General features: G+C 39.2%; 3 protein-coding genes across 3 annotated transcripts; 2 read left to right on the forward strand and 1 right to left on the reverse strand.

The window, feature by feature from the left end:
- Positions 1–240: 240 nt before the first annotated feature.
- LOC307049540 (ankyrin repeat domain-containing protein 26-like) lies at positions 241–68,165 on the reverse strand (the record flags this gene model as incomplete). The annotated part of the gene is given in 29 exon segments (XM_079699100.1): positions 241–470; positions 473–481; positions 1,665–1,710; positions 8,337–8,565; positions 9,963–10,180; positions 10,766–11,056; positions 17,228–17,357; positions 18,949–19,055; positions 23,212–23,305; positions 23,647–23,699; positions 23,702–23,719; positions 26,564–26,716; positions 28,111–29,067; positions 31,716–31,853; positions 32,466–32,494; positions 32,497–32,645; positions 34,501–34,714; positions 38,338–38,405; positions 38,544–38,695; positions 42,671–42,753; positions 45,414–45,671; positions 53,320–53,392; positions 53,485–53,513; positions 54,131–54,173; positions 54,177–54,229; positions 57,125–57,218; positions 67,028–67,100; positions 67,505–67,620; positions 68,121–68,165. Coding segments are annotated over 29 exon segments (4,047 nt in total). The 3' UTR covers positions 241–345.
- A 989-nt stretch (positions 68,166–69,154) lies between these two features.
- LOC307049541 (ATP-dependent zinc metalloprotease YME1L1-like) lies at positions 69,155–83,122 on the forward strand (the record flags this gene model as incomplete). The annotated part of the gene is made up of 8 exons (XM_079699101.1): positions 69,155–69,165; positions 77,236–77,348; positions 78,208–78,363; positions 79,357–79,508; positions 80,514–80,640; positions 80,733–80,806; positions 81,452–81,538; positions 82,979–83,122. 8 exons carry the CDS (start codon positions 69,155–69,157, stop codon positions 83,120–83,122), a joined length of 864 nt encoding a protein of 287 aa, XP_079555227.1.
- Positions 83,123–98,713: 15,591 nt separating this feature from the next.
- LOC307049542 (ankyrin repeat domain-containing protein 26-like) lies at positions 98,714–213,931 on the forward strand (the record flags this gene model as incomplete). The annotated part of the gene is given in 39 exon segments (XM_079699102.1): positions 98,714–98,943; positions 107,110–107,224; positions 107,387–107,560; positions 111,734–111,840; positions 115,678–115,748; positions 120,884–120,914; positions 123,358–123,430; positions 124,314–124,374; positions 124,464–124,657; positions 127,761–127,887; positions 128,419–128,480; positions 131,320–131,413; positions 134,396–134,424; positions 134,517–134,589; positions 152,802–152,863; positions 155,930–156,023; positions 158,074–158,093; positions 158,097–158,172; positions 158,790–158,818; positions 158,911–158,983; positions 169,832–169,914; positions 173,885–174,036; positions 175,984–176,017; positions 176,300–176,441; positions 179,711–179,924; positions 181,780–181,928; positions 181,931–181,959; positions 182,572–182,709; positions 185,358–186,314; positions 187,709–187,861; positions 190,706–190,776; positions 191,118–191,211; positions 195,369–195,475; positions 197,070–197,199; positions 203,161–203,451; positions 204,037–204,254; positions 205,652–205,880; positions 212,517–212,538; positions 213,790–213,931. Coding segments are annotated over 39 exon segments (5,100 nt in total). The 3' UTR covers positions 213,882–213,931.
- Positions 213,932–288,358: the final 74,427 nt, after the last annotated feature.

A 288,358-nucleotide genomic window follows, 5' to 3' on the forward strand; every position in this document is an offset into this window, starting at 1 on the left:
TGATGTCTGTCTAAATCTTTAGGTCTATATATAGTGATAAAATTGGAAATAGAAAAAAGCTATCAATCAACACCACTATATATCAATGACAAGTTTGGTTGTCTGGGTGCTGGTATCAGGGCTCAGTTTGAGTATGTAAAACTCAACAGTGTTTTGATTCACAAAATCTGATTAAAAGTAAGTTAGATGCAGAGAAACATGGTTTAAAATACTATATAAATTTTCATCATACACATATAATACAAGAATATTTTCCTTTAATCCAGATTTTCATGTCATGTTTAATGGGAAACAACTAAAATGTTATGCAAACAACCCAGGAGGGAAATTTTTACTATTTATCTTTTAGATCATATAATCTTTCTTCAAAATCTGTACATATTCTCGTGATGTTTTCAAAACTAGATCTTGATTTAGATTTGACTCATCAGTAGCTCCTAGATGAGAAGCTCTATAGCAAGCTGATTCAGTTCAGCAGCAGCTGAAAAGAAAAAGAAAGGATTATATTCTTTACCTAAAATACTTGAGTTAACTAAATATAAGTTAGTAAAAAAAAAAACCTGAGACCTTTCTAAGCGTTCAGAAGAATGAAAAGTATCTATACACGACATAACACAAAATACAAGATTACTAGTATATAATTTGCCTGTGGTTGCACGATGAATTAATTGCTCTTGTGGCTGAGTATCAGAGCTTCTGGCTTTCTCATTCGTCATTCATTTACTCAACAACCATCTGCTAAGGTGCTGTGACAAGCACTGAACTTACAAGATGAAGGTGACACGGTCCACCCTGAAAAATCATACTATAAACTGGAAAAACAGACAAACAGGCAATTTCCATACAGAGTCATAAATACTATGACAGGTATAAAAGAGGGTACAAGGAACACTCAGAAGTGACACCCAGCTTTGTGTCAATACTGTCAGCTTTTTGGTGGAGGTGGTATGTAAGTGGATACCTGAAGGACAAGGGAAAAGTACGGGAGATGGAGGGAAGAAGCAAATACAAAGACTAAAGGTGAGGAAGAGCACCTGTGGGATTGCAAGCAGTCTATTTGACTAGATGTAGAGCAAAGGGGCAGAGGAAGGTAGTAAAGAGATAAGGCTGAATACTATGGCAGGACCCAAACTGATTTGGGTGTTTTTATTCCATGATAAGGAATTTGGAATTTTTCCTGAGAGCGAAAGATAAACCAATGACAAAGTCAATGACAGGAAATTTTAATGTCAGCCACTAAGTGACAGCTACACGAACGTGACTGCTTGAGTCTGGGTTTTTTGGCCTTAATCACTGCCAGAAACTTGAGAAGTTGATAAACCCCATGTTTTCTAATAGTGTCAGTGTGCAGGTTGACAGTTCCACAGGGATGGCAGAAGTAGAGAGGAAGGATATAGCCAGAAATAAAAAGAAATACATAGACTTTTTGAGATTTTTTTTTAAAGCTGTGGAACATGATGAATAAATGAGGAATCAGGATATTTTTCATTATGAATGTTCATTCTTTCACATTTTTTCATTAGATATGTATAAGAAAAGATATTTAACCTATCAATAGTATCTGTCATCCAAACAATGGAAAGAGATGCCATTTACTACTGAATATTTACAGTTTATTTCAGAAATCAATGTCTAAATTTAATTCATAAATTTCAGCAACATACCTTTTTCTAGTACTCTAGTTATATTTTCTTCCATCTCCTGCCACATCTGAAATAAGTAAAATATTATTTAAGTTAGACAAGAGACATTTTTGTAGGAATGATGTATAGCTTATGAAATGTGGCCTTTAAATAATACTTCTAGAGACTAGACCTAATTTGAGGATTGCTTAAATAGAAAAATAATCACATAAATAAAATAAAATAAATTCCTACTTATTTTGATTTTAGATAATAAAGAACATACATATGTAATGTTATTTAGATTAATCTGATAAAAAGTACAATAAATATCAGTCTACTGAATATACATAATTTCAGAGGGTGATATTTGGTCTTATTGGTACAAACAAGTTTAAACGATTAAAGTCATATATATATTACAATGAATGCATTACTTTGCAATTCTTAGAAAAATTGCTCTTTATAAAAGTTTAATCAGTTTTTTACTCTAATGGATCTTTCCTTAAAATGAGTTTTCCTTTCTTACACTTCTATATAACTAAAATTTTAAGGTATGTTCTATGGTAATAATTTTTCAACATAGAATCTTAAATACATAAAATGGAGAAAATGGTTCTGTTGTAATGTCATGTCAAAATTCTACTGGCAAAAAATTAAGTAAAGGTATTTTTCTGTCTATATTAGGACTGAAACATTTATTTCAGAAAATCTGCTTGAAGAAAGGAAAAGTAGAGGCTAGAGCCAGTTTTCAAACTCAGTTTCTGATTCATGACTTTCTAGAATTAGAAACAAGGAAAACAATACATAATTCTTTAACTGTAACTTTGTTTCCATTCTAGAAATTAGGGCCAACTTTTTGAAACATTTGACTAATTATAGTTATCTACTTAATTATGAAATGTGTGGGAACATTTCAAACTGTATTACAAGTGTCTCCACCTAGAGTGTTCTTTTAAAAATCTTTCTTATAAAAGGCACCCTTTCACTAAACAGGGTCTCAAATAGTATACTGAACATGACAAACACTGTGATGATAATGATATCATGATAGCCAACGCCTTTGTAAATTTTAGGTGCGAAGACAAATTTTTTGGCTAGCAGGTTTCCCAATATTTTCAGAGACTGTTTTCCATAACACTTTTCTGACAACAGCACTGTAGAGAGGCCCTATGAAATGAATAATGTGACAACATTACTAGACAGGTTTTGTGAAATAAATAACTCATAACAGATGAAGGAAGAAGCCTTTACTGAAATAATTTTTTATTACCATTAATAAACACTGCAAAATGTAGGTCACGTTTTTACATGCATTGAATTAGGGAATGACCTGTGTAAGATTACTCTCTTTTCCCCCAAAAGCTCTTTTCCTCAATATGTACTTCCAAGACCCTTATGTTGATTTCTAGGTGAAGATCATGTTCACCTGGGGTAAGTAGTTGGAAGTCTAACATTAATAAGGAGAACAGGGCTTCCCTGGTGGCACAGTGGTTGAGAGTCCGCCTGCCGATGCAGGGGACACAGGTTCTTGCCCCGGTCCGGGAAGATCCCACATGCTGCGGAGCGGCTGGGCCTGTGAGCCATGGACGCTGAGCCTGCGCGTCCGGAGCCTGTGCTCCACAACGGGAGAGGCCGCAACAGTGAGAGGCCTGCGTACCACAAAAATTAAATAAATAATAAGGAGAACACCCCTTCATTTTTCTTTAAACTTTTCCATTTAACAAAACCACAGAAAGGAGAGAAAATTATACACAGGAAAATAATATATCGGCAAGTTTTAATTTTAAAGATTTTTAGTTAGAAGGATTCTCTCACAACTGGTAGTTTCCAAACTATGTCCCATAGTAATGGAAGGTCCCCCACTGAGGACACTGCAGGACTGAAGGAAAAAGAATTCACAGCTTCAGGGTCTCCGCCACTCCTTTAGCTAAACAGCTCTATATTTGTCTCTGTTTTATATAATACAGTTTCATGCAAAAATTTTTTTTTAAAAGAAAGGTTCTTTTCCTTGAAAGAAAATTTTTTAAGGTATGAGAGTCATTGATTTAGTGAAAGTCCCTAATTTTACAAAAGAGGTAACAAAGGGTCAGAGAGACTTTGTCACAAAGCCAACGTGTCACAAAGCCAACGGCCTTCTCACTGAGTCTAGAGAGAGTTCTATGCCAGCTACTTCCTCAGATTAAGGAAAAAAAACACATAGATTTTTAACTATAACTCAGAGAAAATGAATATGTAAAACTTTGTCATGTAGCTCAATAACGTTTGATGCATGAGACATGAAATAGTAGCTTTCTAACTAAATTATATGTTTCAAAAGCATGAACAAGAATAAATTATCATAACTCTTATTAGTAGCAGTCAATATACTTAATTTATAAAGCACAGATTTTTTTTTTTAACCACAGGACAGGGAACTTGAAGGAGAAAATCTTTAGTTGAATCACACAGGCCAAAATTGAGGAGATTCTTCTTCTTTTTTTAAAAATTATTTATTTATTTATTTTTGCGGTACGCGGGCCTCTCACTGTTGTGGCCTCTCTCGTTGCGGAGCACAGGCTCCGGACGCGCAGGCTCAGCGGCCATGGCTCACGGACCCAGCTGCTCCGCGGAATGTGGGATCTTCCCAGACCGGGGCACGAACCCGTGTCCCCTGCATGGGCAGGCAGATTCTCAACCACTGCGCCACCAGGGAAGCCTGAGGAGATTCTTCTTTAAAAGGATATTCGTTTCCTCCAAATAAAACTTGGTTTACCGAAATGAGTCAACAAATGAATTATCCACGTTGTGGGTTATATATGGCAAAATTTAAAACACAAACCAGATTTCTCTTTACTATCTAGCATACTTCAATCTCTCATCATTAGTTTGTATGTACAAAAAACATGAGTGTAATCTCAATTAGAATTTAAATCCAGTCAGAAATTACAGGCTAATTCCTTGGCCTAAAGTTTCAACGTGAGGACTTACACTCCTACCCTCCTCATGAGAGGAGGGGAGATTTACTCAATGCGTGAATTTGGGAGAAGGAACTAAGAAGTGCTTGCTTGCTTCCGAATCTCTTCTTTGAGAAGGTGTGTGTGCCCTCAGCACCGGGAACTGGGGTCTGCTCTCATGCCCGCAGTAAGCAGCCTGCCCTGGGGCGGGGGTCAAGCATTTGCTTCCTCCCCTTAGGCCTAATTTGGGATGAAGTATTCTGAGGCCCACTGTGACTGCACACCTAAAGCACGTCCTCCAATTCATTAGTTATGTGTCAGTAACAAAGCTCCTTAGTTGATCTCCAGCTGCTGACTCCCGCGTGCTGAACTCAGAAGGGGAAGAGAAGTGTCATCTGCCACCTACCCAGCACAGTTCCAACAAGGCAGAGGACCACACGACACTGAGGGAACGTTTTCTTCTTCTTCCCTGACTTTATAATTAATGTACATTGTTCAAAACAACCCCCACTATAAAGTAGGGGAAAGGTGAAAGGAACATTTTAGAAAGAAACGTAGTGAAGCCGGTAACAATATGAAGCACAACAAGTATGTGCTCGTTCACCCAACCGTAATATATTACTGTTAAATTATATCTGAGACTGCAGGCTGGAAAATAATGTTGCACTCTCTTTTTAAGACCAATTTGATAAATATATACACACCACACACATACACATGCACACTCATTTCCAAAGTTAATTTATTTTCAGTAATTATTGATACTTTTAAAATTTGATATCACTCATTTTAAATGTCACGAAAATGTAATAAAATCAAGTCATTTAAACCACTTCAATGCATTATCCAATTGTAAACAGGCTAAGGTATGAAGGAAATTACACTTGGCAGTCTGTAGATATTAAGTACATATATTTTGCTGCAGAGAGAAGAACTGAGGAAGAATTTGTAGATCAAAGAGCTGAAAAACTAAGTACAGGAAAAAAAATGAATGAAAGAAAAAGAACTGTTAAGAAGTTGAACTATTACCTCTATCTTTCAAAAGATAAAATGCCTACTCATTTGTCCATGTGGACAAAATGAAGTGGGAACAAGAAGGATTATACTGATATAATAAACTGAGACAATAAACAAGTTTATTGAACTCTGCCTGTGCCTTATGAGAAACTAGCTCAACTACTGTGGTAATTTGATTAGAGTTAAAACTCAAGAGTGGATAGGCACTGCCTTGGTGATGTAAACACAAGGCCTATTTTTTTAAAAAGAAATGTGACTCAATATTCTGGTGAGACACAAAATGTTGTGTCATATAAAAAGTCAAAGTCTTAGGAATATTAAATGTTTTAGCTTCAGTGCATTTGTATGACCACATTTAGAAAGAGAGTTGCTGAACTGAATGGACATTTGAGTAATTTTTTAAATTACTTAAATAAATCATTAGAAAAATTTTCAAAGTGTCAGTAATGCACCAAAAGTCCAAAATCAGTCAATGTAAAATGTAATCCTCCTACTTAAGACAGATTTAAAGGGCATTTATTAACTACTGTGGCCATGCATCGTGTTCGGCACACAAATACCTAAAAACTCTTGAACATAAAAAAATCTTTAAACCAGTGAGATTGTGTCTGTTATAAAATTGTCTGGAATAGATTTTTAAGTTTTCAGTTCTTGAAAAAATTCTATGTGCAAGAAAATCTAACAGTGATGTAGCTATTTTGGCTAATGTTAACTTTTTGTATTTTATAATAATATAATTAAATAACACAATTGAAAAAAACTGTAAAATTACGTCTGATATATAGGACCAAACATCCCAGAATTAACTAGAATGTGAAAACTGAGGGTAAAATTAGCAAGACAGATACGCAGTAATCTCCTACCCCCACAATGGTATCAACTGCTAAGACTGAACTTCGTGTACTGGTGAGGGAGGTAATAAATCTAAGTATTACGTACATGGAGAAAGCTTGCTGCTACAACCAGCGCAACTGAAACCACACACCTAGAGCAGTACTTTGCTATAATTATTTTCCTTAAAGTTAGGCGAAAATGCTGAGTAAGATAAAACTTCACAGTAGGAAGAGTCCAAAATGTTAAAACATTGCAAATAAAGGAGAATGATAAACAAATGCAATCTTAATGCCATTTTTAACATTTTACTTTGTAGAATCATAGCTAAAACCTTTAGAAGGCTATTGTTTTATGATGTCCCATCCAAAAACCCACCTCTTTCTATCATTTTAGACAGTACGTTAACACCTCTCATAGTATTATTTTATGTTTTCCTAGTAGAAATAATTATATTCCTAGCAATTCCAGAAGGCACCTTCTTTCTGTAAGTCTTACTAAGAATTATGTGAACAACAACTGTATAATAACTCTTCCGTGGCATTCTGTAGTGATTATGGAGACATGTCTTTGCACCTTGATAGAGTTAAGTAGTGCTCTTCAATCTCTCTTATTAAAACCAGCACGATTTGGCAAAGACCCCACAAGGGAACTATCTAGTAACTACAACATTGAGTTTAAAATAAATGATTTTTCGATTTATCTAGAATTACTAAAAAAATAAACGCCTCTTTCCTCCAAAAAAATTAAAGGAAAAAATTCCCGCAGAAATTTTCTCTCACATTGTTTTTGCATTCACACACTCTTTCATCTTCATCTTGTAAAATGATACATTGTTTGATTTTTTGGGTGACAACCCATGAGAACATTCTAAGTTTACATCATGCTTAGCAACTGACAGAGGGCTTGACATGCATTTTCTTTTCGACCCTGGAGTCCAGTTTCATGGCTCTGAAGCACTTAGACCCAATTTAGCCACAGCACTGTCTAAGAAACCTTAGCTTTGCTCTTCTATGATTTCTTACGACGTGAAGCCAAATGAGAAAACAGGTGGAGACTTCATTTAACAAGGCCTACTTTTCTCTGCATCAAGAACATCATGAAAACACCATCAAAACCATAACCCCGTGTGCACTGAGTGAGATGCATATTTTAATAACAATGATACACAATGAAAACTAGTTGCAATTTAAAGACTCCCCATCATAGTCATCATTCATCCAGGTGATGGCAAGATAGAGACATAAGTGGACTTCATTTTAAAAATTTAAATATTTGCTTTATTTACGTATTTAGAAATGTTCTACAATTGCTCAGCAAGACATTTTATAAAAATTCAATAAAAATGCTCTAAGTAAAATAGCAAATAAGGATGCACTCTCATGTACGAAAATGACAAAAAAATTTAACTTCAAAACAGAAATTAACCTACTTAGTGCTACAAGTCTATTTAATTCACAAAAAGGATTTATCTAGGATTCCTTTAAATAAAAAAAAATCCATATATGGTTAAGTGTTTGGATGCCAATCATTCACTTATGCTTAGGGGTAGAAAAACTAGGGTGCAGCAAAACTTGAAAATGATTATGAACCATTGCCAAACTGAAATCAATTAGAAGGTATATCTTTGGTTATTAGGCAATAATATTTAATTTCTAAAATAGAATTTAACTGCAGTTTTTCAAGAAATTTAAAATTTGTCAGTTTAATTACATTTACTGAATAAAGTTAATGATAAATCTCTCTTGAAAATGAGAAATCCAGGGACTTTAAAATATCATAAAATTTCTGTCTCTTTATTAGCACAATTAATTATGGCTTTTACTTCGTGTGTGTAAGTCAAATAAACAATTCAGAATTTCACCAAATTAAAAACAAGAATTATTATCAGAAATCTGAAACCCAAGGAAAAAAGGGTAATATAACTAACCTTGGTCCAGTAAATCTCCATGCTCTCATGTGAAGGGCGCCAACTTGAGGTAGAAATCCCTAAGTTTTCTCCTGGAGTAAGATATCTATTGGGCACTAAACTATTATTAATATTTCCTACACAAGGTGGCTTCAGGACTGGCCTCGTAGTAAGAGTGCTGAGTAAAGATCTGTTCTGCTGTTTCTCCACCAGTAGTTTCATACTGACCTTTGCCAGCTTCTTAAGAGTCCTGGAAAGATGGCAAAACACCAATTTCATTCATTGCATTTTCCCTAAATGATTTGTAAATGATTTGCATTTCTTAAATTGCCATAATAGTAAATGGAATGAACCATTAAACCACGTTTTAACACTGAAAATGGGTTAAAGCAGACCTATTATAAACAATTCTAGGTGTAAAATTATTCTAAAGAAGTATATATGTGTCTGGGGGATCCTTAACTAACAAGTCAGTCAAAGTCGGGAGAGGAGAGAAATGGCATCAGCGATGGAGACGGCTTAACAGGTGACGCTTGCTGCCTTCTGCGATGGCTGCACTTAGACACCCACCTTTAGTAAACCAGTTCAGGGATGAAAAAACAAACCGTCCCTCAAAGACATTTTCAAGCATTTGCTTTCACCACCCCTGTATACACATTTCACTCATTACCTCAGAGGAATTAAGCATTCGGCACTGAGGAATAATCTAGAGCAGCGGTCCCCAACCTTTCTGGCACCAGGGGCCAGTTTCGTGGAAGACAACTTTTCCATGGATGGGGGTGTATGGGGCTTGTCAGGATGGTTCAGGCGGTAACGCGAGCGACGGGGGGCGATGGGGGGGCGGCAGGTGAAGCTTTGCTGGCTCGTCCGCCGCTCACCTCCCGCTGTGCGGCCCGGTTCCTAACAGGCTGCGGACAGGTACCGGTAACACTGTTACTGAGGCACTGGGGGTGGGATCTGCCCTTGCGGTCTTCCACGCACACCCTCACGCAGGCCACCGTGTTATTTTTAGACACTTTGTGAACTATACGGCCCTTCGCCCCTCTGTTACTTTCCCCTTATTTCACAAGCATGCCTTTATGTAGAGTAGAAAAACTTCAAATACAGTAGTTTGTCTCAGGGCGCCCTCTAGCGATGATACCAAAGATCATAATCAAGCAAGTAAATTTACCAAATGCTAAAATGTGACGCTTTGCGTTTAAGCGGTAACCTTCCAAAAAATAATTAAACTCGTTAATATTTCTATTTACGGGAATTCCAACAAGAAATTTTATCTAAATTACAAAGTTTCAAAAACACTTGGCTTAAAGACTAAATCAGGTTAACTATTGGGTTGGCCAAAAAGTTCGTTTGGGTTTTTCCACTAACATCTTACGGGAAGACACAAATGAACTTTTTGGCCAACCCAATATATGAAAATATAAGAAATAAAGTATGTAAAACCAACAAAAAGGTGGGGAGATTCAAACTGGACTAACATTTTAAAAGTGATTTCACTTACTAACATCATTTTCCAAAGTTATACTATCTAGTTAGCTTTCACTTCCTACTAATCTCATGAACCTGGCTCAATAAAAATTATGCTTTAGAGGCAAATTAATGAGCTGAATTTAAATTTATTTTCTATGATTCTACGTTTTGACTTACTTGTTTCGTTTATTTGGCAATGACTTTCTAACTTTTAGTTCTTCGAGGTAGAGTTGCTTATATTTTTCCAACTCTGCTTTAGTAGAATCTTCTTGAAAAGTTTTCATTTTGGAGAGTTCAGATTCCAGATCTTTAATTCTGAGTTCCATTGGACTTCTTATTGAAGCATTATTATTCTCTCTTAACTGCTCTAAGTTTTCTTGAGATGCTGCTTGTGTCTAAAGTCAAATAAAAACATACATGTTTAAAATAATTATAACCTGAATAATTATAGTATATTTGTTCCCTTTAGTTTTGTGTCAATGATTCAGAGAGCAATTTTAAATGTGAAAAAAAAGCTGAACTTTAAAAATATTTATCATCAATGTAAACTGAATTAAATCTTAATTATAAAATTAAAGTTGGATCATTCTTATATTCGTACTCATGTAATCTGATAATTCAAAGAATAATAGGATCAATTTTAAAATTTTTAAATTGAACAATACAGCTAAGAATAATCCAAGAGTATAGTACAATTTCTAAATCATAATATTTTCTTTTCATCCTAATAGTTTTGTTTTATACCAGTTGGTCTTAAAAATAAAATGATTCCCTAGTGAGAATCGTTCTGAAAGATCAATTTAGTGAGAATAATGATGGAAACTGAAATATTTAAAGGGAGAAACAAATGCCACCTTCCTTCCAGAAATTTACAAAACAAACTGCTATAAGGGAAGTAGAAGAAACATATAAAATGTATACATCCGAAATGTAATTTATAGTGAAGTGAATTAAAGCACATTACAGATCAAAAAATTAACCTGTAAAAATAGGTTGATTTCTTTTAATTTTTCTATTATATCCTGTCTTGCTCTTTCTTCAACCTCCCGTTTATACTGCTCTACTTGACTGTGTTCTATCATATTCATTTCTATATGACTTCTGAGGTTCACTACTTCTTGTTCCAACTTCTTTTTATTCTTCTCTAGTTTTTCACATTTCTTTTGCATTACTTTCATAGATAATAACTCCTGTTGAAGAATTTGATTTTTTGCACCCAGATGTAGACATTTTGAAGATGCAGTTTCCAGTTCTGCTGTAAGGTCATCAATCTTCATGAATAAAATAAAATCGCTTGGTAATTAGGGACGTAGACTGAGAATAGCCTAACTCAAAACCAGTATCCACTTTTAAAATAGATTCAGTTACAATAAAATGGTGTCTATATTGTAGCGTGTAGGACCTTGAATTACTAAGAAAATGAAGAAAAAAGTTCAAACCACCAAGAGCCACAAATATATATCCTTCACTGTCATCATTGTTACACAAAATTTGCATTTGATTTTATACTTTTATTCTTCTATTGTTTCATGCCTTTCCTCCATAAAATGACTATAAGTCACCTCTTAGTAGAAAGCCTCTTACTCCTTCCCCACCCCCATCTTAACCCGCCATGATTTTTAAAGTTTTAGGGATATCATATTGAGTTATTTAGGGCTGAATTAATAAATGCCTCCCAAAATAAGACTCGGAAAATCAGACTCTAATGAGTCTTGTAAATATGGCTTCTGATACCATAAGCCTTTTTTCTGAACTACAAATATTTTATGCTAATTTGAATTGCATTCCAGGGAGAAATGCTTCGCAGGGTTAAGGAGAAATCACATCTCCCAGTGTAATAGTTTAGCGAGATGATCCATACATTTTTCTGAACAAAAAAATGCCATTAATTCTTGCAATGCTTTGTTACTTTCCACAGAATAAGAGAACATACTAAACAAAACAAACAAAAAAACTTGCTGGAATTTCAAGGAGACTGAGTTGGGAAGAACTACTTCCCTTTAGATGGAATGATTATTTGGTCAGACAAGGCAAGTGGATGTGGTAGTTTAAAAACATGTCTACATGTTTTTAAACTGGTGGCGCAGTGGTTGAGAGTCCGCCTGCCGATGCAGGGGACACGGGCTCGTGCCCCGGTGCGGGAAGATCCCACATGCCGCCGCAGAGCGGCTGGGCCCATGAGCCATGGCCGCTGAGCCTGCACGTCCAGAGCCTGTGCTCCGCAACGGGAGAGGCCACAACAGTGAGAGGCCCGCGTACCGCAAAAAAAGGAAAAAAAAAACCGTGTCTACAAATTCTTGGACACTTAATCTCACGAAATTCTCAGGGCTTCGCAAGACTGTTAATGGAAGCCTGACGGCCCTTGAAGAGGCTGAAGGTGACAGCTTCTAGGCAAAGGAAGAAAATGACACTGCAACCTGGAGGAAGGGGGACTCTAGCTACAAAGCAGCTGAAAGTAAAACTGATGAGAGGGATAAGCTAAAAAAAAAAGACTATTGAATATAAAGGATCCAGGACTCATTGCGTTCAAATATCTGTATCCCATTTACAGCATCTCCACATGCCCAAATAATGCTAAAACAGAGAAATAGCTTCTGGGCTAAGATCAGTTTTAGGGTGCTGCAAGGAAAACATGGTCTAAAGATGAAGCCAAGACTGTAGAACCCTTTATTAACACCCTGGAAAGACTTAAGTTGGTGCCTCAAATTCCTTTAAGGATCTTTAAAAAGCATAAGAATTTTAAAGGCATCATCCTACAAAGTTTCCCATCCTACCATCCTACAACAGCTTCACAAGAAGCCGAAGGGGAAGAGCTTATCTCAAAAAGATTTGGGAGGGTAGCTTTTCCAATGTCATGAACCCCAATAAAATTCACAGGACATTCAAAGCTTTAAAGAGAACTGTGGTAGCAAAAACACTGCTTGCTAGCTTGGATTAACAGAGACCAGGACAGTACAAAATGAGAAGAGGCCTCTGGGATTTTCTTAGAAGTTCTGTAAGTCCCCCTTCCTCCAGGTTTCAGTGTCATTTTCTTCCCTTGCTGGCTTGAGAAACACTACTCAGCTGCAAACACAGGTCATTTCTTATGAAAAGGACGGAACAAAGAGCTCAGAGGGTACAGCAAAGGAGAATCACTTCCATGGTCGGGACTAAGTCCTAATCACAGAGCTGGCAGCAGGTATCAGGCTGTATTTCAGAACTGCTATGGACCAGCATGTCTTCCATTTTCCATTTCTGAAGGGGAGAGTCTTTAGCAGTTTAACAGAATGTTGGTTATGTGGGTGACAGAAGATTTGTCCCTTTAGTTCTCAAGTCTTAGTACTGAGAGGATTGGTACTCAAGGGGCTATACTCTAGAAACCACACACAGGAGCCTCATCCCCATCCATACCTGGTGAAAGATGGTAAGATCCTGGACTCAAGCCGGAGCCTGACACCGTAACAATTGAGACTTGTGGGGGAACTGAGTAGGGATAAGTGTATTCTTCATGTGGAAGGAATATAAAATTTGTGGCCAGTGGGTAGATTATGCTGGTTTTTAAATGTAACCGTAAGTTTTTGAAAAAAATTATCCCATAAAAAAAGGTAGACTATGGGCCAAGCATAAGTGACTTATTCCTAATGAACAGAATATGGTGAAAGAGATGCTGTGTGAATTGCAAGGCAAGGTTAGACAAGGCAACACGGCTTCTGCCTGGCTCTTAACCTTGGAACCCAGCCCCATGTTGTGAGGAAGCTCAGGCCACAAAGAGAGCCTAGGTGTTCAGGGTAGGTGTTCCAACTGAGGGGAAGAGAGGCCAGCTGTCCTGGCTATGCTTTTCCTAAGTATAGATTGTGAACAAAATAAACATTGCTTATTTCAGCTACTAAACTTTGAGGAGATTTTTAGGAAAAAACAGATAGAAAAGTGGATGAAAAAAAAGAGATAAGTAGAAACATAACTTAGACACAGTAGAAATTGGTTTCCTATAAACTGGAATCTAATAAATGTTGAGATTAATTTAAAATGACAAACAATGCTGATGAGAAGAAGCAGATAACTAGAAGAAAGACCTAAGAACTATTCAGGAGGAAGTTTTGGGCAGGTTCCCTTCACTTACAATATCTTACAAATAGGCAGGTATGCCTCTTCAGAATTTCCCCTCAAGTTTGAAGATAAGGAAGATTGGTAAGCAAGGAGACATATGAAGTATAATAGTTGAAAAACAACTAGAAATCGTCAGTTTAATTACCAAAATCAGACTTTTTTACCTCATCTCAATTAACTGAAATTCTAAGGGATAGGCAACTTTGAATATTTATTCATCTAGGACTCAATCTTCATTGTCCTTTCCTCAGAGAGGAAATAAAACATCATGGAAGCATTTTTAATCTTCTCAGTAGTAAAACAAATGGAATGTCCTTTGGCAGTATATAATTAAATACAATTTTTCCTTTACTTTACTTAAAGCTTGTTTGTAAGGGAAGGTAGGATATCTCATTTTTACATTGTACCACAGTGCTTCTCTATATCATACAAACTGGCTTTGAAATTTTGAAATTCAAATTACTAATCTATTATTTGTCCCAGATAAATTATTACCTTTTTAAAAAAATTTATTTTATTTATTTTTGGCTGTGTTGGGTCTTCGTTGCTGTGCACAGGCTTTCTCTAGTTGCGGCGAGCAGGGGCTACGCTTTGTGGAGGTGCACAGGCTTCTCATTACGGTGGCTTCTCTTGTTGTGGAACACGGGTTCTAGGTGCATGGGCTTCAGTAGTTGTGGCACACAGGTTCCACAGCTGTGGCTTGCGGGCCCTAGAGTGCAGGCTCAGTAGTTGTGGCGCATGGGCTTAGTTGCTCCATGGCATGTGGGATCTTCCCGGACCTGGGCTCAAACCATTGTCCCCTGCATTGGCAGGCAGATTCTTAACCACTGCACCACCAGGGAAGCCCTACCTGGTTTTTTTTTTTTTTTTTTTTTGCTGTACGTGGGCCTCTCACTGTTGTGGCCTCTCCCATTGCGGAGCACAGGCTCCGGACGCCAGGCTCAACGGCCATGGCTCACGGGCCCAACCGCTCCGCGGCATGTGGGATCTTCCCAGACCGGGGCATGAACCCGTGTCCCCTGCATCGGCAGGCGGACTCTCAACCACTGCGCCACCAGGGAAGCCCACCTACCTGGTTTTTAACAGCTATACTCTTAAAAATTTTTCTTTGGATGGGTTGAAATAGTTATTCTATTCATTATGTGTTAAGCTATAAAGTACAGCTATGCATCTCTTTCTTTTTCAATCCAAGAAGGTAGATACAGGGAACTGTGGTTTCTGAGAATGCAGGATCTATGTCAAGAACAAGATCAGCACGAGTGTTATACACAAGAACCACATCAAAAGATGATTTAATTGTGAATTGCAACATGATGGCTTAGAGAGACTTCCAACGAGGAAAGCTGACAGCCCAGACTTAATCTTCTCCTAGATGGTGAAACCTACGGATGAGTCTATGAATTATAATGAGCTAAACATAATGAAGCAGATAGCAGACGAAGTCAGCAGATCTCGTGACCAAGATTTGATGGAAACTGGAGTGAAGTGGGAGGCACTGGGTGAGAGACTAAAGGTCTCAATGGAGGGAGAAAAAAAGGAATGGACTATACCTTTGTAAACCTACTTCCCATTGTGTCATGGGGTCAGTGAGGCATAAGCTGGCCACAGGCTCCTTCAAGAGGCAAAAAACCTCCACTGAAGTAGAGTTAAAGACATTCCACTACACTGACTTTTTATTATTACATAAAACAACTGGTAAGATGCAAGATGACGAAGAAAGAATTCTCATAAAATCTGACTTGATACTGGCATAGGACAGACATATAGATCAATCCGTTACCATTGAGGATCTAAAAGGAAAGCCCCACATTTACGGCCAACTGATTGTAAGAGTGCCAAATAATTGAATGAGACAAGAATAGTCTTTTTAACAAATGGTACTGGGACAACAGAATATCCACATACAAAAGAATAAAATTAGACCTCTACCTCATACCATATGTAGAAATTAAGTCAATATGCAAGAGCTAAAACTACAAAATTCTTAGAAGAAAACACAGCTGTTTATCTCCATGACTGGATTTGGCAATTCTTATATATGACACCAAAAGACAAAAATCGACTAGCCGAACTTCATCAATATTAAAGACTTCCGTGTTTTGAAGGACACCATCAAGAAGGGGAAAGGGCAAGCTCCTGAGTGAGATAAAATACTTGAGAATCCTATATCCGATCGAAGATTTGTATCTAGGATACAAAAAGAACTCTTACAATTCAATAATAAAAAGACAATCCAACTTAAAAATGGGCAAAAAGTTGAATAGACAGTTCTTCAAAGAAGATACACAGATTGACAATAAGCACATGAAAAGTGCCTCAACCTTATTAGTCAACAGCGAAACGCAAATCAAAACCACAATGAGATGCCACTTCACACCTACTAGGATGGCTATAATCAGAAAGACAGGTAATGACAAGTGTTGGTGGGCATGTAGAGAAACTGGAATGCTTACACACTTTGGATAAAAATGTAAAATGGTGCAGCCACTCTGGAAAACAGTACGGCAGTTCCTCAAAAGTTTAAACAGGGTTACCATATGATACAGCAATTCCACTCATAAGTATATTCCAAAAAGAAATGAAAAAAATATGTTCACACCGAAACTTGGACATGAATGTTCATAGCAGCATTATTAACAATAGCCAAAAAAGTGGAAACCACCCAAAGGTCCATCAACTGATGAATGGATAAATAAAATGTGGTATGTCCATACAAATGAATATTATTCAGCAATAAAAAGAAATAAAGTATTGATCCACGCTACAAAACAGATGTTCCTTAAAAATATTATGCTGAATGAAAGAAGGCAGTCACAAAGGACCCCATATTCTGTGATTCCACTGACATGAAATATCCAAAATAGGCAAATCTATCGAAACAGGGAGTACAGTCGTGGTACTAGGGCTGGGAATAGGAGGAAGGGAAAACTGGCACAGGGTGATGGCTAAAAAGTATAGGGTTTCTTTTTAGGGTGATGAAAATGGTCTAAAATTGATTGTGGTGATAACTGTATAACTCTTTGAATATACTAAAAGTCACTGAATTGTACAGTTTAAAGGAGTGGACTGCATGGTATGTTCATTATATTTCAATAAAGCTGTCACCAAAAAATAATGGATGCTTTGGGGTAATGGTGTGCTGCTCAGCTTCAGATCACTAGCCATGGTTCAAGACACAAACAGTCAACAGTGTGCCCTTTTTATGGAAAAATTATATAGGAAAAAGCTGTCTTTTTTACTGGTATCAAGCCTAAAAAATTAAGAGACAAATCTACGTTTCACTGCTCAAAGCATGGAGTGATTTATATTTCCCCCAATTAAGTGACTTCTGGGTCCCAAAACTGATTAAAAATTACCTTATGTTTTAGCATATTAATCTGAATATCCATTTCACTTTGACTGGTTTTTAAATCTCCATGGAAACTAAGCTCTCCATTTTCATATTCATTTAACTTCCTTCTTGGCATTTGTAAGAGTTTCTTAAGTCTGTAGAAATGCATAGAATGAATAAGTCAAGTTCTTTAAGAGTAGATAATTAATAACTATTTAAACAGATATATGTTCTATCATATAAAATAAACTCTATAAATTATAATCCTTTCTCATCTGTTCTAATCTAATATGGTTTGAAAGCATAATAACTAAATTATAATCTTAGGTAAATAATATGAAGAAAAATTTTATGACACATGCTAAGTAAAGAGTTAATATAGTATGTGTATACATATATTATATGGTTCTTATAAGGAAGCTGTTAATAGTATCCATTTTTAGTATGTTAATATGAAATACTAACTTATTATTAAATACTAGTTATAAACCAGACATCAGTATCCAAGCTGAAGAAGAAGAGCATATCATATATGAATGTTTTGAAAAGACACAAAAAGACATTTTGGTACCTACTGACCACAGCCTCTACGAGAAGCAAAGAAATAACACACAAAAAAACATCGACACTCACTCACTCAAAATAGAAAAAGAAACAAGAAAGAAAAATCTTTGGAGTCTGAGCTGCTGGAGAAGAAAACCAGGCTGAGATTCATAAAAAAGGAAATCAGCAGAGAGAGAATGTGTACCAGTCTCTTCAAGCTGTTTTAAGAGATCTAGAAATCTTGCCCAGCACAATGTTAACAAAATGCCAAGCAATGTAGAGAAAATTAAATGAGAGAAAAATACTTATGAGAATCAGGGAAGAACCATAAGTACAATACCAAAATCCACAGATGCTCAAGTCCTCCTAAGCACATACTCCTGTATACTTTAAATCATCTCTAGATCACTTATAATACCTAATACAAGGTAAGTGCTATGTAAATAGTTATAAATACAATGTAAATAAATTCTATGGAAATAATTGCCACCTGAGGCCAATCCAAGTTTTGCTTTTGGGAACTGTCTGGAATTTTTTCCCCCTGAATACCTTCAATCTGAGGTTGGTTGAATCTGTGGATGCTGAGGGAAAACTGTGCTCAGCAAATAACCAGAAAGGAAGCCATGTGGAGGCATCACAGACATTGGGAAACACTCTTTTTTTTAATAATCTGAGTGGTCAAAACATGATCATTAATTTTATTATTCTTTAAGTCATACACATGTTTTTGTACGTATATTTTAGAACTAAACTTTTAGAGCAGAAAGAAAATATAAGCAAAATCAAGATAGTTTTTGATGTTGTTAAACAGTGACACAAATAGGTTTTTAGATATTAAAATACTTGAACGCTGAAGGGGAAGAAAACAACTAAAAGAGGGCAGGATTACCCAAAAAGAGCAAAGATATCTTGCAGACATAAAAATTCAAGGTAGATGATGAAGAGCAGAGTGATATTACTATATGCAAGGCACACTATTGTTATTGTTTTAGAAATCATTAAAGAGGAACTGTAATACTGGGGCACTCAAAACAGTTTCAGATTGTGCTGTGAGTTTCTAAAGTAAACTTTTAAATAGGATGGATGATTTGTTTAAGTATGAATATACACATATAAAATGAATTTGTATCTAAGGTTTTAATAAAACAAAATTATAGTTAAATCAATTAATTGTTGAAATTATCAGAAATATTAAAATCTTACCTAGTAATCTCTTTTTCTAATTCACTATTTTTCTTCATTACTCGATCCAAACTATATTCCAGAGACTGTTTTAACTCAATATATTTCTTTATTTCCTCCTTTTCATCCTCAAAAAAAATTAATTATTTTTTAAAACCTAGAGACTTACTCTTCTTTCTTAAAAATATTACTTCTCATGAGTTCATGAGTAATATACGTTTATAGTGAAACACAGTTTATAAACCTGATGCCAATAAGGACAGATTTCAAAAATAATAACTTTTCTTGAAACAGCTTATATTGATTTTTCATTTTCATCATTTCATCATTTTTCTAGAATTTAAATTGCCAAAATTTATTTGTTAAAAACAGACGTTTTGGGACTTCCCTGGTGGCATGGTGGATAAGACTCCGTGCTCCCAATGCAGGGGGCCTGGGTTCAATCCTTAGTCAGAGAACTAGATCCCACATGCAGGCCGCAACTAAGAGGTTGCATGCCACAACTAAGGAGCACACCTGCTGCAACTGGGGAGCCCGCCTGCTGCAACCAAGACTTGGAGCAACCAAATAATAATAATAATAATAAATAAATAAGTAAATAAATAACCCAGAGGTTTTTACACGTTAATGAAATTTTTTTAAAGAGTGGTTATATTTACGTTTTAGTTTCTAAAGATGCCCTAGAAACATTTTCATCAATGGTTTAAGATATTCCAGGTTTTGTTAAATCACATCTTACTAATATAATCTTTGAAAAATTCCCACACAAGATAAAGCCTTTCATCCTCTGTAAGCATTCTTCCATAGGTTTCAATTTCTCCATTTCTATTAACCATTCTTCTCTTTAAATAAAGTTTAAGTCTTCTGTACACTAAATAAAAATGTAACTTCGGGCTTCTCTGGTGGCGCAGTGGTTGAGAGTCCGCCTGCTGATGCAAGGGACACGGGTTCGTGCCCCGGTACGGGAAGATCCCACATGCCTTGGAGTGGCTGGGCCCGTGAGCCATGGCCGCTGAGCCTGCGCGACCGGAGCCTGTGCTCCGCAACGGGAGAGGCCGCAACAGTGAGAGGCCCGCGTACCGCATAAATAAAATATGTAACTTCTTCTTGATTCTTGTAGCTTTTTCTCTCATCCTTTTTCTCCCTCACTCCCACTACTGGACTCTTACATTCTTTTTTTAAATTAATTAATTTATTATATTTATTTATTTTTGGCTGTGTTGGGTCTTTGTTGCTGCGTGCGGGCTTTCTCTACTTGTGGTCAGCAGGGGCTACTCTTCGTTGTGGTGCGTGGGCTTCTCATTGCAGTGACTTCTCTTGTTGCAGAGCATGAGCTCTAGGCACATGGGCTCAATAGTTGTGGCTTGCGGGCTCTAGAGCGCAGACTCAGTAGTTGTGGCGCACAGGCTTAGCTGCTCTGCGGCATGTGGGATCTTCCCGGACCAAGGCTCGAACCCGTGTCCCCTGCATTGGCAGGTGGATTCTTAACCACTGCGCTACTAGGGAAGCCCAGGACTCTTACATTCTTTAACGCATGGTCTCATCCATAATTCATCTTTCATCACTTATTCTCTTCTTTTACACTAAATTGAATTTCAATCTTGTAACTCCATTAAAAGTTTTGAGGGTCATCAAGAACCATTTCTTCTTCAGTCCTTACCCTGATTCACTTCTCAGCAGCAACTGCGAACATGACCACACTCTGCCTCTGCTCCTCTGAGCCCACCTCAGTCTGAATGACAGTAACCCTTGATGTTCAGTCCTTGACCCTTTCTAATCCTCTTTCTAAATTCACTCAGGGCTCCTTACATCTCAAGGCTTCGTACCAGATTCCCTAACCTACCTTTCCAGCCTTGACCCCTTTGCTGAGATCACCTGTACTTTACTCTCCCCCTTCTTGCTCCTCATAGACAACATCCTCAGCCACACTCATGAGCCATTACTCAGTGTGGATTATCCTTGTACAGAGCTATTCTTGGACACTTTACGTTTATTCTTATTGGTGTTACTTTGAGTGCAGTGTTATTTTCTAATCTTGGGGGGCACCCTCACCCTTAGGATGTTGACCAGCATACTTTGTCTTTATTTTCCTTTACAATGCGAAAGTTTTTCACAAGGATCAGATTATCAATTATTTGCCCTTGTTTTCTTCTTCTTTTTTTTTTTTTTTTTTTTGGCTGCATTGGATCTGCGTTGCTGCGTGCGGGCTTTTTCTAGTTGAGGTGAGTGGGGGCTTCTCTTCACTGTGGTGCGTGGGCTTCTCACTGCAGTGGCTTCTCTTGTTGCAGAGCACAGGCTCTAGGAACGTGGGCTGCAGTAGTTCCAGCACATGGGCTCAGTAGTTGTGGCTCGCAGGCTCTAGAGTGCAGGCTCAGTAGTTGTGGTGCATGGGCTTAGTGGCTCCCCGGCATGTGGGATCTTCCCGGACCAGAGATCAAACCCATGTCCAATGCATTGGCAGGCGGATTCCTAACCACTGCACCAGGGAAGTCCCTGCCCTTGTTTTCTTTTGAATAATTTCCTATTCCATAGAGACCTGACCTTATGGAAGTCTTCTGACACTCCTTTCAGGTGAATACTCAACTATATTGTTTGGAGTCTTGAGTCACCTAGAGCTCTCTCTTCTTCCCAGCCCAGATTCTTCATCTCAACACTGTGTTGACCATATATCTTAACTCAGGTTGGCTCTGGCCTGGGGATTCCTGAGATGAGAACTTTAGGAGAAGCCAGGGCTACTGACTGAGTTGGTGAAAAGCTCTCTCATTAAATTTTTGATTTGTGTAGACCTTAAAGTGCCCAATAATTCTATGTCATAATCCTAACTCATTCCTATAGGAATCTACAGAAAATCCGTTATTTTTTTTAATACCCTTAATCAGTGTGGGGTATCCTTACAAAATTTTCAATTTCTGATACCCGAATAGATTTGTTTGACAATGTAAGGGGACATCTGGCACTCTCATTCACATGACACTCCTTTTGTCAACATATTGTATTGTCACTCGTATGAAAAGTATGCTAATACAATGTGACTAATGCATATCAAGTCTAGAAAAAATAATTTTCAATGTTTCTTTGAACACAAGAAGGGCCAGTCAATAGAATGTTCTAGTCCCCCTGACAGGTATATCTGTATAATGACACTGCATGAATCTAACTATTGTGATGGAAAGAAACGAGTTGGTAGGTGCATCTACCTCATCCCTCCAACTTAGGGTTCACAATAGAATCTTCTGATTTTTAAATCATAGGTAGCTTCCCTACAAAGGAGAGTATAAACGGCAGGAGAATCCCTTTCTGCTTGGTAAATAATTACATAGCTTTCACTACACATTGATAAATTGGAATCCTGGATTACACATCAGTCTTTTCTGAGACTGGCTGTTACACCTTTGAAAGGCTGATTAACTCAAGTGTCTGGGAGAAAAATTGTTCCTGAACTTGCTATGCTAGGAGCACCTGTTACTATGTCAGGCCCTGATTGAGCAGCCATTTCTACTTTTTCACTGGCATCTCTTTTCTTTTTTTTAAAGAAAAAAGGGGGACTTCCCTGGAGGTCCAGTGGTTAAGACTTTGCCTTCCAATGCAGGAAGTTCGATCCCTGGTCAGGGAGTTAAGATCCCACATGCCTCCTGGCCAAAAAACCAAAACATAAAACAGAAGCAGTATTGTATCAAATTCAATAAAGACTTGAAGAATGGTCCACATCAAAAAAATCTTTAAAAAATAAAGTAAAATAAAATCCAAGAAAGGAAAAAATACATTCCTTTCAGAAAAATGCTTGCATAGTGACCTAGTATTCCTTCTTGATAAAGAAAATGAACTACAACGTTAAAAGTAATTCATTCTCAAAATAGCACTGGAGGGTTTAGATTACAAGGGAAATTCAGAATTCTAGATCAAATAATTACTCAAATTTCTGGACTCAAACAGATATTTGTGTACCACTGTTCATAGCAGCATTATTAACAATAGCCAGAAGGTGGAAAAATCACAGTGTTCATTGACAGATGAATGAATAAACAAAATGTGGTATATATAAAATATTGCTTTTGGACTGTCACCATCTTTTTAATTAAAGTCTTACTATAAAAATCAATTTTATTATTTCAGTCAACTTCCTCTATAAAGAGGAATTATGCTACCAGTAGCAAGTAGTATCAATATAAAAATAAACTCTTTTATCAATGAGACTTTTCATATTGTCCAAAATATTCTTATATATTTCTAGTAAAACAATTAAAATTCCTTTTCAGCATGACAGAAATTAAGAGATTGACTTACTGAACTTGTACTTAACAGGCTTTTCTGAAGCTCTTCAGTTTTGTCCACTTGCTTTTTGACTGCAGCTTTTAACTTGGCATTTTCAATTTCAAGCCTAAAATGCATATTTTAAAATAATTATTCTCACACATAGATTTTAAAATACCACACAGTTTCTGAACAAACACCTGCAGGTTCAATTACATACATTCTTAGAATTTTGAAAAGTAGATGATTTGGCAATTGTGCCGTTTTCTAGTTGTGTTCTGTGGATAATGTGAAAAATTTAGAAATAATGGAGAAAAATTATGCATTTCAAAATAGCTCAAAGCTGAAATGTTTACCCAGCTTTACAATGATGTATTTATTGTCATAACTGATATAATTCTCATACTATACTGCTTATCTGCTCTATACTTATACTTAAGTTATTTTCTGTGCTGCTTTAAATTGTACTTTTGGATGTGATCCTGCGTCTTCTCAGCACATCTCATGGCCTCTGTACGTCGAGATCCTGTGCTTCTTGCAACTAAAAGGAGAAAATTTTTTTTTAAATTACTGATAATCTAGCAAATCCGCCATCATCTGTTTTTATGTCTTTCATCTGCATATTGTTTATGGCTACTTTCCTGCTGCAACAGCAGAGTTGAGTTGCTACAACAGACACCTTGTGAACCACAAAGCCTAAAATATTTACTATCTGGCCCTTTACAAGTTACTGACTTCTCGTACTAAACCACAGCATCATTCATGCTTTAAATTATATTTTATCAAATAAATACACAAATTTATAAATTGGCCAAATGGGGAAAGACATTTATATTTTTTACTCCACGCTCTATACCAACTATAATTTTAAATATCCACATATGTGAATGACCACAGCTCTTTCAGTGATTATGAACGTTCACACTACACACTACTGTTGGTGACAACCAGATGCTTCAGGGACTAGTGTGAGAGGTAGTATCTACACAGGAGCCAGAATGCGTGGGTCTGAGTCCCAATTCCACCACTTATTTGCTGTATGTCCTTGAGCAAATTACTTAAATTTTCTGTGTCTCAGTTTCTCCAGCCGTAAAATGAAGATAATAATAGCACTGACCTCACTGGGATGTCGGGAAGATTAAATTGGGGGGGGGGGTATACATAACGTATTTAGAAAAGTACGTGGCACATAGTAAATGCTAAGTGTTTACAATCAGAATTATTACTATTGCTGTATTTTATGTTCCAAACAATTTGATATTTTAGGCAGATGGCATGCCAACAGAAGTGGTCTCCTGTACAAGTCACACTGAAATCATTCTCCATACCATTGAAATTGGCAGTAAAGAGGGAGCATGAGGACCAGAATGTATGTGCCCAGTACTTCAAAAACTTCCACTGATTCCACTAGTCCTTTTTTCCACTTATAATAATTTATAACTTACTTCCTCTCTGTACTACTCAGTGGGCAGTGATCATGGATTAATATGCAAATAGCACCTCCTGGATTGAGTGGTACATAACTTACATGACCATCAGAGGAAGGGTTATGTCACTGGCATGGAAATATCACCCTATTGCTAAATCAAAGCTCTGAATCAATTCACTCCTAGCAACTGGTTATGTCTAGAAAGTACTCGGATGAGAAAATTAAGGTTATGTGGTATGGATATTGGAGAAGCTATCCACAGAGCTTTACAGTTGGTGAAATGCTATCAATGTGAAAATCCCCAGTTCTGGCTGCATAATGAAGGAAGGCAAATTTAGATTTTTTTTTCCAGAGTGAGGGGAAAAGAAAAGAGCATTTAATTGAACAATTCTCCTCTATTAGATTAAGAGCTTTTAATTGTATATTTAATTGCTTAAAATACATTTTAATAAAAGATTATATCAATATCTCCAAGAAAATGTTATTGGTATGGTATAAAGTACTTAATTGTATCCTAGCAACTGTTAAGCTAAAATATTTTCAATTTATGCAAGACAGGTGCCGTGCATATCAATAAATATTCCCTGTTAGACAAATTTATACTTAGGCGAGATTCTCTCTCATGAAAAAAATTAAAACAGTGTAAAATTAAGGGCTAAACTCTTCTTCACAGACTAGATGACAGGGTCAATGAGAGCTAGGACAGTCAGAGAGCTTCATGGAGAAGACTGGGGGCCAGGTCTGAATAAATGGAGGATTAGGCAGGAGGAAAAGAAACTGTAAAGACAGAAAGGACAGCATGAGTAAAGGCCAAGAAAAGGTGAAATCAGCCAATTAACTAAGAGGATAAAACCCAACAGCAGGGAGATAAAAATTATGTCCACACAGTAACTTGTAAATGACTGTTCACAGCAGCATTATTAACAGCCCAAAGGTGGAAATAACCCAAAGGCCCATCAACTGATGAATGGATGAATGGCTTAGCCACATAACGTGCTGTTCGACAATAAACAGGAATGGAAGTACTGATATGCGCTATAACATGGATGAACCTTGAAAATGTTACATCAAATGAGAAAAGCTAATCACAAAGGACCACATACTGTGTGATTCCATTTATATGAAATACCCAGAATAGGCACATCTACAGAGACAGAGATTAGACTGGTGGTTGCTGGGGCTGAGGGAGATGGGGGCCATGGGTGACGGCTAAGGGACGCAGGGTTTTCCTTTGGGGGTGATGGAGATGCTCTATAATTGATGCCAAGTGCACGACTCTCTGAATATACAAGGAGAGATTGAACTACACATTTTAAATGGGTGAATTATATGATATGTGAATTATCTCAATAGTTTTCTTAAAAATACAATGGGAGGATCTAGATAATTTTCTTAATTTTCTATTTCGGGTGTACATACTACACACGATCTGAGTATCTCTACGCTTTTACAATATATCTAAAATGAAAAGAATATGAAGGCAATGCCTAACTTCAACTGGTTTGTATAATGACCTTTCTGCACACGTTATTCTGAAATCCATGAAATAAATACACACAGATACTACATCCATTCATGAAAGTGAAGATGAAAAATGACAATTTTATGGAACATTCCATTAAACATTATCCTCTGATTTTATCTGGCTTGCTTCATCATGGTAGTAGAGATATCACTAAAAAATACTGTTTAATAGAAAAAAAAAGTCTCTCAACTTCTGTGAGGAATCACGCACAATTCTCAACTTTCCTAAGGGTAAATATTGTAAGAAAAAATATATAATGCAAACGGCAGAATGAAAGTCAGAGTTTAAGAAACAAGTGCATGATAAAGATAACAAAATTGTAATAAATTTACTTGTAACGGAAATACAAAAGAAAGCCGTCCATGAAAATTAGTGTCCTAAAACACTTTATCCTATACATTAAGTATTGACACGTTAAATTTCATACATACCTGACTTGTGACTTGACGTAATTTTTTCTTTAAATCCTGTGCCTCATCTTCTAAATTAGTACGATAACGTGACATGGCCTCCAGTGAAGCCTCTGACATAGATTGCTTTTTTAGGGTATCAGCCAGTTCTTGTTGAAGTTGTCTCACAAGTGCCTAATAAGATACTCTGTCACTGATTTTATAAATTACCTTATTATTAAGTTATGTTAATAATAGATAACTCCAACCTATGTACTTTGAAAACTATCAACAGAGACATCAATTTGTCTCCTTCTCCTTGTATGTGCACCTTCCTGCTCACTGAATTTGGTTTAAGACACAGAAGGTGTTACCCTCCGGCCTTATCACTATTAAGTTACTTAGACAATGGATTCAGTCCCACTATCCACTCCCTGACCTTCCCGATCAATTTGCTGAGCTTGAGGACCTCCTCAAGTCTCAGAAAGAAATGGGTGTGTAGGTGGGACGAGTGGTGGGAACATCTTCCCTCTTCTCTACTGGAGGCTTCCATTAACTTCAGAGATCCTCACATATTCAATCCAGTGCTCAATAGATTCCTATCTCAGAATTAAAATGAGGTCATTCCCATTTTAATTCCTAGAATTAAAATGAGACCTTCAGGGCCTCCCTCTGCCTCCCGATAGAAGCCCCTATGACCCTGTCCCCCACCCTATTCCTGCTACTCATGAATCTGCCACCCCTCACTAGTCTGAAAATGGGAGTCCAATGCCAAATTAATAAGTCACACAGAGCTACAATTCTCTTTGTATTGGACAGATTTATATCCAAATGATAGTAACTGAGCCTTGAAATGAGAATTATGAGCAAATTATTTGTAAAAATGTTCCAAGTAAATTATAAATAGAAATGGGAAGATTAAATCAAGTATAGTTTTGCTAAAGCTCACTACTTTAATCCCAAATTATGATTTAATGAAAAGTAGATGCCTTTAAAGAGTTGAGAGGTCATAAGAATACATGGTTTGAGGCTGAACTATTTCCCAAATTAATTCAAATTGACATGAAGAAAAATAAAATTATATCAACTAAAAAGTTATGACAAGCTACTGAAGGAAAAGTACTATGAGATATGGCATCAACACATCAGTTCATTCGGGAAATCTGGAATTGACTGTCAGGGTAATACACAAAATTGAACCTTAATTTCAAAATAATTCATTTTAGATCTGAGCATTTGATTTATCTGCTTCATCATGATACTAAAATGTGGTGACATAAAGATTAAAATTATTATCTTAGCAGTAGAAGAGTAAATTACTAATACCGGTCTATACCCATTAACAATTTATAACTTAATCTCTTAAAATTTCATAGGTGACACAATGTCTCTACTCAAAGTAAAGTACCTCTCAGGTCTAATTCTCTATTTGCTGAATACAAGGTATGCTTTTAGGCTGATTTACAGTCTATAGATTTATAGTCTATATATTATTTATATTCAACTAGATTCAACATTTAGCCATAATCAAAATCACTTTGAATTTTCTTTCGGAAGTCTGAGAATTATTTCTCTTCTTGGATACTTACTTCTCTTTCTGTTTTCTCATTTTCATACTGATACATTCTCTCTTTTAAATGATTACATTCATTGATTAACTCCTTGTTCCTTTCCTCCAGCATCAGACCTTGTTTTTCACTTTCAGCTTGAAGTTTTTTCACAATCTCCTGAAACTGGTCTTGGATGTTAATTACTGTCTTCTCTCTACTGTCGGCTTTGTTTTGCGCATCATCCAGTTGCTGTCTGAGCAATATGTTTTCACTCTGGAGTTGAGATAACCTCTCTTCTAAGGATTCCTGCTTTCCAATGTATTTATTCACTTTGCCTTGTTCGCTTTGATACATGCGTTCAAGTTCCTTCTTTTGACACTGTGCTTGGCTTAGGTCTCTCTGTACAAGTTCTAGCACCAAAGTCTTTTCTCTGAGAGCATCCCTCGTGTGATGGAACTTGGTTTTTAGGCTACTGAATTTACTTTCAGCTTGAGAAAGTTGCTGGGAAAGCATCTCATTGTTACCTTTCAGGTTAGACACATCAAAATTCATTTTGTCCTGCAAGCGTAACCACTCATCTCTTGGTCTCTGGAAGGCAAGTCCCAGGTCTCTTTTTGATGTCTGACTTTGATGGTGATCATGTATCGCAGCAGCCAGTCTAGAACGGTAGGATTCCACTTCTGCTTCCTGTCTTTCTTTGCTTTGTTTTTCATTCTCCAGCTTAGAGTTTAGCATTGTATTCTCAGCTGTCAGAACATTAAGCTGTACAGTATATTGGAATATTGTCTTTGTTAATGTTTCCTCATTCAGTTTTATTGTCTTTTGAAGATCATCATTCTTTTCTTTTACAATTTCAATGTCCTCAAAATATTTCTTTTCCTTTTCCTGGTTCTGACATTTTATTGTGTCGATTTCCAGTCTTAGCATGGCAACTTCATCCTGCAACATGTGGTTTTTATGTAACGGATCTTTTTCTTTTTCAGGACTATCGGACACCTAAGTGAAATAAAGGAGATTTTTAGCTAGTACTCAATAAATTGACATTTCATGATTTCCTCTGAAAGACTAACCTATATGTTTATACAATGAAAAGGCTGCAATAAGTGGATATCCAACTGGAAAAAATAAGGTTGGATACAAACCTCAGACTTCTTACAAGCAGAAATCTTCAAAAGTTCAAAAATTTAATTGAAGACAATGAATCCATGAAAGTAAAAAACAAACCACAGGAGAATTCTTAAGAAGCTCAGAATTGGAAAGGCCTTTCTCTAAATTATAACAAACCCAGAAGGCTTAAAATAAAAGATTAATAAATCTGACTATAGCTAAAAATTGCCTCTGATGTGATATATTTATACGGTGGAATACTACTCTGCCATAAAAACAGAATGAAATAATGCCATTTGCTGCAACATGGATGGACCTAGAGACTATCATTCTGAGCGAAGTAAGCCAGACAGAAAGACAAATATCATATGATATCACTTATACATGGAATCTAAAAAAATGATACCAATAAACTTATTTACAAAACAGAAAGAGACTCACAGACGTAGGAAACAAACTTATGGTTACTGAAGGGGAAAGAGGGGGAGGGATTCATTAGGAGGTTGGGATTAATATATACACACTACTATATAAAAAACAGATAACCCACAATGACCTGCTGTGTAGCACAGGGAACTACACTCAATATTTGGAAAAAGAATCTATAAAGGTATATATATATATATATATATATATATATATATATATATATATATACATATATATATATATATATATATAACTGAATCACTGTGCTGTATACCTGAAAATAACACAGTATTGTAAATCAACTATACTTCAATAAAAAATAAACTAAAATACCACCTGCTAGCTTAAAAAATAATTACGTCTGCTAGCTAACCTATACAGCTACCCCATAGTAAAAGCCTTAGCTCTGTATATATTTCGACAGATTAAATTTCCTAAAATTTTTTTTCCTGAGAATATTCCATAAATATTCTATGTTTCTAATATTTATATAGTCCTGAGAATATTCCATAAATATTCTACGTTTCTAATATTTTTATAGTCAGTTACAAGAATCACATCTACTGATAACTGTACTAAGCACTTCTACAAACATCAATTAACTCATTTAGCTATGACAGTCCTGGAAATGAGGAAGTCAAAAATACAAGCAAGCTGCAGGCTTTTCTCCAGGTCTTCTGACTTTACTATGAGTCCTCTTACACCAAACCACAGCTAGTTCTCTAGTACAAACATATAAATATGAAATGAGCCTTATATTTCACTATGGTGCATACACTCGTGGTAAATAAGGTAAAATTTATAGAGATCTTAGAAAATCGTGAGATTATTCGCTGCTGCAATAACTTTTATTCTCTCTTCATAATGCTTAAAATAGTAAGGTAGGGGGAAATACAATGAACTGTTTCACTAAAAATAAAATACTTATCAATAAATTATCACTAAATAAATATTATGGCATATCTATCACTATTTTCAAAAGTTCCTTGTACTGAAATAGGACACTACATGGAGCAAAGTGTTAATTTTCTCACAAGTAGAAGAATGACGTCCAAAAGATGGCCTCTGAACTGGCTATACCTTTCCTCCTTACCATCAGTGGAAGGGATAAACTAATCTCTCTACTAATCTATCAAGGAAGTGAAATCACTGCCAGAAATCATAATGTTGCTTTGTTTGTTTGTTTTGGGGTTATCTCTTTTTTTTTTGGTAATTTTGTAAGTTTATTCTAAGGAAATAATTTTGTTAAAGTGCTCAAAAATGTTTTTACGGGCTTCCCCGGTGGCGCAGTGGTTTAGAGTCCGCCTGCCGATGCAGGGGACACGGGTTCGTGCCCCGGTCCGGGAAGATTCCACATGCCGCGGAGCGGCTGGGCCCGTGAGCCATGGCCGCTGAGCCTGCGCGTCCGGGGCCTGTGCTCCGCAATGGGACAGGCTACAACAGTGAGAGGCCCACGTACCGCAAAACAAAAAAAAAATTGTTTTTACAACTAATGTTGCAGCTTTTACGATACTGAAAAATTGTAAGTGATGTGAAAATGTCATTGATGGGGTACTGGTTAAAGAAATGACAGTGAAGCCAAGAACAGACTCTGATTTAGACACTGAAAATGATGAGGTGCATAGTGATTGACATGTTCACTCCAAAGCAGAGGGCAAGAACGTATTCAGTGCTGGGATTTGGTCGGGTAGTGTGGTCGATGGTGGAGCACACATGGTCTTCCCTGCCTAAACCGCCATCAGGGTGCAGACTTTTCTAGATGGTAGCAATAGTTTTGAGATTATGAAAAGTTCATCAGTTCCTATGGAAAATATTAAAAGCCTCTCCTTGGATGAGGCTATTGTATGTCACTGCTTGACTGTTGCAGACAAATGGATTTGAATTAAAAATACTACTTGAATTAAATTTAATCAAATATAATTCAATTATGTTTGAATTAAAAATATTAAATATCCAATGGATGAGAAACGTCCACCCCCTCCCCAAAATATACTTAAATAGGTTTTAAATATCCTCTACACTGTCTGTGACGTATAGTATTGGTTTTTAAAATATATACATATACAGATACATACACACAAATATTTGAAAATGATTAAAGAAAATACCTCAGAATTCATTTCCTTATTAGTCATTTCTATCTCCTTTTGTTGGGCAAGGTGACTGGTCAGGATTCCATCTTGTAAAATTCTGGCATTCTGCTCTCGAGAAAGCTGCCTCTGAGCGTCATTTCGCTCTTCTACAACCTGGAGACATATTTCATGAGGTTTTTGGTCTCATACCATTAAAAAAAAAAAAGTCAAAAGCTTAAGAGCAGAATTTTAAAAAAAACTGTTAAAAGGAAGTAGCCTTTTAAAATAAACACAAGGATATTTATCCCACATGAATAACTTAAGATTTTAATTTAAATGACTGCTAAACTTATCACAGAGCAAAAATACAGGGAGATATAGTACTGTGAAAGAAAATCTTTTTACAAAGCATTTAACTAGTTCCATCGCAGTCTCAAGGCAATTTACCCTGTATTTTAACACAGAAAAGCCAAAATTAACACATGGATTGGAATTAAGAATATTACTTTCGAATGGACCAAAAATGCCAATCATTATGTTAATCATTAAGCTCAATTTACCTTCCATTCCTCCATTCAGAAAACATACACAGAGCATGTATTAGAAGCTAAGAATGGCAAGAAATTAATAATTTAAGCTATAAATGTCATAGTTCATATTTAGGATGAGATAACACTTTTTATTTGTTTTAAACCTAAATAATATATATTAAATCAAAGAGATATTACAAATAATACTGAGGAAATACTGTTGGAAATTTGAAATTTTCACCAAAGATTAACTTACCTGATTCAGATTATTTCTCACAGTCCTAGTTCCATGTCTAGTGCTCTGAGAGTGAGTTCAAGTTGTTGTTTCATTTCAACTTCTTTACTGTATTGCTCTTTTCTTCTTAACTGCTCCCTAATTTTTTCATATAACCTGTCAGCATTTCTTCTCTTCTTTTTTTCTTGTTTTAGGGTGAATCTGCAGTTAAATATGCTTACCTTAAAATGTGTTTTGTTAGAAAATAAAAAGTTCATTTTATGATCTGGATCTTCACCTGCTGATTTAGTATCCTAATGAAATTTCTGTTCTCCAGTTTTTTTTTCCTTTCTAGGCCTCATATTTTTAATTCCTCACTTCAATCTCTTCATAAAGATATATGTACTTGAAAGGTAGCAATGAAAAAACATTCTGCCACTTAAGTAAGTTTTAGTCAAGAGTAACTCTGGTGAATAGTGTAGGAAAGAAATTTTGAAATTATTCAGTGAAGTTAGGCCGAAAATTACCCTGTTTTCCACACTGTCATAATTACTCCTCCTTTAGGACAGATAATTTAGTTACTAGTTAAAAAGAGAAGCTGTTGTTTAGAAACAAGTTTATAAGTTCACTAGAAATAAAATTTCAACTTCATAAAATACTACAGGTACCCCTAAATGACTTACAGTGCCAGATAAAATCTGCAGATGCCTTTTACAGAACATATATCTTCAGACACTGTAATCCAAGACTAGGCTAGGGAGTCTAATATCTGTTGCCCCACACTTTTTATGTTTCTTCTTTTGTAACATTTTCAACTTGTTGATTATTATCTATTTAATAAATAATTTTAAATCCCATAAGGCAGAATCCATATTAATTAATTAAACAGAGAGTATTTTGTGCTTTCAGCACAAACCTGTGAACTAATTTTATCTCTGTATGAAAGAGATATTGAATAAACTAATCAGTAATCACCTTCCATTTTTACCTTTTATTTCATCCACGCATATGTTAAGAATAAAACTACATAAATGTTTTTAAAAATTTTGTCTTGAGAAAAATGGCCATTTCATACTTCTGTGGGTGGGAGTGTAAAGAAATATAAACTTTCTGGAGAACAATTTAGAAACATGGATCAAAGACCTTTTTAAAAAGTTCTCATACTTTAACCAAATAACACAATATTAAAGAAATTATTCAAAATAAATAATCAGAAATGTAGAAATGAATTTATAGAAGAGACATTCCTTGTAGCATTAAATATAATACAGAAAAATGAAAAATAACTGAAATTCAATTTGCTAAAAAAAATAATGACCATAATTCAAAAAGACACAAGCACCCCAATGTTCATTGAAGCACTATTTACAATAGCCAGGTCATGGAAGCAATGTGAATGCCCATCAACAGACGAATGGATAAAGAAGATGTGGCACATATTTACAATGGGATATTACTCAGCCATAAAAAGGAACGAAATTGGGTCACTTGTTGAGACGTGGTTGGATCTAGGGACTGTCATACAGAGTGAAGTAAGTCAGAAAGAGAAAAACAAATACGCATATTAACGCATATATGTGGAATCTAGAAAAATGGTACAGGTAAACTGGTTTGCAAGGCAGAAATAGAGACACAGATGTAGAGGACAAATGTATAGACACCAAGGGGGGAAAGCAGGGGGGTGGGATGAACTTGGAGCTTGGGATTGACATGTATACACTAATATATATAAAATGGATAACTAATAAGAACCTGCTGTATAAAAAAATAAAATTAAAAAAGATATTACAAAAAAAATGAGCCTTCGTATGGAGGACTTCTGTATGGCCATGAAAATGATGATTTGGAAATATATACATTAAATTATTAGTAGAAGTATCCACTGTTAAGAACTTGCTGTATTATTTCCAAGAATTTCATACTCCACAATACTAATGAAGTTTTCTCCCCTGTAAAATCCCAGCAGGTATGTTAGCAAGTATAAAACTTCCCGTAGTATTAAAGTAAATACACATCTGTAGTATTACAGTAAATAAAAACAGTTCAAATATTTCTTGAAAACTAAGATGTTCAATACCTCAAGCTGCAGAGCTCTTGTTCCCACTCCACTTTTTGATGCTCTAACTGTGATTTCATTTCTTTTGTTTCTGATAGCTCCTTTGGTAGCCCAGTAACCTTATTTTCCATTTTTTTATTTTTTTCTGTAAGTAGTTCACAGTAATATTTTTTAAGTTCTACTAATCTTTCATATGAAAGAACTGCATCCTGAATTTTCAATAAGCTAACAGAATCTGCATTAGGAAGAAAACAAAGATAGAAATGAAATATATGAGTAATTTTTATGTATAAAGCACTGCACATTTTCACCTTCACTCATCCATACATTGAGCAAATACATTTTTTTTTTTTTGGCCATGCCGCACAGCATGTGGGACCTTAATTCCCTGACCAGGAATTCAAGTGGCTAAATATACAATGCCCCAAAGAGGTGGAGGAAAGAAACAGAAAAAAATATATTTGAAGAAAAGAATGGCCAACAATTTTCTAAACTTAATGAAAACTACAATCCCACAGATCCAGGAGGATCTGGCAAGGAGAGAAGAAGTGGCAGTAAACTATTTTGTAATATTCTTATCCTATATATGATGTGGTACAATATTACTTGAAGGTGGACTGTGAGAACCCTAAGTAAAATACTGTAAACCCTAAAGTAACCACTAAAATAGTGAAACAAAAGAGTTACAGTTAATAAACCAAAAAAACGAAAAAGAAATAAAACTACATCATAAAAATTACTTGATTAATCTAAAAGATGGCAGAAAAAGAAAAGGGGAACAAAGAACAGATGGGATAAACAGAAATCAAACAGCATAATGACAGATTCATACCTACTGTATCAATAATCACATTAGTGAAAATGGTCTGAAAACCTCAATTAAAAAGCAGATTGTCAGGGACTTCACTGGTGGCGCAGTGGTCAGGAATCCACCTGTCAATGCAGGAGACACAGGTTTGAGCCCTGGTCCTCCCACACGTCATGGAGCAACTAAACCCATGTGCCACAATGACTGAGCCCACATGCCACAATTACTGAAGCCCATGGGCCTACAGCCTGTGCTCCACAGCAAGAGAAGCCACCGCAATGAGAAGCCTGTGCACCACAACGAAGAGTAGCCTCCACTCGCCGTAACTAGAGAAAGCCTGTGCGCAGCAATGAAGACCCAACAAAGCCAAAAATCAACAAATAAATAAATTAATTAATTTTTAAGAAAAAGCAGATTGTCAGACTGCATCAAAAAGCAAGACACAACTGTATGCCACCTATAAGAAATGCACTTTAAACATACAGACATAAATTTGTAATAAGGTTAGAAATAAGATATACCACACTAACATGTGACAAAACAAAGCTAAGCTAGACTGGCTATATTAATACCAAACAAAGTAGACTTCAGAGCAAAAAACATTATCAGCAATAAACAAGGTCATTTCATAATGATAAGAGTGTCAATTAATAAGAAGCATAACAACCCTAAACGTTTATGCGCCTAGTAACTTCAAAATATATAAAGCAAAACTTGAGAGAACTGCAAAGAAAAATAGACAAATCCACAATTACAATCTGAGATTTCAATACCCCTCAATGAATAAGTGATAGAAAGAGCAGGCAGAAAATCATCAAGGATACTGTAGACTTGAACACCACCATTCTTTTCAAGTAGCCATGGAACACTTACCAAAAGAAGACTATATTCTGGGTTATAAAATAAAGGAGTAAGTCAAAAGGATTTAAGTCATACAAAGTATGTTCTCTGACCACAAAGCAATCAAACTGGAAATCAAGAACAAAAATATTTCTGGAAAATACTCCAATATTCAAAAACTAAATAACACACATCTAAATAATCCTTGGATTAAAGAGGTAATGAAAAGAGGAATTACAAAGTATTTTGAACTGAATAAAAATGAAAACATAATATATTACAATTTGTGGAATGCTGCTTACTTGCATAAAAATTTATAGCACTGAATGTCTATATTAGAAAAGAAGGTCTCAAATCAATGACCTTGGCTTCCAACATAAAAATCCAGAAAAAGAGCAAATTAGGGGACTTCCCTGATGGTTCAGTGGTTAAGGATCTGCCTTCCAATCCAGGGGACACGGGTTCGATCCCTGGTCGGGGGACTAAAACCCCACATGCCATGGGGCAACTAAGCCTGCCCACTGCAACTACTGAACACGCAAGCCACAACTAGAGAGCCGGAATGCCGCAACTACAGGGCCCACACACGCTGGAGCCCACACCCCATTTGGAGTGTCACAAATACTGAGCCCACAACCACAACTAGAGAGAGAAGCCCACGCAGTGCAACAAAAGATCCCACGTGCTGCTACAAAGACCTAACGCAGCCAAAAATAAAATAAATAAATAAATATTTTTTTAAAAAAGAGCAAAGTAAACCCAAAGCAAGCAGAAGAAAGGAAATAAAAAACATCAAAGAGAAAACACTGTCTTAGACAATCACCCACAGACGAGAGAGCCTTTGTGGAAATCCAGGTTTCCAGCAGAGAAGTGCCAGCATACCACTGGAACAAAAAAATGCAAGTTGGAAGGGCCTCCCTGGTGGCGCAGTGGTTGAGAGTCCGCCTGCCGATGCAGGGGATACGGGTTCGTGCCCCGGTCTGGGAGGATCCCATATGCCGCGGAGCGGCTGGGCCCGTGAGCCATGGCTGCTGAGCCTGCGCATCCGGAGCCTGTGCTCCGCAACGGGAGAGGCCACAACAGTGAGAGGCCCGCGTACCACAAAAAAAAAAAAAAAAAAAAAATGCAAGTTGGGATACATTGGAGAGGGCAGTTATTAAAGACTGGAAGAGGTGACTGCTACTTCAAATTCAAAGACAGCAATGCAAAACTTCAAGTAACATAAAAAAAATCAGGAAAACATGACACTACCAAAAGATCACAATAATTTTCCAGTAAGAAATCCCAAACACATGGAGATCTGCAATCTACCTGATAGAGAATTCAAAATAGTAGTTTTAAGGAAACTCAGTGAGCTACAAGAAAACACAGAAAGACAACCCAATAAAATCAGGAAAGTAATACACAAACAAGATGAGGAGTTTAACAAAGAGATAGAAATAATAAAAAATAACCAAATGGAAATTTTGGAGCTGAAGAATACAATGAATGAAAGGAAAAATGCAATAAAGAGCACTGACAGCAGAATGGATCAAACAGAAGAAAGAATCTGTGAGTTAAGAGACAGGAGCTTTGAAATTATCCAATCAGAGGAGAATAAAGAAAAAAAGAATGAAAAAGTGGGAAGAAAGCCTACATGAATCACCATATACCATCAAAGGAAATAATTCATAAATCATTGCAGTTCCAGAAAGAGAAGATAGGGAGAAGGTGGCAGAAGCTTATTTAAAGAAAAAATGGTTGAGAACTTCCTAAACCTGGCGAGAGATTTGGATATCCAAGTTCCTAAAGCTCATAGGTCACCAAACAAACTCAAGTTAAAGAAATCCTCGCCAGGAGACATTATAACAAAACTGTCAAAAATCAAAGACAAAGAGAGAGTCTTAAAAGCAGCAAAAGCAAAGAGGCTTGTAAATTATAAGGGAACCCCCATAAGTCTATCAATGGATTTCAAGAGAGTAGGACGACATATTCAAAGTGCTAAAAGAAAAAACCTGCCAACCAAGAATACTCTATCCAGAAAAGTTGTCTTTCAGAAATGAAGGAGAGATAAAGGCTTTCCCAAACAAAGCAAAGCTGAGGGAGGTCATCACCACTAGACCTGCCTCACAAGAAATGCTGAAAGGAGTCTTCAAGCTGAAATCAAAGGACGCTAATTAGTAACATAAAATATATTTAAAAATACAACACACTGGTAAAGGTAAGTATACAGTCAAATCCAGAATACTCTAATACTGTAATACGGTGGGGTGTTAACCAATTAACTCTAGTATTAAGGCTAAAGGACAAGAGTATTAGAAATAACTATAACCCTAGTAAAATATACAATTTGTTAATCATGAACATCAGCTCAAATGAGAACTTGTTTTATAGGAAAATAACAATTATCTATTGTTAAATACTGACATAGGCTTACCTATCAGAATCTTCATTCTCCATGGTAGGAAACTGTTGGTTATTAGTTTTTCTGCTCTTTCTCTGTTGAATTAATCCACTATCATCAGCATCATATATGTTTTCTGATACTTCCATTTCACTACTTCTGTGCTTCTTCTTTGCTTCTTCAACCTTTAATGAAAGTTTGACACTACATATAATTGTTATTACCTTATTCATTATAAAGACCTTTTCATTGTCATTAATTACTTGACTCAGAGTTTGCCCCGGCTTTAAGCAATAAAAATAGTTTTGTGCTTACTTTAATTTTTTTAATTACAAGTCATTGAAATTTTTGTAAAGTCTGCTTCTTTCTGTTTGAGGAAAAGAAATAAAATTTTAAAAATTTCAAAAAGGGCTTTCTTAATGTGGTGCAGCTATTCACATCCACTCTTCCCTGTCTGATGGCAGAGACAGAGAAATAAAGAGACAAAGACACAAAATTTGTCCTCTTTGGTCTTTACCACCTGGATTTTGCATTAAACAGCCAAATTTAGAGGATGGGACACCTTGGTGCTTCAGTAACAAAAAGGAAACATCCTTCTTTCTGCACTGAAGCTATTCTTCCCCCACTGCCTTTTACAATTCTTTTTTCATTTGGATCCTGGGAATATCAAAAAAGTGACGGTGTTCACTAAAATATATGAACCAAAGTTTACCAAAAAACAGGAGTAGAGTGAAATTGATGAATTGTTAGTTAGTGTGGAATTCTGGAAAATGAGTAATGCCTCCCAATTTCACATTCAATAACCATGAAATTTTATAGCTAAAGGGTACAGAAGCAATTATCTACTTTAGCCCCACTATTTACCAATAATGGGAATAAAACCAAGAAAGGTTCAATGATTTGTCCAAAGCCCCTAAAGTGGCATTTCCTATCATTTCATGGCACCAAAAGAGATGATACAATTCTGTAACCCTGAATCTGATAAATTACTAAATGAATTCATCAGATTAATCAGATAAGTTAAAAGTGTGACTTTGGCAAAGTAATTTAATGCCTCAGTTGGGGGTAGGGCTCATCTCTTTTTCTTTCAAAGGAGAATATCTACAGATTTTTGTCTACTTTAAAACTCAGTCAATGCACCTCTTACACAAAAGAGCAAACAAACAAATTAAAAAATCTATTACTGGAAGGAAAAAAAAACCCTCGTTGCACATCAAAACTCAGTTTTCTCCTTTGGAGATAAATACTGAATTTGTTTGCCTGAGGGTTTATACTACCTAAATGATAAAATCATACATGTCAAAACTTACCACATTTTATTAAACAACACAAAGTAAAGGTCTGACTCAACAGAAACATCTGAGAGTGGTGACTAAAGAATATGTGGGAGTACATGTATTTGTTATTAAAAATATCTTGAAGTGGCCATGTTGGAATTCTAAGTGCCAAGCGATTGAGTAAAGCAGAGAAGATCGCATACACTAAAGCACAATAAAGAGATTAGTTTAGCAGGAATACGTGTTTATGTCCCTTCTTTCAGTCACTGCTTCCTTCCCATACCATAGAGTGTAATTTATATTTAAAACCAAATAGATTAAAAAAAAAACCCAAACCCAAGCTTATTATATTTCTTAAGCAATTTCCTTTGTGGAAATTCTGGCTCAGAAGGTCACATGGTAGGTAGCTAAATTAGTTTCCCAGTTCATATGAAAGACTGACAGAGAGAGACTTAGGTTGATTAAGGAACAAAAGCCAGGAAAATAGTTTCCTATTATTTAGATGGCAGAAGTAATCTATTTCTACACAATTACCTATTTAGCTGACCCCATTTTATTACTAAGTGGAAAATCAGAATGGATCAGATCATTGATAAAGAGAAAGAACAAAGTAGCAGCAAATGAACCTCTATCTCTTTTTGAAGTTGAATTTTCTCTTTTTCCAAAGCCAGGAACTCTACTTGTAACATGCCTATCTCATTCTTAAGCCTTTGCATATCTTGCTGTAATTCCTCATTTAGATACACTTTGGATGTTCTGTTACTATTCAGTGGAGAAGAACTCCCATTTTCTAATTCAGGTTGCATGCTTTTATAGTTATTAGCACTGCAATTATCTGCAAGCAATGGCTTCTGGAACCAGTCTTGTATTGGTTTGGTTTTCTTATAAGTATTTGGAACAGCAGAAATATCACGACTTTTTATTTGAATCATGTGTTTCATTTCATTGGAGCGGGCAAGCCATAAATCAAAAAGTCTTTTGGGATCACTAGACTGAGGTATACATCCGAGTCTAATTACCAATTAGTGGTATTTTGGTTCATATTTTGTAACATTTGCATATCAAACTCTTGGTCTTCTTGCATTTCAAATGTAACTACTGAGTCCCTTACATTTTTATTTTCTGTATCATTATAAAAACTCTCCTCATTTTTGTTAAAAACATGTTCAGTGTCTGGTTTATCACTTTCATAGTCTAATTTATTTTCATTTAAATAAAGCTGTGAAGATGACGGACAAGAATGTCCCCAAGACCCAGAGGTTAAATAAGATGGAAAAACATTTTCAAGACTGGGTTCTTTTTGTTCAGGAAATGCTTGGAATGCTAGAGAGACAGATACTCCAAATGCAACTTTTGCCTCACAGTCAGGTATATTATTTGTCAAATTAGAAGGTATTTCCTTTATCTTTGCTCCTTCTTTAGGGTTATCATGTAGTGGCTCTTCCTCAGGACAAACAGTAATTTTGTATTTTTCAAAAGTTCCACCAAACTTCCACTTTAACTTATTTGTGATGCGTTTGAAGTTATTTTTCCACCCTAATTTGCCTCGTTTGATCCACATTTCCTCATGCTTTTGTACACAAGGAAGTCCTGAACATACAGATATGTCCTCTCTATCACATTCCTTATTCATTTCTGGTTCTTGAGGCATTTTCTGCAGATGCAAAAGCGGAAGATCAATTGGCTTGATTTGATTTTCAGATGTCTTTTCTGTCAGGGTACATGTTTGTAAAATAACTTTATCCTTAAGTAATCAAGTACAGACAAAGAAAAATTAGAAAATAATTAAACTTTAACCATTAAACTTCTTAATCTATGTTTAGCTACTCACAAATCACTGGATTACAACCAGGAAGTGAAAAATAACTTGCCTTAGCCCGAAACAGGAGAAAAACATGAAGTCACAAACCCAATTTTGTCACTGTTTGTTTGAACTAAATAATTCATATATGTTAAATCTACCAAAAATGAATTAGGAGATGATTTTTAATGTTACAAAGGCTTCCTTACTTAAAAATATTTCACCTCACCGTACCTTAAAAAGTCCCTATGTGCACGTAAGGATTTTTTTTTAAGGACTAGTAACTGGAGAATAGACAAACCTTAAATTACTAGGAGCCAAAATCAATTAATACCAATCAGAAAGAGGAACAAATTCCTAAATTTTAATGCAAATTATATACTATGATAGTATTATATGTTGATATAATACCTGCTTTCATTCAGTTATATTATATTCTAATATCCACAAATGAAAGTGGATAAAACATTGTTTACTATTATTTATTGGTTTCCTACTCTGAAATGAAATAAATTAGAAAGTTATTGTTTGTACCCTAACAACAAAGGTCCAATTTGGAAGGTCTGCTTCCTTAATAGGCAATTGGGTTGATTGTATGACCCCTTCTCTCCCTGAATGTAGATCTTTAGGTCGATTACATAGAGGTCACAAGACAGAATAAATCTTTAATCTTGGCATTAGTGACTGGCAATTTGAAACTGCAAATTTTGAACAGCTGGGAATGATTTCTCCTTCCATGAATCTAACTCACGGACCATCACTGATATACTGTTCATAATTTCAACTGCTTAATCATACGATTCAGTATTTGATTATCAACTTCTTTATCATGTAAGGAAGAAGTAAACAATATTCAGGAAATTTTTTTGCCTCAATTCCAAGGACAAAGTTTAACTATAAATTATAATAGATTCTAACAATATTTTAAGCTTTGTAATTAAAGCACTATAAAAACTAACTATTAAATTATTATCTATCAATTCTAGGGAGGTTAATTTTGAAAGGGAATTTCATTTGAACTCTGTTGTTAAAGCATAGAAAACAATATTGAGCCAGAAATTTACATTTACATTTTTACATACCTGTGAGTGGTTATTTTCACTTCCATCAAGCCTTTCTTGTGCTTCCTCCGATGTTATTTCTAAGTCTAGTTCTGCTGACAAATCTATATGTTTAGTTAAAATTAACTACTTAGAACACTTAGATAAAACACATAATCTTTATAAAAATAGATGTAAAAAATTTTATCAAATGACAATTTAAATTAAGCTTAATCTTTAGCTGAATATTTACTTCTTTAAGAAATACTTCTAATTACCTAAAACTCCAACAAACCATCTGGGAAATACCAGATGTCACCAGGTTACAGGCACACAAACATCTCAAAGATTCATTTACAAATTCATCCACCAAACATCAATGAACAGAACAATCAGAAACCAAACAAAGGCTTTCCCTGGTGGCGCAGTGGTTGAGAGTCCGCCTGCCGATGCAGGGGACACGGGTTCGTGCCCCGGTGCAGGAAGATCCCACATGCCGCGGAGCAGCTGGGCCCGTGAGCCATGGCCGCTAGGCCTGTGCGTCTGGAGCCTGTGCTCCGCAGTGGGAGAGGCCACAACAGTGAGAGGCCCGCTTACCGCAAAACAAACAAACAAACAAACAAAATTTAAAAATACAGGACAAACATAGAAAGTCACAATAACTCTGTTCTCTACTTCATAATAGTACCTATTTAACAATACACCAAGCTTCAACTGCAACGTTATTCATGGTTTCCAAAATTACTGTTACTTTTCCTGCTTTTATCAGTTCCTTAATCTGAAATGTTTTCCTCTACTCTTCTGACAAAGTTCTTTTCATCTTTTAAGACTCAGCCTGCTTTGTGAAGTCCTCCTTGATTACAGCTCTCTTTCCCCAAATAGGTATCTCTTTCCTAGTAGCTACCTTAGTACTTTATAGATTTTTCTAGTGTATCTTCATCACCTGAACTGTAAATTATTTCTTCACGTCTATCCTCTTTGCTTCTAGACTGTAGAGGACAATCTCTTGAAATCATCTTTGTATAAACAGTCTTTATTTTACTCAATAATTATTTATTGAGTTCCTGCTCAGTACTAAACATGGAGTTTAAAGAAGAATGTAGATGAAAGGTGTCAGGGATGCCTTTTCTAGAGATAGTGCCTGAGCTGAGACTTACACAGTGAGGTCAGTCAGCTTCAAGGGAATAGAGGGCAGGAAAGGAAGAGAGCATGAAAAGCTGTAGCAAGACAGGCAGAGAAGCATACATAAAACAGGGTGAATATTTGTCTAAAATACAGGGATAGATGAGAGAGCATCACCAGCAGTTCAGAGTTCCAGAGCAAAGGACAGACAGAATGGGCTAGAGAGGGAGAGTCAGGTAGAAGTTAGATTATGAAAGCCTCGTGTCATTCTAAGATGGCTGGACATTAATATGCTTTAAAGAGTGGTTCACGATCACTGGTGCATTTGAGATAGATCACTCTAAATGCTGCGGGAGGGATGAATTTGAAGGCCATACAAATAAATAGAGGGAGAAGAATTTGATGGCATTATAATGCAAAAAAAAAAAAGATGATTCAGGCCTACACTGAGGGACTGTTTCCAGAAATATTTAGGATATAAAATTACCAGGACCCAGCATAGAATAAATCTTTATTAAATAAATAAATGCACGAATCCTGGGCCCCTCAAGAACTAGACTCTGCTTATTACTTTATAAAAGGTATCAACTGAGAAGAGAAATGATCTGCATGAACTGTTTTAAGTTGCTTGTATTTAGTTTCCAGTTTTCCTGTTTCACATCTTCCTGTGTTGAGGGGGCTCGTGTAGGTGTTTCGTTTGAATTTGTGCTTCTTGGACCTACCAAGCTCATGGAGAAATGAGAGCAAACAAGTCACTTGTATAGATAAAAAAAAAACTTTGAGTTTATAGCTCGTAGTCACTACTCTAGGAGATAACTGAGAATCTTTTGTAAATGTAACATTAATTCCACAGGTAAGGAAAGACAAGAAGATAAAACTATAGGACTGGAAAAAGAAAACAGTGTATGATTTATTACTATAGCCCTGATCATATGACTGATTAAGGGCACTAAATTAATTGGTATTTATGTAGAACATATATTAGATGTGGTTAATCAATAGACTGGGCATCCTAGTAGAATTAGAATTGATTTTCCTTACACTATCTTTAAATGATCAGCACTCCTTAAAACCAATATCCCTTGTGAACTATTAATTCATTAAAAATAATAAGTTGATATACTATGTGGACACAGCTAAGAAGGAGGGACTATGTAGCAATCCCCAATGACTCCCATTACTGCTGGGAAAGCCAATTCTAAAATATATAAACTCATAGAAAATACAAGAAATAGTTTAGTATTTGGTTTTGGAGGTGCTTTTTTTGTTACATTGAATATAGTTATAACTAATACTAATGAATTCAGAGCTAAACAAAAATAAAGCTAAGAAACTACATTTTGAGAAGGGAATCTTGAGATGTCTGCCTAGGTTTCCCAACTAGTCCCAAAGTTCTAAATATAATCTTGGACCCACTCTCAGGTGTATGCTAAATACTAGCCTAACGAACCTATTCTCTCTCCTAATTCCCTTTGTTATTTATTATGTTGCTTTGGTCAGAGGAAGAATGCAAACGTCTTGCTGAAAGACGTTTGGCTGCAGGTTGAATAAAAGGAGTAAACACAAAGCAGATTTTGCCACAAAATGATCTTGGAAACATCAGGATTATGGTGAAGCCATGCCGAGGTGGTCTACGGTTGAGTGCTCTGTGCTTATTTATTACATTGTTTGCTTTCTCTGTTTTCTGGCAGTTGTGACTCACACAGGTCACGGAGCGTGTAATCCCCTAACAGAAACAACACTCCGATATTAATCTTTTCTTTATCTGTTAAGGTCATCTGTCCAAATGCTGTGGATGCTGACTGATTTTTGGTCATTGATTGTGACACAAATGGATATTTATCATCAACTTTCAAATGCCCGGCTCTTTGACAAGTCTCATTATTGAGCAACAAACTAGCAGAATCCCAATCTGAAAAATCTGAAAACAAAGTTTCCGTTTATTAGAATGTGAATACTAATACAAATTTGACTAACCTGAACAAATTCTTTCTTCAGAGAAGCAGTCCCATGTCCTCCTCTCCCACCAAACACACTACTCCCTCATGGCTTATTGTACCTTACATGTCATTGCCATTCATATAGATACGTTAACTATTGCCTCTCATTTTTTCTAATTTTTAATTTTCTAGTGTTACTTACTTTGATTCACTCATCAATCTCTATTACATTTTCTGTATACCTTAAGAGCTTTATTAATAATTATGTTTCTTCAACATATAAATTTTTTCATTAACAAAATTATGTCTAACCATTTATTTTATGTTTAAATATGCATGACAGTATTGTGTGTTCCAGAGACATGGGTTTTAAAAAATCTTTTAATGAATGGTACTACTTTAATACAATGAGATGGTCTTTCCTCAATGTACCAATATCTTCAGAACTCATTTTTTAAGGCTTGGATAAATATCATAAATTTACAAAAGAAATGATAGCCTTGAGTGACTAATTGTTCTCTGGTAAAAATAGGATAAGTCTAGGTCCACACTAGATCCAAAGAGCATACAGTGCCATGACACAGGAAATGAATACATAACAAAAATATTTTCCTTTTTTTTAATGAAAGTAAAATTGTCAGATTTCAATTTCTGAAGACAAATAAGAGCTGAACCAAGATGGTGGAGTAGAAGGATATGCTCTCAGTCCCTCTTGTGAGAACACCAGAATCACTACTAGGTGCTGGACAATCATCGACAGGAAGACACTGGAACTCACCAAAAAAGATACCCCACATCCGAAGACAAAGGATAATTCACAATGAGACAGTAGGAGGGGCACAGTCACAGGAAAATCAAATCCCATAACAGGTGGGTGCGTGACTCATAGACTGGAGAACACTTATACCACAGAAGTCCACCCACTGGAGTGAAGGTTCTGAGCCCCACATCAGGCTTCCCAACCTGGCGGTCCGGGAACGGGAAGAGACATTCCTAGAGAATCAGGCTTTGAAGCCTAGTGGGATTTGACTGCAGGACTTTGACAGAACTGGGGGAAAAACAGACTCCACTCTTGGAGGGCACACACAAAATACTGTGTGCAGTGGGACCCAGAAGAAGGAGCAGTGACCCCACGGGAGACTGAACTAGACCTACCTGCTAGTGTTGGAGGGTCTCCTGCAGAGGCAGGGGGTGGCTGTGGCTCATCGTGGGGACAAGAACATGAGCAGCAGAAGTTCTGGGAAGTACTCCTTGGCGTGAGCCCTCCCAGAGTCTGCCATTAGCCCTACCAAAGAGCCCAGGTAGGCTCCACTGTTGGGTCGCCTCAGGCTAAACCACCAACAGGGAGGGAACACAGCACCACCCACCAGCAGTCAAGTGGATTAAAGTTTTACTGAGCTCTGCCCACCAGAGCAACACCCAGCTCTACCCACCACCACTCCCTCCCATCAGGAAACCTGCACAAGCCTCGTAGATAGCCTCATCCACCAGAGGGCAGAGAGGAGAAACAAGAACTACAATCCTGCAGCCTGTGGAACAAAAACCACATTCACAGACAGATAGACAAGATGAAAAGGCAGAGGGCTATGTACGAGATGAAGGAACAAGATAAAACCACAGAAGAACAACTAAATGAAGTGGAGATAGGCAACCTTCCAGAAAAAGAATTCAGAATAATGATAATGAAGATGATCCAGGACCTCGGAAAAACAATGGAGGCAAAGATCGAGAAGATGCAAGAAATGTTTAACAAAGACCTAGAAGAGTTAAAGAACAAACAAACAGAGATGAACAATACAATAATTGGAATGAAAACTACACTAGAAGGAATCAATAGCAGAATAACTGAGGCAGAAGAACAGATAAGTGACCTGGAAGACAGAATGCTGGAATTCACTGAGCAGAAGAGAATAAAGGAAAAACAATGAAAAGAAATGAAGACAGCCTAAGAGACGTCTGAGACAACATTAAACGCAACAACATTCGCATTATAGGGGTCCCAAAAGGAGAAGAGAGAGAGAAAGGACCAGAGAAAATATTTGAAGAGATTATAGTCAAAAACTTCCTTAACATGGGAAAGGAAATAGCCACTCAAGTCCAGGACATGCAGCGAGTCCCATACAGGATAAAACCAAAGAGAAACATGCCGAGACACACAGTAATCAAATTGGCAAAAATTAAACACAAAGAAATATTACTGAAAGCAGCAAGGGAAAAATGACAAATAACATACAAGGGAGCTCCCAAAAGGTTAACAGCTGACTTCAAAGCAGAAACTCTACAAGCCAGAAGGGACTGGCATGATGCACTTAAAGTGATAAAAGGGAAGAATCTACAACCAAGATTACTCCACCCGGCAAGGATCTCATTCAGACTCCACGGAGAAATCAAAAGCTTTACAGACAAGCAAAAGCTAAGAGAATTCAGCACCACCAAACCAGCTCTATAACAAATGCTAAAGGAACTTCTCTAAGTGGGAAACACAAGAGAAGAAAAGGACCTACAAAGACAAACCCAAAAGAATTAAGAAAATGGTCATAGGAACATACATATTGATAATTACCTTAAACGTGAATGGATTAAATGCTCCAACCAAAAGACACAGGCTTGCTGAATGGATACAAACACAAGACCCATATATATGCTGTCTACAAGAGCCCCACTTCAGACCTACGGACACATACAGACTGAAAGTGAGGGGATGGAAAAAGATATTCCATGCAAATGGAAATCAAAAGAAAGCTGGAGTAGCAATACTCATATCACATAAAATAGACTTTAAAATAAAGAATGTTACAAAAGACAAGGAAGGACACTATATAATGATCAAGGGATCAATCCAAGAAGAATATATAACAATTATAAATATATATGCACCCAACATAGGACCACCTCAATATATAAGGCAACGGCTAACAGCTGTAAAAGAGGAAATCAACAGTAACACAATAATAGTGGGGGACTTTAACACCTCACTTGCACCAATGGACAGATCATCCAAAATGTAAATAAATAAGGAAACAGAAGCTTTAAATGACACAATAGACCAGATAGATTTAATTGATATTTATAGGACATTCCATCCAAAAACAGCAGATTACACTTTCTTCTCAAGTGCGCACAGAACATTCTCCAGGATAAATCACATCTTGGGTCACAAACCAAGCCTCAGTAAATTTAAGAAAATTGAAATCATATCAAGCATCTTTTCTGACCACAACACTATGAGATTAGAAATGAATTACAGTGGAAAAACATAAAATACACAAACACATGGAGGCTAAACAGTAAATTACTAAATAACCAAGAGATCACTGAAGAAATCAAAGAGGAAATCAAAAAATACCTAGAGACAAATGACAATGAAAACACAACAATCCAAAACCTATGGGATGCAGCAAAAGCAGTCTTAAGAGGGAAGTTTATAGCTATACAAGCCGACCTCAAGAAACAAGAAAAACCTCAAATAAATAATCTAACTTTATACCTAAAGGAACTAGAGAAAGAAGAACAAACAAAACCCAAAGTTAGCAGAAGGAAAGAAAACATAAAGATCAGAGCAGAAATAAATGAAATAGACACAAAGAAAACAATAGCAAAGATCAGTAAAACTAAAAGCTGGTTCTTTGAGAACATAAACAAAATTGATAAACCATTAGCCAGACTCATCAAGAAAAAGAGGGAGAGGACTCAAATCAATAAAATTAGAAATGAAAAAGGAGAAGTTACAACAGACACTGCAGAAAGACAAAGCATCTTAAGAGACTACTACAAGCAACTCTATGCCAATAAAATGGAGAACCTGGAAGAAATGGACAAGTTCTTAGAAAGGTATAACCTTCCAAGACTGAACCAGGAGAAACAGAAAATATGAACAGACCAATCACAAGTAATGAAATTGAAGCTGTGATTAAAAATCTTCCAACAAACAAAAGTCCAGGAGCAGATGGCTTCACAGGTGAATTTTATCAAACATTTAGAGGAGAGCTAACACCCATCCTTCCCAAACTCTTCCAAAAAATTGCAGGGGAAGGAGCACTCCCAAACTCATTTTACAAGGCCACCATCACCCTGATACCAAAACCAGACAAAGATATGACAAAAAAAGAAAATTACAGACCAATATCACTGATGAATATAGATGCAAAAATCCTCAACAAAATACTAGCAAACAGAATCCAACAATGCATTAAAAGGATCATACACTATGATTAACTGGGATTTATCCCAGGGATGCAAGGATTCTTCAATATACACAAATCCATCAATGTGATACACCATATTAACAAATAGAAGAATAAAAACCATATGATCATCTCAATAGATGCAGAAAAAGCTTTCAACAAAATTCAACACCAATTTATGATAAAAAGTCTCCAGAAAGTGGGCATAGAGGGAACGTACCTCAATATAATAAAGGTCATATATTACAAACCAACAGCAAACGTCATTCTCAATGGTGAAAAACTGAAAGCATTTCCTCTAAGATCAGGAACAAGACAAGGATGTCCACTCTCACCACTATTATTCAACATACTTTTGGAAGTCCTAGCCTCAGCAATCAGAGAAGAAAAAGAAATAAAAGGAATATAAATTGCAAAAGAAGAAGTAAAACTGTCACTGTTTGCAGATGACTTGATACTATACATAGAGAATATGAAAGATGCCAACAGAAAACTACCAGAGCTAATCAAAAAATTTGGTAAAGGTGCAGGATACAAAATTAATGCACAGAAATCTCTTGCATTCCTATACACTAATGATGAAAAATATGAAAGAGAAATTAAGGAAACACTCTCATTTACCATTGCAACAAAAAGAATAAAATACCTAGGAATAAACCTACCTAGGGAGACAAAAGATCTGTATGCAGAAAAGTATAAGACACTGATGAAAGAAATTAAAGATGATACCAACAGATGGAGAGATATACCATGTTCTTGGATTGGAAGAATCAATATTGTGAAAATGACTATACTACCCAAAGCAATCTACAGATTCAATGCAATCCCTATCAAATTACCAATGGCATTTTTTATGGAACTAGAACAAAAAATCGTAAAATTTGTATGGAGAGAAAAAAGACCCCGAATACCCAAAGCAGTCTTGAGGGAAAAAAACGCAGCTGGAGGAATCAGACTCCCTGACGTCAGGCTATATTACAAAGCTACAGTAATCAAGACAATATGGTATTGGCAGAAAAACAGAAACATAGATCAATGGAACAAGATAGAAAGCCCAGAGGTAAACCCACACACCTATGGTCAACTAATCTATGACAAAGGAGGCAAGGATATACAATGGAGAAAAGACAGTCTCTTCAATAAGTGGTGCTGGGAAAACTGGACAGATACATGGAAAGAATGATATTAGAACACTCCCTAACACCATACACAAAAATAAACTCAAAATGGGTTAGAGACCTAAATGTAAGACTGGACACTATAAATCTCTTAGAGGAAAACATAGGAAGAACCCTCTTTGACATTAATCACAGCAAGATCTTTTTTGATCCACCTCCTAGAGTAATGGAAATAAAAACAAAAATAAACAAATGGGACCTAGTGAAACTTCAAAGCTTTTGCACAGGAAAGGAAACCATAAACAAGATAAAAAGACAACCCTCAGAATGGGAGAAAATATTTGCAAACAAATCAACGGACAAAGGATTAATCTCCAAAACATATAAACAGCTCATGCAGCTCAATATTAAAAAAACAAACAACCCAATCCAAAAATGGGCAGAAGACCTAGATAGACAGTTCTCCAAAGAAGACATACAGATGGCCAAGAAGCACATGAAAAGCTGTTCAACGTCACTAATTATTAGAGAAATACAAATCAAAACTAGAATGAGGTATCACCTCACACCAGTTAGAATGGGCTTCATCAGAAAATGTACAAACAACAAAGGCTGGAGAGGGTATGGAGAAAAGAGAACCCTCTTGCACTGTTGGTGGGAATGTAACTGATACAGCCACTATGGAGAACAGTATGGAGGTTCCTTAAAAAACTAAAAATAGAATTACCATATGATCCAGCAATCCCACTACTGGGCATATACCCAGAGAAAACCATAATTCAAAAAGGCACATGCACCCCAATGTTCACTGCAGCACTATTTACCGTAGGCAGGTCATGGAAGCAACCTAAATGCCCATCGACAGACGAATGGATAAAGAAGATGGGGTACATATATACAATGGAATATTACTCAGCCATAAAAAAGGAATGAAATTGGGTCATTTGTTGAGACGTGGATGGATCCAGAGACTGTCATACAGAGTGAAGTAAGTCAGAAAGAGAAAAACAAATATCGTATATTGACGCATATATGTGGAACCTAGAAAAATGGTACAGATGAACTGCTTTGCAGGGCAGAAATTGAGGCACAGTTGTAGAAAACAAACGTATGGACACCAAGGGGGGAAAACCACAGGGGGTTGGGGATGGTGGTGGGATGAATTGGGAGATTGGGAATGACATGTATACACTGATGTGTATAAAATTGATGACTAATAAGAACCTGCTGTATACATTAAAAAAAAGACAAATCAAAGAACAAAGCAAGAAATGTAAAAGTGAAAGTTTAAAGCCTGTTTCATCACAAGCATCCCTTTATCATTTCACATCCATGAGCTCTGTAAATGGTTTAAAAACAGTGGTTCTCAAGTGTCACCTGAGCATCCCTGGAGTCCCAAGACTCAACCGTTCAAGGGGTCCAAGAGGTCAAAACTATTTTCACAATAACAGTAAACGTTATTTCCATTCTCATTCTGTTTTAAGTGTACAGAGCAGTTTTCCAGAGACAAGATATGTGATAACATCATACTTCTAATGGCTAATAGAATGTATGATTGTGTGTGCTTGTATTTTAAATTTTTCAGTTTTATTTTCCAATACAGTAAACATCAGTAGATACAACCTACTTAAACAAAAGTTCCTTGGAATTCTCAATAATTTTTAAAAGTATAAAAGGATCCTATATCTGCATCATAAAAAATAACAAACAAATAAATAAAAGGATCTTAAAGCCCAAAACTTTCAGAATTGCTGTTTTAAAAGATTGTGTCTATCAAATCGTCATTAAGGTATGATTACTTTCCCCCACTTTTAATAATCAAAGACCACACACACACACACACACACACACACACAGAGTCTGCTAATCAAAACATCTGGTTGGCTTAAGCTCATCCATGTAACACCACTAAAATGAAATAATTAAATTTGAAATACAATTGACACGTTAGCAAGTGAAGCTTTACTCTAGGTTAAGGTCAGAATTCAAATAAGCATTTTATAAAACTGGAAAAATCTTAGAATCTAATAATTAACCTCTGAGAATCCCTAAAAAGTACAGAGATTCCAAACTGAGAACTTTCGGGTATTGAAACGTACATAGAAACATCTGAGTTAAAGCTTACATTTTAAAAATATCTTTTTCTTATGCTTGTAAATATCTTTTTTTCAAAACATGGATACCAACAATAACATGTGCCTTATTTATGTCAAATCCTTCAATTAAACTTGCAAAAACAAAAAAGAATTAGGAATATGAAGGCTGTGAGCGTTTCAAATATTTTAGTGTACCTCTTTCCAGAGTGAAATTTGCACTGCAAAATTTACCTGATCTGGCTGTTTGTAAATCCTTCATTCCTACTGTTTTATTAGGAACAGAATCTTTCACTCCAACTGCAGGCTGAATGGGTTTTGAAACAAGTTGATTAATAAATAATGTACATTTGATACAATCTGTAGTTAATAATTCAAGATAAAAATATAAGTTTTTACCTTCAAGTGAGGATATTTTTCAGGAGAATCTAAAAGGCAAAAGGGACATAGAATCAATTAAATGTAACTATGAAAGCCAACTATATATTCATGCAGTTAGTACTGAGGAGAATCCTCATGCTTGGCCTTGGCAGTGAATACTTTAGGTTTTGGTGTTTTGTTTCTTGGGGGAAGTTAGGACTGCAACAAGACAGACATATGAATCCACTATAGATACTGAAGAAAAAATAGGAGTACAGGTTTAACAAAACATGCAGTTAAGATTTCAAAAGTAAGATTATGTTCCAAAAGCCTTTATAAAATAGAAAAATGCACATGTACCAATGTGAACATGCTGATTGATGAGGAGAAAAGTGATCTTTAATCAGAGGAACAAATCATGACCCCGAGAAGGTAAATGTGAAAGCTGATGGTAAAATGCAACAGCATATCTTGAATGCAATACAGCAGCATCATTTACACCATTATACTACAAGTATTTATCATGTTCATCAATTTGTCCCGTAACTTAGGAAGTGCACAGTTGGGACGACAGTTCAGTTGAATGTATAATTCATTTCTCATCAGAGAAAGTGTTATGAACTGATCAGCTTGGATATACACTTGTAGAATAATAGTTCATAAAAATATTCATTTTTTTCCATACCCATGTGGGCTACTGGTATGCCTACATTTCTTGGAACCTGTAGTTAAGTCATCTTAAATTTTCTCGATCCACTCATGCAAGAAGGTATATAAGGCACATCTAAGAAATAACGTATTATAAGTTTTCAACATCTAAGTACGATTATCAAAAAGGAAAAAGTAAATTTTACTGCCACAGAATTATTAGATATTAAAAATCTTTCATATTTCAAAATCAGTGTAGTATTTACTGAAAATAAGAATTTTAGCATTTAGGGAATGAACCCTATTAATTTCTTTTGTTTCCAAAATTAGTTTGCTTCAGTATATCATGCTAATGTTTAAAAGGATTTTTGTGAAACAATTATCATCAAAAAATTAGCTATCTTAGGGACTCACCTGGCGGTCCAGTGGTGAAGACCCCATGCTTCTACTGCAGGGGGCACGGGTTCAATCCCTGGTCGGGGAAATTAGGATCCCACATGCCAAGCCAAGCAGCCAAAAAAAAACCCACAAACCTGTCTTAAAAAAAAAAAAACAGCCAATGCTTCCATATTCAAATTAATCTCATTTGAATAACACATACCAACACAACATATATCTTTGATGCCTGATAGTTACAAGGAGGAGCTGGGGTTTACCTCAATTCTAGCACCCACTCCTGCTTCCAGTATTCTCTGGAGCAGCAATGAGCTAACCTTGTTTCAGTGTAAACACACTGAAGTCTCCAGCATTTATTGTTTCTAGATTTCTTGATGATGGCCATTCTGACTGGTGTGAGATGATACCTCATTGTAGTTTGGATTTGCATAAATGCTGTAGAGGGTGTGGAGAAAAGGGAACACTCTTGCACTGCTGGTGGGAATGTGAATTGGTACAGCCACCATGGAGAACAGTATGGAGGTTCCTTAAAAAACTACAAAGAGAACTACCATATGACCCAGCAATCCCACTACTAGGCATATACCCTGAGAAAATCATAATTCAAAAAGAGACATGTACCAAAATATTCATTGCAGCTGTATTCACAATAGCCCGGAGCTGGAAACAACCTAAGTGTCCATCATCGGATGAATGGATAAAGAAGATGTGGCACATATATACAATGGAATATTACTCAGCCATAAAAAGAAACGAAACTGAGCTATTTGTAATGAGGTGGATAGACCTAGAGTCTGTCATACACAGTGAAGTAAGTCAGAAAGAGAAAGACAAATACCGTATGCTAACACATATATATGTAATTTAAAAAAAATGTCATGAAGAACCTAGGAGTAAAATGGAAATAAAGACACAGACCTACTTGAGAATGGACTTGAGGATATGGCGAGGGGGAAGGGTAAGCTGTGACAAAGCAAAAGAGAGGCATGGATATATACACACTACCAAACGTAAGGTAGATAGCTAGTGCGAAGCAGCCGCAGAGCACAGGGAGATCAGCTCGGTGCTTTGTGACTGCCTGGAGGGGTGGGATGGGGAGGGTGGGAGGGAGGGAGATGCATGAGGGAAGGGATGTGGGAACAGATGTATACGTATGACTGATTCACTTTGTTATAAAGCAGAAACTAATAAGAAAAATACACTGAAGTCATCTAACGAGAGTTCTCTCAAGTTTCCTCATCACCCCCACAATCACCTCCCTAACACCCTTCTTTCCCCCCTCTTTCCTTTCACTGTATTCTTTCCTCTTCAAAGGTAGTCTCTGGATCTGTGGTCTTAATTCTCCCCCTTTGACATTCTTTTTATGGATCATCCCCACCACTTCTTTTTTCCTCTTTGCTTAGCAGTGGCACCTTACATCTATAAGTTCTACCTCAACGCTTTGCTACCCTCTGGCTATAAACACACTCAGAAAGAAAAACAAAATAATGCTTTTCCTTGATCCTGTTCTGTCTTGAACTATCCAGTGGCTCCTCTTCCAGATTTCTCTCAATGCAAGCCTACACCCTTGCTACTCTGAGAGCTTGTCAGAAATGCACAATCCCAGACCTGCTGCTCAGCATGTGCACTTTTCACAAGGTCCCCAGGGGACTAATTAAAATTTGAGAAACTCTGATCTATGAGTCTGCTTCTACATTCCCACAGTAAGAGTGGGAAAGCTTTGCTGTTCGTCTCTGACAAGTTTCGGTGCTGGAAGCTCACTTCAAATTTGTCTCACGTTTCAAATACTCTGCTCTTCCCTTTTCTAAAGACCTATTTTACTTTGCCCCCGTCCTCCACAGACCCCTGCTTCCTTTTCCTTCATTTACTCCCTGTAACCTCTGCCTCTCTCATTCTTTAGTCCTTCTTTCCTCTTCCTCATTTCCCGACTTTCCTTAGGTTGTAGAGTACCTTGAAACGGAACTAATAATTTAGCTCCTTAAAGGGGACTCTCAATTTAATCTGTGGCTGACACCAGATAAGATACACAGCTTCCCTCCTTTTCTCGTCTTTTTCCTCACTATGCATTTGACAGGTGATTTTCTTTTTTTTTTTGCATCGACAGTGTTGTGTTTTTTAATAGTTTTCAGAATATAAGCTGCATAGCTTTTTAGAATAAAAAATGATATAACTTCAGGTACATGCTTTAGGACACTTGGTTAAACAACAAGCAAACTGTGTCTTTGAGGACCACCTCAAAAGGGTGGCACACTTCACAGTGTAACTTGGTAACAGACATGGAGATAGATGATTATATCATGGCACGTTGTCTACAAAAGAACATCTGGACACTCAGAGCTTAAATAGAACACACCACACAGTTAAGTATTCAAGCACTGCTTTTTGGCCAAATAAAAACTGCCTAAAAACTGCTGATGGATTTTTGACAAGAAAAAAAGATATAGCTGCTTAGTTCTTCTGATACAGCACTTCTTTTCCAGAATGAGACAGGCTCAGTTCAACTTGAAATCAGTGTGAGGAATGATTCTTCCTCTTAACCGACAGGTGATTTTCTTTGGCTATTAGAATATATCAGAATTCCCATTTTAAATCAACATGCTGTCAAATAACTTTTTCATAAAAATATAGTTCTTACCTTCTACTTGTCCATTTAATATATTTTTTCCTCTTTGACCTGCAGCTCCAGATAAATGATCAACATACTTCTCTGGAAGACTCTCAGAGATACTCTGTTAAAATTAATATTAATAATGAGTTGCATAAAGCTTTCCTAATCCCCTTCTAATAGCTGAAAATACACTACTTTTTAAAAATTTCCTACTTTACAAGCAATTAGATTTAAAAATAAGAGAAGCATGCATTGAAAACCCAAACATTTAAATAGAAAACTTCATATACACTCTCTAGATCAAGTCTATCTTTTATCCTCATTTGGCTACTGACTCTGTAAACTGAGCATGGAAAGCCAGAGGAATTATTTTCACAGACAAAAAATGTGCCTGACTTACAGGCACATTTCAGCAAAGAATTAACTTCAAAACACCTAACTCTACTTTACATTCCTTGTCAAAAGAAGAGAGTATTTTTCTAAAATATGTGTTTAAATAAATGCTTTAATAAGTACACTTGCTATAAATTTAAAATATTTCTAAAGACAGAAATTTTTTAGTATTAAAATAATATACTTGGCATGAAAAGAAACCATGAAGTATGTCATGTTGAGCATAAACAGAACACTGTATAAGCTGCTTCATTTAGGTAAACAAGGGCTTATAAGAATCTGTTATTTGATAAAATTTTTATTGATAGGAAAAATAGTTGAATAAAATAGCGAAGTAGTAAGAAAAACTTTTATGTTTAAATAATAGCAGAAAATTTAAATATAGTTATGCAACTCTTCAAAAAAGTACAGCAAGCTTTAATAAGGGAAGAATAAGAACTTTTATTTATTAATCACGTAAATGTGCCAAGCTTTTCTTATGCACATTTTATTTTCTACATACAACAACAATGATAAAAGTGATTGTAAGGACAGTTACCCCACTTCCTGTTTCCTGGTCATTCCAAGATGCGAGAGTGTAATGACGAACAGATGGGATCCACTGTTATCTCTGTCCAGAATGTCCCTCCCCTGGACCCTCACGTGATTGGCTCCTTCCCATCCTCCCCTTGGTAGCTTTTCTCACATGCAGATCTTTTCTGACTACCTAAATTCCACTCCCACTCCCATCCCCATCCTAACTACAAACTCTCTCAATGTTGTCTAATGTAACATTCTCCATTTTCTTTGCCTCTCACTGTTGTGGCCTCTCCCATTGAGGAGCACAGGCTCCGGACGCTTAGGCTTAGGGGCCATGGCTCACGGGCACAGCCGCTCCGCGGTACGTGGGAACTTCCAGGACCGGGACACGAACCTGTATCCCCTGCATCGGCAGGTGGACTCTCAACCACTGTGCCACCAGGGAGGCCCTCTCCATTTTCTTTACATGAAGGACTTAACAGTGACTTATAAAGGATTCCTGTTTGGTTTTATGTTCCCACCACTACAGCCTAACCCCTCATTTGGTACAGTCAGTGTCTAACTGCCCAGTACATAGTTGGTATTCAATAACAGGAATTTATTTAAGATCAAAACATTTAAAATGTCGAGAGGATCTCAAGTACCAAAGCAGTTGATACCTATAGGAGATCTCCGATAACAGTCTATACAAACTTAACATACCCCAAGCTAGAAATCCACATGCCCGTTCTAATTTTCCTATTCTTAACACTACTGTCATTTTATTGTCCTTCAGGTTTTAAAAAAGTGCCCCAGCATTTAGTGAGTCACTAATTGCCATTGTGATCATTTTTTTATTAGTTTCTGCTTTATAACAAAGTGAATCAGTCATACATATACATCTGTTTCCACATCCTTTCCCTCATGCATCTCCCTCCCTCCCACTCTCCTCATCCCACCCCTCCAGGCGGTCACAAAGCACCGAGCTGATCTCCCTGTGCTCTGCGGCTGCTTCCCACTATCTATCTACCTTACGTTTGGTAGTGTATATATGTCCATGCACTGTGATCATTTTTGTCTTACATTTCTATAGCACCCTTTACAGTTTACAAGGTGTGTTCACAGCTGTTACCACATCTGTTCCCTACACATACCTGAGAAGTGGGTACCAGTACCATTTTTTCGAAGGAGGTCACTGACGCTCAACCAGGGTAGACAAGTTTTTCCGAGATCCCACAGCTAGTGACAGAACCAGGATGCTACCATGTCTTTTGACTTTAAACACAGTGCTGTATCACTGCAGCAGCTGCCTATATCTAACAGATCAGGCCCTTCTTATCTCCTTCCATAGCTGTCACCTTACAACAGGTCATCATTACTTTATATTTATGTTACTTCAAGTATGGCTGCCATAAAGGTACTCAACGCACACTAGTTTATCCAAAATGGTGTGTACTTTTTAAACATCGCTAAACCTCACTGTTGTTATTATAACACCACATACTTATTATTGCCCATTCTTTTGCTTCTCTTGAAACGTTCCTTGCAGATCTATTTGAAAATCCAAATGTACTAATACTTTCAAGTCTCAGGCACTATCTTTTTCAGGTCTAAGTGGTAAAAAACTACATTTCAACCTGTTTCTCTCTGAACCTCACTAGGAGTTTTACACATCCATATGTACCAAAGAAACAAACATTTGCTTGGGAGACTGGGACTGACAGATACACTCTACTATATAAAAAATGGATCAATAATAAGGACCTCCTGTATAGCACAGAGAACTCTACTGAATACTCTGTAATGGCCTATATGGGGAAGGAATTGAAAAAAGAGTGGACATATGTATAACTGATTCACTTTGCTGTATATCTGAAACTAACACAACATTGTAAATCAACTATACTCCAACAAAAATTTTTTTAAAAAAAGAAAAGAAAAAAGAAACATACATTTGGCCATAGGCTGACCTGGAATAATGCTTCAGTTTTTTGATAAATTTAACTTCAGAACCCAAACTGATTCCTTATGACTTCTAAGCCTTGGTTTTTGCTCTGTGCTACACTGGTTTCATTAGGTGAATCTTGCAAATTAACAAAAGTGCACTATGTGGTAGTTACTATACTTAGCACACAATTATTTAATTAATTACAGGTTAAAAATGTAAGGAAAAACTTTTTTTTTTTAATTAGTTTCTGCTTTATAACAAAGTGAATCAGTCATACATATACATCTGTTCCCACATCCCTTCCCTCATGCATCTCCCTCCCTCCCACCCTCCCCATCCCACCCCTCCAGGCAGTCACAAAGCACCCAGCTGATCTCCCTGTGCTCTGTGGCTGCTTCCCACTATCTATCTACCTTACGTTTGGTAGTGTATATATATCCATGCCTCTCTTTCGCTTTGTCACAGCTTACACTTCCCCCTCCACATATCCTCAAGTTCATTCTCAAGTAGGTCTGTGTCTTTATTTCTGTCTTACCCCTATGTTCTTCATGACATTTTTTAGCTCAATTTCATTTCTTTTTATGGCTGAGTAATATTCCATTGTATATATGTGCCACATCTTCTTTACCCATTCATCCGATGATGGACACTTAGGTTGTTTCCATCTCCGGGCTATTGTAAATAGGGCTGCTATGAACATTTTGGTACATGTCCCTTTTTGAATTATGGTTTTCTCAGGGTATATGCCCAGTAGTGGGATTGCTGGGTCATATGGTAGTTCTATTTGTAGTTTTTTAAGGAACCTCCATACCGTTCTCCATAGTGGCTGTACCAATTCACATTCCCACCAGCAGTGCAAGAGGGTTCCCTTTTTTCCACACCCTCTCCAGCATTTATTGTTTCTAGATTTTTTGATGATGGCCATTCTGATTGGTGTAAGATGATATCTCATTGTAGTTTTGATTTGCATTTCTCTAATGAGTAAAGATGTTGAGCATCCTTTCATGTGTTTGTTGGCAGTCTGTATATCTTCTGTGGAGAAATGTCTATTTAGGTCTTCTGCCCATTTTTGGATTGGGTTGTTTGTTTTTTTGTTATTGAGCTGCATGAGCTGCTTATAAATTTTGGAGATTAATCCTTTGTCAGTTGCTCCATTTGCAAATATTTTCTCCCATTCTGAGGGTTGTCTTTTGGTCTCGTTTATGGTTTCCTTTGCTGTGCAAAAGCTTTGAAGTTTCATTAGGTCCCATGTGTTTATTTTTGTCTTTATTTCCATTTCTCTAGGAGGTGGGTCAAAAAGGATCTTGCTGTGATTTATATCATAAAGTGTTCTGCCTATGTTTTCCTCTAAGAGTTTGATAGTTTCTGGCCTTACATTTAGGTCTTTAATCCATTTTGAGCTTATTTTTGTGTATGGTGTTAGGGAGTGATCTAATCTCATACTTTTACATGTCCCTATCCAGTTTTCCCAGCACCACTTATTGAAGAGACTGTCCTTTCTCCACTGTACATTCCTGCCTCCTTTATCAAAGATAAGGTGACCATATGTCCGTGGGTTTATCTCTGGGCTTTCTATCCTGTTCCATTGATCTATCTTTCTGTTTTTGTGCCAGTACCATACTGTCTTGATTACTGTAGCTTTGTAGTATAGTCTGAAGTCAGGGAGCCTGATTCCTCCAGCTCCATTTTTCGTTCTCAAGATTGCTTTGGCTATTCGGGGTCTTTTGTGTTTCCATACAAATTGTGAAATTTTTTGTTCTAGTTCTGTGAAAAATGCCAGTGGTAGGGCCTCCCTGGTGGCGCAGTGGTTGAGAGTCCGCCTGCCGATGCAGGGGATACGGGTTCGTGCCCCGGTCTGGGAGGATCCCATATGCCGCGGAGCAGCTGGGCCCGTGAGCCATGGTTGCTGAGCCTGCGCATCCGGAGCCTGTGCTCCGCAACGGGAGAGGCCACAACAGTGAGAGGCCCGAGTACCCCAAAAAAAAAAAAAAAAGAAAAATGCCAGTGGTAGTTTGATAGGGATTGCATTGAATCTGTAGATTGCTTTGGGTAGTAGAGTCATTTTCACAATGTTGATTCTTCCAATCCAAGAACATGGTACATCTCTCCATCTATTTGTATCATCTTTAATTTCTTTCATCAGTGTCTTATAATTTTCTGCATACAGGTCTTTTGTCTCCTTAGGTAGGTTTATTCCTAGATATTTTATTCTTTTTGTTGCAATGGTAAATGGGAGTGTTTCCTTGATTTCACTTTCAGATTTTTCATCATTAGTATATAGGAATGCCACAGATTTCTGTGCATTAATTTTGTATCCTGCAACTTTACCAAATTCATTGATTAGCTCTAGTAGTTTTCTGGTAGCATCTTTAGGATTCTCTATGTATAGTATCATGTCATCTGCAAACAGTGACAGCTTTACTTCTTCTTTTCCGATTTGGATTCCTTTTATTTCCTTTTCTTCTCTGATTGCTGTGGCTAAAACTTCCAAAACTATGTTGAATAAGAGTGGTGAGAGTGGGCAACCTTGTCTTGTTCCTGATTTCAGTGGAAATGGTTTCAGTTTTTCACCATTGAGCACGATGCTGGCTGTGGGTTTGTCATATATGGCCTTTATCATGTTGAGGAAAGTTCCCTCTATGCCTACTTTCTGCAGGGTTTTTATCATGAATGGGTGTTGAATTTTGTCGAAAGCTTTCTCTGCATCTATTGAGATGATCATATGGTTTTTCTCCTTCAATTTGTTAATATGGTGTATCACGTTGACTGATTTGCGTATATTGAAGAATCCCTGCATTCCTGGAATAAACCCCACGTGATCATGGTGTATGATCCTTTTAATGTGCTGTTGGATTCTGTTTGCTAGTATTTTGGTGAGGATTTTTGCATCTATGTTCATCAGTGATATTGGCCTGTAGTTTTCTTTCTTTGTGACATCCTTGTCTGGTTTTGGTATCAGGGTGATGGTGGCCTCATAGAATGAGTTTGGGAGTGTTCCTCCCTCTTCTATATTTTGGAAGAGTTTGAGAAGGATAGGTGTTAGCTCTTCTCTAAATGCTTGATAGAATTCGCCTGTGAAGCCATCTGGTCCTGGGCTTTTGTTTGTTGGAAGATTTTTTATCACAGTTTCAATTTCAGTGCTTGTGATTGGTCTGTTCATATGTTCTATTTCTTCCTGATTCAGTCTTGGCAGGTTGTGCATTTCTAAGAATTTGTCCATTTCTTCCAGGTTGTCCATTTTATTGGCATAGAGTTGCTTGTAATAATCTCTCATGATCTTTTGTATTTCTGCAGTGTCAGTTGTTACTTCTCCTTTTTCATTTCTAATTCTATTGATTTGAGTCTTCTCCCTTTTTTTCTTGATGAGTCTGGCTAATGGTTTATCAATTTTGTTTATCTTCTCAAAGAACCAGCTTTTAGTTTTATGGATCTTTGCTATCGTTTCCTTCATTTCTTTTTCATTTATTTCTGATCTGATTTTTATGATTTCTTTCCTTCTGCTAACTTTGGGATGTTTTTGTTCTTCTTTCTCTAATTGCTTTAGGTGCAAGGTTAGGTTGTTTATTCAAGATGTTTCCTGTTTCTTAAGGTGGGATTGTATTGCTATAAACTTCCCTCTTAGAACTGCTTTTGCTGCATCCCATAGGTTTTGGGTCGTCGTGTCTCCATTGTCATTTGTTTCTAGGTATTTTTTAATTTCCTCTTTGATATCTTCAGTGATCACTTCGTTATTAAGTAGTGTATTGTTTAGCCTCCATGTGTTTGTATTTTTTACAGCTCTTTTCCTGTAATTGATATCTAGTCTCATAGCATTGTGGTCAGAAAAGATACTTGATACAACTTCAATTTTCTTAAATTTACCAAGGCTTGATTTGTGACCCAAGATATGATCTATCCTGGAGAATGTTCCATGAGCACTTGAGAAAAATGTGTATTCTGTTGTTTTTGGATGGAATGTCCTATAAATATCAATTAAGTCCATCTTGTTTAATGTATCATTTAAAGCTTGTGTTTCCTTATTTATTTTCATTTTGGATGATCTGTCCATTGGTGAAAGTGGGGTGTTAAAGTCCCCTACTATGATTGTGTTACTGTCGATTTCTCCTTTTATGGCTGTTAGTATTTGCCTTATGTATTGAGGTGCTCCTACGTTTGGTGCATAAATATTTACAATTGTTATATCTTCTTCTTGGATCGATCCCTTGATCATTATGTAGTGTCCTTCTTTGTCTCTTCTAGTAGTCTTTATTTTAAAGTCTATTTTGTCTGATATGAGAATTGCTACTCCAGCTTTCTTTTGGTTTCCATTTGCATGGAATATCTTTTTCCATCCCCTTACTTTCAGTCTGTATGTGTCTCTAGGTCTGAAGTGGGTCTCTTGTAGACAGCATATATATGGGTCTTGTTTTTGTATCCATTCAGCCAATCTGTGTCTTTTGGTGGGAGCATTTAGTCCATTTACATTTAAGGTAATTATCGATATGTATGTTCCTATTCCCATTTTCTTCATTGTTTTGGGTTCGTTATTGTAGGTCTTTTCCTTCTGTTGTGTTTCTTGCCTAGAGAAGTTCCTTTAGCATTTGTTGTAAAGCTGGTTTGGTGGTGCTGAACTCTCTCAGCTTTTGCTTGTCTGTAAACGTTTTAATTTCTCCATCAAATCTGAATGAGATCCTTGCTGGGTAGAGTAATCTTGGTTGCAGGTTTTTCTCCTTCATCACTTTAATTATGTCCTGCCACTCCCTTCTGGCTTGTAGAGTTTCTGCTGAGAGATCAGCTGTTATCCTGATGGGGATTCCCTTGTGTGTTATTTGTTGTTTTTGCCTTGCTGCTTTTAATATGATTTCTTTGTGTTTAATTTTTGACAGTTTGATTAATATGTGTCTTGGCGTATTTCTCCTTGGATTTATTCTGTATGGGACTCTCTGTGCCTCCTGGACTTGATTAACTATTTCCTTTCCCATATTAGGGAAGTTTTCAACTATAATCTCTTCAAATATTTTCTCAGTCCCTTTCTTTTTCTCTTCTTCTTCTGGAACCCCTATGATTCGAATGTTGGTGCGTTTAATGTTGTCCCAGAGGTCTCTGAGACTGTCCTCAATTCTTTTCATTCTTTTTTCTTTATTTTGCTCTGCATCAGTTATTTCCACTACTTTATCTTCCACCTCACTTATCCGTTCTTCTGCCTCAGTTATTCTGCTATTGATCCCATCTAGAGTATTTTTTATTTCATTTATTGTGTTTTTAATCGATGCTTGATTCATCTTTAGTTCTTCTAGGTCCTTGTTAACTGTTTCTTGCATTTTGTCTATTCTATTTCCAAGATTTTGGATCTGGGAAATAGAATCTTGCATCATCTTTACCATCATTATTCTGAATTCTTTTTCAGGTAGACTGCCTATTACCTCTTCATTTGTTAGGTCTGGTGGGTTTTTATCTTGCTCCTTCTCCTGCTGTGTGATTTTCTGTCTTCTCATTTTGCTTATGTTACTGTGTTTGGGGTCTCCTTTTTGCCGGCTGCAGGTTCGTAGTTCCCGTTGTTTTTGGTGTCTGTCCCCAGTGGCTAAGGTTGGTTTAGTGGGTTGTGTAGGCTTCCTGGTGGTGGGGACTAGTGCCTGTGTTCTGGTGGATGAGGCTGGATCTTGTCTTTCTGGTGGGCAGGTCCACGTCTGGTGGTGTGTTTTGGGGTGTCTGCGGACTTTTTATGATTTTAGGCCACCTTTCTGCTAATGGGTGGCGTTGTATTCCTGTCTTGCTAGTTGTTTGGCATAGGGTGTCCAGCACTGTAGCTTGCTGGTCGTTGAGTGAAGCTGGGTGCTGCTGTTGAGATGGAGATCTCTGGAAGATTTTCGCCGTTCGATATTATGTGGAGCTGGGAGGTCTCTTGTGGACCAGTGTCCTGAAGTTGGCTCTCCCACCTCAGAGGCAGAGCACTGACTCCTGGCTCCTCAATTTGGGATGATTTGTTGTCTATTCATGTATTCCACAGATGCAGAGTACATCAAGTTGATTGTGGAGCTTTAATCCGCTGCTTCTGAGGCTGCTGGGAGAGGTTTCCCTTTCTTTTCTTTGTTCTCACAGCTCCTGGGTCTCAGCTTTGGATTTGGCCCCGCCTCTGCGTGTAGGTCGCCGGAGGGCGTCTGTTCTTCGCTCAGACAGGACAGGGTTAAAGGAGCAGCCTCTTCGGGGACTCTGGCTCACTCAGGCCGGGCGGGAGGGAGGGGCACGGAGTGCGGGGCGAGCCTGCAGCCGCAGAGGCCGGCGTGACGTTGCACTAGCCTGAGGCGCGCCGTGCGTTCTCCCAGGGAAGCCGCCCCTGGATCCCGGGACCCCGGCAGTGGCGGGCTGAACAGGCTCCCGGAAGGGCGGTGTGGACAGTGACTTGCGCTCGCACACAGGCTTCTTGGCGGCGGCAGTAGCAGCCCCAGCGTCCCACGCCCGTCTCTGGGCTCCGCGCTTTCAGCCGCGACTCGCGCCCGTCTGCGGAGCCCCTTTAAGCAGCGCTCTCAATCCCGTCTCCTCGCGCACCAGGAAACCAAGAGGGAAGAAAAAGTCTCTTGCCTCTTCGGCAGCTCCAGGGTTCCCCCGGACTCCCTCCCGGCTAGCTGTGGCGCATTAGCCCCCCTCAGGCCGAGTTCTCGCCGCCAGCCCCAGTCCTCTCCCTGCGCCCCGACCGAAGCCCGCGCCTCAGCCTCCAGCGCCGCCCGCCCCGGCGGGCGAGCAGACAAGCCTCTCGGGCTGGTGAGCGCCGCTCGGCACCGCTCCTCTGTGCGGGAATCTCTCCTCTTTGCCCTACCCAGGTATGTGGGGAGTTTCTTGCCTTTTGGGAGGTCTGGGGTCTTCTGCCAGCGTTCAGTATGTGTTCTGTAGGAGTTGTTCCACGTGTAGCTGTATTTCTGGTGTATCCATGGGGAGGAAGGTGATCTCCGCGTCTTACTCTTCCGCCATCTTACCCGGAATTCTCAGGAAAAACTTTTGATGGGCAAATGCAAAGGTGAGAAAGTAAAGTCAAGGCACCCCCCGTTTTATGTTTTAACATCATTCAGTGCTTATATTTTAAAATAGAATAAAAAAATAATAATAGAAGATAGTACCTCAGTATCCCAAGGTGATTCTATAACTTCCTCTTCTCCTAATCCTAATGCTGACATCATATCTGTAAAATGCAGCCACAGATACATTAATGAGTTCATTTACTACTATGAATTTTAAATACATATATGTCTATCTCCATCCACAAATATTTAAATAAAATAAAGTAGCAGAAAAGAATTTCAGAGGGTTGAGGCATTTTCAGGAAGAAAAAGTTGGTAGTAGTTGGGCTACTTCTGAAGAAACGAAGCAAAAGAAATATACTTAAAAAGAAATGGAAAAAAAAAAAAGGGCTTCACTGGTGGGGCAGTGGTTGAGGGTCCGCCTGCCGATGCAGCGGATACGGATTCGTGCCCTGGTACGGGAAGATCCCACATGCCTCAGAGCGGCTGGGCCCGTGAGCCGTGGCCGCTGGGCCTGCGCGTCTGGAGCCTGTGCTCCGCAACGGGAGAGGCCATAGCAGTGAGAGGCCTGCGTACCGCAAAAAAAAAAAAAAAAAAGAAGTCAAATTGTTAGGATCTGTTTGCTCTTGTAGAGCACGTTCAGTATCAGTATCATTTTCTTTTTCTCCAATTTCTGGATTTGTTGATCCTTCCTATAAAAACAAAACAAAATAAAACAAACACCTCATTCCAGAAAACATCATACTCATTCATTTGGTCATTCAATCAATCAGTAAGACCACAAACATTTACTGGATCTGTCAAATCATAGGCACTATCCTGGGAGAAAAGCTGGAAATATAAATAGAAGACTGATTCTGCTCTGTATTCCAGGAGAAATAGAGCTACATGAAAACAAGTAAGAACAGCAAAGTATCATTCAAAAGCTCTACAATTGATGTGAACAGAGTACAGGAAGGGCACACAGGAAAGAGGAGTCAGCTGTATCTGGGTAGCTCAGGAAATGCTGCTAAGACAGGTCTGTGTCTTAAAAGACACACACAGTGTAGAGAGGGGATGTGAAGGGGATTCTAGAAAAGGCAGCCTGAGGAAAAGGACGAGGCGTGAAACAACATAACAAGTCACGTGGAAAACTAGAACACAGTTACGGGGAATGGTATGGAGAGACAAAACTGGAGGATCAGAGCCAAACCAAAAAAAGCAAGTGTCCTCCTAGAACATGAACTTTCTCCTTCATGTGATGGGGATCCACTACATAAGTAGAGGTGTTACATCTTCACAAGTATATTTTAGAAAGGTCACTCTGGCAGCAACGTAAAGATGAACATCAGGGGAGCAAAACTAGAAAAGAGCATTTCAAAATTATAAGTGAGAAAGTAATAGGAAATGAAAAATGGTAAGCAGGTAGAAAATACTGAACTTGATGAGCAACAGGATGTGGTGATTTCAGGGAGGGATGGAGTCCAGGATTTTTCCTGCTTTGGTATTTCAGTGATGTTTTCTACTAGGATGGGGAAGACAGATGACAGAGTAGCTTACAAAGAGTCAGGAAAGAGGAAAGCATCAGGGACAATGTCTTCAGTTTGGGGCATAACAAATTTGAGGCACCCAGGGGACTTAGAAGAAAGATTTGGATAAATGCATTTGGATTAGTAATAGATAAACTTATTCAGGAAAAGCATATGATGTTAAGATAAATATCTGTAAAATATACTAACCTGGTATAATTAAATGATGCAAACCTATGCAGAGTTCTGAACTTTTGAAAATATAAACAAGACTGGGGAAGAAAACTATGAGATTCAATTTTTCGATTATATATTGCAACATTTGTTTAAGGATATAAAATATACTCTTTCACGAATATGTGCAAATATTCATTTCCTGGATAGTATAGCAATAAGCATTTTTAAGTTTAATGAAAAGGGTTAATTGTAAAACACCAACTCAAAAGACTACAAGAACACTCCTTTTCAAAAATTAATCTGAAAAGACAAGTTTTAAATTGTAGAAGAGAATGTTTATGTGATTATGGAATTATAAGGCATTTTTAAGTACTACTATGATGTACGAAAGAAATATAAAACCCTATTTTGAGTGTTGCTGTAGATCAAAAAATTGTTTCTTAAAGTCATATAAGACATTCTGGAAGTCTAGGAGCAAATAATTTGAATTGGTAAACTTGAAAATGTTTTTCAAAAATTAGTCGGGGGTTTTCCGGGTAAGATGGCGGAAGAGTAAGACGCGGAGATCACCTTCCTCCCCACGGATACACCAGAAATACAGCTACACGTGGAACAACTCCTACAGAACACCTACTGAACGCTGGCAGAAGACCCCAGACCTCCCAAAAGGCAAGAAACTCCCCACATACCTGGGTAGGGCAAAGCGGAGAGATTCCCGCACAGAGGATCGGTGCCGAGCGGCACTCACCAGCCCGAGAGCCTTGTCTGCTCGCCCGCCGGGGCGGACGGCGCTGGAAGCTGAGGCTCGGGCTTCGGTTAGAGCGCAGGGAGAGGACTGGGGCTGGCGGCGAGAACTCAGCCTGAAGGGGGCTAATGTGCCACAGCTAGCCGGGAGGGAGTCCGGGAAAACTCTGGAGCTGCCGAAGAGGCAAGAGACTTTTTCTACCCTCTTGGTTTCCTGGTGCGCGAGGAGAGGGGATTAAGAGCGCTGCTTAAAGGGGCTCCACAGACGGGCGCGAGTCGCGACTGAAAGCGCGGAGCCCAGTGACGGGCGTGGGACGCTGGGGCTGCTGCTGCCGCCGCCAAGAAGCCTGTGTGCGAGCGCAGGTCACTGTCCACACCGCCCTTCCGGGAGCCTGTGCAGCCCGCCACTGCCGGGGCCCCGGGATCCAGGGGCGGCTTCCCTGGGAGAACGCACGGCGCGCCTCGGACTGGTGCAACGTCACGCCGACCTCTGCCGCTGCAGGCTCGCCCCGCACTCCGTGCCCCTCCCTCCCGCCCGGCCTGAGTGAGCCAGAGTTCCCGAAGAGGCTGCTCCTTTAACCCTTTCCTGTCTGAGCGAAGAACAGACGCCCTCCGGCGACCTACAGGCAGAGGCGGGGCCAAATCCAAAGCTGAGACCGGGGAGCTGTGAGAACAAAGAACAGAAAGGGAAACCTCTCCCAGCAGCCTCAGAAGCAGCGGATTAAAGCTCCACAATCAACTCGATGTACCCTGCATCTATGGAATACATGAATAGACAACAAATCATCCCAAATTGAGGAGCCAGGAGTCAGTACTGTGCCTCTGAGGTGGGAGAGCCAACTTCAGGACACTGGTCCACAAGAGACCTCCCAGCTCCACATAATATCAAACGGCGAAAATCTTCCAGAGATCTCCATCTCAACACCAGCACCCAGCTTCACTCAACGACCAGCAAGCTACAGTGCTGGACACCCTATGCCAAACAACTAGCAAGACAGGAACACAACACCACCCATTAGCAGAGAGGTGGCCTAAAATCATAAAAAGTCCGCAGACACCCCAAAACACACCACCAGACGTGGACCTGCCCACCAGAAAGACAAGATCCAGCCTCATCCACCAGAACACAGGCACTAGTCCCCTCGACCAGGAAGCCTACACAACCCACTAAACCAACCTTAGCCACTGGGGACAGACACCAAAAACAACAGGAACTACGAACCTGCAGCCGGCAAAAAGGAGACCCCAAACACAGTAACATAAGCAAAATGAGAAGACAGAAAAACACACAGTAGGAGAAGGAGCAAGATAAAAACCCACCAGACCTAACAAATGAAGAGGTAATAGGCAGTCTACCTGAAAAAGAATTCAGAATAATGATGGTAAAGATGATGCAAGATTCTATTTCCCAGATCCAAAATCTTGGAAATAGAATAGACAAAATGCAAGAAACAGTTAACAAGGACCTAGAAGAACTAAAGATGAATCAAGCATCGATTAAAAACACAATAAATGAAATAAAAAATACTCTAGATGGGATCAATAGCAGAATAACTGAGGCAGAAGAACGGATAAGTGAGGTGGAAGATAAAGTAGTGGAAATAACTGATGCAGAGCAAAATAAAGAAAAAAGAATGAAAAGAATTGAGGACAGTCTCAGAGACCTCTGGGACAACATTAAACGCACCAACATTCGAATCATAGGGGTTCCAGAAGAAGAAGAGAAAAAGAAAGGGACTGAGAAAATATTTGAAGAGATTATAGTTGAAAACTTCCCTAATATGGGAAAGGAAATAGTTAATCAAGTCCAGGAGGCACAGAGAGTCCCATACAGAATAAATCCAAGGAGAAATACGCCAAGACACATATTAATCAAACTGTCAAAAATTAAACACAAAGAAATCATATTAAAAGCAGCAAGGCAAAAACAACAAATAACACACAAGGGAATCCCCATCAGGATAACAGCTGATCTCTCAGCAGAAACTCTACAAGCCAGAAGGGAGTGGCAGGACATAATTAAAGTGATGAAGGAGAAAAACCTGCAACCAAGATTACTCTACCCAGCAAGGATCTCATTCAGATTTGATGGAGAAATTAAAACGTTTACAGACAAGCAAAAGCTGAGAGAGTTCAGCACCACCAAACCAGCTTTACAACAAATGCTAAAGGAACTTCTCTAGGCAAGAAACACAACAGAAGGAAAAGACCTACAATAACGAACCCAAAACAATTAAGAAAATGGGAATAGGAACATACATATCGATAATTACCTTAAATGTAAATGGACTAAACGCTCCCACCAAAAGACACAGATTGGCTGAATGGATACAAAAACAAGACCCATATATATGCTGTCTACAGGAGACCCACTTCAGACCTAGAGACACATACAGACTGAAAGTAAGGGGATGGAAAAAGATATTCCATGCAAATGGAAACCAAAAGAAAGCTGGAGTAGCAATTCTCATATCAGACAAAATAGACTTTAAAATAAAGACTACTAGAAGAGACAAAGAAGGACACTACATAATGATCAAGGGATCGATCCAAGAAGAAGATATAACAATTGTAAATATTTATGCACCCAACATAGGAGCACCTCAATACATAAGGCAAACACTAACAGCCATAAAAGGAGAAATCGACAGTAACACAATCATAGTAGGGGACTTTCACACCCCACTTTCACCAATGGACAGATCATCCAAAATGAAAATAAATAAGGAAACACAAGCTTTAAATGATACATTAAACAAGATGGACTTAATTGATATTTATAGGACATTCCATCCAAAAACAACAGAATACACATTTTTCTCAAGTGCTCATGGAACATTCTCCAGGATAGATCATATCTTGGGTCACAAATCAAGCCTTGGTAAATTTAAGAAAATTGAAATTGTATCAAGTATCTTTTCCGACCACAATGCTATGAGACTAGATATCAATTACAGGAAAAGAGCTATAAAAAATACAAACACATGGAGGCTAAACAATACATTACTTAATAACGAAGTGATCACTGAAGAAATCAAAGAGGAAATAAAAAAATACCTAGAAACAAATGACAATGGAGACACGACGACCCAAAACCTATGGGATGCAGCAAAAGCAGTTCTAAGAGGGAAGTTTATAGCAATACAATCCCACCTTAAGAAACAGGAAATATCTCGACTAAACAACCTAACCTTGCACCTAAAGCAATTAGAGAAAGAAGAACAAAAACATCCCAAAGTTAGCAGAAGGAAAGAAATCATAAAAATCAGATCAGAAATAAATGAAAAAGAAATGAAGGAAACAATACCAAAGATCAATAAAACTAAAAGCTGGTTCTTTGAGAAGATAAACAAAATTGATAAACCATTAGCCAGACTCATCAAGAAAAAAAGGGAGAAGACTCAAATCAATAGAATTAGAAATGAAAAAGGAGAAGTAACAACTGACACTGCAGAAATACAAAAGATCGTGAGAGATTACTATAAGCAACTCTATGCCAATAAAATGGACAACCTGGAAGAAATGGACAAATTCTTAGAAATGCACAACCTGCCAAGACTGAATCAGGAAGAAATAGAACATATGAACAGACCAATCACAAGCACTGAAATTGAAACTGTGATAAAAAATCTTCCAACAAACAAAAGCCCAGGACCAGATGGCTTCACAGGCGAATTCTATCAAGCATTTAGAGAAGAGCTAACACCTATCCTTCTCAAACTCTTCCAAAATATAGCAGAGGGAGGAACACTCCCAAACTCATTCTACGAGGCCACCATCACCTTGATACCAAAACCAGACAAGGATGTCACAAAGAAAGAAAACTACAGGCCAATATCACTGATGAACATAGATGCAAAAATCCTCAACAAAATACTAGCAAACAGAATCCAACAGCACATTAAAAGGATCATACACCATGATCAAGTGGGGTTTATCCCAGGAATGCAAGGATTCTTCAATATACGCAAATCAATCAACGTGATATACCATATTAACAAATTGAAGGAGAAAAACCATATGATCATCTCAATAGATGCAGAGAAAGCTTTCGACAAAATTCAACACCCATTCATGATAAAAACCCTGCAGAAAGTAGGCATAGAGGGAACTTTCCTCAACATAATAAAGGCCATATATGACAAACCCACAGCCAGCATCGTCCTCAATGGTGAAAAACTGAAACCATTTCCACTAAGATCAGGAACAAGACAAGGTTGCCCACTCTCACCACTCTTATTCAACATAGTTTTGGAAGTTTTAGCCACAGCAATCAGAGAAGAAAAGCAAATAAAAGGAATCCAAATTGGAAAAGAAGAAGTAAAGCTGTCACTGTTTGCAGATGACATGATACTATACATAGAGAATCCTAAGGATGCTACCAGAAAACTACTAGAGCTAATCAATGAATTTGGTAAAGTTGCAGGATACAAAATTAATGCACAGAAATCTCTGGCATTCCTATATACTAGTGATGAAAAATCTGAAAGTGAAATCAAGGAAACACTCCCATTTACCATTGCAACAAAAAGAATAAAATATCTAGGAATAAACCTACCTAAGGAGACAAAAGACCTATATGCAGAAAATTATAAGACACTGATGAAAGAAATTAAAGATGATACAAATAGATGGAGAGATGTACCATGTTCTTGGATTGGAAGAATCAACATTGTGAAAATGACTCTACTACCCAAAGCAATCTACAGATTCAATGCAATCCCTATCAAAATACCACTGGCATTTTTCACAGAACTAGAACAAAAAATTTCACAATTTGTATGGAAACACAAAAGACCCCGAATAGCCAAAGCAATCTTGAGAACGAAAAATGGAGCTGGAGGAATCAGGCTCCCTGACTTCAGACTATACTACAAAGCTGCAGTAATCAAGACAGTATGGTACTGGCACAAAAACAGAAAGATAGATCAATGGAACAGGATAGAAAGCCCAGAGGTAAACCCACGGACATATGGTCACCTTATCTTTGATAAAGGAGGCAGGAATGTACAGTGGAGAAAGGACAGTCTCTTCAATAAGTGGTGTTGGGAAAACTGGACAGGGACATGTAAAAGTATGAGATTAGATCACTCCCTAACACCATACACAAAAATAAGCTCAAAATGGATTAAAGACCTAAATGTAAGGCCAGACACTATCAAACTCTTAGAGGACAACATAGGCAGAACACTCTATGACATAAATCACAGCAAGATCCTTTTGGACCCACCTCCTAGAGAAATGGAAATAAAGACAAAAATAAACACATGGGACCTAATGAAACTTAAAAGCTTTTGCACAGCAAAGGAAACCATAAACAAGACCAAAAGACAACCCTCAGAATGGGAGAAAATATTTGCAAATGAAGCAACTGACAAAGGATTAATCTCCAAAATTTATAAGCAGCTCATGCAGCTCAATAACAAAAAAACAAACAACCCAATCCAAAAATGGGCGGAAGACCTAAATAGACATTTCTCCAAAGAAGATATACAGACTGCCAACAAACACATGAAAGGATGCTCAACATCTTTACTCATTAGAGAAATGCAAATCAAAACTACAATGAGATATCATCTCACACCAGTCAGAATGGCCATCATCAAAAAATCTAGAAACAATAAATGCTGGAGAGGGTGTGGAAAAAAGGGAACACTCTTGCACTGCTGGTGGGAATGTGAATTGGTACAGCCACTATGGAGAACGGTATGGAGGTTCCTTAAAAAACTACAAATAGAACTACCATATGACCCAGCAATCCCACTACTGGGCATATACCCTGAGAAAACCATAATTCAAAAAGAGACATGTACCAAAATGTTCATAGCAGCCCTATTTACAATAGCCCGGAGATGGAAACAACCTAAGTGTCCATCATCGGATGAATGGATAAAGAAGATGTGGCACATATATACAATGGAATATTACTCAGCCATAAAAAGAAAGGAAATTGAGCTATTTGTAATGAGGTGGATGGACCTAGAGTCTGTCATACAGAGTGAAGTAAGTCAGAAAGAGAAAGACAAATACTGTATGCTGACACATATATATGGAATTTAAGAAAAAAAAGGTCATGAAGAACATAGGGGTAAGACAGGAATAAAGACACAGACCTACTAGAGAATGGACTTGAGGACATGGGGAGGGGGAAGGGTAAGCTGTGACAAAGTGAAAGAGCGGCATGGACATATATACACTACCAAACGTAAGGTAGATAGCTAGTGGGAAGCAGCCGCATAGCACAGGGAGATCAGCTCGGTGCTTTGTGACTGCCTGGAGGGGTGGGATAGGGAGGGTGGGAGGGAGACGCAAAAGGGAGGGGATATGGGAACATATGTATACATATAACTGATTAAATTTGTGATAAAGCAAAAAATAAAAAAATTTAAAAAAAAAAATTAGTCGGAGACTCAAGCTTTTTGTGTCAGGTCATCTCTTCCTAACTAGAAAAATTATTATGAAGGTATGTAACCACAGATGACTTGGTGATTTATTATTAACACTTTTATTGAAGTGCACTGGCATTTTAAGAAAACAATTAGAGATGCCTTATCATTTTGGGCATTAAAAAGATCAATCCCTTTTCTTTGCTGTTAGTAAGATTAACGATAAACAGTTTTGCATAGAACATTTCTACATGTGTGCTGTTTTAATTTTCAATGAAAAGGTCCTTTTTTTTTATAATAGTTTTAAGCCCAACGAAGGAGTTATCATCATAGGAGCCACAAACTTCCCAGAGGCATTAGATAAGTAAGTATTCAAATTTTTGTGATATATTCTAGAATAGTGATGAACTTTAAAAATATTGTGCTAAGTGAAGGAAACCCATCACAAAACATCACATATTATATGATTGCTTTTATATGAAATGTCTAGAATAAGCAGATCCATAGCAACAGAAAGGAATTTAGTGGTTGCCAGAGGTTAGGGAAAATGGGGAATAACTGCCAGTAGATTTGGGGTTTCTTTCAGCTGGAGAAGAGAGGGAGGGGGTAAAAATTCTCTAAAATTAGATTGTGGTGATGGTTGGGCAACTCTGAATATATTAAAAACCACTGGGTTACACTACCAAACGTAAAATAGATAGCTAGTGGGAAGCAGCGGCACAGCACAGGGAGATCAGCTCGGTGCTTTGTGACCACCTAGAGGGGTGGGATAGGGAGGGTGGCAGGGACGGAGATGCAAGAGGGAGGGGATATGGGGATATATGTATATGTATAACTGATTCACTTTGTTATACAGCAGAAAATAACACAACATTGTAAAGCAAATTATACTCCAATAATGATGTTAAAAAAAAACAACACTGGGTTTTCGACTTCAAATTCTATGATATGAAAATTGTATCTCAGTAAAGCTGCTAAAAGAATCTTCTCACAACTTAAACATCACAAAGCTTTTGGGCGGGGGGTAGAGAGGATTTTTAGAATAAAATTTACTATAGTTTAAAATTTTTATTGGTTTTATTATATAGAAGTTATTCATACTTTCATTTGATCTAATAGTTGGTTCTTGCCTAAGACTCTAGTTTAACATTTTGTACTTAATAGTAGTAAGATGGATGTGTAGCTCTCATAATAGATTGCTGTAGAATTATTTGTTCCTTGACTGGCTGACTTGCATGTCTTTGTCTCTGAAGGGTTGTATGCTATCTAGATGCACACATTTATCTATATGAACCTTTGTTCTGCCTTCTGGTTATTGAAACTGTTCTTTGAGCCACGTTTTATAAGGAACTAATCTGAATATTTATGTTCAAAATAAATATTGGTTGCCATTGTCTTTCCATCTTCTCTTTAGGATGTCAGTCCTGTTTAACTTGACCTTCAGCACAGTCAGCTTATTAATTTATATTTTCTTTTTGTATTCTCCCTTTAGTGCCTTAATACGTCCTGGTTCTTTTGACATGCAGGTTACAGTTCCCAGGCCAGATGTAAAAGGTCGAACAGAAATCTTGAAGTGGTATCTCAATAAAATAAAGTTTTATCAGTGTAAGTCTTAATTCGACGATACAGACATTATCTCCATAAAATGGTAATATATCAATCCACCCTGTTTGTGGTCCTTACTCAGGATGTCTTAAAAGACAAATTCCTTTAAATGTCTATTTTTCTCTCCTCTTGTTTGTCCATAAAGTCCATTTCTCAATGAACGTGTGTCCAGAGATTCTGTCATTTTGAATCCCGATTCTAAAGAAAGGTTTCTTTTGAGTACTTAGATAATACTTGATGAAATCTATGTATAAATGTTTCTTTAGATGAATGTAAAATATAAAATCATATAAAAAGCACCTGTATATTATGAGCATAGTACCTCATGATATAGTCACTTTGGGGCCAAAAGAGGGGAAGCAGACTATAAAACAAAACACATGGAAATATTATGGAACTACCTGAGTAATAAAAGCAGCTATTAAAGCTGCAGTATTTTCAAAGATACCTGAATCAATTCTTAAAACCAAATATGTTTCCGATAATAAGGGGGGCTTTTATGTCCAAAGTTATTTCAAGATGAAATTCTGAAAACAAAATGTCTATGAATGTGCTTTTTCAGTTTGTGGTTAGGCCATAATTAAACGTTTGTAAATCGTTATCTGGCAACTGTACCTTTCTTTGTTTATCACAAAGTTATTTAAATATAAGAACTTCTGTGATTTGTCCCAATGACAATTTTAATGGTGTCTTTACTAGCAGTTTTGGCTTTTTCCCCTTAGAATTTAGTGAAGTAAGCTTTTGTAAAATTACAGTTCATGATGGCTGTCTTCTTTTTTCATTTGCAATGTGGGTTCTTTATGAAGAGCTTTTTATTAGCTCTTCCGAAATTTTAATATTGTGTCCTGTCTGCATATAGCTGTTGATCCAGAAATCATAGCTCGAGGTACTGTTGGCTTTTCTGGAGCAGAGTTGGAGAATCTTGTGAACCAAGCTGCTTTAAAGGCAGCTGTTGATGGAAAAGAAGTGGTAACCATGAAGGAACTAGAGTTTTCCAAAGATAAAATCCTAATGGGTAGGTTTTCTTTTTTTTCCCCCTATCTTATACTGTTCATTATGTTAGAGAAAAAATTCTTTTTTTTTAAATTGCCACTTGGTAATTTTTGGTTTGGTGGTAATTCACTCTTTTTTATAAAAAATTTATTTATTTATTTATTTATTGGCTGCATTGGGTCTTCGTTGCTGCATGCGGGGTTTCTCTAGTTGCAGCGAGAGGGGGCTACTCTTCATTGCGGTGCATGGGCTTCTCATTGTGGTGGCTTCTCGTGGAACATGGGCTCTAGGTGCGTGGGCTTCAGTAGTTGTGGCTTATGGGCTCTAGAACTCAGGCTCAGTAGCTGTGGCGCATGGGCTTAGTTGCTCCGCGGCATGTGGAGTCTTCTTGGACCAGAGCTCGAACCCGTGTCCCCTGCATTGGCAGGCAGATTCTTAACCACTGCGCCACCAGGGAAGTCCGAGAAAAAACTCTTAATTTTGAGAGAAAGTTTATAAAAAAGAAAGGTATAGAAACATGCAAATATATACTCTGACATAGCAACACAGTTGGCCTGTTACAGAACAAATATATCATAACTTATATTACACTCTTTGGGGGGCATGAGTGCCCATGTCTTTCCTCTTGTCTGATATTGCTGATAAAAGAATAGTTAATTTTACTGTTTTTCAGAATTTAATTTTTATTTTAAATCTTGAATTGCCTTCAAAACAGGTTAGTTATGATATTCCTGTTAAATTAGAAGTTTATTTTCTAGAAATAGAATAAAGCTTTTCCTTTTGATATAAGGATTAAGATGATAGTTTTTACAGTTTGGTTTTCAGTTGACAAATTATGGTTTACATGTGTTGTAGAGTGGAATATACTCATTTTTTAAACTTTCAAACTTTTAAAATATTTATTAATGATATTAAATCATATGACTCTAAGAATGACTTTGAGACAAAGGAGCTTCATTCATTTAAATATACCTTCTTAATGGAGTATTTTACTTAAGTAAATTTTTATTCTTAGGGCCTGAGCGTAGAAGTGTGGAAATTGATAACAAAAACAAAACAATCACAGCGTATCATGAATCTGGTCACGCTATTATTGCATATTACACTAAAGATGCTATGCCTATCAACAAAGCTACAATCATGCCACGAGGGCCAACACTTGGACATGTATCTTTAGTTTTTCTTTTCTTTCAAATAGTGCTCCCCAGGAGCTTATGTAGGAAATTGCTGATGAAAACATTTCAAACGGAAATTCAGCTACTTCCTAGGTGTGTTGATACTTTCTTCTTTAACTTCCTCAACTGTCTTGAAATCAGACATACTTGTGAAATTTACCTGCTAATAAAGGATATCCTTAATATTTCAGATAATATATTTACATTATGAAATGTAATTCAGGAATGACAGCAAAATATAATTCTTAAATATGTAGTTGCTCTTTTCCCCTCGAAAGAAATTATGTATCATAGTGACTGGTTCAATAGTTTTTCTAAGTTTTTTCTCATTGTGTACAAGTTTCATTTTCATATATTTCTATTTATAGACGTTTATTTTTATTTATTTGTATTTAAAGTTTTATTTTTGGCTGCGTTGGGTCTTCTTTGCTGCACGCGGGCTTTCTCTAGTTGAAGCGAGAGGGGGCTGCTCTTCATTGCGGTGCGTGGGCTTCTCATTGTGGTGGCTTCTCTTGTTGCAGAGCACAGGCTCTAGGCGTGCGGGCTTCAGTAGTTGTGGTACATGGGCTCAGTGGTCGTGGCTTGCAGGCTCTAGAGCACAGGCCCAGTAGTTGTGGCGCACAGGCTGAGTTGCTCCGCGGCATGTGGGATCTTCCCAGACCAGGGCTCGAACCGTGTCCCCTGCATTGGCAGGCAGATTCTTAACCAGTGCACCACCAGGGATGTCCCTATAGACGTTTTAAACATTTTTGTGCAACGAGGGACAAACAGCTGTATTGCAGCATTAACTACTTACTATTTATAAACTGCACTTTTGCTTTCCTCATTTTATACATAGCTGGTTTGGTCATCAATCACCATGACCATCTCTATTAAATGCCGCTGAGCTTTCAGCATCATGGTATTAAGGTCATGAGAGGCAAATGATAATTCAGGTTATTAGTGTAAGTGTTTCAAAACTGGGTCTGAATTTTTTCTTTGTTTTTCAATTGTCTAGGTGTACCTGTTGCCTGAAAATGATCGACGGAACGAAACTAGAGCTCAGCTTCTTGCTCAGATGGATGTCAGTATGGGAGGAAGAGTGGCAGAGGAACTTATATTTGGAGCTGATCATATTACAACAGGTTGGCTGTAAAGAATAGCTTTGGTTCAAATTGTGTTTGTTGGTTTAAAGATTTTTTTTAACTTGAGTTTTATGTATATTTCAAATTTTCAGGTGCTTCCAGTGATTTTGATAATGCAACCCAAATAGCAAAGCAGATGGTCACCAAATTTGGAATGAGTGAAAAGGTAATGGCTAATTTTAATCCTTCCTCATGTATCAAATGTTGATGTGCCAAGTGTCTCTTTGTGAGAGAGGATTCTCATTATAAATTGATAGATTTTCCCCTGTCTCATTCCAAATGAATTTAACAAAGCTGACTCTAAACTAAATGTCATTTTCTGAGAAATGTAACATACTCTTTCCATTCCAGCTGCTCAAACAGTAAGAATTATTACTTCATGAATTAACCAAATGATGATATAAATTCTTTAGCTTTTTTATTCATATGACATCGAAGACCTTCTTGTTGAGCTTGCTTACTTTGCCCTTTCCACATACTTCACGTCCCTACGTTATCACTGTGGCTCCAGAAAGCAATTCCAGTACTCTGTGAATTGTGGATTTCTGGACTAGAATAGCTGCTAAGGTTTTCTAAGAAGGTACTCAGAACGATACTTGGGATTTAAAATTTTCCCTCTTGCTCACACTTTTTAGTATTATACTTTCAGGAGAATAATGAAATTTTTTTGCCCTCAAGGGCATTTTTATATTGTATTTTTTCCTTGCCCCCATGATATTTATTTTCTTATGTATAGGATAGTACTTCCTCTGTTACATACATTAGTGTTGGAGGATTTTCTGTTGGATTTCTTTCTTTTCATTGATTTTAGCTTGGAGTTATGACCTACAGTGATACAGGGAAACTGAGTCCAGAAACTCAATCTGCTATTGAACAGGAAACCAGAATCCTTCTGAGGGTAATGATCTTTTTTTAAATGATTATTTATCTATTTAGTCAAAATGTGCCTAAATATTTGGGTGCTTGCAAAAAAACTAAAGTTCCTCTGTTTTATACAGTTAATAGGTGCACCGTTGCTGCAGTGATTAACTATGTCATAGACTGGATCTTTGACATAGACTGGAACCCCTGATCATAGACTGGATCTTTATTTTATTCTGGCCATAGGCTAAGAATAATTTACATATATATATATATATATACATATGTGTATATATATTTTTTTTTAAATAAATTTATTTATTTTATTTTTGGCTGCATTGGGTCTTTGTTGCTGCATGTGGGCTTTCTCTGGTTGCAGCGAGCAGGGGCTGCTCTTCATTGCGGTGGCTTCTCTTGTTGCTGAGCATGGGCTCTAGGGCACGGGCTTCAGTGGCTGTGGTGCGGGGCTTCAGTGGTTGTGGCGTGCGGGCTTAGTTGCTTCACGGCATGTGGGATCTTCCCGGACCAGGGATTGAACCCGTGTCCCCTGCATTGGCAGACGGATTCTTAACCACTGTGCCACTTGGGAAGCCCAGAAAATTTACAGTGTGATTTTAGTATTCAGTTCTTCTTTAGCTGATATATTTCTAATATTTTATGTATTTTCTTTAATTTGATTATTTTACTTGGACATGGTTATGTTCAAAATGTCTAGTAATTGTATTGTGTTTATATGACCTGTGCTTCTTGGTTTTAGTAAATTCATTTTTACATTTTCCACCCAATTTTATAAGGACAAAAATATAATTCACTAGTAAAATATGGGCAGAAAGATTGTACAGGCAAATATGACACTGCCAAAAATGAACTGTTATTACTGCCATTATTCATAAGCTGATAAACTTAATTCAGGCTCACCTTTGGAAAGAGAGTTGAAGGATTTAAATGAAAAGTTCAAGGTGGGTTGCAAAAAAAATCAAATGTATGGAAGTCAAGGATCACCTCTAATCATACTGTATTACAGTACTGAGAGGTGAGTGTGTTACCAAGTAAAAGAATGGAAATTATATCTTTTCTGGCCATTCTAGATTGAGTAAATTGGTGAAATCTCAAGAGGCAAAAGGAGCAAACTCCCTTTCCTTTTAGCACGTATACTGAAAAGAGAAATAGATTTCTGTGTTCACAGACCTTATTTAGAAAGCAGATGAGTACAGTGTATACTTTTATTTCTTAAGTAGCTTTTTGTTTAAGTAGTCCTCAGTTATCTCTATGATAGATTTTGAGGTTAAAAATGTAACATTTGAAAGTATGAAAGAGTTATCTTTAGGGAACCAAGCTTTTAAATGCATTTATCTTTCATAACTAGAAGTCAATAGATTTTATAGTTTTTTTAGGGTGCATAAAGGCTTTTTATCTCATTTAGGGTTTGTGCTTCTCCTAAGGTTTCTGCCTCTTACATATCTGCTTTGTATTTCAGGATTCGTATGAGCGAGCAAAACATATGTTGAAGACTCATGCAAAAGAGCACAAGAATCTAGCAGAAGTTTTATTGACCTATGAGCCTTTGGATGTCAAAGAGATTCAGATTGTTCTTGAGGGGAAGAAATTGGATGTGAGATGATAGCTCTTGATGCATTGTTGGTTTTATTGCAAGACCATAAGTAGCACTGCAGTAGTTGTATTTTGCAACACTTTTCTCCCATTCTTGGTATCACTCAAGGGTGTGAAACACTTTGTCAGTCTTTTGTCACATTTATCTAATTTTGATTATTCTCATGATGGACACCTACTGCAAACAGCAATTTATTAAAGAAAATAAAGAACTATCAGGATTGAAAACAGCTTGTTTGAGAAATGTCAATCAGTTATTAACTTGAAAATAAGTAATGCTTTTATGGTTGGTTACAGTGCTAGATGTGAATAGAAATTGTGCCTTTAGCTCTTGGGAAGTATTTTTACTTAGGAAAATAAAATTCTTGAAGGATTGTTTTTATTTCTAGACAGTACCACTTATCTTTGATAAAGAAATGATGTTATTTGGCTATAGGTAAATCATATTTCTACATACATCAGTGGAAACTTCATTAAGATGCACTTAATTATGATCTAGATTGACCATATATAAAGTGTTTTTTAAAAAAAATCTAAGAGTAGAGAATTGTGAACCTACAGATACAATCAGAATTTAAATGATTATTATAAGCTTTTTAAAATGCAGCTTGCATTTTCATGGTCTTTATTTTTAACATTACTATCACTCTGAAAATGAAGTTTATTTCAGAGCAGCAGTATTTTGTTAAATAAACAAGTAACACACCTCAAATTATGAATAACTGTGTAATTATGCTTTGCATTAAAACCAAAAACCCAGTCCCATTCAGAGTGAACTTTTGAATTATGCTGTGTTAGAAATGGAAAGTTGTGTTTATTTTCCAGTCAGATTTTGTGCATATGAATGTGTTGTTACAGAATTTATGGATGACTTTATTTAACTCAGTAGAAAAATTATTTTAGAGCACATTGTAGTGGTTTTACAACCATAGTATATTCTTGAAGCGATTTTATTAAAATTACCTACAGTTTTCTAGTAACTTTTAAGCTGTATATGGTCTTTGTTGAGGTTGGTAGAGGGAGCTTGCTACATGATATTCTTGCCCTTTATTTGGGTAATTTAAAATTTTGATGTCCTTTCAAACTTAGAGAAACATTACCAGAATAATACAAGGAATTCTCATATACCCTTGATTCAGATATACCAGTTATTTTCATTTGCCCGTTTTTTATTGCCCCTGCTTCCTTTCTGCCTTCCTCCTCTCTTCCCTCCCTCCCTCCTTCCCTCCCCTTCTCTCTGTGTTTATATATATATATGAGTATACATGTCTTTGCGTGGACACGTTTTCATTTGTCTTGGTAGACTTCTAGAAATTGCTGTGTGATGTGGTGAGTTTCTGTTTAAGTTTTTAAGAACCTGATGAACTGTTTTGAAAGTAACTATATAATTTAATGTTCCAACTACCAGTGTATGAAGGGTCCCGTTTCTCCATATCTTGTACAGTGTTTCTTATAGTCTTGTCCTTTTGACAAAGCTAATCTATTGGATATGAAGTAGAATCTCATCGTGGATTTAATTTACATTTCCCTAGGACTAGTGATTTTGAACATCCTCTGCTAGGCTTTTGGTCATTTGTATATCGTCTTTGGAGAAATGTCTGTTGAAATCCTCCCTCCCCTCTTTGGGTTGTTGTCTTCTGTGTTGTAAGAGATCATATATTCTAAAGACAGGTCCTTTATCATATGGATCTTGTTTTTTTGTTTGTTTGTTTGTTTTTTGGCGGTACACGGTCTCTCACTGTTGTGGCCTCTCCCGTTGTGGAGCATAGGCTCCGGACGCACAGGCTCAGCGACCATGGCTCACGGGCCCAGCTGGCCACGGCATGTGGGATCTTCCTGGACTGGGGCATGAACCCATGTCCCCTGCATCGGCAGGCGGACTCTCAACCACTGCGCCACCAGGGAAGCCCAATCTTGTTTTTTTTAAATCCAGTCTGAAAATCTCTGTTGTTTGAGTAGGGTGTTTAGTTCATTCATATTTAATATTTATGTAGTTGCTTTTACATCTGCCATTTGCTATTTGTTTTCTGTTTTTCTCGTATCTAAAGAGATCCCTGTGTTCCTCTTCTTCTTTTTTGGCTGCACAGCATGGCTTGTGGGATCTTAGTTCCCCTACAGGAATTGAACCCGGGCCCTTGGCAGTGAGAGCACGGAGTTCTAACCAGTGGACTAACACGAAATTCCTTGTTCCTCCTATTTTGAGTTATGTCTTAGCAGTTGCTCTAGGGATGACAGTACGCATTTATCACTCTTAATCACAGGCTCCTTCAAAATAATACAAGTTTAATTCTGTCACAATGCAGTAAATTTGTTCCAGTATATCTCCTTTTCTTTCCTTTGTGCTATTGTTGCCATGTTACATCTGTACGTGTTACAACAACTTAATACAATTATTAACTACTGGTTTATATAATCTTAAGTCCTCTGTCTTTATCTGGGGATGTCTTTATTTTGCCTTGTTTCTTTGTTTGTTTTGTTTTTTTGCAGTACGCGGGCCTCTCACTGTTGGGCCTCTCCCGTTGCGGAGCACAGGCTCCGGACACGCAGGCTTAGCGGCCATGGCTCACGGGCCTAGCCGCTCCGCGGCATGTGGGATCTTCCCGGACCGGGGCACAAACCCACGTCTCCTGCATCAGCAGGTGGACTCTCAACCACTGCGCCACCAGGGAAGCCCAACAGTTTATTCTTTAATCACTTTGAGTGTGTCGTCCCACAGCCTCTGATTTCCATTATTTTTGGTGAAAAGTCAGCTGTTAATGGTAATTTTGGTCTCCTTTTCCAATAGGTTGTTTTTCACTTGCTGCTTTCAAGAATTTTTTCTTAGTCTTGTCTTTTAACAGTTTGACTATGATGTGTATAAGTGTGGATATCCTTGAGTTTTTCCTACTTGGGATTCATTGAACCTCTTGGATCTGTAGATTAATGTTTTTCATCAGATTTGAGACATTTTTGGCAATTATTTCTTCAAATATATTTATTTTCCCTTTCTCTCTTCTTCTTGGATTCTCCTTTCACCTATGTTGTTCTGGTCTCTGAGGCTTTGTTCATTTTTTTCATTGCTTTTCTCCCTCTCCTCTTCAGATTGAATACTTTCTGTTGATTCAGCTTCAAGTTCACTGATTCTTTCTTCTTCTTTCAACTGAATTTTTCATTTCAGATATTATATTTTCCAGCTCCAAGTTTCTATCTGGTTCTTTCATATACCTTGTCTCTCTTTACTGAGATTCTTCATGCATTGCACCATTTTCATCATAGATCTCATTAATTCTTTAAACATAAATTCCATTAGTTCTTTGAACATGTTCATAATAGCTGCTTTTAAGTCTTTGCTCATTCTAGCATCTGGAGATACTCAGTTCCTATTGAATGCTTTTCTTCCTCAGTAAGGGTACACTTTCTTCTTTCTTTGCTTTGTAATCTTGTTGAATTTCAGATAATGTAGCAAGTACTAATTCTGAATTTTTCCCCCGAGGGTTGTTCTTGTTTTATTTAGTAACTTGCCACCAGTAAATTTGTAAAATCTGTCTCCACGGCAGTGTGCAGTCACCGATGTCTCTACTCATTTTTTAAAATAATAAATCTTGCTTCCTAAGCATTGCTGCTGGATTGCATAGCTTAGCATATAGCCAAAGACTGGACAGAGGTTGTGTTCAAACCCCATCAGTCAGGCCTCCACTCTGCCAATGGATCTGTGTGGGCTGGAAAGTACATACAGTGTTCAGGTCATTTTCAAGTCTGCTCTGGTCTGAGCTTTCTGATGGGCTTTTTTGCTCCTCCCTTGTGCATATGTGCAGGCTTTGGCAACCATGGGTATGTGGGTGGCCTGAATCAGCTTCAGTTTCCACTTTGCATGCCTGTACATCTGGAGTATATAGAGTGCTTATCCAACCCAGATGGCTGTCTTACCTCCTAGAACTTCCAGTGAAATCCCTAGCTACTCTGTTGTTTGCCCCAAACAGGACTACAACCTCACTGAGCCTTGTTTGCTTACCACTGAGCTCCCAGGTTAACTTACAATGCATCATATCAAATGAGTCCCCTCTGGCAGTGACAACAAGCCTTGTTCCCTGGGTCTGTTGTTGCCCTGGTTGAACTACTGCACCCGTAGATTTGGCCCAGGATGTGGCAGCACAGTAATCCCACAGGCTCACAGGTTCTTTCCCTAACTGGGTTTCATGAATAAGCACTTCTTAGTTTGTTGTAGATCTTCAGTTAATTTCCAGAGTGCTGAAATGGCTGTTTTATTAAACAGTTTATCCAAATTTATAGCTGCTTTTTAAAAAATGGAGATGATTTGTCAACCTCCTCCCCTCATCATGCCGAAAGTATATTTCCCCAGCTTATTCTGAATCACATTTCAACCAAATCAGTTTAATAAGGATGGACATTGAGAGGACTTGTAAACTTTTTTAAGCTGTCCATTGAAAGCTACCACAATGCCAGAGTTTTACAAGTAACCTATACCTATTAAATAGATTACTTGTGGTAATTGATACATGTTTTATTTTTAGATATGCTTTGTTCATATTCATTTTAAATACTGAGTTACTACAATCTGGCTAGTTATAAGCATTTTTCTTAATGTAAGTATGTAATATTTTAATAAAATATGTTGGAATGTAGATTTGATCTTTGAATTGAAAAAATAACACCTATTCGTGGACATAAAATTTGGAGAGTTGATACATTTGAACTGAGGATTTTATTTCTATGCAGATTCTCCCCTGCCCCCATTTTGTCACATGAATCCCTATTCTTTTGGGCAAGAATGTGATTCCCCAACACACACCCCTCCCCACCTTTTAAAACAGAAACTTAATTTAGTTATGTATCAATGCTTCATAGGGGAATATAATGGGTAGCTAATCTGTTATGAATTTGAGAATGTATTTCATGAAAAAAGAAATTACAGAGCTGCCAAAGAGAGAGGGTGAGAGGGAGAGAGGTTGTAAAACCTGGTTTGGGGAACTCGATATGAATCTAATCTCCCGCAGTTCTGGGAGCAGGTATGTAACTCATACCCAGGGAACCTGGAATCTGAAGGAACTCGTAGGTTACTTTGGCTCAGGACAGGAGAAGAACTGCTAATGTGTTGAGACTGTTCTGCACTCTCAGCATTTGCTTTGACAAAGACTGTTTGAGTGCTTATCGAGGACCAGATGTTAGTCAAGCGTGAAAGAGAGAAAATGAGCCCTGGTGGTGGATCCACATTGGATACCGCACAAAAGGCCACTTAGAGGCGTGAACAGGCCTCAGAACAGGTTAGTCCAAAGTGGGGCTCTGGATTCCTTAAGAGCTAAGAAGAAAGAATGGATTACATTCACTTAGGTCAAGGGAGTTACAGGTGAGAACAGCTGTGGGCACAGAAATGCCCCTGAGAGAGAGAGTCAGCTTTAAAACAATTGCCAGATCCAGACTGCTCAAAACCATCTCACATAAGAACTCTACCGCCCCCTGCAGTTTTGAACCTGGCAGCATGGGAAACCATAATTAGCCAGCTGAAGGAGGAAGGATGGGATGAGGCAGGAAAGGAGGGGACCATGCCTGCCTTCCACCCCTACTGCAGGTGGTCTGCCTGTAGCATGGCCTAGCTGATTAACTCTGACTTGGCATTTTTATAGTTCTGTATGTTATGTGGGGCTGGACATTGTTTTTCAGTGCTTTGTGAGTTAAAGCAACTCTGGACTTATTACTTGAGAGTAAGGGTTTTCAACCTGGGTTGGGAGAAGAACCTCTGAATATTTAAAAGGGTAGTGGGAGATGAAGTTGCCTTCTAATTATATCCCATGAGTCAAAAATAGTGGTTACATATATTAACAGATTTTTGTTTGAACACTTTTCTGGGTGATATAATTCTATTCATACGATTTTTCAAAATTGAAATATTTGTGTGATTTCCATCATAATCATGTATGGGATATGTGTGTGAGTAACTATTTTAACAAAGCTTCTAATGTCTTGGTATTTTTTAAAATTTTTATGGAAGTATAGTTAATTTACAGTGTTGTATTTCAAGTGTACAGCAAAGTGATTCAGTTATACATATATATCTAGATATATTCTTTTCCAGATTCCTGTCCATTATAGGTTATTACAAGATACTGAGTACAGTTCCCTGTGCTATACAGTAGGTCCTTATCTGTTTTATATATAGTAGTATGTATATGTTAATCCCAAACTCCTAATTTATCTCCCACCACCGCCCCCCTGTTATCCGCTTTGGTAACCATAAACTTGTTTTCTATGTTTGTGAGTCTGTTTGTGCTTCGTAAATAAAATAAGTTCATTTGTATCATTTTTTTTAGATTCCACATATAAGTGATATCATGATGTCTTTCTCTGACTTGACTTCACTTAATATAATCTCTAGGTCCATCCATGCTGCTGCAAATGGCATTATTTCATTCTTTTTTATGGCTGAGTAATATTCCATTGTATATGTGTGCTACATCTTCTTTATTCATTCACCTGTCAGTGGATATTTATCGAAAAGATACATGCACCCCGGTGTTCATAGCAGCACTATTTGCAATATCCAAAACATCATGGAAGCAACATAAATGTCTTGGTATTTTTATATGATTTTATTTCCTCTTCCCCCTTATATGATATTTTATTGTACTATATTATGGTTCAGTATTCTTTCCCCTTAAAATTCCTATGCAATTTAGTCATGTTATATTTCCATAATCATTATCAGTTTAATACTTTTAATATTGAAAGAGCTAATGTAGGGATTTAGTAGAATGATCTATTTATTGTTAAAATCGGGACAAGAGAAACTGCTTTTAGTTGATTACAGCTCTTATTTCCCCCTTTATTCTGTTGATAACATTTTTATGGTTATGTTAAAATTCAGGAGTTATTTTGTGGGATCTTATTCTTTGCTCTCCATTTTATGTTGGTAAACTCTAAGGTTATATATCCTTTGTCCTTTTAGCCTCTCTCTATATTTTTGTATCATCTGTATGCTGATGACTTCTTAGTCTTGCTCTATAGCCCTTTTCCATTTAGGCTACGTGTCCAACTGTTTTTCTCCATAGCATTTGATTTGTACGTTCATAAGAAGCTGTTATTGGGGACTTCCCTGGTGGTCCAGTGGTTAGAACTCCACACTCTCAATGCAGGGAGCGCAGGTTCAAACCCTGGTCCGGGAACTAAGATCCTGCATGCCACATGGCACGGCCAAAAGAAAAGAAGAAGAAGAAGAAAAAAGCTGTTCTCTAATTTATTGTTTCTGTGTCTGCCTTTTCCCACCTGGTGTTGAGTTCTAGGAAGGAGTCTTGAACACTGGTATCTCTAAGACTAAATGCAGTGCTTTATAAGTAGACAGCTAAAAAATCTTCAGTGAGTGAAAGAATAATAGGCATTCAGTAGATTGATCCTAATTCCCCCATCAGGCAGAGCACTGGAACAGATGGGTCAGATTCTCCATAGATGGTTAAATAATGCCATAGAGAACATGAGTAGTAAGTGGTTTTTTCGTCTTTGAAAATATCGCAGTGACTGTAACAATAAAGAAGATGGAATGTCTTCCTGAGGAAAATCTGCCTTCTTTTTTGGAAGATAAAATGTGCAAGGTAGGACTGAGTGCCAGGCTAACAGTATCTTTTACATAGAAGGATCTGTTAACTGGATAAAAAGATAAATTTAAGACCTGCAGCATGTGAAACTCCTTAAGTATTCTGGATTGATTTCATACAAGATGTGTTTTATCTTTGATCAACCAGTTGCCTCCATTCACAGTCCTGAGGCATGTTAAAGACCAGTTGTTGGTAAACTTGAGATGTTAGGAATGTCTGTATAACTCTCCTGGAAGTTCTGAACTAGGTGATGAAGGAGACAGAGGTGCGAGAAGATGGAGAAAGAAGAGACAAAATATGGAGGATTGGAGAAGATGGTTGCTTAAGGATTTCCAGGAAGAACAAAAGAGAGACTGTTTATATTATTTGGAAATAAGCATCGTTATCTAAAAAGAAACCCAAATCAACTATAACCAAAATATCAAATGACTGAATGATTATAAGAAGTTTGTGAATCAAACTATGCAAAGCCTGGGGCTTCCCTGGTAGCGCAGTGGTTGAGAATCTGCTGCCAATGCAGGGGACACGGGTTCGATCCCTGGTCCTGGAAGATCCCAAATGCCTCGGAGCAACTAAGCCCGTGTGCCACAACTGCTGAGCCTGCACTCTAAAGCCTGCAAGCCACAACTGCTGAGCCCACGTGCCACAACTACTGAAGCCCACGCTCCTAGAGCCCGTGCTCTGCAACAAGGGAAGCCACCGCAGTGAGAAGCCCACGCACCACAAGGAATAGTAGCTCCCGCTCGCTGCAACTAGAGAAATCCAACGTGCAGCAATGAAGACCCAACGCAGCCTTAATTAATTAATTTAAAAAAAAAAACTATGCAAAGCCTGATGCACAATGTTTCCTGGTGGAGGGAGCATAGCTCCCACCAAGTAGAAGCATCTTGTCAGCATTAACTCTGCTGGGCCAACAGGTTCATAATTTTTTATTTTTAATTTTGCTGGAAGATAATGTTTTATACTGTTACAGCACAAAGAAAACTGACTTCAAAATTTATCAAAACTTAATGTGATTTTTTTTCTTCCTGTTTGGGAAGTTGATAGGAGGGCAAGTGCATACTTGTACCCTGGTTCTGCTTTCTGTATGCTTCTTCATCCTTGTTAGATTTTAAGATTCTTAGGTTCATGCTTCTTCTTAGTGTCATAAGATCTCAAATCCTCTCATATAAAATTTGAAGAAAGAGTTGTTAAAGGAGTACATATAAGGTAAAAAGAATGTCTCTCTTGGTTGGGTTTTATAAAAAAAAACACCTGTTTTTTTAAATACACCTTTTCTAAAAGTGAACTGTTACTATGCTTCTCAGTACCCCGAATCACAAATTTCATTTATCCACCAAAGCTGCTGTTGGTCACTGTTAGAACTGATTATATGGTTAGCATTACATTTTGTAAATTACTTGTGATGCCAAGGTGATGTTTAGGATTTGTGCTTAACTCTGGGGGAAATATTTCTTTAAATGGATAATGCTGATTTTTTTAAGAGGGTTAACATAAATCATTACAGTGGGAAAATAAATTTTGACCAGAACTTTCAAACTATCTCCTATTTCCTATGCACCTAATACCATCAGCATGAAGTCATCCACATAATGGGTAAATTTGATGTCCTGTAAGGTAGTGAGAATATCAAGATCTCGGTGGATTAAATTACCACAGAGTTATCAGCATTTGATGAGCAAATGTTGTCTTGAAGCAAGATGATGAAGTTGAACCCCTATCCATATCAAGTAAGAGTAGAAAGCTTCTGGTACCCATGGTTAATTTGTGAACTGATTGTATCCTTCGATCATTAAAAAAAAAATTTAGGGGACTTCCCGGGCGGTGCAGTGGTTAAGACTTCGCCTTCCAATGCAGCGGGTGTGGGTTTGATCCCTGGTTGGGGAGCTAAGATCCTTCATGCCTCACAGCCAAAATAACCAAAACATAAAACAAGCAATATTGTAAAAAATTCAGTGAAGACTTTAAAAATGGTACACATAAAAAAATCTTTTGAAAAAATTCAGTTCCTTGATTGTAAACAATGTTTTATTATTAATATTAAGTATTTTATTTATTAATAAAATTAATTAATTTTATTAATTATTCATGTTAATACCTTATCTGTATTTGCATTTATATATATATATATATATATATATTTTTTTTTTGGCGGTACACGGGCCTCTCACTGTTGTGGCCTCTCCCATTGCGGAGCAGAGGCTCCGGATGTGCAGGCTCAGCGGCCATGGCTCACGGGTCCAGCCGCTCCGTGGCATGTGGGATCTTCCCGGACCGGGGCACGAACCCGTGTCCCGTGCATCGGCAGGCGGACTCTCAACCACTGCGCCACCAGGGAAGCCCCATTTATACTTTTTTTGTGTGTGTGGCTGCACCGGCCCTGGCAGCGAAAGCACCAAGTCCTAACCACTGGACTGCCAGGGAACGCCCTATACTAAATTTTTTGGTCACAAATTTTATGTGGCCAAATGTACTGATATCTTCTTTTGACACTTGCATTGTTTTTGTTTGAAAAATCTTCAAAAACTTACAAATAATACCACTCATCCATATTTTCTTCTAAAATATTTAGTGGTTTCATTAAAAAGACTAAACATTTTTACTAACCTGGAGTTTCTTTTGGTGTATATGTTGAGATATGTAGTTAACTTCTTATCACGAATTGATTTTTCCCAAACCATTTATTAATAATCTATATCATTCTCATTGATTTGTATAGTTTCTCTTATGTTAATACATTCTCACCTCTTACTGTTTTCCAGTAATATGCTTATTCTTCTGTAGGCTAGTATTTAATAATTATATTTTTATATTTACTAATTATATATTTTATAATCTAACAGAAAATATTTAATTTATCTTAACTTTCTTTAAACATATTTAAAGCTATTTTATTTTAACTAGAAACAAATCACTATATGTCTATGCAAAAGCAACCTATGTTTATTGCTGAAAAGTTAGAAAATATAAATAAGAAAATAAATATGAAAGAAGGAACACCTTAGTAGTGGGAGTGGATGTAACTATGCCTCATTCTCCTAACACTGGGTCCCCCACGTGCAAAGTTCTGAGGGGCGATGTTAAGCTTTTGCCCTACCTCCTTCCCCTCTTAGAACCCACTTGGGTCCCAGGTTGGTGACTGAGGTGCTTAATTTGTTTCCAGTGAAAAAAGTTTGGCCACAAAGGGGATGGCCATTACACCTTTTTTGGTACCAACTCCCTATAAAACTAAGAGGTCCTATGTTTGCCACAGACTCTGGAGCAAAAAACGGCTTAAGACTTTATGAAGTAGAGATGCCAACCCATTTTTCTTGTAGATGGAAGTGCATTGCTGGCTGACTGTAGTCATGAGAAAATAAGCTCAGTACCAATAAGAGAATAATAAGAAGAATAAGAGAAAATAAGCTCAGTGCCTTCTCCTCATAGGAAGCAAAGACCCTCGTTGGAAGGGCTAAAGTAGGCACGTTGCCAACTGATGCTCCATATCCTCACAATGCTGGGGGGTCAGGGACACAGGGGATAGTCTGGATTCTATGGGAGAGAAGTATGGAAGTAAAACAGCTGAAATTTTAACTTGCATTCCTAGTGAGTTTCAATGTTTGAGAGTTACAAAGAAAAGTTACAAACACCCCAGTCTGCCTATGGAATCTCAGGAGTCACAGATGGTGTCTACTCTGGCTAGGTAGCGAAGGTAGGAAGAGGGTGAAAATTTTTTCCAGCTATAAACTGCCATGATAAGCAGAAATTATCCTAAGGGGGCCACAGAGATGAGGGGTATGTTGGGCACGAAAATGCTCAGATCAGGTCTCCAGTGCTAGGGACAGGGTAACCAACCATGCCAGTTTTCCCAGGACTGTCTTGGTTTTATCACTGATAGTCCTGTGTCCCAAGAATGCCCCAGTCCTGGACAAACTGGGGAACCTACTTGGGACACATAGTAGACTGACAGCCCCAGCAGCTGTCCTTCTGGATCCACGTCTGCGTCTGTCCTATGCCCATGCTTCCCACGACTGCTCCCAGCCATTGTACCCACAATAGGGGTAAAATACAGGCCCACTCCTGGAAGATGCAGGATTTATTTATCATATGACTTTGGCTCCAGGATTCCCCTTTGGCCTGGCCAGAAATGTTGTTAGAACTGTGCTGCAGTTTTAGACTCTCTCTACCCAGTCCTCTTTGTTTCCCTCTATCTCCACTTCTTCCATTCTTCCTAGCTCCCTCCCTCCATAATTTTCTATGGCCACTTAACATATTACCACAAATTTTGTGGCTTAAAACCACACATATTTATAGTATAGTTCTGGAGATCAGAGGTCTGAAATGATTCTCACTGAGCTAACATCAAGGCTGCATTCCTTTCTGGAGGTTCTAGAGGACAATTAGTTTTCTTGTCTTTTCCGACTTGTAGAGGCCACCTGTATTCCTTGGCTTGTGGCCCCTTCCATCTTCAAAGCCAGCAATGACCTGTCGACTCTTTCTCACATCATTCTGACACTCCTGCCTCCTTCTTCCACATATGAAGGACCCTTGAGATTACACTGGATCCACCTGAATTTGTTAAGGCATCCATAACATGTTTTTCATCATAAAACAGGTATTACTCCGACATTATTAATTCCATTAACATATGTTAAATAAATATTAAATAAGTAATTATTAAATAAATATGCAGGAAACCACCAGGGCATTATTTGAGTCTTAGATAGGCATGGGAGCTCTAAGCAACAACTTTACTTAAAAAAATTTATTTATTTATTTGGCTGTGCCAGGTCTTAGTTGGCAGCACTCGGGCTCTTTTAGTTGCAGCATGTGGCATCTAGTTCCCTGACCAGGGATCGAACCTGGGCCCCTGGCACTGGGAGCATGAAATCTTAACCCCTGGACCACCAGGGAAGTCCCCAAGCAACAACTTTCTAGAGGGCATCTGTTTGCAAAGAAATCTGGGAATCTTAGCTTTCAAGTGCTTGGGGATCCAGGAAGCATTTGACAAGGACATACAGAAGTTCAGAGTTGGCCTAGCATATACTCCTTGAGTATCTCTGGTCTATACAGAAACACTAGAGTCAACCAAATCTTGACAACCTACCTGGAGTCCTGGTGTGTGGTTCTTATCTCCCTAGAGCCTGGTAGTGTCTTTGACCCTCATTCCAGGCTGCATCAGCAAGTGTCAGAGTCTTCTTCAGATGTCACAATAGGGAGCCTTTACTGGTCTCATAGGTCACACTGGGGAGTACTGCGGAGACAAATAGAGGACAAAAGATGATTCTCTGGTTGGGCTATTATAGGAAGAAAATTGTGGGTGATCAGAGTTGAAACCAGTCACACACATCAAAACCATTTGGTGCAGCTAAGCTGGATAGACCTGAGAAATGTTTTTTTGTTTGTTTTTTGTTTTGTTTTTGTTCATTGCTCTTTCACCAGTGAAGACACTGTCCTGGAACCAGCTATCACTTCAACAGGGACCCTGCCTCCCTCCAGAGTTTTTTGGCACAATTGCTTTCTTTCTTTCTTTCTTTTTATTTTTTTGGCTGTGTCGCGTTCCCCAACCAGGGATGGAACTCGTGCTTGCTGCAGTGGAAGCGAGGAGTCCTGACCTCTGGACCTCCAGGGAATTCCCCCAGCAGCAATTTCTGCTGAAGGTCTGGACACCTGACTTCTGAGTCACTAATTCCAAGCAATTTGTTGTCAAATCATTCAACCTACAAAGCACAAAATGGCATTAAACGGCCTCTGAAGAATAAGTACCTAAATTAATATCTCCGCATTTGTCTTGCTGTAAAATATGGCTGCCAAACTTTCAAATTTTGCTGGTGCATCTTGTGCAACGGTGGTATCTGTTACTTTTTAATTTGGTTAATCAAAATTCTTAAAATCATTAACATGATTTTGATCTTGAAATCATCAACAAATGTAATAGGAACCTGCTGAGTTTTGGGATAGCTGGTTTTGTATTAACTGTTGTTGTGAGCCTGCTTCTGCTTCTGTCTGTTTCACCCACAATACCAGGTTTGGTTTAATTGTATTGTAACTGTATAATTACAGTAATTGTATAATTACTGGATCAAGTACTACGTTAAAAGGAGTTTCTGTATACAGTCGCCTGTTTCTACCAGTATGGAGTATGGAGTCAACCTATTTTGCTTTATTCCTAAGAAATGGAATAGAGATGGAAACACAAATTGCAGATAGAGAAAGATGGAAGCAAGGGAAAAGATTATTTAAAGTTTGGGAAATTTTAAAGATATGGGACAAGGATAAAGCATAAGAGGTTTCATTATAATGGAGATGATAAGATTCCATAAGGTCACTATGATGATTAGATTTAGGAGTGGGAAACAGATTTGGGTGGATAAAGCAAAGGAGCAAAGAGACTATTAAGAGGAAACACGAAAGTTAGATGTCCCTATTAGTTAGCTAATTACTGAAAAATTTGGCTAATAGAATTTTAGGGAAATTTAGCTATATTGATTTTTTAAATTTGTAGCAACGATCTTATACTTCAATAAAAAACAGAGTACTTGTTTGCATTCTACTTGATTTTTTTCACCTGCATACTATTCTTCAATATTCTTCAATCTATACCAACCAACCAGTGTGCCTTCCTTAAGTACTGCCAGAAACTATCAACTCTTTCTCCTGTTACAAAATTATAGCTTAAAAAAGTTCTTCACTCTTGTTGTCAAACGAATACACAGATATCAAACAATAATCGTTTACAAATTATAATGAAAGAATAATATACCATTACAAAAAAAAAGCGCCCAGATACAGATATATCAAGAAGTGTACAGGATTTACATAATGAAAAAAGCTACCAAAGGCTAATGAAGGACATAAAATAAGACAAATTGAGAGACATAACATGTACCTGGATACACTGATACAAGAGACTGATTCTCAGTTAAAATTCTCTTAACCTAATTACAATCAAAATCTCACTAAGATCTCTCTTTAGCTTGGCATAGTGATTAAAAATTCATCTCAAATAATGTAGAGGTAAACATTTCCAAGAGAATACTGAAAAGGAAGACTAAGGAGGGAAACCGTGGACCTGTAATAGATATTTATATTTTACACACTACTGACGCTAGAAGCAGCAGACCAGAATGGAAAACCCAGAAACAGAAAAAACACCCGAGAATTAAATGTAAGATTAAGGGGTAGTTTAGGTGAGGAAAGATGGATTGTTTGGGACAAGTGGATAACCATTTTTTAAAAAGTTCTCATATGTTACACCATGCTCCAAAATAAATCTTGAATTTAGAGACTTAATTAGGGGATAAAATATAGGTGAAGAAGATGTGCAGACGGAACGCTGGGCCACAGGGGAGGGTCAGGAGGCACGCGGAAACGCGTCTTCATTTCATCTGGAGAAACTGCGTTGGTTTCTCCTAAGTTTGCACTTGATGACACCTGTCGCCACAATCTCTGGAACCATGAAAACAGCTTTCTGTAGTTACATCTGTTAAATTCCATGGAGAAAGCCTGGGGCCCAGAGGGATGTGGAAAGGAATAAACTGAGGGATAAGGAGATTTACAGAGTATTTTTAGGGGAGCTCTCTGGGGGACGAGACCTTCTGCATCCTGAAGCTCCACGCCACTCTAGCCCCAGTCGCATGCGAAGACGACTCTCTCACGGGAGATTCTAAAATTTGCAAATGTCCAGAAACGCCCAGCCAGCTCGCACCACCGTTGGAAAACAACCCAGCGCGTCCCACAAACAATCGCAGAGATTTGTGACGTTCGGGCCTCGCACATGCGCACTGGGCACTCCTGCGCTCCGTGCCTCTGTGCGCAAGCGCAGTGACGCCGCCTTACAAGGCGCGCACGCGCACTGTGTTTAGCTGTATCGCCTGGCTACGGTTATTCTGGGCTGAAAGATGAGAAAGCGCGGAGCTTCCCAGCTGGGATGTTGTGGCTAGACCGCGTTGGCTTATCTGTACCGCTAGTGTTAGGCTCAGGAGACTGTGAGAAGCCGAGGGGGAGGGGAGGTGTGTCTGAAGCGTGTAGGCTCTGCGATGAAGAAGATTTTTGGCTTCGGAAGTAAGAAGGGCGAGTCGCCCTTCGGCTCCTCCACCAGCCCGCGGAGAGAGAGCGGTAATCGGGTCAACTCCCGGCCCGAGTACCACATCCGACACAAGGATCTCGGGAAGGTCCACAAAGCTGCCAGCGTGGGCAACGTAGCCAAAGTGCAGCAGATTCTGTTGCTTGGGAAGAATGGCTTGAACGACAGGGACAAGATGAACAGGTAACCGGGGCGGGCGGGAGGAGGCGGGCCGGGCCTGGGTGGGGCCCCTGCTGTCAGTTTCCCCTCCGAGGCTCGTGGACACCTACGTGGGGTCCCGCGCCCCGCAGACTTTATAGGAAGCAAAAGCCTTAGCTGGTTTCGGACCCGCTCATGATTCCCCTTATAGAGCACTTTACTGACAGTTTTAAAGTCATTTGGCTGAATGTCAGTAATCACAGAAACGAAATTAAACATGAACAGCATCTTATTTTTAATGTACACATTTTTATACCGTAATGTTATACGTTACAGAGAAGTGCATAATGAGGAAAATAATTCTCATGACAGATCAACTTCTGGACTAAACATTCTTCAGATACAATCCCGTATCTTTTTAAAAAAAATAATTTATTTATTGCTGTGTTGGGTCTTCATTGCCGTGCACGGGCTTCTCATTGTGGTGGCTTCTCTTGTTGTGGAGCATGGGCTCTAGGCGCGCGAGCTCAGTTAGTTGTGGAACGTGGGCTCAGTAGATGTGGAACGTGGGCTAGGTAGTTGTGGCTTGCCGGCTCTAGAGCGCAGGCTCAGTAGTTGTGGCCCATGGGCTTAGTGTCTCTGCAGCATGTGGGATCTTCCTGGACCAGGGCTCGAAACCGTGTCCCCTGCATTAGCAGACGGATTCTTTTTTTTTTTAATTTATTTATTTTAATTTATTTATTTTTGGCTGTGCTGGGTCTTCACTGCTGCACGTGGGCTTTCTCTAGTTGCAGCGAGTGGGGGCTACTGTTCGTTGCAGTGCGTGGGCTTCTCATTGGGGTGGCTTCTGTTGTTGTGGAGCACGGGCTGTAGGTGCGCAGGCTTCAGTAGTTGTGGCATGCGGGCTCAGTAGTTGTGGTTTGCGGGCTCTAGAGCGCAGGCTCAGTAGTTGTGGCGCACGGGCTTAGTTGCTCCACAATATGTGGGATCTTCCCCGACCAGGGTTCAAACCTGTGTCCCCTGCATTGGCAGGAGGATTCTTAACCTCTGTGCCACCAGGGAAGCGTGCAGTATCCGTTTTATATCAGTGTACACCTATGTATATATGTTCTCTACTGAAGGACCTTAGAAGACAGCTTTGAAGTGGGAAGATGGCTGTGTCCTTGAATAGGAAGACTCATTTTCTTAAAATGTATGGTCTTCCCATATTTAAACCAAATAGGCATATGGTGGTTTAAAAATTTTTGAGTTACACATGCTTTCTTTATTTGTTGTGATGAAATTAAAAGTTTTATGTAGTAGACAAAGATTTGCCCTTCTAGATACCAAAATGTGCTGTAAGTTCCCACAAATTATTCATTTACTAACAACTGAAAAGACAGATAAGTGAATGGAACAGAATAGAAAATGCCCAAACACCCAAATATATGTAAGACTTTAGAACTTGAACTGATGACATTTCATATTAGAAGGAAAAAATAAATTGTTTGTAAATGGTGCAGGAGTAAACTGCTAACTATTTAGAGAAAAGTAACTAGATCTTTATCTCACAAAAATAAGTTTCAGATGGAGTACAGATCAAAAATTTTAAATATACAAAGTGAGAAAACGACCAGAAGAAAACAAGATTCCTATTTATACATTTTTTTGTGTGCTGACAAAGACCTTCCTAAGAATGACTTCAAAACCAAGAATTCTGGAGGTTGATTTAACAACATTAAAAAATTAAAACCCTCTGTAGATCAGAAAAGAAGATTAACAAAATAAAAGACAATGAGCTTTTAAAATATATCAACGTATTTGTATCAGGCAAGAAAACATATCTTCACTTTACAGAGAATTCTTTGAAATCAGTAAGGGGAAAAAAACTCTAAGTTGAAATTGAGCAACATACTTTTTTGCATATCCATAAGTGACCAATGGATATAGGAAAAAAATTTAGCATTTCTGGTAAGAAAAGGAATTTAAGTTAAAGAGGAATGAAAAACCATTTTCCCTTCACAAAGTTTGTGAAGATGAAGAGCAGTGGTACTTATACTGCTGTTTAAAGTCTGAGTTGCTTTTGACTTTTCAAATAGGCAATTTGGTGATAAGTACCACATTTAAAAAATGTGTATTCCCTTTACACATCAATTCTCTTTATACAAATTAGAGGTAAATAATTAGAGATAAATTAGAGATAGGTAACATACAATTTGTTGTTCTCAACACTGCTTAAAATAGCAATGTATTAAGACGAACTCAAAGGATTTTATAAATAAATTGCAGTGTTTCTGGTATGGAGTAATATGTGACCATTGAAGGTGGCATAGATAACAGATGTATGTTGACCTGCAGAGATGTACTTTGGTAGAATATTGAGAAAAAAAATCAATTTCATTATATATAAACACAAGAAGACTATGGTCTTATCTTAGACAAAAATATGTACAAAAATATGATAATTTTTGTTATTTCTGAGCACTTGTATTATAACTGAAGCTTTCTTTTCCCTTTAAAAATATCTGTGATTTCTACAGTGAACATGAACAAAAATTCTAGTAAATGTTTAGTATTAGTGAAATAATCCTGGGAGAGACCGGGAATATGAATCTTGTACAGAAAAAAATAATTTCTCACTTTCTATTTTTTTTGGAAGTTTTTCAAGGATTGATGTCTTCTGACAACTTTTAACCTCTTCAGAAGTAAAGGGAATCTTTTTATCCATGCCTGTAGATTTTACTAGGTATATATTTCGCTATATACACGTTTTTGATTTTGTGTAGCTTTATTACCTATAATATGTAAATGATTATAGATTAATCATTTTACTTCATTGCAGTCTTATGAAAATAAAAAATAGTTAATGTAAGTGGTGATTATTACTATTGAAAAAGTTTATTAGAGTTTTAGTTGTGTCCTTATGAGAATACAAAATCAAAAATACAAATGTAAATGATTATTACTATTGCAAAAGTATTGCTTTACTTCCCAAAAGTTTTCTTTAAAAATGTCGAACTCTCCAAAGTAACAACTGACATCAGAAATACAAAGAATCATGAGAGATTACTACAAGCAACTATATGCCAATAAAATGGACAACCTGGAAGAAATGGACAAATTCTTAGAAAAGCAGAACCTTCCAAGATTTAACCAGGAAGAAATAGAAAATATAAACAGACCAATCACAAGCACTGAAATTGAAACTGTGATTAAAAGTCTTCCAACAGGGCTTCCCTGGTGGCGCAGTGGTTGAGATTCCACCTGCCGATGCAGGGGACACGGGTTCGTGCCCCGGTCCGGGAAGATCCCACATGCCGCGGAGCAGCTAGGCCCGTGAGCCATGGCCACTGAGCCTGCGCGTCCGGAGCCTGTGCTCCACAACGGGAGAGGCCACAGCAGTGAGAGGTCCGCGTACCACTAAAAAAAAAAAAAAAAAAAATCTTCCAACAAGTAAAAGCCCAGGACCAGATGGCTTCACAGGAGAATTCCATCAAACATTTACAGCAGAGATAACACCTGTCCTTCTCAAACTCTTCCAAAATAAAGCAGAGGGGGGAACATTCCCAAACTCATTCTACAAGGCCACCATCACCCTGATACCAAAACTAGACAAAGATGTAACAAAAAACGAAAACTGCAGGCCAATATCACTGATGAACGTAGATTCAAACATTCTCAAAAAAAACCTCACAAACAGAATCCAACAGCACATTAAAAGTATCGTACACCATGATCAAGTGGGGTTTATCCCAGGAATGCAAGGATTCTTCAGTATACACCAATCAATGTGATGCACCACATTAACAAACTGAAGAATAAAAACCATATGATGATCTCAGTAGATGAATTTTTGACAAAATTCAACACCAGTTTATGATAAAAACTCTCCAGAAAGTAGGCATAGAGGGAGCTTACCTCAACATAATAAAGGGCATATATGACCAACCCACAACCAACATTGTTCTCAATGGTGAAAAACTTAAACCATTTCGTCTAAAATCAGGAACAAGACAAGGTTGCCCACTCTCACCACTGTTATTCAACATAGTTTTGGAAGTTTTAGCCACAGCAATCAGAGAAGAAAAAGAAATAAAAGGAATCCAAATCGGAAAAGAAGAATTAAAGCTGTCACTGTTTGCAGATGACATGATACTATACATAGAGAATCCTGAAGATGCTACCAGGAAACTACTGGAGCTAATCAATGAGTTTGGTAAAGTAGCAGGATACAAAATTAATGTACAGAAATCTCTTGCATTCCTAAACACTAATGATGAAAAATCTGAAAGAGAAATTAAGGAAACACTTCCATTTACCATTGCAACAAAAAGAATAAAATACCTAGGAATAAACCTACCTAAGGAGACAAAAGACCTGTATGCAGAAAACTATAAGACACTGATGAAAGAAATTAAAGATGACACAAACAGATGGAGAGAGATACCATGTTCTTGGATTGGAAGAATCAACATGGTGAAAATGACTATACTACCCAAAGCAAACTACAGTTTCAATGCAATCCCTATCAAACTACCAATGGCATTTTTCACAGAACTAGAACAAAAAATTTCACCATTTCTATGGAAACATAAAATATCCCGAATAGCCAAAGCAATCTTGAGAAAGAAAAATGGACCTGGAGGAATCAGGCTCCCTGACTTCAGACTATACTACAAAGCTACACTAATCAAGACAGTATGGTACTGGTACAAAAATAGAAATATAGACCACTGGAACAGGATAGAAGGCCCAGAGATAAACCCACGCACATATGGTCACCTTATCTTTGATAAAGGAGGCAAGAATATACAATGGAGAAAAGACAGCCTCTTCAGTAAGTGGTGTTGGGGAAACTGGACAGCTACATGTAAAAGAATGAAATTAGAGGAATGAAATTCCTCTAGAACTCTTAGAGGAAAACATAGGCAGAACACTCAATGACATCAATCACAGCAAGATCCTTTTTGACCCACCTCCTAGAGAAATGGAAATAAAAACAAAAATAAACAAATGAGACCTGATGAAACTTAAAAGCTTTTGCACAGCAAAGGAAACCATAAAATAGATGAAAAGACAATCCTCAGAATGGGAGAAAATATTTGCAAATGAAGCAACTGACAAAGGATTAATCTCCAAAATATACAAGCAGCTCATGCAGCTCAATATCACAAAGACAAATAACCCAATCCAAAAATGGGCAGAAGACCTAAATAGCCATTTCTCCAAAGAAGATATACAGATTGCCAACAAACACATGAAAAGATGCTCAACATCACTAATCATTAGAGAAATGCAAATCAAAACTGCAATGAGATATCACCTCACACTGGTCAGAATGGCCATCATCAAAAATCTACAAACAATAAATGCTGGAGAGGGTGTGGGGAAAAGGGAACCCTTCTGCACTGTTGGTGGGAATGTAAATTGATACAGCCACTATGGAGAACAATGTGGAGGTTCCTTAAAAAACTAAAAATAGAGCTACCATACAATCCAGCAATCCCACGTCTGGGCATATACCCTGAGAAAACCATAATTCAAAAAGAGTCACGCACCACAATGTTCATTGCAGCACTATTTACAATAGACAGGACATGGAAGCAACCTAAGTGTCCATCGACAGATGAATGGATAAAGAAGATGTGGCACATATATACAATGGACTATTACGCAGCCATAAAAAGAAATGAAATTGAGTTATTTGTAGTGAGGTGGATGGACCTAGAGTCTGTCATACAGAGTGAAGTAAGTCAGAAAGAGAAAAACAATTACCATGTTCTAACACATAGATATGGAATCTAAAAAAAAAAAAAAAAAGGTTCTGATGAACCTAGGAGCAGGACAGGAGTAAAGACACAGACATAGAGAATGAACTTGAGAACACGAGGAAAGGGGAAGATTAGGCTGGGACGAAGTGAGAGAGTAGCAGTGACATATATACAGTACTAAATGTAAAATAGATAGCTAGTGGGAAGCAGCTGCATCACCTGGGAGATCAGCTCGGTGCTTTGTGACCACCTAGAGGGGTGGGATAGGGAGGGTGGGAGGGAATGCAAGAGGGAGGGGATATGGGGATATATGTATACATATAGCTGATTCACTTCATTATACAGCAGAAACTAATAAATCATTGTAAAGCAATTATACTCCAATAAAGATGTTAAAAAAATTATTGAACTCTCCAGTTATGTTTATCCATTGTTTAATCCATTTATTCATGAAATATAACTTGAATACCTATTATGTAGCACGTGTTTTCTACTCAGGACCCTGCATCTATCTCTCAGAACCCTTTCATGCTTAAAAACTTCATGTTGCCCCCATGAGCAAGATGAGAAATTTAAAATTGAAGTATTAAGGCTTAGTCTCAATTGAAGCTTTTCTCCCTTCTTTCAAACAGAAGCATTTCTGAAGGTAGGAAATTGTAAAAGGTAACCTTTACTTGTCCTTTTGAACATTTATAATGGTATTAAATACTAATATTGATCATTGGAAATGTCTGATTTCACACAATCTATAAATGTAAATATTGAATAGAATGAGCCATCCCTATTCATTTGAATCCTGAATTTCCTTTGGCTTAAAGCTTCCTGAAAATCAGAGTTAGAATTACTTTTTAAAAAAATTCTTGTTTTGTTTGTTATTTTAGTTCTCTTTCCCCATGCTGCTTTTATTGTATTATTTTATTTTATTATTTATTTTATTATTTTTAAAATTGAAGTATAGGTGATTTACAGTATTGCTCATCATGCCTTTAAGAACTAAAAGTTATTTAAGTGCCAACCATGTGACTAGAACTGCAGTAGACCTGTTATATAGATCATTATTTCATTTAATGTAAGGAACCATGAATTGCATGATGCCCCACTATTTTATATATTAATAAGAAATTTTTAAAAATGTTGCCAACTCGCAGATATAGAGAACAAACTATTGGTTACCAGTGGGGAGAGGAAAGGGAGGAGGGGCAAGATAGGGGTAGGGGATTAAGAGGTACAAACTATTAGGTATAAAATAAGCTACAAGGATATACCGTACAACATGGGGAATATAGCCAATATTTTATAATAACTATAAATGGAATATATAACCTTTAAAAATTGTGAATCACTATATTGTACCCCTATAATATATAATTTTTATTTTTATTTTTTATTATTTTTTTATTTTTCGCTGTGCTGGTTCTTCGTTGCTGTGCGCAGGCTTTCTCTAGTTGTGGCGAGCGGGGGCTACTCTTCCTTGCGGTGTGCAGGGTTCTCATTGTGGTGGCTTCTCTTGTTGTGGAGCACAGGCTCTAGGCGTGTGGGCTCAGTAGTTGTGGCTCACGGGTTCTAGAGCGCAGGCTTAGTAGTTGTGGTGCACGGGCTTAGTTGCTTTGTGGCACGTGGGATCTTCTGGGATCGGGGCTCGAACCTGTGTCCCCTGCATTGACAAGTGGATTCTTCACCACTGAGCCACCAGGGAAGTTCCATAATTTATAATATTATACATCACCTATACTTAAATTTAAAAAAATGGCAACTTTAGGCACAGAGACATTATGATAATTAGACCAACAGGAAAAATGAGAACCGAACAAACAAAAAATGCTACCAATTATAGTTGTAAGACATCGTGAATTATAAATTTCATTCCAATGTCAGAGATGTTAAAATGTGAGAAAGTGAGCATATTAGAATCATTGAAGTACAGTGTTCTCTCTAGTCCTCAAGACATATCTTCAAAAGAGGTATAATATCCTTTTACTTAATTGAAATGTTGCCCTTGTAAAATAGTAGTAGTAGTAATAATTATGATAATATTACCTAATAATTATTGAGCTGTTATCTGTGCGAGGAACTGTTCTAAACCCTTTGCATGGGTTCTCATTTAAGCATCACAGTGGTGTCCTGTGAGGTAACTACTGCTCTATCCCCATTTTGTTGATGAGGAAATTGAGGCACAGAAAGGCTAAGTGACAGCTAATAAGTGACACAGTTAAAGTCAAATTCAAACCCAAGTTGAGCTGAATCTCAAGGTCATGCTTTTTCTATTCAAGCAGGTTGTTCTTTCGTTAATGTGGAGAGTAAGAAGAGCTAATATATATTGTTCTTTCTCCAGAAGAAAACTAAATATTTGTTTTCAAGGGATAGGAATAGCATGCTATTAAATGTTTTCAATTACATGAACAATTGTATGTTTTGAAATAGTGCACTACTAATTTCCTAAAAACTCCTCTCGGTTTCGTAGGACTGCTCTCCATTTGGCCTGTGCCAATGGCCATCCGGCAGTGGTAACTCTCCTAGTGGAGAGAAAATGCCAGCTTAACCTCTGTGACAACGAAAACAGGACAGCGCTGATGAAGGTACATAGTAGCCAACCATGTCAACGTGAGATGGATTTGATTTAACTACTTAGAATAAAAATGGATTTATCTCATATAAATATAACGAATTGGTGAAACTTCTGGAATGTTTACTTTGAATTCCTAGAATTCACAGTCTGTTTCTTGGCATAACACTTATAGGCCATACAATGCCAGGAAGAGGAGTGTGCAACTATTCTGCTGGAACATGGTGCCGACCCAAATATCATGGACGTCAGTGGCAACACTGCTCTCCACTATGCTGCCCTTTATCAGAATATATCACTCGCAGCAAAGCTGCTTTCACATGACGCCAACATTGAAGCAAGCAACAAGGTATAGCTCAACTATATTTACAAAATATTTGCCATACATGGTTGTTTTTTTGTTTGTTTTAGCTGCAGATGTTTTATCTATAATAATATGTACACTGAATACCACCCATCAGGCCCTGTTACCATGGAAACAACTCCAAAGCCAAGTCACGGGCTGGAGAAAGGTGGTGCTCACAGAAAGAGCACAATTCTGTCTCCCAGCCACCCTTCTACCCCAGAAGGAAAATCTTCCCATTAGGATATGCCTGGGAGTGGGTGGTGGGCTCAAGAGCCCACACAAGACAAAGACCTGGGGGGAGTGAGGTGAGGTGGAGGCTGGCTGCTTGCAGGGGCTCAGGGAATGGGTGCTGTTGGGGATGGATGGGAGGAGGAAGGAGACCCAGTACCCAGCAGGGAGAGCTGGGTGAGTGCCGGTGGCCAGGGCAGGCAGCAGGCCCTGAGCCCTCCAGGACCCCAGGTTCTAAGATCGGGGAAAGTGGGGCAGGTCGTGTTTGACACCCAGCAAGGGTGTTCACTTATGCTGGTGGCCATTTGGTCCACCATGTACACCTTGGGGTCTTCCACGCTCAGCCTCGGGTGGCTCCTCAGCAGGGTTGTAGCTGTGCATGGGGAGCAGGTGATGGCGAAGCTGCTGTTCCTGCTTTTTCTTTGGGACACACATTACCTCCTCCCGCTGCAGCCCCGCCAGGAACTCCCTCTGCTGACATAGATGGGGTCAGTTTTACATATTTGGAAGCTCAAGCATTCCCTGAGTGAAAATATTTTGAAATAACTTAATTATCTAAGATTTCACTTTAAATCATTATATTTCTAAAGAAACATTAGAGAGTATAGCTTTCTTTTATGTGTCTATGGCAGATATTTGTGAAAACATTGCATTTGTTAAAGGTAAGACTTTTTTTTTTTCCCCAAATATTTTTTCCCCCGCTCAAATTTTTTTTCTGATTAGTGTAAAACAACAGAGAAATGCAAAACTTGCCTTGGAGATAGACTTTGTCCTAAAACTCAAACAAAACAAAAGCATTTTACAATATAATAGCAATCTTGCTGCTGTTGACAAGTTCCTGTTTTATTAAAAAATGATTTATGTAAAAATGATTTCTCTCTCATTGCCTAAGGCTTCAGAGGGAAAAGGGAATAGGAAAAGGAGAGAGCAGTTGAAATATGCAGGCCGGGCTTCCCTGGTGGCTCAGTGGTTAAGAATCTGCCTGCCAATGCAGGAGACACGGGTTCGAGCCCTGGTCCAGGAAGATCCCACATGCCGCGGAGCAACTAAGCCCGTGAGCCACAACTACTGAGCCTGCGCTCTAGACCACACGAGCCACAACTACTGAAGCCCGCGCGCCTAGAGCCTGTGTTCCACAACAAGAGAAGCCACCACAATGAAAATCCTGCTCACCACAAGGAAGAGTAGCTCCCGCTCACCGCGACTAGAGAAAGCCCACGCGCAGCAATGAAGACCCAACGCAGCCAAAAATAAATAAATTAATTAAATTTAAAAAAAAAGAAATACGCAGGCCAATTTGGAAATTTGGCAGTTAGGAAATGCCAAGAAGAGGTTTTTGGGGTTTTCTTTTCCCTTCAGTTTATGTATTTAGGCAAAGTTCTTTTCAGGTTTCGGGGATAATAATTCTTATTTTGGGAAAGAGCCTAAGTGAACTGTAACCTTGCCTGGAGATCAATTTTAGGAGGACTCAGAGGAAATCAGATTGGCAATGAACGTGTGGTGATTAAATGGGAAATAAGGGAGAAGAACAGATAATTAACTGACATATTATCCTGTTTGGGCAGAAACAGCCACTTAGATAAGAGTCTAGAGTCTGCTCTCAAATCTAGAATGTCTTGATGGGAAGTAAAGGGTTTATAAGTAATGAGATCAAGTTGCATTTTCAGTTTACTTGTCCCTGTTCTACCTATTTACCCAGAAAAATTAAATGTAGTTTTGGTGACTCTGATCTCTTACACTTTTCTTTTTTTTTTTTCAAATCCTCAATTGAGAAAAGGAATTGGCCATGTGGGTAGAGATGAGACTGACATGGTTGCTACACTAATTCTCAGCTAGAATTGTGCTCGTGAACCACAGTCACCTGGGAGAACTTATAAAAAATTTACAAGCCTAGGCTCTCCCCTGAAGATTTTGATTGAATAAATCTAGCAAGGCCCGGACATGTGTGTTTGGAAATATTTCCTCGAGATTCTGGTACAGCCCTTGGTTAAGAACAGTGGAATGGATGAGTGTGATTTATAAATTCACAGATCTCAAAAATAAGAAATCTCTAGAAGAGTTGGAGTTTGATAGATGCTACTTCCATCAACTCCCTCCTTTCCAACAATATTAGCCTGACTTTTATCTTTCTCTGCCTCTGTAATTGAGAAGGTAAAAGGGATATTATTGGCAATATCTATTGGCTTGAAGAATAACTCCTTTTTCCTTCCAATCACTAATCATTCACTGGCACTCAGAGAGTCTTTAGAAATTTGCTTATGGTGAGTCATTTAGTAAGTAGAGTGTGACCCTTTGCGGATTTTGCACCTTTTGTTATCATCCAGGTCATTAGGTCAACAGATGTTTATCACAAACAGGGTTTTCCTGACTGCAGTAAGAGTAAAGCATGAGCCTTCTTTTGGTGAAAGCTGCATGACAGAGTCTTGCAGTGTGTCTGTTAGGTTCACTGGGCCCTGGCATAAGCAAGATGATAGTTTTAAACATCAAAACCCATGAAGTTAGTAACAGTACAGATAGGAATTGTTTTAATAATTTAGTTTCAGCAGTCTTATGAACTAATTATCCATTTGGTTAACATCAGGGAGAATTATAGAAATAGATTGTAGTTTTAACAGGCATTGGAAACATTCTTGAAGTGGGTATTATGAATCTTAATAGCAATTTTTATTACATGTTGGGACCCACTTTTTTTGGTAAAACACATGATACTAAAGAAAGGAAAGTTTTTTTGTTTTTTTTGCGGTACGCCGGCCTCTCACTGTTGTGGCCTCTCCTGTTGTGGAGCACAGGCTCCGCACGTGCATGCTCAGCGGCCGTGGCCCACGGTCCCAGCCGCTCCGCGGCATGTGGCATCTTCCCAGACAGGGGCACGAACCCATGTCCCCTGCATTGGCAGGCAGACTCTCAACCACTGCGCCACCAGGGAAGCCCTAAAGAAAGGAAAGGTTTTACATGCAAATATTTGCTTTATACCCACCCGTTTGGAAACACTCACAGCAGACATAAAAACACAAGTGGGCTATAGACTAAGCTTGGCCCCTGGATGTGTTTAGCTTTCCTCCACAAATTGAGTCAGCATTTAAAATTTAGGAGACTCATGCAGAAATCTGCATTTCAGGCTTCTCTTAAGGAATCCAATCTGGTCCCCCTTGAGCCCATGCTACCGTTTGGTCTGCCGTGCAAAGGGTGCCCCTTCTGTATGGGGCGCGTTCTCCGGTTTGCTGGCCTCACCTGGGTTCTTCACTTACTTGGGTCACCTACTTTGCCTCCATAAGCATCTGTGTTTCCAATTCCTGTATTACAGTTTATTTTGATAAATATTTCTAGATTTTAAAACAATCATTAATTTCTAATCTATTTCATATTTTAAAAGAATCTCTTAAGAATGGGATTGAATTTTTCAAGTTAGAATTTATAAGTTGGTTTTTTAAAAAAACTCTTTTTCTTTACATGTTCATGTGAAGAATCATATTCCCATTGGACTGTCTGTAAACCTTATGAGGTTAATTGGTTATCATTGGATAGGTTATGCATGTTGCTGACAGTATTATATCTTTCTCCTCAGCATTGTTCCTAAAATATGCAGTTGATTTAATAGTTAAATGATTATCTCTGGAGGAGTGTTTAGAGTGTATAGACTAGTATAGAGCAATAAAATAACTACAGTATACCTGATAAATACTGTGATAGAAGCAAAGATCCTTGGAACCGGTAAATGTTGGAAGTGAGTTTTAGAGAATGACTTTGCAGTTAATCATGTGAAGAAGTGAGGAGGAGCATTTTAAAGAGAAGGAAGCAGCACAGGGTGGGTGAGAAGGAAGGGGCTCCTTTTTATTTACTTTCTGTGTTAGATGTTTAAGTTCAGAGAATCTATTATAAGTTTTAAAATTCAGTTTAGAAATATGTAACTTTGTACATTCTATATAAAGTGTTTCTTCTGTTTTACAGGAGGGCTTCACACCACTTTTACTTGCTGTAAGTGAAAACAAGCAGCAAATGGTGGAATTTTTAGTAAAGAAAGAAGCAAATATACATGTAGTTGATAAGATGAAAAGGTACAGTAGTTTGTTCTTTTTCTTTTTAAAAACCTTAGTGCTGTTCTAGAGTGGTGACAGAAAGATTGAATTAGTAAGAAGAGATTAATGTATAATCAACACATCATCAGGTCGAAAAGCAATTATTCTGACTGTGTATCATGAAAAATAATATATAGCAGGATTCATATTCCTTTATAATATTGACTGAGGTCATTTGCCACCTGATTTTTTTCTTTCTTTTGGTCATACGATCTTATAATAGCTAAGGGGTTTCATATTAGTTTTATTAGCTTTATAAAGTATGGATTCTACTTTTTAATTTACCTTATGACACAGTATTGACTTTCTTAATTCTTTAATAATAATTTTTTAACCTCTACTTTGTATATTTTTCCTTAAAAGATGCATGTCTTTGGGATGACTCTTTGCTTTAAATTACTTTCTTTGAAGAATACTGATGTTATTAGGTGATCACAAAGTGATTGTTAATCACTATTACCAGATACTATGGGCTCATCAGTTTTTATCCTTTTTCATTTCTAGTACTTTTTTTTTTTTTTTTTTTTTTTTTTGTGGTACGCTGGCCTCTCACTGTTGTGGCCTCTCCCGTTGCGGAGCACAGGCTCCGGACGCGCAGGCTCAGCGGCCATGGCTCACGGGCCCAGCCGCTCCGCGGCATGTGGGATCTTCCCGGACCGGGGCAGGAACCCGTGTCCCCTGCATCGGCAGGCGGACTCTCCACCACTGCGCCACCAGGGAAGCCCCATTTCTAGTACATTTTGATGTTCTTATTTTTAATTGGTGAAGGTAGAAGGAAGAAAGATAGCTTTAATTGGATAAACATTTCCTTCAATGAAGACAAGTCATAGGTGGGTGATAAAGAGGAAAATGATGGGCTTTAGATTCAGACTGGGTTTAATTCCTAGCTTTCCTACTTATGAGGTGTATGACCTTGGGAACGTTACTTATTATCAGCAAATATGTTTCCTGATATGAAAAGGAGGATAGTAGTATATCCTTCAAGGGTGGTTGTGTGGAAGAAAGATTACATATATAGTATTTCATTTAGTGCCTAGCACATGCTTATCAGCATCCTTAACTGCAAGCATGACTGTTTTTATTTCATTATTATTAATATTATTGTTTTAAGCCTGCAAATAGCTTTTCCTTAACCTGACCTCTAGCTGATTTTGAAGTATAATATAACAGACTAAGGAAGAAATGGGGAATTCTTCCTTTATATACTCACCTGCTTCAGATAAGTGACCTCAGCATAGCTTCTTGTCCATCAAGGACTTTAAATTAGCAGTTTCTACTACATGCCATCCGAGTGGGACAGGAGGCTTCTTTTTTGTCCCTTCATTTTAGCCTTGGAGGTAATTTACAAAGATGAACACTTGAACGTGTAAATGGTCAGTTCTACATGGATTGGCAAGATATTAACTTGGTAAAGTATATTAAATTAGCTGTTAAAGTAAGTTAGCTAAAGTTCCTAAGGGTGAAATTATCTCTCTGTTATTTTAGAACAGCCCTCATACTTGCTGTAAACAATGATTCAACAAATATAGTCAGGCTTCTTCTTCAAGAAGGTATTGATGTCTTTTCTCAAGATTTCTATGGAAGGACCGCAGACGAATATGCTCGTATTTATGGTTTTCATATGTAAGTGTTTACATTAAAATGCCAGTTATCACTAAACTGTGGATAAAAATAATTTAACTGTTACTTGTTATGTGACAGGTGAGAGTTCTAGTTTGGTGCAGGCAGTTTGGGAATGGTGGTGAGATGTTCCCTATCATCAGCTGGAACCCAGCCAAAAGGCCAGACGAGTTAGATGTAGCAGTGGGCACAGGGTTCTTTATCTCAGGACTTTAAGACTTTATATCCTTAAAGATCCTAACATTATCCATTTCATTCCAAGTGTAACCCCTATGCATGGGGTACAAGTAGTGTCACAGCTCTGATTTTTCTAACTTGTTATTTGAGTCTTGAAGTGTTTAGTTCAGCAGACTATCCTATATTTTCTCTTGAGGACTTACTTCTATACTCTCCCTCTTAAATTCTGCAAGAACCTAAGGGATTCCCTAAGATCAAAGAGACAGTCCTCTTCCACAATTCATCTGGAGGGGGGAAAAAAAGGGCATTCTCATCATTCTGTTACTTGCATTGATTCTGTTGCTGCAGTGTTGCTACTAAAACTGGTCTTAGCAGGGTCTCCTTGGCAGCTGGATCTGGAGTCTGGATGTTGCTCTATAAAGACCTTTAATAATTTTAAAAGAAAAAAAGAAACCAGTGCTGCAGTCGGGTCACGATTGTCCTTTGCTCCCAGGATGCCCTTGCTGATTCAGATTCCTCAGTTTTCATGGTGATGCACACTTAGACTTCAAAGTGACAACTTGTTTAGTTCTCATACATATGCCTGTAGCTCAGCCACTGTTCCAAAGCACCAGCACCCAGTTCTGGCACCTGGGCCTCCTAGCCTTAGCCACACACACCCTCCCCGACACACTCAAAAACCTTATGGAGAGCCCACATCTTAGCCCAGATCTTCACGATGAGTTACCCTTTGAGGCTCTTACTTGTCTTTTCTGCTAGCAGATGTCAATGGGAACCGTTTTAGGCTGTCAGAGAGGTTCAAATGCTCCTGCCGGGGGAGAGCAGACTTTCCTTTTTCCTTTGTTACCAGACCTGAACCTCAAGGCTGCTTTATATCCTGAGGGGCACTTTTTCTTAGGTTGTGGAAGGTCCCATATCATCCTCCTCGGAGTAGTGGGAGCCAGCTTGCCTGAGATTCCATAACTGAGGTTGGCCCCTCAAGTGATCTGTTTTCCATGATAATGAAAATCTTCTAAATGATTTACATCTGCCTCAGCCTTCAAAGTATTTTCAGATTCTGCCTCATAAGGAACCCATTCACCAGAAATCCCTGAATCTCAAGTAGGTTAGTTGGCATTAGGAGAGGTAAGCCCCGTCCAGGACTTGTCAGCATCCATGGTAAAAGTAGGGTTATGTCTTCCAAGTGAACTGGAGATGAACATGGAGCTTAAGCATCATTCTAAGAAAGATCTGCTGGTTCAGAGTTTGAGTAGGTAGAGAAGGAGTAGTAGTGGTCCAAGCCAGGTCTGGACTTTGATTAGTTTTCTACTCTTGGTGCGATTAGCTGCAATAATGGGGGGCAGTTATGTTATCTAATTTAATGAGGTCATATATTTATAAATAAATTCAGTTACAAATTATAGAATAGCTGAGAGTCCCTGAATTACAAACCACAAAGAAAGGACAGCTAATCACCCTGATTGCTGACATTTTTCCTGAAAACTGCAACATTAGAATGTTAAACCTATGAAAGGACACACACGTTGGGATTTTAATATGATTTTTACAAATTAATGTATATATTATTTATTTTTGGTTGCATTGGGTCTTTGTTGCTGCACGCGGGCTTCCTCTGGTTGTGGTGAGCGGGGGCTACTCTTTGTTGCGGTGCGCGGGCTTCTCATCGCGGTGGCTTCTCTTGTTGTGGAGTTCGGGCTCTAGGCGTGTGGGCTTCAGTAGTTGTGGCGCGTGGGCTCAGTAGTGGCTCATGGGCTCTAGAGCTCCGGCTCAGTAGTTGTGGTGCACGGGCTTAGTTGCTCCGCGGCATGTAGGATCTTCCCGGACCAGAGCTCGAACCCGTGTCCCCTGCAATGGCAGGCGGATTCTTAACCGCTGCGCCACCAGGTAAGTCCCACAATCGAAGTTTTGGTAATAGCTCTGACATTGTCTGAAGTGATCAAAGAATTTAATATATTTGGTAATTGTTTTTCATATTAGTATTAAAATAGTAATATTATTTATCACATTTTTAATACATAGCAACTGCCAACTGATTTCTGAATATAAAGAAGAAAAGAGACCTAAAACTCCTTCTCAAAATAGCAACCCAGGTAAGACGTCTGATAGTGAATTACTCTTGGTGACCCTACCATAGATAAAGTAAGAGTGAGGAAGTTTTAATAATGAAAAAGCAATGAAAAAGACCAGTGTGTAAACTGCATGTATATTTTTATTTTTTAAATTAGTTTCTTAATAGTCTAGTATTCAGAATTGTTTAAGAAGTTAATTGTAGGTAATTTAAAATCAGACAGTGTTGTCTGAAAAGAAATCCACATATTTAATCATGGCCCCTAAAATCCCATATTAAATCTTTGCGTAAATAAGAAAAAAGATTTTTTGGTTAGTATGTTTCCTCTATAATCACATGAATATTAGTTATTGTATAGTGATTAGCCTCACTCAGGCAAGCTGGCACCCACTTCTCTGAGGAGGATGATATGGGACCTTCCACAACCTAAGAAAAAGTGCCCCACAGGATATAACGCAGCCTTGAGGTTCAGGTCTGGTAACAAAGGAAAAAGGAAAGTCTGCTCTCCCCCGGCAGGAGCATTTGAACCTCTCTGACAGCCTAAAACGGTTCCCATTGACATCTGCTAGCAGAAAAGACAAGTAAGAGCCTCAAAGGGTAACTCATCGTGAAGATCTGGGCTAAGATGTGGGCTCTCCATAAGGTTTTTGAGTGTGTCGGGGAGGGTGTGTGTGGCTAAGGCTAAAAAAGTTACCATCTTTAAGCCTGGGAACTCAACAGTACCTTCCTGGTACTTTAAACAAATGGCAAACAAGAAGAACTGCAAAGCTGAGCCAGTGTGCAGTGTACCAAGAAGAGATTATTTTTGAAAGCTACCTACCGATAGTACAGAAGTCAGAAAAGCAATGCCTGGTAGCGAAGCACTGGTTGTTTTCCATATTATTGTACCAGCGAGGTCTCGCTATTACCAACTTCATTCCTCACAAGTCCAAACAGAGTGAGATAGGCTGACTTCATTAGAACCAGATGTTTTCTTCTGTGTGTTGGATAATTGTCATGACACTATAATTTTGTTAGAACGAGATGCTCTGTTGCCATTAGTTAAAGGATTATCATAGTATTCAAATAGCCCAACTGGAGACTCAGCAAATTCTAATAAAAGCACAAAGATACTTCACATTAAGAAATACACTATTGTGTTCCCTAGATGTGGCACCTAGCGCATTGTACAATCTGTATGAGGACACCTCTAACATAGTAGACCTCTGTCCATCAAAGAACTTCTGTAGGTTGGTTTTACACGTTAGAGGAGATACAGAAATGAAATAGAGCTTTGGTCTTCAAGGTGCTCATAATAGAGTTGTCCCTGGTTAATTTCAGTATTTTTTTAAATGGAATTTTCAAAGAAAATATTCTTATTTATTTGTTAATTTGTCCACTTAACAAATAACTATCAAGTATCTTTTAGGTACTAGGCACTATTCTGATGTCACAGGATGCAAGCATTTAAAAAACGCAGTTCTTGGGCTTCCCTGGTGGCGCAGTGGTTGAGAGTCCACGTGCCGATGCAGGGGACACGGGTTCATGCCCCGGTCCGGAAGGATACCGCATGCCGCGGAGCGGCTGGGCCCGTGAGCCATGGCCGCCGAGCCTGCGCGTCCGGAGCCTGTGCTCCACAACGGGAGAGGCCACAGCAGTGAGAGGCCCGCATACTGCAACAAAACAAAACAAAACAAAACAAAAAAAACACAGTTCTTGGGCTTCCCTGGTGGCGCAGTGGTTGAGAGTCCGCCTGCCGATTCAGGGGACACGGGTTCGTGCCCCGGTCCGGGGAGATCCCACATGCCGCGGAGCGGCTGGGCCCGTGAGCCATGGCCTCTGAGCCTGCGCGTCCGGAGCCTGTGCTCCGCAACAAGAGAGGCCACAACAGTGAGAGGCCCGCGTACTGCAAAAAAAAATTAAAACAAAAATTAAAAAAATAATAAAAAACACAGTCCTTGCCCTCTAGGAGCTTGTTATTATAATGATCATTTTTATTATTTAGTATACTTTATTCTGTGCTTACTATGTCCCAGAGCCCACTAGGAGTTTATAAATTGTCTTTATGTATTTTTTTAAGTTGGTGTTTCATATGTGCCAGATATTTTAAGTCCATGGTGAGGAATTAGAGTTTTTAAAAAGTGCGTGGACTTTAAGGTAAGCGTGCAGAGTGAGGAGAAGTTTGCCAGGTAAAGAGGCAGAAGGACAGCGTTTGGCTGGAGGAACATCTATCAAGATCACATGTTTTGCAGAAAGAACAGCAGTGCACAGGCTGAGATGTACGAGTGGACTTGGCAGGATTTATGAGCAGTTCAGTTTTGCTGGTGCAGAAAGGGTGCTGTGGGGATGGTTGGTAAAGAACACTTGAGGAGGGGCTGGAGAAAAGTAGGGCAGGCACTGAGCTCCACAGCGGGACAAACGGAAGGTCTGCTGGGGACAATCTGAGTCACATACTGCAGGGATCCTCCTCAAGGAATTTGAGTACCAGCCAATGACGAAAAGATGTCAGTGGAATTACAAAGCCCTTAACTGAGGACTGAGGGTCTTGAGATGGAGGGAAGTAGCATTATTCCACATAGATCAGTCTCTATTTTTTAAAACAATATTTATTTATTTATTTATTTTGGCTGCGTCAGGTCTTAGTTGTGGCGTGCAGACCCCTTGTTGCAGTGTGTGGGCTTCTCTCTAGTTGTGGCGCGTGGTAGATCAGTTCCTATATTTGTTCACCTGAGTGTGCTAAATGAAACTCTCATTCAAAATAAAAATTAAAAAGGAAAAACAAAAAAAAGAAAGGAGAGGATGGTGGTGATGTTGCAAAAAAAAATTTTAATGAAAATTTTAAGGAGGGAGTATCAATTATATCAAGTAAAATTACTGAAAAGAAAGTTGGATTTAACTCTTAAAAGTTCTTTGGTGGTAACCTTTTCATAAGGACAATTTAAGAGTCATAACATCTACTTTTTACATGAGTAGTACTTCTGATGTCCAAATATGGAAAAATCATCACATCTACCAAGGTCCTACCTAAGTTTTTCATAACAGCGGCAGCTGCCCACGCAGGGTCAGCAAAAACAGTCTGGCCTGGTGAGTACGCTTGCCCCCGTTTTCCCAGAGTTGTCAAAACCTGGGAGTGGGACTTCCCTGGTGGTCTAGTGGTTAAGACTTCTTGCTTCCACTGCAGGGGGCATGGGTTTGATCCCTGGGGAACTAAGATCCTGCATGCCGCTCGGTGTGGCCACAAAAACAAAAACAAAACAAAAAACCTGGGAGTCAACTGTGGGGAATTAAATCCTGCTTAGTTGGAGAAAATTAACTGATCTTTTCATTTTCTTTCTAGGAACTTTCATACTTTAGAACATATTATCAATCATCAGAATTCTTTGGTTTTTTTCTGGTTGAAATAGGATTGTTGTTTGTTTCAATTACTTTCTGACGTCACTGTTTCATCTATCCCTTTTATGCCTTTATTCAAATGTGTATAGAAATACAGGCAAATATCAAGAAAAACAGATTTGAGGAAGGTTATTCTGTGAAATAACCTGACTGTAATCACATATAACACATCAACCCAAATAATACAGACTTCATGTAAACAATGCAACTGTTTGAGAGGTTCCCCAAACCACACCAGGTTCGGCTCTTCCATAGAACTCCCAGGACTCAGCATGTGGTTGTACTCATGCTTGTGATTTATTACAGTGAAGGAATACCAAGCAAACTCAGCAAAGGGAAAAGGCGCACGGTGCGAAGTCTGAAGGAAACCAGGCGCAAGCTTGCAGGTGTCCTCTCCCTGTGGAGTTACTGCATGTGCTTCATTCCCCCAGCATCAGATTATGACAACACATGTGAAATGTTGTCCAGCAGTACCAGAGTCTCTCCCTCCCTCCTTCCCTCCCTCTCTTTTTTTGTTCATCAGCTTAAGATACAATGACATATGCCTTACAAGCTGAAAAAGCATGATTTCTATAATCATTTGCCACATAATGGGAAGGGTTGAGAAAAATGACATCCCTCACTACTACACAGCACTAACTGTTTGGACCATGCTGCTCTATGTGGTGGTGGGTCCAGATAGACTCTCGAGCAATGGAAGGAGACAGTCTCAAGAGATTATACTTTTAAAATGTATATATATTGAAAACTTAAAAAAAATTCAACTTCTCCATCCTCACCATCCAGTTGACCCCATTTGCCCTCCCCCGCCTCCCTTTCAGGAGATTATCCTTTATAAAACTGGAATTACAAAGTCTTTCATGCTTATCTTGCAATTGGAAATAGGGCCAGAAAGAGTTTGTTTCCTGTGTTTTGCCATGCTCTAAAGTACAGCGCCTGTAGACCAGGCTTCCTTGTGACAGGGCGTTTTCACCCTGAACTGAAGAGCCGGAGAAGTTGTGTTACGCGATGGCAAAATACATGTATTCTGTACGCACTGCTCTGAGTGATGGAAGTCCAGAAATATCATGCTATTTAAGTTTGCTATTGTCAGTTTATGGTACTGATTCTACTAATGATACCATTTTCTGTCAGTCTCACAGTTTGGTTAGGATTATGGTCATTGTAAACAGCACTTCACTTTTAGGTAACAAATTTTGATAAATACTGTTCTTTTTTTTTGCATATGATAAATGTAAAGGAGGGGAAATGGCTCTCATGCATAATTGCCTAGCAGTGGTATAATCAGCATTCACTCTAGTATAGTGTCCAGGTGTGGTTCCACAGGAATACTTTTTTTTAAATTAATTAATTAATTAATTTTATTTTTGGCTGCGTTGAGTCTTCTTTGCTGCACGCAGGCTTTTTCTAGTTGCGGGAGTGGGGGCTACCCTTTTTTGTGTCACGCGGGCTTCTCATCATGGTGGCTTCTGTTGTGGAGCACAGGCTCTAGGCATGCAGGCTTCAGTAGCTGCAGCACATGGGCTCAGTAGTTGTGGCTCGTGGGATCTAGAGCTCAGGCTCAGTAGTGTGGCACACGAGCTTAGTTGCTCTGCGGCATGTGGGATCTTCCCGGACCAGGGCTTGAACACGTGTCTCATGCATTGGCAGGCAGATTCTCAACCGCTGCGCCCCCAGGGAAGCCCACAGAGGGATACTTTTTAACAAAGCATCAGTCTTACACTTTTAATATTCTGTATTTTTCTATTGTTGATTTAAAATGTGTTTTACTTTTTCCTTTAACAGTGGTTAAGAATTCTGAAGAGTCTTTAAGCAGGTAGGATTTTATGGATTTTTAAAACTTGTATGTTTAACTAAGGGAACATGGAGAAAAGAAACGAATGTTTGTTGAGTGTTCTACTCTGGGTTAGACACTGTATTATGTGCTTAAATTTGTTACATCATAGAGTCATCACAATCGCTTTACAAAGTAGCTGTGCTATATAGCTTACTTTAATTAATTAGGCAGCTGTGGTTTGGAGGGCTTGGTTAATTGACCCATCATTCCATAGACAACAAGTTGCTGACCTGTGATGTGACAGTCAGCCTCAGATCCACTCTCATGTCCTTCAGCAGAGATTGATAAGTACCTGTGTAGCACTGGGGTCAAGATACAGACCCAAATCAGATCAACTCAGAAAGTCAAATTTAGTTATGTACTAACTCTGATTTAGAGTTTTCCTAAGAAGCCTGGTTAGTCCAAGCCTTTGTCCTGATATATTTGACAATTGCAGTGGTAACTAGTACCTTGTATTTACCATTAAGGTGTTATGGCAGATCTCAGGTAGCTGAGGCCTCAGAACCATAGGGTTTTATACAAGCAAGACCTCATTAGGCAGGTCTCCTTAGATATAACGATGTCTACTCTCCTTAAGGTGAATGAGTTTTCTATAAGAGAAGAGTATCTGCCTATAGACCATGTTATGTTAATTAAATTCAACATCTACATAGAGCATCTGTCTAGTTGATTTCTCTACTTACTGCCTTCCCAGTCTGGTTTTGGTTTTCCCTTCAGGGTAGTACCCTTGCCTGGTTCTCTGAAGTTTTCTTTTTTTCCTAGAGTCTTTTTTCTTTTCTTTTTTTTTTTTAAATAAATACATTTGTTTATTTGTTTATTTTTGGCTGCATTGGGTCTTCGTTGCTGCGCATGGGCTTTCTCTAGTTGCGGCGAGCAGGGGCTACTCTTCGTTGTGGTGCACGGGCTTCTCATTGCAGTGGCTTCTCTTGTTGCAGAGTGCTCGGGCTTCAGTAGTTGTGGCACGTGGGCTCAGTAGCTGAGGCTCATGGGCTCTAGAGCACAGGCTCAATAGTGTGGCGCACAGGCTTAGTTGCTCTGGGGTATGTGGGATCTTCCCAGACCAGGGCTCGAACCCGTGTCCCCTGCATTGGCAGGCGGATTCTTAACTACTGTGCCACCAGGGAAGTCCCGAGCCCATCCTTGATTCAGGAACCATTGCCTTCACAGGCTGAAATCTTAAAGGTTGGAGACTGCCATTGAGCAGGCCTCAGGGGTGAGGCACAGGGGTGATTTGGGAGGGGAGCCTATAGGAAGGAAGATATTTAGGCAGTACATAGGGAAAGAGAGGCACAGCTGCCAGGACTCTGTTTCTACAGCACTGTCTCTGCTTGGGGATCTGAGTGCCTATGAGGGTTTTTAAGAGCTAGCTATTTATGTGGACCTGAATAAGGCAGCACCTGTATAGGAAAACTAAGTAGACTTTATAATTTTTAATGTTTTAATCTCTCTGGGAATGGTTTAACATATAAATTAGACATATAAATTTGTTCTTTGACTTTTGTACATTTAACTTTCAAACATTTCAGGGGACTCCCTGTACTGTTTTAGAGTAAAGGGAAGGAATGGGGCCGCCTTTTTTTTTTTTAATACATTTATTTATTTATTTATTTATTTAATTTTTGGCTTCATTGCTGCGCACGGCCTTTCTCTAGTTGCGGTGAGTGGGGGCTACTCTTCGTTGTGGTGCACGGGCTTCACATTGTGGTGGCTTTTCTTGTTGCGGAGCATGGGCTCTAGGCATGCGGGCTTCAGTAGTGGTGGCGTGTGGGCTCAGTAGTTGTGGCTCGCCGGCGCTAGAGTGAAAGCTCAGTAGTTGTGGTGCACGGGCTTAGCTGCTCCGTGGAATGTGGGATCTTCCTGGACCAGGGCTTGAAGCCGTGTCCCCTGCATTGGCAGGTGGATTCTTAACCCCCTGCGCCATCGGGATAGCCCCGGGAGCCTTCTTTAATAAGTGGTTTCCCTGCTGGAGAACCAAGACTGCCATTTTTGATGGACACAGATTACTCTTTGAACCAGGCACGGACAATGGAGAAGGAACAGCATATCCTTCTACTTTGTTTTAGGTCATCAGGTTTGTTCCAGTTCTGGTAAACAAAAGTTATGTTACCCATTAAATGGGTTTTCAGTTGAGGTTTTAGGACTTTTGGTGCAAACAAATTATTCTTAGGCTCTGCCAGTATATTGGCTGTCACCCTTTGTTATGGGAACTAAGAATGGGTCTTAGCTAGATATTTCATAGGTTGGGAGAGATGGAAGCAGAAATAGGTAACTAAAAGCTTTTCTAAAACAGAGGCCACATTTTAATGATGTCAGAAAACATCATTTAATATATAGATAACCAACCTTTCACTTGATTTTGTTTGTTTGTTTTCGGTTAAAGAAATGAAGTCACTCATTTTTGTTATATATTTTTGCTCTGAAGCCTTTCCAACAAACCTGGTGTTGATGATTCATGGCCTACATCAGATGATGAAGACTTAGATTTTGATACCAAGGTAAAGTTCTCTCCTGTGAAATTAGTTTTCCTGCTTTGAATTTAGTTTTGTGTAGTATTAACTTTTAAAGTTTAGCAGTGGTCTACCTCTCATTGTTTTATGTTTGTAGTAGAAAGTTGGTCAGAGCAAACCATTTTATAAAAATATGACTAGTTGAATTTTTTTTTTACTTTGCTAAATACTGAAGGTTGGGGCTGAAGAGGAAATGGGCTGGGAAGTAGATAGTGACAGGAAAAGTGTATTGGGAAGCACTTTCCCACAAGGGAGGAAATACGAATTTGGTCAAGGATAAGGATTCTTACTGTGACTTTTCAACCATACTGACATGTTTTATATATACTCATGCTTAAATGAAATCTTTAGTGGATACAGTTACTTACTGTAATAATCATAGAATTTTCCTGGGGCTTTTCAGTTCCAAAACTATGTAGCATATATCATCTAGTTCTTTTTTCTTGGACAATTTTTATTTTGGTATCATAGAGTTGTTAGGAGAGAGCTTTTTATTTCTCTGTTTCTGTCTTTGGTTCTGCATTAAGCCTAAAATAACAGTCAAAATTACGGAAATTTAGAAATTAAAATTCTGTTTCTCAAAATCCATATTATGAAGGGATTTCACTGTGTTTTCTGAAGCATTCCATTAAGCGTATATTCAGGGAATTCCCTGGTTGTCCAGTGGTTAGGACTCCACGCTCTCACTGCCAAGGACCCAGGTTCAATCCCTGGTCGGGGAATTAAGATCCCACAAGCGGTGCAGGATCTTATTTCCCCGACCAGGGGTTGAACCCATGCCCACTGCAGTGGAAGCATGGAGTTTTAACCACTGGATCGCCAGGGAATTCCCAATACTTCTTATTCTTAAAGCTCTTGTTTTCTTCTCTAGAATGTCCTGAAACCAAGCTTAACAAAGCTAATGAGTGCTTCTCAGCAATCCAAGAAAAACAGTAAGTTATTTGAAGACTGTCCTTCTTGTGTTATTCACTGATTTGAGATTACGGACGTTCTCATGTACTCCACCTTGTTTTCACTATAGTAGAAGCAAAATGTGGCATCGTGAGACCAGAAGAGAGAACCTTCTTTGAGCACAATAGTTCTGATAGTGGAAATGAAGATGTGGTCAAAACCTTTCCCAAACCATCAATCCAGGGCGTCTCTCATCCTGCTTTCCCATCACCTGAACCTCTCCCAAAACCTCTCAAGTCTTTAGCAGGCCTTGGTCTTACAAAGGTAAGTTGTTCTGTTTTGTTTTTAACTTTTTTTTTCTGTGCTTTTTCACATACCAGCCCCCTGATTCTTACAGTGATGAAAAGGATCCCTTACAGAAATGGAATTGCTCAAGATCATGATAGAAAACAGTGTAATAACAGGAGCAATATATGTGCAGGATTGAGATTTATGAACGTTGGTGGCAGTAAACCATTCTGAAGTATGCCATTATGAAAGGAAAGAATGAGAAAGCAACTAGAAAGAACAACTAGATGAATATGAAGATGGGGAGGGGGATGAAGGGGAATAATTCATTTAAGAAGGACAAGATGAATTTAAAGATTGAGTGAGGGTCAAGATGAGAGAGATTATTATACAAACAACAGAAATAGTGGGGTTAAGTGAGAGCAGGAACTCTATATTATAAAATATGATAGAAATTATTTCAAATTCAAATTAACAAGAGAAAATCAGGTCATGGGAAAAAATGCTCATACTCTTTTGAATGACATATAGTTGATTTTTATGAAGAACTGAAAGAGAATTTGATCCTTACCTTTTTTTGGTTGTTGTTGTTGTTTTTTAATTGAAGTGTAATTGATGTACAATACTGTGTTAGTTTCAGGTGTACAGCAAAATGACTTGGTTATACATATAGATGTATATATCTATATTCTTTTCAATTCTTTTCCATTATAGTTTATTACAAGGTATTGAATATAGTTCCATGTGGAAGTTAGTTTTAATTTGAAGTTTTTTCCTTTTTAAAAAATTCTCACTTTTAAATTAATAAGGTTATGTCTTATATTTAATCTAGCAAAACCTTTGTTCATAGATAATGCAAGAAGAGCTCTGTTTTAGGCCTTATCAGATTTATTATGAATTAAGAATTTGGGGCCCTTCTGTTTCTTGTGGTTTCTTACTTACTGTTTGGTATATACTTAACTAATTTATCTTACTGTTTGGTATCATCTTGGTAGGTGTTTTAGATCTTTTTGAGAATAAACAGAGAGGAAGTAAATAAGTATTTTATCTAGTCTTTCACTAAGATTATAATTTCTAATTGTGTAAATGAGGTTCTTAATTTCAAGTCATTAAATGAGAAAATTTTAAACTGCAACAGTCTTAAAGAAAAAAATATAGAAATCATTTTTTCTGGAGAGATTCTGATTTACCTTTTCCTAGTAATATCTGCACATAATGGGCACATATACACACATCAAATGAATGAAATCACAATTTATGATTTTTTTCTAATATAAACTACTTGTTATTATAAAATAATAAGGAAGGAAAAATTACCAGCAGAGTGTACAAAATTATCTTTGCAAGATAATTTTTTACTTTTTAAAATATCTCCAGCAGTAGGTACATTTCATGTTATTCTTGAGAAACTTTATTAACTTCAGTATTTATGGTTAAACTTGCATGTAAATATTTTGTTATACAAGTTAAACTAACAAGTAAATTTTTTCATATGTAAAACTCAGGAATCCTGGTTACTTGATTTTTTAGTCCCTTTCTTCTTCCCTCATGTGAATATTGGGTCCTGTTTGTTAAACATAGATGTATCTGAGAACTTTTAAATCTCCACCTTGGATAATCATAGTTTTACTAATTTTTATAGTTCTATATCATTTCCCCAATCTTTAACTGCCATTCTATAAGGCGTAGATAGTAAGAGTTATTAGCGTGCTGTTCACAGGTGAATAAGGAAACCATGTGAATTTTAAAATAGGGTTTTATATTTCTTCCATACATCATAGTAGTACTTAAAAATGCCTCATAATTCCATAATCACATAAACATTCTCTTCTACAATTTAAAACTTGTCTTTTAAGATTAATTTTTGAAAAGGAGTTTTCTTGTAGTCTCTTGACTACAATTAAATCTTTTCATTAAACTTAAAAATGCTTATTGCTATAATATCCCAGAAATGAATATTTGCGCATATTCATGAAAGAGTATATTTTATAGCCTTAAACAAATGTTGCAATATATAATCGAATAATTGAATCTCATAGTTTTCTTCCCCAGTCTTGTTTATATTTTCAAAAGTTCAGAATTCTGCCTAGGTTTGCATCATTTAATTATACCAGGTTAGTATATTTTACAGATATTTATCTTAACATCATATGTTTTTCCTGAATAAGTTTATCTATTACTAATCCAAATGCATTTATCCAAATCTTTCCTCTAAGTCCCCTGGGTGCCTCAAATTTGTTATGCCTCAAACTGAAGACATTGTCCCTGATGCTTTCCTCTTTCCTGACTCTTTGTAAGCTACTCTGTCATCTGTCTTCCCCATCCTAGTAGATAACATCACTGAAATACCAAAGCAGGAAAAATCCTGGACTCCATCCCTCCCTGAAATCACCACATCCTGTTGCTCATCAAGTTCAGTATTTTCTACCTGCTTACCATTTTTCATTTCCTATTACTTTCTCACTTATAATTTTGAAATGCTCTTTTCTAGTTTTGCTCCCCTGATGTTCATCTTTACGTTGCTGCCAGAGTGACCTTTCTAAAATATATTTGTGAAGATGTAACACCTCTACTTATGTAGTGGATCCCCATCACATGAAGGAGAAAGGTCATGTTCTAGGAGGACACTTGCTTTTTTTGGTTTGGCTCTGATCCTCCAGTTTTGTCTCTCCATACCATTCCCGGTAACTGTGTTCTAGTTTTCCACGTGACTTGTTATGTTGTTTCACGCCTTGTCCTTTTGCTCAGGCTGCCCTTTCTAGAATCCCCTTCACGTCCCTGCTCTACACTGTGTGTGTCTTTTAAGACACAGACCTGTCTTTGCAGCATTTCCTGAGCTACCCCGATACAGCTGACTCCTCTTTCCTTGTGCCCTTCCTGTACTCTGTTCACATCAGTTGTAGAGCTTTTGAATGATACTTTGCTGTTCTTACTTGTTTTCATGTAGCTCTACTTCTCCTGGAATACAGAGCAGAATCGGTCTTCTATTTATATTTCCAGCTTTTCTCCCAGGATAGTGCCTATGATTTGACAGATCCAGTAAATGTTTGTGGTCTTACTGATTGATTGAATGACCAAATGAATGAATATGATGTTTTCTGGAATGAGGTGTTTGTTTTATTTTGTTTTGTTTTTATAGGAAGGAGCAACAAATCCAGAAATTGGAGAAAAAGAAAATGATACTGATATAGAAAGTGCCCCACAAGAGCAAACAGATCATAACAATTTGACTTCTGTTGATGGAGCTCAGAAAAATAATAGGAGTGGTGAGTTAGTGAATATTTATGAATTTTTTTCTATGCTTAAAGGCTAGTCTAAAAACATCTAATGTGTGGATCCAAATATACTACCTGTTTCTTTCTTTTATTTTTTTCTGCGGTACGCGGGCTTCTCACTGCTGTGGCCTCTCCCTTTGCGGAGCACAGGCTCCGGAAGCACAGGCCCAGTGGCCACGGCTCACAGGCCCAGCCACTCCGTGGCATGTGGGATCTTCCCGGACCGGGGCACAAACCAATATCCCCTGCGTCGGCAGGCGGGCTCTCAACCACTGTGCCACCAGGGAAGCCCTTTTTTTTTTTTCTTTCCATTTCTTTTAAAGTATGTTTCTTTTGCTCTGTTTCTTCAGAAGTATCCCAACTACTACCAACTTTTTCTTCCTGAAAATGCCTCAACCCTCTGAAATTCTTTTCTGCTACTTTATTTTATTTAAATATTTGTGGATGGAGATAGACATATATGTATTTAAAATTCATAGTAGTAAATGTTCTCATTAATGTATCTGTGGCTGTATTTTACAGATATGATGTCAGCATTAGGATTAGGAGAAGAGGAAGGTATAGAATCACCTTGGGATTCTGAGGTACTGTCTTCTATTATTATTATTATTATTATTTTATTTTAAAATATAAGCACTGAGTGATGTTAAAACATAAAAGGGGGGATGCTTTGACTTTACTTTCTCACCTTTGCATTTGCCCATCAAAAGTTTTTCCTTATATTTTTAACCTGTAATTAATTAAATGATTTTCTGCTGAGTATAATAACTGCCACATAGTGCACTTTTGTTAATTTGCAAGATTCACCTAATGAAACCAGTGTAGCACAGAGCAAAAACCAAGGCTTAGAAGTCATAAGGAATCAGTTTGGGTTCTGAAGTTAAATTTATCAAAAAACTGAAGCATTATTCCAGGTCAGCCTATGGCCAAATGTATGTTTCTTTTTTCTTTTCTTTTTTTAAAAAATTTTTGTTGGAGTATAGTTGATTTACAATGTTGTGTTAGTTTCAGATATACAGCAAAGTGAATCAGTTATACATATATCCACTCTTTTTTCGATTCCTTCCCCATATAGGCCATTACAGAGTATTCAGTAGAGTTCTCTGTGCTATACAGGAGGTCCTTATTATTGATCTATTTTATATATAGTAGGGTGTATCTGTCAGTCCCAGTCTCCCAAGCAAATGTATGTTTTTTGGTACATATGGATGTGTAAAACTCCTAGTGAGGTTCAGAGAGAAACAGGTTGAAATGTAGTTTTTTACCACTTAGACCTGAAAAAGATAGTGCCTGAGACTTGAAAGTATTAGTACATTTGGATTTTCAAATAGATCTGCAAGGAACATTTCAAGAGAAGCAAAAGAATGGGGAATAATAAGTATGTGGCGTTATAAGAACAACAGTTTGGTTTAGCGATGTTTTAATAAGTACACACCATTTTGGATAAACTAGTGTGCGTTGAGTACTTTTATGGCAGCCATACTTGAAGTAACGTAAATATAAAGTAATGATGACCTGTTGTAAGGTGACAGCTATGGAAGGAGATAAGAAGGGCCTGATCTGTTAGATATAGGCAGCTGCTGCAGTGATACAGCACTGTGTTTAAAGTCAAAAGACATGGTAGCATCCTGGTTCTGTCACTAGCTGTGGGATCTCGGAAAAACTTGTCTACCCTGGTTGAGCGTCAGTGACCTCCTTCGAAAAAATGGTACTGGTACCCACTTCTCAGGTATGTGTAGGGAACAGATGTGGTAACAGCTGTGAACACACCTTGTAAACTGTAAAGGGTGCTATAGAAATGTAAGACAAAAATGATCACACTGGCAATTAGTGACTCACTAAATGCTGGGGCACTTTTTTAAAACCTGAAGGACAATAAAATGACAGTAGTGTTAAGAATAGGAAAATTAGAATGGGCATGTGGATTTCTAGCTTGGGGTATGTTAAGTTTCTATAGACTGTTATCGGAGATCTCCTATAGGTATCAAGTGCTTTGCTACTTGAGGTCCTCTCGACATTTTAAATGTTTTGATCTTAAATAAATTCCTGTTATTGAATACCAACTATATACTGGGCAGTTAGACAGTGACTGTACCAATTGAGGGGTTAGCCTGTAGTGGTGGGAACATAAAACCAAACAGGAATCCTTTATATGTCACTATTAAGTCCTTCATGTAAAGAAAATGGAGAGAGCTTCCCTGGTGGCGCAGTGGTTGAGAGTCCACCTGCCGATGCAGGGGATACAGGTTCATTCCCCAGTCCGGGAAGATCCCACGTACCGCAGAGCGGCTGGGCTCGTGAGTCATGGCCGCTGAGCCTGCGCGTCCGGAGCCTGTGCTCCTCAACGGGAGAGGCCACAACAGTGAGAGGCAAAGAAAATGGAGAATGTTACGTTAGACAACATTGAGAGAGTTTGTAGTTAGGATGGGGATGGGAGTGGGAGTGGAATTTAGGTAGTCAGAAAAGATCTGCATGTGAGAAAAGCTACCAAGGGGAGGATGGGAAGGAGCCAATCACGTGAGGGTCCAGGGGAGGGACATTCTGGACAGAGAGAGCAGCGGATCCCGTCATTACACTCTCGCATCTTGGAATGACCAGGAAACAAGAAGTGGGGTAACTGTCCTTACAATCACTTTTATCATTGTTGTTGTATGTAGAAAATAAAATGTGCATAAGAAAAGCTTGGCACATTTACGTGATTAATAAATAAAAGTTCTTATTCTTCCCTTATTAAAGCTTGCTGTACTTTTTTGAAGAGTTGCATAACTATATTTAAATTTTCTGCTATTATTTAAACATAAAAGTTTTCCTTACTACTTCGCTATTTTATTCAACTATTTTTCCTATCAATAAAAATTTTATCAAATAACAGATTCTTATAAGCCCTTGTTTACCTAAATGAAGCAGCTTATACAGTGTTCTGTTTATGCTCAACATGACATACTTCATGGTTTCTTTTCATGCCAAGTATATTATTTTAATACTAAAAAATTTCTGTCTTTAGAAATATTTTAAATTTATAGCAAGTGTACTTATTAAAGCATTTATTTAAACACATATTTTTAAAAAATACTCTCTTCTTTTGACAAGGAGTGTAAAGTAGAGTTAGGTGTTTTGAAGTTAATTCTTTGCTGAAATGTGGCTGTAAGTCAGGCACATTTTTTGTCTGTGAAAATAATTCCTCTGGCTTTCCATGCTCAGTTTACAGAGTCAGTAGCCAAATGAGGATAAAAGATAGACTTGATCTAGAGAGTGTATATGAAGTTTTCTATTTAAATGTTTGGGTTTTCAATGCATGCTTCTCTTATTTTTAAATCTAATTGCTTGTAAAGCAGGAAATTTTTAAAAAGTAGGGTATTTTCAGCTATTAGAAGGGGATTAGGAAAGCTTTATGCAACTCATTATTAATATCAATTTTAACAGAGTATCTCTGAGAGTCTTCCAGAGAAGTATGTTGATCATTTATCTGGAGCTGCAGGTCAAAGAGGAAAAAATATATTAAATGGACAAGTAGAAGGTAAGAACTATATTTTTATGAAAAAGTCATTTGACAGCATGTTGATTTAAAATGGGAATTCTGATATATTCTAATAGCCAAAGAAAATCACCTGTCGGTTAAGAGGAAGAATCATTCCTCACACTGATTTCAAGTAGAACTGAGCCTGTCTCTGGAAAAGAAGTGCTGTGTCAGAAGAACTAAGCAGCTACATCTTTTTTTCTTGTCAAAAATCCATCAGCAGGGCTTCCCTGGTAGCGCAGTGGTTGAGAGTCCGCCTGCCGATGCAGGGGACACGGGTTCGTGTCCCGGTGCGGGAAGATCCCACATGCCCCGGAGCGGCTGGGCCCGTGAGCCATGGCCGCTGAGCCTGCGCGTCTGGAGCCCATGCTCCACAACGGGAGAGGCTACAGCAGTGAGAGGCTTGCGTACCGCAGGAAAAAAAAAAAAAAAATCCATCAGCAGGTTTAAGGCAGTTTTTATTTGGCCAAAAAGCAGTGCTTGAATACTTAACTGTGTGCTGTGTTCTATTTAAGTTCTGACTGTCCAGATGTTCTTTTGTAGACAACATGCCATGATATAATCTTCTATCTCCATGTCTGTTACCAAGTTACACTGTGAAGTGTGCCACCCTTTTGAGGTGGTCCTCAAAGACACAGTTTGCTTGTTGTTTAACCAAGTGTCCTAAAGCATGTACCTGAAGTTATATCATTTTTTATTCTAAAAAGCTATGCAGCTTATATTCTGAAAACTATTAAAAAACATAACACTGTCGATGTAAAAAAAAAAAAAAAGAAAAGAAAATCACCTGTCAAATGCATAGTGAGGAAAAAGACGAGAAAAGGAGGGAAGCTGTGTATCTTATCTGGTGTCAGCCACAGATTAAATTGAGAGTCCCCTTTAAGGAGCTAAATTATTAGTTCCGTTTCAAGGTACTCTACAACCTAAGGAAAGTCGGGAAATGAGGAAGAGGAAAGAAGGACTAAAGAATGAGAGAGGCAGAGGTTACAGGGAGTAAATGAAGGAAAAGGAAGCAGGGGTCTGTGGAGGACGGGGGCAAAGTAAAATAGGTCTTTAGAAAAGGGAAGAGCAGAGTATTTGAAACGTGAGACAAATTTGAAGTGAGCTTCCAGCACCGAAACTTGTCAGAGACGAACAGCAAAGCTTTCCCACTCTTACTGTGGGAATGTAGAAGCAGACTCATAGATCAGAGTTTCTCAAATTTTAATTAGTCCCCTGGGGACCTTGTGAAAAGTGCACATGCTGAGCAGCAGGTCTGGGATTGTGCATTTCTGACAAGCTCTCAGAGTAGCAAGGGTGTAGGCTTGCATTGAGAGAAATCTGGAAGAGGAGCCACTGGATAGTTCAAGACAGAACAGGATCAAGGAAAAGCATTATTTTGTTTTCCTTTCTGAGTGTGTTTATAGCCAGAGGGTAGCAAAGCGTTGAGGTAGAACTTATAGATGTAAGGTGCCACTGCTAAGCAAAGAGGAAAAAAGAAGTGGTGGGGATGATCCATAAAAGGAATGTCAAAGGGGGAGAATTAAGACCACAGATCCAGAGACTACCTTTGAAGAGGAAAGAATATAGTGAAAGGAAAGAGGGGGTGAAAGAAGGGTGTTAGGGAGGTGATTGTGGAGGTGATGAGGAAACTTGAGAGAACTCTCGTTAGATGACTTCAGTGTATTTACACTGAAACAAGGTTAGGTCATTGCTGCTCCAGAGAATACTGGAAGCAGGAGTGGGTGCTAGAATTGAGGTAAACCCCAGCTCCTCCTTGTAACTATCAGGCATCAAAGATATATGTTGTGTTGGTATGTGTTATTCAAATGAGATTAATTTGAATATGGAAGCATTGGCTGTGTTTGTTTTTTTTTTTTTAAGATAGGTTTGTGGGGTTTTTTTTTTGGCTGCTTGGTTTGGCATGTGGGATCTTAAATTCCCCGACCAGGGATTGAACCAGTGCCCCCTGCAGTAGAAGCATGGGGTCTTCACCACTGGACCGCCAGGGGAGTCCCTAAGATAGCTAATTTTTTGATGATAATTGTTTCACAAAAATCCTTTTAAACATTAGCATGATATACTGAACCAAACTAATTTTGGAAACAAAAGAAATTAATAGGGTTCATTCCCTAAATGCTAAAATTGTTACTTTCAGTAAATACTACACTGATTTTGAAATATGAAAGATTTTTAATATCTAATAATTCTGTGGCAGTAAAATTTACTTTTTCCTTTTTGATAATCATGCTTCGATATTGAAAACTTATAATACGTTATTTCTTAGATGTGCCTTCTATACCTTCTTGCATGAGTGGATCGAGAAACTTTAAGATGACTAAACTAGAGGATCCAAGAAATGTAGGCATACCAGTAGCCCACATGGGTATGGAAAAACATGAATATTTTTATGAACTATTATTCTACAAGTGTATATCCAAGCTGATCAGTTCATAACACTTTCTCTGATGAGAAATGAATTATACATTCAACTGAACTGTCATCCCAACTGTGCACTTCCTAAATTACAGGACAAATTGAAGAACATGATAAATACTTGTAGTATAATGGTGTAAATGATGCTGCTGTATTGCATTCAAGATATGCTGTTGCATTTTACCATCAGCTTTCACATTTACCTTCTCGGGGTCATGATTTGTTCCTCTGATTAAAGATCACTTTTCTCCTCATCAATCAGCATGTTCACATTGGTACATGTGCATTTTTCTATTTTATAAAGGCTTTTGGAACATAATCTTACTTTTGAAATCTTAACTGCATGTTTTGTTAAACCTGTACTCCTATTTTTTCTTCAGTATCTATAGTGGATTCATATGTCTGTCTTGTTGCAGTCCTAACTTCCCCCAAGAAACAAAACACCAGAACCTAAAGTATTCACTGCCAAGGCCAAGCATGAGGATTCTGCTCAGTACTAACTGCATGAATATATAGTTGGCTTTCATAGTTACGTGTAATTGATTCTATGTCCCTTTTGCCTTTTAGATTCTCCTGAAAAATATCCTCACTTGAAGGTAAAAACTTATATTTTTGTCTTGAGTTATTAACTACAGATTGTATCAAATGTACATTATTTATTAATCAACTTGTTTCAAAACCCATTCAGCCTGCAGTTGGAGTGAAAGATTCTGTTCCTAATAAAACAGTAGGAATGAAGGATTTACAAGCAGCCAGATCAGGTAAATTTTGCAGTGCAAGTTTCACTCTGGAAAGAGGTACACTAAAATATTTGAAACGCTCACAGCCTTCATATTCCTAATTCTTTTTTCTTTTGTTTTTGCAAGTTTAATTGAAGGATTTGACATGAATAAGGCACATGTTATTGTTGGTATCCATGTTTTGAAAAAAAGATATTTACAAGCATAAGAAAAAGATATTTTTAAAATGTAAGCTTTAACTCAGATGTTTCTATGTACGTTTCAATACCCGAAAGTTCTCAGTTTGGAATCTCTGTACTTTTTAGGGATTCTCAGAGGTTAATTATTAGATTCTAAGATTTTTCCAGTTTTATAAAATGCTTATTTGAATTCTGACCTTAACCTAGAGTAAAGCTTCACTTGCTAACGTGTCAATTGTATTTCAAATTTAATTATTTCATTTTAGTGGTGTTACATGGATGAGCTTAAGTCAACCAGATGTTTTGATTAGCAGACTCTGTGTGTGTGTGTGTGTGTGTGTGTGGTCTTTGATTATTAAAAGTGGGGGAAAGTAATCATACCTTAATGACGATTTGATAGACACAATCTTTTAAAACAGCAATTCTGAAAGTTTTGGGCTTTAAGATCCTTTTATTTATTTGTTTGTTATTTTTTATGATGCAGATATAGGATCCTTTTATACTTTTAAAAATTATTGAGAATTCCAAGGAACTTTTGTTTAAGTAGGTTGTATCTACTGATGTTTACTGTATTGGAAAATAAAACTGAAAAATTTAAAATACAAGCACACACAATCATACATTCTATTAGCCATTAGAAGTATGATGTTATCACATATCTTGTCTCTGGAAAACTGCTCTGTACACTTAAAACAGAATGAGAATGGAAATAACGTTTACTGTTATTGTGAAAATAGTTTTGACCTCTTGGACCCCTTGAACGGTTGAGTCTTGGGACTCCAGGGATGCTCAGGTGACACTTGAGAACCACTGTTTTTAAACCATTTACAGAGCTCATGGATGTGAAATGATAAAGGGATGCTTGTGATGAAACAGGCTTTAAACTTTCACTTTTACATTTCTTGCTTTGTTCTTTGATTTGTCTTTTTTTTAATGTATACAGCAGGTTCTTATTAGTCATCAATTTTATACACATCAGTGTATACATGTCATTCCCAATCTCCCAATTCATCCCACCACCATCCCCAACCCCCTGTGGTTTTCCCCCCTTGGTGTCCATACGTTTGTTTTCTACAACTGTGCCTCAATTTCTGCCCTGCAAAGCAGTTCATCTGTACCATTTTTCTAGGTTCCACATATATGCGTCAATATACGATATTTGTTTTTCTCTTTCTGACTTACTTCACTCTGTATGACAGTCTCTGGATCCATCCACGTCTCAACAAATGACCCAATTTCATTCCTTTTTTATGGCTGAGTAATATTCCATTGTATATATGTACCCCATCTTCTTTATCCATTCGTCTGTCGATGGGCATTTAGGTTGCTTCCATGACCTGCCTACGGTAAATAGTGCTGCAGTGAACATTGGGGTGCATGTGCCTTTTTGAATTATGGTTTTCTCTGGGTATATGCCCAGTAGTGGGATTGCTGGATCATATGGTAATTCTATTTTTAGTTTTTTAAGGAACCTCCATACTGTTCTCCATAGTGGCTGTATCAGTTACATTCCCACCAACAGTGCAAGAGGGTTCTCTTTTCTCCATACCCTCTCCAGCCTTTGTTGTTTGTACATTTTCTGATGAAGCCCATTCTAACTGGTGTGAGGTGATACCTCATTCTAGTTTTGATTTGTATTTCTCTAATAATTAGTGATGTTGAACAGCTTTTCATGTGCTTCTTGGCCATCTGTATGTCTTCTTTGGAGAACTGTCTGTCTAGGTCTTCTGCCCATTTTTGGATTGGGTTGTTTGTTTTTTTAATATTGAGCTGCATGAGCTGTTTATATGTTTTGGAGATTAATCCTTTGTCCGTTGATTTGTCTGCAAATATTTTCTCCCATTCTGAGGGTTGTCTTTTTATCTTGTTTATGGTTTCCTTTCCTGTGCAAAAGCTTTGAAGTTTCACTAGGTCCCATTTGTTTATTTTTGTTTTTATTTCCATTACTCTAGGAGGTGGATCAAAAAAGATCTTGCTGTGATTAATGTCAAAGAGGGTTCTTCCTATGTTTTCCTCTAAGAGATTTATAGTGTCCAGTCTTACATTTAGGTCTCTAACCCATTTTGAGTTTATTTTTGTGTATGGTGTTAGGGAGTGTTCTAATATCATTCTTTCCATGTATCTGTCCAGTTTTCCCAGCACCACTTATTGAAGAGACTGTCTTTTCTCCATTGTATATCCTTGCCTCCTTTGTCATAGATTAGTTGACCATAGGTGTGTGGGTTTACCTCTGGGCTTTCTATCTTGTTCCATTGATCTATGTTTCTGTTTTTCTGCCAGTACCATATTGTCTTTTTTTTTTTTTTTTTTTTTTTTACCATATTGTCTTGATTACTGTAGCTTTGTAATATAGCCTGACGTCAGGGAGTCTGACTCCTCCAGCTGCGTTTTTTTCCCTCAAGACTGCTTTGGGTATTCGGGGTCGTTTTTGTCTCCATACAAATTTTACGATTTTTTGTTCTAGTTCCGTAAAAAATGCCATTGGTAATTTGATAGGGATTGCATTGAATCTGTAGATTGCTTTGGGTAGTATAGTCATTTTCACAATATTGATTCTTTCAATCCAAGAACATGGTGTATCTCTCCATCTGTTGGTATCATCTTTAATTTCTTTCATCAGTGTCTTATACTTTTCTGCATACAGATCTTTTGTCTCCCTAGGTAGGTTTATTCCTAGGTATTTTATTCTTTTTGTTGTAATGGTAAATGAGAGTGTTTCCTTAATTTCTCTTTCATATTTTTCATCATTAGTGTATAGGAATGCAAGAGATTTCTGTGCATTAATTTTGTATCCTGCAACTTTACCAAATTCTTTGATTAGCTCTAGTAGTTTTCTGGTGGCATCTTTAGGATTCTCTGTGTATGGTATCATGTCATCTGCAAACAGTGACAGTTTTACTTCTTCTTTTGCAATTTATATTCCTTTTATTTCTTTTTCTTCTCTGATTGCTGAGGCTAGGACTTCCAAAACTATGTTGAATAATAGTGGTGAGAGTGGACATCCTTGTCTTGTTCCTGATCTTAGAGGAAATGCTTTCAGTTTTTCACCATTGAGAATGATGTTTGCTCTTGGTTTGTAATATATGACCTTTATTATGTTGAGGTACGTTCCCTCTATGCCCACTTTCTGGAGAGTTTTTATCATAAATTGGTGTTGAAAGCTTTTTCTGCATCTATTGAGATGATCATATGGTTTTTATTCTTCAATTTGTTAATATGGTGTATCACATTAATGGATTTGTGTATATTGAAGAATCCTTGCATCCCTGGGATAAATCCTTGTTGATCATGGTGTATGATCCTTTTAATGCATTGTTGGATTCTGTTTGCTAGTATTTTGTTGAGGATTTTTGCATCTATATTCATCAGGGATATTGGTCTGTAATTTTCTTTTTTTGTCGTATCTTTGTCTGGTTTTGGTATCAGGGTGATGGTGGCCTCGTAAAATGAGTTTGGGAGTGCTCCTTCCTCTGCAATTTTTTGGAAGAGTTTGAGAAGGATTGGTGTTAGCTCTCCTCTAAATGGTTGATAAAATTTACCTGTGAAGCCATCTGCTCCTGGACTTTTTGTTTGTTGGAAGATTTTTAATCACAGCTTCCATTTCATTACTTGTGATTGGTCTGTTCATATTTTCTGTTTCTCCTGGTTCAGTCTTGGAAGGTTATACCTTTCTAAGAATTTGTCCATTTCTTCCAGGTTGTCCATTTTATTGGCATAGAGTTGCTTGTAGTAGTCTCTTAAGATGCTTTGTCTTTCTGCGGTGTCTGTTGTAACTTCTCCTTTTTCATTTCTAATTTTATTGATTTGAGTCCTCTCCCTCTTTTTCTTGATGAGTCTGGCTAATGGTTTATCAATTTTGTTTATCTTCTCAAAGAACCAGCTTTTAGTTTTATTGATCTTTGCTATTGTTTTCTTTGTGTCTATTTCATTTATTTCTGCTCTGATCTTTGTTTTCTTTCCTTCTGCTAACTTTGGGTTTTGTTTGTTCTTCTTTCTCTTGTTCCTTTAGGTATAAAGTTAGATTATTTATTTGAGGTTTTTCTTGTTTCTTGAGGTCGGCTTGTATAGCTATAAACTTCCCTCTTAAGACTGCTTTTGCTGCATCCCATAGGTTTTGGATTGTTGTGTTTTCATTGTCATTTGTCTCTAGGTATTTTTTGATTTCCTCTTTGATTTCTTCAGTGATCTCTTGGTTATCTAGTAATTTACTGTTTAGCCTCCATGTGTTTGTGTATTTTATGTTTTTCCACTGTAATTCATTTCTAATCTCATAGTGTTGTGGTCAGAAAAGATGCTTGATATGATTTCAATTTTCTTAAATTTACTGAGGCTTGGTTTGTGACCCAAGATGTGATTTATCCTGGAGAATGTTCTGTGCGCACTTGAGAAGAAAGTGTAATCTGCTGTTTTTGGATGGAATGTCCTGTAAATATCAATTAAATCTATCTGGCCTATTGTGTCATTTAAAGCTTCTGTTTCCTTATTTATTTACATTTTGGATGATCTGTCCATTGGTGCAAGTGAGGTGTTAAATTCCCCCACTATTATTGTGTTACTGTTGACTTCCTCTTTTACAGCTGTTAGCTGTTGCCTTATATATTGAGGTGGTCCTATGTTGGGTGCATATATATTTATAATTGTTATATATTCTTCTTGGATTGATCCCTTGATCATTATATAGTGTCCTTCCTTGTCTTTTGCAACATTCTTTATTTTAAAGTCTATTTTATGTGATATGAGTATTGTTACTCCAGCTTTCTTTTGATTTCCATTTGCATGGAATATCTTTTTCCATCCCCTCACTTTCAGTCTGTATGTGTCCGTAGGTCTGAAGTGGGGCTCTTGTAGACAGCATATATATGGGTCTTGTGTTTGTATCCATTCAGCTAGCCTGTGTCTTTTGGTTGGAGCATTTAATCCATTCACGTTTAAGGTAATTATCAATATGTATGTTCCTATGACCATTTTCTTAATTCTTTTGTGTTTGTTTTTTTTTTCACACTTTAAAAACTTTATTTATATAAAAAAACTCATTTGTTTTTAAAAGCATTAACAAGAGAGAAAGAAAAACAGAAAAGGTATGGAGCAGAAGACATGCCCCTTAGTAGTGTTCGGTGGGAAGGTGGGATTTTTGGTTCTCTGAATTTGAACGTTTAGTGTTTTTATAAATGAAAAGGAAGAAACAAACAGCTTTAACTTTAAGTCCCCAAAAGCCCATGGCTGTTCTATTACCCACACCCCACTGACAAAAAGAGCACCAGGAAAAGAGCAGCAGAAGACAAGAGAAATGAAGTGTGGAGCCACATCTGGATGGGGGCGATTTCCCTTGTGCAGTATGCTCTTAGGGTCACAGAGAGGAAAAGGCTCCTTTTTGCCAGAAAAGGATTGGGACGAAATGTGACGGGGAAAAGTGGTAAATAAGGAATTTTAATGCAGAGGGGAAGGGGGGTGGTGGGTTGTGCACTTTTGTCCTACCCCAAAGCCTCAATATATAAAGGAAGGGGGAGGGAGGAGGATAAAGATTTACAGTTGCATTAAACAGAGCTTTTTGATTAAGGGGAGGAGTAAAAGGCAAATAAGGGAAAGGGTTAAAAAAAAATCAACCGCATAGCAGCTGATTCCTCTAGCCCAACCTGCTAATATACACTAAACTAAAAGGAGGAGGTACAGGGGTGGTGGGGGGTCGGGGAGGGGGATATGGACACGACTTCCCTATAACCCCTTCAGAGACGACAATCATTCTGGGCAGCTAAGGAGTAAGAGCCACACCACTCACTCCTCCCCCCAATCTCATCTGGAGGTTCATCAGAACAGGATTTTTGCAAAATCCCAACATATACAGTTGAGGAAAACCTTCTGTGGCTAAAATTAGAGGCTATTCCAATTCCCAGTGGAGAGACTGAGGTTCTCTAGGTCACCTCTCCTCTTCTTTCTGCTATTTAGGGCCAAGAAGTAGGTAAGAAAGCAACAAACTTACTACATTTTGACAGAATTAAACTTGTATTATTTTGAAGGAGCCTGTGATTAAGAGTGATAAATGCGTACTGTCATCCCTAGAGCAACTGCTAAGACATAACTCACAATAGGAGGAACAGGGAATTTCCTGTTAGTCCAGTGGTTAGAACTCCGTGCTCTCACTGCCAAGGGCCCGGGTTCAATTCCTGTTGGGGAACTAAGATCCCACAAGCCCTGCTGTGCAGCCAAAAAAGAAGAAGAGGAACACAGGGATCTCTTTAGATACGAGAAAAACAGAAAACAAATAGCAAATGGCAGATGTAAAAGCAACTACATAAATATTAAATATGAATGAACTAAACACCCTACTCAAACAACAGAGATTTTCACACTGGATTAAAAAAAAAAACAAGATTGGGCTTCCCTGGTGGTGCAGTGGTTGAGAGCCCGCCTGCCGATGCAGGGGACATGGGTTCGTGCCCCGGTCCGGGAAGATCCCACATGCCGCAGCCAGCTGGGCCCGTGAGCCATGGTCACTGAGCCTGCACGTCCGGAGCCTGTGCTCCGCAATGGGAGAGGCCACAACAGCGAGAGGCCCGCGTACCGCCAAAAACAAAAACAAACAAAAAAAAGATCCATATGATAAAGGACTTGTCTTTAGAATATATGATCTCTTACAACACAGAAGACAACAACCCAAAGAGGGGAGGGAGAATTTCAACAGACATTTCTCCAAAGACGATATACAAATGACCAAAAGCCTAGCAGAGGATGTTCAAAATCACTAGTCCTAGGGAAATGTAAATTAAATCCACAATGAGATTCTACTTCATACCCACTAGATTGGCTTTGTCAAAAAGACAAGACTAATAGAAACACTGTACAAGATATGGAGAAACGGGACCCTTCATACACTGGTAGTTGGAACATTAAATTATATAGTTACTTTCAAAACAGTTCATCAGGTTCTTAAAAAGTTAAACAGAAACTCACCACATCACACAGCAATTTCTAGAAGTCTACCAAGACAAATGAAAACGTGTCCATGCAAAGACATGTATACTCATATATATATAAACACAGAGAGAAGGGGAGGGAAGGAGGGAGGGAGGGAAGAGAGGAGGAAGGCAGAAAGGAAGCAGGGGCAATAAAAAACGGGCAAATGAAAATAACTGGTATATCTGAATCAAGGGTATATGAGAATTCCTTGTATTATTCTGGTATTGTTTCTCTAAGTTTGAAAGGACATCAAAATTTTAAATTACCCAAATAAAGGGCAAGAATATCATGTAGCAAGCTCCCTCTACCAACCTCAACAAAGACCATATACAGCTTAAAAGTTACTAGAAAACTGTAGGTAATTTTAATAAAATCACTTCAAGAATATAGTATGGTTGTAAAACCACTACAATGTGCTCTAAAATAATTTTTCTACTGAGTTAAATAAAGTCATCCGTAAATTCTGTAACAACACATTCATATGCACAAAATCTGACTGAAAAATAAACACAACTTTCCATTTCTAACACAGCATAATTCAAAAGTTCACTCTGAATGGGACTGGGTTTTTGGTTTTATTTTGGTTTTAACGCAAAGCATAATTACACAGTTATTCATAATTTGAGGTGTGTTACTTGTTTATTTAACAAAATACTGCTGCTCTGAAATAAACTTCATTTTCAGAGTGATAGTAATGTTAAAAAAAAAAAGACCATGAAAATGCAAGCTGCATTTTAAAAAGCTTATAATAATCATTTAAATTCCGATTGTATCTGTAGGTTCACAATTCTCTACTCTTAGATTTTTAAAAAAACGCTTTATATATGGTCAATCTAGATCATAATTAAGTGCATCTTAATGAAGTTTCCACTGATGTATGTAGAAATATGATTTACCAATAGCCAAATAGCATCATTTCTTTATCAAAGATAAGTGGTACTATCTAGAAATAAAGACAATCCTTCAAGAATTTTATTTTCCTAAGTAAAAATACTTCCCAAGAGCTAAAGGCACAATTTCTATTCACATCTAGCACTGTAACCAACCATAAAATCATTACTTATTTTCAACTTAATAACTAATCGACATTTCTCAAACAAGCTGTTTTCAATCCTGATAGTTCTTTATTTTCTTTAATAAATTGCTGTTTGCAGTAGGTGTCCATCGTGAGAATAATCAAAATTAGATAAATGTGACAAAAGACTGACAAAGTGTTTCACACCCTTGAGTGATACCAAGAATGGGAGAAAAGTGTTGCAAAATACGACTACTGCAGTGCTACTTATGGTCTTGCAATAAAACCAACAATGCATCAAGAGCTATCATCTCACATCCAATTTCTTCCCCTCAAGAACAATCTGAATCTCTTTGACATCCAAAGTCTCATAGGTCAGTAATGCTTCCGCTAGATTCTTGTGCTCTTTTGCATGAGTCTTCAAGATATGTTTTGCTCGCTCATACGAATCCTGAAATACAAAGCAGATATGTAAAAGGCAGAAACCTTAGGAGAAGCACAAACCCTAAATGAGATAAAAAGCCTTTATGCACCCTAAAAAAACTATAAAATCTATTGACTTCTAGTTATGAAAGATAAATGCATTTAAAAGCTTGGTTCCCTAAAGATAACTCTTTCATACTTTCAAATGTTACATTTTTAACATCAAAGTCTATCATAGAGATAACTGAGGACTACTTAAACAAAAAGCTACTTAAGAAATAAAAGTATACACTGTACTCATCTGCTTTCTAAATAAGGTCTGTGAACACAGAAATCTATTTCTCTTTTCAGTATACGTGCTAAAAGGAAAGGGAGTTTGCTCCTTTTGCCTCTTGAGATTTCACCAATTTGCTCAATCTAGAATGGCCAGAAAAGATATAATTTCCATTCTTTTACTTGGTAACACAGTCACCTCTCAATACTGTAATACAGTATCATTAGAGGTGATCCCTGACTTCCATACATTTGATTTTTTTGCAACCCACCTTGAACTTTTCATTTAAATCCTTCAACTCTCTTTCCAAAGGTGAGTCTGAATTAAGGTTATCAGCTTATGAATAATGGCAGTAATAACAGTTCATTTTTGGCAGTGTCATATTTGCCTGTACAATGTTTCTGCCAATATTTTACTAGCGAATTATATTTTTGTCCTTATAAAATTGGGTGGAAAATGTAAAAATGAATTTACCAACACCAAGAAGCACAGGTCATATAAACACAATACAATTACTAGACATTTTGAACATAACCATGTCCAAGTAAAATAATCAAATTAAAGAAAATACATAAAATATTAGAAATATATCAGCTAAAGAAGGACCGAATATTTAAATCACAATGTAAATTGTTCTGGGCTTCCCTAGTGGCACAGTGGTTAAGAATCCGCCTGCCAATGCAGGGGACACGGGTTCAATCCCTGGTCCTGGAAGATCCCACAAGCCGCGAAGCAAATAAGCCCGTGCGCCACCACCACTGAAGCCCCGCACTACAGCCACTGAAGCCCGTGCCCTAGAGCCCATGCTCAGCAACAAGAGAAGCCACCGCAACGAAGAGCAGCCCCTGCTCGCTGCAACCAGAGAAAGCCCACATGCAGCAACAAAGACCCAATGCAGCCAAAAATAAAATAAATAAATTTATTTAAAAAATATATATATATATACATATATGTATATATATATATATATATGTCTATATATATATATATAAATTGTTCTTAGCCTATGGCCAGAATAAAATAAAGATCCAGTCTATGATCAGGGGTTCCAGTCTATGTCAAAGATCCAGTCTATGACATAGTTAATCACGGCAGCAACGGTGCACCTATTAACTTTATAAAACAGAGGAACTTTAGTTTTTTTGCAAGCACCCAAATATTTAGGCACATTTTGACTAAATAGATAAATAAACATTTTAAAAAAGATCATTGCCCTCAGAAGGATTCTGGTTTCCTGTTCAATAGCAGATTGAGTTTCTGGACTCAGTTTCCCTGTATCACTGTAGGTCATAACTCCAAGCTAAAATCAATGAAAAGAAAGAAATCCAACAGAAAAACCTCCAACACTAATGTATGTAACAGAGGAAGTACTATCCTATACATAAGAAAATAAATATCATGGGGGCAAGGAAAAAATACAATATAAAAATGCCCTTGAGGGCAAAAAAACTTCATTATTCTCCTGAAAGTATAATACTAAAAAGTGTGAGCAAGAGGGAAAATTTCAAATCCTAAGTATCGTTGTGAGTACCTTCTTAGAAAACCTTAGCAGCTATTCTAGTCCAGAAATCCACAATTCACAGAGTACTGGAATTGCTTTATGGAGCCCCAGTGATAATGTAGGAACGTGAAGTATGTGGAAAGGGCAAAGTAAGCAAGCTCAACAAGTAGGTCTTCGATGTCATATGAATAAAAAAAGCTAAAGAATTTATATTATCATTTGGTTAATTCATGAAGTAATAACTCGTACTGTTTGAGCAGCTGGAATGGAAAGAGTATGTTACATTTCTCAGAAATTGACATTTAGTTTAGAGTCAGCTTTGTTAAATCCATTTGGAATGAGACAGGGGAAAATCTATCAATTTATAATGAGAATCCTCTCTCACAAAGAGACACTTGGCACATCAACATTTGATACATGAGGAAGGATTAAAATTAGCCATTACCTTTTCACTCATTCCAAATTTGGTGACCATCTGCTTTGCTATTTGGGTTGCATTATCAAAATCACTGGAAGCACCTGAAAATTTGAAATATACATAAAACTCAAGTTAAAAAAAATCTTTAAACCAACAAACACAATTTGAACCAAAGCTATTCTTTACAGCCAACCTGTTGTAATATGATCAGCTCCAAATATAAGTTCCTCTGCCACTCTTCCTCCCATACTGACGTCCATCTGAGCAAGAAGCTGAGCTCTAGTTTTGTTCCGTCGATCATTTTCAGGCAACAGGTACACCCAGACAATTGAAAAACAAAGAGAAAATTCAGACACAGTTTTGAAACACTTACATTAATAACCTGAATTATCATTTGTCTCTCATGACCTTACTTAATACCATGATGCTGAAAGCTCAGCGGCATTTAATAGAGATGGTCATGGTGATTGATGACCAAACCAGCTATGTTTAAAATGAGGAAAGCAAAAGTGCAGTTTATAAATAATAAGTAGTTAATGCTGCAATACAACTGTTTGTCCCTCGTTGCACAAACATGTTTAAAACGTCTATAGGGACATCCCTGGTGGTGCAGTGGTTAAGAATCTGCCTGCCAATGCAGGGGACACGGTTCGAGCCCTGGTCTGGGAAGATCCCACATGCCGCGGAGCAACTCAGCCTGTGCGCCACAACTACTGGGCCTGTGCTCTAGAGCCTGCAAGCCACGACCACTGAGCCCATGTACCACAACTACTGAAGCCCACACGCCTAGAGCCTGTGCTCTGCAACAAGAGAAGCCACCGCAATGAGAAGCCCACGCACCGCAATGAAGAGCAGCCCCCTCTCGCTTCAACTAGAGAAAGCCCGCGTGCAGCAAAGAAGACCCAACGCAGCCAAAAATAAAATTTAAAACATAAATAAATAAAAATAAACGTCTATAATTAGAAAGATATGAAAAGGAAACTTGTACTCAATGAGAAAAAACTTAGAAAAACTATTGAACCAGTCACTATGATACATAATTTCTTTCGAGGGGAAAAGAGCAACTACATATTTAAGAATTATATTTTGCTGTCATTCCTGAATTACATTTCATAATGTAAATATATTATCTGAAATATTAAGGATATCCTTTATTAGCAGGTAAATTTCACAAGTATGTTTGATTTCAAGACAGTTGAGGAAGCTAAAGAAGAAAGTATCAACACACCTAGAAAGTAGCTGAATTTTCTTTTGAAATGTTTTCATCAGCAATTTCCTACATAAGCTCCTGGGGAGCACTATTTGAAAGAAAAGAAAAACTAAAGATACATGTCCAAGTGTTGGCCCTCGTGTCATGATTGTAGCTTTGATGATAGGCATAGCATCTTTAGTGTAATATGCAATAATAGCGTGACCAGATTCATGATACGCTGTGATTGTTTTGTTTTTGTTATCAATTTCCACACTTCTACGCTCAGGCCCTAAGAATAAAAATTTGCTTAAGTAAAATACTCCATTAAGAAGGTATATTTAAATGAATGAAGCTCCTTTGTCTCAAAGTCATTCTTAGAGTCATATGATTTAATATCATTAATAAATATTTTAAAAGTTTGAAAGTTTAAAAAATGAGTATATTCCACTCTACAACACATGTAAACCATAATTTGTCAACTGAAAACCAAACTGTAAAAACTATCATCTTAATCCTTATATCAAAAGGAAAAGCTTTATTCTATTTCTAGAAAATAAACTTCTAATTTAGCAGGAATATCATAACTAACCTGTTTTGAAGGCAATTCAAGATTTAAAATAAAAATTAAATTCTGAAAAACAGTAAAATTAACTATTCTTTTATCAGCAATATCAGACAAGAGGAAAGACATGGGCACTCATGCCCCCCAAAGAGTGTAATATAAGCTATGATATATTTGTTCTGTAACAGGCCAAACTGTGTTGCTCTGTTAGAGTATATATTTGCATGTTTCTATACCTTTCTTTTTTATAAACTTTCTCTCAAAATTAAGAGTTTTTTCTCGGAGTTCCCTGGTGGCGCAGTGGTTAAGAATCCGCCTGCCAATGCAGGGGACACGGGTTCGAGCTCTGGTCCAAGAAGACTCCACATGCCGCGGAGCAACTAAGCCCATGCGCCACAGCTACTGAGCCTGAGTTCTAGAGCCCATAAGCCACAACTACTGAAGCCCACGCACCTAGAGCCCATGTTCCACAAGAAGAGAAGCCACCATAATGAGAAGCCCATGCACCGCAATGAAGAGTAGCCCCTTCTCGCCACACCTAGAGAAAGCCCGCATGCAGCAACGAAGACCCAATGCAGCCAATAAATAAATAAATAAATAAATAATTTAAAAAAAGAGTGAATTACCACCAAACCAAAAATTACCAAGTGGCAATTTAAAAAAAAAAGAATTTTTTCTCTAACATAATGAACAGTATAAGATGGGGGAAAAAAAAGAAAACCTACCCATTAGGATTTTATCTTTGGAAAACTCTAGTTCCTTCATGGTTACCACTTCTTTTCCATCAACAGCTGCCTTTAAAGCAGCTTGGTTCACAAGATTCTCCAACTCTGCTCCAGAAAAGCCAACAGTACCTCAAGCTATGATTTCTGGTTCAACAGCTATATGCAGACAGGACACAATATTAAAATTTCGGAAGAGCTAATAAAAAGCTCTTCATAAAGAACTCACATTGCAAAAGAAAAAAGAAGATAGCCATCATGAACTGTAATTTTACAAAAGCTTACTTCACTAAATTCTAAGGGGAAAAAGCCAAAACTGCTAGTAAAGACACCATTAAAATTGTCATTGGGACAAATCACAAAAGTTCTTATACTTAAATAACTTTGTGATAAACAGAGAAAGGTAGAGTTGCCAGATAACGATTTACAAACCTTTAGTTATGGCCTAACCACAAACTGAAAAAGCACATTCATAGACATTTTGTTTTCAGAATTTCATCTTGAAATAACTTTGGACATAAAAGCCCCCCTTATTATCGGAAACATATTTGGTTTTAAGAATTGATTCAGGTATCTTTGAAAATACTGCAGCTTTAATAGCTGCTTTTATTACTCAGGTAGTTCCATAATATTTCCATGTGTTTTGTTTTATAGTCTGCTTCCCCTCTTTTGGCCCCAAAGTGACTATATCATGAGGTACTATGCTCATAATATACAGGTGCTTTTTATATGATTTTATATTTTACATTCATCTAAAGAAACATTTATACATAGATTTCATCAAGTATTATCTAAGTACTCAAAAGAAACCTTTCTTTAGAATCGGGATTCAAAATGACAGAATCTCTGGACACACATTAATTGAGAAATGGACTTTATGGACAAACAAGAGGAGAGAAAAATAGACATTTAAAGGAATTTGTCTTTTAAGACATCCTGAGTAAGGACCACAAACAGGGTGGATTGATATATTACCATTTTATGGAGATAATGTCTGTATCGTCGAATTAAGACTTACACTGATCAAACTTTATTTTATTGAGATACCACTTCAAGATTTCTGTTCGACCTTTTACATCTGGCCTGGGAACTGTAACCTGCATGTCAAAACGACCAGGACATATTAAGGCGCTAAAGGGAGAATACAAAAAGAAAATATAAATTAATAAGCTGACTGTGCTGAAGGTCAAGTTAAACAGGACTGACATCCTAAAGAGAAGATGGAAAGACAATGGCAACCAATATTTATTTTGAACATAAATATTCAGATTAGTTCCTTATAAAACGTGGCTCAAAGAACAGTTTCAATAACCAGAAGGCAGAACAAAGGTACATAGAGATAAATGTGTGCATCTAGATAGCATACAACCCTTCAGAGACAAAGACATGCAAGTCAGCCAGTCAAGGAACAAAATTCTACAGCAATCTATTATGAGAGCTGCACATCCATCTTACTGCTATTAAGTACAAAATGTTAAACTAGAGTCTTAGGCAAGAACCAACTATTAGATCAAATGAAACTATGAATAATTTCTATATAATAAAACCAATAAAAATTTTAAACTATAGTAAATTTTATTCTTAAAATCCTCTCTACCCCCCACCCAAAAGCTTTATGATGTTTAAGTTGTGAGAAGATTCTTTTAGCAGCTTTACTGAGATACAATTTTCATATAGAATTTGAAGTCGAAAACCCAGTGTTGTTTTTTTTAACATCATTATTGGAGTATAATTTGCTTTACAATGTTGTGTTATTTTCTGCTGTATAACAAAGTGAATCAGTTATACATATACATATATCCCCATATCCCCTCCCTCTTGCATCTCCCTCCCTGCCACCCTCCCTATCCCACCCCTCTAGGTGGTCACAAAGCACCGAGCTGATCTCCCTGTGCTGTGCCGCTGCTTCCCACTAGCTATCTATTTTACGTTTGGTAGCGTAACCCAGTGGTTTTTAATATATTCAGAGTTGCCCAACCATCACCACAATCTAATTTTAGAGAATTTTTACCCCCTCCCTCTCTTCTCCAGCTGAAAGAAACCCCAAATCTACTGGCAGTTATTCCCCATTTTCCCTAACCTCTGGCAACCACTAAATTCCTTTCTGTTGCTATGGATCTGCTTATTCTAGACATTTCATATAAAAGCAATCATATAATATGTGATGTTTTGTGATGGGTTTCCTTCACTTAGCACAATATTTTTAAAGTTCATCACTATTCTAGAATATATCACAAAAATTTGAATACTTACTTATCTAATGCCTCTGGGAAGTTTGTGGCTCCTATGATGATAACTCCTTCGTTGGGCTTAAAACTATTATAAAAAAAAAAAGGACCTTTTCATTGAAAATTAAAACAGCACACATGTAGAAATGTTCTATGCAAAACTGTTTATCATTAATCTTACTAACAGCAAAGAAAAGGGATTGATCTTTTTAATGCCCAAAATGATAAGGCATCTCTAATTGTTTTCTTAATGCCAGTGCACTTCAATAAAAGTGTTAATAATAAATCACCAAGTCATCTGTGGTTACATACCTTCATAATAATTTTTCTAGTTAGGAAGAGATGACCTGACACAAAAAACTTGAGTCCCCGTCTAATTTTTGAAAAACGTTTTCAAGTTTACCGATTCAAATTATTTGCTCCTAGACTTCCAGAATGTCTTATATGACTTTAAGAAACAATTTTTTGATCTACAGCAACACTCAAAATAGGGTTTAATATTTCTTTCATACATCATAGTAGTACTTAAAAATGCCTTATAATTCCATAATCACATAAACATTCTCTTCTACAATTTAAAACTTGTCTTTTCAGATTAATTTTTGAAAAGGAGTGTTCTTGTAGTCTCTTGAGTTGGTGTTTTACAATTAAATCTTTTCATTAAACTTAAAAATGCTTATTGCTATAATATCCAGGAAATGAATATTTGCACATATTCGTGAAAGAGTATATTTTATATCCTTAAACAAATGTTGCAATATATAATCGAAAAATTGAATCTCATAGTTTTCTTCCCCAGTCTTGTTTATATTTTCAAAAGTTCAGAATTCTGCATAGGTTTGCATCATTTAATTATACCAGGTTAGTATATTTTACAGATATTTATCTTAACATCATATGCTTTTCCTGAATAAGTTTATCTATTACTAATCCAAATGCATTTATCCAAATCTTTCTTCTAAGTCCCCTGGGTGCCTCAAATTTGTTATGCCCCAAACTGAAGACATTGTCCTGATGCTTTCCTCTTTCCTGACTCTTTGTAAGCTACTCTGTCATCTGTCTTCCCCATCCTAGTAGATAACATCACTGAAATACCAAAGCAGGAAAAATCCTGGACTCCATCCCTCCCTGAAATCACCACATCCCGTTGCTCATCAAGTTCAGTATTTTCTACCTGCTTACCATTTTTCATTTCCTATTACTTTCTCACTTATAATTTTGAAATGCTCTTTTCTAGTTTTGCTCCCCTGATGTTCATCTTTACGTTGCTGCCAGAGTGACCTTTCTAAAATATATTTGTGAAGATGTAACACCTCTACTTATGTAGTGGATCCCCATCACATGAAGGAGAAAGGTCATGTTCTAGGAGGACACTTGCTTTTTTTGGTTTGGCTCTGATCCTCCAGTTTTGTCTCTCCATACCATTCCCGGTAACTGTGTTCTAGTTTTCCACGTGACTTGTTATGTTGTTTCACGCCTCGTCCTTTTGCTCAGGCTGCCCTTTCTAGAATCCCCTTCACGTCCCTGCTCTACACTGTGTGTGTCTTTTAAGACACAGACCTGTCTTTGCAGCATTTCCTGAGCTACCCCGATACAGCTGACTCCTCTTTCCTTGTGCCCTTCCTGTACTCTGTTCACATCAGTTGTAGAGCTTTTGAATGATACTTTGCTGTTCTTACTTGTTTTCATGTAGCTCTACTTCTCCTGGAATACAGAGCAGAATCGGTCTTCTATTTATATTTCCAGCTTTTCTCCCAGGATAGTGCCTATTATTTGACAGATCCAGTAAATGTTTGTGGTCTTACTGATTGATTGAATGACCAAATGAATGAATATGATGTTTTCTGGAATGAGGTGTTTGTTTTGTTTTGTTTTTATAGGAAGGAGCAACAAATCCAGAAATTGGAGAAAAAGAAAATGATAATGATATTGAACGTGCTCCACAGGAGCAAACAGATCATAACAATTTGACTTTTTTTTTTTTTTTTTTTTTTTTTGCGGTACGCAGGCCTCTCACTGTTATGGCCTCTCCCGTTGCGGAGCACAGGCTCCGGATGCGCAGGCTCAGCGGCCATGGCTCACGGGCTCAGCCGCTCCGCGGCATGTGGGATCTTCCCGGACCCGGGCACGAACCCGTGTCCCCTGCTTTGGCAGGCAGACTCTCAACCACTGCGCCACCACGGAAGCCCAATTTGACTTCTTTTGATGGAGCTCAGAAAAATAATAGGAGTGGTAATTTAGTGAATATTTATGAATTTGTTCTATGCTTAAAGGCTAGTCTAAAAACATCTAAAGTGTGTAGATCCAAATATACTATCCATTTCTTTCTTTTTTTTTTTTTTTTTTTTGCGGTACGCGGGCCTCTCACTGCTGTGGCCTCTCCCATTGCGGAGCAGAGGCTCCGGACGCGCAGGCCCAGCGGCCACGGCTCACGGGCCCAGCCGCTCTGCAGCATGTGGGAACTTCTCGTACCAGGGCACGAATCCGTATCCCCTGCATCGGCAGGTGGACCCTCAACCACTGCCCCACCAGTGAAGCCCTTTTTTTTTTTCCATTTCTTTTTAAGTATATTTCTTTTGCTCCGTTTCTTCAGAAGTATCCCAACTACTACCAACTTTTTCTTCCTGAAAATGCCTCAACCCTCTGAAATTCTTTTCTGCTACTTTATTTTATTTAAATATTTGTGGATGGAGATAGACATATATGTATTTAAAATTCATAGTAGTAAATGTTCTCATTAATGTATCTGTGGCTGCATTTTACAGATATGATGTCAGCATTAGGATTAGGAGAAGAGGAAGGTATAGAATCACCTTGGGATTCTGAGGTACTGTCTTCTATTATTATTATTTTTTTTTATTTTAAAATATAAGCACTGAATGATGTTAAAACATAAAAGGGGGGATGCTTTGACTTTACTTTCTCACCTTTGCATTTGCCCATCAAAATTTTTTCCTTACATTTTTAACCTGTAATTAATTAAATAATTGTGTGCTAAGTATAATAACTGCCACATAGTGCACTTTTGTTAATTTGCAAGATTCACCTAATGAAACCAGTGTAGCACAGAGCAAAAACCAAGGCTTAGAAGTCGTAAGGAATCAGTTTGGGTTCTGAAGTTAAATTTATCAAAAAACTGAAGCATTATTCCAGGTCAGCCTATGGCCAAATGTATGTTTCTTTTTTCTTTTCTTTTTTTAAAAAATTTTTGTTGGAGTATAGTTGATTTACAATGTTGTGTTAGTTTCAGATATACAGCAAAGTGAATCAGTTATACATATATCCACTCTTTTTTCGATTCCTTCCCCATATAGACCATTACAGAGTATTCAGTAGAGTTCTCTGTGCTATACAGGAGGTCCTTATTATTGATCTATTTTATATATAGTAGGGTGTATCTGTCAGTCCCAGTCTCCCAAGCAAATGTATGTTTTTTGGTACATATGGATGTGTAAAACTCCTAGTGAGGTTCAGAGAGAAACAGGTTGAAATGTAGTTTTTTACCACTTAGACCTGAAAAAGATAGTGCCTGAGACTTGAAAGTATTAGTACATTTGGATTTTCAAATAGATCTGCAAGGAACGTTTCAAGAGAAGCAAAAGAATGGGGAATAATAAGTATGTGGCGTTATAATAACAACAGTTTGGTTTAGCGATGTTTTAATAAGTACACACCATTTTGGATAAACTAGTGTGCGTTGAGTACCTTTATGGCAGCCATACTTGAAGTAATGTAAATATAAAGTAATGATGACCTGTTGTAAGGTGACAGCTATGGAAAGAGATAAGAAGGGCCTGATCTGTTAGATATAGGCAGCTGCTGCAGTGATACAGCACTGTGTTTAAAGTCAAAAGACATGGTAGCATCCTGGTTCTGTCACTAGCTGTGGGATCTCGGAAAAACTTGTCTACCCTGGTTGAGCATCAGTGATGTCCTTCGTAAAAATGGTACTGGTACCCACTTCTCGGGTAGGTGTAGGGAACAGATGTGGTAACAGCTGTGAACACACCTTGTAAACTGTAAAGGGTGCTACAGAAATGTAAGACAAAAATGATCACAGTGCATGGACATATATACACTACCAAACGTAGGGTAGATAGATAGTGGGAAGCAGCCGCAGAGCACAGGGAGATCAGCTCGGTGCTTTGTGACTGCCTGGAGCAGTGGGATGGGGAGGGTGGGAAGGAGGTGGATGCATGAGGGAAGGGATGTGGGAACAGATGTATATGTATGACTGATTCACTTTGTTATAAAGCAGAAACTAAGAAAAAAAATGATCACAGTGGCAATTAGTGACTCACTAAATGCTGGGGCACTTTTTTAAAACCTGAAGGACAATAAAATGACAGTAGTGTTAAGAATAGGAAAATTAGAATGGGCATGTGGATTTCTAGCTTGGGGTATGTTAAGTTTCTATAGACTGTTATCAGAGATCTCCTATAGGTGTCAAGTGCTTTGGTACTTGAGGTCCTCTCGACATTTTAAATGTTTTGATCTTAAATAAATTCCTGTTATTGAATACCAACTATATACTGGACAGTTAGACACTGAGTGTACCAATTGAGGGGTTAGCCTGTAGTGGTGGGAACATAAAACCAAACAGGAATCCTTTATAAGTCACTGTTAAGTCCTTCATGTAAAGAAAATGGAGAGGGCTTCCCTGGTGGCACAGTGGTTGAGAGTCCACCTGCCAATGCAGGGGATACAGGTTCGTGTCCCGGTCCGGGAAGTTCCCACGTACCGCGGAGCGGCTGTGCCCGTGAGCCATGGCCGCTAAGCCTGCGCGTCCGGAGACTGTGCTCCTCAATGGGAGAGGCCACAACAGTGAGAGACAAAGAAAATGGAGAATGTTAAGTTAGACAACATTGAGAGAGTTTGTAGTTAGGATGGGGATGGGAGTGGGAGTGGAATTTAGGTAGTCAGAAAAGATCTGCATGTGAGAAAAGCTACCAAGGGGAGGATGGGAAGGAGCCAATCACGTGAGGGTCCAGGGGAGGGACATTCTGGACAGAGATAACAGTGGATCCCATCTGTTCATCATTACACTCTCACATCTTGGAATGACCAGGAAACAGGAAGTGGGGTAACTGTCCTTACAATCACTTTTATCATTGTTGTTATATGTAGAAAATAAAATGTGCATAAGAAAAGCTTGGCACATTTAGATGATTAATAAATAAAAGTTCTTATTCTTCCCTTATTAAAGCTTGCTGTACTTTTTTGAAGAGTTGCATAACTATATTTAAATTTTCTGCTATTATTTAAACATAAAAGTTTTTCTTACTACTTCGCTATTTTATTCAACTATTTTTCCTATCAATAAAAATTTTATCAAATAACAGATTCTTATAAGCCCTTGTTTACATAAATGAAGCAGCTTCTACAGTGTTCTGTTTATGCTCAACATGACATACTTCATGGTTTCTTTTCATGCCAAGTATATTATTTTCATACTAAAAAATTTCTGTCTTTAGAAATATTTTAAATTTATAGCAAGTGTACTTATTAAAGCATTTATTTAAACACATATTTTTAAAAAATACTCTCTTCTTTTGACAAGGAATGTAAAGTAGAGTTAGGTGTTTTGAAGTTAATTCTTTGCTGAAATGTGCCTGTAAGTCAGGCACATTTTTTGTCTGTGAAAATAATTCCTCTGGCTTTCCATGCTCAGTTTACAGAGTCAGTAGCCAAATGAGGATAAAAGATAGACTTGATCTAGAGAGTGTATATGAAGTTTTCTATTTAAATGTTTGGGTTTTCAATGCATGCTTCTCTTATTTTTAAATCTAATTGCTTGTAAAGTAGGAAATTTTTAAAAGGTAGGATATTTTCAGCTATTAGAAAGGGATTAGGAAAGCTTTACGCAACTCATTATTAATGTCAATTTTAACAGAGTATCTCTGAGAGTCTTCCAGAGAAGTATGTTGATCATTTATCTGGAGCTGCAGGTCAAAGAGGAAAAAATATATTAAATGGACAAGTAGAAGGTACGAACTATATTTTTATGAAAAAGTCATTTGACAGCATGTTGATTTAAAATGGGAATTCTGATATATTCTAATAGCCAAAGAAAATCACCTGTCGGTTAAGAGGAAGAATCATTCCTCACACTGATTTCAAGTTGAACTGAGCCTGTCTCATTCTGGAAAAGAAGTGCTGTGTCAGAAGAACTAAGCAGCTACATCTTTTTTTCTTGTCAAAAATCCATCAGCAGTTTTTAGGCAGTTTTTATTTGGCCAAAAAGCAGTGCTTGAATACTTAACTGTGTGCTGTGTTCTATTTAAGTTCTGACTGTCCAGATGTTCTTTTGTAGACAACATGCCATGATATAATCATCTATCTCCATGTCTGTTACCAAGTTACACTGTGAAGTGTGCCACCCTTTTGAGGTGGTCCTCAAAGACACAGTTTGCTTGTTGTTTAACCAAGTGTCCTAAAGCATGTACCTGAAGTTATATCATTTTTTATTCTAAAAAGCTATGCAGCTTATATTCTGAAAACTATTAAAAAACATAACACTGTCGATGTAAAAAAAAAAAAAAAAAGAAAAGAAAATCACCTGTCAAATGCATAGTGAGGAAAAAGACGAGAAAAGGAGGGAAGCTGTGTATCTTATCTGGTGTCAGCCACAGATTAAATTGAGAGTCCCCTTTAAGGAGCTAAATTATTAGTTCCGTTTCAAGGTACTCTACAACCTAAGGAAAGTCGGGAAATGAGGAAGAGGAAAGAAGGACTAAAGAATGAGAGAGGCAGAGGTTACAGGGAGTAAATGAAGGAAAAGGAAGCAGGGGTCTGTGGAGGACGGGGGCAAAGTAAAATAGGTCTTTAGAAAAGGGAAGAGCAGAGTATTTGAAACGTGAGACAAATTTGAAGTGAGCTTCCAGCACCGAAACTTGTCAGAGACGAACAGCAAAGCTTTCCCACTCTTACTGTGGGAATGTAGAAGCAGACTCATAGATCAGAGTTTCTCAAATTTTAATTAGTCCCCTGGGGACCTTGTGAAAAGTGCACATGCTGAGCAGCAGGTCTGGGATTGTGCATTTCTGACAAGCTCTCAGAGTAGCAAGGGTGTAGGCTTGCATTGAGAGAAATCTGGAAGAGGAGCCACTGGATAGTTCAAGACAGAACAGGATCAAGGAAAAGCATTATTTTGTTTTTCTTTCTGAGTGTGTTTATAGCCAGAGGGTAGCAAAGCGTTGAAGTAGAACTTATAGATGTAAGGTGCCACTGCTAAGCAAAGAGGAAAAAAGAAGTGGTGGGGATGATCCATAAAAGGAATGTCAAAGGGGGAGAATTAAGACCACAGATCCAGAGACTACCTTTGAAGAGGAAAGAATATAGTGAAAGGAAAGAGGGGGTGAAAGAAGGGTGTTAGGGAGGTGATTGTGGAGGTGATGAGGAAACTTGAGAGAACTCTCGTTAGATGACTTCAGTGTATTTACACTGAAACAAGGTTAGGTCATTGCTGCTCCAGAGAATACTGGAAGCAGGAGTGGGTGCTAGAATTGAGGTAAACCCCAGCTCCTCCTTGTAACTATCAGGCATCAAAGATATATGTTGTGTTGGTATGTGTTATTCAAATGAGATTAATTTGAATATGGAAACATTGGCTGTTTTTGTTTTTTTTTTTTAAGATAGGTTTGTGGGGTTTTTTTTTTGGCTGCTTGGCTTGGCATGTGGGATCTTAAATTCCCCGACCAGGGATTGAACCAGTGCCCCCTGCAGTAGAAGCATGGGGTCTTCACCACTGGACCGCCAGGGGAGTCCCTAAGATAGCTAATTTTTTGATGATAATTGTTTCACAAAAATCCTTTTAAACATTAGCATGATATACTGAACCAAACTAATTTTGGAAACAAAAGAAATTAATAGGGTTCATTCCCTAAATGCTAAAATTGTTACTTTCAGTAAATACTACACTGATTTTGAAATATGAAAGATTTTTAATATCTAATAATTCTGTGGCAGTAAAATTTACTTTTTCCTTTTTGATAATCATGCTTCGATATTGAAAACTTATAATACGTTATTTCTTAGATGTGCCTTCTATACCTTCTTGAATGAGTGGATCGAGAAACTTTAAGATGACTAAACTAGAGGATCCAAGAAATGTAGGCATACCAGTAGCCCACATGGGTATGGAAAAACATGAATATTTTTATGAACTATTATTCTACAAGTGTATATCCAAGCTGATCAGTTCATAACACTTTCTCTGATGAGAAATGAATTATACATTCAACTGAACTGTCATCCCAACTGTGCACTTCCTAAATTACAGGACAAATTGAAGAACATGATAAATACTTGTAGTATAATGGTGTAAATGATGCTGCTGTATTGCATTCAAGATATGCTGTTGCATTTTACCATCAGCTTTCACATTTACCTTCTCGGGGTCATGATTTGTTCCTCTGATTAAAGATCACTTTTCTCCTCATCAATCAGCATGTTCACATTGGTACATGTGCATTTTTCTATTTTATAAAGGCTTTTGGAACATAATCTTACTTTTGAAATCTTAACTGCATGTTTTGTTAAACCTGTACTCCTATTTTTTCTTCAGTATCTATAGTGGATTCATATGTCTGTCTTGTTGCAGTCCTAACTTCCCCCAAGAAACAAAACACCAAAACCTAAAGCATTCACTGCCAAGGCCAAGCATGAGGATTCTGCTCAGTACTAACTGCATGAATATATAGTTGGCTTTCATAGTTACGTGTAATTGATTCTATGTCCCTTTTGCCTTTTAGATTCTCCTGAAAAATATCCTCACTTGAAGGTAAAAACTTATATTTTTGTCTTGAATTATTAACTACAGATTGTATCAAATGTACATTATTTATTAATCAACTTGTTTCAAAACCCATTCAGCCTGCAGTTGGAGTGAAAGATTCTGTTCCTAATAAAACAGTAGGAATGAAGGATTTACAAGCAGCCAGATCAGGTAAATTTTGCAGTGCAAGTTTCACTCTGGAAAGAGGTACACTAAAATATTTGAAACGCTCACAGCCTTCATATTCCTAATTCTTTTTTCTTTTGTTTTTGCAAGTTTAATTGAAGGATTTGACATAAATAAGGCACATGTTATTGTTGGTATCCATGTTTTGAAAAAAAGATATTTACAAGCATAAGAAAAAGATATTTTTAAAATGTAAGCTTTAACTCAGATGTTTCTATGTACGTTTCAATACCCGAAAGTTCTCAGTTTGGAATCTCTGTACTTTTTAGGGATTCTCAGAGGTTAATTATTAGATTCTAAGATTTTTCCAGTTTTATAAAATGCTTATTTGAATTCTGACCTTAACCTAGAGTAAAGCTTCACTTGCTAACGTGTCAATTGTATTTCAAATTTAATTATTTCATTTTAGTGGTGTTACATGGATGAGCTTAAGCCAACCAGATGTTTTGATTAGCAGACTCTGTGTGTGTGTGTGTGTGTGTGTGTGTGGTCTTTGATTATTAAAAGTGGGGGAAAGTAATCATACCTTAATGACGATTTGATAGACACAATCTTTTAAAACAGCAATTCTGAAAGTTTTGGGCTTTAAGATCCTTTTATTTATTTGTTTGTTATTTTTTATGATGCAGATATAGGATCCTTTTATACTTTTAAAAATTATTGAGAATTCCAAGGAACTTTTGTTTAAGTAGGTTGTATCTACTGATGTTTACTGTATTGGAAAATAAAACTGAAAAATTTAAAATACAAGCACACACAATCATACATTCTATTAGCCATTAGAAGTATGATGTTATCACATATCTTGTCTCTGGAAAACTGCTCTGTACACTTAAAACAGAATGAGAATGGAAATAACGTTTACTGTTATTGTGAAAATAGTTTTGACCTCTTGGACCCCTTGAACGGTTGAGTCTTGGGACTCCAGGGATGCTCAGGTGACACTTGAGAACCACTGTTTTAAACCATTTACAGAGCTCATGGATGTGAAATGATAAAGGGATGCTTGTGATGAAACAGGCTTTAAACTTTCACTTTTACATTTCTTGCTTTGTTCTTTGATTTGTCTTTTTTTTAATGTATACAGCAGGTTCTTATTAGTCATCAATTTTATACACATCAGTGTATACATGTCATTCCCAATCTCCCAATTCATCCCACCACCATCCCCAACCCCCTGTGGTTTTCCCCCCTTGGTGTCCATACGTTTGTTTTCTACAACTGTGCCTCAATTTCTGCCCTGCAAAGCAGTTCATCTGTACCATTTTTCTAGGTTCCACATATATGCGTCAATATACGATATTTGTTTTTCTCTTTCTGACTTACTTCACTCTGTATGACAGTCTCTGGATCCATCCACGTCTCAACAAATGACCCAATTTCATTCCTTTTTTATGGCTGAGTAATATTCCATTGTATATATGTACCCCATCTTCTTTATCCATTCGTCTGTTGATGGGCATTTAGGTTGCTTCCATGACCTGCCTACGGTAAATAGTGCTGCAGTGAACATTGGGGTGCATGTGTCTTTTTGAATTATGGTTTTCTCTGAGTATATGCCCAGTAGTGGCATTGCTGGATCATATGGTAATTCTATTTTTAGTTTTTTAAGGAACCTCCATACTGTTCTCCATAGTGGCTGTATCAGTTACATTCCCACCAACAGTGCAAGAGGGTTCTCTTTTCTCCATACCCTCTCCAGCCTTTGTTGTTTGTACATTTTCTGATGAAGCCCATTCTAACTGGTGTGAGGTGATACCTCATTCTAGTTTTGATTTGTATTTCTCTAATAATTAGTGATGTTGAACAGCTTTTCATGTGCTTCTTGGCCATCTGTATGTCTTCTTTGGAGAACTGTCTGTCTAGGTCTTCTGCCCATTTTTGGATTGGGTTGTTTGTTTTTTTAATATTGAGCTGCATGAGCTGTTTATATGTTTTGGAGATTAATCCTTTGTCCGTTGATTTGTTTGCAAATATTTTCTCCCATTCTGAGGGTTGTCTTTTTATCTTGTTTATGGTTTCCTTTCCTGTGCAAAAGCTTTGAAGTTTCACTAGGTCCCATTTGTTTATTTTTGTTTTTATTTCCATTACTCTAGGAGGTGGATCAAAAAAGATCTTGCTGTGATTAATGTCAAAGAGGGTTCTTCCTATGTTTTCCTCTAAGAGATTTATAGTGTCCAGTCTTACATTTAGGTCTCTAACCCATTTTGAGTTTATTTTTGTGTATGGTGTTAGGGAGTGTTCTAATATCATTCTTTCCATGTATCTGTCCAGTTTTCCCAGCACCACTTATTGAAGAGACTGTCTTTTCTCCATTGTATATCCTTGCCTCCTTTGTCATAGATTAGTTGACCATAGGTGTGTGGGTTTACCTCTGGGCTTTCTATCTTGTTCCATTGATCTATGTTTCTGTTTTTCTGCCAGTACCATATTGTCTTTTTTTTTTTTTTTTTTTTTTTTTACCATATTGTCTTGATTACTGTAGCTTTGTAATATAGCCTGACGTCAGGGAGTCTGACTCCTCCAGCTGCGTTTTTTTCCCTCAAGACTGCTTTGGGTATTCGGGGTCGTTTTTGTCTCCATACAAATTTTACGATTTTTTGTTCTAGTTCCGTAAAAAATGCCATTGGTAATTTGATAGGGATTGCATTGAATCTGTAGATTGCTTTGGGTAGTATAGTCATTTTCACAATATTGATTCTTTCAATCCAAGAACATGGTGTATCTCTCCATCTGTTGGTATCATCTTTAATTTCTTTCATCAGTGTCTTATACTTTTCTGCATACAGATCTTTTGTCTCCCTAGGTAGGTTTATTCCTAGGTATTTTATTCTTTTTGTTGCAATGGTAAATGAGAGTGTTTCCTTAATTTCTCTTTCATATTTTTCATCATTAGTGTATAGGAATGCAAGAGATTTCTGTGCATTAATTTTGTATCCTGCAACTTTACCAAATTCTTTGATTAGCTCTAGTAGTTTTCTGGTGGCATCTTTAGGATTCTCTATGTATGGTATCGTGTCATCTGCAAACAGTGACAGCTTTACTTCTTCTTTTGCAATTTATATTCCTTTTATTTCTTTTTCTTCTCTGATTGCTGAGGCTAGGACTTCCAAAACTATGTTGAATAATAGTGGTAAGAGTGGACATCCTTGTCTTGTTCCTGATCTTAGAGGAAATGCTTTCAGTTTTTCACCATTGAGAATGATGTTTGCTCTTGGTTTGTAATATATGACCTTTATTATGTTGAGGTACGTTCCCTCTATGCCCACTTTCTGGAGAGTTTTTATCATAAATTGGTGTTGAATATTGTTGAAAGCTTTTTCTGCATCTATTGAGATGATCATATGGTTTTTATTCTTCAATTTGTTAATATGGTGTATCACATTGATGGATTTGTGTATATTGAAGAATCCTTGCATCCCTGGGATAAATCCTTGTTGATCATGGTGTATGATCCTTTTAATGCATTGTTGGATTCTGTTTGCTTGTATTTTGTTGAGGATTTTTGCATCTATATTCATCAGGGATATTGGTCTGTAATTTTCTTTTTTTGCCGTATCGTTGTCTGGTTTTGTATTCAGGGTGATGGTGGCCTCGTAAAATGAGTTTGGGAGTGCTCCTTCCTCTGCAATTTTTTGGAAGAGTTTGAGAAGGATGGGTGTTAGCTCTCCTCTAAATGTTTGATAAAATTCACCTGTGAAGCCATCTGCTCCTGGACTTTTTGTTTGTTGGAAGATTTTTAATCACAGCTTCAATTTCATTACTTGTGATTGGTCTGTTCATATTTTCTGTTTCTCCTGGTTCAGTCTTAGAAGGTTATACCTTTCTAAGAATTTGTCCATTTCTTCCAGGTTGTCCATTTTATTGGCATAGAGTTGCTTGTAGTATTCTCTTAAGATGCTTTGTCTTTCTGCGGTGTCTGTTGTAACTTCTCCTTTTTCACTTCTAATTTTATTGATTTCAGTCCTCTCCCTCTTTTTCTTGATGAGTCTGGCTAATGGTTTATCAATTTTGTTTATCTTCTCAAACAACCAGCTTTTAGTTTTATTGATCTTTGCTATTGTTTTCTTTGTGTCTATTTCATTTATTTCTGCTCTGATCTTTATGTTTTCTTTCCTTCTGCTAACTTTGGGTTTTGTTTGTTCTTCTTTCTCTTGTTCTTTAGGTATAAAGTTAGATTATTTATTTGAGATTTTTCTTGTTTCTTGAGGTCGGTTTGTATAGCTATAAACTTCTTTCTTAAGACTGCTTTTGCTGCATCCCATAGGTTTTGGATTGTTGTGTTTTCATTGTCATTTGTCTCTAGGTATTTTTTGATTTCCTCTTTGATTTCTTCAGTGATCTCTTGGTTATTTAGTAATTTACTGTTTAGCCTCCATGTGTTTGTGTATTTTATGTTTTTCCACTGTAATTCATTTCTAATCTCATAGTGTTGTGGTCGGAAAAGATGCTTGATATGATTTCAATTTTCTTAAATTTACTGAGGCTTGGTTTGTGACCCAAGATGTGATTTATCCTGGAGAATGTTCTGTGCGCACTTGAGAAGAAAGTGTAATCTGCTGTTTTTGGATGGAATGTCCTATAAATATCAATTAAATCTATCTGGCCTATTGTGTCATTTAAAGCTTCTGTTTCCTTATTTATTTACATTTTGGATGATCTGTCCATTGGTGCAAGTGAGGTGTTAAAGTCCCCCACTATTATTGTGTTACTGTTGATTTCCTCTTTTACAGCTGTTAGCTGTTGCCTTATATATTGAGGTGGTCCTATGTTGGGTGCATATATATTTATAATTGTTATATATTCTTCTTGGATTGATCCCTTGATCATTATATAGTGTCCTTCCTTGTCTTTTGCAACATTCTTTATTTTAAAGTCTATTTTATGTGATATGAGTATTGCTACTCCAGCTTTCTTTTGATTTCCATTTGCATGGAATATCTTTTTCCATCCCCTCACTTTCAGTCTGTATGTGTCCGTAGGTCTGAAGTGGGGCTCTTGTAGACAGCATATATATGGGTCTTGTGTTTGTATCCATTCAGCAAGCCTGTGTCTTTTGGTTGGAGCATTTAATCCATTCATGTTTAAGGTAATTATCAATATGTATGTTCCTGTGACCATTTTCTTAATTCTTTTGGGTTTGTCTTTGTAGGTCCTTTTCTTCTCTTGTGTTTCCCACTTAGAGAAGTTCCTTTAGCATTTGTTATAGAGCTGGTTTGGTGGTGCTGAATTCTCTTAGCTTTTGCTTGTCTGTAAAGCTTTTGATTTCTCCGTGGAGTCTGAATGAGATCCTTGCCGGGTAGAGTAATCTTGGTTGTAGATTCTTCCCTTTTATCACTTTAAGTGCATCATGCCAGTCCCTTCTGGCTTGTAGAGTTTCTTCTGAGAAATCAGCTGTTAACCTTTTTTTTTTTTTTTTTTTTTTTTTTTTTTTTTTTTTTGCGGTACGCGAGCCTCTCACTGCCGTGGCCTCTCCCGTTGCGGAGCACAGGCTCCAGACGCGCAGGCTCAGCGGCCACGGCTCACGGGCCCAGCCGCTCCGCGGCATGTGGGATCTTCCCGGACCAGGGCACGAACCCGTGTCCCCTGCATCGGCAGGCGGACTCTCAACCACTGCGCCACCAGGGAAGCCCCAGCTGTTAACCTTTTAGGAGCTCCCTTGTATGTTATTTGTCATTTTTCCCTTGCTGCTTTCAGTAATATTTCTTTGTGTTTAATTTTTGCCAATTTGATTACTGTGTGTCTCGGCATGTTTCTCTTTGGTTTTATCCTGTATGGGACTCGCTGCATGTCCTGGACTTGAGTGGCTATTTCCTTTCCCATGTTAAGGAAGTTTTTGACTATAATCTCTTCAAATATTTTCTCTGGTCCTTTCTCTCTCTCTTCTCCTTTTGGGACCCCTATAATGCGAATGTTGTTGCGTTTAATGTTGTCTCAGACGTCTCTTAGGCTGTCTTCATTTCTTTTCATTGTTTTTCCTTTATTCTCTTCTGCTCAGTGAATTCCAGCATTCTGTCTTCCAGGTCACTTATCTGTTCTTCTGCCTCAGTTATTCTGCTATTGATTCCTTCTAGTGTAGTTTTCATTCCAATTATTGTATTGTTCATCTCTGTTTGTTTGTTCTTTAACTCTTCTAGGTCTTTGTTAAACATTTCTTGCATCTTCTCGATCTTTGCCTCCATTGTTTTTCCGAGGTCCTGGATCATCTTCATTATCATTATTCTGAATTCTTTTTCTGGAAGGTTGCCTATCTCCACTTCATTTAGTTGTTCTTCTGTGGTTTTATCTTGTTCCTTCATCTCGTACATAGCCCTCTGCCTTTTCATCTTGTCTATCTGTCTGTGAATGTGGTTTTTGTTCCACAGGCTGCAGGATTGTAGTTCTTGTTTCTCCTCTCTGCCCTCTGGTGGATGAGGCTATCTACGAGGCTTGTGCAGGTTTCCTGATGGGAGGGAGTGGTGGTGGGTAGAGCTGGGTGTTGCTCTGGTGGGCAGAGCTCAGTAAAACTTTAATCCACTTGACTGCTGGTGGGTGGTGCTGTGTTCCCTCCCTGTTGGTGGTTTAGCCTGAGGCGACCCAACAGTGGAGCCTACCTGGGCTCTTTGGTAGGGCTAATGGCAGACTCTGGGAGGGCTCACGCCAAGGAGTACTTCCCAGAACTTCTGCTGCTCATGTTCTTGTCCCCACGATGAGCCACAGCCACCCCCTGCCTCTGCAGGAGACCCTCCAACACTAGCAGGTAGGTCTAGTTCAGTCTCCCGTGGGGTCACTGCTCCTTCTTCTGGGTCCCACTGCACACAGTATTTTGTGTGTGCCCTCCAAGAGTGGAGTCTGTTTTCCCCCCAGTTCTGTCAAAGTCCTGCAGTCAAATCCCACTAGGCTTCAAAGCCTGATTCTCTAGGAATGTCTCTTCCCGTTCCCGGACCGCCAGGTTGGGAAGCCTGATGTGGGGCTCAGAACCTTCACTCCAGTGGGTGGACTTCTGTGGTATAAGTGTTCTCCAGTCTATGAGTCACGCACCCACCTGTTATGGGATTTGATTTTCCTGTGACTGTGCCCCTCCTACTGTCTCATTGTGAATTATCCTTTGTCTTCGGATGTGGGGTATCTTTTTTGGTGAGTTCCAGTGTCTTCCTGTCGATGATTGTCCAGCACCTAGTAGTGATTCTGGTGTTCTCACAAGAGGGACTGAGAGCATATCCTTCTACTCCACCATCTTGGTTCAGCTCTTATTTGTCTTCAGAAATTGAAATCTGACAATTTTACTTTCGTTAAAAAAAAGGAAAATATTTTTGTTATGTATTCATTTCCTGTGTCATGGCACTGTATGCTCTTTGGATCTAGTGTGGACCTAGACTTATCCTATTTTTACCAGAGAACAATTAGTCACTCAAGGCTATCATTTCTTTTGTAAATTTATGATATTTATCCAAGCCTTAAAAAATGAGTTCTGAAGATATTGGTACATTGAGGAAAGACCATCTCATTGTATTAAAGTAGTACCATTCATTAAAAGATTTTTTAAAACCCATGTCTCTGGAACACACAATACTGTCATGCATATTTAAACATAAAATAAATGGTTAGACATAATTTTGTTAATGAAAAAATTTATATGTTGAAGAAACATAATTATTAATAAAGCTCTTAAGGTATACAGAAAATGTAATAGAGATTGATGAGTGAATCAAAGTAAGTAACACTAGAAAATTAAAAATTAGAAAAAATGAGAGGCAATAGTTAACGTATCTATATGAATGGCAATGACATGTAAGGTACAATAAGCCATGAGGGAGTAGTGTGTTTGGTGGGAGAGGAGGACATGGGACTGCTTCTCTGAAGAAAGAATTTGTTCAGGTTAGTCAAATTTGTATTAGTATTCACATTCTAATAAACGGAAACTTTGTTTTCAGATTTTTCAGATTGGGATTCTGCTAGTTTGTTGCTCAATAATGAGACTTGTCAAAGAGCCAGGCATTTGAAAGTTGATGATAAATATCCATTTGTGTCACAATCAATGACCAAAAATCAGTCAGCATCCACAGCATTTGGACAGATGACCTTAACAGATAAAGAAAAGATTAATATCGGAGTGTTGTTTCTGTTAGGGGATTACACGCTCCGTGACCTGTGTGAGTCACAACTGCCAGAAAACAGAGAAAGCAAACAATGTAATAAATAAGCACAGAGCACTCAACCGTAGACCACCTCGGCATGGCTTCACCATAATCCTGATGTTTCCAAGATCATTTTGTGGCAAAATCTGCTTTGTGTTTACTCCTTTTATTCAACCTGCAGCCAAACGTCTTTCAGCAAGACGTTTGCATTCTTCCTCTGACCAAAGCAACATAATAAATAACAAAGGGAATTAGGAGAGAGAATAGGTTCGTTAGGCTAGTATTTAGCATACACCTGAGAGTGGGTCCAAGATTATATTTAGAACTTTGGGACTAGTTGGGAAACCTAGGCAGACATCTCAAGATTCCCTTCTCAAAATGTAGTTTCTTAGCTTTATTTTTGTTTAGCTCTGAATTCATTAGTATTAGTTATAACTATATTCAATGTAACAAAAAAAGCACCTCCAAAACCAAATACTAAACTATTTCTTGTATTTTCTATGAGTTTATATATTTTAGAATTGGCTTTCCCAGCAGTAATGGGAGTCATTGGGGATTGCTACGTAGTCCCTCCTTCTTAGCTGTGTCCACATAGTATATCAACTTATTATTTTTAATGAATTAATAGTTCACAAGGGATATTGGTTTTAAGGAGTGCTGATCATTTAAAGATAGTGTAAGGAAAATCAATTCTAATTCTACTAGGATGCCCAGTCTATTGATTAACCACATCTAATATATGTTCTACATAAATACCAATTAATTTAGTGCCCTTAATCAGCCATATGATCAGGGCTATAGTAATAAATCATACACTGTTTTCTTTTTCCAGTCCTATAGTTTTATCTTCTTGTCTTTCCTTACCTGTGGAATTAATGTTACATTTACAAAAGATTCTCAGTTATCTCCTAGAGTAGTGACTACGAGCTATAAACTCAAAGTTTTTTTTTTATCTATACAAGTGACTTGTTTGCTCTCATTTCTCCATGAGCTTGGTAGGTCCAAGAAGCACAAATTCAAACGAAACACCTACACGAGCCCCCTCAACACAGGAAGATGTGAAACAGGAAAACTGGAAACTAAATACAAGCAACTTAAAACAGTTCATGCAGATCATTTCTCTTCTCAGTTGATACCTTTTATAAAGTAATAAGCAGAGTCTAGTTCTTGAGGGGCCCAGGATTCGTGCATTTATTTATTTAATAAAGATTTATTCTATGCTGGGTCCTGGTAATTTTATATCCTAAATATTTCTGGAAACAGTCCCTCAGTGTAGGCCTGCATCATCTTTTTTTTTTTTTGCATTATAATGCCATCAAATTCTTCTCCCTCTATTTATTTGTATGGCCTTCAAATTCATCCCTCCCGCAGCATTTAGAGTGATCTATCTCAAATGCACCAGTGATCGTGAACCACTCTTTAAAGCATATTAATGTCCAGCCATCTTAGAATGACACGAGGCTTTCATAATCTAACTTCTACCTGACTCTCCCTCTCTAGCCCTTTCTGTCTGTCCTTTGCTCTGGAATTCTGAACTGCTGGTGATGCCCTCTCATCTATCCCTGTATTTTAGACAAATATTCACCCTGTTTTATGTATGCTTCTCTGCCTGTCTTGCTACAACTTTCCATGCTCTCTCCCTTTCCTGCCCTCTATTCCCTTGAATCTGACTGACCTCACTGTGTAAGTCTCAGCTCAGGCACTATCTCTAGAAAAGGCATCCCTGACACCTTTCATCTACATTCTTCTTTAAACTCCATGTTTAGTACTGAGCAGGAACTCAATAAATAATTATTGAGTAAAATAAAGACTGTTTATACAAAGATGATTTCAAGAGATTGTCCTCTACAGTCTAGAAGCAAAGAGGATAGATGTGAAGAAATAATTTACAGTTCAGGTGATGAAGATACACTAGTAAAATCTATAAAGTACTAAGGTAGCTACTAGGAAAGAGATACCTATTTGGGGAAAGAGAGCTGTAATCAAGGAGGACTTCACAAAGCAGGCTGAGTCTTAAAAGATGAAAAGAACTTTGTCAGAAGAGTAGAGGAAAACATTTCAGATTAAGGAACTGATAAAAGCAGGAAAAGTAACAGTAATTTTGGAAACCATGAATAACGTTGCAGTTGAAGCTTGGTGTGTTGTTAAATAGGTACTATTATGAAGTAGAGAACAGAGTATATTGTGACTTTCTATGTTTGTCCTGTATTTTTATATTTTGTTTGTTCGTTTGTTTGTTTTGCGGTATGTTGGCCGCTCACTGTTGTGGCCTCTCCCACTGCGGAGCACAGGCTCCAGACGCACAGGCCTAGCGGCCATGGCTCATGGGCCCAGCAGCTCTGCGGCATGTGGGATCTTCCCGGACTGGGACACGAACCCGTGTCCCCTGCATCGGCAGGCGGACTCTCAACCACTGCGCCACCAGGGAAAGCCTTTGTTTGGTTTCTGATTGTTCTGTTCATTGATGTTTGGTGGATTAATTTGTAAATGAATCTTTGAGATGTTTGTGTGCCTGTAACCTGGTGACATCTGGTATTTCCCAGATGGTTTGTTGGAGTTTTAGGTAATTAGAAGTATTTCTTAAAGAAGTAAATATTCAGCTAAAGATTAAGCTTAATTTACATTGTCATTTGATAAAATTTTTTACATGTATTTTTATAAAGATTATGTCTTTTATCTAACTGTTCTAAGTAGTTAATTTTAACTAAACATATAGATTTGTCAGCAGAACTAGACTTAGAAATAACATCGGAGGAAGCACAAGAAAGGCTTGATGGAAGTGAAAATAACCACTCACGGGTATGTAAAAATGTAAATTTCTGGCTCAATATTGTTTTCTATGTTTTAACAACAGAGTTCAAATGAAATTACCTTTCAAAATTAACCTCTTAGAATTGATAGATAATAATTTAATGGTTAGTTTTTATAGTGCTTTAATTACAAAGCTTAAAATATTGTTAGAATCTATTATAATTTATAGTTAAACTTTGTCCTTGGAATTGAGGCAAAAAAATTTCCTGAATATTGTTTGCTTCTTCCTTACATGATAAAGAAGTTGATATTAAATACTGAATCGTATGATTAAGCAGTTGAAATTATGAACAGTATATCAGTGATGGTCCGTGAGTTAGATTCATGGAAGGAGAAATCATTCCCAGCTGTTCAAAATTTGCAGTTTCAAATTGCCAGTCACTAATGCCAAGATTAAAGATTTATTCTGTCTTGTGACCTCTATGTAATCGACCTAAAGATCTACATTCAGGGAGAGAAGGGGTCATACAATCAACCCAATTGCCTATTAAGGAAGCAGACCTTCCAGAATTGGACCTTTGTTGTTAGGGTACAAACAATAACTTTCTAATTTATTTCATTTCAGGGTAGGAAACCAATAAATAATATTAAACAATGTTTTATCCACATTCATTAGTGGATATTAGAATATAATATAACTGAATGAAAGCAGGTATTATATCAACGTATAATACTATCATAGTATATAATTTGCATTAAAATTTAGGAATTTGTTCCTCTTTCTGATTGGTATTAATTGATTTTGGCTCCTAGTAATTTAAGGTTTGTCTATTCTCCAGTTACTCGTCCTTAAAAAAAAATCCTTACGTGCACATAGGGACTTTTTAAGGTACGGTGAGGTGAAATATTTTTAAGTAAGGAAGCCTTTGTAACATTAAAAATCATCTCCTAATTCATTTTTGGTAGATTTAACATATATGAATTATTTAGTTCAAACAAACAGTGACAAAATTGGGTTTGTGAGTTCATGTTTTTCTCCTGTTTCAGGCTAAGGCAAGTTATTTTTCACTTCTTAGTTGTAATCCAGTGATTTGTGAGTAGCTAAACATAGATTAAGAAGTTTAATGGTTAAAGTTTAATTATTTTCTAATTTTTCTTTGTCCGTACTTGATTACTTAAGGATAAAGTTATTTTACAAACATGTACCCTGACAGAAAAGACATCTGAAAATCAAATCAAGCCAATTGATCTTCCGCTTTTGCATCTGCAAAAAATGCCTCAAGAACCAGAAATGAATAAGGAATGTGATAGAGAGGACATATCTGTATGTTCAGGACTTCCTTGTGTACAGAAGCATGAGGAAATGTGGATCAAACGAGGCAAATTAGGGTGGAAAAATAACTTCAAACGCATCACAAATAAGTTAAAGTGGAAGTTTGGTGGAACTTTTGAAAAATACAAAATTACTGTTTGTCCTGAGGAAGAGCCACTGCATGATAACCCTAAAGAAGGAGCAAACATAAAGGAAATACCTTCTAATTTGACAAATAATATACCTGACTGTGAGGCAAAAGTTGCATTTGGAGTATCTGTCTCTCTAGCATTCCAAGCATTTCCTGAACAAAAAGAACCCAGTCTTGAAAATGTTTTTCCATCTTATTTAACCTCTGGGTCTTGGGGACATTCTTGTCCGTCATCTTCACAGCTTTATTTAAATGAAAATAAATTAGACTATGAAAGTGATAAACCAGACACTGAACATGTTTTTAACAAAAATGAGGAGAGTTTTTATAATGATACAGAAAATAAAAATGTAAGGGACTCAGTAGTTACATTTGAAATGCAAGAAGACCAAGAGTTTGATATGCAAATGTTACAAAATATGAACCAAAATACCACTAATTGGTAATTAGACTCGGATGTATACCTCAGTCTAGTGATCCCAAAAGACTTTTTGATTTATGGCTTGCCCGCTCCAATGAAATGAAACACATGATTCAAATAAAAAGTCGTGATATTTCTGCTGTTCCAAATACTTATAAGAAAACCAAACCAATACAAGACTGGTTCCAGAAGCCATTGCTTGCAGATAATTGCAGTGCTAATAACTATAAAAGCATGCAACCTGAATTAGAAAATGGGAGTTCTTCTCCACTGAATAGTAACAGAACATCCAAAGTGTATCTAAATGAGGAATTACAGCAAGATATGCAAAGGCTTAAGAATGAGATAGGCATGTTACAAGTAGAGTTCCTGGCTTTGGAAAAAGAGAAAATTCAACTTCAAAAAGAGATAGAGGTTCATTTGCTGCTACTTTGTTCTTTCTCTTTATCAATGATCTGATCCATTCTGATTTTCCACTTAGTAATAAAATGGGGTCAGCTAAATAGGTAATTGTGTAGAAATAGATTACTTCTGCCATCTAAATAATAGGAAACTATTTTCCTGGCTTTTGTTCCTTAATCAACCTAAGTCTCTCTCTGTCAGTCTTTCATATGAACTGGGAAACTAATTTAGCTACATACCATGTGACCTTCTGAGCCAGAATTTCCACAAAGGAAATTGCTTAAGAAATATAATAAGCTTGGGTTTGGGTTTTTTTTTTTTAATCTATTGGGTGTTAAATATAAATTACACTCTATGGTATGGGAAGGAAGCAGTGACTGAAAGAAGGGACATAAACACGTATTCCTGCTAAACTAATCTCTTTATTGTGCTTTAGTGTATGCGATCTTCTCTGCTTTACTCAATCGCTTGGCACTTAGAATTCCAACATGGCCACTTCAAGATATTTTTAATAACAAATACATGTACTCCCACATATTCTTTAGTCACCACTCTCAGATGTTTCTGTTGAGTCAGACCTTTACTTTGTGTTGTTTAATAAAATGTGGTAAGTTTTGACATGTATGATTTTATCATTTAGGTAGTATAAACCCTCAGGCAAACAAATTCAGTATTTATCTCCAAAGGAGAAAACTGAGTTTTGATGTGCAATGAGGGTTTTTTTTTCCTTCCAGTAATAGATTTTTTAATTTGTTTGTTTGCTCTTTTGTGTAAGAGGTGCATTGACTGAGTTTTAAAGTAGACAAAAATCTGTAGATATTCTCCTTTGAAAGAAAAAGAGATGAGCCCTACCCCCAACTGAGGCATTAAATTACTTTGCCAAAGTCACACTTTTAACTTATCTGATTAATCTGATGAATTCATTTAGTAATTTATCAGATTCAGGGTTACAGAATTGTATCATCTCTTTTGGTGCCATGAAATGATAGGAAATGCCACTTTAGGGGCTTTGGACAAATCATTGAACCTTTCTTGGTTTTATTCCCATTATTGGTAAATAGTGGGGCTAAAGTAGATAATTGCTTCTGTACCCTTTAGCTATAAAATTTCATGGTTATTGAATGTGAAATTGGGAGGCATTACTCATTTTCCAGAATTCCACACTAACTAACAATTCATCAATTTCACTCTACTCCTGTTTTTTGGTAAACTTTGGTTCATATATTTTAGTGAACACCGTCACTTTTTTGATATTCCCAGGATCCAAATGAAAAAAGAATTGTAAAAGGCAGTGGGGGAAGAATAGCTTCAGTGCAGAAAGAAGGATGTTTCCTTTTTGTTACTGAAGCACCAAGGTGTCCCATCCTCTAAATTTGGCTGTTTAATGCAAAATCCAGGTGGTAAAGACCAAAGAGGACAAATTTTGTGTCTTTGTCTCTTTATTTCTCTGTCTCTGCCATCAGACAGGGAAGAGTGGATGTGAATAGCTGCACCACATTAAGAAAGCCCTTTTTGAAATTTTTAAAATTTTATTTCTTTTCCTCAAACAGAAAGAAGCAGACTTTACAAAAATTTCAATGACTTGTAATTAAAAAAATTAAAGTAAGCACAAAACTATTTTTATTGCTTAAAGCCGGGGCAAACTCTGAGTCAAGTAATTAATGACAATGAAAAGGTCTTTATAATGAATAAGGTAATAACAATTATATGTAGTGTCAAACTTTCATTAAAGGTTGAAGAAGCAAAGAAGAAGCACAGAAGTAGTGAAATGGAAGTATCAGAAAACATATATGATGCTGATGATAGTGGATTAATTCAACAGAGAAAGAGCAGAAAAACTAATAACCAACAGTTTCCTACCATGGAGAATGAAGATTCTGATAGGTAAGCCTATGTCAGTATTTAACAATAGATAATTGTTATTTTCCTATAAAACAAGTTCTCATTTGAGCTGATGTTCATGATTAACAAATTGTATATTTTACTAGGGTTATAGTTATTTCTAATACTCTTGTCCTTTAGCCTTAATACTAGAGTTAATTGGTTAACACCCCACCGTATTACAGTATTAGAGTATTCTGGATTTGACTGTATACTTACCTTTACCAGTGTGTTGTATTTTTAAATATATTTTATGTTACTAATTAGCGTCCTTTGATTTCAGCTTGAAGACTCCTTTCAGCATTTCTTGTGAGGCAGGTCTAGTGGTGATGACCTCCCTCAGGTTTACTTTGTTTGGGAAAGCCTTTATCTCTCCTTCATTTCTGAAAGACAACTTTTCTGGATAGAGTATTCTTGGTTGGCAGGTTTTTTCTTTTAGCACTTTGAATATGTCGTCCTACTCTCTTGAAATCCATTGATAGACTTATGGGGGTTCCCTTATAATTTACAAGCCTCTTTGCTTTTGCTGCTTTTAAGACTCTCTCTTTGTCTTTGATTTTTGACAGTTTTGTTATAATGTCTCCTGGCGAGGATTTCTTTAACTTGAGTTTGTTTGGTGACCTATGAGCTTTAGGAACTTGGATATCCAAATCTCTCGCCAGGTTTAGGAAGTTCTCAACCATTTTTTCTTTAAATAAGCTTCTGCCACCTTCTCCCTATCTTCTCTTTCTGGAACTGCAATGATTTATGAATTATTTCCTTTGATGGTATATGGTGATTCATGTAGGCTTTCTTCCCACTTTTTCATTCTTTTTTTCTTTATTCTCCTCTGATTGGATAATTTCAAAGCTCCTGTCTCTTAACTCACAGATTCTTTCTTCTGTTTGATCCATTCTGCTGTCAGTGCTCTTTATTGCATTTTTCCTTTCATTCATTGTATTCTTCAGCTCCAAAATTTCCATTTGGTTATTTTTTATTATTTCTATCTCTTTGTTAAACTCCTCATCTTGTTTGTGTATTACTTTCCTGATTTTATTGGGTTGTCTTTCTGTGTTTTCTTGTAGCTCACTGAGTTTCCTTAAAACTACTATTTTGAATTCTCTATCAGGTAGATTGCAGATCTCCATGTGTTTGGGATTTCTTACTGGAAAATTATTGTGATCTTTTGGTAGTGTCATGTTTTCCTGATTTTTTTTATGTTACTTGAAGTTTTGCATTGCTGTCTTTGAATTTGAAGTAGCAGTCACCTCTTCCAGTCTTTAATAACTGCCCTCTCCAATGTATCCCAACTTGCATTTTTTTGTTCCAGTGGTATGCTGGCACTTCTCTGCTGGAAACCTGGATTTCCACAAAGGCTCTCTCGTCTGTGGGTGATTGTCTAAGACAGTGTTTTCCAGGGGTTGCCTGGACGTTGCTAAGAGTGGCTGGATCCAGTTCATGGGCCATGCAGGGTCCACAGCTGGGCTGTGGTCTGTATGTCTGTTACCACTTGGGTGGGCAGGACTCTTCCCAGGTCCCTTGGTTTATGGTGCTGGATCCTGTAACTGCCACAAAGCCACTTTTGTCTGTAGATAGATGCCAAATTGTTGCTGGTGGTGGAGGGATACTATGAGGTACCTATTTTTCAGCCCTGATGCTGACATGACCCCAACATGTGGGTGTTTCAAAGTAAAAAAGTAAAAACCCTTGTATATTTCTTCCTATCAAATAATGCAAGTAACATTATGTTTTTCCTTTGATTGTCAGCTTAATCTAATTTAATGCTTTGTTAATATTATTATGGTGTATTTTCTTTGTCCTTTAATGTTACTCTTTCTATTTATTTTTTAATCTATTTTATAGAAAATTAATTACCAATGCAATGATTTTATGTAAAAAACAATAGGTTTAGGTATTCTTTGTATTTTAAGTATTTAATATTTGCCTGAAAAGAATCGTTTGTTTTTTCAGGGCTACAAAGGAAACATCTAATGAAAAGAACAAGGTAGAGTAAAAAACGAATTATACAAAATATTATCCTGTAGTAAAAAATTACTTTGTGAAAGGTATAGAGGAAAAATAGAAAATCTTCCTTTGTTGTAGAAACATTTACTTTGAAAAAATTATTTAGAATCACTGTCGATAAAATTATCCCTTTGATAAAAATCTGTTCTTTTAAGAAGTATCTGTGTTTTTCTTTAATAAAGAGACATTTATCACCTCTGTACACTTAGTATATTTTATAAGTATTTTGGGGACATTGTGAAATAGTATTTTTTATTTGTAGGTCAAAGAGCAAACTAATTCTATGGATGACCTTGATGACTTAACTCAGTCATCTGAAACAGCTTTTAAGGATTGCCAGATGCTTTACTCTAATCATAAGAATTTCATGTTGCTAATAGAACATCTTGGCATGGAGTGTAAAGGTAGGACCATGGTATAAATATGTATATTTATATGTATATTTTTGTGTATACTGTTGTAATATTTGGTAGAATTCACCAGTGTAGCCATTTGGGCCTGGAATTTTCTTTGTGGGAAGGTCTTTAAGTAGGACTTTAGTTTCTTTTTTAGATATAGGGCTATTTAGTTTATTTGTTCTTTCTTTTTTTTTTTTTTTTTTGTGGTACACGGGCCTCTCACTGCTGTGGCCTCTCCCGTTGCAGAGCACAGGCTCCAACACGCAGGCTCGGCGGCCATGGCTCATGGGCCCAGCCGTTCCATGGCATGTGGGATCTTCCTGGACCCGGGCACGAACCCGTGTCCCCTGCATCGGCAGGTGGACTCTCAACCCTTGCGCCACCAGGGAAGCCCTATTTGTTCTTTCTTGATTGAGCTTTGGTATTTTCCCTCTTTCAAGGAATTTACCCACTTCATCTGAGTTGTCAAATTTATTTACATAATGTTCATAATATTACTCTGTCAGTCTTTTAATATCTGTAGTGATTTCTCATTACTCATTTCTGTGAAATTGGTAATTTGTGCCTTCTCTCTCTTTTTTTTTTCATTATCAGCCTGGCTAGAGGTTTATCACTTTTATTCATCTTCTGAACATATTTGGTTTCACTGGTTTTTTTAAAAATTATTTATTTATTTATTTATTTTTGGCTCTGTTGGGTCTTCGTTGCTGTGCTCAGGCTTTCTCTAGTTGCGGCAAGCGGGGGCTACTCTTCATTCAGTGTGCGGGCTTCTCATTGCTGTGGCTTCTCTTGTGGTGGAGCATGGGTTCTAGGTACATGGGCTTCAGTAGTTGTGGCATGCGGGCTCAGTAGTTGTGGCTTGCGGATGGTAGAATGCAGGCTCAGTAGTTTTGGCACACAGGCTTAGTTGCTCTGCGGTATGTGGCATCTTCCTGGACCAGGGATCAACCCGTGTCCCTTGCATTGGGAGGTGGATTCTTAACCATTGTGCCACCAGGGAGTCCCTCATTGATTTTCCATGTCTTTTTTGTTTTGTTTGTTTTGTTTTTTCTCATTGATTTTTTCTTTGATGTTTTTTATTTCCTTTCTTCTGCTTGCTTTGGGTTTACTTTGCTCTTTTTTAAAAAAATATTTATTTATTTATTTTATTTTTGGCTGCGTTAGGTCTTTGTAGCAGCACGTGGGATCTTTTGTTGCACTGCGTGGGCTTCTCTCTCTAGTTGTGGTTGTGGGCTCAGTATTTGTGACACTCCAAATGGGGTGTGGGCTCCAGCGTGTGTGGGCTCTGTAGTTGCGGCATTCCGGCTCTCTAGTTGTGGCTTGCATGTTCAGTAGTTGCAGCGGGCGGGCTTAGTTGCCCCATAGTATGTGGGGTTTTAGTCCCCCGACCAGGGATCGAACCCATGTCCCCTGGATTGGAAGGCAGATCCTTAACCACTGAACCATGAGGGAAGTCCCCTAATTTATTCTTTTTCTGGATTTTTATGTTGGAAGCCAAGGTCATTGATTTGAGACCTTCTTTTCTAATATAGACATTCAGTGCTATAAATTTTCATGCAAGTAAGCAGCATTCCACAAATTGTAATATATTATGTTTTCATTTTTATTCAGTTCAAAATACTTTGTAATTCCTCTTTTCATTACCTCTTTAATCCAAGGATTATTTAGATGTGTGTTATTTAGTTTTTGAATATTGGAGTATTTTCCAGAAATATTTTTGTTCTTGATTTCCAGTTTGATTGCTTTGTGGTCAGAGAACATACTTTGTATGACTTAAATCCTTTTGACTTACTCCTTTATTTTATAACCCAGAATATAGTCTTCTTTTGGTAAGTGTTCCATGGCTACTTGAAAAGAATGGTGGTGTTCAAGTCTACAGTATCCTTGATGATTTTCTGCCTGCTCTTTCTATCACTTATTCATTGAGGGGTATTGAAATCTCAGATTGTAATTGTGGATTTGTCTATTTTTCTTTGCAGTTCTCTCAAGTTTTGCTTTATATATTTTGAAGTTACTAGGCGCATAAACGTTTAGGGTTGTTATGCTTCTTATTAATTGACACTCTTATCATTATGAAATGACCTTGTTTATTGCTGATAATGTTTTTTGCTCTGAAGTCTACTTTGTTTGGTATTAATATAGCCAGTCTAGCTTAGCTTTGTTTTGTCACATGTTAGTGTGGTATATCTTATTTCTAACCTTATTACAAATTTATGTCTGTATGTTTAAAGTGCATTTCTTATAGGTGGCATACAGTTGTGTCTTGCTTTTTGATGCAGTCTGACAATCTGCTTTTTCTTAAAAATTAATTAATTTATTTATTTGTTGATTTTTGGCTTTGTTGGGTCTTCATTGCTGCGCACAGGCTTTCTCTAGTTACGGCGAGTGGAGGCTACTCTTCGTTGTGGTGCACAGGCTTCTCATTGCGGTGGCTTCTCTTGCTGTGGAGCACAGGCTGTAGGCCCATGGGCTTCAGTAATTGTGGCATGTGGGCTCAGTCATTGTGGCACATGGGTTTAGTTGCTCCATGACGTGTGGGAGGACCAGGGCTCAAACCTGTGTCTCCTGCATTGACAGGTGGATTCCTGACCACTGCGCCACCAGTGAAGTCCCTGACAATCTGCTTTTTAATTGAGGTTTTCAGACCATTTTCACTAATGTGATTATTGATACAGTAGGTATGAATCTGTCATTATGCTGTTTGATTTCTGTTTATCCCATCTGTTCTTTGTTCCCCTTTTCTTTTTCTGCCATCTTTTAGATTAATCAAGTAATTTTTATGATGTAGTTTTATTTCTTTTTCGTTTTTTTGGTTTATTAACTGTAACTCTTTTGTTTCACTATTTTAGTGGTTACTTTAGGGTTTACAGTATTTTACTTAGGGTTCTCACAGTCCACCTTCAAGTAATATTGTACCACATCATATATAGGATAAGAATATTACAAAATAGTTTACTGCCACTTCTTCTCTCCTTGCCAGATCCTCCTGGATCTGTGGGATTGTAGTTTTCATTAAGTTTAGAAAATTGTTGGCCATTCTTTTCTTCAAATATATTTTTTTCTGTTTCTTTCCTCCACCTCTTTGGGGCATTGTATATTTAGCCACTTGAATTCCTGGTCAGGGAATTAAGGTCCCACATGCTGTGCGGCATGGCCAAAAAAAAAAAAATGTATTTGCTCAATGTATGGATGAGTGAAGGTGAAAATGTGCAGTGCTTTATACATAAAAATTACTCATATATTTCATTTCTATCTTTGTTTTCTTCCTAATGCAGATTCTGTTAGCTTATTGAAAATTCAGGATGCAGTTCTTTCATATGAAAGATTAGTAGAACTTAAAAAATATTACTGTGAACTACTTACAGAAAAAAATAAAAAAATGGAAAATAAGGTTACTGGGCTACCAAAGGAGCTATCAGAAACAAAAGAAATGAAATCACAGTTAGAACATCAAAAAGTGGAGTGGGAACAAGAGCTCTGCAGCTTGAGGTATTGAACATCTTAGTTTTCAAGAAATATTTGAACTGTTTTTATTTACTGTAATACTACAGATGTGTATTTACTTTAATACTACGGGAAGTTTTATACTTGCTAACATACCTGCTGGGATTTTACAGGGGAGAAAACTTCATTAGTATTGTGGAGTATGAAATTCTTGGAAATAATACAGCAAGTTCTTAACAGTGGATACTTCTACTAATAATTTAATGTATATATTTCCAAATCATCATTTTCATGGCCATACAGAAGTCCTCCATACGAAGGCTCATTTTTTTTGTAATATCTTTTTTAATTTTATTTTTTTATACAGCAGGTTCTTATTAGTTATCCATTTTATATATATTAGTGTATACATGTCAATCCCAAGCTCCAAGTTCATCCCACCCCCCTGCTTTCCCCCCTTGGTGTCTATACATTTGTCCTCTACATCTGTGTCTCTATTTCTGCCTTGCAAACCAGTTTACCTGTACCATTTTTCTAGATTCCACATATATGCGTTAATATGCGTATTTGTTTTTCTCTTTCTGACTTACTTCACTCTGTATGACAGTCCCTAGATCCAACCACGTCTCAACAAGTGACCCAATTTCGTTCCTTTTTATGGCTGAGTAATATCCCATTGTAAATATGTGCCACATCTTCTTTATCCATTCGTCTGTTGATGGGCATTCACATTGCTTCCATGACCTGGCTATTGTAAATAGTGCTTCAATGAACATTGGGGTGCTTGTGTCTTTTTGAATTATGGTCATTATTTTTTTTAGCAAATTGAATTTCAGTTATTTTTCATTTTTCTGTATTATATTTAATGCTACAAGGAATGTCTCTTCTATAAATTCATTTCTACATTTCTGATTATTTATTTTGAATAATTTCTTTAATATTGTGTTATTTGGTTAAAGTATGAGAACTTTTTAAAAAGGTCTTTGATCCATGTTTCTAAATTGTTCTCCAGAAAGTTTATATTTCTTTACACTCCCACCCACAGAAGTATGAAATGGCCATTTTTCTCAAGACAAAATTTTTAAAAACATTTATGTAGTTTTATTCTTAACATATGCGTGGATGAAATAAAAGGTAAAAATGGAAGGTGATTACTGATTAGTTTATTCAATATCTCTTTCATACAGAGATAAAATTAGTTCACAGGTTTGTGCTGAAAGCACAAAATACTCTCTGTTTAATTAATTAATATGGATTCTGCCTTATGGGATTTAAAATTATTTATTAAATAGATAATAATCAACAAGTTGAAAATGTTACAAAAGAAGAAACATAAAAAGTGTGGGGCAACAGATATTAGACTCCCTAGCCTAGTCTTGGATTACAGTGTCTGAAGATATATGTTCTGTAAAAGGCATCTGCAGATTTTATCTGGCACTGTAAGTCATTTAGGGGTACCTGTAGTATTTTATGAAGTTGAAATTTTATTTCTAGTGAACTTATAAACTTGTTTCTAAACAACAGCTTCTCTTTTTAACTAGTAACTAAATTATCTGTCCTAAAGGAGGAGTAATTATGACAGTGTGGAAAACAGGGTAATTTTCGGCCTAACTTCACTGAATAATTTCAAAATTTCTTTCCTACACTATTCACCAGAGTTACTCTTGACTAAAACTTACTTAAGTGGCAGAATGTTTTTTCATTGCTACCTTTCAAGTACATATATCTTTATGAAGAGATTGAAGTGAGGAATTAAAAATATGAGGCCTAGAAAGGAAAAAAAAACTGGAGAACAGAAATTTCATTAGGATACTAAATCAGCAGGTGAAGATCCAGATCATAAAATGAACTTTTTATTTTCTAACAAAACACATTTTAAGGTAAGCATATTTAACTGCAGATTCACCCTAAAACAAGAAAAAAAGAAGAGAAGAAATGCTGACAGGTTATATGAAAAAATTAGGGAGCAGTTAAGAAGAAAAGAGCAATACAGTAAAGAAGTTGAAATGAAACAACAACTTGAACTCACTCTCAGAGCACTAGACATGGAACTAGGACTGTGAGAAATAATCTGAATCAGGTAAGTTAATCTTTGGTGAAAATTTCAAATTTCCAACAGTATTTCCTCAGTATTATTTGTAATATCTCTTTGATTTAATATATATTATTTAGGTTTAAAACAAATAAAAAGTGTTATCTCATCCTAAATATGAACTATGACATTTATAGCTTAAATTATTAATTTCTTGCCATTCTTAGCTTCTAATACATGCTCTGTGTATGTTTTCTGAATGGAGGAATGGAAGGTAAATTGAGCTTAATGATTAACATAATGATTGGCATTTTTGGTCCATTCGAAAGTAATATTCTTAATTCCAATCCATGTGTTAATTTTGGCTTTTCTGTGTTAAAATACAGGGTAAATTGCCTTGAGACTGCGATGGAACTAGTTAAATGCTTTGTAAAAAGATTTTCTTTCACAGTACTATATCTCCCTGTATTTTTGCTCTGTGATAAGTTTAGCAGTCATTTAAATTAAAATCTTAAGTTATTCATGTGGGATAAATATCCTTGTGTTTATTTTAAAAGGCTACTTCCTTTTAACAGTTTTTTTTAAAATTCTGCTCTTAAGCTTTTGACTTTTTTTTTTTTAATGGTATGAGACCAAAAACCTCATGAAATATGTCTCCAGGTTGTAGAAGAGCGAAATGACGCTCAGAGGCAGCTTTCTCGAGAGCAGAATGCCAGAATTTTACAAGATGGAATCCTGACCAGTCACCTTGCCCAACAAAAGGAGATAGAAATGACTAATAAGGAAATGAATTCTGAGGTATTTTCTTTAATCATTTTCAAATATTTGTGTGTATGTATCTGTATATGTATATATTTTAAAAACCAATACTATACGTCACAGACAGTGTAGAGGATATTTAAAACCTATTTAAGTATATTTTGGGGAGGGGGTGGACGTTTCTCATCCATTGGATATTTAATATTTTTAATTCAAACATAATTGAATTATATTTGATTAAATTTAATTCAAGTAGTATTTTTAATTCAAATCCATTTGTCTGCAACAGTCAAGCAGTGACATACAATAGCCTCATCCAAGGAGAGGCTTTTAATATTTTCCATAGGAACTGATGAACTTTTCATAATCTCAAAACTATTGCTACCATCTAGAAAAGTCTGCACCCTGATGGCGGTTTAGGCAGGGAAGACCATGTGTGCTCCACCATCGACCACACTACCCGACCAAATCCCAGCACTGAATACGTTCTTGCCCTCTGCTTTGGAGTGAACATGTCAATCACTATGCACCTCATCATTTTCAGTGTCTAAATCAGAGTCTGTTCTTGGCTTCACTGTCATTTCTTTAACCAGTACCCCATCAATGACATTTTCACATCACTTACAATTTTTCAGTATCGTAAAAGCTGCAACATTAGTTGTAAAAACAATTTTTTTTTTGTTTTGCGGTACGTGGGCCTCTCACTGTTGTAGCCTGTCCCATTGCGGAGCACAGGCCCCGGACGCGCAGGCTCAGCGGCCATGGCTCACGGGCCCAGCCGCTCCGCGGCATGTGGAATCTTCCCGGACCGGGGCACGAACCCGTGTCCCCTGCATCGGCAGGCGGACTCTAAACCACTGCGCCACCGGGGAAGCCCGTAAAAACATTTTTGAGCACTTTAACAAAATTATTTCCTTAGAATAAACTTACAAAATTACCAAAAAAAAAAGAGATAACCCCAAAACAAACAAACAAAGCAACATTATGATTTCTGGCAGTGATTTCACTTCCTTGATAGATTAGTAGAGAGATTAGTTTATCCCTTCCACTGATGGTAAGGAGGAAAGGTATAGCCAGTTCAGAGGCCATCTTTTGGACGTCATTCTTCTACTTGTGAGAAAATTAACACTTTGCTCCATGTAGTGTCCTATTTCAGTACAAGGAACTTTTGAAAATAGTGATAGATATGCCATAATATTTATTTAGTGATAATTTATTGATAAGTATTTTATTTTTAGTGAAACAGTTCATTGTATTTCCCCCTACCTTACTATTTTAAGCATTATGAAGAGAGAATAAAAGTTATTGCAGCAGCGAATAATCTCACGATTTTCTAAGATCTCTATAAATTTTACCTTATTTACCACGAGTGTATGCACCATAGTGAAATATAAGGCTCATTTCATATTTATATGTTTGTACTAGAGAACTAGCTGTGGTTTGGTGTAAGAGGACTCATAGTAAAGTCAGAAGACCTGGAGAAAAGCCTGCAGCTTGCTTGTATTTTTGACTTCCTCATTTCCAGGACTGTCATAGCTAAATGAGTTAATTGATGTTTGTAGAAGTGCTTAGTACAGTTATCAGTAGATGTGATTCTTGTAACTGACTATAAAAATATTAGAAACGTAGAATATTTATGGAATATTCTCAGGACTATATAAATATTAGAAACATAGAATATTTATGGAATATTCTCAGGAAAAAAAATTTTAGGAAATTTAATCTGTCGAAATATATACAGAGCTAAGGCTTTTACTATGGGGTAGCTGTATAGGTTAGCTAGCAGACGTAATTATTTTTTAAGCTAGCAGGTGGTATTTTAGTTTATTTTTTATTGAAGTATAGTTGATTTACAATACTGTGTTATTTTCAGGTATACAGCACAGTGATTCAGTTATATATATATATATATATATATGTATATATATATATATATATATATATATATATATATATATATATATACCTTTATAGATTCTTTTTCCAAATATTGAGTGTAGTTCCCTGTGCTACACAGCAGGTCATTGTGGGTTATCTGTTTTTTATATAGTAGTGTGTATATATTAATCCCAACCTCCTAATGAATCCCTCCCCCTCTTTCCCCTTCAGTAACCATAAGTTTGTTTCCTACGTCTGTGAGTCTCTTTCTGTTTTGTAAATAAGTTTATTGGTATCATTTTTTTAGATTCCATGTATAAGTGATATCATATGATATTTGTCTTTCTGTCTGGCTTACTTCGCTCAGAATGATAGTCTCTAGGTCCATCCATGTTGCAGCAAATGGCATTATTTCATTCTGTTTTTATGGCAGAGTAGTATTCCACCGTATAAATATATCACATCAGAGGCAATTTTTAGCTATAGTCAGATTTATTAATCTTTTATTTTAAGCCTTCTGGGTTTGTTATAATTTAGAGAAAGGCCTTTCCAATTCTGAGCTTCTTAAGAATTCTCCTGTGGTTTGTTTTTTACTTTCATGGATTCATTGTCTTCAATTAAATTTTTGAACTTTTGAAGATTTCTGCTTGTAAGAAGTCTGAGGTTTGTATCCAACCTTATTTTTTCCAGTTGGATATCCACTTATTGCAGCCTTTTCATTGTATAAACATATAGGTTAGTCTTTCAGAGGAAATCATGAAATGTCAATTTATTGAGTACTAGCTAAAAATCTCCTTTATTTCACTTAGGTGTCCGATAGTCCTGAAAAAGAAAAAGATCCGTTACATAAAAACCACATGTTGCAGGATGAAGTTGCCATGCTAAGACTGGAAATCGACACAATAAAATGTCAGAACCAGGAAAAGGAAAAGAAATATTTTGAGGACATTGAAATTGTAAAAGAAAAGAATGATGATCTTCAAAAGACAATAAAACTGAATGAGGAAACATTAACAAAGACAATATTCCAATATACTGTACAGCTTAATGTTCTGACAGCTGAGAATACAATGCTAAACTCTAAGCTGGAGAATGAAAAACAAAGCAAAGAAAGACAGGAAGCAGAAGTGGAATCCTACCGTTCTAGACTGGCTGCTGCGATACATGATCACCATCAAAGTCAGACATCAAAAAGAGACCTGGGACTTGCCTTCCAGAGACCAAGAGATGAGTGGTTACGCTTGCAGGACAAAATGAATTTTGATGTGTCTAACCTGAAAGGTAACAATGAGATGCTTTCCCAGCAACTTTCTCAAGCTGAAAGTAAATTCAGTAGCCTAAAAACCAAGTTCCATCACACGAGGGATGCTCTCAGAGAAAAGACTTTGGTGCTAGAACTTGTACAGAGAGACCTAAGCCAAGCACAGTGTCAAAAGAAGGAACTTGAACGCATGTATCAAAGCGAACAAGGCAAAGTGAATAAATACATTGGAAAGCAGGAATCCTTAGAAGAGAGGTTATCTCAACTCCAGAGTGAAAACATATTGCTCAGACAGCAACTGGATGATGCGCAAAACAAAGCCGACAGTAGAGAGAAGACAGTAATTAACATCCAAGACCAGTTTCAGGAGATTGTGAAAAAACTTCAAGCTGAAAGTGAAAAACAAGGTCTGATGCTGGAGGAAAGGAACAAGGAGTTAATCAATGAATGTAATCATTTAAAAGAGAGAATGTATCAGTATGAAAATGAGAAAACAGAAAGAGAAGTAAGTATCCAAGAAGAGAAATAATTCTCAGACTTCCGAAAGAAAATTCAAAGTGATTTTGATTATGGCTAAATGTTGAATCTAGTTGAATATAAATAATATATAGACTATAAATCTATAGACTGTAAATCAGCCTAAAAGCATACCTTGTATTCAGCAAATAGAGAATTAGACCTGAGAGGTACTTTACTTTGAGTAGAGACATTGTGTCACCTATGAAATTTTAAGAGATTAAGTTATAAATTGTTAATGGGTATAGACCGGTATTAGTAATTTACTCTTCTACTGCTAAGATAATAATTTTAATCTTTATGTCACCACATTTTAGTATCATGATGAAGCAGATAAATCAAATGCTCAGATCTAAAATGAATTATTTTGAAATTAAGGTTCAATTTTGTGTATTACCCTGACAGTCAATTCCAGATTTCCCGAATGAACTGATGTGTTGATGCCATATCTCATAGTACTTTTCCTTCAGTAGCTTGTCATAACTTTTTAGTTGATATAATTTTATTTTTCTTCATGTCAATTTGAATTAATTTGGGAAATAGTTCAGCCTCAAACCATGTATTCTTATGACCTCTCAACTCTTTAAAGGCATCTACTTTTCATTAAATCATAATTTGGGATTAAAGTAGTGAGCTTTAGCAAAACTATACTTGATTTAATCTTCCCATTTCTATTTATAATTTACTTGGAACATTTTTACAAATAATTTGCTCATAATTCTCATTTCAAGGCTCAGTTACTATCATTTGGATATAAATCTGTCCAATACAAAGAGAATTGTAGCTCTGTGTGACTTATTAATTTGGCATTGGACTCCCATTTTCAGACTAGTGAGGGGTGGCAGATTCATGAGTAGCAGGAATAGGGTGGGGGACAGGGTCATAGGGGCTTCTATCGGGAGGCAGAGGGAGGCCCTGAAGGTCTCATTTTAATTCTAGGAATTAAAATGGGAATGACCTCATTTTAATTCTGAGATAGGAATCTATTGAGCACTGGATTGAATATGTGAGGATCTCTGAAGTTAATGGAAGCCTCCAGTAGAGAAGAGGGAAGATGTTCCCACCACTCGTCCCACCTACACACCCATTTCTTTCTGAGACTTGAGGAGGTCCTCAAGCTCAGCAAATTGATCGGGAAGGTCAGGGAGTGGATAGTGGGACTGAATCCATTGTCTAAGTAACTTAATAGTGATAAGGCCGGAGGGTAACACCTTCTGTGTCTTAAACCAAATTCAGTGAGCAGGAAGGTGCACATACAAGGAGAAGGAGACAAATTGATGTCTCTGTTGATAGTTTTCAAAGTACATAGGTTGGAGTTATCTATTATTAACATAACTTAATAATAAGGTAATTTATAAAATCAGTGACAGAGTATCTTATTAGGCACTTGTGAGACAACTTCAACAAGAACTGGCTGATACCCTAAAAAAGCAATCTATGTCAGAGGCTTCACTGGAGGCCATGTCACGTTATCGTACTAATTTAGAAGATGAGGCACAGGATTTAAAGAAAAAATTACGTCAAGTCACAAGTCAGGTATGTATGAAATTTAACGTGTCAATACTTAATGTATAGGATAAAGTGTTTTAGGACACTAATTTTCATGGACGGCTTTCTTTTGTATTTCCGTTACAAGTAAATTTATTACAATTTTGTTATCTTTATCATGCACTTGTTTCTTAAACTCTGACTTTCATTCTGCCGTTTGCATTATATATTTTTTCTTACAATATTTACCCTTAGGAAAGTTGAGAATTGTGCGTGATTCCTCACAGAAGTTGAGAGACTTTTTTTTTCTATTAAACAGTATTTTTTAGTGATATCTCTACTACCATGATGAAGCAAGCCAGATAAAATCAGAGGATAATGTTTAATGGAATGTTCCATAAAATTGTCATTTTTCATCTTCACTTTCATGAATGGATGTAGTATCTGTGTGTATTTATTTCATGGATTTCAGAATAACGTGTGCAGAAAGGTCATTATACAAACCAGTTGAAGTTAGGCATTGCCTTCATATTCTTTTCATTTTAGATATATTGTAAAAGCGTAGAGATACTCAGATCGTGTGTAGTATGTACACCCGAAATAGAAAATTAAGAAAATTATCTAGATCCTCCCATTGTATTTTTAAGAAAACTATTGAGATAATTCACATATCATATAATTCACCCATTTAAAATGTGTAGTTCAATCTCTCCTTGTATATTCAGAGAGTCGTGCACTTGGCATCAATTATAGAGCATCTCCATCACCCCCAAAGGAAAACCCTGCGTCCCTTAGCCGTCACCCATGGCCCCCATCTCCCTCAGCCCCAGCAACCACCAGTCTAATCTCTGTCTCTGTAGATGTGCCTATTCTGGGTATTTCATATAAATGGAATCACACAGTATGTGGTCCTTTGTGATTAGCTTTTCTCATTTGATGTAACATTTTCAAGGTTCATCCATGTTATAGCGCATATCAGTACTTCCATTCCTGTTTATTGTCGAACAGCACGTTATGTGGCTAAGCCATTCATCCATTCATCAGTTGATGGGCCTTTGGGTTATTTCCACCTTTGGGCTGTTAATAATGCTGCTGTGAACAGTCATTTACAAGTTACTGTGTGGACATAATTTTTATCTCCCTGCTGTTGGGTTTTATCCTCTTAGTTAATTGGCTGATTTCACCTTTTCTTGGCCTTTACTCATGCTGTCCTTTCTGTCTTTACAGTTTCTTTTCCTCCTGCCTAATCCTCCATTTATTCAGACCTGGCCCCCAGTCTTCTCCATGAAGCTCTCTGACTGTCCTAGCTCTCATTGACCCTGTCATCTAGTCTGTGAAGAAGAGTTTAGCCCTTAATTTTACACTGTTTTAATTTTTTTCATGAGAGAGAATCTCGCCTAAGTATAAATTTGTCTAACAGGGAATATTTATTGATATGCACGGCACCTGTCTTGCATAAATTGAAAATATTTTAGCTTAACAGTTGCTAGGATACAATTAAGTACTTTATACCATACCAATAACATTTTCTTGGAGATATTGATATAATCTTTTATTAAAATGTATTTTAAGCAATTAAATATACAATTAAAAGCTCTTAATCTAATAGAGGAGAATTGTTCAATTAAATGCTCTTTTCTTTTCCCCTCACTCTGGAAAAAAAAATCTAAATTTGCCTTCCTTCATTATGCAGCCAGAACTGGGGATTTTCACATTGATAGCATTTCACCAACTGTAAAGCTCTGTGGATAGCTTCTCCAATATCCATACCACATAACCTTAATTTTCTCATCCGAGTACTTTCTAGACATAACCAGTTGCTAGGAGTGAATTGATTCAGAGCTTTGATTTAGCAATAGGGTGATATTTCCATGCCAGTGACATAACCCTTCCTCTGATGGTCATGTAAGTTATGTACCACTCAATCCAGGAGGTGCTATTTGCATATTAATCCATGATCACTGCCCACTGAGTAGTACAGAGAGGAAGTAAGTTATAAATTATTATAAGTGGAAAAAAGGACTAGTGGAATCAGTGGAAGTTTTTGAAGTACTGGGCACATACATTCTGGTCCTCATGCTCCCTCTTTACTGCCAATTTCAATGGTATGGAGAATGATTTCAGTGTGACTTGTACAGGAGACCACTTCTGTTGGCATGCCATCTGCCTAAAATATCAAATTGTTTGGAACATAAAATACAGCAATAGTAATAATTCTGATTGTAAACACTTAGCATTTACTATGTGCCACGTACTTTTCTAAATACGTTATGTATACCCCCCCCCCCAATTTAATCTTCCCGACATCCCAGTGAGGTCAGTGCTATTATTATCTTCATTTTACGGCTGGAGAAACTGAGACACAGAAAATTTAAGTAATTTGCTCAAGGACATACAGCAAATAAGTGGTGGAATTGGGACTCAGACCCACGCATTCTGGCTCCTGTGTAGATACTACCTCTCACACTAGTCCCTGAAGCATCTGGTTGTCACCAACAGTAGTGTGTAGTGTGAACGTTCATAATCACTGAAAGAGCTGTGGTCATTCACATATGTGGATATTTAAAATTATAGTTGGTATAGAGCGTGGAGTAAAAAATATAAATGTCTTTCCCCATTTGGCCAATTTATAAATTTGTGTATTTATTTGATAAAATATAATTTAAAGCATGAATGATGCTGTGGTTTAGTACGAGAAGTCAGTAACTTGTAAAGGGCCAGATAGTAAATATTTTAGGCTTTGTGGTTCACAAGGTGTCTGTTGTAGCAACTCAACTCTGCTGTTGCAGCAGGAAAGTAGCCATAAACAATATGCAGATGAAAGACATAAAAACAGATGATGGCGGATTTGCTAGATTATCAGTAATTTAAAAAAAAATTTTCTCCTTTTAGTTGCAAGAAGCACAGGATCGATGTACAGAGGCCATGAGATGTGCTGAGAAGACGCAGGATCACATCCAAAAGTACAATTTAAAGCAGCACAGAAAATAACTTAAGTATAAGTATAGAGCAGATAAGCAGTATAGTATGAGAATTATATCAGTTATGACAATAAATACATCATTGTAAAGCTGGGTAAACATTTCAGCTTTGAGCTATTTTGAAATGCATAATTTTTCTCCATTATTTCTAAATTTTTCACATTATCCACAGAACACAACTAGAAAACGGCACAATTGCCAAATCATCTACTTTTCAAAATTCTTAGAACATATGTAATTGAACCTGCAGGTGTTTGTTCAGAAACTGTGTGGTATTTTAAAATCTATGTGTGAGAATAATTATTTTAAAATATGCATTTTAGGCTTGATATTGAAAATGCCAAGTTAAAAGCTACAGTCAAAAAGCAAGCGGACAAAAGTGAAGAGCTTCAGAAAAACCTGTTAGGTACAAGTTCAGTAAGTCAATCTCTTAATTTCTGTCATGCTGAAAAGGAATTTTAATTTTTTTACTAGAAATATATAAGAATATTTTGGACAATATGAAAAGTCTCATTGATAAAAGAGTTTATTTTTATATTGATACTACTTGCTACTGGTAGCATAATTCCTCTTTATAGAGGAAGTTGACTGAAATAATAAAATTGATTTTTATAGTAAGACTTTAATTAAAAAGATGGTGACAGTCCAAAAGCAATATTTTATATATACCACATTTTGTTTATTCATTCATCTGTCAATGAACAGTGTGATTTTTCCACCTTCTGGCTATTGTTAATAATGCTGCTATGAACAGTGGTACACAAATATCTGTTTGAGTCCAGAAATTTGAGTAATGATTTGATCTAGAATTCTGAATTTCCCTTGTAATCTAAACCCTCCAGTGCTATTTTGAGAATGAATTACTTTTAACGTTGTAGTTCATTTTCTTTATCAAGAAGGAATACTAGGTCACTATGCAAGCATTTTTCTGAAAGGAATGTATTTTTTCCTTTCTTGGATTTTATTTTACTTTATTTTTTAAAGATTTTTTTTGATGTGGACCATTCTTCAAGTCTTTATTGAATTTGATACAATACTGCTTCTGTTTTATGTTTTGGTTTTTTGGCCAGGAGGCATGTGGGATCTTAACTCCCTGACCAGGGATCGAACTTCCTGCATTGGAAGGCAAAGTCTTAACCACTGGACCTCCAGGGAAGTCCCCCTTTTTTCTTTAAAAAAAGAAAAGAGATGCCAGTGAAAAAGTAGAAATGGCTGCTCAATCAGGGCCTTACATAGTAACAGGTGCTCCTAGCATAGCAAGTTCAGGAACAATTTTTCTCCCAGACACTTGAGTTAATCAGCCTTTCAAAGGTGTAACAGCCAGTCTCAGAAAAGACTGATGTGTAATCCAGGATTCCAATTTATCAATGTATAGTGAAAGCTATGTAATTATTTACCAAGCAGAAAGGGATTCTCCTGCCGTTTATACTCTCCTTTGTAGGGAAGCTACCTATGATTTAAAAATCAGAAGATTCTATTGTGAACCCTAAGTTGGAGGGATGAGGTAGATGCACCTACCAACTCGTTTCTTTCCATCACAATAGTTAGATTCATGCAGTGTCATTATACAGATATACCTGTCAGGGGGACTAGAACATTCTATTGACTGGCCCTTCTTGTGTTCAAAGAAACATTGAAAATTATTTTTTCTAGACTTGATATGCATTAGTCACATTGTATTAGCATACTTTTCATACGAGTGACAACACAATATGTTGACAAAAGGAGTCTCATGTGAATGAGAGTGCCAGATGTCCCCTTACATTGTCAAACAAATCTATTCGGGTATCAGAAATTGAAAATTTTGTAAGGATACCCCACACTGATTAAGGGTATTAAAAAAAATAATAACGGATTTTCTGTAGATTCCTATAGAAATGAGTTAGGATTATGACATAGAATTATTGGCCACTTTAAGGTCTACACAAATCAAAAATTTAATGAGACAGCTTTTCACCAACTCAGTCAGTAGCCCTGGCTTCTCCTAAAGTTCTCATCTCAGGAATCCCCAGGCCAGAGCCAACCTGAGTTAAGATATATGGTCAACACAGTGTTGAGATGAAGAATCTGGGCTGGGAAGAAGAGAGAGCTCTAGCTGACTCAAGACTCCAAACAATATAGTTGAGTATTCACCTGAAAGGAGTATCAGAAGACTTCCATAAGGTCAGGTCTCTATGGAATAGGAAATTATTCAAAAGAAAACAAGGGCAGGGACTTCCCTGGTGCAGTGGTTAGGAATCCGCCTGCCAGTGCATTGGACATGGGTTTGATCCCTGGTCCGGGAAGATCCCACATGCCGGGGAGCCACTAAGCCCGTGCACCACAACAACTGAGCCTGCACTCTAGAGCCTGCGAGCCACAACTACTGAGCCCATGTGCTGCAACTACTGCAGCCCACGTTCCTAGAGCCTGTGCTCTGCAACAAGAGAAGCCACTGCAGTGAGAAGCCCACGCACCACAGTGAAGAGAAGCCCCCACTCACCTCAACTAGAAAAAGCCCGCACGCAGCAACGCAGATCCAATACAGCCAAAAAAAAAAAAAAAAGAAAAAGAAGAAAACAAGGGCAAATAATTGATAATCTGATCCTTGTGAAAAACTTTCACATTGTAAAAGAAAATAAAGACAAAATATGTTGGTCAACATCCTAAGGGTGAGGGTGCCCCCCAAGATTAGAAAATAACACTACACTCAAAGTAACACCAATAAGAATAAACGTAAAGTGTCCAAGAATAGCTCTGTACAAGGATAATCCACACTGAGCAATGGCTCATGAGTGTGGCTGAGGATGTTGTCTATGAGGAGCAAGAAGGGGGAGAGTAAAGTACAGGTGATCTCAGCAAAGGGGTCAAGGCTGGAAAGGTAGGTTAGGGAATCTGGCACGAAGCCTTGAGATGTAAGGAGCCCTGAGTGAATTTAGAAAGAGGATTAGAAAGGGTCAAGGACTGAACATCAAGAGTTACTGTCATTCAGACTGAGGTGGGCTCAGAGGAGCAGAGGCAGAGTGTGGTCATGTTCGCGGTTGCTGCTGAGAAGTGAAGCAGGGTAAGGACTGAAGAAGAAACGGTTCTTGATGACCCTCAAAACTTTTAATGGAGTTACAAGATTGAAAGTCAATTTAGTGTAAAAGAAGAGAATAAGTGATGAAAGATGAATTATGGATGAGACCGTGCGTTAAAGAATGTAAGAGTCCCGGGCTTCCCTAGTAGCGCAGTTGTTAAGAATCCACCTGCCAATGCAGGGGACACGGGTTCGAGCCTTGGTCCGGGAAGATCCCACATGCCACAGAGCAACTAAGCCTGTGCGCCACAACTACTGAGTCTGCACTCTAGAGCCCGCAAGCCACAACTACTGAGCCCATGTGCCTAGAGCTCATGCTCTGCAACAAGAGAAGTCACTGCAATGAGAAGCCCACACACCACAACGAAGAGTAGCCCCTGCTCACCACAACTAGAGAAAGCCCGCACGCAGCAACAAAGACCCAACACAGCCAAAAATAAATAAATATAATTAATTAATTAATTTAAAAAAAGAATGTAAGAGTCCAGTAGTGGGAGTGAGGGAGAAAAAGGATGAGAGAAAAAGCTACAAGAATCAAGAAGAAGTTACATTTTTTTTTATGCGGTACGCGGGCCTCTCACTGTTGCGGCCTCTCCTGTTGCGGAGCACAGGCTCCGGTCGCGCAGGCTCAGCGGCCATGGCTCACGGGCCCAGCCACTCCAAGGCATGTGGGATCTTCCCGTACCGGGGCACGAACCCGTGTCCCTTGCATCAGCAGGCGGACTCTCAACCACTGCGCCACCAGAGAAGCCTGAAGTTACATTTTTATTTAGTGTACAGAAGACTTAAACTTTATTTAAAGAGAAGAATGGTTAATAGAAATGGAGAAATTGAAACCTATGGAAGAATGCTTACAGAGAATGAAAGGCTTTATCTTGTGTGGGAATTTTTCAAAGATTATATTAGTAAGATGTGATTTAACAAAACCTGGAATATCTTAAACCATTGATGAAAATGTTTCTAGGGCATCTTTAGAAACTAAAACGTAAATATAACCACTCTTTAAAAAAATTTCATTAACGTGTAAAAACCTCTGGGTTATTTATTTACTTATTTATTTATTATTATTATTATTATTTGGTTGCTCCAAGTCTTGGTTGCAGCAGGCGGCCTCCCCAGTTGCAGCAGGTGTGCTCCTTAGTTGTGGCATGCAACCTCTTAGTTGCGGCCTGCATGTGGGATCTAGTTCTCTGACTAAGGATTCAACCCAGTCCCCCTGCATTGGGAGCATGGAGTCTTATCCACCATGCCACCAGGGAAGTCCCAAAACGTCTGTTTTTAACAAATAAATTTTGGCAATTTAAATTCTAGAAAAATGATGAAATGATGAAAATGAAAAATCAATATAAGCTGTTTCAAGAAAAGTTATTATTTTTGAAATCTGTCCTTATTGGCATCAGGTTTATAAACTGTGTTTCACTATAAACGTATATTACTCATGAACTCATGAGAAGTAATATTTTTAAGAAAGAAGAGTAAGTCTCTAGGTTTTAAAAAATAATTAATTTTTTTTGAGGATGAAAAGGAGGAAATAAAGAAATATATTGAGTTAAAACAGTCTCTGGAATATAGTTTGGATCGAGTAATGAAGAAAAATAGTGAATTAGAAAAAGAGATTACTAGGTAAGATTTTAATATTTCTGATAATTTCAACAATTAATTGATTTAACTATAATTTTGTTTTATTAAAACCTTAGATACAAATTCATTTTATATGTGTATATTCATACTTAAACAAATCATCCATCCTATTTAAAAGTTTACTTTAGAAACTCAGAGCACAATCTGAAACTGTTTTGAGTGCCCCAGTATTACAGTTCCTCTTTAATGATTTCTAAAACAATAACAATAGTGTGCCTTGCATATAGTAATATCACTCTGCTCTTCATCATCTACCTTGAATTTTTATGTCTGCAAGATATCTTTGCTCTTTTTGGGTAATCCTGCCCTCTTTTAGTTGTTTTCTTCCCCTTCAGCGTTCAAGTATTTTAATATCTAAAAACCTATTTGTGTCACTGTTAAACAACATCAAAAACTATCTTGATTTTGCTTATGTTTTCTTTCTGCTCTAAAAGTTTAGTTCTAAAATATACGTACAAAAACATATGTATGACTTAAAGAATAATAAAATTAATGATCATGTTTTGACCACTCAGATTATAAAAAAAAAATAGAGTGTTTCCCAATGTCTGTGGTGCCTCCACATGGCTTCCTTTCTGGTTATTTGCTGAGCACAGTTTGCCCTCAGCATCCACAGATTCAACCAACCTCAGATTGAAGGTATTCAGGGGGAAAAGATTCCAGACAGTTCCCAAAAGCAAAACTTGGATTGGCCTCAGGTGGCAACTATTTCCATAGAATTTATTTACATTGTATTTATAACTATTTACATAGCACTTACCTTGTATTAGGTATTATAAGTGATCTAGAGATGATTTAAAGTATACAGGAGTATGTGCTTAGGAGGACTTGAGCATCTGTGGATTTTGGTATTGTACTTATGGTTCTTCCCTGATTCTCATAAGTATTTTTCTCTCATTTAATTTTCTCTACATTGCTTGGCATTTTGTTAACATTGTGCTGGGCAAGATTTCTAGATCTCTTAAAACAGCTTGAAGAGACTGGTACACATTCTCTCTGTGCTGATTTCCTTTTTTATGAATCTCAGCCTGGTTTTCTTCTCCAGCAGCTCAGACTCCAAAGATTTTTCTTTCTTGTTTCTTTTTCTATTTTGAGTGAGTGAGTGTCGATGTTTTTTTGTGTGTTATTTCTTTGCTTCTTGTAGAGGCTGTGGTCAGTAGGTACCAAAATGTCTTTTTGTGTCTTTTCAAAACATTCATATATGATATGCTCTTCTTCTTCAGCTTGGATACTGATGTCTGGTTTATAACTAGTATTTAATAATAAGTTAGTATTTCATATTAACATACTAAAAATGGATACTAATAACAGCTTCCTTATAAGAACCGTATAATATATGTATACACATACTATATTAACTCTTTACTTAGCATGTGTCATAAAATTTTTCTTCATATTATTTACCTAAGATTATAATTTAGTTATTATGCTTTCAAACCATATTAGGTTAGAACAGATGAGAAAGGATTATAATTTATAGAGTTTATTTTATATGATAGAACATATATCTGTTTAAATAGTTATTAATTATCTACTCTTAAAGAACTTGACTTATTCATTCTATGCATTTCTACAGACTTAAGAAACTCTTACAAATGCCAAGAAGGAAGTTAAATGAATATGAAAATGGAGAGCTTAGTTTCCATGGAGATTTAAAAACCAGTCAAAGTGAAATGGATATTCAGATTAATATGCTAAAACATAAGGTAATTTTTAATCAGTTTTGGGACCCAGAAGTCACTTAATTGGGGGAAATATAAATCACTCCATGCTTTGAGCAGTGAAACATGGATTTGTCTCTTAATTTTTTAGACTTGATACCAGTAAAAAAGACAGCTTTTTCCTATATAATTTTTCCATAAAAAGGGCACACTGTTGACTGTTTGTGTCTTGAACCATGGCTAGTGATCTGAAGCTGAGCAGCACACCATTACCCCAAAGCATCCATTATTTTTTGGTGACAGCTTTATTGAAATATAATGAACATACCATGCAGTCCACTCCTTTAAACTGTACAATTCAGTGACTTTTAGTATATTCAAAGAGTTATACAGTTATCACCACAATCAATTTTAGACCATTTTCATCACCCTAAAAAGAAACCCTATACTTTTTAGCCATCACCCTGTGCCAGTTTTCCCTTCCTCATATTCCCAGCCCTAATACCACGACTGTACTCCCTGTTTCGATAGATTTGCCTATTTTGGATATTTCATGTCAGTGGAATCACAGAATATGGGGTCCTTTGTGACTGCCTTCTTTCATTCAGCATAATATTTTTAAGGTACATCTGTTTTGTAGCGTGGATCAATACTTTATTTCTTTTTATTGCTGAATAATATTCATTTGTATGGACATACCACATTTTATTTATCCATTCATCAGTTGATGGACCTTTGGGTGGTTTCCACTTTTTTGGCTATTGTTAATAATGCTGCTATGAACATTCATGTCCAAGTTTCGGTGTGAACATATTATTTTCATTTCTTTTTGGAATATACTTATGAATGGAATTGCTGTATCATATGGTAACCCTGTTTAAACTTTTGAGGAACTGCCATACTGTTTTCCAGAGTGGCCACACCATTTTACATTTTTATCCAAAGTGTGTAAGCATTCCAGTTTCTCTACATGCCCACCAACACTTGTCATTACCTGTCTTTCTGACTATAGCCATCCTAGAAGGTGTGAAGTGGCATCTCATTGTGGTTTTGATTTGCGTTTCGCTGTTGACTAATAAGGTTGAGGCACTTTTCATGTACTTATTGTCAATCTGTGTATCTTCTTTGAAGAACTGTCTATTCAACTTTTTGCCCATTTTTAAGTTGGATTGTCTTTTTATTATTGAATTGTAAGAGTTCTCTTTGTATCCTAGATACAAATCTTCGATCGGATATAGGATTTTCAAGTATTTTATCTCACTCAGGAGCTTGCCCTTTCCCCTTCTTGATGGTGTCCTTCAAAATATGGAAGTCTTTAATATTGATGAAGTTCAGCTAGTCGATTTTTGTCTTTTGGTGTCATATCTAAGAATTGCCAAATCCAGTCATGAAGATAAACAGCTGTGTTTTCTTCTAAGAATTTTGTAGTTTTAGCTCTTGCATATTGACTTAATTTCTACATATGGTATGAGGTAGAGGTCTAATTTTATTCTTTTGTATGTGGATATTCTATTGTCCCAGTACCATTTGTTAAAAAGACTATTCTTGTCTCATTCAATTATTTGGCACTCTTACAATCAGTTGGCCGTAAATGTGGGGCTTTCCTTTTACATCCTCAATGGTAACGCATTGATCTATATGTCTGTCCTATGCCAGTATCAAGTCAGATTTTATGAGAATTCTTTCTTCGTCATCTTGCATCTTACCAGTTGTTTTATGTAATAATAAAAAGTCAATGTAGTGGAATGTCTTTAACTCTACTTCCGTGGAGGTTTTTTGCCTCTTGAAGGAGCCTGTGGCCAGCTTATGCCTCACTGACCCCATGACACAATGGGAAGTAGGTTTACAAAGGTAAAGTCCATTCCTTTTTTTCTCCCTCCATTCAGACCTTTAGTCTCTCACCCAGTGCCTCCCACTTCACTCCAGTTTCCATCAAATCTTGGTCACGAGATCTGCTGACTTCGTCTGCTATCTGTTTCATTATGTTTAGCTCATTATAATTCATAGACTCATCCGTAGGTTTCACCATCTAGGAGAAGATTAAGTCTGGGCTGTCAGCTTTCCTCGTTGGAAGTCTCTCTAAGCCATCATGTTGCAATTCACAATTAAATCATCTTTTGATGTGGTTCTTGTGTATAACACTCGTGCTGATCTTGTTCTTGACATAGATCCTGCATTCTCAGAAACCACAGTTCCCTGTATCTACCTTCTTGGATTGAAAAAGAAAGAGATGCATAGCTGTACTTTATAGCTTAACACATAATGAATAGAATAACTATTTCAACCCATCCAAAGAAAAATTTTTAAGAGTATAGCTGTTAAAAACCAGGTAGGGCTTCCCTGGTGGTGCAGTGGTTAAGAATCTGCCTGCCAATGCAGGGGACAATGGTTCGAGCCCAGGTCCGGGAAGATCCCACATGCCATGGAGCAACTAAGCCCATGCGCCACAACTACTGAGCCTGCACTCTAGGGCCCGCAAGCCACAGCTGTGGAACCTGTGTGCCACAACTACTGAAGCCCATGCACCTAGAACCCGTGTTCCACAACAAGAGAAGCCACCGTAATGAGAAGCCTGTGCACCTCCACAAAGCGTAGCCCCTGCTCGCCGCAACTAGAGAAAGCCTGTGCACAGCAACGAAGACCCAACACAGCCAAAAATAAATAAAATAAATAAAATAAAATTTTTTTAAAAAAAGGTAATAATTTATCTGGGACAAATAATAGATTAATAATTTGAATTTCAAAATTTCAAAGCCAGTTTGTAGGATATAGAGAAGCACTGTGGTACAATGTAAAAATGAGATATCCTACCTTCCCTTACAAACAAGCTTTAAGTAAGGTAAAGGAAAAATTGTATTTAATTATATACTGCCAAAGGACACTCCATTTGTTTTACTACTGAGAAGATTAAAAATGCTTCCATGATGTTTTATTTCCTCTCTGAGGAAAGGACAATGAAGATTGAGTCCTAGATTAATAAATATTCAAAGTTGCCTATCCCTTAGAAGTTCAGTTATTTGAGATGAGGTAAAAAAGTCTGATTTTGGTAATTAAACTGACGATTTCTAGTTGTTTTTCAACTATTATACTTCATATGTCTCCTTGCTTACCAATCTTCCTTATCTTCAAACTTGAGGGGAAATTCTGAAGAGGCATACCTGCCTATGTGTAAGAAATTGTAAGTGAAGGGAACCTGCCCAAAACTTCCTCCTGAATAGTTCTTAGGTCTTTCTTCTAGTTATCTGCTTCTTCTCATCAGCATTGTTTGTCATTTTAAATTAATCTCAACATTTATTAGATTCCAGTTTATAGGAAACCAATTTCTACTGTGTCTAAGTTATGTTTCTTATTATCTCTTTTTTTTCATCCACTTTTCTATCTGTTTTTTCCTAAAGATCTCCTCAAAGTTTAGTAGCTGAAATAAGCAATGTTTATTTTGTTCACAATCTATACTTAGGAAAAGCATAGCCAGGACAGCTGGCCTCTCTTCCCCTCAGTTGGAACACCTACCCTGAACACCTAGGCTCTCTTTGTGGCCTGAGCTTCCTCACAACATGGGGCTGGGTTCCAAGGTTAAGAGCCAGGCAGAAGCTGTGTTGCCTTGTCTAACCTCGCCTTGCAATTCACACAGCATCTCTTCCACCATATTCTGTTCATTAGGAATAAGTCACTTATGCTTGGCCCATAGTCTACCTTTTTTTATGGGATAAGTTTTTTCAAAAACTTATGGATACATTTAAAAACCAGCATAATCTACCCACTGGCCACAATTTTTATATTCCTTCCACATGAAGAATACACTTATCCCTACTCAGTTCCCCCACAAGTCTCAATTGTTATGGTGTCAGGCTCAGGCTTGAGTCCAGGATCTTACCATCTTTCACCAGGTACGGATGGGGATGAGGCTCCTGTGTGTGGTTTCTAGAGTATAGCCCCTTGAGTACCAATCCTCTCAGTACTAAGACTTGAGAACTAAAGGGACAAATTTTCTGCCACCCACATACCCAACATTCTGTTAAACTGCTAAAGACTCCCCCATTCAGAAATGTAAAATGGAAGACATGCTGGTCCATAGCAGTTCTGCAATACAGCCTGATATCTGCTGCCAGCTCTGTGATTAGGACTTAGTCCCGACATTGGAAGTGATTCTCCTTTGCTGTATCCTCTGAGCTCTTTGTTCCGTCCTTTTCATAAGAAATGACCTGTGTTTGCAGCTGAGTAGTGTTTCTCAAGCCAGCAAGGGAAGAAAATGACACTGAAACCTGGAGGAAGGGGGACTTACAGAACTTCTAAGAAAATCCCAGAGGCCTCTTCTCATGTTGTACTGTCTTGGTCTCTGTTAATCCAAGCTAGCAAGCAGTGTTTTTGCTACCACAGTTCTCTTTAAAGCTTTCAATGTCCTGTGAATTTTATTGGGGTTCATGACATTGGAAAAGCTACCCTCCCAAATCTTTTTGAGATAAGCTCTTCCCCTTGGGTTTCTTGTGAAGCTGTTGTAGGATGGTAGGACGGGAAACTTTGTAGGATGATGCCTTTAAAATTCTTATGCTTTTTTAAGATCCTTAAAGGAATTTGAGGCACCAACTTAAGTCTTTCCAGGGTGTTAATAAAGGGTTCTACAGTCTTGGCTTCATCTTTAGACCATGTTTTCCTGGCAGCACCCTAAATCTGATCTTAGTCCAGAAGCTATTTCTCTGTTTTAGCATTATTTGGGCATGTGGAGATGCTGTAAATGGGATACAGATATTTGAACGCCATGAGTCCTGGATCCTTTATATTCAATAGTCTTTTTTTTTTAGCTTATCCCTCTCATCAGTTTTACTTTCAGCTGCTTTGTAGCTAGAGTCCCCCTCCCTCCAGGTTGCAGTGTCATTTTCTTCCCTTGCCTAGAAGCTGTCACCTTCAGCCTCTTCAAGGGCCGTCAGGCTTCCATTAACAGTCTTGCGAAGCCCTGAGAATTTCGTGAGATAAGTGTCAAAGAATTTGTAGAGACGGTTTTTTTTTTCTTTTTTTTTTGCGGTACGCGGGCCTCTCACTGTTGTGGCCTCTCCCGTTGCGGAGCACAGGCTCTGGACGCGCAGGCTCAGCGGCCATGGCTCACGGGCCCAGCCGCTCCGCGGCGGCATGTGGGATCTTCCCGGACCGGGGCACGAGCCCGTGTCCCCTGCATCGGCAGGCGGACTCTCAACCACTGCGCCTCCTGTTTAAAAACATGTAGACATGTTTTTAAACTACCACATCCACTTGCCTTGTCTTACCAAATAAACATTCTGTCTAAAGGGAAGGAGTTCTTCCCAACTCAGTGTCCTTGAAATTCCAGCAAGTTTTTTTGTTTGTTTTGTTTAGTATGTTCTCTTATTCTGTGGAAAGTAACAAAGCATTGCAAGAATTAATGGCATTTTTTTGTTCAGAAAAATGTATGGATCATCTGCTAAACTATTACACTGGGAGATGTGATTTCTCCTTAACCCTGCGAAGCATTTCTCCTTGGAATGCAATACAAATTAGCATAAAATATTTGTAGTTCAGAAAAAAGGCTTATGGCATTAGAAGCCATATTTACAAGACTCATTAGAGTCTGATTTTCCGAGTCTTATTTTGGGAGGCATTTATTAATTTAGCCCTAAATAACTCAATATGATATCCCTAAAACTTTAAAAATCATGGAGGGTTAAGATGGGGGTGGGGAAGGAGTAAGAGGCTTTCTACTAAGAGGTGACTTATAGTCATTTTATGGAGGAAAGGCATGAAACAATAGAAGAATAAAAGTATAAAATCAAATGCAAATTTTGTGTAACAATGATGACAGTGAAGGATATATATTTGTGGCTCTTGGTGGTTTGAACTTTTTTCTTCATTTTCTTAGTAATTCAAGGTCCTACACGCTACAATATAGACACCATTTTATTGTAACTGAATTTATTTTAAAAGTTGATACTGATTTTGAGTTAGGCTATTCTCAGTTTACCTCCCTAATTACCAAGCGATTTTATTTTATTCATGCAGATCGATGACCTTACAGCAGAACTGGAAACTGCATCTTCAAAATGTCTACATCTGGGTGCAAAAAATCAAGTTCTTCAACGGGCGTTATTATCTATAAAAGTAATGCAAAAGAAATGTGAAAAACTAGAGAAGAATAAAAAGAAGTTGGAACAAGAAGCAGTGAACCTCAGAAGTCATATAGAAATGAATATGATAGAACACAGTCAAGTAGAGCAGTATAAATGGGAGGTTGAAGAAAGAGCAAGACAGGATATAATAGAAAAATTAAAAGAAGTCAACCTATTTTTACAGGTTAATTTTTTGTTCTGTAATGTGCTTTAATTCACTTCACTACAAATTACATTTCGGATGTATACACTTTATATGTTTCTTCTACTTCCCTTATAGCAGTTTGTTTTGTAAATTTCTGGAAGGAAGGTGGCATTTGTTTCTCCCTTTAAATATTTCAGTTTCCATCATTATTCTCACTAAATTGATCTTTCAGAACGATTCTCACTAGGGAATCATTTTATTTTTAAGACCAACTGGTATAAAACAAAACTATTAGGATGAAAAGAAAATATTATGATTTAGAAATTGTACTATACTCTTGGATTATTCTTAGCTGTATTGTTCAATTTAAAAATTTTAAAATTGATCCTATTATTCTTTGAATTATCAGATTACATGAGTACGAATATAAGAATGATCCAACTTTAATTTTATAATTAAGATTTAATTCAGTTTACATTGATGATAAATATTTTTAAAGTTCAGCCTTTTTTTCACATTTAAAATTGCTCTCTGGATCATTGACACAAAACTAAAGGGAACAAATATACTATAATTATTCAGGTTATAATTATTTTAAACATGTATGTTTTTATTTGACTTTAGACACAAGCAGCATCTCAAGAAAACTTAGAGCAGTTAAGAGAGAATAATAATGCTTCAATAAGAAGTCCAATGGAACTCAGAATTAAAGATCTGGAATCTGAACTCTCCAAAATGAAAACTTTTCAAGAAGATTCTACTAAAGCAGAGTTGGAAAAATATAAGCAACTCTACCTCGAAGAACTAAAAGTTAGAAAGTCATTGCCAAATAAACGAAACAAGTAAGTCAAAACGTAGAATCATAGAAAATAAATTTAAATTTAGCTCATTAATTTGCCTCTAAAGCATAATTTTTATTGAGCCAGGTTCATGAGATTAGTAGGAGTGAAAGCTAACTAGATAGTATAACTTTGGAAAATGATGTTAGTAAGTGAAGTCACCTTTAAAATGTTAGTCCAGTTTGCATCTCCCCACCTTTTTGTTGGTTTTACATAACTTTATTTTTTATATTTTCCTATATTGGGTTGGCCAAAAAGTTCATTTGTGTCTTCCCGTAAGATGTTACTGGAAAAACCCAGACGAACTTTTTGGCGAACCCAATAGTTAACCTGATTTAGTCTTTAAGCCAAGTGTTTTTGAAACTTTGTAATTTAGATAAAATTTCTTGTTGGAATTCCCGTAAATAGAAATATTAACGAGTTTAATTATTTTTTGGAAGGTTACCGCTTAAACGCAAAGCGTCACATTTTAGCATTTGGTAAATTTACTTTCTTGATTATGATCTTTGGTATCATCGCTAGAGGGCGCCCTGAGACAAACTACTGTATTTGAAGTTTTTCTACTCTACATAAAGGCATGCTTGTGAAATAAGGGGAAAGTAACAGAGGGGCGAAGGGCCGTATAATTCACAAAGTGTCTAAAAATAACACGGTGGCCTGCGTGAGGGTGTGCGTGGAAGACCGCAAGGGCAGATCCCACCCCCAGTGCCTCAGTAACAGTGTTACCGGTACCTGTCCGCAGCCTGTTAGGAACCGGGCCGCACAGCGGGAGGTGAGCGGCGGACGAGCCAGCAAAGCTTCACCTGCCGCCCCCCCATCGCCCCCCGTCGCTCGCGTTACCGCCTGAACCATCCTGACAAGCCCCATACACCCCCATCCATGGAAAAGTTGTCTTCCACGAAACTGGCCCCTGGTGCCAGAAAGGTTGGGGACCGCTGCTCTAGATTATTCCTCAGTGCCGAATGCTTAATTCCTCTGAGGTAATGAGTGAAATGTGTATACAGGGGTGGTGAAAGCAAATGCTTGAAAATGTCTTTGAGGGATGGTTTGTTTTTTCATCCCTGAACTGGTTTACTAAAGGTGGGTGTCTAAGTGCAGCCATCGCAGAAGGCAGCAAGCGTCACCTGTTAAGCCGTCTCCATCGCTGATGCCATTTCTCTCCTCTCCCGACTTTGACTGACTTGTTACTTAAGGATCCCCCAGACACATATATACTTCTTTAGAATAATTTTACACCTAGAATTGTTTATAATAGGTCTGCTTTAACCCATTTTCAGTGTTAAAACGTGGTTTAATGGTTCATTCCATTTACTATTATGGCAATTTAAGAAATGCAAATCATTTACAAATCATTTAGGGAAAATGCAATGAATGAAATTGGTGTTTTGCCATCTTTCCAGGACTCTTAAGAAGCTGGCAAAGGTCAGTATGAAACTACTGGTGGAGAAACAGCAGAACATATCTTTACTCAGCACTCTTACTACGAGGCCAGTCCTGAAGCCACCTTGTGTAGGAAATATTAATAATAGTTTAGTGCTCAATAGATATCTTACTCCAGGAGAAAACTTAGAGATTTCTACCTCAAGTTCACGCCCTTCACATGAGAGCATGGAGATGTACTTGACCAAGGTTAGTTATACTATCCTTTTTTCCTTGGGTTTCAGATTTCTGATAATAATTCTTGTTTTTAATTTGGTGAAATTCTGAATTGTTTATTTGACTTACACACACGAAGTAAAAGCCATAATTAATTGTGCTAATAAAGAGACAGAAATTTTATGATTTTTTAAAGTCCCTGGATTTCTCATTTTCAAGAAAGATTTATCATTAACTTTATTCAGTAAATGTAATTAAACTGACACATTTTAAATTTCTAAAAACTGCAGTTAAATCCTATTTTAGAAATTAAATATTATTGCCTAATAACCAAAGATATACCTTCTAATTGATTTCAGTTTGGCAATGGTTCATAATCATTTTCAAGTTTTGCTGCACCCTAGTTTTTCTACCCCTAAGCATAAGTGAATGATTGGCATCCAAACATGTAACCATATATGGATTTTTTTTATTTAAAGGAATCCTAGATAAATCCTTTTTGTGAATTAAATAGATTTGTAGCACTAAATAAGTTAATTTCTGTTTTTAAGTTAAATTTTTTTGTCATTTTCATACATGAGAATGCATCCTTAATTGCTATTTTACTTAGAGCATTTTTATTGAATTTTTATAAAATGTCTTGCTGAGCAATTGTAGAACATTTCTAAATACGTAAATAAAGCAAATATTTAAATTTTTAAAATGAAGTCCACTTATGTCTCTATCTTGCCATCACCTGGATGAATGATGACTATGATGGGGAGTCTTTAAATTGCAACTAGTTTTCATTGCGTATCATTGTTATTAAAATATGCATCTCACTCTGTGCACACAGGGTTATGGTTTTGATGGTGTTTTCATGATGTTCTTGATGCAGAGAAAAGTAGGCCTTGTTAAATGAAGTCTCAACCTGTTTTCTCATTTGGCTTCACGTCGTAAGAAATCATAGAAGAGCAAAGCTAAGGTTTCTTAGACAGTGCTGTGGCTAAATTGGGTCTAAGTGCTTCAGAGCCATGAAACTGGACTCCAGGGTCGAAAAGAAAATGCATGTCAAGCCCTCTGTCAGTTGCTAAGCATGATGTAAACTTAGAATGTTCTCATGGGTTGTCACCCAAAAACTCAAACAATGTATCATTTTACAAGATGAAGATGAAAGAGTGTGTGAATGCAAAAACAATGTGAGAGAAAATTTCTGCGGGAATTTTTTCCTTTAATTTTTTTGGAGGAAAGAGGCGTTTATTTTTTTAGTAATTCTAGATAAATCGGAAAATAGTTTATTTTAAACTCAATGTTGTAGTTACTAGGTATACATAGTTCCCTTGTGGGGTCTTTGCCAAATCGTGCTGGTTTTAATAAGAGAAATTGAAGAGCACTACTTAACTCTATCAAGATGCAAAGACGTCTCCATAATCACTACAGAATGCCGCGGAAGAGTTATTATACAGTTGTTGTTCACAACAACTTAGTAAGACTTACAGAAAGAAGGTGCCTTCTGGAATTGCTAGGAATATAATTATTTCTACTAGGAAAACATAAAATAATACTATGAGAGGTGTTAACGTACTGTCTAAAATGATAGAAAGAGGTGGGTTTTTGGATGGGACATGATAAAACAATAGCCTTCTAAAGGTTTTAGCTATGATTCTACAAAGTAAAATGTTAAAAATGGCATCAAGATTGCATTTGTTTATCATTCTCCTTTATTTGCAATGTTTTAACATTTTGGACTATTCCCACTGTGAAGTTTTATCTTACTCAGCATTTTCCCCTAACTTTAAGGAAAATAATTATAGCAAAGTACTGCTCTAGGTGTGTGGTTTCAGTTGTGCTTGTTGTAGCAGCAAGCTCACTCCATGTACCTAACCCAGATTTATTGCCTCCCTCACCAGTACATGAAGTTCAGTCTTAGCAGTTGATACCATTGTGGGGGTAGGAGATTACTACGTATCTGTCTTACTAATTTTACCCTCAGTTTTCACATTCTAGTTAATTCTGGGATGTTTGGTCCTATATATCAGAAGTAATTTTACAGTTTTTTTCAATTGTGTTATTTAATTATATTATTATAAAATACAAAAAGTTAACATTAGCCAAAATAGCTACATCACTGTTAGATTTTCTTGCACATAGAATTTTTTCAAGAACTGAAAACTTAAAAATCTATTCCAGACAACTTTATAACAGACACAATCTCACTGGTTTAAAGATTTTTTTATGTTCAAGAGTTTTTAGGTATTTGTGTGCCGAACACGATGCATGGCCACAGTAGTTAATAAATGCCCTTTAAATCTGTCTTAAGTAGGAGGATTACATTTTACATTGACTGATTTTGGACTTTTGGTGCATTACTGACACTTTGAAAATTTTTCTAATGATTTATTTAAGTAATTTAAAAAATTGCTCAAATGTCCATTCAGTTCAGCAACTCTCTTTTAAATGTGGTCATACAAATGCACTGAAGCTAAAACAATTAATATTCCTAAGACTTTGACTTTTTATATGACACAACATTTTGTGTCTCACCAGAATATTGAGTCACATTTCTTTTTAAAAAAAATAGGCCTCGTGTTTACATCACCAAGGCAGTGCCTATCCACTCTTGAGTTTTAACTCTAATCAAATTACCACAGTAGTTAAGCTAGTTTCTCATAAGGCACAGGCAGAGTTCAATAAACTTGTTTATTGTCTCAGTTTATTATATCAGTATAATCCTTCTTGTTCCCACTTCATTTTGTCCACATGGACAAATGAGTAGGCATTTTATCTTTTGAAAGATAGAGGTAATAGTTCAACTTCTTAACAGTTCTTTTTCTTTCATTCATTTTTTTTCCTGTACTTAGTTTTTCAGCTCTTTGATCTACAAATTCTTCCTCAGTTCTTCTCTCTGCAGCAAAATATATGTACTTAATATCTACAGACTGCCAAGTGTAATTTCCTTCATACCTTAGCCTGTTTACAATTGGATAATGAATTGAGGTGGTTTAAATGACTTGATTTTATTACATTTTCGTGACATTTAAAATGAGTGATATCAAATTTTAAAAGTATCAATAATTACTGAAAATAAATTAACTTTGGAAATGAGTGTGCATGTGTATGTGTGTGGTGTGTATATATTTATCAAATTGGTCTTAAAAAGAGAGTGCAACATTATTTTCCAGCCTGCAGTCTCAGATATAATTTAACAGTAATACATTACGGTTGGGTGACCGAACACATACTTGTTGTGCTTCATATTGTTACTGGCTTCACTACGTTTCTTTCTAAAATGTTCCTTTCACCTTTCCCCTACTTTATAGTGGGGGTTGTTTTGAACAATGTACATTAATTATAAAGTCAGGGAAGAAGAAGAAAACGTTCCCTCAGTGTCGTGTGGTCCTCTGCCTTGTTGGAGCTGTGGTGGGTAGGTGGCAGATGACACTTCTCTTCCCCTTCTGAGTTCAGCACGCGGGAGTCAGCAGCTGGAGATCAACTAAGGAGCTTTGTTACTGACACATAACTAATGAATTGGAGGACGTGCTTTAAGTGTGCAGTCACAGTGGGCCTCAGAATACTTCATTCCAAATTAGGCCTAAGGGGAGGAAGCAAATGCTTGACCCCCGCCCCAGGGCAGGCTGCTTACTGCGGGCATGAGAGCAGACCCCAGTTCCCGGTGCTGAAGGCACACACACCTTCTCAAAGAAAAGATTCGGAAGCAAGCCAACACTTCTTAGTTCCTTCTCCCAAATTCACGCATTGGGTAAATCTCCCCTCCTCTCATGAGGAGGGTAGGAGTGTAAGTCCTCACGTTGAAACTTTAGGCCAAGGAATGAGCCTGTAATTCCTGACTGGATTTAAATTCTAATTGAGATTACACTCATGTTTTTTGTACATACAAACTAATGATGAGAGATTGAAGTGTGCTAGATAGTAAAGAGAAATCTGTTTTGTGTTTTAAATTTTGCCATAAATAACCCACAACGTGGATAATTCATTTGTTGACTCATTTCGGTAAACCAAGTTTTATTTGGAGGAAACGAATATCCTTTTAAAGAAGAATCTCCTCAGGCTTCCCTGGTGGCGCAGTGGTTGAGAGTCTGCCTGCCCATGCAGGGGACACGGGTTCGTGCCCCGGTCTGGGAAGATCCCATATTCCGCGGAGCAGCTGGGTCCGTGAGCCATGGCCGCTGAGCCTGCGCATCCAGAGCCTGTGCTCCGCAACGAGAGAGGCCACAACAGTGAGAGGCCCGCGTACCGCAAAAATAAATAAATAAATAATAATTAAAAAAAGAAGAAGAATCTCCTAAATTTTGGCCTGTGTGATTCAACTCAAGATTTTCTCCTTCAAGTTCCCTGTCCTGTGGTTAAAAAAAAAAAATCTGTGGTTTATAAATTAAATATATTGACTGCTACTAATAGGAGTTATGATAATTTATTCTTGTTCATGCCTTTAAAACATAATTTAGTTAGAAAGCTACTATTTCATGTCTCATGCATCAAACGTTATTGAGCTACATGACAAAGCTTTACATATTCATTTTCTCTGAGTTATAGTTAAAAATCTATGTGTTTTTTTTCTTAATCTGAGGAAGTAGCTGGCATAGAACTCTCTCTAGACTCAGTGAGAAGGCCGTTGGCTTTGTGACACGTTGGCTTTGTGACAAAGTCTCTCTGAGCCTTTGTTACCTCTTTTGTAAAATTAGGGACTTTGACTAAATCAATGACTCTCACACCTTAAAAAATTTTCTTTCAAGGAAAAGAACCTTTCTTTTTTTAAAAAAAATTTTTGCATGAAACTGTATTATATAAAACAGAGATAAATATAGAGCTGTTTAGCTAAAGAACTGGCGGACACCCTGAAGCTGTGACTTCTTTTTCCTTCAGTCCTGCAGTGTCCTCAGTGGGGGACCTTCCATTTCTATGGGACATAGTTTGGAAACTACCAGTTGTGAGAGAATCCTTCTAACTAAAAATCTTAAAAATTAAAACTTGCTGATATATTGTTTTCCTGTGTATAATTTTCTCACCTTTCTGTGTTTTTGTTAAATAGAAAAGTTTAAAGAAAAATGCAGGTGTGTTCTCCTTATTATTTATTTATTTATTTATTTATTTTGCGGTACACGGGCCTCTCACTGTTGCGGCCTCTCCCGTTGTGGAGCACAGGCTCCGGACGCGCAGGCTCAGCGGCCATGGCTCACGGGCCCAGCCGCTCCGCGGCATGTGGGATCTTCCCGGACCGGGTCACGAACCCGTGTCCCCTGCATCGGCAGGCGGACTCTCAACCACTGTGCCACCAGGGAAGCCCTGTTCTCCTTATTAATGTTCGACTTCCAACTACTTCCTCCAGGTGAACATGATCTTCACCTAGAAATCAATATAAGGGCCTCGGAAGTACATCCTGAGGAAAAGAGCTTTTGGGGGAAAAGAGAGTAATCTTACACAGGTCATTCCCTAATTCAACGCATGTAAAAACGTGACCTACATTTTGCAGTGTTTATTAATGGTAATAAAAAATTATTCCAGTAAAGGCTTCTTCCTTCATCTGTTATGAGTTATTAATTTCACAAAACCTGTCTAGTAATGTTGTCACATTATTCATTTCATAGGGCCTCTCTACAGTGCTGTTGTCAGAAAAGTGTTATGGAAAGCAGTCTCTAAAAATATTGGGAAACCTGCTAGCCAAAAAATTTGTCTTTGCACCTAAAATTTACAAAGGCATTGGCTATCATGATATCATTATCATCACAGTGTTTGTTATGTTCAGTATACTATTTGAGACCCTGTTTAGTGAGAGGGTGCCTTTTATAAGAAAGATTTTTAAAAGAACACTCTAGGTGGAGACACTTGTAATACAGTTTGAAATGTTCCCACACATTTCATAATTAAGTAGATAACTATAATTAGTCAAATGTTTCAAAAAGTTGGCCCTAATTTCTAGAATGGAAACAAAGTTACAGTTAAAGAATTATGTATTGTTTTCCTTGCTTCTAATTCTAGAAAGTCATGAATCAGAAACTGAGTTTGAAAACTGGCTCTAGCCTCTACTTTTCCTTTCTTCAAGCAGATTTTCTGAAATAAATGTTTTAGTCCTAACATAGACAGCAAAATACCTTTACTTAAGTTTTTGCCAGTAGAATTTTGACATGACATTACAACAGAACCATTTTCTCCATTTTATGTATTTAAGATTCTATGTTGAAAAATTATTACCATAGAACATACCTTAAAATTTTAGTTATATAGAAGTGTAAGAAAGGAAAACTCATTTTAAGGAAAGATCCATTAGAGTAAAAAACTGATTAAACTTTTATAAAGAGCAATTTTTCTAAGAATTGCAAAGTAATGCATTCATTGTAATATATGACTTTAATCGTTTAAACTTGTTTGTACCAATAAGATCAAATATCACCCTCTGAAATTATGTATATTCAATAGACTGATATTCATTGTACCTTTTATCAGATTAATCTACATAACGTTACATATATGTGTTCTTTATTATCTAAAATCAAAATAAGTAGGAATTTATTTTATTTTATTTATGTGATTATTTTTCTATTTAAGCAATCCTCAAATTAGGTCTAGTCTCTAGAAGTATTATTTAAAGGCCACATTTCATAAGCTATACATCATTCCTACAAAAATGTCTCTTGTCTAACTTAAACATAAATAATATTTGACTTATTTCAGATGCGGCAGGAGATGGAAAAAATATAACTAGAGAACTAGAAAAAGGTATGTTGCTGAAATTTATGAATTAAATTTAGACATTGATTTCTGAAATAAACTGTAAATATTCAGTAGTAAATGGCATCTCTTTCCATTGTTTGGATGACAGATACTATTGATAGGTTAAATATCTTTTCTTATACATATCTAATGAAAAAATGTGAAAGAATGAACATTCATAATGAAAAATATCCTGATTCCTCATTTATTCATCATGTTCCATAGCTTTAAAAAAAAATCTCAAAAAGTCTATGTATTTCTTTTTATTTCTGGCTATATCCTTCCTCTCTACTTCTGCCATCCCTGTGGAACTGTCAACCTGCACACTGACACTATTAGAAAACATGGGGTTTATCAACTTCTCAAGTTTCTGGCAGTGATTAAGGCCAAAAAACCCAGACTCAAGCAGTCACGTTCGTGTAGCTGTCACTTAGTGGCTGACATTAAAATTTCCTGTCATTGACTTTGTCATTGGTTTATCTTTCACTCTCAGGAAAAATTCCAAATTCCTTATCATGGAATAAAAACACCCAAATCAGTTTGGGTCCTGCCATAGTATTCAGCCTTATCTCTTTACTACCTTCCTCTGCCCCTTTGCTCTACATCTAGTCAAATAGACTGCTTGCAATCCCACAGGTGCTCTTCCTCACCTTTAGTCTTTGTATTTGCTTCTTCCCTCCATCTCCCGTACTTTTTCCTTGCCCTTCAGGTATCCGCTTACATACCACCTCCACCAAAAAGCTGACAGTATTGACACAAAGCTGGGTGTCACTTCTGAGTGTTCCTTGTACCCTCTTTTATACCTGTCATAGTATTTATGACTCTGTATGGAAATTGCCTGTTTGTCTGTTTTTCCAGTTTATAGTATGATTTTTCAGGGTGGACTGTGTCACCTTCATCTTGTAATTTCAGTGCTTGTCACAGCACCTTAGCAGATGGTTGTTGAGTAAATGAATGACGAATGAGAAAGCCAGAAGCTCTGATACTCAGCCACAAGAGCAATTAATTCATCGTGCAACCACAGGCAAATTATATACTAGTAATCTTGTATTTTGTGTTATGTCGTGTATAGATACTTTTCATTCTTCTGAACGCTTAGAAAGGTCTCAGGTTTTTTTTTTTTACTAACTTATATTTAGTTAACTCAAGTATTTTAGGTAAAGAATATAATCCTTTCTTTTTCTTTTCAGCTGCTGCTGAATTGAATCAGCATGCTATAGAGCTTCTCATCTAGGAGCTACTGATGAGTCAAATCTAAATCAAGATCTAGTTTTGAAAACATCACGAGAATATGTACAGATTTTGAAGAAAGATTATATGATCTAAAAGATAAATAGTAAAAATTTCCCTCCTGGGTTGTTTGCATAACATTTTAGTTGTTTCCCATTAAACATGACGTGAAAATCTGGATTAAAGGAAAATATTTTTGTATTATATGTGTATGATGAAAATTTATATAGTATTTTAAACCATGTTTCTCTGCATCTAACTTACTTTTAATCAGATTTTGTGAATCAAAACACTGTTGAGTTTTACATACTCAAACTGAGCCCTGATACCAACACCCAGACAACCAAACTTGTCATTGATATATAGTGGTGTTGATTGATAGCTTTTTTCTATTTCCAATTTTATCACTATATATAGACCTAAAGATTTAGACAGACATCATTTGGATATACTGCTGCTATGGCTATTGTCAATTTTTGGGTTTTTTTTTTAATATTATTTATTTTTGACTGCGTTGGGTCTTCGTTGCTGCATGCGGACTTTCTCTAGTTGCGGCGAGCGGGGGCTACGGGCTTCTCATCGTGGTGGCTTCTCTTGTTGCGGAGCCTGGGCTCTAGGCGCGCGGGCTTCAGTAGTTGTGGCATGCGGGCTCTAGAGCACAGGCTCAGTAGTCGTGGCGCACAGGCTTAGTTGCTCCATGGCATGTGGGATCTTCCCGGACCAGGGCGAACCTGTGTTCCCTGCATTGGCAGGAGGATTCTTAACCACTGTGCCACCAGGGAAGTCCTTATTGTCAATGTTTGGATGTATTACAATTGTTCTAGTGCCATAAAACTTAGTATATATAACTTTAAACACTGATTCATAGATCTTTCCTCATGGAGAAATAAAATTTGCCTAAGACTTTTCACCTTTTCTATTTATTTACTTACTTACTTTTTGGAAACAGTCTTAGAGAAGAGTTCCAAGCACCAGACTCAAACAGACATTTTCCTAAAACTACCATATCTCCCATATATTCTCCTAATGTAACATTTATCTTTCCTAAATGTCATTTGTTCTCCCATAAGTGCCCTTCCCTCCCCCCACCAAGAAGTCATGTTTTTCAGAAGATGCCTTTCTCCTACTCCCTGTCACTTAAGTAGTATATAAGCCCCCAGTTGTAGCCAGCCCTTCAAATCACGTTTCTCTGTGAACCCCTGCATGTAGTCATCCACAGTTAAATGTTTTTTTCTCATGGTAATCTGCTTTTGTCAATTTAATTTGCAGATTCCCAATTAATGAACGTAAGAGGGTAGAGGAAGTGTTTTCCTTCCCAACAATTCCAAGAGCTAAAATGTTAGCGACTCTTACTTACATCCTTTATTCCCTTTTCTTCTGTCCTTTCAGTGTATTTAGTTGGCAGAACTTCATAAGAGATTGCTTATCATTCTCCCCCCTTACTTTCACCCAGGCATCTACGTGCTGCTGAAGAAAGTTATTCTACTACTTTTATTTAGTTAATTTGCATCTTCTTTCTTCACAATGTCGATTTCAAATCTCCTCTCTCTGTAAACTTTTCACCCTGTTTTTCCCTCTCATGTGTACCAGGCAATCTCATTTCTCACGACAAACTTCTTGAAAGATTTGCCTGTATCCCCACCCGCTCTAGGCTGTCTTCTCCTTCTCGCATTCTCTCAAAACTACTCCGAAGTCACCCATGACTTCCACATCGCTAAATCAAAGTGACACCTTTCCAGTCCTTGTCTAACTGAATTTCTCATTCCTCTTGGCATTCAGTATAACTGACCTCTTTGAGACACTCTCTCCTTTCGGCTGGGCTTTTAATACTCTTTAATTTCATCCTGAATGCACCCACAGCGTATTGGGATCGCAGACAGAGTTCTTATTAATATCTCACAGTAAATACACAGGCCTCCCCCCTCGCCCAGGCCTGCACCTGGGGCAACATGGTGAGAACAGGTCAGTTGTTGTAAGTCAGCAGGTGAAGGGCGGGAGGAAACTGGTTTTCCCTGTGAAGGGGCGGGAGTTAGCCGTCCTTCTCTCCTGGGAAGCATCTCCTCCTCACTCTGGCCTTTGGTATGTAAGTAAAACTGTTACCCACCCCAACAAGGGTCCTTCTGCCCAGTGTCGCCCCCACCAGTAGAATGAATTGGGTTAAGAAGCAAAAGAAAGCTTTACTCTTTGATCAAAGAATGCAGAGGCACAAGCTCCCGCTCAAGAGGCCGTGGGCGGGGCTGCTTCACAGGGATCCCATCAGCAGGGGAGGGGGTGGAGTTCTCGCGGGGCAGGCGCAGGCGCAGGCGCAGGCGCAGCTGCTCCCCATCGCAGTGACCACATGGCCCGCCACCGCCATCTTGATTGGGGGTGTCGTGTGCAGCGTTCCTGCATACGGTCGGACCTCCCACCCCCAGCTGGAGCATTGGCGCAGACATTTCACATCCGGAACTCGGGTGTGAAGTGCTGGATGCGAGGCCTCTGCACGAAGCCCCCCTGTAAGCCACTGAAAGCAGACTAAGCACAAAGGCAAAAAAGGTTAGACTTTATTTTACTACCCAGATTCTATTTTTATTTCCTGGGAACAGCTAATGGGCTTTGCCGGTGATGAAGTCTCTCCAGGAGCCAGACCCGGAGTCTCCAAGTTTCTGGGCCTCATTCCTCCTTGAAATGTGAATTCCTAGGGAGATGGTGCACCTTCGGGGACCTACTCAGAGCTGTAACTATTTGGTCCTCCTGGGGGGATGAGACTTTATGAATCCTTTCAGATCAGAGCAATTAACTAGACAAATGGCTGTAGATGTGAATCTCACACTGCACAGAGAGTCTCAGAGGGAAAGGGCTTTTTACAAGATCGCTGAGAAATCCCAGGAAACTTTGCTTCCCCACAATTCTACCCCTCATTCCGGAAGGAGCTTTAGCCCCAACTTCGGCCACTGTAACCAGTCCAACTAAACTTGAAATTGGTGGGCACCAAATCCTTTGGGTTTGTCTTAGCCAACACTTAATCAGAGCTATGATCAGCAGAACCCTGACTTAGCAAAAGAAGTTGGTCTCAGCTGAACTCCCCCAAATCTCAGGTTCAGGCATCTAGCCGAGTCCCCCAAAGCATTAGGGACGACCTTGGGAAGGCAGGTGGCTTCCTCCTTGTGTTTCCATATTAACCTTTGCTATCTGGCCCAAGGCACTGTAAGGAAGCAAAATTTGTCACCCCTAAACGTGTGTCTTTGGCACGAGAATTATTTTAGGCTGAATAATTTTAAGAAGTGGAAGACTCAGGAAGTCTTTCTTTTTACCACCCCCTTAACTGTTGAAGAGTTTAGATAAAGGGCCTGGTCCGAGAAGACCGCCATCACCAGAGACACCTAGAAGGAATATGGGCTAGGTGCGGTAAAGAGCACTCCAGATTTTTACAGGGAGTTCCAGACATTTGCTTTTCCATCTCCATGTGAATTGCCTTCCTCCACTTTGTAGTCCCAAACCACTACCCATAACATCCTCTTTTGTCTTTAGCTGAAGATGGTATTTAAGGGGAGGTTTTTAGCCATTCTGGTGAGTTACTCAGTTTTCCTGGGTCCCTCCCATGTATACAGGAAGTATACATGTTAGTAAGCTTTTTTTTGTTTTTCTCCTGTTAATCTGCCTCACATCAATTTTATCCTGAGACCAGTCAGACGAACCTAGAAGGATAGAGGAAGGTTTTTTTTCTCCCCGACAGCACATACCTTAGTACAGGTAGCGATGCTAATTTACAAGTGGCACAGACTTTGCTTCGCCTGCAAGGAAGGAATCTATGGCAAACTCTGTTATCCATACAATACTAGCCAGTGAGTTGAAGCTCACCTGAATGGCTTCAAGCTGAGGTGGGGTCACTGTGTTAGTCATACTGCTCGCTGCAGGACCGGCCAATAAATTGAGAGACGAGTTGTTGGAACAAGGAATAGCGACCTTATTTGCAAAGCTGGCAGGCTGAGAAGATGGGAGACTCATGTCCCAAAGAACCATCTAGCCTGAGTTAGAATTCAGGCTTCTTTTATACTGAAAGGGGAGGGAGTAAAGTCAAACACTTCCTGGTTCCCATCAGCCTCCTGAGGGGAGGTGTTACTGTTTTCCTCTTTTTCCTCCCTGCAGTCACTCACAGGTGGGCCTGGTCAGCATGCTTCCTGGGAGCTAAACAAAGGTACTTTAGCTTAATGCTCATTACTTGGGAGGCAGGGTTCCCAGAGATGGGCCATTGTGTATAACTTAAGCTTGTAGGCAACATCCCCTCAGTGATTAACTTGTAATAGAATACGAAGTTTCTTCGCTTTGTATGGTATTGTACAGTTGTTCACTTCAGCAGAAGTCAGGGACAAATTTCATACTGCCTTTTGTGAAAGAAAAATAAAAATGGAGTCGGTAGTGCTCCCTAAAGAGGGCTCTCTAAAGTGGAGCTGGGAGGCCATTAAGGGGTGTGACATATGCACGTCTCAGCCTGGATGGAATCTGACCTTTTGACCATTTATTGTCCTAATGAAGTCATCCAGAACATCTGCCAGAAACTCAAGATACTTCTTGGACCCTACCCTAAAATAACTTGTGATCCCTTAAGGACAAGTATTTCCGGACTCGTATCAGAGTCAGTCATAATTCTCATCAGGCAATTTTTGTCGGCCTGTGGCTTTTTGTCTTTATAAGCCCCTGACTCTCTCTCGGAACACTCAGTTTTACGTGAATCTGTGTCTCCCGAATTGAAATTCTTTTTTGTTCCTTCCAGTTTTATTGAGATATAATTGACATGCAGCACTGTATAATTTTAAGGTGTACAGCATAATGATTTGACTTATGAGATGATTACCACAATACATTTTACTATAATTATAAACATAACTATATCCCTGTTGCCAGGATATAGTGAAACATAACTATAGCCCTGCTGCTGGGATATAGTAAAATTATTAGTCAGTGTTCTCCAGAGGGGAAATAAAAACAGTATGAGGTTGCCTATCTACCTATCTATCTAACTATCTATCTGTCATCTATCATCTATCTATCTATCTCTGTCAACAGGTCTGAAATCTGCAGGGTGGGCCTGCAGGCTGTAAATTCAGGGAAGAGTTGATGTTGCAGTCTTGAGTCTGAATCCCCAGGACAATAGTCTGGAAACTCAGGCAGGGTTTCTATGCTTCAGTCTTGAAAAGAGTTCATTCCACTTTGGGGAACCTCAGTCTTTGCTCTTAAGACCTTCAACTGATTGGATGAGGCTCATGGACATTATGGAGGGTAATCAGCTTTATTCAAAGTTACTGATTTAAATACTAATCACATTTAAATACACCTTCACAGAGGGGACTTCCCTGGTGGCGCAGTGGTTAAGACTCTGTGCTCCCAATGCAGGGGGCCTGGCTTCGATCCCTGGTCAGGCAACTAGATCCCCCATGCACACCATAACTAAGAGTTTGCATGCCACAACTAAAGGTCCTGCGTTCCTCAACTAAGGAGCCCACCTGCTGCAACTAAGACCTGGTGCAACCAAATAAATAAATAAATAAATAAAATCATTTCCTCGAAGAATACTTAATGGTATGGTAAAGTGCTCCAAATGTGATGTTTATAAAAGCAGGATACAAAACTGTATTTAAATATATATATATATTTAAATGCCTTCATGGAAACATCTAACTTGTGTTTGACCAAACAGCTGGGATCATAATCTAGCCAAGTTGGCACATAAATTAACTATCACACTGGGCAGATATTTTAACTATCAATTTTAAGAAGAATATTGAAATATTCTAATATTTTTCCAGTTCTAGGCTAGGTTTTATGGAGAACCTATAATGCAACCTGTATGTTCCTTCCTGCTCCCCTGCAAGAGTTTTTTATTTTAATTTTTAAAATTTTTTTATTAGAGTATAATTGCTTTACAATGTTGTGTTAGTTTCTGCTGTACAATGAGGTGAATCAGCTATATACAGCTACTATTTACACTAGGCAGGACATGGAAGCAACCTAAATGTCCATCAACAGAGGAATGGATAAAGAAGATATGGTACATATATACAATGGAATATTACTCAGCCATGAAAAGGAACAAAATAATCCCATTTGCTGCAACCTAGAGATTCTCATACTGAGTGAAGTAAGTCAGACAGAGAAAGACAAATATATGATATCACTTATATGTGGAATCTTGAAAAAGGCTACAAATGAACTTATCTACAAAGCTGAAATATTGTTACAGATATAGAAAATAAACTTATAGTTACCGGGGGGTAAGGGTGGGGAGGGATAAATTGGAATATTGGGATTGGCACATACACACTATTATATATAAAATAGATAACTAATAAGGACCTACTGTATAGCACAGGGAACTCTATTCAATACTCTGTAATGGCCTATGTGGGAAAAGAATGGATATATGTATTTGTATAACAGATTCATTTTGCTGTATACCTGAAACTAACACAACACTGTAAATCAGTTATACCCCAATAAAAAAAATATGTTTTAAGTAGGACCCTCAGTGGTCAGAGGGTCCAAATGCCCCCCTTATCCTCCTTATCCTTTATGTACCTGGGCTAAAACATGAGAATATTGTGGGGTGGCAGGAAAAAAAGGAAGAGAACCCAACAACTCCACTCCTGGATGTATAGCCAAGAGAAATGAAAACATGTTCACACACAAACTTGAACACAAGTGTTCAAAGCAGTATTCTTCACAAGAGCCAAAAAGTAGAAACAACCCAAATGGTCATCAATGGACAAATGGATAAACAAAGTGTGGTCTATTCATACAATGGAATATTATTCAACCATTAAAAAGGAAACGAGGTACTGATACATGCTGCAATAGGGATGAAATCTAGAAACATTTTGCTAAGTAGAGAGGCCAGGCACAAAAGGGCAAATATTACATGATTCCACATATATGAAATGCCCTGGGTAGGGAAATCCATGGAGGGGTACGTGGGAATGGAGAACGACTGCTAATAGGTACAGGGTTTCTATTTGGGGTGACACAAATATTCTGGAATTAGGTAGTGGTGATGGTTTCATCACTTCTGAATATACTAAATATCATTGAATTTTATTGGATGGATTTTATACTATGTGACTGTCTCAATAAAAAATAGAGAAGGAAAAGTTGCCACTCTACTTCCCACCCAGACCCTCCCACACCTGCTTTAGAGCTCCCTGCTATCCCCATTGTCCCCTCCATAGGCCCCTGGCACTGCTCTTGCCCCACAGCTGGTTGGTGGGTAGCAAGGGAACACACATACACAGCAGTTGCCATGGTGACATGTGACAGGTCCAAGCCTCATTTCTGCTCTTTGTCTCCAAAGCAGGTGGGCAGCTGTGTCCAGGACAGGCACAGATGCATTGATGGCACGTGGCATCATTGATCTTCATTTCTGCAGGGCACTGCCAGGGCACCAGGGTTTCTAACTGAACCACGGAGCTTCTGGAAACAGTAGCCTAAAAGGTTTCTCTGCCATCTGGTCATTTAATGACCCTTCAGCTCAAAATGCCAAGGCTTCCAGAGAAGCAGTCTGGACTAAAATGCTAGTGTTTCTTCCTGGGGCAGCTGCAGAAAGAAAGCTCTGAAGACAAAGGCAATCTGAGATTCTTTCGTTTCAGTAGAACTGCCCCTGAATAAGAACAACCCCGCCTTTTTGTGTGTGTGGTTTTCATACTTACTTATTTTTTAAATTAATTTTTTTGGAGTACAGTTGATTTACAATGTTGTGTCAGTTTCTGCTGTACAGCCAAGTGAATCAGTTATACATATACATATATCCACTCTTTTTTAGATTCTTTTCCCATATAGGTCATTACAGAGTATTGAGTAGGGTTCCCTGTGCTGTACCCTGTGTTCTTATTAGTTCTCTATTTCATATATAGTAGTTTGTATATGTCAGCCCCAATCTCCCAATTTATCCCTCCCCCTCTTTTCCCCTTGGTAACCAGAAGTTTGTTTTCTACATCTGTGACTCTATTTCTGTTTTGTAAATAAGTTCCTTTGTACCATTTTTTTTAGATTTCACATATAAGTGATATCATTTGTCTTTCTCTGTCTGACTTCACTTAGTATGACGATCTCTAGGTCCATCTGTGTCATTGCAAATGGCATTCTTTCTTTCTTTTTTATAGCTGAGTAATATTCCTTTGTATGTATATACACCACATCTTCTTTATCCACTCCTCCGTCAATGGACATCTAGGTTGCTTCCATGACCTGGCTATGGTAAATAGTGCTGCAGTGAACACTGGGGTGCATGTATCTTTTTGAATTATGGTTTTCTCGGGATGTATGCCCAAGAGTGGGATTGCTGGATCATATGGTAGCTCTATTTTTCGTTTTTTGAGGAACCTCCATACTGTTCTTGATAACAACCCCTTATTTTTGATTCACCCTCACATCACTCCTCACAGTAATTGTATGGGGTAGGTGTTATTAAACCCATTTTACAGCCAAGGTGAGTGAGACACAAAGGGAAGAGGTCTGCTTAGGGTCAGCTGCTCACAAACAGTAGAGCTTGGTCTCAGATAACATTGGAGTCAAATGAATCTACACATTCTCAAGTCTAAGCCCTTTACGTTACAAAGGAGAGAACTCACATTTAGGAGGTTAAGCGTCTGGTCTGCAGTCACACAGCTGGACCCGCACTTTGGGTCTTGTGCCTCCCAGCACAATGCTCCAGTGGGGCCACCACAGCACTCTTGAGGAAAATCTGCGCCACAAACATGCCAATGAGCTCTGCAGTCATCATACTTGGAAAGCTTCCCTTGCCTAGAGGATAATCAGCCACCCTCTCCTCCGTACACCCAGGGCACATGGCACTTAGCAGATAGGACTCCAGCTGTCTCTCTATGTGTAAGTTGTCTTCACTAAACCAGGAGCCACCTGTGGGCAGGAACCATATCTTCTTTATTTTTCCATCTCCGAATCTAAAACAATGCCCCAATATGGTGTCATGTTGACTTTATTCACTCATTCATTCATTCACCCATCCATCCATTCACAAATGTTAACTGAGCACTTACTATGTGCTGAGATTTATTCAGGGCTGGTGAGGCTGTGGTGAACAAAACAACCCAGGTATTGGACTTCGTGGGGCTTGTGGGCCTGTGAGATGGGGCAAACAATAAACTAGTCAGTGAATGAATAGGTAAATAGATAATTTCAAATGGTGATCAGTGCTTCATAGACAAAAAGAAGGAGAAAAAATAAGATAGGGATGGAAACGTGATATCTGAATGGAAACCTGAGTGATAAGAAGGATCCAGCCCTGCCAGAGCTTCTCGGGCAGAAGGAACCCAGAGTGCAGAGGGGGTGGTGCCTCCAAAAATGCAGAAAGATGACCAGGCAGCTGGAGCACAGTAAGCAAGGAGGAGAGTGATGCAAAACAAGGTCAGAAGGTAGGCAGGGGCAGACCGTGCTGAACTAGGAAAGTCATGGCAAGGAGTCTGGAATTTCCTGGGAGTGATGAGAAGCCTTGGGACAGGGGGTAAGCAAAGGAAGGTCCTGATGTGATTGACACCATCAGAATATCCCCCTGAGCACTGTGGGAAGAGAAGAGACTGTAGGAAGCGTACAGCTCATAGCTGCAGGAGCCACAGGAAGGGTTCCCTGTCCAAGGCGTGGTACCTCAGCCAGGAGTTCCAGCTCAGCATCTCTAGGAACAGGACCACATGACAACACGTGCCAGCTGCAGTGACGCAACAGGAAGGACACCAAATCACCCAGCTTGCGTTCTTGCCAAAATGTTGAACTTGAATCTAATCATACGGAAAGAACAAAACTGATCCAGGGTGATGGGCATTCTACAAAACACACGAACTGGGCTGTTTAAAAAAAGAAACCTCAAAATTCTGGAGGACAGCTCTAGAAAAAAGTGTGACTAAAGAGACATGACCACTAAATGCAGTGCATAGTTCTTGAATGGAGTCTGGATGCGGTTTGAAGGTCCCTGCGAAGAACATACCTGGGATTACAGAGGCTATTTAAATATGGACTGTATATTACATAATATTAATGTATCCATGATAAACTTGTTGAGGGTGACAATGATGTCGTGCTCATGTGGAAAAATGTCTTCATTTTTAGGAGACGCACGTTGAATTGCTGGGAGGTGAAACAGCAGGATGTCTGCAATTGACTTTAAAATGTTTCAGCCAAAAAAAGAGAGTGAGAGAGAGACAGAGAATGAGAAACAGAGAGAGACAGAGGCACAGACAGAGACAGAGATAAGATAAATGTAGTTAAATGTTAATAATCAACCAATCCAAGTGAAGAGCAAGCAGGTGTTAATCTTCCTGCTTGTCTATAGGTTTGAATTTTTTAGAATAAAAAATTGGGAGGATGGGAAATAAGTAAACAAATGAGTCAGTTGATTAAACAAGAGAGATCAGAGGAGTTTCTTTCCTTAACAGCTCTATGACCAGGGTGTTCACATTGATTCTAACATGGACGGTTCTGGAAGGATGGGGGCAGGACCAGAATGAAGGATCTTTCTTCGTCTTCTCCAGATTGCAGATATTTTTTTAATTTGGAAATTCCCAGAGCAGCAGGGACAAGGTGTGTAATGTTTTAGTGGCTGCTGCCACCTTGTGGATCTCAGAGTCGCGGAGAGGATGGAAGCCAAACCTTCAGGGTCGCCTTATGCTAATGAGCTGCGCTCCTCCTCCTGGTGGCCAACTCGCTGGAGGTTAAAGGTTTAAGCACTTCTGTTAACTTCCTTCCAGAATGAGCACCAGTGAAACGCAACCTCCATCCTTCAACCCCGTATGCCCAGCGTCTTTTGCCTTTAAAATTACCAGGCCTAACAGAACTGTCATTGATTCTTTGTGTGTGTGTGAGAGAAGCCATCTTTATTATATATTTTTTAACATCTTTATTAGAGTATAATTTCTTTACAATGGTGTGTTAATTTCTGCTTTATAACAAAGTGAATCAGTTATACATATACATATGTTCCCATATCTCTTACCTCTTGCATCTCCCTCCCTCCCACCCTCCCTATCCCACCCCTCTAGGTGGTCACAAGGCACCTAGCTGATCTCCCTCTGCTATGCAGCTGCTTCCCACTAGCTGTCTGTTTTACGTTTGGTAGTGTATATATGTCCATTCCACTCTCTCTTTGTCACAGCTTACCCTTCACCCTCCCTGTGTCCCGAAGTCCATACTCTAGTAGGTCTGCATCTTTATTCCCATCTTGCCCCTAGGTTCTTCTGACCATTTTTTTTTCTTTTCTTTTCTTTTTTTTTAATTTCGATAAATATGTGTTAGCATTCGGTATTTGTTTTTCTCTTTCTGACTTACTTCGCTCTGTATGACAGTCTCTATGTCCATCCACCTCACTACAATTAACTCAGTTTCGTTCCTCTTTATGGCTGAGTAATATTCCATTGTATATATGTGCCACATCTTCCTTATCCATTCATTTGTTGATGGACACTTAGGTTACTCCCATGTCCTGGCTATTGTAAATAGAGCTGCAATGAACATTTTGGTACATGACTTTTTGAATTGTGGTTTTCTCAGGGTATATGCCCAGGAGTGGGATTGCTGTGTCATATGGTAGTTCTATTTTTAGTTTTTTAAGGAACCTCCATACTGTTCTCCATAGTGGCTGTATCAATTTACATTCCCACCAACAGTGCAAGAGGGTTCCCTTTTCTCCACACCCTCTCCAGCATTTATTGTTTCTAGATTTTCTGATGATGGCCATTCTGAAGGGTGTAAGATGATATCTCATTGTAGTTTTGATTTGCATTTCTCTAATGATTAATGATGTTGAGCATTCTTTCATGTGTTTCTTGGCAGTCTGTATATCTTCTTGGGAGAAATGTCTATTTAGGTCTTCTGCCCATTTTTGGATTGGCTTGTTTGTTTATTTGATATTGAGCTGCATGAGATAGTTGTATGTTTTGGAGATTAATCCTTTGTCAGTTGCTTCATTTGCAAATATTTTCTCCCATTCTGAGGGTTGTCTTTCATCTTTTTTTTTTTAAACATCTTTATTGGAGTATAATTGCTTTACAATGGTGTGTTAGTTTCTGCTTTATAACAAAGTGAATCCATTATACATATACATATGTTCCCATATCTCTTCCCTCTTGCATCTCCCTCCCACCCACCCTCCCTATCCCACCCCCCTAGGTGGTGACAAAGCACAGAGCTGATCTCCCTGTGCTATGCGGCTGCTTCCCACTGGCTATCTATTTTATGTTTGGAAGTGTATATATGTCCATGCCACTCTCTCAGTTTGTCACAGCTTACACTTCCCCCTCCCCATATCCTCAAGTCCATTCTCTAGTAGGTCTGTGTCTTTATTCCCGTCTTACCCCTAGGTTCTTCATGACATATTTTTCTGTTAGATTCCATATATGTGTTAGCATATGGTATTTGTCTTTCTCTTTCTGATTTACTTCACTCTGTAGGACAGACTCTAGGTGCATCCACCTCACTACAAATAACTCAATTTCCGTTCTTTTTATGGCTGAGTAATATTCCATTGTATATATGTGCCACATCTTCTTTATCCATTCATCCAATGAGGGACACTTAGGTTGCTTCCATGTCCTGGCTATTGTAAATAGAGCTGCAATGAACATTTTGGTACATGAGTCTTTTTGAATTATGGTTTTCTCAGGGTATATGCCCAGGAGTGGGATTGCTGGGTCACATGGTAGTTCTATTTGTAGTTTTTGAAGGAACACTGTTCTCCATAGTGGCTGTACCAATTCACATTCCCACCAGCAGGGCAAGAGTATTCCCTTTTCTCCACACCCTCTCCAGCATTTATTGTTTCTAGATTTTCCGATGATGGCCATTCTGACTGGTGTAAGATGATATCTCATTGTAGTTTTGATTTGCATTTCTCTAATGATTAATGATGTTGAGCATTCTTTCATGTGTTTGTTGGCAATCTCTATATCTTCTTGGGAGAAATGTCTATTTAGGTCTTCTGCCCATTTTTGGATTGGGTTGCTTGTCTTTTTGTTATTGAGCTGCATGAGCTGCTTGTAAATTTTGGAGATTAATCCTTTGTCAGGTACTTCATTTTCAAATATTTCCTCCCACTCTGAGGGTTGTCTTTTGGTCTTGTTTATGGTTTCCTTTGCTGTGCAAAAGCTTTGAAGTTTCATTAGGTCCCATGTGTTTATTTTTGTTTTTATTTCCATTTCTCTAGGAGGTGGGTCAAAAAGGATCTTGCTGTGCTTTATGTCATAGAGTGTTCTGCTTATGTTTTCCTCTAAGACTTTGATAGTTTCTGGCCTTACATTTAGGTCTTTAATCCATTTTGAGCTTATTTTTGTGTATGGTCTTAGGGAATATTTTAATCTCATACTTTTACATGTACCTGTCCAGTTTTCCCAGCACCACTTATTGAAGAGGCTGTCCTTTCCCCATGGTATATTACTGCCTCCTTTATCAAAGATAAGGTGACCGTATGTGTGTGGGTTTCTCTCTGGGCTTTCTATCCTGTTCCATTTATCTATATTTCTGTTTTTGTGCCAGTACCATACTGTCTTGATTACTGTAGCTATGTAGTATAGTCTGAAGTCAGGGAGCCTGATTCCTCCAGCTCCATTTTTCTTTCTCAAGATTGCTTTGGCTATTCGGGATCTTTTGTGAAATACAAATTGTGAAATTTTTTGTTCTCTTTCTGTGAAAAATGCCAGTGGTAGTTTGATAGGGATTGCATTGAATCTGTAGATTGCTTTGGGTAGTAGAGTCATTTTCACAATGTTGATTCTTCCAATCCTAGAACATGGTATATCTCTCCATCTATTTGTATCATCTTTAATTTCTTTCATCAGTGTCTTATAATTTTCTGCATACAGGTCTTTTGTCTCCTTAAGTAGGTTTATTCCTAGATATTTTATTCTTTTTGTTGCAATGGTAACTGGGAGTGTTTTCTTAATTTCACTTTCAGATTTTTCATCATTAGTGTATAGGAATGCAAGAGATTTCTGTGCATTAATTTTGTATCCTGCTACTTTACCAAATTCATTGATTAGCTCTAGTAGTTTTCTGGTAGCATCTTTAGGATTCTCTATGCGTAGTATCATGTCATCTGCAAACAGTGACAGTTTTACTTCTGCTTTTCCAATTTGGATTCCTTTTGTTTCTTTTTCTTCTCTGCTGTGGCTAAAACTTCCAAAACTATGTTGAATAAGAGTGGTGAGAGTGGGCAACCTTGTCTTGTTCCTGACCTTAGTGGAAATGCTTTCAGTTTTTCACCATTGAGGACAATGTTGGCTGTGGGTTTGTCATATATGGCCTTTACTATGTTGAGGAAAGTTCCCTCTATGCCTATTTTCTGGAGGGTTTTTTATCATAAATCGGTGTTGCATTTTGTCAAAAGCTTTCTCTGCATCTATTGAGAGGATCATATGATTTTTCTCCTTCAATTTGTTAATATGGTGTATCACCTTGATTGATTTGCGTATATTGAAGAATCCTTGCATTCCTGGGATAAACACCACTTGATCATGGTGTATGATCCTTTTAATGTGCTATTGGATTCTGTTTGCTAGTATTTTGTTGAGGATTTTTGCATCTATGTTCATCAGCGATATTGGCCTGTAGTTTTCTTTCTTTGTGACATCTTTGTCTGCTTTTGGTATCAGAGGGATGGTGGCTTCGTAGAATGAATTTGCGAGTGCTCCTCCCTCTGCTATATTTTGGAAGAGTTTGAGAAGGATAGGTGTTAGCTCTTCTCTAAATGTTTGATAGAATTCGCCTGTGAAGCCATCTGGTCCTGGGCTTTTTTTTTGTTGGAAAATTTTTAATCACAGTTTCAATTTCAGTGCTTGTGATTGGTCTGTTCATATTTTCTATTTCTTCCTGGTTCAGTCTCAGAAGGTTGTGCATTTCTAAGAATTGGTCCATTTTTTCCAGGCTGTCCATTTTATTGCCACAGAGTTGCTTGTAGTAATCTCTCATGATCCTTTGTATTTCTGCAGTGTCAGTTGTTACTTTTCCTTTTTCATTTGTAATTCTATTGATTTGAGTCTTCTTTTTTTTCTTCATTAGTCTGGCTAATAGTTTATCAATTTTGTTTATCTTCTCAAAGAACCAGCTTTTAGTTTTATTCATCTTTACTATTTTTTTCCTTCATTTCTTTTTCATTTATTTCTGATCTGCTCATTATGATTTCTTTCCTTCTGCTAACTTTGGGGTTTTTTTCTTCTTCTTTCTCCAATTGCTTTAGGTGTAAGGTTACATTTTTTATTTGAGATGTTTCTTGTTTCTTAAGGTAGGATTGTATTGCTATAAATTTCCCTCTTAGAACTGCTTTTGCTGTATCCCATAGGTTTTGGGTCATTGTGTTTTAATTGTCATTTTTTTCTAGGTATTTTTTGATTTCCTCTTTGATATCTTCAGTGCTCTCTTGGTTATTACATAGTGTTATGTTTAGCCTCCATGTGTTTGTGTTTCTGAGAGTTTTTCCTGTAATTGATATCTAGTCTCATAGCATTGTGGTCGGAAAAGATACTTGAAACTATTTCAATTTTCTTAAATTTATGAAGGCTTGATTTGTGACCCAAGATATGATCTATCCTGGAGAATGTTCCATGAGCACTTGAGAAGAATGTGTATTCTGTTGTTTTTGGATGGAATGTCCTATAAATATCAATCAAGTCCATCTTGTTTAATGTATCATTTAAAGCTTGTCTATCCTTATTTATTTTCATTTTGGATGATCTGTCCATTGGTGAAAGTGGGGCGTTAAAGTCCCCTACTATGATTGTGTTACTGTAAATTTCCCCTTTTATGGCTGTTAATATTTGCCTTATATATTGAGGTGCTCCTATGTTGGGTGCATAAATATTTACAATTGTTATGTCTTCTTCTTGGATCGATCCCTTGATCATTATGTAGTGTCCTTCTTTGAACCTTGTAATAGTCTTTGTTTTAAAGTCTATTTTGTCTGATATGAGAATTGCTGCTCCAGCTTTCATTTGATTTCCATTTGCATGGAATATCTTTTTCCATCCCCTCACTTTCAGTCTGTATGTGTCCCTAGGTCTGAAGTAGGTCTCTTGTAGACAGCATATATATGGGTCTTGTTTTTGTATCCATTCAGCCATTCTAAGTCTTTTGGTTGGAGCATTTAATCCATTTACATTTAAGGTAATTATCGATATTTATGTTCCTATTACCATTTTCTTAACTGTTTGGGGTTTATTATTGTAGGTCTTTTCCTTCTCTTCTGTTTCCTGCCTAGAGAAGTTCCTTTATCATTTGTTGTAGAGCTGGTTTGGTGGTGCTGAATTCTCTTAGTTTTTGCTTGTCTGCAAAGGTTTTAATTTCTCCGTCAAATCTGAATGAGATCCTTGCTGGGTAGAGTAATCTTGGTTGTAGGTTTTGCTCCTTCATCACTTTAAATATGTCTTGCCATACCCTTCTGGCTTGCAGAGTTTCTGCTGAAAGATCAGCTGTTAACCTTATGCGGATACCCTTATGTGTTATTTGTTGTTTTTCCCTTGCTGCTTTTAATATTTGTTCTTTGTATTTAATTTTTGATAGTTTGATTAATATGTGTCTTGGAGTGTTTCTCCTTGGATTTATCCTGTATGGGACTCTCTGTGCCTCCTGGACTTGATCGACTATTTCCTTTCCCATATTAGGGAAGTTTTCAACTATAATCTCTTCAACTATTTTCTCAGTCCCTTTCTTTTTCTTTTCTTCTTCTGGCACCGCTATAATTCAAATGTCGGCGCATTTAATGTTGTCCCAGAGGTCTCTGAGACCGTCCTCAATTCTTTTCATTCTTTTTTCTTTATTCTTTTCTCCAGTAGTTATTTCCACTATTTTATCTTCCAGGTTACTAATCCGTTCTTCTGCCTCAGTTACTCTGCTGTTGATCCCTTCTAGAGAGTTTTTAATTTCATTTATTGTGTTGTTCATCACTGTTTGTTTGCTCTTTAGTTCTTCTAGGTCCTTGTTAAACGTTCTTGTATTTTCTCCTTTCTATTTCCTAGATTTTGGATCATCTTTTCTATCATTATTCTGAACTCTTTTTCAGGTAGATTGCCTATTTCCTCTTCATTTGTTAGGTCTGGTGGGTTTTTGCCTTGCTCCTTCACCTGCTGTGTGTTTCTCTGTCTTCTCATTTTCCTTAACTTACTGTGTTTTGGGTCTCCTTTTTGCAGGCTGCAGGTTCGTAGTTCCCGCTGTTTTTGGTGTCTGCCCCCAGTGGGTAAGGTTGGTTCAGTGGGTTGTGTAGGCTTCCTCGTGGAGGGGACTAATGCCTGTGTTCTGGTGGATGAGGCTGGATCTTGTCTTTCTGGTGGGCAGGTCTACGTCTGGTGGTGTGTTTTGGGGTGTCTGTGGACTTATTATGATTTGAGGCAGTCTCTGTCCTAATGGATGGGGTTGTGTTCCTGCCTTACTAGTTTTTTGGCATAGGTTGTCCAGCACTGTAGCTTGCTGGTCATTGAGTGAAGCTGGGTGTTGGTGTTGAGATGGAGATGTCTGGGAGATTTTCACGATTTGATATTATGTGGAGCTGGGAGGTCTCTTGCAGACCAGTGTCCTGAACTTGGCTCACCCAGCTCAGTGGCACAGCACTGACTCCTGGCTGCAGCACCAAGAGCCTGTCCTCCACACAGCTCAGAATAAAAGCGAGAAAAAAAAGAAAGAAAGAAAGAAGACGTTAAAATAAAATAAAGTTATTAAAATAAAAAATAATTATTAAGAAGAAAATTTTTAAGTACTTAAAAAAAAAACGGACAGAACCCTAGGACAAATGGTAAAAGCAAACCTATACAGACAAAATCACACATAGAATCATACACATACACACTCACAAAAAGAGAAGAAGGGAAAAAATAATCTATCTTGCTCGCAAAGTCCAACTCCTCAATTTGGGAGGATTCACTGTCTCTTCAGGTGTTCCACAGATGCAGTTACATCAAGTTAATTGTGGAGATTTAATCCGCTGCTCCTGAGGCTGCTGGGAGAAATTTCCTTTCTGTTCTTTGTTCGCACAGCTCCCGGGATTCAGCTTTGGATTTGACCCCGCCTCTGCGTGTAGGTCGCCTGAGGGCATCTGTTCTTTGCTCAGGCAGGAGGGGGTTAAAGGAGCAGCTGATTCGGGCGCTCTGGCTCACTCAGGCCGGGGGGAGGGAGGGGTACGGAGTGCGGGGCGAGCCTGCGGCGGCAGAGGCCAGCATGACGTTGCATCAGCCTGAGGCGCGCCGTTGCATCAGCCTGAGGTGCGCCGTGCGTTCTCCCGGGTAAGTTGTCCCTGGATCACGGGACCCTGGCAGTGGCGGGCTGCACAGGCTCCCGGGAGGGGAGGTGTGGAAAGTGACCCATGCTCGCACACAGGCTTCTTGGTGGCAGCAGCAGCCTTAGCGTCTCATGCCCGTCTCTGGGGCTGCTTTAAGCCGCGCTCTTAATCCCCTCTCCTCGCGCACCAGGAAACGAAGAGGGAAGAAAAAGTCTCTTGCCTCTTCGGCAGCTGCAGACTTTTCCTGGACTCCCTCCCGGCTAGCCGTGGCGCACTAACCCCTTTCAGGCTGTGTTCACGCCGCCAACACCAGTCCTCTCCCTGCGCTCCGACCGAAGCCCGAGCCTCAGCTCCCAGCCCCGCCCACCCCGGCGGCTGAGCAGACAAGCCTCTCAGGCTGGTGAGTGCCGGTCGGCACCGATCCTCTGTGCGGGAATCTCTCCGCTTTGCCCTCCGCACCCCTGTTGCTGTGCTGTCCTCCGGGGCTCCGAAGCTTCCCCGCTCCGCCACCCGCAGTCTCCGCCCGAGAAGGGTCTTCTAGTGTGTGGAAACCCTTCCTCCTTCACGGCTCCCTCCCACTGGTGCAGGTCCCGTCCCTATCCTTTTGTCTCTGTTTATTCTTTTTTCTTTTGCCCTACCCAGGTACGTGGGGAGTTTCTTGCCTTTTGGGAGGTCTGAGGTCTTCTGCAGGCGTTCAGTAGGTGTTCTGTAGGAGCTGTTCCACGTGTAGATGTATATCTGATGTATTTGTGGAGAGGAAGGTGAAATCCGCGTCTTACTCTTCCGCCTTCTTGAAGCCCCTCAGTCTTTGATTTTATTGTATAAAACTTGAGCCAGGGAGCCAGTTAGTGGGATTTTACTGCCCTTTGCACACTGTATTGACTTGTTGGCATTGTTTTCTTATTTGCGAAGGCTACTCAAAATGATACTGGGCACTTTTGCTACTGCCTCTTCAAAGCTTAACTAGTTCACAGACAAAACTCAGAAAACAGGAATGGGAAGGTTCCCCTTGATCGAGAGATGACCACGAGAGGGAGAAGAGGTGGACTGCCTTGGCAAAAAGAGTGTTAGGTGGAGCTGGAAATAAAAGTAGATTCTGGATTTTCTTTACAGGCAGGATGAATGTGGTGCAAGCTCTGAGGACTTTGGGGCTGGGATGACTTGGGTGTGTATTTCAGCTTTGCAAGGCTGGGTTTGGGTCAGTTTGAACATGTTACCTTCCTAAGGGTTCATTATCCACATGGTGATGATAACACATAGGATTGTTGAAAGGATCAAGGATGTTTTAGGCAGTGCTTCTCAAACTTGAAGACCTGGAGAGTTAAAACATGGACTTTTGGGCCCACCCCCATAGTTTCTGTTGCACCAGATCCCAGGTGGCCTAAGAATGTGCATTTCTTTCTTTTTTGGCTTAAACAACAGAAATTTATGTTTTCACAGTTCTGGAGGCTAGAAGTCCAAGATCAAGGTGTAAGAAGGAGTGGTTTCTTCTTCTTTTTAAAGTATTTTATTCAACTATAGTTGATTTACAATGTTGTGTTCATTGCTACTGTACAGCAAAGTGATTCAGTTATACATATATACATTCTTTTTCATATTCTTTTCCATTTTGGTTTATCACAAGATACTGAATGTAGTGCCCTGTGCTATACAGTAGGACCTTGTTGTTTATCCATCCTATATGTAATAGTTTGCATCTGCTAACCCCAAACTCCCAATCCATCCCTCTCCCACCACCCTCCCCTTGGCAACCACAGGTCTGTCCTCTATGTCTGTAGTCTGTTTCATAGATAAGTTCATTTGTGTCATATTTTAGATTCCACATATAAATGATATCATATGGTATTTGTCTTTCTCTGTCTTATGTCACTTAGTGTGATCATCTCTAGGCCCATCCATGTTGCTGCAAATGGCATTATTTCATTCTTTTTTAGGGCTGAGTAGTAGAATGTGCATTTCTATCTAGTTCCCAGGTGATGCTGATGCTGCTGGCCTTGCTGCCATGTTTTTGGAACCATTGTTTTAAGGATTAATTGCCACAAATATCAGGTGAACACCTAGCAGGTAAACTGACAGGCAATAAAATGTCTGCCTGCCATCTCACCCCACTCCACCCTACACACCCTTGTTCCAACACCCTTGGAGTTGATACAAGCATTTCTGAGACCAAGGCCATCTCTAAGAGCATGCAGCAAAGTTCTTCCTAAAGGTACTTCACAGCATGTAGTGGGTGGATTACTGCCCCCCAAAATGCATGTCCACATGGAATCTCAGAACGTGACCTTATTTGGAAGTAGGGTCTTTGCCGATGTAATTCAGGTAAGGGCCAAGATGAGATAATACTGGGTTGAGCAGCTCCTAAATCCAATGAGAGTGTCCTTAGGAGAGAAAAGGACACACAAAGAGATACACAGAGGGAAGACAGCCATGTGGAGACAAAGGCAAAGATTGGAGTGATGCTTCCACAAAACAAGGAACCCGAAGAACCACCAGAAGTGGGAAGAGACAAGGAAGAACTCTCTTCCAGAGCCTTCAGAGGGAGCATGTCCCTGCCAATACCTTGATCTCTGACTTCTGGCCTCCAAGACTGTGAGACATTCAATTTGTACTGTTTTAAGCCACTAAGTTTGTGGTCATTTGTTACGGCAGCTGAAGGAAACTCATACACAGCCTCTTAGAAGAAACACTTAGTATTGACTGCTTCAGCTCTGGCACCTTCCCCAAGGAGCCTGAAACAGGAGTGTAACCCAGACCTACTCATCCAGATGACTTGTCTCCACACCTTTAACCTTCACTAGTATTTTCACCTCCATCCCAAGGGGACCACCCCTCTCGGCAGGTCACTCTGTGCTTGCGCAGAAAGAGACAGGTGGCAGGTTCCCACCTTCCAGGAGCTGGCAAATCTGGAGAAACCAGAGTCAGTTTATCGGATACGGAGAAAGGACAGCCACCGAGACAACTTGGGTACAGAACTCCTCCATAATGATGGTGGTGGCCAGGGTGGGGTGGGGGGGAGCATCCAAAAAAATGTTAGGTTTTATGTGCAGAACTATGTCAGAGGGGACATGATTTGGCCCCTCTAAGTAACAACCATGGTGGTAACATCAGTTATCTTGCATCAGGTAACTGATCTACTCTTAAAACTTCTGTAAATCCAGCCTCACTTCCAACGTGCTAGGAGGGTTCCACCCATAAATGATAACCGCCCCATTGCCTCAGTGTTCTGTACATTTTCCTCTCTGTCATTTATCCCTGAAATCCTTACTGACCATCAGCCTCCAGGTTCCATCCGTGGGCCCATAGTCAGATCCATTTTAATTGGTTGAGGAGGGAGAGGCTTCCTGTCAAAGCCAGGTTCCTGTTAAACCTCCCCCTACAGTTTTCTTCTGATGCTTGTCTTACTTAAGGTAACTTTGGCAGGTCCATCTCTTTGGTGGGAGCATATCTTCAAGACAAAGCAAGACAGTCCTTCTCGATCCCTGTTTTTTGAACTTTTTCCAGTTTCCTACACCTGAGGCCCAAAGGAGAAAAGTGGTTCTGACTTCAGTCTTAGCTGAAAACGAATGTAGGAAAACATGGTTCACGATGATAGACCCTTCTGTCCATTCTTATGACGCAGCATCCAGCTGTTTCTTCCCCCAACAGGAAATCCAGAGCTGCCAGCCAATAGGGATGAATATCAAGGGCTTAAATTCTTGTAAATGCTGATTTCACTAGGGAGTGAGGCTGGAGGGTTGAGAAAGGAAGGAAACTTTTGGCCAACTCTATAGTCCTTTGGGGTCCAATAAATCAGCAAGAATCCAGGGAAACTGTAGGTTTCTGGCAGGATCAGTTGCCAAGGCTCCTTCCAGGAGGTTTTATAAATAGGAAGATGGCAGCCTGCCTTGAATTAGCCAAGAACTTACCCACCATCTGCATGATTCCTCATTTCTACCCTGACCTCCTGTTCAAGATAGCCTTTCCTTGGGTTCTTCCTGGATAGACATCTTTTGGATCCATGTGTTGGTTGTGCCAAAGCCCTTCCCTCACAAGTATAGTACCTGGATCCAGAGTCCAAATGGAGGCCACCCCTCATGTAAACAAATATCTAAGAGCCAGTGTACTTCCCTGGTGGTGCAGTGGTTAAGTATCCGCCTGCCAGTGCAGGGGACATGGGTTAGAGCCCTGGTCCAGGAAGATCCCACATGCCGCGGAGCAACTAAGCCCGTGCACCACAACTACTGAGCCTGCATTCTAGATCCCACGAGCCACAACTACTGAAGCCTGCGCGCCTAGAGCCCATGCTCCACAACAAGAGAAGCCATTGCAGTGAGAGGCCCGCACACCGCAACGAAGAGTAGCCGCTACTCACCACAACTAGAGAAAGCCCGCGCACAGCAACAAAGACCCAACTCAGCCAAATTAAATTAATTAATTAATAAACTAAAAAAAAAAAGTATACTAAAGGATCCATATTTTTAAAAAAAATAAATCAAGCCAACAAACCACCAAATGACATGTTCTAGCCTCCTGCCTTAACAAATACACATTCATATTGACTGGAAAGCCAGATTTGACTTCCAAATCTCAGGACTCATTAGGATTAGTTTCTGGAATATGGCAACCTGGGAAAATCCAGCCCCTAACTCCTGCACAACAGCACCCAGCCCACCCCTGCTCAGCGCAGCCCCACCCTGCTCCTCAGAGGGCCTCACATGCATGCATGCAAGCGGACACCCCAGCCCACAGGTCCAAGCTCCATCTGCACCCTCTACCACCTGTCACCCCTAGATCAGGCCCACAGGCCTAGGGTATACACACTAGAGGTGCAGTCTGCCCTCAGGAGCTGGCCCCAGGGAAGAGACATACATGGGCCCTGAAAGTGGGCTTGGGCCACCAGGCAGGTGACAGCAGGCACAGTGTGGTATGACACAGGTGTATAGGGTGCAGTCCCTTGGCCCCCACCCTTTGGGACCCCACCCTGAAGCAGGACCTAAGAAGGGCTCTCTAAAGCACAGGGACCAGGCTGTGGGCCCCTCTTGGTCAGGTCTAAGCACTGTTTTGCCTACCCAACACCCATGTCCCCATCTCTGGGGAACAGCATCTCAATTTCTCTTTAGGGAACCCCTCTTTCCCCACCACCCCAGTCCCTGTGGTTCATGTGGGCCTCACTCCTGCCACGGGAGGTTGAACAGTTCATGCCCCACACAGAGGTGTGTGGTCCAGGGAGTGAGTGGGGCTGAAAGCCAGCTGGGCTCTGCTGACCAAGCATGGGTGGCTTAAGTCCAGTGGAACAGGCACAGTTGTTTTATTGACCTGCCCTAAACGGCCACCCCATCAGCTCTCCAGGACCCAGGCCCACTGCATCCCTGGTCACAACCATCAAGAAGATCACCAGCAAAAACACCTGGTAGAGGAGATCATTTCAAGAGCAGTGTGTGCAGAAAAGACCTAAGGGCTCAGTTCTTCCATAAGCCCAATGAATCAACCAATGATGGGTGAAGCTGCCCCAAAAAACTTTTTAAAGCAAGAGCCATCTTCAACCACCTTTATGGAAGCCTAGCGTGCAGATCAAAGGGAGATACAGACACAAAGTGGTTTACACGGATCAGGCTAGATTGAAAAACTCACATCCTGAATAACAAATTAGCTCTATGAGAGACCAAAAACAGACAATAATCAAAAGCAGCCTCCAAACGCAGGTGATGAGTAAATTCTGTGTGTTCTTTAAAGGTTTAACACAGAAGTTCTTAACCCTAGCTGCACATTAGATTCAACAGGGGAGATTTTAAAAATATTAGTGCCAGAGCCCCCCTACCCTAGGGACTCTGATTTAATTGGTCTGCGGTGGGGCCCAGGTAAAGTATTTTTTTAAAAGCTCCCCTGGTGGTTGTAATGTGCAGTCAGAAATAAAATCCACTGTTTTAATATGAGGCAGACACTTCAGGAAATGTGCACATTAGCTAAATAGTGCAAATATCACCTAACCCAGGAGTTCCCAACCCAGAATGGTCATTAAAACACCTGAGGCTGGGGCTTCCCTGGTAGCGCAGTGGTTAAAAATCTGCCGGCCAATGCAGGGGACATGGGTTCGAGCCCTGGTCAGGGAAGATCACACATGCAGCGGAGCAACTAAACCCATGCGCCACAACTACTGAGCCCATGTGCTGCAACTACTAAAGACCCTGTGCCTAGAGCCCGTGCTCCTCAAGAAGAGAAGCCACAGCAATGAGAAGCCCGCGTACTACAATGAACAGTAGCCCCCGCTCACCGCAACTAGAGAAAGCCTGCGCGCAACAACGAAGACCTAACACAGCCAAAAATATAAATAAATAAAATTTTAAAAAAAGAACACCTGTGGCCATTTTTTTCAACTTCAGGTCACTGGTCTGACTCTTAGTCTACTGAATCAGAATCTTCTCCAATGAGGCCCAGAACTCAGCATTTTTTCAAAGTTCCTTGCTCCATTTCAGTACTCAGCCAGTGACATATAATAACATTTTTTCTGCTGGGGATGCATGTTAACCTCCTCTGGGGCTCAAGCCAAGTGTAGTAAATAAGTATGGAGGCTGAGAATCAGTATTCTATGCTTTATTTATGCACCCCTTTGATATCGTTAACTGGGGTTAGGACAATTATAATAATAAACATACTGTAATGGCTACTGTGTCAGTTAGCTACTGCTGCATAGCAAATTATCCCAAACTTACTGTCTCAAAAACATTTGTTGTCTCACAGTTTCTGTGGGTCAGGAATCCAAGTGTGGCTTAGCTGAACCCTCTGTATCTGGGTCTCTCCCAGGCGGCCTTGAAGGTATGGCTGGGCCTGCACTCATCTGGACCTGATTCCAAGCTCACTCAAGTGATTGGTGTCAGAATTCTGTTCCTCTCAAGCTGTTGGACTGAGGGCCTCAGTCCCTCACTGGCTGTTGCCTGGAGACCTTCCCCTGGTCCTTGCCACATGGACCTCTGTGGAGGGCAGCTGGTGAACAGAGAGCCAGAGAGAGAGAGAGAACTAACAAGATGGGAGTCACTGTCTCTCGTAACCTAATCACAGAAGGGGCACCCTGTCACCTTTGTGGTGTTCTATGTATTAAATCGAGCCACTAAAACAACACAAAGGACCACTACACACCTATTAGAAAGCCCAGAATCCAGAACACTGACAACTCCAAATGCTGGGGAGGATGTGGAGTAACAGGAACTCTCCCTTATTGCTGGTAAGAATGGAAAATGGGGGCTTCCCTGTTGGCGCAGTGGTTGACAATCCACCTGCCGATGCAGGGGACATGGGTTCGTGCCCCGGTCCGGGAGGATCCCACATGCCGCGGAGCGGCTGGGCCCGTGAGCCATGGCCACTGAGCCTGTGCGTCCGGAACCTGTGCTCTGCAACGGGAGAGGCCACAATAGTGAGAGGCCTGCATGCTGCAAAAAAAAAAAAAAAAAAAAAAAAAAGAATGGAAAATGGTACAGCCACTTTGGAAGACGGTTTGGTGATTTCTTACAAAACTAAACGTACTCTTACCATAAGATCCAGCAATCACACTCCTTGGCATTCATCCAAAGGAGTTGAAAACATATGTTCACACAAAAACCTGCACACAGATTTACAGCAGCTTTGTTCATAATTGTCAAAACTTGGAAGCAACTAAGATGTCCCTCAGTAGACGAATGGATAAAAAAAAATTGTGATATATCCAGACAATGAAATATTATTCAATGCCAAAAAGAAATAAGGCATCAAGATATGAAAAGACATGGAGGCACCTTAAATTCATAGTACGAAGTGAAAGAAGCCAGTCTGAAAAGGCTACATACAGTATTATTCCAATTGTATGTAATTCTGGAAAAAGGCAAAACTATGGAGACAGTAAAAAGATCCTTTCAGTGGTTGTGAGGAGTTAGGAAGGAGGGAGAGATGAATAGGTGGAGCACAGAGGATTTTTAAGGCAGGGAAAATACCATGTGCGCTACTATAATGATGGATACATGTCATTACACCTTTGTCCAAACCCACAGAATGTACGACACCAAGAGTGAACTCTATTGTAAACTCTGGACTTTGGGTGATAACGACATGTCAGTGTAGGATCATCAGTTGTAACAAATACACCACTCTAGTGCAGGATATTGATAGTCAGGGAGGCTATGAATGCGGTGGGGGGTGGGAGTGTCTCTGGAAATTTCTGCACCTTCCTCTCAGTTTTGCTGAGACCTTAACACTAAATTTAAAAAAAGTCTAAGAAAACGTTTTAAAGCAAGTGACTAGCCTAGGCCACCATCAAGAAAGGGAATCAGTGGGAAGCACCATAGGAGTTGATGTGACACAGCTACCACATCCTGAGCACTCATCAGACCCCTTCTAGGAACTTTGCACTCCTAACTCATGAAGTCCTTAGAACATTGTGATGGCTGAGGAAACTAAAACCAACAAGGGAAAAATGTCCTTGAAGCCACATGGCTGGTAGGTACAGATCTGGGATGCCAGCACCCAGCCCACTGCCGTGGACACCTGTCCCTGATGCTCATCAAGACAGCATCTCCATACAGATCCTGCCCACGTGTGAGCAGCTGTAGGAGGGAGCCCAGGGGACAGACTGACTAGTGCGTGTCCCAGAGGCCCGAGATCCAATTGTCCAGACGGGGCGAGGACACACCAGGAGGTGGACTGCACAGGAGCCTGCCGCTCTTCTGCTCCCAAAGGGGAATTCGAACCCTCTGCCCCCTCCTGCCTCTGCCCAACAGAGGCCTGAAGCACAGTTCCAATTAGCATGGAGAATATTCATGGGCTGCTCCTGCTGCCTGAGCCTTTCTTAGGAGCCTTGAATAAGCCGGATTAATAAACTATCTTTCATTTGCTATCCTTTGGCATGAATTTTGCATTAGGCTGAATTCAGTTTAGGTTCCAGCTGATGCCATTTTCTGTAAGACAATGCTTTCCACTCCTGGGCATGTGTGTGTTTACAGGAGAATGTCCCCAATGGTAGAGGGACTCCTGGCACCTCTTGAGAGCATTTTTAAGAACACTTGGGCCCTCTCTGCTTAGGCGTTAAGCCTGAAGATGAATGCCCTCTGGAATGTATGCTATTAATAAAGCGGGTTCCTTTCTCTTTGCATTAGGGGAAATGACTAGGCTTTCAGCTGAGTGTCTGGCTTGGATCAGCTCTGTGGAAGACTGCCTACCTGGAGGACAGGGTCACCAGGAGAACAAAGGGTCAAAGGTGGTCTTGTGAATGGGGAGAAGCCACAGACACGGTGTCCTCAGGGCAGTGGGCCCCACTGGGTTTCAGTGCCGGCCATGCAGGCCTAAAGTCAGTCCATGGGTCTTAAGGAGGCCCTTGGGGGGGTGAGTATCATGCAGTGACTCTGACCCCTGCACTCAGAGCACAGGGCTGCCCACCTGGGGGTCCCCCCCTTCAATCACTGAGTGCCTGGGAAGGGGGCTCCTTGGACCACTGACACGCATACCTTGACTGATGACCATTCGCTCAACAGGCAGCTCTGACGACACAGGTCTCATGCCGGCACGGCAATCCCGGGGAAAAGCAGGCACAGTGAGTCCAGGAGGGCTAGGATCTGGTGCAGACCTGGGATGAGGCCAGGACCCTGCAGCTCTAACACACTCCAGCTGACATCTCTGCTGCTGGTCCATGGACCACACTTTGAGTTACTAAAGCCACTTCAGCAGCCACCAAATGATGAAGCGACTGGCCACTCGTGTGGGTGACAGGGACACAGGCACAGCACTGTTACGGTGCCCAAGGCACTGCCACACTTTGCCCTCCTGCCCTGAGGACAGCGTCCATTTCTGAGCGGGAGTGAAACGGAGAAGAAAGAGCATGAAAGGTGTCAAGAGGCTCCCATTCGCGTCCTGATTCCTCCACTGTCAGCTCAGTGACTCCGGGCGGGTCTCACTGACAAACTTCCCAGCTGCCACAACAGGCTGGACACCAGCTAACAGAAAAAGAGATCTGAGGGGGTGTCGAATATCACAAAACAGAGACACACTGCAAGCCCAAAGAACCACGACCCAGCTCGGAGGTTTAGGGCAACGTGCTGCCCACAGCATCCTTGCTGGGCCCTGCTCTCATGAGCAGCTGCACAGACCCCTTGGGCGTCCGTCACCATCAGTGATCCAGAGAAGCCCCCAACACTTGCCGAGGAGCCATGCTGTGTGCACAGCTCATGACCCCATCGACGTGGTCATACCGGAGGCAAGAGGCTTTCGAAAGGGATGCCTGGTCGCCTCCTGGGCCCTCAACTGCTAACTCCTATGTTTGACTGTTCTTTTAATCCTATAGCCCCTGAAGAGGTTATGGGGAAAGCATGTCCTTTTCAAATTGTGGGCAATGAGGCAAATATGACTTAGCACTGTCTGCATTCAATAGATGAGGAAACAGAAGGGTGGAGGAATAAAGGTGAGGTGTGAGTCAGGACAGAAGGGCCATGGATTTAGGAATACCTGGGTGTACCCAGAAATGCCAGGCAGAGCGCAGGCCCTGGCCCTCACAGTTTCTGCATCCCGCCGCTGCCACCATCACCCCATCACTACACATATGCATCGAGACCCTTTTTGGACCTAGTGCCAAACTAACTGCTGCTCGGCCGGTGGGGGACTGTTGGCTGGCAGAGACGGGGATGAATCAAAGAAAACTGAAAATGCATTCCTTCCCTCCGGAGACATAAAACTAAATGCCAAATGTCAAGCAAGATTTCCAGATGCTCAGCGCTATGGAGTCCCAATGAAGGAGAGGTTCCCGGGCTCAGAGGCAGGAAGGCGTTTCTGACCTGTGATTGCAATGGATCAGGGAGAAGAAGGAAATTGTAACTGTAGCAGTTGTGGCCGCTGTGATCACAGCTGTTGTCCTGTGGCTCTGAGCTGCAATACCCAGTGCGTTCAACCCTGAGGGCCTGGGCCAAGGGGGACAAGGCGGCAGGAGGAGTCAGGCCACACTGCCCCCTAGAGGTCAACTGAGGACTCACTGAATCCTGGAGATGAATCCCAGGGGCCACAACTCCCCTGATGTGCTTGGAGTTCTGGGCATCCTGAGGGAAAAGATTTGAGCCTGTCTCACATTTGGGGTTCAGACCCCTACAGATCTTCTGTAGGGGCTGGGGGTGCCCCTAGGTGAGGCTGACCTCGGGACCCAAGGCAAAAATGAGCCCAGGTGCACCAGATGTCTGGCTGAGAGCAGGGCTAGGATGCTAAGAGTGGGCAGGCCAGGTGCAGCGAGGCTGGCCAGATGGTCACTGTCTCCACCTGCACCTGCAGTGTGTGCAAGTCTGGGGAGAAGAGGACTGGGTTCTGAGGAAAGGACACAGCCACTAGACACACACACGCACACACACACACACCTTGCATGCAAGCATCCTGCTGGGAACTCTGGGAAAGGGCTGGCCTAAGAAACATAAGCTCTTTCTCCTTCTGCCAGTGAGTCTTCAGCAGGAGGGAAGGCCAGACAGAGCCCGGGGTGGGGACCAGAGGTCTGCGGGCAAAGGACAGGTGATGGGCCCTTGGGGACTCTGCTCAAGCCCAGGACACACTTGCCACACATGCGCCAACTCACTCACCTGAAGTGACATTGAAGGGTACAGTCACCTTCCTTCTTACAAATGGAAAAACCTGATGATCAGAAAGACCATCTGGTTCCCAGGGCCACTAATTTAATGAGTGGCAAAGCCAAAACCCACACTGACAAGTGGCTCCATCTTCCCAGGGTGGAGAAAGAAGCATCCGAACCAGCATTCAGGAGTGAACACTAAGGGAGAAAATAAATTACACTGTTAGAATCCTGATGAGAAAAAAAAAAAAAGTATAGCTTAAACATGCCTGAGGTTTGAATGGGTAGCAAACTAGAGTCAAATTACCTTCCTGCAGATCAACTCAGGGCATCCTAAAAATTGCAAACGCTGGGTGTTCAGGGAAGTTGTAATGTAAATCAGCTCCCAACCCTCTGCCCTGCTTCCACATGTATTTCTGTTAGCGCTGCCTTGGCTGTGTTGGAAGTTAAATGGCCATAGGAGAAGTAGTTAAATTCTTATCCCAGAGCAGAGAAGGTCAGAAGCCTTTCCCTGACAGCCAAATGCAAAGTGATCTCCCATTTTCCTAATGAGAATATGTTAATAAAAAAAAAGTTTAGGGTCAACTTGAATATGCAAGCTTTCTAGGGATGTGGAAGGAAGAGTCACATGTGCATTTACAAGTAGTTCACTTATTCACTTAAGTGCTAAATGTCCTGCAGTGGCATAACTGGAGTTTTTACATCATGTATTATCATGTAAGTCTGCAATTGGAGCCATAACTCCTTCATGGCCACTCATCCGTCTGCCAATCACAGCTTCCTTTAGAGCTACTTATACTTGGGGTTGTTGGTGTCTTTCTTAGGTCCTGTAGCTGAAGGAAGTGCAAGGTATAAGCACCAAAAATGCAAAACCTAAGATAGATTCGTGGAACTTGCCAAACAATTCTCCCTAGGTTCGTTTTTCTTAATTTTACAGAATCAGCAATTTTGAGAAAAATCCTGATGTCCCAACGTTACATATTGTTAGAGGTGACACTCCAGAACGATATCTCATCAACTGTTGGGAAATTTTCGTATTTCAACAGTCTTGTTCTTGAGAATTGTTTTTATTTTTAATTCTCTCACTATTGGGAAATAATAAACATCTTAGAATTCCTGATTTCAAATTTTGAAAAGTTTTTCCCAAATTTTTTTTCTCAAGTATTGTACTTTTGGTGGAAATACACACCAGTCTGACTACTTTCTGGCCTGAAGAAGTCTGTGTGCCTTAATGTGTGACCAACTTAATGAAACTCAAGTCAATTAAGCTCTACAAAGGAAGCTATAGAGCGTGGTACACCATGCTACATTACCAAGCAATAAACAAGCAATAACTGTTTCTCTATGCAACACGAAGCTCCGGAGAATTATGCTGAGTGCAAAAAGCCAATCCCCAAAAATCACATACTGTGTGATTCCATGTATATAAGATTTTTGAAATACTGTTATAGAAATGGAGAATCGATTCATGGCTGACCAGGGTGAAGGGGGGGATGGAGGAGGGAAGGAAACAGGTGTAGCTATAGAAGCACAACAGGAGGGATGCTTGTGGTGATGGGTACGTTCTGCATCTCAACTGCATCAATGCCAGTCTCCTGGCTGCAATGTCCTACTAGCGTTTTGCAAGATATTCCCAATGGGGGAACATGGGTAAAGCATACATGAGCTCTCTCTGTATTATGTCTTATAACTGTACATGAAGCTACAATTATCTCAAAATAAAAACTTTAATTTAAAAAATGTGTCACTATGGAGGTTCCTTTAAGCACTAAAAATAGAGTTACCATATAATCCAGTGATCCCACTCCTGGGCATATATCTGGAGAAAACTCTAATTTGAAAAGATACATGCACCCCAATGTTCATTGCAGCACAACTTACAACAGCCAAGACATGGAAGCAACCTAAATGTCCATCAACAGATGAATGGATAAAAAAGAAATGGTATATATTTACACACACACATACACACACACACACACACAGTGGAATATTACTCAGCCATAAAAAGGAATGAAATAATGCCATTTGCAGCAACATGGATAGACGTAGAGATTGTCATACTAAGTGAAGTAAGCCAGACAAAGACAAATAGCATATGGTATCACTTATATGTAGAATCTAAAAAATGATACAAATGAACTTACTTACAAAACAGAAAAGACTCACAGACTTAGAAAACAAACTTATGGTTACCAAAGGGGAAAGGAGGGAGGGATTATTATATACCAAAAAAAAAAGTTAGAGATCTTTTGGATGTTTACAATGGTTGAAAAAGTTGAGGTAACGAAAGTCTTTAAAAGTTTACTTAAACTACTTTGTGGTTTAAACCTAAGAAAATGAAAACACATCTTCAAGTATTTTGAATATTCTTGAATATTTTTAATATAAAAGAATTTCCTCTGGGAATAGGGGAAATTGCATATAGAGCTTCCTCCAACAGGACCTGTGGTGGATAAGTCTTTATTGGACATTATCTATCTCACTTATCCTTATACTGACTTTCTAAGACTCAGATTATTATCTACATTTTATAAAGGAAATTGCTGCTCAGAGAAATGAAGAAATTTTCCCCAGGTAGCGCAGCTAGGAACTGGCTGATTTGAGATTAGAATCCAGGTTTGTGTGGATTTTTGTATTTTCCATCTGCCAGCCACTTAAGAAACGGTCATGATTCCCCGAAGTAGACAACTTTCACCTGCAAGCCACTGACTCACAATAGCAAGAGAAGGAAAAAAACAAACGCCACTCTCAAGTAAAAAGCAACCTTAATCATTTTTTTTAACTTTAATCATTTTTAAAGAGACATATATACATGACAACTAAATGTATGTGCGATCCTGGATTGGCTCCTGAACTGTGAAAAATGTTCCCATATGACATGAAAAACACTAGTGGAACAATTGATGAAATTTGAATAAATTCCATTGATTAAATGACTATTGTATTGATGCTAATTTCTGGCTTTTGATAATTGTACTGTGGTGATGTGAGAGGATGTCCTTGTTTTTAAGGAAACTCTGAGGTAAAAAGACCTCACGTTTGTAACGTACCCTTAAAAGTATTTAAAAATGCATTAGATATCTATTTCATGACGGTAGGCAAATTTGGGGAGCTATGGATGAAGGATATATGGCAATTCTTTGTACTGTTATAACTTTTCTCTTACTCTGAAATTACTTCAAAATATTTGCAATTTAAAAAATATTCTAGGAACTATCCAGAACAGCTCTCCAGACAAAACTCCAATGATGAGCATATTCTTGCAAAGGTCTGCAAAAATATTGCTCGGGTCCTGTATTGTCATTCTTTTCTCTTTCCCTTCTCTCCATGAAATCTAAAATTAAAGAATAATTTGGCTCCACTGAATAGGCCGTTACAGCTGAAAACCAACACAAATTCTACACTGAGGCAAGCAAGCCCTCTGCAGGTCACCTGTGGGGCACCAGTTAGGGCCCACACAGGAGGCACCTCCAAAAAAACTTCCTCGCTGCTAAGAAACTGTATTTGGGTGGGTGGATTTCCTCCAGAGCAGCATTTACTCACTGTCAGCATGTAAAACATCTCTGCATCCCTGCAGGTTTAAGAGCCGCCCCCCGATCTTGGTCCACAATCCCAGAGGCCCTTACAGCACATAGTGAATAGGGAGCGCCTGGCACTCTGCGGTGATAAAGTACAGTACCAGGGAGAGAAAGATCAGGGAGCTGGGCTTTTGATCACGCAAGAGGGGTCTCGAGGGCTAGCAGAGCCGCATTCTGGAAACACATTTTATACAGAGAGTGTGGGATACCCACATTCGACAGAGAGCAATCATAAAAGCCCAGACATAAAATAACACGTAGAACTGGATGTCTGGCCTTATGTGATAGAACACCGTGGAACACCCACAGTTCAAGCAACCCCAGCTCTCCCCAGGCTGAGCTCCTGCAGTGCTGTCTTGCACAAAAGCAAATCCAGCCTGCAGCCCAGCCCCAGGCTCCCAGCATGCCTCGGATCCCTGCTCCCTAGCCGCATGCATTAAAGAGCATCAGAGTCAGGGAAGATAGTAAGAAAGGCTGTAAGTGTATTAGAAGGAGCGATTTCTCTGCACGTTCCTTATTGCCTTGCACAGAGTTATTCTGTATCTCTTTGACAGCTACATATGAACAGTCGCTGCTACACAGAGCTGACCTTTCTGAACACTCAAAACTGGTTCTTACACACATGCACACACACAGAAGGCAAGGCCAATTCTCCCCATAAATTTGTAAACTTGTTGCCATAGAGACAGGCGCCGGGATGCTTCAAGTGTGGATCAGCAGTGCCGCCTAGTGGGTTACTGGTTATCCTGCAGTCCCCCAACCACAATGTCAGAAGAGAGATGATTTTTTTTTCCCTTTTTCCTTTTTCTTTTTTCATTTGTTCTTTTTTAGCTATCTGGGGTTCCCCTTCAAGATTTCTAGAGATGTCTTAAACCAATATCTATTTAAACCAAGGGTTTTTTCCTTCCAGTTTCATTTGAGATATAATTGACATATATACAGCACTGTATAAATTCAAGGTGTTGACTTACATACATCATGAAGTGATTACTACAATAAGTGTAGTGATCATCCATCATCTCATATAGGAACAAAATTAAAGAAAAAAGTATTTTTCCTAGTGATGAGAACTCTTAGGATTTATTCTCTTAACAACTTTTACGGAACATACATGAGTGTTAATTATGTTTACCATGTTGTACATTACATCCCTTGTACTTATTTATCCTATAACTGGAAGTTTGTACCTTTTGATCACCTTCATCTAATTCCCCCTCCCTCTACCCCCCATCTCTGGTAACCACAGAGCTGATCTCTTTTTCTGTGAGTTTGTTTCTTCAACCAAGTTTTTTGAAGCTGTTTGCTTCCCACATGCAGAAATAGACTCCAACGTCAGAGCTGGCACTAGCGTTCCACCTCATTTTCTGGACGCTCTGCCCCACTATGGCATACCTAGCTCTAAATAAGTCAGGACCAGCTGTGGAGGTCCCTTGGATGTCACATACAATGACAAATATATATAAACCAATGCCTGACATGTAGGAGAACAAAACTCATTGGGGATTTAAAGTAAATGATGAAGTCCTCCTTTATCATTTTATTCATTTGTTCAGCCAGTGTGACTTCTACTCCACAAATGTAGATGTGCAAGAAGGAGGTTTTCTCTGTTTTTCTATAAATGAACGTACTCATCCCATCGTGGAGCAGAGAGTTGGTATCAGTAAATTCAGGATCTCCTGCCCCCACTTTATCCTGAGTCTAGGGTCAGGGTAGGGGTGGGTCCGCAGGGTCCAAACCCCAATCTTCCTGCTGATCTCAGGCTGTGACCCCCCCAGGCAGAGCGTGCTACATCTGCCTGGTCCAGCCGTGCAACATCTCATGGCCAAAGTCACCCCGTACAGCTCTGCCCTGTCAACCTCCCTGGTGGTACTGTAAAAGAAGGACACCCTCAGTGAATATCTCCAATTAATAATCTGTCAACCAATATTTATCATGCTTATGGGCATGACCCATCTGGGGGTCCTGGTATATAAAGAAGAAACTAGGCTCCTTTCTTAAGCCCATGGGCTCCTGGGGAGACAGATTTTCCAACAAAGTACAGGAATGCTCGGGGCAGTTACTGTAAGGAAGACCCAGGTCCACAAACCCTTAATCAAAATGCTTGGGCCAGATAGGTTTGGAATTCTGAATTTGTTGGATATTAGGAAAGCAAACAGTCTATAGGTTGCATATTTCCTACTGTCTCCCTCAGGGTCTGGGATGTCACCCGCAGTCAACCACACCGACTTTTGCAGCAAAACTCAGGAGGAGTAAAAGTGAAATAAAGATGACCAACAGCTTTAAAGACCTCATGGCAACTCAGGAAGGATTTGCCACCAAATGAGGTTTAGTATCAAGAAGGAAAAATTTTTGTTTGAGGTGAGATCAGGAAGTGAGAGCTGGCCGGGTAGCCAGGTGGCAGACTTGCAGATGGAGGGATGCCAGATACAGGCACCCAGGTGAGGGCAGCCCAGCGTGTCAGGGAAGTCAGTGTGCCGGGACCTCCAAGCCAGATCCTCAACTCTTGGACACCCCAGCCCTGCCTCAAAATTCCACCTTGGAAGGAAGCCTTCCCTGACGGCCCACCCTCCCCTACGTGAGTTGCATTGACATTCCAAAAAAAGTTCCATATATGTTTCCTCTCTGATCCATAGACCTGAAATTCCTTAAGCACAAGCAACATCTTCTCTCCTTGGTACTATCTTCAAACACCTATTCAAGGCTTTTCAATTACAGCCACTCACACCCCTACAAGTACAACCACATCTGCAACTAGTGATAATAACAGCAACACATGCATCAAGAATTTTGGGGGGAGGGTTGAGGGTGTGACATTAGTCCTGTACATGAAAAGAAAGGGAGAGGAGACATAACCCCTTAGGGTGGCCTGTGCTTGTATTTTTCTCTGCTTATCCTCAACTCACAGGATAAAAGTTGTCTCCTACTCTGGCCAGGAGACAGAATCTGTTTCTGTACGTTCATTCTCGAATTGCTGAAACTCCCAAAGCAGCAGTGTAAATATTCATGCAGTAAACAGGGGGAGCCAGGTGGAAGGGTCTCCACAGTTATTTTTGTTTCTCTGTCAAAATATTTAGCTGATCCATAAATCTTTTAAAACACATTCCATTGCACTGCATGCAAACACTTCCACGAACATTCATCACCCCTCCATCGCTAAATGCGGCTTCCATTTCGGTATTTCTTCCACACTTACCCAGAAAGACGGGATCCAAAATCCAGAATATAAGACCCAAAAGGACTTTCCTGGACTAAGGGGCAGGCCATGCTCTGCTCAGTCTCCCGCCTCCCAGCCTGCTCAGAAATTGGCAGACAAAACCACCCCCTGCATTGTAAATAGATGCTGAGGCAATGCGGAGAGCTGGGGGAGGACTAGCAGAATGGGGATATGTCTGGAACAGGTCTATTCTCTGAGGTTGGATAAATCACACTGAGCTGCTGGGAACTCGATTTCCTACAAACCGTGGGAAAGTAAAACCATATTACTGGTTCAACGTGGGGTTTTTTCTCAGGTTTTGAAGACACACACAGCATAAAACCAAATATATATTTAACACACTGGAAACGTGCAGTGGATTTTAATGAAAGTGATTAGACCCAGGAAAAGAAACCGAGGTAAAATGGAGGAAGATGGTCAATCTGGGATGCTTCCCTCCCTGCCACCCCAACTGGGAAGGATTCTATGATGGCATGTACTCAAGTTCAGAGAGACTGGGCTGTGGCCTGCAGAGAACTCCCAGGGCTGCCCCTGGTCGCAAAAGCTTCCAGGAAGGAAGGCTCCAGCTTTGTGAATTCCCTTCAATGCAGCAAGACCACGTGAAGGACCGACTTCACTTTCAGCCTTGTGCTAAGCAGGGAGGGTGAAACCATGACTGCAATTCTGGCGTGGCCATCATGGCAGGATGGATAGTTCAGGGAGGCAAAACAGGGCCCCCCAAAGACACTCACCTGCTAACTCCCTGAACCTGTGACCACGTGATCGTACATGGCAAAGGCAACTTTGCAGAGGGGGAGTAAGCCTAGCACCCTGAGATGGGAAATGATCCTGGATTATCAGGATGAGCCCAGTGTCATCTCAAAGGTGACGAGAGGAGGCAGGAGGGTCTGAGTCAGTAGCAGGAAATGTGATGACAGCAGCAGAGGTTAGAGGGATGCAGGGAGGGGTCTGTGAGCCAAGGAATGCAGGTGGCTGCTAGAAGCTGGAAAAGGCAACAAAATGGATTCTCCTCTGAAGCCTCCAGAAAGAATGTAGCCTCGCTGGCACCTCCATCTTAGATTTCTGACCTCCAGACTGTAAGAGAGAATAAATTTGGGTTGTTGTAAGGCCCTAAGTTTGTGGTAAACTATCAACACTCCCTCGCCCATGTCAGCATTGCTGGAACAGAAATATGTGGGTGACTCAGGGAGTATGAACAGGGCGAGGGTCTGTCTTTCTGGAGAGGCCACAGAAGGCCTCACAGAGGAGGTGACTGAACTATTCCCAAAGGCCAAGGAGAAGCCTCGAAGTCAGGGGAGTTCCAAACAGCATTCCAGGCAGCAGGTAAGGATGAGCACAGGCACAGAGGCAGGGGAGCGCAGGCCGTGCCCATACACTAGGAGGACCTTGGCGTGACCAGGCCCCGGGGCAGGGGAGGCTGGAAGAGGAGTCTGGAAAGATGAATGGCAGCCCAGCTCTAAAGCAGGGATGGCCACCTGGACCAGGCGATGCAAGGGAAATTTAACCATTTTCTCAGGAATTTAACCAAACCTCGAAGCCCGGGGCAGTGTGCTAGGTGCCCTGGACAGAGAACAGAGGCTAGGATGAAGCAAGCAAGGTATTGGCTCTGGGCAAAACTGAAGGGGGTGCCCAAAACTCAGTAATCAAGATAAGTAAGTAATCAAAAGAGGGTAGTATTTAAAAATTCAAAATTAAGACCCAAAATATCAAAGTTTTAACTTTATTTAAAGTTTTTAACTAAAGACAGGATCAGTTATGGTGCCCTGATGAGCCACCTTGGAGCCTGAGGCAAATGGGAAAATCAGCCATTCTGATCCTGTTTTTAAATTTTTGTTATTTTGTTCATCATGGAATTTTTTGCATTAATTTTGATTTTTTTGTAACTGCATTAAAGTATTACCTACCTGAAGCTATTATATACAGAATGGATAAACAACAGGTCCTCCTGTATAGCATAGGGAACTACATTGAATAACCTATGATAAAGCATAATGGAAAAGAAAATTTTTTTAAAAAGTATATATATTTATATATATATATATATATATGTTTGTATAACTGAATCACTTTGCTGTACAGCAGAAATTAACACAATGGTGTAAATCAACTCTACTTCAATTTAAATATATAAATAAATAAAAACATATCACTTACGTGGATCACCGAGTTTTTGGTGCTCTCTTAAATTTTACACCCACACAGTGCCTCACTCACTTCATCCTAGCCCCAGCCCTGCCTCTACCTTCTAAAGCAGGGGTTCCCCAACCGCCAGGCCATGGACCGGTACCATCCACGGCCTGTTAGAAACCATGCTGCACAGCAGGAGGTGACGGCGGGCCACTGAGTGAAGCTTCATCTGCCGCTCCCCATCGCTCGCATTACCGCCTGAACCAATCTCCCCTACCCTGATCCATGGAAAAACTGTCTTCCATGAAACCGGTACTTGGTGCCAAAAAGGCGGGGGACTGCTGCTGTTCTAGAGAGTACATGCCAGTCAGCTGATATCCCCCTCAACAGCCTGTGTGAGACTGGGCTGAGACTCAAAGAGGATTTCCTTATGGTGAGAGAATTTTTTTTTTTTAATTTGAGGAAGTAGAAGGGAGAGTTTGACATGTATGCCCCGGTATTTGGGGGTAAAGAGACTGAAGTCTCCTGCAGGCCTGGCTACAGCAGCCCACCAAGGAACAGTTGAAAGGGGGCAGCAGAGGGGCCCATTCTCCACCACCATTTGGGAAACAGGAGTACATGGGCTCCCCCAGGCCAGGTGTAGGCTGGAGGGAGGAGCTGGGTCAGAGAAGTGCTGAAGGGACCCTGCTCTGATCAACTGCCGGCTGCAGAGAGGAAACCCCAACAGAGGAGGCTGTGGAGTGTACCACTGGGGGGACAGGAGCTGGGGAGAGTCAGAAGAAGTTCAGAGGGTGAAGTGTCTGCATCAGGAAATGGTAGATCCAGGGCCACCATGGGGTGTCTCAGAGGAAGCTAATACAGGCCTCATACAAGCTATGTGACTCACAGAAGGCATTCAACAGCCAAGGGAGAAGGAGGAACAAAAGCTCAGCTAAGTCAAAAGACCTTTGACCAGAGTCCCACTCGTCTTCCCTCTGGGATCCACCCCGGGAAAGCCAGCCATGAGGCAGAGGGTGTGACATGGAACAGGAGAGAGAAAGGACAGGCATGAACCCACTTCCCCCTGGTGGCTGATGAAGCTGAGTCAGGAGGGGAAGGAAGAATATTTGAATAGCCTGAGAAATCAATGTCTTGTTTAAGATTGGACTGGATTTTTAATACCTGAAAATGAGGCTAATTGGACCCCAAAGTGGCTAAAAAAGAATAGGTTTTGCCCAAGATCAGTTGGAGCATAACTGAAAATAGTGATGAGGGGAAGAGAAACCAGTCTACAGAGTTCAATCCATTTAGTAAAACAGTTTTGCTGGTTCTTCTCCACCCAGATCCAGCCTGTGTCTTTCCCTGGCTCTGCTCAGGGCTCCCGGAGACTAATTCCTACAGAGAGCAGCATATTGTCTCCCAAGATGGCCACCGTGATGATTTAATTTTATCAACTTGATTGGACCAGGAGGTGCCCAGATCTTTGGTCAAACATTATGCTGGGGGTGTATGTGAAGGCAGTTTTGGATGAAATTAACATTTGAATGAATCGACTGAGTAAAGCAGATTGCCCTCCCCAATATGGTGGGCCTCATCCAAGTTGAAGACCTGAATAGCACCAGAAGGCTGAATAAGAGGGAACTTCTCCAGCCTGACTGCTTGAGCTGGGACAGCAGTCCTCTCCTACACTCAGACTAAAACTTTCACCATCAGCTTTCCTGGGTCTCCAGCTTGCCACCTATAGATCTCAGGACTTCTCAGCCTCCATGGTTGTGTGAACCAATTCCTATAGTAGGTAAATAAGTGTTCTGTTCCTCTGACTAATACAGCTACCTTTCAGTTGGGTTCTGCCAATGTCAGCCACGACCTGCCTCTGCCCCATCCCTCTGGCAACACCCCATCCCCCCATGACCATGAGCCCTCCCAGAACTCCAGATCTCAGAGACTCTAGTAACACAATTTCCTCCCATGCTGTCTTCAACCCTAGGGCAGTGATGACTTTCATTTTTGCTAGCTCTGGGTGTTTCAACATCTTTTGTTTGTCCCTTTAAACCCTGTCCAAAAATGCCCTCTATAATTAGACCCTTCCTTAAAAGTCTCCTCATTTAAACTATCTGAATGAATTCCACTTCCTGTCTGGACCCTACTGATGCATCGAGGAGGAGGGATACCTCTTTCACTTTGACTAGAGAGAAAGAAGCAAGAATGAGTGAGTGGAGATGCAGATGTGTCTTGAGTAGAGATGAAGTGGGCAGGAAGTTGGGGGAAATCACACTGTTGATTTGCATTTTCTTTATGCAGAAAGATGGAAGCTTAAATACTAAAATGGAATCAAGGCAGTGAAGCTTTGAAGCAGGTGGCAAAAGGAGTGGAAGGACCACCGTTCATTTTTAGAGGCACAACTCTGCACCTTTGGATGATTCTCTTGGTCGACTGAGCAGCTGAGTCAGATCACACGCATCTTCAGGGATTTGCAGTGTTCTGCTTAAGAAACCCCAACTACAGATAACAATCAAAATGATGTTCAGGACAGCATGAGTTCGTAAACTGAATAGGGTTCATTGTATTTGTCACAAAGGGGTTAACAGTGCTGCGCACATCAGTGAAGATCAAATGCACAAATACTGCAAAGTAAGGGCCCTACCAATTCATATCTTATCTTCGAACATTTCATGGCTTGAATTGCCAGATGAGAGTTCATGACTCCTAATTCATCAAGGGCCACGTCAACTGACTTGTGTAATGAAAAAACTTACAAACTCCCACTTTAACCCTTTGAGGCAGCATGGTGTGGTGGAAAAAGCAAGGAGTCTGGATAACTTGATAACTTACTAGGTGAATTTTGGCAAATCACTTAAACTCCCTGCCTTTCCATTTTCTCATCCGTACAATGAGGATAATGCCACCTTAACAATCTGAGCTTAAGAAGCTGGCCCTGAACTCAGAAAAAGAGAGCTATTTTTTTAAACAAAATGAGAGAAGTTTATTTCATTTAATAGTCTAATTTGTACCATTTGCCACATACTTCATTTACATAATGAAAATTTGCCCTGTGTTCATGTGATATATTCTAATAAATAAGAAATTTGCCTAGGTAGGACAATAGGTTTGGGCGATTATTGTGATAACAGGCAAGTTTCCTACCTACTACTGGAGCCTCCAAAAGGGAGCTATACTTGAAGTCTGGGTTAACATGGCAATAATGGTATGTTGACTCCTACACGATCCTGAAGGGTGTGGGTGGAAAAGGAATAGTTGAGGTAACCTGGTCATTCTTTGGCCACCATGATATCAATTAGGCACATTTGGAAATAGTCCATAGATCATATTAGAGCTACTGCAAATGACTTTGAATAAGACTCAGAAAGGTCATGGAAGAGACAAGTACCTCTCAGACACCAGTGCCATGGATGATAAAGAATCAAACAAAAGGCATCTGTGGAGTCACTTTACAGGGAAAGCATCTTTAAGAGAAGAGATCTAAGGCTGAACAGCTGAGCTGACATTCTGAGGTTATCCTGCACCCACCTCAGGCAAATTCCAAAGCTTTTTGCAAAAAAAGATATTGGACACTCAGACTCTCCTTTCGTTTCCCACCTTTTTAAACTCCCCAGTACTAGACAGCTTGACCCCCAGGTGGGAGATTATCTTTGAACTTCTACTTTTCCCTGCTATCACTTTCCCACATTATCACAGTGACTGAGGAGTCTGTATCTGGTGGCGGTAGGAAGGGCATAGATGGCGAAAGAGAAACTTGGAGAAAAAGAAGACAGGATATGATGCTCAGGTGTCAGAATAAAAGTGTTCTTTACAGTTACTCCAAGGAGCTGGTCCTATGAATTTCCAGTAACCTTAACAATTAGTTTCCATGGCCTCAAGCACACTGAGCTCTTTTATTACTAAAACAACCAAAGCACTTTTCACAGTCACACTGATGATGATATTAAAGCACAGAAAGATAAGGAAATGGGTGGGAATTGGGGAAGAAAAGTCCCACTCTGGGAGAAAGAGAGGCAGTTATCAACCATCACTAACCTTCGCAGGCTTACCATGACTAGAAGTTATAAGACATCAGGTCTGCATATAGAGAGATCTGGAATGTCACATTTTATAACCCAATGTGCCCCTTCAACAGAACATATATTATTTAATCTTGTGTGTCAACGTGACTGATTCCTTATGAATAATTAGTATTCTTCGCAGGCGCTGGGGAAGAAAAAACCCAAAAACCTAGAGCTGGAAATTTGAGGTTCAGGCCAGTTTAAGCCCCCTTTATTCCTAAATCAGTGATAAGTAAATTATCAAATATTCTCAGGGACTGAAACAGGCAGTCTGGACAATATGAGGGATTTATTTCAAATCCAGTTTCTGTTTCCACTCATCTCTTAGGCAAAATGCTGCCTGAATCAACTCATGACTTGCAATGTCCCTTTCCAATTACACATCTCTCCCACACTTGCTTTGAGGTCATGACCCAGTGAGTGGTTTGAACATCAGCCCAGCAACCTGCGCTGCTGAGTTTTTATTTTGTTCTAGTCTTTTGACTTTTATTGAAATTTTCCAGATACATTTGAAAAGAATGTGTATTCTGCTCTTGGTGTCTTTACATATCAGTTAGGTCAAGGCAATTAATAGTGTTCAAATCTTCTGTATCATTACTGATATTTTTGTCTAATTGTTCTATCAGTTACTGAGAAAAGAGTGTTAAAAATCTTCAAGTGTCACTGTGGACTTGCCTAGTTCTCCCTTCAATTTTACTAGTTTGTGTTCCATACATTTGGATGCTCTGTCATTAGGCACATACACATACAGAATGGGTATGTTTTCCTGATGAATTTGTCCTTTAATCATTATGAAATGATCCTTGTTATCTTTTGTAATACTCCTTGCCTTGACATCTATTTTGGCTATTATTATTATAGGCACTCTAGCTTTCTTCTACTTACTACTGTTTTCATAAGGTATTGTTTTCCATTCTTCTACTTTCAGCCTGTTTCTTTAAATTAAAAGTGTGAGAAAAGATACACGCACCTTTATGTTCATAGCAGCACTCTTTACAATACCCAAGACATGGAAACAACCTAAATGTTCATCAACAGATGAACAGATAATGAAGATGTGGTATATATATACAATGGAACACTACTCAACCATAAAGAAGAATGAAATAACGCTATTTGCAGCAACATGGATGGACCTAGATACTATCATACTAAGTGAAGTAAGTCAAAAAGAGAAAGACAAATATCATATGATATCATTTATATGTGGAATCTAAAATATAACACAATTGAACTTATCTATGAAACAGAAACAGACTCACAGATATTGAGAACAGACTTGTGGTAGCCAAGGGGGAGAGGGGTCAGGGAGGGATGGACTGGGAGTTTGGGATTAGCAGATGCAAACTATTATATATAGAATGGATAAACAACAAGGCCCAACTGTATGGCATAGGGAACTATATTTAATATCCTGTAATAAACCATTTAAAAAGTGTCTCTCATAAACAGCATAAAGAGAAATTCAGGTTTCCTCTGCTATCCAAAAGTAGGGCATTTCTATGAAACCTTTTGTAAGCTGAAATGGCATAAAGCAAAGAAGCAATTACCTCAGGACACATCTTGCTAACGGATGCACAAGATAAACTGAGATAAAACACAGATGCTGGGCTTCCCTGGTGGTGCAGTTGTTCAGAGTCTGCCTGCCGATGCAGGGGACACGGGTTCGTGCCCCGGTCTGGGAAGATCCCACGTGCCGCAGAGCGGCTAGGCCCGTGAACCATGGCCGCTGAGCCTGCGCGTCCGGAGCCTGTGCTCCGCAACGGGAGAGGCCACAACAGTGAGAGGCCCGCGTACCGCAAAAAAAAAAAAAAAAAAAAAAAACACAGATACTCACAGACACAGTTCAAAGCTGTGGCAGCTTGATGCTCACAGACACAGTTCAAAGCTGTGGCAGCTTGATGCTGAGGTGCTGAGTGTAGTTTCCAGGGAAGGAGCTTGGCAGTGCCCCTCTCACTGCTCAGGGTGCATGCTGCCTCTATAACTTCTCACTGCAGAACAAATGCTGAGCACTATTATCACTTTTTGCCTTTTTTCATAAAAGGGAAAATCCTCTTCAGCTTTCTTTCAGTTAGCAGAAACATGCACTAATACAGGGCTTTCATAAATGCAAAGTGGGGTAAAGTGAACTTTCCAAAAGTGGGAATACCTATATTGCTTTTCCATCAGTCTGACAATCTCTGCCTTTTAATTGGTCTGCTTTGTCCACTTACACTTAATACAAATATTGATATGTTGGGTTTAGGTCTACCATTTTATTATTTGTTTTCTATTTGTCCCATCTCTTTTTTGATCTTCTATTCCTCCTTCCCTACTGTCTTTTGGATTAATCAATTATTTTTTAGTATTCCATTTTAATTCCCCTATTGGCTTTTAAAAACCACATTTTTAGTGGTTTCACATGAAATGTGGGAAACTTGCAACATTATGGTTCCATTAACCACCTCCAGTTCTTTGTACCACTATTGTCATATATTACATGTATATATATTTTAAACCCCACTGACTTGAGGATTTTTTGTTAAAGAAATTAACATTTCCTGACTAATAGAGTGTCCAAGTTACTCAATCATAGGCCTGGACTTCTGGCAAAATCATTTCACAGATGACAAGGACAACAGTTATATTTAGTTTTCACATTTCTAATGACCCATTTAAGAATCCACTTGATCCTATTGGAATTCCAACATCTCCTTTGGAGACTTACCCCCATTCTCCCCTTACCCCAGCTTAAACTGCCCCAGGACTTAAGGGTTTACTTGATCCAAAGGGATATTCTACTTCTAATACCAGGGAGAGAGAGAGGGGGGAGGAGAAAGAGGTGATTGTGGAGGAGGAATAAGAGGAAGACAAGGAGAAGAGGAAAGGAGAGGAGAGAATGCAGAGTCCGACTGGTCCACTGGCACAATGGATTCTGGACCGACACCTGCTGTCCCTGTTGGACACTGACCCAGTGCACACTTGCAAGGCACACTTGCCTGTTTCCAGCTAAGAGTCTTGCTAGCCCAGATCTGTCCGAGCAAGAGTGGGGTTCCATGGTGGGAATGTAAATTGATACAGCCACTATGGAGAACAGTATGGAGGTTCCTTAAAAAACTAAAAATAGAATTACCATATGACCCAGCAATCCCACTACTAGGCATATACCCAGAGAAAACCATAATTCAAAAAGACACATGCACCCTAATGTTCATTGCAGCACTATTTACAATAGCCAGGACATGGAAGCAACCTAAATGCCCATCGACAAACGAATGGATAAAGAAGATGTGGTATATATATACAATGGAATATTACTCAGCCATAAAAAGGAACGAAATTGGGTCATTTGTAGAGACGTGGATGGATCTAGAGACTGTCATACAGAGTGAAGAAAGTGAGAAAGAGAAAAACAAATATCATATATTAACACATATATGTGGAACCTAGAAAAATGGTACAGATGAACCGGTTTGCAGGGCAGAAATAGAGACACAGATGTAGAGGACAAACGTATGGACACCAAGGGGGGAAAGTGGCAGGGGTGGTGGTGGTGGGATGAATTGGGAGATTGGGGTTGACATATATACACTAATATGTATAAAATGGATAACTAATAAGAACCTGCTGAATAAAAAATAAATAAAATAAAAAAGAGTGGGGTTCCACACTTGAACTTCAAGGTCATGCTGTCCTAGTTCACACTCACAAGCTCTACCACTGTTCCCCCAAAGCACAAGGACACACTGGGGAGGTTGGATCACAGTCACCATCAATTCAGGGACAGCCTGAGCCTGCTCACAAATGCTATGGGCCTGGGGCAGGACTAGGCACTGTGTCTCCTCCCCTCATTGTGAGCTCCCACTCTGACACCCTTTGTGTCCTTCCTTTCACAGACCTTGTTCGGGACCTCGTGTTAGACCCTCCTCCTCAATTTCCCTGTCCTTGAACTCCAGGGAGGGTTGTAATGTCAGTCCTTCTTTTTCTGCAAGGCTTCCAGGCTTCTAAGGCAAGTTGGTGCATTTCCCAACTCCTGCCCCTGCCCCAGCTGCATCCCCCACAGACCTGTGCTTGGAGGGGGAGGCAGACCGGGGGTGGGGGTCAGACGAGCATCCTGTCCCTTCTTCCCCCAGGATGTGAGTACCACTGTCCCTCCCCTTGCATATCGATAGGAATTATGCCTGTGGCTCTTCCCTGATCAGAAGAACCCATCTTGAGGTGATTTTTTATATCTGCCTAGACATTGAAGATGCTGGCACAGCTTCTAAATCCAAGCTCACCTGGTACCTCAGTACACAAACATCTACTTCTCCCTTCCTTGGTGATGAGCACATTGGAGCTGGATTGATATTTGAATCCCCAGTGGCAAGAACAATGCTTGGTGCAGAGGAAATGCTACACAAATGTAAAAGAAAGAAAGGAAGGAAGGAAGGAAGGAAGGAAGGAAGGAAGGAAGGAATGCTGAGTTAAATCCAGGCTGGGTTGATGAGAGAAACAGTCTGTAGGGAACAGAGGAAATGCCTGCCCATCTCTTGCTTCCCTGAGTGCTCCCTACAAAGGAGTAATCTGATTGAGTCTGATTCCAGGGCATTGACGGAGTCGTGTGTGCTAGTGCACAGGGTGACGTGTGTCCACACGCTGTGCACATCCCTGTGGCCTCCTCTTCTGCCCTTCCTTCCAACAGGCTAGGTGGAGGGTGTGGGGGCCAGCATTTCCCCAGGGCGGCCAGCATCCCCTGCAGGCTACCTCTAGTGGAAAGAAAAGACCCTGGTACAGGAAGCTCTGCCCACCAGGTGTCCTCTCTCAGAAAATGTTGCTGAAACATCCTTAGGGCTCTAGTGCCACTCATGGCCAAATCAGATCTGGATAGTCATCCTCTCCTCCAACCATTTGAGCTGTAGTTATTGTGGTTAATCTGATGAAATAACTGTGACTTTCCTTCAAGTGATCTGAGCCTCTGAGCCCTGAGAACTGGAGCTGAGCTTTGAGAAGCAGGAAGAGAAGGGAAACGGCATTCATCCATCCTGGAGTGGCACTGACCACATTGCCTACCGCAGGGCTAGTGCTGAGTGAGAGGTGCTGCTTTCCTAATCATCTTACACGCACAGATTGAGAGGAAGAGTATCAGCCTATAAAATGGACCCAAACCTGAGGCTCAAAAAAGTTAAGTAATTTACCCAAGATCACACAGCCAGAAAGCGTTCTTCCTCAGTGTTACCAAGGCTTGGCGTATCCTACTCCAATTTTCTTTATTTGACCTGGGATCTACTTGAGACTGTATGTGAGAAATCTGATTTTCTAAGATGAGAGACAGTGCTCTCCAATACACTATATCCAGGTGGTTCAGACAGTGAGCTAATTCAGCCAGTCCCTTATTCCCTTAATAAAACCCACACTGAGACAATACTAAAAAGATGAATAGCCCAGTTAAAAACTGGGCAAAGGGCTTCCCTGGTGACGCAGTGGTTGAGGATCCGCCTGCCGATGCAGGGGACACGGCTTCGAGCCCTGGTCCGGGAAGATCCCACATCCCGTGGAGCAGCTGGGCCCGTGAGCCATGGCTGCTTAGCCTGTGCGTGCAGAGCCTGTGCTCCGCAACGGGAGAGGCCACAACAGTGAGAGGCCCGCCTACCACAAAAAAAAAAAAAAAAAAAAAAAAAACTGGGGAAAGCATCTGGAAAGACATTTCTCCAGTGAAGATATGCAAATGGCCATTAAGCACATGAAAAGATGCTCAACATCATTAGCCATCAGGGAAATGCAAATCAAAGCCACACAAGATACCACTTCACAGCCACTAGGAGGGCTGTCATTAAAAGTCAGATAGTAGGGAATTCCCTGGTGGCCTAGTGGTTAGGATTCTGCACTTTCACTGCCATGGCCTGGATTCAGTCCCTGGTTGAGGAACTGAGATCCTGCCAGCAGCACGGCGCAGCCAAAAAACAAAAACACAAACAAACAAAAAACCCCAAAAAGTCAGATAGTAACAAATGTTGGTGAGGACGTGGAGAAATTGGAACCCTGAGACACTGCTGGTGAGAACATACAATGGTGAAGCCACTTTGGAAAACCATCTGGACGTCCCTGAGATGATTAAACATAGATTTATCATATGATCCAACAATTTCACTCCTAGGTGTGTACCCAAGAGAAATGAAAACATATGTCCATACAGAAACTTGGGCATGAATGTTCATAGCAACATTATTCATAACAGCCAAAAGAGTGGAAACACACAAAATGCCCACTAACCAGTGAATGAATAGATAAGATGTGATATACCCATACAGTAGAATATTCAGCCATGATAAGGAATGAAGTATGGATACAAGCTACACATAGATGAACTTGAAATCCTTATGCTATGTGAAGGATGCCAGTCACAAAGGACCACGTGGTGTGTGACCCCATTTACGTGAAATGTCCAGAGCAGGCAACTCTGTAGAGACAGCAGATTAGTGGTTGCCAGGGACCAGGGGGAGGGAAGACTGGGCTAAGTGGTACAAAGTTTATTTTTGGAGTGATGAAATTCTAAAATTCTAAAATTCACTACAGTGGTGGTTGCACAACTCTGTGTATATACCAAAAGCCATTGAATTGTACCCTTGGAATGAGTAAGCTGTATGGTGTGTGACTTATATCTCAAAAAGCCTTTTTAAAAAAACCCATACTGTGTTCGCTTCAGCCACACATATACTAAAATTGGAACTATACAAGGAACATCATCACGGCCCCTGTGCAAGAGTGACACGCACATCTATGACACATTCCATATTTTGTCTATTGTCGAAGCCAAAAAAAAAAATACTGAAAACATTTCCGGAGGCTTTGCCTGAGGAAAGAATCCACCAACACAGCTCAATTTTAAATGTTTATTTTTTGGTTTTATTTCATTCTATTCAAATGTGTCATTTAAAGTCAAAACTAAACATTGTTTTTAAAAGTTGGTATGAGCTTTTGAAAGACATGGTTTGATTCCCAGCTCTGCCTGTGGCTAAACCATGTGACGTTGGGCAAGTCACTTCCGCTCTGGGCCTGGGTCTCCTCACTGCAAAACGGGAGCAATGGCACCTATGCTACCTTGTAATGGGGTTCAGGCTGCGCCTTCACCAGGGACATCCTGAGCGGAGGTGAATGGGACCCACAGCTACATCTGCTCAGAGGGGGTCTCTGCTACTAATTGTCACAAGGGCACCCTTGGGGCTAATGCCAGCCTCCAATGTTACAAAGCCTAGATATACTATTTCTAAAACGCTAAGCAAAGTGAGGGTACATGGTAAGTGGTCAGCTAACGGCAAACGATGACTTCAGCTGCAAATAACTGAAAATACTCTCACAAAACTGCAAGTCCTGAAGGACAGTGGGGGCCAGGAGGTCCAGTCAGGCCTCCTGCTCGGGTCTACCCTTCCCTGGGCTAGCTCTTTCTTCAGACCAGAAGCAAGATGGCAGCAGTGCTTGTAGACCTGACACCCTAATGTTCCAAGATCTTATATCTTAGAGACGTAGAAACTAAGTGAGCTGAGCAGAATTCTACAGTCATCCACTTAATGAATATATTCCTTCAGCGCTGACTCATTCTGGGCCCAATTCTAGGTACTGGAGATCCTTACATTCCTCGGAGAATCAGATAATGAGCAAACAAATGTAAAAACAAGGTAATTCCTAATTGTGAAACGTGTTAAGAAAGAAATAAAATATGATGATAATAAAACATCCCTAGGGGAGGTAACTTCAGACAGGGTGGTCTGGGAATGCATCTCCAAGCAGACTGGACTGCTTTGGTGAGGGAGGGAAGGAACAGACAGTGCAGGGTCCTGGATGGCCGTGGGCATGAGAAGTTCTGCTTTTATTCCAAGTAAAATGTGAAGCCATCAAAATTAGGGAGGGGAGGACATCTGCTGTGAAAGACACAGATTGAATCACAGCTCCATCAAATTACTCACCCTTCTTGACCCTCAGTTTCCACACCTGTAAAATGGGATTAAAACTTCCTACCTCATTGAATATTTGAAAGTTGCTACCAGAATAGATCTCAAAAGTTCTCATCACAAGAAAAAAAAAAAGTTACCACTACGTGTGGTAATAGATGATAACTAGACTTAGGGTGGTGATTATTTCACAATATATACAAATACACAAATGCCAAAGCATTATGTTGTGCACCTGAAACTAAAATAATGTTATACGTCAATTATATCTCAGTTTAATGAATAAATAACTCACTCACAGTGTTATAAGAACAAAACATGAAAATAGAAATGTACTGCGCAGGAAAATAAATATTATCAACCTCTTCCATGTGTTTCTTTAAAAACTGAGGGCTGAGATGTTTAGAGGGAAGTGTCTGCAACCTACTTTGAAATGCATCCGAAAAATAAGCTGTTCTGATGGGTGGAGAGAGAGGGTGGGTGATGGGTAGGTATGTGATGAAACAAGTCGAATAAAATGTTAATGGACGAATCTGGGTGATAGATATGTCTGTTCACTGTAAAATTCTTTGAACTTTTAGGTATCTTTAAAACTTTTCGTAACAAAATTTTGAGGAATGGGGGAGAGGTACCACTTGTATTTTAAGGAATTTGCAAATGCTTCTCCCCTCCCTCTCCAGCTTCACATGCTCTCCTTTCTTGTCTGATGGCGTTAGCAAGTCACCTTGCAGTCCTGCCGAGTAATTCGGTCCAAAGCGGGACATGTGTCCACTGTGCGGTGACAGTGACCAGGCGTCGGGAACGAAGTTTTGCAGTGAAGCCCCGGCGGGGCGGAGCCTTGGCCGCTTGAGAACATGCGGGGCTGTCGCCGCCAGAGGGAGGGTTCGTGGCGTCCTGAGCTCGAAAGGCGGCGTGGACAGCGCGGCAGGAAGCCAGGTTCCTTCCCTCGAGCAGAATCAGCCCAGGGACCCGCCGCCTCTGTAATTACCTGCAGAAAACAGCCCTTCAGACAGGACAGTCTGAGAGTCAGCGCCTACAGTCTGGCCCCGCAGCCTCTGATGAAGAAGAGAAGGAGGGAGGGAAGAAAGTAACACGCGTTCAGCAAGTGTCAGACAGTGCTCCATGCCTTCCATCATTTGTTTCATGTTTTAGTTATGAATCAGTCTGAAAATAGAACAGGAGTTGAAGTGCAAAGGATCTACATTTCACTCCTGCTAGAGACTGCCCAGGGAATTCCTGGTTCTCCGAGGGGAGAGCAGCTTTTTGGGGGACAGCTTTCCTCCCTACCCCACCCCTCTCCAGCAAAGGGACTCAGAATAGCTGTGTCCCCTGGGCTGAGATAGCACCTCGTGGTGGCTTCCGGCGACCTCACCCAGCAGCTACAAGGAAACTGCCCACCCCATGCAGATCTGCCCACCAGCTTCTTCCTGTGGGACTGGGGAAGGGGGTGGGGAGTGTTAACCTTGAACCCTTCCTCAGCTCAAACCATCCACAGCTCCCTCTAATAGCAGCACTTTCTGAGCCTATCTGGTACCCTAGCCACCAGAGAGTCAGGCATGAATTATCAATCCCTCGGTCTTTTTCAATCCTAATCATTCAAAGCCACTCTATGCAAACCAGTAGTTTCCTCAGATTTTCTTTATTGTGTAGTCACAGCCTAAACGTCTCAAATATTATCTTCAGAAGCCTCTACCCCATGTCCCCACCCAACAGACCAACCCAGAGCCTCTGGGCATGTAGCCCAGCAGGGAGCCCCAGACCTAAATGTTCCTTGGGGCTTCTTAAATGTCAGCCACCTTATCCTCCCCTAGAAGGGAAGCAGGGTTATGTCAGAAAAGTTACCTCCTGACTTTAGACTTGCCAGATTGGGAGAACGGGAGATCTGAATCCCACGGGAATTTGGTTAGAAAGGCTGGTATGTCCCAGATTTTGATTAATGCTTCTTTGGTGTTTAAATACTTTTATTCACAATAGTACGTGTTAAGCCTAAGAAATAAGATGAGCATGAAGACAATTAAATTCAGCCATGAACCCATCCTGAGATAAACACTCCTACATTTTGGTGTGTACTGCACTGAACTTTTTATTTCTGTGCATCAATTAAAACATGCCATTTTTCTTTGAACGATATAAGATACACTATTTGGTACACTATTTGTAACTTGTTTTATTATTTAATAATGATCACAAGTACCTTTCAATGGTTAAAGGATAATTTTTTAAAGATGAAATTATGACTCTCCTACATATATAAAATGAACACGTTACAATTTTTACTTAATTCGTTATTAACGAGGGAACAATTAAGAGGTTACAAAAGAGGAGGAACGGGCTTCCCTGGTGGCGCAGTGGTTGAGAGTCCGCCTGCCGATGCAGGGGACACGGGTTCGTGCCCCGGTCCGGGAAGATCCCCATGCCGCGGAGTGGCTGGGTCCATGAGCCATGGCCGCTGAGCCTGCGCGTCTGGAGCCTGTGCTCCGCAACGGGAGAGGCCACAATGGTGAGAGGCCCGTGTACCGCAAAAAGAAAAAACAAAACAAAAAAAACGAGGAGGAATACTGAAATGGATTTACAAATGAACACAAAAGTGGCTTCTTCCACTGGGGAGGAGCTAGTCAAATGAACCTCCGCCAGACAGAATTTAGTTGCATGTCTATAAAGAATTATTTGCATTGCTATCAGCTGTGGAGATACAAAATAGCCCAAAGGCCATGAAAGGTGAAGAACCCCATAGAATCAGAATCACCTAACCCAGGTGGCTGTGCTCCACACAATGCCTAGTTTTCAGCTGAGGTACACATAAACACTACACTGCATAAACAAATATACGTCCATGCTCTCTCTCTTTTTTTTTTTTTTTTTTTTTGCAGTGCGCGGGCCTCTCACTGTTGTGGCCTCTCCCGTTGCGGAGCACAGGCTCCAGAAGCGCAGGCTCAGCGGCCATGGCTCACGGGCCCAGCCGCTCTGCGGCACGTGGGATCTTCCCGGACCAGGGCAGGAACCCGTGTCCCCTGCATCGGCAGGCGGACTCTCAACCACTGCGCCACCAGGGAAGCCCAGGAGCACTCTTTTATAGAGGGAAAGGGAAGTGGGAGGGCTGTAAACAGAGTCTGTGGCTTTTCATTGACTGAGTTGTGACTGTCTCTCATTGGCTGTGCTCCTGCAGGCAAGAAGAGTGAGTTCTTTCCTCTTCGCAGAGCCTGAGAGCTCTCCCCTCTGCTCTCCTGACTCTATTTTAATTGAGGTTTCTGTTTATTAATTTTTTACAGCTGCTTTGGCAAGAAATGATTTCTTGCACAGAAATTTCACTCCACTTCTTGGTAAAATTATTGCTAATGAAGGAAAAGGCTACAGAGTGTGAAGTCAATGGAGAATTCAAACAAATGTGCAGATAAGTCAACCTAAGCCGTCATGTCTGCAAATTCCCTCTTTCATAGTCTGCTCCTAATAACACCCTCCCCTCCCCATCTGCAACACCACACAGAACTTTCCCCCCCACCAGCACCCTCTCCTCAGAAGCAGAGAGAAAAGAGTCCCTCAGACCACTGGTGTCTTGAGACCTAAGTTTTCCCACCCCTACTTCTTCCCAGTTAGAGTGATTTCCCAACACGTCTGAGAAGAGATCTAGGGGGTCTTATTCAATCTTACCAAGCCTGTTCCCGAGCCCTGTTCTTCCAACAAACAAAGGTGGTGAAGAAACCCCCCCAAACCCATGTGTTCCAAAGTCCGCCTATCCTTTTGCATTCTGGGAAACAGCTTACCACAAACGACCACCTTCCCCATGTGACTTAGATAAGACTTGCGGTCCACTCTCTCCCATGACTCCTCATGAGACTCGCAGACACCCCCCTAATTACCTGTGATGAGGCCAGACACAGTCCCTCCAACCTCCTGTTCTTTGTCTCAGAAGTGATTGCCCAAACTATTGGTCCCCCTGAAACTAGCTAGACACAGAAGTGAACATTTCCTGTCTGGTTGACTGACACTCGCCCCGATCACAACACCGACTGTACAATTACCCCATGGATAAATTGTCTGCTCCTTCCTAGACAAGTTTAAGGGACTTTTCTACTCTCTTTGGATCTGGGGTACTCTACCTATTGCAATGGCTTGAACAAAATCAATTTCCTTATTGGTTTGTTTTTTGTTTGGTTTTGGGGAGGAGGGTGGGAGTGATGGGGGACCTTTAACACACTTCTCTTAACTCAGAGTGCAATTCTCCTCTCTCCTCCTCTCCCCCCTCCCCCCCTCCCCCCCTCCCCCTCTTTCTCCCCCGCCCCAACCCCCGACCCCCACCCCAAGGCTAGCAGCTGGGGGTAGTTCCTAGTAACTCCCAGTCATAGCTGAGGTGCATCTGTTCCTTGCCAGGATCCCAGCCCAAGACGTCTCTGCCTATTTCCTTTCTTTAACGGGTGGCTCCCACTCCCACAAGCTTCTGCCCACCCTCTGAAGGAACAAGGGACTGTATAGGCTTTATGTAGCTCACCTGCTCCAAACTGCCTACCCTAGGAGGTGGGAAGGGTGGGTGGAGCATTGGGACGGAGTGCTCCTAGAGGAGGGCGGGTCAGCTTGGGGAAAGCCTGCACCTGAGGGTCACGAAGAGGCCAGAGGAGCCTCTGGGCATGGCCACGTTCATTCACCTCAGAAGATGCCTGCCCGCCCACACCTAAGGCCAGCTCTATGGGAGGAGTCTAATCCTGGAGACCAGGTTGGAAGAGCAGGTAGGATTGGGGAGGCGGGACACAGGAAGAACACGTGCTCCAGAGGAAACATTTCACTCACCCGTTCATTCAACAAACTTGAATTGAATTAACACAATTGAGTTTCAAGAATAGGTATAGAGTGGGTGAGCGAATGAATGACAGAGTATAGTAAGTCCCCTACATACGAACGAGTTCCGTTACAAGAGTGTGTTTGTAAGTCCAATTTGTTCATAAATCCAACACAGTTAGCCTAGGTACCCAACTAACAAGATTGGCTCTTGAACTGTAATAGGTTTCTAATACTTTTCACACAAATAATACATAAAAAATAAACACACACAAAAAATAAACGCTTTGAATCTTACAGTACAATACCTTGAAAGGTACAGTAGTACAGTACAACAGCTGGCATCCAGGGGCTGGCATCGAATGAACAGGTGAGAAGAGTTGCTGACTGTAAGAGGGGGAGGAGGTGGGAGATGGTAGAGCTGAAGGGTCGTCAGCAATAGGAGACGGAGGGCAAGCTGCAATGTCACTCATGCCTGACGCTGATGGAACGCAAGTTCTCATCTTTGAAAGTTCACAGTTTGAAGGTTCGTATGTAGGGGTCTTCCTGGACTAGACACAGGGAAAAGACTTACTGTACTGACATGGATAAGACAAATAGAATCCCTGCGTGCTCAGAACTCACCTAGACAGGAAGATGATTCAAGTGCAAAACACCTATGATACAGCTGTGTATAAGAGGTGCCATAAAATTTTATGGAAATGAAGAGAGAAAAATCATTTCTTGCAAGGTTTCAGGCCCCTCCTAGCCCATAGGTGTCTTGGAATTAGTCCACCTTGACAGGCCCAGCACCCTGGGTCTGTGATAGGGAAGAACCTTTGTACTCTATTACAGGGGTGTTGCCTACAAGCTTGAATTATACATAATAGCCCATCTCTGGGAACCACTGCCTCCCAGGTAATGCATGTTAAGCTAAAATACCTTTGTTTGACTCCCAGGAAACCTCCTGACCAGGCCCACCTGTGATTGGCTGTAGGTGGGAGGAAATGAACACAAACCCTCCTTCCCATCCGGAGTCTCATTGGAACCAGGACTTTCCCCCTCCTCCCCTTTTAGTATAAAAGAAGCCTGAATTCTAACTTAGGGAAGATGGCTCTTTGGGACACTAGTGTGCCATCTTCTCAGTCAGTTGGCTTTCCAAATAAAGTCGCCATTCCTTGCCCCAGCAACTCATCTCTCAATTTATCGGCCTGTCGTGCAGCAAGCCACGCAGGAGGACGGACTGCGTAACAGCCCCAGGGTTTGGCAAACAAGGAGCAAGCTGGCTTTTAAGACCATCCGTCTCCTCATCCTCTCAGCTGGGCATCCTGGTGCAGGGCTCAGCCTGCTTCTCTATGGGTGGCTTCATGGAGGAGAAGCACTTGAGTCTGCTGGAAGGACAGGTAGGACACTGATAGGTGGAGATGGGGGAGGTGGGGTGGAAGGGGGCTGTTGAGAACAGAGGGAAGGGCATCCCAGGCAGAAGAACTGGTGGAGCAGCATCCTGGAAGTGGGCATGAAGGAGCTCCCACTGGGAGCATGGAGATGCTGCTGGAGCTGTCCCCTGGGGGGTCAGAACAAGCTTACCCTCTGGGTGAGTGCTCCCAGGTCACACACCCAGACCAGTCAAGCAGGGCAGCCTAGTGATTCAGAGAACACAGGCTTAGGAGTTGTTGTGGACTGAACTGGCCCCTAGATTCATACATTGAAGCCCTGATCCCCAGTACCTTAGAATGTGACTGCATTAGGAGGCGGGGTCTTTAAAGAGGTAATAAGGTTAAATGAGGCCATAATGGTGGGGCCCTAATCCAATCTGACTGGTGTCCTTATAAGATGGAGAGACACCTGGGATGCACAGCCACGGAGAAAAGCCCATGTGAGGACACAGTGGGATGGCAGCTGTCTACAAGCCATGGAGAAAAGCCTCAGCAGAAATCAGCCCTGCTGGCACCTTGATCTTGGACTTGCAGCCTCCGGAAGTGAGGGAAATAAATGTCTGTTCTTTAAGCCACCTGGTCTAAGCTATTTTGTTAGAGCAACTTGAGCAGGAGTCAACCTCAGGCTCCAAACTTCCTCACTGGGTCCCAAAGGGCTCGGCCTCTTGGAGCCTGACTTCTGATCTGATGCATAAAACAGAGAGCAGCAGCAGCTCGAGTGAATCGTGCATGTGACATGGGCGTCTGGTAAGCGTGCAGATGTGGACAGAGTGTAATCTGTAAAATGAGGTACATGCACCTGGGGTGCAGAGGGGAACAGATGCATGGGGAGTGTGGGGGGAGAAAAGATAAGAACTTCTTTTTATATTTATTCTACATCTTCCCTTTACATTTCTATTTTTACAGATGGTTTTCATGGACATAGCACAGAAATACATAAATGTTTCTAATTTATGAAGAAACATCATCCTTGTACATTTCTACTTTGTGCATGGTTTTAATGCATGTTATATATAAATGCAGTGCTATGTGTATGTGACACATGAATAAACAGATTTGCATCTTGGAGGGGTACATGATTCTTAGATGTACTGATAGGAATGTGCAATTAAAAAACATTCTGGAGACCTGTGTAGACCATAACAATGTGTCCCCTAAGATTTCTTTGTATCCACTGATCAGCCATGGGAGGGAGTGTGATTGTAGCTAGATGCCATCAGGAGGTTGGAGGTTAATGGGAGAATGGCAGAGCACCTGTGCCCACCTAGCCCTCTGGACAAGACCTTTGAGGTGGGAGCTCCAAGTATCCCCGTGAGAGTCATTGTGAGATTCTGCCAATGAACGAGGACCTTCCAGGCAGTGGATGAGCCCCAATGGCACAGACATTGGCACAAACCTCACTCTTCAGGTGGTCTGCTTTCATGATTAGTAATAACGTGCTTTTAACCATATCATGATTAATAATTCACAGCAGGAAAGCTGCAAGGATTGGGCAAGTGGAAACCAGAATAGGAAAGGAAAAAGGGGTGGACACTGACTGGCGGTGCCCCCGACAGCTTGGGCCCCAATGAAGCTCCCTTTGAGTCTCCCCAAAATGACCAGTGGCACTTGGATGGGGCGGGGCGAAGAGAGCAGATAACACTCTTGTTTGGGGAGATAAGCGGCCTGAGGCCTCTGTCATTTGGGCATCAGCGTAAATGTGGCCCCATTTCACAATCGCGGACAGGTGGACAGATGAGTCCCCGTGGCCCATGAGTTCTGTATTTCTCCGAATCTCTGCTGTCTGGGGCCGGGGAGCTCAATGCCTAGAACCCACATGATGAGGCAGCCAGGGAGCCCCAGAGCAGACCATGAGGATGGAGGAAGTGGGTTTGCCTTCACTCTATAAGTGGTTTTTATCCATGGAGGGAGAGCCTGATAAACAGAATACAAACCTGTGGGTCTGAGAGCAGTCAATGCTGTGTTGTGTCCAGAAAAAAAATGCCCAGACTTTGGTTTCATCCAGACTTGGTTGAAATTCCTAGCTGGGTGACCTAGACAAGTCACTTAACGTCTCTGAGCCTGGGTTGTTTCATCTGTAAGACAGAAGCATTCCCTTTCTCAGGGCAAACCAGGGGAGGAGAGGTCTATGTATGAAATCCACCCTGACCTCCAACATCCCCACGACCTTCCTCTGGGGAATGACATTCTTTTCTTTTTTAATTAATTAATTTATTTCTTTATTTTTGGCTGCGTTGGGTCTCCGTTGCTGCGCACGGGCTTTCTCTAGCTGTGGTGAGTGGGGGCTACTCTTCGTTGCGGTGCACGGGGTTCTCGTTGTTGTGGCTTCTCCTGTTGTGGAGCACGGGCTCTAGGCGCGGGCTTCAGTAGTTGTGGCTCGCGGGCTCTAGAGCGCAGGCTCAGTAGTTGAGGCACGCGGGCTTAGTTGCTCCGTGGCAGGTGGGATCTTCCAAGACCAGGGCTCAAACCCGTGTCCCCTGCATTGGCAGGTGGATTCCCAACCACTGTGCCACCAGGGAAGTCCCTGGGGAATGACATTCTGAGTACAGAGTCTTCAAAGCTCCAGGAAAACCCCTGAGTAGCATCACGAGCAGTAACCTCAACACCATGATTTCTTCTCCCGCAAACTGTGGCCAGTGGGATGAAGCTGGGGAGGTGGGGAGCCGCTGCTACAAAGTCCCTTGTTTTAGCGTGATCGCATTTTGCACCAGCCAGGGACATCTGCCCGTCCTCCTGAGAGCCAGCTGGAGGTTCTGCTCCCATTTACCCGCTCTGAGCACACTGGCCCCTTCCTCTCTCCTCCTGCCCCACCTGCCAATCCCTCTGGCTTCCTTGCCACAACCAGGATCTACTTTTCCTGAAAGACTTGGTTTCCTCTCCTCAGCCAGGCAACATGCCCAAGGTGGGAGGGTAGGGGGTAGAGAAGAACCCAGGACAGTGGAGCAATCGAGGTTCTCGCGCCCACTTTCCAGAGCATCTGCACAGAGACTCTGAATGTGCATGAGACACTTTCCTGGAGGGTGTCTCTCTTATACAGGTCACAAGTCCTGGAACACTGGAGTCCTTTTGCATTTCATAGAAAAGGAAAATGAGGTTGCATCCAATTTGGCGTGGATTAATTGAGCATCTACTTCGTGCCAGACATCTTCTAGGTATTGAAGATGTACTATGTCTTAGTGTGCTAAGGCTGTCACAGAAAAAATACCACAGACTGGGTGGCTGAAGCAACAGACATTCATTTCTCACAGTTCTGGAGGCTACAAGTCCAAGATCAAGGCACTGGCAGTTTGGTTTCCTCTGAGTTCTCCCTCCTTGGCTTGCAGACGGCCTCCTTCTTGTTGCTTCTTCACGTAGTCACCCCCGTGCACAATCGTCCCAGGTGTCTCTTCCAGGATACCAGTCCTATTGGATTGGGGTCCACCCTAATAGCTTCATTTTAACTTAATCACCTCTTTAAAAACCTCATCTTCAAATACGGTCACATTCTGAGATGCTGGGGGTTAAAGCTTCAACATATGAATTTGGGGGTGGGGGATACAATTCAGCCCATAACACTGCCCAAGTAAGAAAAATTCCCTACTGTTTCTGGGCACTCAAAGAGGTTATATGACCCCTTAATCCAAGGTAGTTTTCAAATATCTTGTAGGCAGCCTATCTTGCTGTGTATAAAAGATAAAAGCTCTGGTGTCTCTGGTTGCAGAAGCAAGAGCAGTAACCACACCGCACCCCAGGACCTCCAGGGAGTTTTCAAACCCTGAGCAGGGCTAACTGTAAGGTCTTGAAAAGTAATAACAGCTAGTGTTTATTAAGCACTTACCATGGGCCAGATGCTCTTCTAAAAACATGAGCACATTAACTCTGGCAGCAAACCCCTGAGATAGGACCTATCATCCCATTTTACAGATGAGCTCACTCCGGAGCCCGGACTTGTGCTGAGCTGTCCCATGAGCTCCTTGGAGCCTGTGAAGTACAGGCTAAGCACAGGTTAGTATTCTTGACTCCAGTGCCATCAAATCTAATGATGGTGATGATAATGCAGAAATTCTTATCCCTCATCTTCCTGCAGGGAATGGCTGCTTTGTCTTAACCCTTTTCTATTTCATTTTGCCTGTCCTATTGTACGTGCTCTTTGTGTAAGACATCTCTAATGTTTTGGGAAGGAAATGAGGTGTTCATTATGAAGGAATACCGCTTGCCTCTGCAGACCCCCTTTATTCAGCCATTCACAGGAAAGTGAGAAGGGAGAGAGACAGACAGAATAAGAGAACGTTTGCTAAAGACATGACCTAGGCACTCAGTAAATATTAGAGCACACTGTGGGGCTTTGCACACCATCAGTCCTTCCTGTGCTTCTGTCCCACCACATTGTATATGACATCAGGCAAACTACATAAATTTTCTGAGTTTTGGATTCCTTGTCTGTAAAGCAGCAGATCCCACAGCGGGGGTTGCCCACATTAAATGAAACAATAATGCCTTGCCCAGAACCTGGAACGTGGTAGGAACCCAGCAGGCATTGGTTCCCTTCTGTACCCTGAGTATTTGGATGGACCATCAACAGAGGGCGCTGCCTGGTCCAGTGTGGTTTGTGCTGCCTCAGTCTAATGGGTAGGAGCTGAGGACTTTGAAGGGTAACCAGATTACCCTGCCTGTGGGCAGTGTGCTGGGGGCGGAACACATCCCTCTGAAGGCACAATTAAGCATCATTTGCATTTCTTATAGAGAACAGATGCTCATTTCCATCAAGAAATGTTCCCATACGGCCTTGGCCTCCGTTGCAATTTCCATCAAGGGCTGGTCTTGAAATTTGCAATTAAAGGTGTCCCTTGGCCATGCCAGAAAAGGAACTGAGTTTCCATCTGGCCCAGAGGTTCTTTGTTTCGCTTCAATCATAAGGGAAGCCTACCTTCTTAGGCCCAAAGACCCCACCAACTTTCCCTAGAGTTCCCACGTGGGGGAAGGGATGGGTTCAGCACAGGCTCACGTCTGTACATATGTGGAATCTCCACGTGGGGGAGCCCCTGGGATCCTGCCCCATTGCCCACCCCCACACCCCCAGAGTTGGCTATAAAATGGAGAATTGGATCCCTAGATCATGAGACCTCTTCAAATTAAACATGCAAAGGGGACCCTCCTCTCTGAGCTGCCCAGGTCCTCACTGATTCATGCAGCATCCTCAGGCCCAGCTGCTCAGGGTACTGAGGGGATTTCAAGCAGCCTCCACGCCCCCCGTGACCAGCCTTCACCTCTTGGCTGGCCCAACTCTTCCTCAACTGGGCCTCCAATTCACTGTTCCTTTTCCCAGTCCGTCCTTGTCTCACTCCTTAAATCTGATGCATGCTTTTATCTTCCTGACCATGCCTGGCTTCCTCCCGGCCATGACTCCCCTCCCCCTCCCAGTACTCCATCCCCCATCCGCAGGTAACTGCAACCCAGACTCCGCCCACTCCCCAGCATCCCCTAGTGCTTTCCTGCTTCCTGAGAACCGTTCCCTGCCTGTCTGCCATCCCAGCCAGCTAGCTCTGCTGCTCTCGAGAGAGCTCAGCCTTGGTGGTGCCATGTTTTCCCAGAAACGAACATCGGAGGGCGCCATTTACCTCCTTGCCCCTCTGTCTTCCCAGTGCAATGCCTCCTGCTAACTCTTGTGCCCCCAGGCTATCCTCTCCTTCGGGGACCACTCAGCCTGCCCTCCCAAGTAGCCATCCAGGTCTCCCTTGACCTTCCTCTTCCATCATGTGATTGTCTCTCATGTCCCGTTCCCTCAAGACTCGCATGGGCTCTGAATTCATTCAGTGGCAGTGTGAACTGGGTATACCTCTCAGCCTGTCTGAACCTCAGGCTCCTTAAATGTAAACTGGTGGGGCGGGGTTGAGGGCAGGACGGTCATATCATTGGCAGTTAGGATGATTCCATGAGATCAATAGAAAAGTCTCTTTCTCTTTTCCTGAGGGGCAGGAAATCTCTAGGATGGAGTGTGAGTCAGGAAGGGGTCATCTCTCCTTTACATCTTTATAACTGCCCAGGAGTCCCCAGCAGATGTTCTCTCAAGTCTTTTTGGCTCAAAATATGCCATATGCCCATATCCACACACATCACCAACAAAGGGTTTGGAAACCCATGATTGACTTGGACCTATCAGGATTTTCCCCTTGGGCTGGGGCTCAGATGAACACCCCTTGAAATCCAAAGCTGAGTGAAGGAGGACAGATGCGTGTTCTGAATCCAGAGGGGAGGGGGGTGGACGAGAAATGCATGTCGAGTGGGCAGCGAGCAGTATCAGCTACACCTGGCAAGCTTATGGTCCCCAGATACCGTATGGCCGCAGGGCTCTTTCCACCAGATTTTTTAGATCACACCTAAACACCCATCCATGTGTCATAGGCAAAGTTTGGCAGGAAGTGCCAGAATGTAGCATCCCACCAGTGTTCTGATCTGTGCCTCTGATATCAGTCACATAAAGGATGAAAAACAGCTCAGTCAGCTTTCCTGATGGTGGCATAACTTTGGAAGTGGCTTTGTGAAAGACGGTTTTAGGAGACCTATGAAAGAAGAGGCACACTTTCTGTCCGTAAGTCCATGGACCAGGACCCATCAATGCACCCTCTAACCTCCTGAAGGACTCAACAGCTGCTTTCCTTGGCCAGATCCTCTCAGATGCCCTCCATGTAGGCCCCTCAGCAGAAAAATCCCATTCACTGCCTTTTTTTAAAATTAATTCATTTATTTATTTCTTTATTTTTGGCTGCGTTGGGTATTCGTTTCTGCACGCGGGCTTTCTCTAGTTGCAGCGAGCGGGGGATACTCTTTGTTGTGGTGCACGGGCTTCTCACTGCAGTGGCTTCTCTTGTTGCAGAGCATGGGCTCTAGGGCGCACGGGCTCAGTAGTTGTGGCTCACAGGCTCTAGAGCGCAGGCTCAGTAGTTGTGGCGCACGGGCTTAGTTGCTCTGCGGCATGTGGGATCCTACCGGACCAGGGCTCGAACCCGTGTCTCCTGCATTGGCAGGCAGATTCTTAACCACTGCGCCACCAGGGAAGCCCCATTCACTGCCTTTTCAGCTGGGCAAAAGGGCCTGAAAGGACGATTCCAATCAGGCCAGTTGGTTTAACGCCATAAAATCAGGTGGTAAGCAGCTGTTACATGCAAAGGTCCACCAAACCTGTCTGCTCTTTGTGGTCAGTCTCCATCTAAATGAGGCTGTAAATGAGCCACCACAATGATACCTCAGGCCTTGTTATGTCAATTTGTGGGAAGCCATTGAGTCCCGGCAGCAGGAAGAGAATCTCTTTTGGACCCAGTCCTTACAGAGGGAGCCTCAGCCCAGTTTTCCTGGGATTTGCAGGGCTGGGTCAAGGGCCTCTGGACTGGGGTGGGGGAAGTCAGTTGGGGGAGGGGCAGGCCAGGGGTGGGAAACTTGTCCCTGCTGGGGACTCCTGGGACAGTTCTCCTTGGCCTTATAAAGAGACCTAAGGGAGAGATGGCCACTTCCTGCCTCAGAACTTTGTACCTGAATATGATGCCTGGACCTGCTTCTGCCGCCCTGTGACCACATAGGGACTCCAGCCCAGGAGTTGTTCAGACACATGGAGAGGTGCAAAGCCAAGAGACTCACAGAGAAGCAGAACGGGAGCCCGGTGTCACCCTGGGTTTGTCCTGCCTATGACCCTCCTATTACGCTGGTTGAGTTGAGGTTGGGCATGCAGGCATCTGTGTGATACACTATGTGTGCTTGTTGAAGTTGATTAATATGACGCCCACCCCTACTGGGGCCCATAGAAAAAGATCTTATTACGTTATTTATAGTGGCAGCTAATAGAATTGTAACAATGGGGGTCTGTATAATTTTATGCATATTAAAAATTCTTTTGGTTGCATGTAACAGTCACCCAAATTGAACAAGGTTTAAACACAAATGAGAATTTATTGTCAGAATATGGGCCTGTCTGACAACACCCAAAGTGTGGAGTGTGGTTTTGATCTTGTGAACACATTGGAATCAAGGTTCCAGATGCCCTCAGGCCACCCACTCTGTACTGGGTTGAGTAGTGTCCCCAAAAGCTCATGTCTACCTGGAACCTCAGAATGTGATCTTATTTGGAAATAAGATCTTTGAGATGTGATTAATTAAAATTAAGGTGAGGTCACACTGGGTTAGGGTGAGCCTTAATCCAATAACTGGTGTCCTTATAAGAAGACATGGAGAACAGACACAGAAAGAAGACGTTGTGAAGACGTACAGTGGAGAATGCCATGTGAAGACAGAGATTGAAATACTGGAATGATATGTCTACAAGCCAAGACACACCAAGGATTGCCAACAGAAGCTAGAAGAGAGGAAGGGAAGGATCCTCTTCTAGAAACTTTGGAGGAAGTATGGCCCTGTCAATGTCTCAATTTTGGACTTAACCTCCAACTGTGAGAAAATAAATTTCAATTGTTTGAAGCTCCACAGTTGGTAGTAATTCGTTACAGCAGCCCTTGGAGACAAATATACCCTCTACTCTTCTTGCTTATGTTGGCTTCTCTTTTCCCTCTGGCCACTACACATCAACCCCTTTACCCCTTAATCCACCAAGCTGCCAATAGCTTGCAGATTGGACACTTGTCCATCAAGCCTCAAATAAGAGAGTCAGGGGCTTCCCTGGTGGTCCAGTGGTTGAGACTTCACCTTCCAACCCAGGGCTTGTGGGTTCAATCTCCCTTCCAATGTGGGCGGGGGTGTAGGTCGGGGAGCTAAGATCCCACATGCCTTAGGGCCAAAAAACCAAAACATAAAACAGAAGCAATACTGTAACAAGTTTAATAAAGACTGTAAAAATGGTCCACATGAAAGAAAAAAAAAGAGAGAGAGAGAGAGAGCGCATCAGTCCTTTCTGCCTCTCCAATGAAATTCTCTGGGAAAGAACTCAAACTGGCCCAGCTTAACTTGGGAGATAAATCTAGACCAATCCACTGTGGCCACAGGGAAAGTGACATTGCACCAGGATGGCAGCTCCCAAAGTAGCCATGGGAAAGAGGGATAAAGGAGAATTTCTAGAGTATCAAGTGTCCACTGCAGATACCCTTAAATCATTATTCCAGAAATACTGGCTTCTCTGGACCATGTTCATCTGTCTTTTAGTATTTTCATGCATATCTGTCAATGGGGTAAAAATGGAGACAGAACACTGAATCTTAAAAAGCCAGAAATCTAGGCTGACCAATGGAAAACTTTGGCAATGTGCAATGTCAAAGAGAAGATGGACCCCAGTGTTCCTGGAAGGAATAATGGCACATCTTATAAAGTAACTAATTTGATGGTCCTTACCCCATGCTGTCTGCCTGGAATGAGGAATTGATGGCATTCAGCCCCGTGGAAAAGGGATCTCGAGAAGTGGCCAAATAAAACTGTGCTTGCTTCAACCTTTGTCTCTGCAGATTTTTCTCTTCTCTGTTGCAGTGTGGAAACTGGGCCAGTCAGAAAAAGACAAATACTGTATGATGCCACTTACAGGAGGTAACCAGAGTAGTTAAATTCACAGAGACAGAATGTAGAATGTGGTTGCCAGGGGCTGGGAGGAAGGGAGAAATGGACATTTATTGTTTAATGGATAGAGAGTTTCAGTTTTGCAAGATAAAAAGAGTTTTGAAGACAGTTTGCACAACAGTGTGAATGCACTAAACACTACTGAACTGTACATTTAAAAGTGATTAAAATGGAAAATTTCATGTCACATGTATTTTACTACAATTTAAAATAATAAATAAGTCTCCACTGAGAGCATCATCCAATTCCTGCCCCAACTAGACTGCTAAGGCATGGTTAAGAGCATATACTTTGAAATGAGATAGACCTGGGTTCACCTCTGAAGTTTCCCATAAACCTGAACATGGATATGGGCAAGGTAGATGCTCAATCTTCAAAAATGTTTTTTAAACCAAAATATACATTTTATCTTTCAAGTGACTAAATCATATTCAGTACCAGGTTCCCAACCATTCTTTGAGCTTCCATCCACAAATTTAGAGTGATCAGGATGTTTTAACAACCAACTGATTCCCCAGCCTAAGCTGGAGTTGGTAACCTGTCCTGGACAATGAATATTTGGGAGTGTGCACTTTCTCTGCTCAGCGTGTATGGTCCAGACAGCCTTGCAACTCTAGCTTCATAAATGAAGAGCAACATAACCCCACTGCCATTAAACTTGTCAAGTTTATCCTCCAAAAAGGTACTTTGTGTATCTAACACTGACACCTAACGAAGACCCTGGTTGGTCATTTGGATACATCTAGCCCAGCTCTGCAATGCGATCAGTGATGTCCTCACCAGGCTTTTGGGTTCACATCAGGGAAGAGTTGGAATTCATCCCTCGGGATGTTCAACGTGGAAGGGCCTCAGTCATCATTTAACCTTCCTCCTTGTTTTTAAAAATGGGGAAACTGACACCCAGAGACAGTTAAGGGACTTGTTTAATAGAAACTAAAGGCAGAAATGGGGATCAAACCCAGACCTTTGGAGACTAAGTAGAGACAAGTTTCCAGCACAACAGGCTGCTTCCCAAAAATATACGTGCCTCATGAGTTTCCAAGTCATCTGTGCTCAGGAACCTAGCCAATTTTCTCTGTACTTCTCCAGTTTTAATGGATGCACTGTCAAAGTGAGCATGTATAAAAATGTACATTGTTAACTGTGTTAATGAAATCCTGGATTCCTCTGTACATTCCACCATAATAGCATCTATCACAACATTTTATAATTATCTCTTTGTGGCCTGTCTCCCGTTCCTCCCCCACCAGACTGTAAATTCCCTGACAACAAGGTCTGTCTTGTTCCCAGTACCTAGCACAGAAGCTGACACAACTATGACCCTGGATAGACAGTAGTTAGATCATTGACTGTGCAAATGAGGCATGCATTGTCCATAATGACAAATGTTCATTTCATATCTTACTCTTAGAAGAAGCAAGTCGTCTGAGAAAATGTATGGCATATGCAGGGGCCCAAGCAAATTGTCAGAAGTGTAACAGAATTCTGCAGATGCCTTGCGGTTTTTTGTTTGGGGGGTCGTTTTATTGCTTTATAATAAAATTCAAGCCTCCTATGTATGTCAGGTGACAGGATGGCTGCATCAAACATTTCAGCAGGTCCCAAATTTTAAGCATACCATCTGCTCTGTTTTCAGAATTAACTCAGTTGTTCATTAATCCTTTATGTATTGAGAACTCGGGTGGCCCAGCCAATGATACACCCATCTGGCAACCAAAAGCAATTTCAAAATAAGTCAAATCCTTCACTTGTGTTTCTCAGAAACCATAAAGTACAGCATAATGTATGGTCCAGAGAAGCCTTTATTAGAAAATCCTCTCTTTTCCTGACCCTATCCCTTATAACCTGCAAATGTTTCAGCATCACCCTCTACACATTTTTGGTGCACTTCTGGATCACAGTGGTGAAATAATACCACAACCGCATCTCCTTTCCATCCTCAAGCCAATAAGATGGTACTAAATTAATTTAGAAGATGCAAACACTCAATAGAAAAGAGATTAAGAGGTGGCACACAAAGAGACAAGAGATTTCAGCAAAGTCCTGCAAGATGGTGAGCCCACTGAGACACCAGAGTAACTAGTGGGTGAGCAGAAGTCCCAACCAAGAGCAACCTAGACAGCATTACACTATGAGAGGATCTCAGCCTGTCTTGCAGACACTTAGAGAGGCTTGGGATTCAGAAGTGCTTGGTGCAAGGGAAATGTTAGGCTGAAGTAGAATATCATCGAAGAATTACATAGAGAGCCAGTGGACTCACTGCCACTATCCCCTGACCACCCCGCCTCACACACACCTATGTGGAAACACAGACCCCTGGAAGCAGTACATATTCCCTCCATACAAACAATCAGACAACTTCTCCTTAAAGAAATGGAACGTTCCAGGGGGGAAAAACTCTGTGTTCTGGTATTTAAGGGCCCAGGATAATGGACAACAGCTCTCTTGATCATCTTCCTCGAGAAGCCTCACCGAGGAAATGCAAAAGGGTATAATCCTTAGGAAGGGGAATTTAGCAACACCAAGCAAAATGACACATGCATTTGTTCTCTGACCAGCAAGTCCACTTCCATGAATCTCTCCAAACAATATGAAGAAGACACATGCACAAGGATATTCACTGCAACTGTATTGTTAATAGCAAAAGACTGGACCCACATATCATACATAGGAATGGGTTGAAGGAACACTGGTACATCAGAACAATGGGGAGCTTTACAACCATAAAGAGAAATGAGGAAACTGCCTATAAACTGCTATGAGGGGCTTCCCTGGTGGAGCAGTGGTTAAGAACCCACCTGCCAATGCAGGGGACATGGGTGTGAGCCCTGGTCCGGGAAGATGCCACCTGCCGCAAAGCTACTAAGCCCGTGTGCCACAACTACTGAGCCTGTGCTCTAGAGCCTGTGGGCCACAACTACTGAGCCTGTGTGACACAACTACTGAAGCCAAGTGCCTATAGCCCATGTTCCACAACAAGAGAAGCCACTGCAATGAGAAGCCCACACACCACAACAAAGAGCAGCCCCCTGCTCGCTGCAACTAGAGAAAGCCCGCACACAACAATGAAGACCCAACACAGCCAAAAATAAATTAATTAATTAATTAGTTTTTAAAAAACTGCTATGAGTTTATCTCTATGATACATTGCTAACGGGAGGGAAAAGCAAAGTACAGAGCAATGTTTAGAGTATGTTACCTTTTGTGTAAGAAGGGAGGAAATATGAATAATTTTCTTTTTCTGTGATATCTTTTTCTGGTTTTGGTAACAGGGTGATGGGTGGCTTTGTAGAATGAACTTGGGAGTGTTTCTCCCTCTGCAATTTTTTGAAAGAGTTTGTGAAGGATCGGTGTTAGCTTTTCTCTAAATGTTTGATAGAATTTGCCTGTGAAGCCATCTGGTCCTGGACTTTTGTTTGTTGGAAGATTTTAAATTACAGTTTCAATTTCATTACTTGTGATAGGTCTGTTTATATTTTCTAATTCTTCCTGGTTCAGTCTTGGAAAATTGTACCTTTCCAATAATTTGTCCATTCCTTTGTGGTTGTCCATTTTATTGGTATATAGTTGTTTGTAGTAGTCTCTTATAATCATTAGTATTTCTGAGGTGTCAGTTGTGATTTCTCCTTTTTCATTTCTAATTTTATTGATTTGCATCCTCTCCCTCCTTTTCTTGATAAGTCTGACTAAAGGTTTATCAATTTTGTTTATCTTCTCAAAGAACCACCTTTTAGTTTTATTGATCTTTGCTATTGTTTTCTTCGTTTCTACTTCATTTACTTCTGCTCTGATTTGTGATTTCTTTCCTTCTACTGACTTTGGGTTTTCTTTGTCCTTCTTTCCCTAGTTGTTTTAAGTGTAGGGTTAGATTGTTTATTTGAGATTTTTCTTGTTTCTTGAGGTGAGACTGAATTGCTATAAACTTCCCTCTTAGAACTGCTTTTGCTGCGTCCCATAGGTCTTGGGTCATTGTGTTTTCATTGTCATTTGTTTCTATGTATTTTTTTTATATCTTGTTTGATTTCTTCAGTGATATCTTGGTTATTTAGTAGCACACAGTTTAGCCTCCATGTATTTGTGTTTTTCACAGTTTTTTTTCCTGTAATTGATTTCCAATCTCATAACATTGTGGTCAGAAAAGATGTTTGATATGATGTCACTTGTCTTGAATTTTCCGAGGCTTGATTTGTGACCCAAGATGTGATCTATCCTAGAGACTGTTCCATGTGCACTTGAGAAGAAAGTGTATTCTGCCACTTTTGGGTGGAATGTTCTATAAATATCAATTAGATGCATCTGGTCTAGTGTGTCATTTAAAGCTTGTGTTTCCTTATTTATTTTCTGTTTGGATGATCTGTCCATTGGTGTAAGTGGGTGTTAAAGTCCCCTACTATTATTGTGTTATTATTATTGTCGATTTCTCCTTTCATGGTTGTGATCATTTACCTTACGTATTGAGGTGCTCCTATGTTGGGTGCATAAGCATTTATAATTCTTATATCTTCCTCTTGGATTGATCCTTTGATCATTCTGTAGTGTCCCTCCTTATCTCTTGTAGCAGTCTTCATTTTAAAGTCTATTTTACCTGATACGTGTATTGCTATTCCATATTTTTTTGATTTCCACTTGCATGGAATATCTTTTTCCATCCCCTCACTTTCAGTCTGTATGTGTCCCTAGGTCTGAAGTGGGTCTCTTGTAGACAGCTTATATATGGGTCTTGTTTTTGTATCCATTCAGCCAGTCTGTGTCTTTTGATTGGGTCATTTAATCCATTTACATTCAAGGTTGTTATCAATATGTATGTTCCTATTACCATTTTCTTGTTTTGGGTTTGTTTTATGTGGGTCTTTTCCTTCTCTGTGTTTCTTGCTTGGAGAAGTATCTTTAGCATTTGTTGTAAAGCTGGTTTGCTGGTGCTGAATTCTCTTAGCTTTTGCTTGTCTGAAAAGCTTTTGACCTCTCCATCGAATCTGAATGAAATCCTTGCTGGGTAGAGTAATCTTGCTTGTAGGTTTTTCTCTCTCATCACTTTAGTATATCCTGCCACTCCCTTCTCACTTGAAGAGTTTCCACTGAAAAATCAGCTGATAACCTTATGGGGATTCCTTTGTATGTTCGTTTTTGTTTTTCCCTTGCTGTTTTTCATATTTTTTTCTTTGAATTTAATTTTTGTTAGTTTGATTAACATGTGTCTTGATGTGTTTTTCCTAGGGTTTATCCTCTATAGGACTCTCTGTGCTTCCTGGACTTGGGACTATTTCCTTTCCCATGTTAGAGAAGTTTTCAAGTATAATCTCTTCCAATATTTTCTCAGACCCTTTCTTTTTCTCTTCTTCTGGGACTCCTATAATTCAAATGTTGGTGCATTTATAGTTGTCCCAGAGGTCTCTGAGATTGTCTTCAATTCTTTTCATTCTTTTTTCTTTATTCTGCTCTGCGGTAGTTATTTCCACTATTTTATTCTCCAGGTCACTTGTTTGTTCTTCTGCCTCAGTTATTCTGTTATTTATTCCTTCTAGTGTATATTTCATTTCAGTTATTGTGTTGTTCATCTCTGTATTTTTGTTCTTTAGTTCTTCTAGATCTTTGTTAAACATTTCTTGTGAAAAACCACATTCACAGAAAGATAGACAAGATGAAAAGGCAGAGGGCTTTGTACCAGATGAAGGAAAAAGATAAAACCCCAGAAAAACAACTAAATGAAATGGAGATAGGCAACCTTCCAGAAAAAGAATTCAGAATCATGATAGTGAAGATGATCCAGGACCTTGAAAAAAGAATGGAGGCAAAGATCAAGAAGATGCAAGAAATGGTTGACAAAGATCTAGAAGAATTAAAGAAGAAAGAGAGGTGAACAATATAATAACTGAAATGAAAAATACACCAGAAGGAATCAATAGCAGAATAACTGAGGCAGAAGACCAGATAAGTGACCTGGAAGACCGATTGGTGGAATTCACTGCCGTGGAGCAGAATAAAGAGAAAAGAATGAAAAGAAATGAGGACAGCCTATGATACATCTGGGACAACTATAAGACAACAACATTCTCATTCTAGGGGTACCAGAAGGAGAAGAGAGAGAGAAAGGACTCGAAAAAATATTTGAAGAGATTATAGTCGAAAACTTCCCTAACATGGGAAAGGAAATAGCCACCCAAGTCCGGGAAGCGCAGAGAGTCCCAGGAAGGAGAAACCCAAAGAGAAACATGCCAAGACACATAGTAATCAAATTGGCAAAAATTAAACACCAAGAAAAATTACTGAAAGCAGCAAGGGAAAAATGACAAATAACATACAAGGGAACTCCCATAAGGTTAACAGCTGATTTCTCAGCAGAAACTCTACAAGCCAGAACGGAGTGGCATGACATATTTACAGTGATGAAAGGGAAGAACCTACAATCAAGATTACTCTACCCAGCAAGGATCTCCTTCAGATTCGATGGAGAAATCAAAAGCTTTAAAGAGAAGCAAAAGCTAAGAGAACTCAGCACCACCAAACCAGCTCTACAACAAATGCTAAAGGAACTTCTCTAAGTGGGAAACACAAGAGAAGAAAAGGACCTACAAAAACAAACCCATAACAATTAAGAAAATGGTAATAGGAACATACATATCGATAATTACCTTAAATGTGAATGGATTAAATGCTCCAACCAAAAGACACAGGCTCACTGAATGGATACAAAAACAAGACCCATATATATGGCATCTACAAGAGACCCACTTCAGGCCTAGGGACACATACAGACTGAAAGTGAGGGGATGGAGAAAGATATTCCATGCAAATGGAAATCAAAGGAAAGCTGGAGTAGCAGTACTCACATCAGATAAATTAGACTTTAAAATAAACAATATTACAAGAGCCAAGGAAGGACACTACATAATGATCAAGGGATCAACCCAAGAAGAAGATATAACAATTATAAATACGTATGCATCCAACATAGGAGCACCTCAATACATAAGGCAACCGCTAACAGCTATAAAAGAGGAATCGACAGTAACACAATAATAGTGGGGGAGGTTAACACCTCACTTACACCAATGGACAGGTCACCCAGACAGAATATTAATAAGGAAACACAAGCTTTAAATAACATAATAGGGCTTCCCTGGTGGCGCAGTGGTTGAGAGTCCGCCTGCCGATGCAGGGGACACGGGCTCGTGGCCCGGTCCGGGAAGATCCCACATGCCGTGGAGCGACTGGGCCCGTGAGCCATGGCTGCTGAGCCTGCGCGTCCGGAGCCTGTGCTCTGCAACGGGAGAGGCCACAGCAGTGAGAGGCCCGCGTACTGCAAAAAATAAAAAATAAAAAAAAATAAAAAAATAAATAACATAATAGACCAGAGAGATTTAATTGATATTTATAGGACATTCCATCCAAAAACAGCAGATTACACTTTCTTCTCAAGTGCACATGGAACATTCTCCAGGATAGATCACATCTTGGGTCACAAATCAAGCCTCAGAAAATTAAGAAAATTGAAATCATATCAAGCATCTTTTCTGAACACAATGCTATGAGATTAGAAATCAATTACAGGGGAAAAAAACGTAAAAACACAAACACATGGAGGCTAAACAATATGTTACTAAATAACCAAGAGATCACTGAAGAAATCAAAGAGGAAATCAAAAAATACCTAGAGAAAAATGACAATGAAAACACAACAATCCAAAACCTATGGGATGCAGCAAAAGCAGTTCTAAGAGGGAGGTTTATAGCAATACAAGCCTATCTCAAGAACCAAGAAAAATCTCAAATAAACAATCTAACCTTACACCTAAAGCAACTAGAGAAAGAAGAACAAACAGAACCCAAAGTTACTAGCTGTAGCTAAAGCTGTAGCTTTACCATGCTGAAGGCCTCCTGGGAAAAGCCAAAGATGCTCCCTGGGTGGGATTGGACTCTGGAAGTGCACCTGGAGGCCAGAATCTGAAAGAAGAGGTGAGAAACTTTACAAATGGAGTGGTGGAGCTTCTGACCCTCCTTTCCTTCCAATCAGACTGGTGTTGGGAGAATCTGCTCTACAGCTGTGTCCGTCAAAATGGAGAAGAGCTTTTCTCACCCACAGCAAAAGAAAACCGTCTATTTTTTTGAGGAATTTGGGGGAAGTTTCCCTGGGGTTGGTTGCAAGCTATTTGAGTACCATCACCCACTTTACCCCCCAAATCCCTTGCCTCTCACCCTCCACTCATTTTGCCAACAGCCCCGTTT

Source organism: Hyperoodon ampullatus, assembly GCF_949752795.1.
Source record: "Hyperoodon ampullatus genome assembly, chromosome: 3".
NCBI classification, from domain to species: domain Eukaryota; kingdom Metazoa; phylum Chordata; class Mammalia; order Artiodactyla; family Ziphiidae; genus Hyperoodon; species Hyperoodon ampullatus.